The sequence below is a fragment of the Cupressus sempervirens genome, chromosome 11 (genome assembly GCF_028749045.1).
Source record: "Cupressus sempervirens isolate cs-2001-9-10 chromosome 11, ASM2874904v1, whole genome shotgun sequence".
Taxonomy (NCBI): Eukaryota; Viridiplantae; Streptophyta; class Pinopsida; order Cupressales; family Cupressaceae; genus Cupressus; species Cupressus sempervirens.
The window spans coordinates 438,921,771-439,210,128 of NC_143128.1; the positions used below are offsets into that span (position 1 = coordinate 438,921,771).

The 288,358-nt window shown below is 35.2% G+C and overlaps 1 protein-coding gene and 1 long non-coding RNA gene across 4 annotated transcripts; both read right to left on the reverse strand.

Annotated features, from left to right (window-relative positions):
- Positions 1-67,313: 67,313 nt before the first annotated feature.
- Positions 67,314-222,768, reverse strand: GSH1 (glutamate-cysteine ligase). Of its 3 annotated transcripts, XM_089807901.1 has the most exons (16): positions 222,648-222,768; positions 221,462-221,807; positions 220,410-220,560; positions 219,845-219,952; positions 208,290-208,382; positions 164,137-164,220; positions 138,489-138,557; positions 138,311-138,381; positions 138,126-138,194; positions 129,033-129,126; positions 128,753-128,842; positions 128,535-128,615; positions 100,954-101,046; positions 90,631-90,711; positions 90,074-90,143; positions 67,314-67,719 (listed from the first exon to the last, which is right to left on the reverse strand). In XM_089807901.1, the coding sequence occupies exons 2-16, from the start codon at positions 221,797-221,799 to the stop codon at positions 67,631-67,633; spliced, it is 1,581 nt and encodes a 526-aa protein (XP_089664027.1). In that variant the 5' UTR covers positions 221,800-221,807; positions 222,648-222,768; the 3' UTR covers positions 67,314-67,630. The 3 variants fall into 3 exon arrangements, with proteins under 3 accessions (XP_089664027.1, XP_089664029.1, XP_089664028.1); XM_089807903.1 differs by lacking the exon at positions 208,290-208,382; XM_089807902.1 differs by lacking the exon at positions 164,137-164,220.
- Positions 216,972-217,364, reverse strand: LOC149530309 (uncharacterized). The gene is made up of 2 exons (XR_016358300.1): positions 217,242-217,364; positions 216,972-217,109 (listed from the first exon to the last, which is right to left on the reverse strand). It is a non-coding gene; the product is annotated as an uncharacterized LOC149530309 (long non-coding RNA).
- Positions 222,769-288,358: the final 65,590 nt, after the last annotated feature.

The window sequence follows — 288,358 nt, forward strand, 5'->3', positions numbered from 1 at the left end:
GAAAACATTACACAAGGAGATCCATTGACTCAAGGACAAAGCTCGAGAGTGAATTTTGGAAGCAAAAAAGTTGTATAGTGATGCATGCTTGGACATTTTTGAAGATGAAGAATGAGAGAAGCTATTGCTAGTTGAGGTAGTAGTAGATAATATCAATAAGACATTAGAGGAAGCATCCAATGATGAAGATATCAAGCAAACCTTCAAGATAGAGTAAGCATTGTTAGAGTTGGACACCAAACTTAGAGATTTTGTAGAGACTCAAATTGAGGTGGACAACTACAAACTGAAGGTAACAAATAAATATGAGGCTTTAGATCTTCTAGATGTAGCTAAAATTATTGAGATGATAGAGAAATTCAAGGGCAAACATCTAAACATAGCTTTGGGATGAAGAAGAACAAAACCCAGATGCCAAAATTTCAATTTTGATACTCAGTAAAATTTTGAGTTTTTCACCTAGTCAAGGTCTGTAGCTTCACATTTTCATGCAGTTCCATAGGTCCACAGCTCCACAATTTAGAAGTGTGCCAATAGTTAACTACTAGTTCCAAAAATAACACCTTCCATGCATCGAGAATGCATTCTGATAGCAGTTTAACTTCAACACACAACAAGTGAAGGACCAACTTCTATTTTTGATGCCTCCATGCACTTCCACTTTGACTAATGGATTCCTCCTACTTTCTCTCTCATGCTTTCTCTATATTTTGACATGTAAAGGGCTCATGCATCCAATTAATAAATAAAATATGGATGGAGTTCCTCTAAGCACCAGATTAATTTTTAGTTTGTATATATTTAGTTTGTTTTAATGTTTTAAAAACATTTAATTGCATGAAGATATCTCTCACTCTGAAAAAAAATTGACGAGATGATTTCTTATAAATATCCCATTTGTAAAATGTAACAAGGGTCACCATTATTATGTAATAAAATTATGCTTTTGGTGCTCACATTTGGAGTGTAGTGATTCTTTCTTGAATGTGTCATATTTTTGTGAATTTTATTCATGAGATTATAATTGAGCCAAAAGTTTATTGCATTATTTCTAGTTGTGTGATCTTTTATTTCTGGTGTTTGCTATAGATTTATGAATTCTACTGACGTAACAAGCTTGAGAAGAGATCATCAAATTGTGCTTGCATAACCTTTTGTCTTGCATAAGCACACTTTCCATGGCCTTGTGATTTGATGAAAGGTGAAATATCATATGATTGTTAAAGTTTCTCACCAACGATTGCATCAGTGGATTCTAGGAAGTGTTGCTCTTGTTTTCATTGGTTTCCTACCAATTTCTTTGAAAGTTTAACTCGCAACGCGTTGTTTTCTGTAGCTTAAGTCCATTTAGGATTTCAATTTCATGCTTTTAGTTTAGTTATTTTCTTTTCTAACCCCTTCTTAGGATAGGAACTCATTTTAGTTGCATTTTTAGATTGCATTCATTGAAAAACCAAAAAATACAAAAATATTATTCTTTTGTGTGTGATTTTGAGATAGCAGATAGATTTACTTCATTTCAAGTTTAAATCAGTACCAGCAAAGGCCTCCTTGTCAACAATCACATTTATCTTCAACTGAGTGGATTTTGGTACATCACAAGACAAATATTGAACCTTGGAGTTGATCCCAAAAAGGGTTAGTTTTTTAAGAGAGGAATTGTGCAATGGGGTCCTGTCGTTGACCTTGTGCAAAATGATTGCCCAATAGTTACTAATAATCGATGATAGTTTAAAAACAAGGACTAAAACAACTTTGTAAGAAATTCAAGATCAGACAACACTGGTCCTCAATATACTATCCCCAAGGCAATAACCAAGCTGAGGCCTCTAATAAGAAATTTCTTAAAATCCTACATAGAAAGGTTCACAAATCATGTAAATATTTGTACCTATAGATCAATCTGACACTATGGGCCTATAGGACCACCATCTATACTCTTATAAGGACTACACATTTTTCTTTAGTCTATGGTTCTAAGGCTATCTTAGACTTAGAAGTTGAGATTCCCTCACTATGAGTCTCCCTAAATGGTTTGATAACTGATGAAGACTATAGGGCTATGAGGATGCAAGAGCTAGAAACCCTTGATGACCACCACAAGGCTTCTTTCAAGGCTTATTTTAATTACAGAAGAGCTAAACCATACATGAGAGAGGACCATGAGCACATCAACATGAGAAAAAATTTGAAATGTCATATGGAAACATAAACTCAAAATGCTGAAAACATCCATAGACAACATCAAACACATGAGCATAAAGATGAGACAAATATACAAGTACATCAATCAAATCTAGTATCTCTTATATATAATTTGTGTCAAAGGTACATATACAATACGAGATCCAAAATATGAAAAAATATCCTAAAATACATGTGGTACAACAAAAATTCCACAAGCACATCATCCTAGGCTACTCCTAACTCTAGGACTGACTCCCACCCTCTTGGTCCAATAATGGTCATGGAGCTAGAGCTTATCCCTTGTCTGTGGTTGTACATCACCCTCTAATCTCCCTACCCACTAAGTAATCTAGTAGTCCCTATCCTAACAAAACCACACCTCTATAGGTAGCATACTAGTAAGAAGCCCATGTTCCATGATGCTTTGACTCTTGCCTAGTAGCATCTTGCTCCCTATGGAGCTCCTCCCCACATGCCTTCTCATCTATTAATTATTGATCTTGCACAACTAGGGAAACCCACATTGTCTACAACTCTACCTATAGGGCCCAATTCCAAACATCTTGAATATCCTCCTCTCCACCTCCTCTAACAGGCTACTCTTGTTGTAGCTCCACACTCTTTACCTTCCTATGTCTTAGTGGATACTCCCCCTCTCTCTCCTCCTCCCTTATGACTTGGGATCCTCCTATCTTCTTGAAATTTTCTCTTAACCTCCATGCACCTACCACTTCAACCTCTGCATCTCTACCATCCTCTCCATGTCCTAGTATTGAAGGTGGTGCATATAGTTGTGTGAATATTGGGAATGAATGATGCTACATCTCATACAAGTATGTTGGATCCACCCTCGCATCTACCACATTTGGGTGATAATACCAAGGCTTTGACATGAGTGCTACTTCTAATCACCTAAAAATGGTCATCTAGACTATTAGCCCCCTTTTCAACATTTTGGCTAAATTAATTTAATCACTTACCTAAGCCAAATTGCTAATAATCAATTTATTTGATTATAACCTATAGTTTGACTATGCTATCCTAAGTTCATTATTTGATTAAAAGAACATGTCCCCTTTTAATTAAATAAAAGACCCCATTCTTCTAACCCACTTAAAGTGCACACATAAAGTCCTTTTTCTATTTTACAATTAAAAGAAAAGGCTTGTGAGACTTTTTGTCTTATGTGACAAGTCAACTTATATTCTATTGGTTGACTTGTGTGTGCACATGGATCACTCCTATTTTTGAATTCAACCGTTGATCATCCACCATCTTCATCTTGATCTCCACCATCCGTGCATCTTTAAAAGGGAGAGAGCTTTCCCCCTCAAAGGATCTTCATTTTGAATATTGTTATGCTGCAGGTTTTCTAACAGGTTTCTTTGGAGCTTTGTGGAGAACTTCTATTTCTTGTCTACATTCTCTCATACCATAGCATTTTAGCTTAGATTCATGTTGCATGTTAGTTTAGCTTCTATTTTGCAATAATCTATCTCACATAGCTTAATATTTGGATTGTAACACTCTCATCCATGCTTAGAATAGCTGCACTTTTCATATTCATTCTAGTTTAATCTTTAGTTGCATTGCATTCTTGAAGAACTCTTTGGGACATTTGCATTCTTGCATCTTGTCTTTGGAACCTCCCATTGCATGGTTTACTAGCAAGAAGAGTATCTCTAAGGCTCATCTGAGAGCTTTCTTATTCTTGAAATATACTCTCTTGCACTCCATGGATAGGGAGCTCTAAGCCGGCATCCAAGCATTCCAGCTCATAGAATCGTTTGGATAGAAGGGTTTAGAGTGGGACACTTTCGAGTGTACATTTTTGGCGCCCACCGTGGGGCTTGAATCAAGTTTCTAGCTCCATTTGCTTTTATTTTTTATCTCTGATTTTTTACAGCAACATATTGGATCTAATCAAGTTCTTTTGTAGAATTATCACTTTGGTTTTAAGGCCAACCCATAAGTAAATTGGTTTGAAAGCCAAAAACTTAGTTGGTTTAAAGATTTGATCATATCTTTTAAACCGCTTGGAGTTTGGTTCTGAATTTTTTTTTGCAAGTTGTGTATATGCTCAAAATGTTTCAATCCGATTTTTAGAGAATTTTGACGTGATTTTCGGGAGTTATGAGTTTTTCCTTGTTTTTCATAAAAAGCCGTTTCTGATCGCAAATCAGCGTATTTTTCATAAAAACTTACATTTTCAGAAAGGTTTTTGAATTTCAAGGGGGGTAATTTCTTTGTGTTTTGATTTTTGAGGTTGTATTAAGGATCAAAAACTCGATTTGATAAATTTGGTCTGTTTTGAAAAAATTGATCTCTAGAGCGCAAATGAAAAGATTTTTTAAAATTTCTTGCATTTTTGGAAAGCTCTCTGATTTTTAATATGGGTCTCTTCTTTTCATTTTCATTTTTGGATAAAAAATCATAGTAAACAAGTCCAATTTTGTTGACTAGGTCAAAATTAAAGAGTAAAAATGAGAGCATTTGTGATTAACTTGCACTTTCTTTGCATGCACTTGTTTGGAAGATAAATTGAATTTTTGAGGCAACTCACCACTTTTTATTGCAGATTTTTATGTTATTTCATACTAACTTTTGGTGCTAACAAGTTTTGATTACAGGTTGCCATCCTTATGAAAAAAAAATTGAAACATTGCATAAAAAGAACGCATGTCAAAGCTTCAAATGTGCAAGGGCTACTAACATTGTTTGCAGGGCTGCCCAAAGCATAAAAACTCAAAATTTCTTGCTTTTTTGTTTTCATGTGTGGCATTGAATAATTGTTCATTTTTCATAGGCACATAAAACTTGTGATTGGAGTCTTTTGGTAATAGGAGAGTATGCTCTTCACCCTTGTGGTGAATCAGAAATCTTGACTTGCCATTTGGTTTCAAAAGCAAGGGGTAACTGAATCTTCTTGGCGTGTTTGGGAGAAAATGATTGGAATAGGAGAGTATGCTCTTCACCCTTGTGGTGAACCAGAAATCTTGACTTCCAAAATTTGATCCACTTTGTGTAGTTCGAATCCTTTAGAGGGCCTGCTCTCGGACAACCTGAGAGGAACGACACAAGTGGGAACAAGCCGATTACCTGGCTCTTCCAACCCACTATAAACTCAAGGCTACCAAGGACACAAAACTTTGGTAGACGTAGTGTTTGTCTTCACCTAGTGTGATTGCTTATGGGATTTCGACCATAGGGAGATCACTAGGCAAGAATGCTTAAGGTACTCTTGTGATCGCGAGATCGGTTACTCATCGCAAGGTGAGGTGTTCCGTAATTGGGAGCAAGAGGAACACTATGAACGGAAGCCCTATCTAAACACCCTAAGTTAGTAACTACCTTTTTTAGCCGCTCAACTTCTTGGTGCAAGGATTGATCCTAGTGGACTACCCGGATCACCCCAAGATTTACACTCACCATATGTGTTCCCTTGGTTGTGCTTATAACACTTCCATGACAAAGCCAATATCTCTTGTGGGCAACCACTTGGTGTGAGGCAAAGGAGCATCAAGTGTGGGCCAAGATGTTGAGTAATGAACCATGTCCTTTAGGTAGATATTGCTTGATGTGTTCTCGAATGTGCTAGACTTGTAAAAATCTTTGGAACATACACATGATGATAGTTATACGGCTTTCTTTTAAGACCTCACATATGCTTGTATCATGCAAGGTTGCTTTGTCCCTTGCTTGATTGTTTGAAGACTACTCCATGTGTCACTATCTTGCTTGGAAAGAAATTGCTTTTGAACATCAAACTTGCTATGCTATCAACTATTGTCAAACTTTGTCAACCAAGTCAAAACATCAAATGCAAACATTTTCTTGTGTTTCTTGCTAAGGGGAGTCTCATCATTTGACTTTGATTTGCTATGTCTCTAGTTCTTGAACATGCTTAAAGTGACTCTTTGGTCTTGGTTCTCTTGGTCTTTCTATCTTCATGGTCTATGCATGCTTGCTAGTTATCCTTTTACTAAAATGGTTACCTTGATTTCTTGACTACACTCTTGGGTTGGGAAAGTTGTTCACTTGTCACCCTCCTTGCTCTATCTATTTGGCTATTTGGGCATCTTGCCTAGCTATTGACTTGAGTCATTCATGTCGTAAGTTTCTTGGACATATTGTTTGACAAGTCGCTTTAATCTCTCTCTACTATCTTGACAAGTGAACACTCTACCTCCTATAGTTTCAACATCAAGTTATCTTCTAGACTATTTTATGCTTGGCTTTGCATCTAAAACTATGGGATCTAAACCTTGTGCTACCAAACTTCAACCAAATCTAGATGATCATGATATCCTCCATGTCACTAAAGAGTTTCAAGATCTATATGCACAATACAAAGAACTAGAAGAGACAAATGATCTTTCTTACCTTCATCTATCTAAACGCATGACAAAAATGAAGTCTAAACTTGAGAAAAGGTTAGAGGAGAAGATTGCATCATTACATGAATCTTCCTTAAGGTCTTTACATGCATGTGAGTCACCTTCTTTGAGGTCATCCTCTTCTTCTAGGTCTACATGCTCTACTTCAAGACATCAAATATCTTCATCTTCTAGATCTAAAGACCTTTGTAGAGAAAAAGCACTTGAGGCTATGCCAAAATTTCATGATGGACCTATCTTTGATGAAGATAATGATGAAGACATGAATGCATGCTATTCACTTGAGAAACAACAAGAAGATCCTAGACATATTTTTGATAGAACTTTTGCTCCCTTGGAAGATTCTTATGATGACATTTTGCAAAAACTTCTTAGGAATAAGATCATTATGTTACCAAAGTCTAGCTCATATGGAAATCCATTCTTGGAATTCTATTGTGCTTATCATCAACATAATGAGCATAGTACTTCAGATTGCATTGAGCTAAAACATAAAATCCAAGATCTTATTGATAATGGAATTATTGGAACCTCTAGTGACTCATGTGTTGAGGATACTTCTCTTGGGCAAGATTATGTTGATGAACCTATGTCTAGTAGTGGCTCTATTACATCTTCCAGTTCTTCCAACACTCATGCATCTCCCAAAACTTCAAATCTTTCCAACATACCTCCATCAAATAAAGAACCTAATGCTTTCCACATTGACTATGTGTATCCTCAAGGGCTACCTCTAAAAGAAACTCAAACTAACCTTCACTTGGCTACAAACCTTTTCCATGCTACTAATCCTAAACATCCTCAACCTTCATGCACTACTATGCCTAATCCAAGCACTACTCCATTCACTCTTCATTCTCCCTTGTCCTTAGAAGTGGCTCCATGTCAAGAGGACTTTGAAAAAGAAAAAGCTATAAATGTCAAGAAAGATCAAGATCAAGCACCCATTCATCTCTTTCAAGATTTTTCCATTCCATATCCTATATCTTGTCCACCTCCTAAGTATGATGAAGATATCACTTCCACTATCTCCCTTGAGCTTACTGAAAATTATGAGAAAAGTTCTCTTCATATGCTATCCAAGGTTACTTGTCAAGATCAAAGCATCCCCTCATGTTCTACTTCTCCATATCCACTTCAAAATTGTGCTCAAGCTTCAAGTGCTTCTATTAAAAATGATGTTCCTATCAAAGGTACTTATGAGTCTATTGATGGCTTTTACCATGTTGCTCATTCTAAAGATGTTGATATCCCTTCCCACTATCCCTTTGCATCTTCTAAATATATCCTTGGTCCTTATCCATCTAAGCTAAAGCATTCAAACCTTCCATCCATTTTGGGGCCTTATGTTCCTCCATCTCCTACATTCACTTCTAGCTCATTCCCTAGCTCTCCTATAATACCTCAAGATCAACAAAGACACTCATCCTTGATGACTTTTCACCCATCTATACATCTATACCAGTCATATCATCCTTATTCATCCACAAATCCCAAGTCCTTTGGAAGTGAGAATAAACATAAGAATCCATTAAAAAAAAAAGATCACTATGTCCCATCTAATCGACATGTGAATGCTAAGAAGGAGAATGCACAAAAGAGACCTCAAAGGTCCACTACTCAAAGAGCTAAACCAAAGAAAATATGGGTTCCTAAACCCATTATTGAAGAAATGTGTTTTGAATTATCCAAAGGAAAATCTAAAGCTATATGGATTCCCAAGTCTCTTTTAAAAGACTTGAATATTGAAAATACTTCAAAGTTGACATTCAAGCTTCCAAAGGCTTCCATTCCATCTTCTTCCAAAAATCTTCCTAAAAATACTCCAAAGCCTTCCACTCCACTTTTTTCCAAATCTTTTCTACCACCTCATACATCTAAATCTCAAGCTATTTCATCCATGATTCCTCCATCATTCCAATACCCTTCAAGGTGTGTGTCAACGTTGATCTTGTCCAATATTTCAACTACCCTCATGAAATCCTCTAAAGCTTACGCTAATTTTCTATACATGAACTATTATCCTCCATATACTCTTCCTACTACCATTTCTCTTTCATCACCCTATCAACATCTTTGAGCATACCTTTCTATGGTCTTGGCTTATCATGACTTATCTTTTCTATAGGAGCATTATCTACATTCAAAAACCTTGAGCTCTTTCTTAAAATTCAAAAAAAAGAAAAAAAAAATGAAAATGTGCCTTGGTGAAAACCACTTTTTGTGGCACCTTGGTAGCAAAAGTAAAGAGAAATAAATTCATCCTATGGTGAAAACTACTTCTTCTGGCACCTTGGATAAGTACCATGATGAAAACCTGGAAAACAGGCATCATGCGTAATTCTTTCATCATCCATCTATCCCCTCTTCTCTCTTTGATCTTGACAATGTTGAGCTATCTTTGCATATTGGCTATCTTATCCACCAGATTTTCTATTGTGCTCTCCCATTCACTCATAGCCTCTATCTTGAGCTTTATTCTTATTGCTCTATCCCATTGCTATACTATCTAGTTGACCCCTTGGTCTTGATCATAATAAATGAAACATGGTTCTCATAGGTCTCTTGACATGGCTACTCTTTTGGACTACACACTTCATGCTATCTCACTTGTTGGCTTCATTACTTATCCTACATGCTATCTTTCTCATTACTTCCATTGCTTATCCAAAACATGCTTCATATAACTATTTCACCTCTTTCCCTAGCTTGGGTACTCTTGAGGAGTCGGTCCTTGAGGATCACTTTCACTTGCTTCACATTCCTTTCTTATCCATCTTTGTCTATCTACCAACTTTCTCCTCCATCGTGTCCTATACCTTGCTAGACATTGGGAGAAAATGATGTGATCTTGCTTAAGGACTAGTGATCTCTAAATTATTCTAAAAATTCCAAAAAAAATCATATATGATGCTAAAAAATCCTAAAAATCAAAAAATGTCTTGAAAAAAGATCATCTTAGTGAAAACCTGGCAATAGGCACTTTGATGTATCACCAAAAAAAATTGAAAAATTGAAAAATACAAAAAATTGAAAAAAGTTTTAAAAAAATCTGTCAAGTGGTGAAAACCTGGAAACAGGCACTACTTGAAACACTCGCACCTATGTCTATCAGTCTCAATCATCCACTTCGCTACACATTTCCTGGCTTGGAATTGTTTCTTGTCCTCATCTTGGGGGCATAGCTACTTAGCCTATTGAGGTATTCTTGTGCATTAGGGTTTCTTTGACAACTCACAAAATAGTGTTTCTCAACACTTCCCCCACTATGACATCAAGTGTTTTTCAACACTTTTCAGATAGTTTACCTACGGTCTCCGATGTCGCGATATCTCACTATCAGAATCAAGTCTGGAAGAAATGGCCAAGTGACTTACACACACGCACTTTAACACTTAAACGACTGAGCTATGCTGACATTTATCTATTTTGTGTGCTGTCTATGATGATTTCTTTGCCATGTATTCCCTCCCTAATAGTCTTTCAAGGATGTCATTGACTAGAAGACTGGGGGCATGGGACATATTTTCTTGATTTCTGCTTGTGGGTATACTTTTGTTTGTCTATAGTGTTGTAAGCATTCATGCTTGTCCTATTCAACACTTTGACTTATAAATGTATCATCCTTGATTGTTTTGCAAGATCACACTCAGGGTTTATCCTGGCGCTTATGCCTTGATACAGGTGTAATCTTGCTAAATTAAACTTAGGGAATCTAATCGTGTAGTTATCTTGACTTACATGTCTCTGATGCTTAGATTGGATTTCTACATACCTATCTAATATCGATCATATTCATATCCTCATAGTTATACTAGTGATGGTTGTATGATCTCATGATGTCCCTAATAAATGCTCAATGATGAAATTAAGAGTCTAAATGTTATGCGCTTCTTGCTGGTAAACCACTTTGCATATTAGCTTGCATTTTAAGTTCATTTTCTAGCTTAGTCTTGCATTCTTGCATATGGGGAGAGCTCTCTCTTCATCTTTTTGTGGACATATCAGCTAACTCCTTTCATATATTTCTTTACTTCCTTCTTGTTCATGTCTTTTCACCTTCTTAATCTTTCGCTTCATCTCTTTTCTATCTTGTCATCACATTATCTAAAGTTTTGACCTCTTAAATAATTTTGACGTCCTAGATTTATTTTCGGGATCGAAATCCAAATTCGAGTTAATCTTGATGGTCAAAATTGCCTTTTAAAATTCTACTTTCTTCTGAGCAGTTAGTTGACCTTTTGAGGTCTAATCTCTGAATCATCACTCGGGCATCTTCATTTCTTCATGTCTTCATCATTTCCATACTTCATATCTACTTAAATTCACTATTTCATGTCTAAAATCACCTTTCTACTCATTTCGACCTTATTTTTATGCTATATCCTTCAAGGTCAACTCTAGTCAAACTGGGGCATTTTATCAATTTCTTATAGTCATTCTTGGGGTTTAATCATCTATCTATCATCTTGGACATTGCTATATTCTATTTTTCTCATTTCTAGCCAGTTTTTGCATCCCCTTACCTCATTTCAATTTCGATCCCGAGGGGGCAGAAATACTCTATCACTACTTAGGAGCATTTGTTTGATCTTCTCACTTGCTCTCACTCTATCTGCTTTGCTAGGTGTTAGCATTCTTCTTGAATTCTAACATCATCTTCCTAGTGTTCAGTACTACCGCTATCAGGCTGTACATTTAGGACTTGCTATCTTTTTCTACATTTCGTTCTTCAAAATCAGATATCTATATCTATCACCGCCTACTTGGCTTTCTATTTTCTTTGACATAATGTGTTCCCAGATCGATCACACATTAGTCAAAGAGGGGAAAATGTAATCACCTAAAAATGGTCATCTAGACTATTAGCCCCCTTCTCAGCATTTTGGCTAAATTAATTTAATCATTTATCTAGACCAAATTGCTAATAATCAATTTATTTGATTATAACCTATAGTTTGACTATGCTATCCTAAGTTCATTATTTGATTAAAAGAACATGTCCCCTTTTAATTAAATAAAAGACCCCATTCTTCTAACCCACTTAAAGTGCACACATAAAGTCCTTTTTCTATTTTGCAATTAAAAGAAAAGGCTTTGTGACTTTTGTCTTATATGACAAGTCAACTTATATTCTATTGGTTGATTTGTGTGTGCACATGGATCACTCCTATTTTTGAATTCAACCGTTGATCATCCACCATCTTCATCTTGATCTCCACCGTCCATACATATTTAAAAGGGAGAGAGCTTTCCCCCTCAATCCATCCATCTTTTGAACATTGTTATGCTGCAGGTTTTCTAACAGGTTTCTTTGGAGCTTTGTGGAGAACTTCTATTTCTTGTCTACATTCTCTCATCCATGGCATTTTAGCTTAGATTCATGTTGCATGTTAGTTTAGCTTCTATTTTGCAATAATCTCTCACATAGCTCCACTTTGCATCTCATTCTAGCTTAATTTTCATTTGCATTTCATTCTTGAGGAACTCCTTGGGACATTTGCATTCTTGCATCTTGTCTTTGGAACCTCCCATTGCATGGTTTACTAGCAAGAAGAGTATCTCTAAGGCTCATCTAAGAGCCCTTAAATTTGAAAATACACTCTTTTGCACTCCATGGATAGGGAGCTCTAAGCCGGCATCCAAGCATTCCAAACTCATGGAATCGTTTGGATAGAAGGGTTTAGAGTGGGACACTTTCGAGTGTACATTTTTGGCGCCAGAAAATGTCCTGAAAAAATGATCATCTTAGTGAAAACCTCACTTTGATGTATCACCAAAAAAAAAAAAAAAAAATCTGTCAAAGTGGTGAAAACCTGGAAACAGGCGCTACTTGAAACCCTTGCACCTATGTCTATCAATCTCAATCATCCACTTTGCTACACATTTCCTAGCTTGGAATTGTTTCTTGTCCTCGTCTTGGGGGCACAACTGCTTAGCCTATTGAGGTATTCTTGTGCATTAGGGTTTCTTTGACAACTCACAAAATAGTGTTTCTCAACACTTTCCCCACTTTGACATCAAGTGTTTTTTAACACTTTACAGATAGTTTACCTACGATCTTCGATGTTGCGATATCTCACTATCAGAATCAAGTCTGGAAGAAATGGCCAAGTGACTTACACACACGCACTTTAACACTTAAATGACTAAGCTATGCTAACATTTATCTACTTTGTGTGCTGTCTATGATGATTTATTTGCCATGTATTCCCTCCCTAATAGTCTTTCAAGGATGTCATTGACTAGAAGACTGGGGGCATGGGACATATTTTCTTGATTTCTGCTTGTGGGTATACTTTTGTTTGTCTATAGTGTTGTAAGCATTCATGCTTGTCCTATTCAACACTTTGACTTATAAATGTATCATCCTTGATTTTTTTGCAAGACCGCACTCAGGGTTTATCCTGGCACTTATGCCTTGATACAGGTGTAATCTTGCTAAATTAAACTTAGGGAATCTAATCGTGTAGTTATCTTGACTTACATGTCTCTGATGCTTAGATTGGATTTCCACATACCTATCTAATATCGATCATATTCATATCCTCATAGTTATACTAGTGATGGTTGTATGATCTCATGATGTCCCTAATAAATGCTCAATGATGAAATTAAGAGTCTAAATGTTATGCACTTCTTGCTGGTAAACCACTTTTCATATTAGCTTGCATTTTAGGTTCATTTTCTAGCTTAGTCTTGCATTCTTGCATATGAGGAGAGCTCTCTCTTCATCTTTTTGTGGACATATCAGCTAACTCCTTTCATATATTACTTTCTTCTTGTTCATGTCTTTTCACCTTCTTAATCTTTCGCTTCATCTCTTTTCTATCTTATCATCACATTATATAAAGTTTTGACTTCTTAAATAATTTTGACGTCCTAGATTCATTTTCGGGATCAAAATCCAAATTCGAGTTAATCTTGATGGTCAAAATTGCCTTTTAAAATTCTACTTTCTTCTGAGCAGTTAGTTGACCTTTTGAGGTCTAATCTCTGAATCATCACTCGGGCATCTTCATTTCTTCATGTCTTCATCATTTCCATACTTCATATCTACTTAAATTCACTATTTCATGTCTAAAATCACCTTTCTACTCATTTCGACCTTATTTTTATGCTATATCCTTCAAGGTCAACTCTAGTCAAACTGGGGCATTTTATCAATTTCTTATAGTCATTCTTGGGGTTTAATCATCTATCTATCATCTTGGACATTGCTATATTCTATTTTTCTCATTTCTAGCCAGTTTTTGCATCCCCTTACCTCATTTCAATTTCGATCCCGAGGGGGCAGAAATACTCTATCACTACTTAGGAGCATTTGTTTGATCTTCTCACTTGCTCTCACTCTATCTGCTTTGCTAGGTGTTAGCATTCTTCTTGAATTCTAACATCATCTTCCTAGTGTTCAGTACTACCGCTATCAGGCTGTACATTTAGGACTTGCTATCTTTTTCTACATTTCGTTCTTCAAAATCAGATATCTATATCTATCACCACCTACTTGGCTTTCTATTTTCTTTGACATAATGTGTTCCCAGATCGATCACACATTAGTCAAAGAGGGGCAAATGTAATCACCTAAAAATGGTCATCTAGACTATTAGCCCCCTTTTCAACATTTTGGCTAAATTAATTTAATCACTTACCTAAGCCAAATTGCTAATAATCAATTTATTTGATTATAACCTATAGTTTGACTATGCTATCCTAAGTTCATTATTTGATTAAAAGAACATGTCCCCTTTTAATTAAATAAAAGACCCCATTCTTCTAACCCACTTAAAGTGCACACATAAAGTCCTTTTTCTATTTTACAATTAAAAGAAAAGGCTTGTGAGACTTTTTGTCTTATGTGACAAGTCAACTTATATTCTATTGGTTGACTTGTGTGTGCACATGGATCACTCCTATTTTTGAATTCAACCGTTGATCATCCACCATCTTCATCTTGATCTCCACCATCCGTGCATCTTTAAAAGGGAGAGAGCTTTCCCCCTCAAAGGATCCTCATTTTGAATATTGTTATGCTGCAGGTTTTCTAACAGGTTTCTTTGGAGCTTTGTGGAGAACTTCTATTTCTTGTCTACATTCTCTCATACCATAGCATTTTAGCTTAGATTCATGTTGCATGTTAGTTTAGCTTCTATTTTGCAATAATCTATCTCACATAGCTTAATATTTGGATTGTAACACTCTCATCCATGCTTAGAATAGCTGCACTTTTCATATTTATTCTAGTTTAATCTTTAGTTGCATTGCATTCTTGAGGAACTCCTTGGGACATTTGCATTCTTGCATCTTGTCTTTGGAACCTCCCATTGCATGGTTTACTAGCAAGAAGAGTATCTCTAAGGCTCATCTGAGAGCTTTCTTATTCTTGAAATATACTCTCTTGCACTCCATGGATAGGGAGCTCTAAGCCGGCATCCAAGCATTCCAGCTCATAGAATCGTTTGGATAGAAGGGTTTAGAGTGGGACACTTTCGAGTGTACACTACTACATATCTTAGGATGGTCTAATAATATAACATAGGTAACCAATCCTTCACTTCCTCATCATGGAATCAAGCATAAGTGGTAGTCTCTATCAAGATCACTTACCTCTTAGAAAACACCACCATACTCAGTTGACCACAAAATGTTCTACAATCTCTGAATGCCTCCCAACCAATGGCTGACTATAGCACATATACCCAAGTTGCATGCATCAGACCATCTGTGACACTCCTGATATGGTAACCAAAAAAAATAAGTCAACTCATCAAAAATATGCCGATAGTAAGTTACATCCCTATTGTGACTCTGTGGGATGAACTTTGTGTATTTAAAAATGAAGGGCTCACTGCACTCATGCAGCTACACCCATATTAAGATCACATAAGTCTATATCTAGGCCAAGAATGTACCGCATGTCTAGGTTTGCCCATCTTGATAGGCTATTTCATGGAGCTCATGATACATGTTAGCTAGGGTGGCAGGTCCCCATGCCATCCTACAGGGCCACCCAATCAAATTTTCCACCAATCTATCCCATCCTAGTGGGAAGGCCTTTTGGCCCCTATCAGTGACTAGAGCCTAAGCAACCAATGAGCAAAGAAGGAAAGGTAATAGAAACTCATCTCCATACTCATCTTTTGAGCCTCTCCTAGCTCAAGTGGTGATCCAAGATGGTCACATCTCAAAATATTTGTTGTACTATTAATCTTCCCTCTATCAAGGTCTAATCATAATAAAGTTGTGACAATTAAAACTCATGTTAGTACATATCATATGGATATCAGAAACTTAACAAAAAATGAGTAACCAAACATAAAAACTCACAAGATCACCATAACATGGAATAAAAAGGATGTGATATACATCCTCAAAAGTGATGGTAGCCTCACCAATAAATAGATGGAAAGTGTTGTACTTACTGTGCCAACACTTAGCTAAATCACTAACAATATGTGGTTCTCTTGTATATGGGGCTTGTGTGTCACCAAATTCAACCCCATACTCGATATAGCTAACTTCTCATCAGCATCTGGATGTTGAAGGATGTGCAACCCCACCACTTTGGGTACTCTGATATGAAGAGTAGGAAAACAAATCTACAAAACTAAGTAAAAAACATTAGTATCTTCTATAAACATCATCAATCAAGAAAGCCAACAACAAACAATGCTCAAACATGCAAAAAAAGACTAAAAATAGATCATATGATACTTTTTATTATAACTAGGTGATACAATTTGCTGAAAAAATATCATAATACTTTGTATATTACCCAAGTGATACTTTTGGCTAGGCAATATTTCACACTAGGTCATACAAGATTTGGGTAGGGTTGGCATGATAGAGTTTCCTAAAGGCATGTGGTACATTTTTCTTGATAGAAGTATCACACGATACTTTATACTTTTAAAGTATCACACAATATTATTTTACAAAACACTAAAAACACAATAAAAATGTGTTAAATGCTCCCAAAAGTGAAAAACATTTGATGACTCATCGGGGCCTCGTACTTAGGTGGTTGGTTGTGTAACTGGTTGCACTTGAAATAGTGCATATGTGTCAAAATGCTTGCTAAAGCCATAATCTCTCTTGAAATCACTCAAAAGCTCTCCAAAACCATAAAATAGAAATGAATTGAAAATGACTGTTGGACCCCTTATATAGTCCTTTGACCTCATTTTGACTCATTTTCAAACTCCTCAAAATTCCACAAAAATTACACCCCTAGCTAATTTTGACATCACCTATCCATTTTTGGGATTGAAATTGAAATAAAAGTTCACCTTTTGAGGTCTAATCTTCAAATCTTCATTGGGGCATCTTCATTTCACCATGCCTTCACTAGTTCTACACTTCGTACCTACTTTAATTCACATCTTTCAATTCTAAATCATCTTTCTACTTGATTTGACCTAATTTTCATAATTTATCCTTCTTGGTTAACTCTGGTCAAATTGGGGCATTCTATCACTACTTTATGGTCACTCTTTGGTTCTAATCTCATATATGTCATCATAGAATTTGCTATATCTTGATTCACTCATATCTGGTTCATTTTTGTATCTGATTTACCTCATTTTTTATTTCAATCCCAAGGTGGTAGAAATACTTTATCATCGCTTGCTACAAATATCTATTTCTTAGGAAAATGTTTTCATTTGCTCTCAATCTACCTACTTTTCTTTGTGTTAGTATTCTTCTTGAGTTTTGATATTTTCTCTTCCCTAGTATTCACTACTATCATTATCAAGTTGTACATTCAAGACTTTCTATCTCTTTTTGCATTTTGTCTATTGCTTCCTACTTGGATTTTGTATTCTTTGACATCATGTGTTCCCTGATCAATCACACATTAGTAAAAGAGAAAAAAATGTAATCACCTAAAAAATTTCATCTAGACTATTAGACCCCTTCTTAGTATTTTGGCTAGATTAATTAATCATTTACCTAGACCAAATTGCTAAAAATCAATATCTTAACCTATAGTTTGACTATTTTATCCTAAGTCTATATTTTATTAAAATAATATGTCCCCATTTAATTAAATAAAAGACCCCATTCTTCTAACCCACTCAATTTGCACACATAAAGTCCTTTTTCTATTTACAAATAAAAAGAAAAGGCTTTTGTCTCACATGAAATGTCAACTTCTTTTCATTGGTTGACTTTCTCTTACACATGAATCATGCCAAAGGTCAACCCCCACCCTTGATCATCCACATCTTGATCTTGATCTCAACCACCCATCTACCTTTAAAAGAGAGAGATCTCTGATTCTTAAAGGATCCACTTCTTGAGTACTATTATGCTACATGTTTCTTGATTGATTCCTTGGAGCTTTGTGGAGAATTCTCATTTCCTTTTCTAATTCTCTCATCACCATTGAATACTTAGATTCATATAGTGTATCTTTTCCTTTTGAAATAGTTTAAATCACATAATTTATATAGCTTGGCTTTGTAACACTCTCATTTGGATTTATCTAGTTGCATTGTGCATATCATTCTAGCTTAGTTCATTCTTGCATTTCGTGATTGAGAGTTCTTTTAGACACTTCCATTCTTGTTCATCTCAAGAACCTCCCATTGCATGGATTACTAGAAAGGGTTGTCTCTAAGGCTCAACTGAAAGCTATTCATATGCTCAAAAATATTCCTTTGTACTCCATGGATAGGGAGGGAGCTCCAAGCCAATATTCAAGCATTCCAATTCACAAGATCACTTGGATAGAAGTGTTTAGAGTGGTGTACATTTTTAGTGTAGAAAAACAATAATAAGATATATGAAAGGAACAAAAGACTATGGATTGTATTAAAACAAGAATGACAAGTTTGAGCTGAAAGTGTATACTGATGTAGATTGGGCTAGAAATATTTGTTAGTGACAAGATTTTTCCTTCAAATAGAAACATAAATAATGACTCAACATGCCCAATTAGGAAGAACAAAATACACTAATAGTTGGATTGGTTATCATTGATTGATAATTGCCCTCTGAATTAAGAGGTACAACTCCCTCATTTACAAATTTGCAACAAATCTAAATGATAGGATGTACCTTTAACCTGAAGGTAATTAAGGTTTTATGACATGCATTCATAGACATGGAATGAATGCGATTTCCAAATTTAAAATCTATATAGAAGAAGAAAGAAAAATAAGCAACCACAGGACTACCTAACCAATATTTTATGTTATAGAAGTGAGAGAGAGGAAGCTATAAATATCTTTATGAAAAAATGTGAGTACATGACCACAAGACTACATACATCACATTCAATGTAGTAATAAAAGACTACATCTAAAACCAGAAATAGAGGACCACAAGATCTTCTTAAATCAAATATAGTAGCGTGCAAACCATAGGATTATGCACATCCATATCTGTTATTTTAGAAACTAAAATAAAATGACAATAGTATCATTCCATCCCTGTTATTACAATCGATGTGCATAAAAATAATATCTCCTTTCCCTAATATCAAAATGTCTTCTTCCTTGCAGCCCCAACTTTAGAACATATTGCTCCCAAAAAAAGAAAAACCCATCTCTTCACTTTTCATTCACTATTTATCTCTTTGGCCTCCCTGTTATCTTATCAATTTTCATAATTGATTCTTGGATGAATTTGGATTTCAACTATTAGTGTGTTTGATCTCTCTTGATGAATATTCCTTATTTATTTCTTTGGCCTCCTTGTTATCTTAATAGTTTTCATAACTAATTCTTGGATGAATTTGGATTTCAACTATTAGTGTCTTTGATCTCCCTTGATGAATATCATTATTGCCATCCTCTTAATTCTCATGGGTTTGATAGTTGATCCTACCTATACTATAGACCTACAAAATTTGTAATTAGTAATGGGATGACTCATAGTCATTTACTTGAAGACCCATGTCAACACCCACTTCCTGAAAGTTATGGCACTCATAATCACTTAGTAGTGGAGATATTCTAAAACATGTGTCTTTTTCTATCATCGACTTGATTCAGTGTGCATGGGTCATGGTCTGGGGATGAAGAGAACTAATTTATTCAACATTCTAGGAATCACGTGGGGTTTAGGCTTAAAATCTTACATGATTACCATTATATTTAGCATGTTTCCATTCATAATTTGGTTAAATAGATGGTGTTCCTTCTGCATTTGATGATGAAACAATGCCTTCGACATCTACATAATGGTACTCATACTTCATCAAACAATTAAGCGACAACCCCTTAACTCTTCTATCGGGTGTCTATCTTACACCATATGATTGTGGTGTGTTTAAACTTCACTAATATTGGCTGATGGTGAAGGTCTTTGACATCTCATCACATGGTCTTTGATGTTCTTTACACTTGGGGAAGGCTCGATGCTCTCAAATTCATCTTATCATTGTTTGGGTATTCAAAAATGCTACCTTCTTTGTGTTCTTATATAGGAACCTTCACATCTTCAAACTTCTAATAGTCTAGCATTCTGTTATGGTTTCAACATCTAGACATTGGTTGGAGGCTCATGATGATGGTTTCCCACTGAGGAGTCGAGTTTCCCATATTCTTGATAGTAGACACCATGCTCATGTTCCCTCTATACCAATCTCCATACCATTGACCACCATTAGATACAAATTTCTCTCCTCATTAGATTAAAGTTCTTTAATGTCTTTTGTCATTCCTTATCTTTGAGAATTAATGAAGACAAATAGACATTTTGCATGAAGATTATTTTAGTTTTAAACTCATTCCCCATGCCCTTCCAACATAAAACTTAATAACTACACATAAGCTAAGGGTCTTCATGGTTTAAGGGTATCAAGAAATTAAGGCAAATAAACTAAGGAGCCAATAGTTGTAGAGCTCAATTTTGCTTCATGTTCTACAATTGTAAGAAACATCATGATTGTCGGTTATCCATAAGCAATATTCCCAATTGCTATGGCATAGAAAGGCCCCACATTAGACATACACTTTTTGGAATCATTATTTGAGCACCTATTCATATCATTTTAGATCCAAATTTTAATTGTTCCATTATGGATTTGCATCCTTAGACTTGAGATGAACCTTGAATGTGAAGTCTTCAGCTCGAACCTCTAAACTAATGAGTCTTTGAACTGATGCTTTGAACCAAGTTTTGAGACCCATATTCTTCAAGGGTGCAAACATACTCTATTATGCTACTACTTGAATAAAAAATATTTCAATTAGCTCCATAATGAGAATGAACCATACATGTTGATAAGTTCATGTATGTATTCCTTCAATAGCCCTATGCATTTTATGAACATCTCAGTACTCCAAGTTATTGTTGTATATTTGGTTCCTTTGAGTTTTGAACATTGAACTAGATTATTTGTGCATTTTGAACTAACAAAATGATGTTCTAAACTTGAAGCTAGAATTGTTTCATCTTTGGGATCATCAAACTCTTGAATCTACATCGAATCTTGAAATTGAATCAGAATTTAGTTTAGAACTTAGAACTTTAATTATGCAAACTCAAACCTGAACTTAAACTTAAACTTGAACTGAAAACTATGGTTCAATTTTAAGTTCGACGTATTGATGAGGCTAATTATTGCCTCTATTTTATGATAGTTTTAAACACTTTGTTTAACACTCTATTTTATTTTCATCAAGACATTTGTGAAGTTATGTTTACCTAAATTGATGATTAACCTGTGGGTATATAGTATGTCATCTTTTGCCAATATTATATATAATGCAGTATTTCATATAACCATTAGAATGTGTGTTCTTATATTTGAATTTAATTTGATAATGCTTATTTGAAAATATCTCTACATTATAACTAACCTATTAGCAATGAAGTTGAAGATGATTGGAAGAATTCAAGGATGAACATTGAAGATAGCCAATAGCATTCAAGGAGAAAAGACGTTGAGATATAGCCATGGTGGAAAAGTTATAATGGTATCAAAGGACATAACTACAAGTATGGAGGAGCTATGAAGACTTTCTACATTCTCTGCATTTATTAATATGTCAAATCTGTTCTCCAAAATTTATTATTCCTGCCTTGATTCATTATCTTTTCTTCCTATCTTGAGCTATTATCTTTCGTTCTTTTCTCCTGCGGATTTATAGCTAATTTGTTTGCTTTTCTATTTTGGAATAAGTGTTGATCTTCTATTTATAGGGATCAGACCAATTGTGTTAGGGGTTAGAAGAAAAAATTTTATGAAAAGAAACTGTTAACTCTTGTAGTGAGTTGTTTTTACAGTTCTATGTATTGCTCCCATATAAAGAATTTTTGAAACATAATGAAATAGTTCTTGGCTTACATTCTATATTAGTAGATTAGCAGAATCCAACCAAGGGGCCCACTTGGGAGGTGGATTAGATTAGAGTAGTATAGATTTATTTTCAAGCATTTTTAGTATTACAGGTAGAAGTTATAATTTCCTTCTTGTAGCATCATACTTTGTGAATGTTCCTACGGCATCTGTGAGAATAGTTATAATAGGTGAACTAAGTTGAAATATATGTTAGCATTTCATTGCATTTCCAGTATTCATTTCAATAAAGAGTTAAGTGTGTTAGTTTCCTACAACACTAGTGTAGGTTCTTTCCTTGCATTTTACTTTCCTGTAGCATAAGCATAATGATTCGTTAAGAGACCTAGTGCACATACTGTGCCAACCATTTCAAGTATATGTCCCTGGGTTGACAAGATTAAATGCACCTCATAGTGGGAAAAATAATCCTTAGATTAAATACACTATTCCTAAGCATGGCCTTGAGCATGATTATTATACACCTATTGTGAGGCAGACCACATATTACCAGGATGATGTCTCAACACCAAAAAAATCTTATGAAGGCATTGTTAGCAATAAAACCAACAAGAAACTGAGATAATTTTCTTGTAGGACAAATTTAAAAAGTTTAAAAAGTGAATACTAGAAGCATGATAACAATATTGTTGACAGAAAGAGTACAAATGACAAAGCTTTCTTTCTAGGAAATAGACTAGTTCCATGGACAAGCAAGAAGTAAAACTAAATTTCCCAATCTATAGCAGAAGGTGCGTATGTAGCCACATTAGTCAATTGTTCTAACATAGTATAGATCAAGAAAAAAATGAAAGGAATGAAGGAATATATCACTAAAACTATTATTATATTATGTGACAATAGAAGTGCTATAAACATATATAAAAATCCTATGATGTATACTAAGACAAAGCATATTGCTATCAAGTATCATTGCTTGAGGGAGTTGGTACAAGGCAAATAAGTGAGAATCAAATATGTGAATACAAAGGAACATATAGCTGATATATTCACAAAATCTTTACCCAAGGATGCACATGAATATCTAAGAGGTAATCTGGGGGTGATTCCCCTAACTAAGGCTACTGAAGCTGAGATGGTGCTCTACATCAAATGTGCCAATTAGAATATCTTACAAGTTGATGCAAAAGGTCACACTTTAGGACCTACCTAAAGCTATAAAGTGAGAAGCACAAGATGATGGATTAGTCATATGAAAAGATGATAAATGGAGAATCTAATTCAAAGTATTGGCATGAAGATATCTACATGGGAAATATGTATGAGAAAGATGAAGTGTCTTTGGCATTGTTGTCAAAGAGGGATATGTTATGAAGTTACCATCCAAAGGAAGATGTCCTATAGTTACCATCAATTGTAAAACGAGGGAAAAGTAAAGTGATGTTGGAAAGAGGTATAATGCATTAAGAAAGAGGAATCAATGCAAGGTGTTTCTAGCAATCAAGGAACTCAGAAGTTTAGAAGTTTTATATCAGAGAGGGAGTTGATTGATTTCATGATCTAATATGATAGAGGGAGTTTATGTGTTGCATATCAGAGATGCATGGATGAGAATCACAATGAAACTAAAAAGGGATATTGTTGGACACTAAGATTCAAATCACAATGAAAATAAGGATATTAATGAATATCTAATACCTAACATAAAGGGAGCTTCTTGAAGCAAGTCAAATGACTTTTGGATTGCATGATAACTTGACATGTTTCCATCAATGCCAAAGAGGGAGATTGTTGGAAAATACAATTGGAATAATTATTATGTTGTCATTGATGTCAAATATTATTAGTGAGATAATTTCTACCCAAGTAAAATGCCATATCAAGATGATTGATGAAGAGGAATCAAGAAGAAGAGATAACAAGAGGACCTAGTGAAAAGGTATGAATTATGTGGAATCATAATGGGCACTTGATCAATTAGACTTTGGAAAGATAATGTGTTGTTTAATCATAAAAATAAGTGGAGAAATAGTTGTATTGAAGCCTATAAGGAATCATAAAAAAAAGACCAAATGCATAGGCTTCAATGAGCATAAGAGAAAAAGATTAAGGAACTAGAAGTATATATCGAGTGATGCTAGTGTTGACTGAGTGACTATATAAGCCAAGAAAAATTTAGTGTCAACCAAGAAAAAATAAAGTTAGTATACTAGAGAAATTAGATAGAGCACCAAAAAATAGACTAGGAAAAGATATTGTAAGATGAGAATGAAAGTCTAGTGATGACCAAGGCTGAGGAACACAGTGTTGGCAGAGTGACAATATTTTTTAGTTTGTAAAGCATGTTGAAGATAATGATTGATGAGATAGAACATTTAATGCAATAGTAACCATGTTTGATCATTTCTATGCATGGACTCAAAGAGAAGTTTGGAGAAGTTTCTAGAAGAAGGAGGAAATGAAAAAGATAGAAAGATTCAATGAATCTATCCTAACCCTAAGATATATGGTGGTGTTTAGAGGAAAAAGATCAAGCTACCTATTTAAGGAGGCATAAGAGTAACCTAAAATGGTTACAATCATTTTTTGATGCTATTGACTAGAGAACTTAAGCAAAAGGTTGAGAAGAGTTGCAAAGAGGTGAAGTGTGATTATTTGAAGAATTGCCAAGCAGATCAGAGACATAGATGACAATGGAGGTCAGTCAGTGATCAACATATGAGATACATTGTGATCTATATTTGCAAAGTGAGTTGTATTTATCAGATCAAATTTCTATTACAATCTAATTATTGTATCAATTTTAAATCCTTTAATCAACGTTGACCTAAGAACCATTTGTAAAATCCTTTAATCAAGGTGACATTCTAATGGAATGCTCTTAAGTACTCTAATAAGGTAACTCATAATAGCGTGATCTAATCCTTTAATAAGGTCATGTACCTAACAGTGTTTAATGTAACCTTGAACATGGTTGGCTCCTAACATACCTCACTTTAAAAGAGTGAAAAATTGGTGACATGTTGCTTGTGGTTTTACCAAATTGGGTTTCTACATTAAATCCCAGTGTCATACTTATGTGGATATTATTGGTGATGTTTTATTGTTAATGTTTTACATTCTGTGAGTTTTTTATTATTTGGACAATGAACTACATGTTTATGTTATTGATATATTGCTATTGAGATCGAGTGGATTATATTTTAGATCTAAGTCGGTTGAAATGTTTAAAATTCTAATTAGTACATCTGGACCTGAGGATAATTGGCTCGCTTCCCTCTCAGTCATTCTAAATTATTCTAACAAAGTAATAGGAAAAAAAATAGAACCATGAACCATCTCTTATAAATTTTAGATATCATAGAGAAGCATAGGAACATGATTAAGGATAAATCAATAAAAAGATGACTCACTTGACCAAACCAACCAATAGCCATACTGATCTTCTTACTAAATATAAGTGTTTCTGGATAGGAAAATGCCTGGTAGGACTCCTACTATGGAAAATTTGTATCCATTAAGGAATCATACCTAACAAGATTCTTGTTAGAGGAAAGACATATCTATAAAGTTACACTATTTATAAGTATATTTCAAACCAACATGTAGTTGATTAGTTAGGTTGTAGACTAGCTTGGTCAATTTTTTTTGGTGTATGATTTTGTAATGCTTTTGCTTATTGAGTTTGATGTTATTTCATAGTTTGTTAATGCAAAAGGATTATTATATTGAAAATTGACAATTGATAAAACAAACTCTATTACAATAATTTTTTGATATTTTTTAAAGTTGTTTCAAGACAATTTTATTTTTTGGTTCTTTTTCAAGGCTCTTCAAGACCACTGATGGAGTAAAAATAGTATATCAAGATTTATTCTCAAACAATATGTAATAATTTTCTCTAATGTTCTATCAAGGCATGAAAAATTATGAATGAGATAATAGGATGTAAAGATAGGTGAAAGATTGAGCTATCTTGTTATAGAAGGATAGTTGATTTGCATGCAAAGACTATCTCATGATGGAATAACATATTTAACCAAGGTAAGAGATTAGATTTATAGAGATCTAGGAAATGAAATGGCACATTGAGTGAATTATGGTCTATGGGAGTGGACATGTTAAGATATTTCTAGAAGTATGTTCATTTTTATGCCCTTAATTTTGATCAAGACCAAGAAAGAGATTTGGGATGAATAAAATGGAACATGATAATGGATGGGAAATTTAAAGGATACATAACAATTTTTTTTTTTTAAAACTAAAAAGTGTGGAATAAAGTAATTTAGACCATATCCTATCAAGATCAAATGCAAATAAATGTATATGGAGGTTGATAGGGCAATTTACACTGAAGGAAGGGGGATCATGGAAGCTATAGTAGGTAGAATATCGAAAACAAAAACTTCTCCTAAGTTTACATTGAAAATAGGTAAGGGATTACACAAGACACCTATTTTCCAAGTTCTCATCATGGTACTTTCCAAATGTTCCATAAGAATTTGTTTTCACCATAGGAAAAATTATTTCATTTTTTTTATTGGGTGTCACACAAGATGCATGTTTGCTGAGTTTTTATCAAGGTATTTAAAAAAAAAATTTGTAAGATAATAGATGTATGAAATGATATGAGAAAAGAACTCAACCATATTATTATTTTCCTAGTACTAAAGGAAATGCTAGAATAAATGCTATTTATTGAAAGTATGCAAACATATATTGAGAATGGTGTCTTGGTATTAAATTAATGTTTATGATTTTCTTCCCTAGGTCATTCTACTTGTAAAAACATGTATATCTATTGAAAGAAAAATGACCTTAATTGTAGGAAAATATTTTCTATAGAAAGGTGAGCTAAAATTTTCTAAAAGATTTCTTTCAAATATGTATATATTATGGTACACAGATATGTTAATACTCTATGGGACTTTTATTTTAGCCTCTAAGAGGTGGAAATTTTCTCATAAGTCATATTCCTTGGTTAGAAGGCATATAAAAGATGATAATAATGGTAATAGAAATCTTATCTTAGCTCAAATAGTAATAATATCATGCCATTAAGGGTTATCAACTTAACAATTAAAACTCTTTTGTCAGACCATGAATGTTAAAAGAAATGAATATATTTATACCTAGATTATATTGTAAAAAATAAATGTGAAGTATAAGTAATAGTGTTGGACTATTTTTTTATTATTATTGATCTATTTAGTTTTTTTGTCTATTAGTGTCTAACACTTAGTCATATAGAAGGTAGAGTTGGTCAATTATTACTACGACCGAGTCACTCTATATAGAGTGAGTTATGTATTTGTTAAACTTGTAAATAATCTTATATATGTTGAGTTCTATATCAATTGAGAAAGTCTATGGTCACCAAGTATCCATACAGAAGTCAAGTTTAGTGAATGTTGAGTAAAGTCGAGCAAGTTGATGGTAAGTCATATAGAAGGAACTAAGCTAGTTAAGACTAAGCATTAATAGGCAGAATAGTTTTGATTAAGTGTCAGATATAGTATGTCTCGAGTAACACAATTTGAACAAGAATATCTAGAATGGCACAAAATTTGAGGTAAACCTTTTTGAGTTGATAGATAAATGACATTTGATGATCATAGAGTTTGTTACATGTTTTAACATGGATCATCAATCCCTATGAAGGTAAGTTAGCCAATCAAATTAAGAAGCTAAAAGAGAAGCATCTAGATCATTGTTAATGTTCTAGAAGTCTCTATAAATGTCTATTTAAAGGTAGATCCAAACCCTATTTTATAAGGATGTGAAGCATTGTGAATGTTTATGTGAAGGAATTATGTTTTGGAGGCCATGAGCAAAGTTTTGAACTGAAAGAGTATAGTGACCAAGTGAAGAAATAAAGAGAAGAATAAAGATATATAAGATAGGAGATCAGACCAAAGAGTGGAAAGAGAAGATCTATAATCAACATTGTGAGTGTAGACTGAAGGATCGAGTACTGATACATTTTGGCAACTGAATCTGGGTAAACTCTTAATGGAGTGGTCCTAACAGACCTAAGTAAATTTCTTAATAAAGTGGTCCTAATAGGCCTAAATAAATGATGCAAGAGCATCCTTGGTTGGCTAGCAATCCTGCATGGTGGGGTGTTCTAGCTTTGGAGTTAGAGGACTCAATTAGTGAAGAGGTGGTAATTAGTTGATACTAAGTTGTTCATGGTTGTGCTAACCAAGTGACTCAGTTAATGAAGGTGTTTAGTGATTCTTAGGGCACTCAATAGATAATGTAAGCTTAGTTTACACTACTAGCTTGATTCTAGCATTGTGCAAGTTGCTTGGTTAGTAAAGGGACTTGGTCCATGAAGGAGGAACTCTACATATACTGTAGCTTAGTTTGCATTGGGACTTGATAGTAGTGTTTCCCAAGTTGGCTTATTCAATGATGGAGCTTGGTTATTCTTGGTGGAATATTGATGCTCAGTGGTGGTTTCTAACACTTAGTTTAGTCTTTTGTCTTTATGGTGCCCAAGTTGTCTATGAGTTAACTTTTAGCATTTAATTTGGATTATGGGTAGTTAATGAGTGTTGTAGCCAACTTGTGGCTTATGCAAATATTTAATGTAAGGGTTTATTTCAATGGGTTAGGATGAATTGTGGCTTAGTTGGGTATAAGTAGGGGTGTCTTGTGGAGTCTTAAGGCAAATTGGGAGATAATCATCCAGTTTGGAGAAGAGAATGAAGTGAAGAAGAAAATTATGAGAAGGCTAGTAACTAAGGCTTAGGAAATGAGATTTCTTGGTCAGATTGTGAACACAGGTTGAGATCTTCCTTGGAGGTTTCTACTAGAGTGTGGATCTAGACTAGTTGGTATTGGGATTTTGAGTTAGATCTTGAGGGATCTTGTAGAACTATTTTGTAAATTCCATTGTATTTGGCCCTAATCTAGAAGGCCTTACAGTCAGGCACATTGCATGTAAATGGTTATTTGATGAATAAAGTCTTGAGCATTGGTATCACATCTTGCATTGTTGTTGTATTTCCATTGTGTGATTATTTGTAGGGATCCAAATTACCTCCAGTAAGGTACTCTTAGATTCTCACTGCATCAAGGGGTATCAGAGCCTAGTTGATCCTAAGTGTGTAGAACAAGCACTGAAGTTGAGGTAGTTTGCACTAGGACTTGGGTGAAGGCTGGAAGTGAAGGTTGATCTTGTGGAGTTGATTGATCTTCTAGATTTGTGGATTTATTTCTTTGGGTTTGAAAAGGATCTTGTATGATGCCCCTAGGAAGATTGGACCCTAGGGAAATTGATGATATTAGTGATATTGTGGAAGAAAGGATCTTAGAGAAGATCAAAGCTTTAATTTAGATTTGAGATGACATTGATGAAGAGTGACATGATTGCTGAAATTGTACGTGCTATAGGTGGTGTACCTTGACATGCGGGTACTAAAGATGGTGATGAGGAAGTTTTTGAAGAGACATATGGGAAGTAGGGCTGGTCAGTTTGATAGACCTAGATCTTAGTTAAACTTGAAGCATAAGATGGAGGTTTCTAATTTCTCAAGTACTTTGAATCTTGAAGACCTGATTGATTAGATTGGTGAATTGAAAGACTACTTTGAGCTTGAGGATATTAAGGATCCACTCAGAGTAATGCTAACACAAAATAAGTTGAAAGGACATGCTGCTCTTTGGTAGAAAGAACTGCAAAGAGATAAAGAGGAGTAAGGTGAAATGAAGATCACTAGATGGAGGTTGATGGTAACCAAGCAAAGGTTAAGTTCATTTTTTCTGATTATGAAAGTGAGTTGTTAAAGAGGTTACAAAATTTGAAATAGAATGATATGACTATGAAATATTATACCAAGGAGTTCTACAAGTTGCCTATTTAGTCTTGGCATAGAGAATTGTCAAAGAAGAAGGTAGCTCGATATATTAATGGGTTGAGATTCGATATCCAAGATGAGGTTGGCATGTTGAAGGTTGACTTAGTTGAGGATGATTATTAGTATTCCTTGAAGGTACAAGATAAGTTGAAAAGGAGAATTCAAGGTAATTCTAGAGAAAAGGAGAAGCATGATAGCTTGACAAAAGCTAAATTGAGTGTTGAAGATGAACTAAAATCTATTCATCAGAAGATAAGGATAGGTACAAGTGAGTTTAAGAGTAATTGCTATAGATGTGGTGAAGTTGGACAAAAATATTATGAATTTCCTAAGGCTAGTGATAGAATAACCACTATTGTAAATGAGGTTGAGGAATCTGGAAATCAACCTAAGAAAGGAGAGATTTTTCTAGTTTGGAGAGTATTGATTGGTCAAAGGATAATGGAATCTTGTTAGAGGACTAGTTTGTTTAGGACTTGTTATAAGTCTAGTAGTAAAGTCTACAATGTGAGTGTGGATGGTGGTAGTACTAAAAACCTTGTTGCTAAGAAGATGGTTCAAAAAATTGGTTTGAAAAGAATGAGACATCCTTTTACTTATAGGATTGGCTGGTTACAAGGTGAGCATGCTTTGGAAGTGAGGGCGTAGTGCCTTGTTGATTTCCAGACTAGACAATATAAGGATCAAGTGTTGTGTGATATTGTGGACACGAATAATTATTATTTATTTCTTGGTAGACCTTAGTAGTATGATTGTAGAAATATTTTTTAATTGCTATTATATTTGGCCCTAACCCACAAGGCCTTACAGCCAGGCACATTGCATGTACACATTTATTTGATGAATAAAGTATTGAGAATTGGTATTGGATCTTGCATTATGGTTGTGTTTCTAATGTGTGATAATTTTTAGGGAACCAAATTACCTCTAGTAGGGTACTCTTAGATTCCTATTGCATCAGGTGATATCAGAGCAGGTAGCATCAGGGTAGTACATGATTATGTCAAAAATGTGTTTTCAATTTTGAAAGGTGTCAGGAAGCATTCCCTAATTCCTTTTCAAAATGAAGAGCTTGGTATGAGGAACTTGAGTATTAGTAACCAAGTTGAGTTGAAGAATTCTAAGAGGGTTATAGATTGGTGTGGAAGGAAAACCTGTGAAACACCAATGATGGATGTGAAGAAATATAAGAAGATCAAGGAAAAGAGTGTACAAGTTGAGGACTTGGAGGATATGTATGTGAAGAATCAATTTTAGATTTATGTGCTAAATCCTAGAAGAATTTATTCTAGCTATTAAGAACATATTTTCAAACCCAAGGTGTTTGATGCAAGAACATCCTTGGTTGGCTAGCAATCTTGCATGGTGTGTTGTTCTAGCTTTGGAGTTGGAGGACTTGGTTAGTGAAGAGGTGGTACTCAGTTGATACTGAGCTTTTCATGGTTTTCGTCTTTGTTGGAATTAACTTTAGAATAACTAAGAGTGGAAGGGGGGGGGGGGTTGAATCAGTTATTCAAGGTCTAGAACTATAAAATAAAACTTTTTCACAATTCAGTGAACCCATAAAACATTCATACCCATGCATGCATTCATTGTGTATTTACTAAAACTTGTATGTTATTGTCAAATCAACTTGTGAAAATATAAAGCATGAAACACAACACATTTATTAGCACACTTGACATAATGATTTACTTGGAAAACCAATTTAGGAAAAACCACCAGTAACATGCTACTCCTTTTCACTCTGTTGAAGTGATGCCCTGTGAAAGGGAAACCTTATTAAAGTTTACAATACACACTATTAAATGTGACCCAGTTAAGGGATTTCAATCACCCTATTAAAAGTGAGCCTTGTTAGAGGACTTTAGGCCATTCACTTGGAATGCCACCCTGTTAAAGGATTTTCCAATGACTGTTAGGTCAACCTTAATCCAAAGAATTTACCCTAGACTGATACAATTGCTAGAGAGTAACAGTGGAGCTTTGATCTGATACAACTTACAACCTCACTTGTAGTTTATAGATCTCTATTCAGTCCTTAATTATACTTTTCTTTCATACTTTCCAACTTTGACAGCTTGTTCACCCTTTAAGCATTCATCTACTCAAGCCTTCTTGCTTAGTATGCCATTGTAGACTCTTCTCCTGGGTCACTTAATGAAGCAAAACCCTTAATTCCTTCTCCTCCTTAGGTTCTCACACCAACCTTTCTAACCTCTTTGCTTTATGACCAGACATTCCTATATAAAGGAAATTAGAATATTTTTCCTGCTCATTATCCATCATCCAAATTAAGGTTTTGGATAGATTAGGTAGGATACAATGTATCTACCTCATATCTTGTCTATTCTAGAAACTTCCCCTAGAATCCATTTGAATTTACCTAAAAATAGTTAATATCAAATTTTGTGCCACCAGCTCATCAACCTTATCTTTGATCTTTATCATAATACTGTAGCTTAGCATTATCGACCTTTTGATGCTTAGTACATACTATGTCGCTCGACATCAACTATAAAATCACTTGGCAACAACTAAATTTTACTGGTGCTTGGCATCAACTAAAATTTACTTGGCATCAACTATGTTGCTCGACATCCACTAGAATTTTCTTTCACTCAACTCCAATTGACTTTCTTCTCAGCTTGCACTAACTTTTCTCAGTACCTACTATCCACTCGGTCAAGCTTGGTAGACAAACTTTGTTAAACTTATTCTTCCAATCTTTCTAAGTGTAGCCAACCATTTTTAAAACTTAAGTAGATAATCAATACATCATGTCATCACTATCTTAACTAATCCTTGTACCTAATTACATAATCATAAGTCAACCTTTACTCTAGGTGCTTTTGTTATATCTTGTTGATCAAATCTTCCTCATCAATCAACTAAGTGATAGTAATGAATCTTATAAACAATTATCTTACCAACAAATAGCAGGTTTGACATCAATGAAAAAATATTGATTAAAACACATAATGTTCTTCAACAATCTCCTTCTTAACAATATCTTTTTCAATGATCTTTTCAATCAAATTTTAATAATCTCCCTCTTTGGAATTGATGGCAAACCAAACTGATCAACCAAGTTAGTTAAATGATGAACATCTTGATCAACCAATCTGACTAGGTTAAGAAATCAAGGCAATACCAAAGAAAAAACTTGTATTCCTCGCTCTATCAACAACTTTAATCTTCTGATTAGGTTACAAAATCTCTTCCTTGAAACTCCCTCTGAGTTCCTTCTTGTATCTCCATCTTACTAGGTAGATTAGGATTTCTCCCTCTTTCCTTCTAGCTCTCTAATAAATGTCTCCCTCCCTGTTCAAACTTGATTCCTAATATTTTTCTCCCTCTCTGATCAATAGATTAGTTTAGGACTTTCTTCTAGTTTATTCTTGCACTTGATCAATTTATTATACTTTCTCCCTCTTTAACAATAATGTCAAAGACCTATACAAAAAACTTGTCATCCTTAAAATATGTAGATATAAGCTTTGTAGTCTTCTCATTTTCTCCCTCTGTCACCTTGCTTGTGACTAATTTGAAATTTCAGCTCCTTGATTACTTTAGGCAATTCCTAAAGTAAGATCCACTACATCAATTTGTATTATATGAACATCAGTTTGTTTGATATAGGGCATTACTTATGTTTCTTACGTAGCCTTTGATAGGGGTATCACCCCTAGTTTACCTCTTAGATACTCATGAGCATCCTTAGGTAATGGTTTTGTGAAGTATTAGCAATTTGCTCCTTTGAGTTAACATATTTTATCTTCACCTCTTTGTCTTGAACTAATTCTCTTACATAATGATACTTGATTGCAATGTGCTTTGTCTTTGTGTGCATCACTAGATTCTTTGATATATTGATAGCACTTGTATTATCACAATAAAGTATGAGTAGTTCTATGATTTCTTCCTTCATTCCTTTGAGTAGCCATTTGATCCATACAATGTTTGTGTAGTTTATAGTAGCAACAACATATTCTTCTTCAGTAGTAGATTGGGAGGTGCAACTCTGTTTCTTGCTTGTCCATGTAATCAATCTCTTGCCTAAGAAAAATTCTCCTCCATTGGTTCTCTTTTTATGATTAATGTTTCCAGTCTAGTTAGCATAAATGTAGCCTTTTTGGTCAAACCTTTCATTCTTCTTGTAGTATAGATCAAACTCTTCTGTTCCTTTCAAATATTGCATTATCCTTTTCACAACCATTAAGGCTACTACCCCTATAGGTAATGTAGTATCAGGGCTTCTATGTATTATATATTGCAATTTTCCAATCATAGACCTATACAATGTTTGATTCATCTTAGCTGAATCATCATTCTTTGACAATTTGTATCCTATCACCATAGGTGTACTTACTAGTTTGGAATTCTCTAGTCCAAATGTCTTCAATATCTCTTTGACATACTTTGACTAAGTGATGTATATACCATAATTCATCTAATATACTTTCAATCTCACAAAATATTTGATCTCTCCAAACATAGACATTTTAAATTCTTGCTTCATCTAATTTGCAAAATCTTTACATAAAGAATCTTGTCCTCCAAATATGATATCATCAACAAATATTTTAGATAGCAAAATACCTTTGTCTTTTTCTACCTTTATATATAGATTACTATTATAATCATTCCTTTCAAATCCAATCTTCACAAGATAAGTATGAAGTCTCTCATACCACACTCTTAGGGCTTGCTTCAATCCATAAAGGGCTTTGTGTAGTTTACATAACATGTTCTTGTTTTTTTCATCAAAAAATCCTTCTGGCTATTCTATGTAAACTTCCTCTTATAGTATGCCATTCAAAAATGTAGATTTAACATCCATCTGATAAACTTTGAAACCTTTGTAAGCAGCATAAGCAAGTAGAGTTCTTACTCCTTCCATTCTTGTAATAGGGGAAAATGTTTCCCCATAGTAAATTCCTTCTTCTTGTGCATATCCCTTGCAAATTAACCTTTCTTTATTTTTTGTCACTTCACCATTCTCATCTAGCTTGTTTCTGAATACCCACTTGGTGCCAATCACATTCTTATTTTTTGGTCTAGGAACTAGACTCCATGTTTTTTTTTTCTCTATCCATTGAATCTCTTCTTCCATGGCCTTGTACCAGTCATCATATTCTAATGCATCTTTCACTATTTTGGGCTCCTTCATGCTTAGCAAACATGATTCACTTCTCAAACCATTTCTTGTCATTGTCCTAGCATCTTTGTTTTCAATGATTTGATTAGCAGGATGATGTCTTTTTACATATTTAGACAATCTTGGCTCAGCTCTTGTTTCTACATTTTGTCTTTCAACTTTAGAGTCACTGTGTACATCTCTATCAGGTATCTCAACATCTCTTTCATATGTACTGATCTCAAAATTAGAATGTGCATTTTCTTCATTTTGCAACTTGGCATCTAAATGTAGCTTAGTTCTTGAATGCAACTCGACATTCATAGGATGTGACTCGATAGTTACTGAGACTTGTTGTTGATTTGTAACTTGATTTTCAGCATCTTCTTCAATCCTTCATAGAAGTATACAAATGATTTGTATTCTTCCAGTTCTTTCATAGGTTCAGCCTCATGTACTTCTATAAATTCATCAAAGATCACATTTGCACTTTCCACAATTTTGTTAGTGTTAGTATTTAAAAAATTCTTGTGGAGTATCCAAGGAATATACCTTCTTCACTTTTTGCATCAAACTTTCCATTCTTAACATCTTTAAGAATGTAACATTTACTTCCAAATACCTTAAAGTATTTCACATTAGGTGGATATCCATACCATAGTTCAAAAGGTGATGAATGAGTACCTTTCTTGACTTGCACTTAGTTCAAGGTATATACAACAATACTTACAACTTCTCTCCAGTATTTCAGAGCAACATTCTTCTCCATCATAAGTGTTTTGGCATAGTCCATTATAGATCTATTTCTTCTTTCAACAATTCTATTTTGTGGAGGGGTCCTAGGGGTAGATGTTTGTCTTTTGATTCCACTATCATTACAAAACATCTCAAACTCATTTGAAGTGAATTCTCCTCCTCTATCTAATCTCAAGAATTTCAGACTCTTACTTGTTTCTTTCTCAACTCTTTCCAAGTACCACTTAAACATTTGAAAAGCATTAGGATTTTTTTTTAGAAACATGACTGTCATCATCCTAGAGTAATAATCAACAAATAACATTATGTACTTATCTCCTCTATAGCTTTGCACACTCTCTCCCATCCCCTACTCTCTCTTACACACATTCCCATCCCCCTCTCTCTCTCTCCCTCTCCCACTCCCTCTCCCACCGCCTACTCTCTCTCTCCCATCTCCTACTCTCTCTCTCTCTCTCTCTCTCCCATTCCCTACTCTCTCTTTCACACACCCACACACTCCCATCCCCCCTCTCTCTCTACTCTCCCATCCCCTACTCTCTAGATCTCTCACACACACTCCCATCCCCCTCTCTCTCTCCCTCTCCCACTCCCTCTCCCACAGCCTACTCTCTCTCACTCTCTCCCTCTCTACTCTCTCTCTCTCCCATCCCTTACTATCACTCTCTCTCTCTCTCACATCCCCTACTCTCTCTCTGCCACCCCTATTCTCTCTTTCACACTCTCTCCCATCCCCTACTCTCTCTTACACACACTCCCATCCCCCCTCTCTCTCTCCCTCTCCCACTCCCTCTCCCACCACCTAATCTCTCTCTCCCATCCCCTACTCTCTCTATCTCTCTCTCCCCTCTCTCATCTCCTACTCTCTCTCTCTCTTTCACACACACACACCCATCTCCTACTCTCTCCCACTTGCTCTCCCTCTCCCACCACCTACTCTCTCTCTCACTCTCACTCTCTCTCCCTCTCTACTCTCTCTCTCTCTCTCTACCACCCCTACTCTCTCTCACATTCTCACACTCTCTCCCATCCCCTACTCTCTCTCTTCCTCTCCCACTCCCTCTCCCACCACCTACTCTCTCTCTCTCCCATCCCCTACTCTCTCTCTTGGGCTACTCTCTCTCTCTCTCTCCCCTGTCCCATCCCCTACTCTCTCTCTTTCACACACACACACACACACTCCCATACCCCCTCTCTCTCCTCTCCCATCCCCTACTCTCTCTCCCCTCTCCCATACCCTACTCTCTCTCTCTCACTCACACACTCTCATCCTCCTCTCTCTCTCTCTTGCTCTCCCTCTCCCACTCCCTCTCACACTGCCTATTCTCTCTCTCCCATCCCCTACTCTCACTCTCTCTTTCTCCCATACCATACTCTCTCTTTTCCACCCTCTACTCTCTCTCTCCCATCCCCTACTCTCTCTCTTACACACACTCCAATCCCCCCTCTCCCACTCCCTCTCCCACCACCTACTCTCTCTCTCTCTCTCACTCTCTCCCATCCCCTACTTTCTCTCTCTCCCCTCTCCCATCACCTACTCTCTCTTTCATAGATACACAGTCCCATCCCCCCCCTCTCTCTCTCCCATCCCCTACTCTCTAGATCTCTCATACACGCTCCCATCACCCCTCTCTCTCCCTCTCCCACTCCCTCTCCCACCACCTACTCTCTCTCTCCCTCTCTACTCTCTCTCTCTGCCACCCCTATTATCTCTCACACTCTCTCTCATGCCCTACTCTCTCTCTTACACATGTTCCCATCCCCCCTTTCTCTCCCTCTCCCACTCCCTCTCCCATTGCCTACTCTCTCTCTCAAGCTACTCTCTCTCTCTTAGGCTACTCTCTCTTTCACACACACACACTCCCATCCCCTACTCTCTCTCTTTCACACACACATGCTCCCATCCCCTACTCTCTCTCTCTCTCTCACACACACACTTCCATCCTCCTCTCTCTCTCTCACTTTTTGTCTCCCACCACCTAATACTCTCTCCCCCTTCCCCTACTCTCAATTTGTCTCTCCCATCTCGTACTCTCTCTCTTCCACCCCTACTCTCTCTCACATGCACACTTCCTCTCTCTCTCATCCCTACTCTCTCTCTCCCCTCTCCCATCCCCTACTTCCTCTCTGCCATCCCTACTCTCTCTCTCTCACTCTCTCCCATGCCCTACTCTCTCTCACACACACTCCCATCCTCCTCTCTCTCTCTCCCTCTCTTGCTCCCTCTCCCACTACCTACCCTCTCTCTTTGCCATCCCCTATCTCAATATCTCTCTCCCATCCTATACTCTCTCTGCCACCCCTACTCTCTCTTGCACTTCTTCTCTCTCCCATCCCCTACTCTCAATCTCTCTCCCCCATCCCGTACTCTCTCTACCACCCCTACTCTCTCTCTCACTTCTTCTCTCTCTCATACCATACTCTCTCTGCCACCCCTACTCTCTCTCACTTCCTCTCTCTCCCATCCCCTACTCTCTCTCTCTCTCTCTCTCTCTCTCTCTCTCTCTCTCTCTCTCTCTCATACTCTCTCATACACACACACACACTCATCCCCCCCATCTCTCTCTCTCTCTCTCTCTCTCTCTCTCTCTCTCTCTCTCTCTCTCTCTCTCTCTCTTTGCACTATTTAGGTCTCAATAGTGTGTGCGTACTAAAGCGCGCGCATGCTATTAAGACTCAAATTTAAAAAGTTTTAAATAGCGAGTGTGCGCTATAGCACACACTCACTATTTAAAGCTTTCAATTCTACCAAACCTAAGGCTTGGTTTGCCTTGGGGATCCAACCCAAAGGTTTGGAGTCTGAGACGTGTTTTGCTACAAACATACAAAAAATGATTGATTTTTCTTGTGTGCTTTCCTTCAAGTTTCCTTATGGTTAAGCATCAATAAAATTAGGTTACATGCTATTGTAGGTCTCTGTGTTAGCTATATAACCATATAATTTTTTTTTTGTTTGAACTATTTCAAGCCTTTCATCTAAAATTTCTTTTGAATGTATGTCCATTTTTTGTCAAAAACCAACATGTACTAATTGGGTTGTACATTTTAGCTTGTTCATTGAATTTTGCAACAACTTTGTTTTTTAGAAACTAGACTCCATTCTACACACTTTGAAAAAAACAATTTTAGATTTTAGATTATTTTTCAATCATTTCTAAGGGGAGCACACAAATATTTCACATTTTTGGGATGTGTCTAATTAAAAAATTCATTAAAAAAAATACAATTTATAAAGTTATCCGAAAAATCTAGGATAAACTACATAGTGTTAGGTAACTTTTGACCAAAGCAATTAAAGAATTTCAAAAAAAAAAAGTTAAAATTTTTGGGGAGCCACACTTTGTACTATGTTATGTTTTTTTGGAATACATAGTACCACTTTCTGTGGCCCCCTTTTTTTAGTACCTAAAACTAAACAATTTTGAAAAAAATTCGTAGTTTAGAAACTAGATTTAAAGGACTACTACCTTTTTTTTTGGTCATATCTTAAAATTTTGAGCATAACTACCTTCAAATTCTTGTTGAAGTTCAAAAATTGCTGATTTCAGAAGAAAAAAAAAAGGTGTCCACTTATACCCCCTTTTTGGCACCACAACTTGGTGCACTTACCCACTTATGACAAATGACTACAATGTATATCAATCTTAATAAGAACGCAGGTCCAATATTAATAATAAGGATGCCAATCATGACATATCTAAATCCTAGAACCTACTTATCAATATTCTATCATAAGGTGTATGGTAATAGTCTATAATTCACATACCATGCATGACATCTCTCCTCCTTACACTTTCTAGTTTTGACCATTTTCATGTTATTTAGGGTTTACAATATGGTAGTGGGGAAGGGGCCTTACAATTAGTTTAAAGGAAAACAAAAAGTTGTGTGATTAATGCCAAGGTTCAAGCCATACCAAGCTAGTTCCTCCACAATTATAGACTCATTTGCAACCACTATACTCCCATATTTTTCATACATGTCTACGAGGGCATTATTGACTACTATATAGGCACCAAATTCACTTCTTACAATGTGATCATGAAGCTCCTTGCCCTAATGTAGATCCACTAAGCTAGTGCAAGTAGGAAGTAGGCTACCAATAGTCACACAATTGTGTTTGGGGCCAAGATCGTGCATTTCATGAAATAGTTTTCCCATTATTAACATAAACTAAAACCATGGTATTCCCAATGACAACATTTTGTTTGGGGATTTTGTGAAACAACTAATGTGTAAACTCCCAAACCCAACACTTTGCATGGATGAGAAACTATATTTATGTAGCACTAGTCAAGGTGTGTAAAAGACTCCATTCCCATACATAGATTGCTCCTACAGTATATGAAAATATGAATTATTCTCAAACTAATAACATTTATAATCATTGTCTCTAGTAGTAACATAAAGTAATTTTCTATGGCATTCTTTCATTATTGCCTACTAATACTACTATCATATTTTCCTTGTATTTGTCAATAGAAAGCATAAAAATGTGGAAACATAGAAAAGGCATGTAGAATCTTTTCCAAATGCCTAAGAGAGCTATCTCCATGTAGACTATTATTTGGACTTGGGGATGTCAACTACATATGCTTGCAAGGTTCTAATTATTCCCAACAACGTTCTATGCTTATATGTATTCATGTGGTCTCCCATATTGGGAATTGAGATGTTGTTGTATACATCCAATGAGAGATGACCATTACAAACATTTAACATTTAAATCATCCAATTTTGAAGAGACCATCTATACTTTGTCATTAGCAATAGGTAGATTGACAATTATTTGTATCATGGAAACTCATTAATAATAGATAGATTGACAATTATTTGTAACATGGAATTGTATGTCAAGTCTCCATGTAAGACATTTTTTGGTATAATTTTTCATATTTTTATAATTTATTGTTCAAGTTTCTAGATGACTTCATGAATGGATTGAATGTAATTTCCATGGTATTTTTTGACATATGTTTAGCTCCTAAAAGGAGGGACTAGTAGTGTATTTGGATCATTATGATAGGATGATTTAAAGAAGATGAATTAAGTATTTAAAGAAAATACAGAAGCTCACATGGATGAAAGAAAGGAATTAATAAGAATAAAGAAAGGCATCATGGTGATGGAAATAAAAATAAATATGCTAATTTTAATAGATACTTGATGTTCATATTGTAATAAAATAAATTACATTGCAAAAACTCTGGAGGAGATCACACAGAGTCAACGAAGGCCAAGACAAGGATAGGCGCCAATGTGAGAGAGATTTGGGTGGTCATGTTGGGCATGTTGAAACTGATTTTTTTACACATAAATCAAATATAAACTAATTATTATAATTATTTCTCTACTTAACCTCTATGAATGTATAATAAATTATATTTTTAATATTGAAATGTCTTCATTTATTTGATTCATGAATTCCCTTTTCCACCACTTTTATACTTGGTTGAAATTAATTAATTCACTAAAGTTTTTCTTATATATTCTTAGTCTTAGTTAAATCAATCAAATCATATAAATTTTCTTATTTACAAAATTAATGCCTTTGTAAACAAGACATTGATGCTTAGTGGATGTGGAATGCATCTTACAAATGTCTAATGACATCCTTATTAGTAAGAAAGTGATTGTATTTGAAATCAAAAATACATTTACTTGATGTTTTAATATACCCATAAAATTTTAGAATATTGTGGTCCATGCTATAGATTATTAAAATATTTCCAATCTTTATATATATATATATAATTGGAAGTTCAAGTAAAACATTAATTTTGTTGAACAATTGTAAACTCTTAGAAAGTGTAGTGTTGTTTTCTATTAGCATTGATGGGCTTCCCTTGAACAAAATCAAAATGAAGAGGCATAAATGAAACACAAATTATGGCATTTCCTTCATCGCACCCATATCTCCCCTTTATGTCCCTAAGATAGACAATAATATCTATCAGTTCTCATCAACAACTAAGATTATTAGTTCTTTGCCACTATTCAAAACTTATCGATGGGAGAAAGATAGTCCAAATAAGTAATCAATATGAAATGGGAGTTATGTTGATGTGGTACATGGAAATATAAATGGAGCATATTTATAGGGGTGAGATGGGTCAATCTTTGGGTGAGAAATGTGATGAATAGGGATGAAATGAAAATCTGGGATGTTGAAAAGGAATAATGGTGAATTTATTAACTAAGGTGAGGTGAAATGCATTTTCCCAAAATTGTTTTGAGTTTTTCAACCACTTATGAGTTTAATCGAACACCATATTTAAGTCTACCACTTATGAGTTTTGAGTAGGTTCTAAAAGACTAACTTGTTCAATAATTCTACCATCTTCAAAACCATATGTCAGATATAAACATTAAGTACAACATGTCCAATATTTTTTGTAGATATCCACATAAATTACACCAATTTTTTCTTTAAAAGCCATATGTGCAGATGTAAATGTTAAGTACAATATGTCTAATTTTTTAGCAAATATACACATTATGTACACCAATTTTTTTCTTTCAAAACTATATGTGCAGATATAAACATTAAGAACATGATGTCCAATTTTTCTTTAAGGTTTTCTCTCTAATGTTAATGTGTATGTTGAAATGGTTATCAATGATAGATCTAGCAAGTACAACCAATTCAATAAGGTTACAAGAATAAGGCATTCCATGAAGAAGGATCATGGCAGATAATACAAGGGAATCTAATCAAAATAGGGAGACAATCACTAGATTATTGTCTAACTTTCAAAGAGAAGGTGATGATAAATGTTATTGTCCTTGCAAGAGTTTTAATGGCTTAAAGACAAGAAGAATCAAAATCAAAATAGCTAAGAGACATTGTAGTGAGAATGAACACATTGAAGGAGGGTTTGATTATCATCCATTGGTAAGTTGTTTGTTATATTACTTTTGCAATTAATAAACATATGAACCATGGAAGGGGGGTTTGATTATCATCATTTTTTATATAGGTTGATCTCCCCAGGGTAGTACATGATATGGACCATCACATCTCCGAGGAACATGGAGGTTTGAATATGGAAGAGAGGAACATGGAGGTGTGAGTATTGAAGGAGAAGACCATGATCCCATGGAAGATGATGGTAAGAATGTATTAATCCATGAGATATTTGGTACTAGTATTGTTGTTGCTGATGATGATTATTATTATTATTATGAGGATGACATTGAGCTCATCCATGATATACCTCTACTTGAGAAGGAAAATACAACCCTTTATGAAGGATCCCAATCAACTGTTCTCTCTGTTGTATTGTTGTTGGTGGATTTGAAGGTTATGAATGATTTATCCAATATAACAATGTCACCTATGCTAAGGTTTGACAAATACATCATTATAGTCCATAAAATGTGAAACATGTACCATTAATATTTTTTATAATAAAAACTTATATTTTTTGTTGTAGATTGATAGGTAACTTTTTTTTACCACAATCAAATGTTTTCCCTCACTTGTACCAAGAATTATGTGCCACTATGAAACATATTGGAATAAAGTATCAAGAAATAGGTGCTTGTTCTGGAAATCATGTTATTTATCATAAAGAATGTGAATATACAACAAAATGCTCTAAATGTCATATGAGAAGATATCAAGATGATCAAGTCAAAAAAATAGTGCCTCACAAAGTTCTTCATTACATCCCCATTATTCCATATCTTAAATGATTATTAAGGTGCAGTAGCTTGGGACAATTTATGGATTACCATGCACATAATATAAGTCGAGATGAAATTATTTGAATGCCTGCAAATGGTTCAACATTTATGGACATAAAAAAAAGTGGCCAAACTATAAAGAAAAACCTCAAAATCTCAGGCTTTCTCTAGCAACTAACTGTGTTAATCCATTTGGAGAGATGAGATTTGTTTACTTAGTGTGGCCTATTTTTGTAATCAACAATAACCTCCCACCATGGATGTCAATAAAGAGGGAGCACATTATGTTGGCAATGATTGTTCTAGGTATTTTATTATTTTATTGTTATCTACATGTAATTATAAATTTTGGAGTGAAATGACCACAATAATTGTCTGATATTGTTGTCCATTCAACTAGGTAAGTACCAAGTGAAAGATATGAATGTATATGTTGCACCTCTTATCGACAAGTTGTTGGCATTATGGAATTGTTTCACTATGTATGATATCTCTAGATCAATTGGAGAAAAACAATTTTAATTCCATTCAATGCTTGTGTGGATAATTCATGATTCGCTAGGGTTGACACATTTATGTGGTATGTTATGCTGAAATCTAGTTGTATGGGATAATACTAATTCTAAAAATGAACATATTTAGTCCAATTGTATCATTATCTTGTAGGTCTTCAAACAAAGGAAAAATTTGCTTGTCTAATGTGTGGTCCAAAGATGAAATCTTGTCATTCCAAAAGTTTAAGAAAGTAAATGTTTGATGAGTATAGACACTTCCTCCACAGAAATCATAAGTATTGAAGTGTCAAAAAAAAAAATTCAATGGGAAAGAAGAGACTACATCAAAGCCATGAAGAATGACACCTCACCTATGATAGTTGGAATATAATAGAATTCGAGGTAGTGTCACTCCACCTAATGGTTTATGTTTGGAAATTATATATTTTGATTGTATTTTTTTGGATAAATATGCAATTGATGGTCACGTAAAAGGTCATCAAGGTATCACTAACCACCTTCCAAAGGCACTAAAGTGTTATCCTAGAGAATTTAGTAGGTTGTACTACTACGAGCAACTAAAAATTGTGCATATGTTTGATACTATACATATTGTAAAGAATGTAATAGAGACACTATGGAAAATATTGGATGGAAAGTGTGACAAAGAAAAACTTTCCAAATTTGTAGTGGCATTCATGATTCCAATCATGCAATAAAAACTATCATTGGATCAAATAGAAATGGAGACTAGATTAATTCAATTGTCCTTCCTTGGTTATTAACAGAGAAACAAAGTAATGCCATAAAAGAACTCATACGAAAAATTCAATTTCCTACAGTATTTGCTACGAATATAAGAAATTTCATATCAAAGAAAACTGAATTTGGGCCAAGGCTGAAAATGCATGATTGACATACCTTCATCAAGGTAAGCCCTAGTCTTTTGCATTTACAATATATTTTCTTAACTTCATTCAATCTTCATTGTATTATGTTAGAAAAGAATGAAATGATCAATTAACAATTGTTGCACTATGTGCTACCCGTATTGCTCCCTAATGACTTTGACAATAATATCAAACAAGTGATATGTTATCTTGAAAAATACATAAGGTAAGTAGTGATATATGTTCAATATATCAAATAAGTAATATATTGTAAAGTCTTATATTTATATATATTTTTGTGTCTTGGATCCCTTCTAGGTGGATTTCATCTAAAGAAATCCATAAAGAAGATATAAAATGTTGGAAGAAAAGAATTCATTGACTAATGTGTGAAATGAAAAAGTGTTTACCTTCAACTTTTTTCAATGCACAAGAATACTACCTCATACACTAAGTTGAGGAGATTGAATTGTGTGGACCTATAAATCCTTGGTCAACATGGATGGTTTAGAGACACTTGAAATTTTTGAAGAGTTTGGTTTAACAAAGAGCACTTCTCGAGGGTTCTATGGTTGAGGGATATATGGTATCCTAGATGATGGTGAATGTTACTCAATATCTTCCTAAGCTTGCAGCAAAGACCCATATAGATTGCATTTGGGATCTCAAAAAATTTGAAGGGGAGTATTTGGTGGGGAACAATAGATTTAGGAAAGTGAAAGGTAATAAATTATGAGATGTTATTGTAGTTAATTAATTCTTAATGTTCAAAATAAGCCTATTGTAAGTCATCTATTTACTTTTGTACAATTGCTAAAGAGTGGGATACAATACATTTGTTTATTGCAAACAATGAATATTGGATGACGGTATGGATTGAATGATGTCAACATTATGGTCATAGATTAAAATGGGAATTTGTGTCTTCATTGGTTATACAATCTCATTGTAATGGAGATCCCAATGTTACACAAAATGAAATAGATTTAGCATATGGTTTAAGAGATCTCTAGGTACTTAAGTTTATTAATCAACCATATGTTTTTGAACTTGTAATGAGATAATTTATACATGTTTGAATTTATTCTAGGTGAAACACCACAAGGCTATGTTATACAATGGTTATAAATTTTACATTAAAAAGTTGGATGACACAAAGAGAACTTGTGATTATGGGATAAGTGCAGTCTTCTAGGTGACCGGTATTTCATCTAGAAATGACGTACATCCTCAAGAGTCTCAAAATTGATTTTATAGCATTTTGGTAGATATACTTGACTTCAACTTTAATTCCATAAAATTAGTTCTCTTCATCATCAAATGGTACAAACTATGACTCAATCAAAATGATCCTAATAGAGCTATTATTGAGCATGAGAATGGATGTCCAATGATTAATACAAGGTTTTTTGAGCTAGTTGGGGATGTGCCCTATGTTCTTCCATGCCAACGTGAGTAGGCATTTTACTTAGAGGTTCCACATAAATTGGGTTGGTCATTTTTTGTTAGACATGATCCAAGAGGAAGGTCGATAAAGTATAATGCAATGGAAGAAGAATATATCAAGGAATAGGAAGAAGTGGATTACAATTGAGAGTTAGTTGATAATGCAATTGATTTTTCTATTGATCACAATGATGATTCTTCTATTGATCATGATGATGATGATGAGGAGGAGGAGGATGATGACAACGATGACAACGACGACGATGATGATGATGATGACGATGATGACGATGAAAATGATAATGATGATGTTCACCATGATAGTGGTAGTGATTATGTCGATGATGAAAATAATCTTGATAATGAGATGGATGAAGAATAATATCAATGACCAGGGGGCAGGAGGCGGGGGGGGGGGGGGGGGGGGGGGGTGGGTTGATTATCAATGACATGAATGAAATGTACAATTATGTGATCAATGTCTATGTTGTTCAATATTGAGTTCTTGATAGATCAATGATTAATATGATTAACTTTTCATGTACCTTTTAATGTTTATAATTCATATGTGATGCTAATGTTTGATGTAAATTTGAGTATATGTATCATGAATTTTTTAGCTAACATAAGATAATTGATATACATATGCAGAAACCTAAAGCCCTTTCATGAGCATCCCACACAATCTCATGGATCATCAGGTATAAGTCAATACACCCCATAAAGATTAATTTCTTTTACCATTTGTAAAATATTATTCACATCACCACCTATCTCTCTTATTTTTTGGAGTCTAGGTACCAGCAAATAGGTATTTATTAATTTTTTCTTCCTCAAGCGAGGAAAATGTAGGAATGGAAGAAAAAAATGAGACATTTAGTATGTCTAAATCAACGAGATTGACTTGAGGTCAAAATATCAAAAAGAAATTCAATAAGTGCATGAAATTTTTTCTTGCTCAAGGGGGGTGATGTTCTTATTATGATGAGAGTGACGATGAATCCAATGTGCCCTTTAGGTTAAAACATCTATAGAAATAATGAGTCCTTGATAAACTTCCTCCAATAAACACTAATTTTTGTGTTGGAGAGAGGATATATCACATAGTGCCATCCTCGTTACATGGTTGGGCCTATTTTCCATGGATGGCATAAAGGTCTCTTACAACAAGGTTGTTGAATTGATGGAGTATGTTGGGCTTTGCTATGATTATAGTAGTTAGATGCAAATTGTTAGATATCAAAAAAGAATGTGTTGGTATGCACTCGTGCTAAATTATATAAAACAAAAAAGTTAGTGAACAAAGTAAATAGTAGTTATATACATTGAAGAAGGCCAAAAGCATTAGGTAATATTGTTGGTTTTATAAATTGTACATGACCTACATCAACTAAGAAGCAACCCAATTGCATATTTGAGGCATGCGAGAGAAATTGTGTATTTATATGTGTGATAAAATCAATACATGGAGGCAAACGAATTCTTACTTATTACAGTTTGAATTGCATAGATACAAACAAAGCCACTATCATGGGTGAGGTGGTACATACTATGCACATTTAAAATCAACTCCAATCAATGAATCCAACACACCGTTAAGTTTTTATTTTTTTGCTAACTTAGAATAATAACACATGTGTTTTAACATGTCTCAAGAATTTTTTTTTTGAAATATAGGGCTACAGTATGGATCAACAGCCATACAATACGCATGACAATGATGGTTCTCATGGGACTTCTTCTTCCCGATAGACAAAACTCATTGTTGTTGTACAAATTAGATGCAAGAAATATGTTAATGTGTATTTTTATTATGTTTACTCTTCACTACTATTTTGGATTGATTTTAAAATAATGCTAATAATATTGTTCTCATAAATTACCGTTGATCAAGAAAAGGGAAAGGAACAAGTAGTCCACAAGGACCTACAGGATGAGCAGGATTCATTCATTATTGGTTCTACGCCAATTGTTGATCTTGTGTTTGCACTAAAAAAGGTCCTTTGTGCACTATCAAAAGAGTTAACTCAATTGGCATCAATTCAACCTTAGACTCCTCAAATACAAATGAGAGGGGATGAGTTGATGCACCTAGTTCAGACTTATATAGTAAGTATTAATGTAGTTTTTAATTATAATAAAATTGCAATAACAATTTTATAGTATCCTCTTTTATTTATGTCATTGAATAAAATGCATGTGTTATTTTATCAGATGATGTAGAATAGTTTAAAGGGTCATGCCCTAGATCTAGATAATTTAGGTGGTTCAAGTACATCACATGTTCTATCCTGCGCTTGTGATTTTCTTGAACAATATTTTTTTAATAGCTCTAACAATCTTTATTTTTTATGCTCTAATAATCTTATTTTTCAATACCTAGCATTGATCCTATGTTCAATATGATGCCTGCTACAAGGAATAGAGCCATAGAGGTAATGTCGACTACAATGTTGACAACATGTAGCATGGCCACATATGCAATGACAACACCTATTGGTAAGTAGATTCCTCTTTTTCTCTCTTATTTTTCATGTGTTTATTTCACTTGAACTATTATTTCTTAGGGGGAATTTCGTAATATTGGATTCATTTTATGCAAGAGGTGATGATGATATTCATGGATGTACCTGTGTCAAATGTGCAAGAAAAAAAAAGAATTGTGATCAACTACTCATGAGCAATGAAGATGGACTTTCCTTGAGAGTAGCCCAACTTCCAGGTACTTTAAAGATTGATACTTTCTTTTACTATACAATCTTATACTCATAATCAAATGCACTAACCTCACGTGCAGTTCCTTGCAATAACTACTAATCCCATTATTGTTTTGCAAGGAATAATATATTTTATGAAAAACTTAATGATGAATGTTTGAGCATATTTGGGCTAACCATATGCACAGGGTATCATAGTTTGATTTCATTGCTAGATTAGATTTCCTTTGATCCATTTCTTCAAGTAAATTAAAGGATGGATTCAATTCATTTATGAATTTAACATTTTTTTTCTTAAAACGTGGAATTGATAAACTAAAGAGTTAAAGGATAAACTCATTGATGCTATGACAACACTTTTTGGACCCAACATCTTTCAAAAACTTAGGCTCCTTGAGAAAGTGGGCCAGTCTTTGAAGTATATTAGGTACAACTACAAGACCCAAATGGAATGCAACCCTTATTATGAGAGACCCCCCTATGTTATTATTATTGAGTGGGAGAATCTTAAAATTGATGCCACTAAGAAAAGCACAAGACATGGTGGAGAAATAGTACCACCCGAGGAAAGAAGGTATGTCATAATATTAAGAATGAAATTATGTACTAATTACTTTTAATAATTATGTGATCTAACATATTTCAAACTACGAACACATTTCTTGACACATCAAAGGTAATTGAAGAAAGAAAATAGAAGCACAGGCAGCACAGTCTTGGCTCAGGTGGATATTTAAAACTTGTTGCATGAATTGTAAGTATAAGTAAATGAAAAACTTTATGCAAGTATTTATAAATTGTAAAAAAAAATTGACCTTGATGAAATTCACTAGAAAAAAAAAATCATTATACTAAGCAAAAATGTAGGCCTTGGAGTTTTAAAAAACAATTTTTGAAGAGGACAAGAAAATAGCCTACCGACAAGGCTATACAACCGTGGTTGAATGACTTTGAGCAATAACTGCACAAGGTTATTTTGTTGGATCTATCAATCAATTAAATAAGTCAATTGATTTTTATTTCAAATTGAATACTTTAGCAATTACTATATTTGATATTAAGTTCCAAAAATATAATTCGTTATATTTGTTTTAAGGAAACAATGATTATATATTTGTTTAAAACTTTAAAGTGGGTATATTTATATGTATTAAAATGAATGATTAACATTTCTCAGTATTTGTCTTGTATTTATATGTATATTTTGTTGATAAATGTACTAATTATTTACATTAAATTGCAGCTTGCCAATCTCGATACACCATCCAAGCACCATGGAGGCATTGATTTGAATGTGCATTGTAGTACTCAAGGAATATATTTTCTATTTGAATTTTGATTTCTGAATTATTAAGACAAGTAAACATTTTAAATTGAATTAGTTGTAGTAATACAAATTTAACTATAATATGTGTTGGGATTAAGAAAACATCTTGTATTGTAGTTGCAGGGGATGTAGAGGTTGTTCCTAATGAGTGTGTTGAGGTTCAAGCCGTCAGGCAAGATGATGTGGTTGGACAAGGTAAAGAGCATGACACTTATGTTCTTTAAAATCTTTAAAGTCTCAAATTTTGTAAATTTAACCCTTTTAATTGTTATTGCAAAGGACCCACCTTTGCAAAGGATAGTGAGATCATGTCCATGAGTGAGAAGAAATGTCGATGACGACATGGATATGCCTCTTCAACAATATAGGGAAAGGAAAAAAAGAAAAAGACAAAAGGGAAATGATTCTCATTTATGTAACTTATTTGATAATGATTGATGTTTATGTCTCAATGTTTTAATTATGTGCAATTGAATGTTCTAATAAATCTTATGTGTTAATGAATGTTATCATGTGATATTTCATGAAAGTTACATTTTATTAATAGATGAATGAATTTTAGATTTTAATGGGGAGTTTAGATGTTGGGGCCGAGGGGGTGCAACTAAATGAGCTTTTACCTTCACGTGGTTGGCCTTGATTAATAGAGAATATTAAACTATTCTCAAAACCAAGTGAACCTCAATATTAAGATATGATTGCATGACAACTAACTGTGACAAACTCTTGGTTTCAAGCAATGCAAAAGGAGGCCATAGTTTAGTATGCATTCTCAATTCATATACATAGGACATCAGGTGGAGCTAAAAAAATGCAACACGTTTTCATTTTTGTGGCAAGTCTTTAATTAGGTATTTTAACTTATAGACCAACGTGAACATTGTAACTTTTACTCTTATAGGTGAGGGTAATGCCCTCAACATTCAAGTAAATCAAGACTTTCTATGTGATGGCTTGCTAAGGACATTGTCTCGGCCATAGCAGCTAGAAAACTTAATAGACCTATTAAATAAATGTAAACATGGTGCATTTTTTTTAGCTCCACCTATTGTCCATGCATATAGAATGCAATTGCACTTGCATTCTTGATTCAAAGTGGCAGAATTTTATTTTGGATGCAAGGGGAAAATGACATGCACTAGAAGATAGGAAAATAATGTCACTTTTGTAGGTCCAAAACCTTTTTTTGTTATATTTTGTCACACGTATCCACACGAATATGGATATTTTATCACATTTATCATTTAAGAACATTATTTGCTTCATATTTTAGGTTGAAATAGGTGTATTTTTTCCATTGATCATCTTGCAATTCCTAGATAGCTAAGATAGCCCACTTCACCAAAGGAGATGCGTTAGAAGGTACATGTTCTAAGTTTTTTTTTCATGGATTTATTTTTTTCAATATTTTTTCATAATGTCATTAATGTCCGTCTTTTTCAATATGATTTATATTAAATGGATCAAAATAGTTATTTTTCATTTTTCCACTAGTACTTGTTTAGTAATTAAAAAAAGAGATATTTTTAATGGTGTAATTGATGACTACATGCATGGATTTTTTCATGCATCATTTTTTAATAAAAGAAAAAGTATTGATTGGATGGAATGACAATAGAAGAATGAATAGACATATATCATTCATTCTTTATCCTTTTTAAGAGAACAAATGATTGCTTTCTTTAGATGATATTATCTCAGGACAAATAGTTGTATCTATTCATTTTTTTTGTGTGTGCACACTGTGGTTGATTTTTGGTGATTGATTTTCAATGTAGACAAGCATTCAAACAATAAAAATGTGACTAGAAAATAAATGTTAGTTTGGAATTATACACTACAATTTCTTCATTCCATGAAAAAACCTTACAAATACATTCAAAATAATCCTTTGAACATAACCTTTCCTCCTTCCTCATTCCACCATCTTCAAATGCATCCCAAATGAAGGCCAAATGCTTCGATGTTCAGTTATCCTAGAAGAATCTTGGTGATAGTCATAGGCACAATAAATTTCCCTTTACAAACTTCCTCTAACTTGCACATCACCTCTTGATTCAACCATAGCAAGACTATATAAAGATTTTTTCACCCTCATATGTCAGTTCAAACTTCTAATGACTATACAACTTCCACTTTGAACTATTGAATTTGCTTACCTAGTTGAGTGAATTCCATGGTTGCATATTCTAAAACCTTTATCTTTTACCCCCATCTTATATATGATACCCTCCATCCATCCAGATACAAAAGGCTTGATAATTTCAACAAAGGAACAAAGAGTTTGAGAATAGTTAGGCTTGGTGAGCATAAAGGAAGGCTTATTTTGAAGCTCAAATTTGTGCAAAGGTTGAAGCTAAATTTTTCTAAGCATGCAAAATCCATGCTTTCAAGAGTGAGAAATTCACATGTGAATATGATCATCAATCTTCCCCAATATGATGAAATAATGACAACTATATTGAGATTTGTCCTTTTAATTGGAGTAATACTTGAAGAACTTTAAAAAACCATAGCAGACTAAATGTCAATGTTTGAAATGTGTTAGTTGTATGTGTAAATGCAATCATGGGGATTAGAATTATTATCTTTACTGTGATGCATTAATTATTTAGACGAGTTTCAACTTTTGCATCTATTCTTTTGATGATGCTAAATTCTAGTTTAGATGCATAGCCTTTTCATTAGGAATATGAATTGGAAAACACAACTTAGATATATTCATAGGTATTCAGTAGACCGGCTAATTGAATGAATTACATAGCTCTCTAAATCAATTCACATTGTTTGCTGAATTTCTATCTTGTTGTCAGTGTATCCAAATTTTGGAATGCAGGGTCTTTTCATTATTGACATTTTAATATGAGAAACAAAGAAAAATATACAAATGTTGCATCTCTAATGAATTATAATAAGTATATATGTAATCGACTCTTAAACCAAACAACCATGCCAAAGCCACTTCATTTGGATTATTTTTGGTTAAAATGGTCTTGTGCATATTCTTGAGATGTAAAGAAAACAAAGCTACAATTTTAGATATTTCAAACCCAATTATGTCTTGAAAGATTTTCAAATATTCATGGATCAATTTTCTATCATTTATCACTTTTAATCTAAGAGTCGATACTTGGTGTGTACATGATTTCAGCCAATCTGAAATATGTAGATTCAATATTTGTGTAAAATTGTTTGATATAAAGAAACTATATATTATGAATTCTAGAAATCTATTGTATTAATGAGATGTGCTTATAGTGCATTAGAAATTTTTTATTTGTGTGTATTAGAGATAAAAAATTTAAGACCTTAATCCTTGGGTATGATCCAAATGGTTAATGCGAAAACTGACATATAATAAAAACTAAGAAATAATCTCCCAACTAATTCATGAATTGTGAGAAATTGATCATTTAATGTGTGAAATATTTACAACTTGGTGTCAATTGCAAATCAAGGAATAGAGGTGGAAGTCTTCTATTGGGTCAAATTCTCTTTTCCCTATTCCCTTGGAGTAAACATTGGTCTGCACAATTTATGCTTCTCCAGACTTGTTGCCTAAGAACATAAAGTTAAATTCATCATTTTGGTCACCTTGTGAAGATGTATATATGTTATTCAAGTTATTAATCAATTAAATCAACAGCATAATGAAACAATCAAGCCTTGGTTTTAGCATAATGGTATAAATCAATTAAATCAAGGTTGTTAGATTTTTACAATTTACATAAAATATGATGTAGTATTTGGATTTTATTGTATAAGAACTTTTTAAAATCAATATTTTGGATCATACACTCACATTATGACATTGAATTACTAAATATCATGTGCAAGAGTGGAGATGCATCTCTTTTTAATTTGACTACAAAGTACAAAGTCTAATTAGCCTACTTATGTCAAAAAACAACCTAAATATATCATAGCAAACAAAAAGCCCATCTGAAATTTTCTCGGATAAATTAGACAATTGAGACTTTGTGTTTGCAGCTACATTGATGGAAAATAGGTGGCACGAAATAGTGAAAGAGTATATGTAGGAAACTGGAAATTCAATTAAGAAACTAGAATCTTTGTGTCAAGAATAAAAATGAATAATAAATCGTATGCAAGAGGGAAGATGCATTTCTCTTCAGTTATAATTGCAAACTCTAATCAATATGAGAAAGCATCAAATATGAAGAGAGTATGAAAACATATACTAGAAATGTTCTAGACCTTAAGATTGATCATTTGGCCCTTATACATGGCATGATCCCCTACCCAATTGGAGTAGTAGAAGTCATTGAACTCAATCTTGATATGATCTACAAATATAGGGCTTCATACCCTACAACTTATATATATTTTGTTGGGTAGAAAAGGAAATCATAGGAAGAGCCCTGTTGCCTATTACCAGCCTCTACAACAGAGTAAACGGGAGCTCCCTTATTGTTACAAATCAACACAATCAGAGTCTCAGAGATGGAGCTCCCTTATTGTTAGAATAAAGATGACCTACAAATAATTTTGACCACAATGTTTTCTTAAATATTGTTTTGATAATTCAACTATCTCTCGCAATCATGACGACAATCCCTTGAAAGCAATGATCAGTTCCCATAGATATTTGTCCCTTGCACAACACAACTACTGCATAAGCATCGCAAATACCACTGCAAGGCCTGACTGATAACTGTCGCTTGTACAACATAGCTATCGCATAAACATCCCACGTGCAATGACCAAGTCAAAGTTTCAATTGTCACCATTATGATGGAGTATTGTAGCGATTGTGACGCAGTGAACATGAACTCTTGTCCTTCCCTTCTTCCAAGTTATAACTGTGTCTGTCATAACTATTAGAACGAATTCCCTCACTATCACAATTTGCGATAGCAAAAGTTTGATGAGAACCGATGAGCAATTTTGTCGCTAGGGTGACGGTTGAACGTTGCAATTGCAACTATTTGCCATCGCAAAATGACCCCAAATATTCTAGTGAGAATTTCAAACATCTGAAATTAATTTCATGATCGAAACACATAAGTTCAAGGACGCATTACATCCCCCAACCCAACAAATTGACCCTCTTCTATATGACACCGCCCTTGTAAGATGACTGTAACTTGGAGCCAAATGATTTCTAGGTTGTGGAGATCTTTTAGTTTCAAGTTTGGAAAGAGGTTTTTTTGCTGTTCAAAGTAGAACAAAGGGAAAATTTTTAGATCCAATCCCCCATTCACTTTTCTAGGTTAGTCCTCTTATTTTCTTTATTCATTTTGGAAAAGTTACTTTCCATATCTATAGTCTTAATTGCACATCATGCCTTCTTGCTACATTAGGGATTTAAAGATTGTGCATTATTTTTCTAGTTCAATAACCATTAGATCTTTGTTGCCATTATTGCTCCTTCATCATTTGGATTGCATTAATCTAATTGGATCCAATAACCTTAGAGTTGGATTTGAAGGGATCAACCTCCTTGACTTCCCTTTGAGGTATAAGGTCAACCCCCAGAACGTGATGTGGATTAATTAAGACTTTTTTCAATTGCTTCACATTTCACCTTACATAAATATTTCTTAGCATCAAGTTCAAGTTTAAGTTAGGTTTGTAGTAAGGTTAATATTATAAGATAATATAATATCATTGATACTAAAGTTCAAGGTTAGGCTATATTTGTAGTAAGGATAAAGTTCATTTATAATACATTAATATTATATGATATAATAAATATTAATATAATATTACAATGATAATTTTTAATGTATCAATCAAAGACAAGGTTAAGATTAATGTTAGTTTACAATTAGCATTAACAAAAATGTTGATTGATAAAAAGTAGAACTAATATAACATTCACAATTATAATTAAGGTTAGGTAAGGGTTTTTCTTGATAAAGATCAAGACTAATTTAAAGTCCACACTTACAACTACAGATAGGAAATAGTTTATCTTAAACACAACCCAAAATCTAATCATAGCTCTTAACTTGAACCTTATTAAATCCTCACCCAAATAGAATCGTGGCAATACTCAAATCTTATTCAATTTAAACAAAACCTTTAATTAAACTTAATGCCTAGCATTTATACCAAAATGAGGTGCAATAGGTATGCCGATAGAAGTATATTTTTGACATTTCATTAAGTCATACAACAATAGTAACACACTTAGGAATGTAGATGTGAGTCGACAATTGTTTTGAATTTGTTGTCTTTGATTTGTTACACAAAAAGTTTCTATCAGTAGACCTCTTTTTTTTTTCTTTAAAATTGTATACGAGTCGTTATGCCTTTTTGAGTATCTCTAAAATGGAAATTAATATATTTGAATTAAACAAATTGAAAGAAATAATTTTACGAATTAATTGAATTTTTTTGAGAAATAATTATTTTAGATATGAAAAAATTACAACAAACTTGAAATAAATGATATTTAAAAGTTATAGAAAAAGCTTAGCATTCACTTAAGAGAAATTTCACAAAAAAAATATGGATTTTTAACTTTTTATAATATACATTAAAACTTAAAATATGTTTTAACCACACCTCTTTAAATATAATAATATTAAATTTTATATTGTCTTGAATAATTTTAGAAGTATTTGTTTAAATAATTTTTTAAATAATATTCACTAATATCTTTCTCATACATATTTCTCTAATAAGCTTTTTTTTTTAAATCACAACTCAAAAGAATAATATTTATTGAATTTTCTATTTTTTTAAAAGATAACTAATCATTTAAGAGTTAAATAACATTTACTTGTAGTTATAATTATTATTATAGAGAGAGACCATAACATTTTTCCTTTTTTTTTTTTTGGGAGAAATTTGATTTTGAATATAAAGGTGTTAAAATTTTAAAATAATTTTTAAATATATAGAATAATTATATAGCAAAATAAAACTAATATTCCTATTTTTATAAATAAAGAATTATGTTATTTCCATTGTTTGTTTATTAATATTATTATTTATTTACTCTTATATTAAAAAATGTTATATAAATTAATGAATAAAATATTAAAGAATGAGATATTCTTCAATATATTTGAACAAATAATATTTTAAATAAAATATTTACATCACAAGTTTTCAATTAGTGAAATGATATTCCATTTTTAATTAAAAGAAACTTAAAATTTATTCTATGTTTAATTTATTTACTTAAAAGTACATTTGTTTAAATATGTTTATTGGCATAATAATAATGTTGTCAAAATAAATTAACCTATACATAAATAGACTAATAGTTATATGTTGAGTTATTGCACATTACAATTATCCCAAATTTATTACTCTCCTTTCCTCTCCCCTCTTTAATAGTCTGTCCTCACCTCCTCTTTTAAGCCTACTAAGCAAATTACAAATAATATTTCAAGGAAAATCGAACATGGAAAGCTTACTAGTTATGTGGTGGGATTCAAACTTATTTGTAGATAGTGACTGAAATAATTAGTTGCAACTCTGTTTTGGTCATTTCCGCTTTGATTGAAAATAACATATAAGATACGGTATGACATTCTCAAACCTTTTTTTGGTTATAAAAATATGTGGATATTTTTCTTGTAATCCCAAATCTTTGAAGCTCATTGTTGCTTTAAGCAATCATACCTAGAATGTTCTATTTTGAACAACTACTAATTTTTTCCCTCAGCTATGCGCAAAACATTTGCCGACAACACAAAAATATTTCATTGAATCGTCATGGGCATCATAGTACTAAATAGGCCATCGCCTAATCAAATAATAACAAAAATAAATAAAATTTATTTAGTACTTTGGGGGTCACAGTGAAATTGATTGAATTTATTGCTAAGGGTACAGGGCTTCTTATGGAGAGGATCAAATTCAACAAGGACACTAGCATCTCCAATGCCACATTCAACAAATTTCCAAAGACGGAAGCTGAAGAGAAGAATTTGGAGAAAAATGGGGACTTCTACGAACTGAATCAAATTAAAGTTATCTAGAGGGTTGTATTGTCTTGTATCTTTGAGTATTTTATTCTTGATGGTAAGGCTAAGAGAGTTCATGAATTTCACTTTGTTTTCCTAAATCATTTTAGGCACAAAGATAGGATTTCCTTTCTGTTTTTTCTGAAATATTCTCTTTCTAAGCCTTTATGCACATAGAAAGAAAGAATCTTGTTCTATGCTTCATGAAGGTTTAATTTTACTCATTGAATTTTTTTGTAAAAGTAAGGCTATAAAGCCCTCTCCGGTTCTTAAGAAAAGGAAAGGGTTTGGTAGTGAGCCCCACTCTAAGAGAATAAAGGTGGAAGAATGGGCAAGTGTTAGCAAGAAGGTTTTCAAATGAGAGAGAACTAAGAAACATGTTGAGGAAATTACTAAATCTGAGAATACAGACAATGATGAGAAAACAGAAATGGGGGATCCTAGTTCTAATTGGGACATTACTTTAGAAGTAAAGAAGTGTCTGATGGTAAAGTTAACGTGGAGAGAAGTAAGGATAGAAATACAGACTCAAATGTGGGGTCGGAAGCACTCAGGGAGGATGATGATAAATAGAGTAATTACCCTTCTCATAATGCCAATGAGGAGAAAATGGAGGAGGATACGGGTAAGGAGATTGAAGATAAAGGCCCTATGGGTAAGGACAATAGCCAAAGGAAAGAAGAAAATGAGGAAATGACAGAGAATCTGAACATTAATATTGATACCTAGATCAATACTGTGACCACTTCTAAGCCTAGGAATGAGGTTGATGGGAGTGATGATTCTTAGGATGCTAAACTTTCCTTTCTTCGCACTGCTAAGCTTAATGTGAAGACTTCTCTTCAGAGTGATTCTTGGTTGTATAATGAAATAATGGTTCTCAAGAAGAAAATGGGGGTTATGCAAAAAGAATTGGATGTTAAACGCGCTAGAGAACCTAGATGGAAGTGCAAATTGGTAAAATTCCTGATAAGCTTAAAGAATATGAGTAGGAGCTTCGTCACCTTATAAAGGAAAGTGGTCAAAAAATGGAATAGGTCACTTCCAGTCTATGTGTCGCAGTGGCCAGTCTGGGTAAGAAGAGTAATGGGGAGATAATGTCTCTTAGTAATGTAGGGATGGGGAGTTTGGGTGGGCCTAGTAAGAGAATCGAGCACAAGGAAAAAGGTTGTTGAGGCTGTTGAGGCTCCTATTCTTTCTCCAACTGACATTATCCAGAGTACCACAGAAGCAAGTAAAGAGGTGGCAAACATTATCAAAGAGTTATTGTAGGTGCTGGTTGTGGAGCGGGTGTGTTGGTTGTTGGTCTGGGCAGTTTTTTTCGGGTGTTTTTCCTTTTTCTTTCCAACTTGTTTAAACTCTAGGTTTCAGGTCCTTGTAAAACTTGATCATCTTTTATGCTTTAAACTTTTGGTTTTAGTTCCCTATAAAACCTGGTTTTGTTGTTTTAAACTTTAGGTTTTAGATCGTTGTAAAACCTAGTGGTGCTTTATTGTTTATCTTTAGTTTTTTGTAAAGGGTTTTAGGTCCCTTCAAAACTTGTTTTTACTGTAATCTATTTATAAATTGTGATAATTGTGCATCTATTGCATTCAATTTTTAATTAGGTTAGTCAATCATTTAAGATGCTTAATTTTTGACAAAAATTCTAAAGTTTATCTTTCATTTGCATTTTAAATTATTTTAAAAATGTAAGTCCTCATTTTCTTATTGGTTATAACTATTTCATTTTTATGAAAAAATCACTTTTATGCATTTATTCAAATATGACATATGACATCACATGTATTTAAGTTTTTATTAAAACTAAAGAAAATATGAAATATTCATTATCTTAAGAGACAATAATGAAGCTTTCATTGTGGTATCATATATCTCATATCCATAATATTTCACACATACATGCTTTTTATTTTTAGATCATACATTTAGAGCTATGAAATTACTCCATTACAGGTTTAAATGTAGACAACTTTACATATACACTCTAATAAATTTCCTTGAAAAACAAAAACTACTCATTCTTATAACCATTAATGCATGAAGAAAGAGTGTAAAAGAGGAGATAATTTATTCATATTAAGGGAATATATTACTAATAGTTTATGCATAAGAGAGTGTAGAAGAGGAGAGAGAGAGAGAGAGAGAGAGAGAGAGAGAGAGAGAGAGAGAGAGAGAGAGAGCATTAGTAACAACTTGTGAGCCAAGGAGTGTTATTTAGGGTAGGAGACAGTTTGTAAGAGGAAGTGTGAGCTATATGTTAAAGAGATACATTGTTTCTATTTGTCGGATTAGCCTACTTGTTCCCTAATAGTTTCAATAGGATAAATCCCTTAATAGGGTCATACTACATAATGTGAGCAGGATCTTTAACAAGATCTAAAGGCTAAATCCTCTAATAGGATAATACATTTTTTCATGTTTAAAATCTCTCAAAGGAGTAGTCTTTATTGAGACTTTATAGCTCCTAACCAAGTTAAGATACTCCTAACAAGGTATGCCTTTAACAAGGTGGTTGTAGTTGGTCCTAATATGCCATATTTCATAGAGCTTAATGGAGTATTATGGGTTTCATTCTCACTGTGGTTTTCCCCTCTAACAAGGGTTTCCACAACAGAAAAATTTCTAGTGTCGTGTGTCAAATTGTGTGGATGTTGGATGTTGTAGTGTTCTATATTATTTTCATTTTTGCATGTTGCTTATTTTGCAAGCTCTTAGGTTTAGTTATCTTAATTGTTATTGTATCTGTGGTATTAGAGCTAAGTACCCTTAAAGAATCCTAATAGCTTGGGTGAAATCCTTAGACTAGGCATGAAAGATTACAATTACAAGAAGCAACTTGTGGGAGCATAAGGGGTGATTAATGAACTTGAATCAACTCAAGATGCCCATCATCAAAAGACGAGTTGTGTGAACAACTAAATGATATTCAAGACTACATTAATTTAATGTTAGAATAGAATGGATCAAAAGAATTTGAGGAGACAATTGCAAAACTAATGAAGGAGAATGAAAAACTAATCAAGGACAAGGAGAATCTAAATAAAGAATTGGATGCCTGATTGGGTGAACTACAAAAGATTCTCCAAAGGACAAGGGCATATTTTTTAAAGAAAAAGAGGAAGAACTATTTAGAACAATACAAGTGGTTGTTATCATGCAAGAGAAATTATGAGAAAAGAATGAATAGGTTGATGGGTTAAAGAGAGAAAATGAGAAATTGAAAAATGATGTGAAAGCCATGACTAGCAAAGAAAGTGCCTTATTGAAGAAGTATAATGAAAGTTCTGCCAAACTAGACAAACAACTTAAAGGCCAAAGGATGAACAAGGAGATATAAGGACTTGGGTTTGTTGAAAACCTTGAAATTAGTAAATCATCTGAGAAGATTGAGAAGGAGGAAGTCTCACCAAAGGAACACAAAGAAAATCTTGTAATAAAGCTTGCAAACCTATTTTCTTTAATTGTCATATGCTAGGTCACACTGCAAATATATGTAGAAGCAAGTTGGTCAGTACAACAAATACTTTCAATGGGCATTGTTTCAATTGAAATAAGTTTGGGGGTCTATGCATCTTAAGGGACATTGTCATTTTCACAACAAGTATGGTCATAAGGTTGAAGAATGCAAATCAAGGGTTAGTAATCTAAGGTTACCTATGAACCGATTAAGCCCTTGTCAAAAGGAAAGAAGGTCAAAGGTTGCATGCTTTAGTTGTGGAAAACATGGTCATTCATGTAAAAAATGCATATTAAGGATTACAAGGAACATGGGAGGATATTGGAGAACCACTGATACAACATGTTACCATTGTCACAAATCAGGATACTTGGAAAGGAATTGCAGGACATAGAACCAATCAATGAACAGGCTAGGAATAGAAGAGGGAAAGAAGATAGTTTATGTAAATGAAGTCAAACAAGAGATGAATAAGGTATGGATGAAGGAGGGTGATAGAGAAGAAGGAAAGACATCTGATAGTACCACATCACTTCACGGTGTGTGTGCTTCTTCATCAAACTAAGATAACATTTGTCTTGGGGGGGGTTGTGGGTGGGCAAAATGAAAAATCCATTGTATGAACCCCCTATGAATGAAAGGTAAGATTAATTTGCATAAGTAGATGCATGGAGTGAAAATATGTCTAAAGTAGTCTGGTTGAATGGGTAGTTTGTGCCAATGTATTTAGTGACCACTTCATCTCAAATAATGGAAAATAAAAGCTCTATCAAGGATGCATTTATTGCTTATGATAAAGTTGTTATGAAAGTACAATTCGACAACTTTATCAATATCTTGCTTGATAAGAAACAATCTTGTAGAAATAAAAATGCATATTATGAAGCTCATAGAGATTAAAACTGAATGGTGTGAGTATTTGCTTCTATTAGGGGGAGAAGATAGATTGGAATTTGTGCTAAACAGGCAATTAACATTTCGTCAGAGGGCCCTAGCTACAAAGAGTAAAATTTATTTATCAAAAACTTTCTATTGTTATTAAGAATTCAAGCTAATTAGGAAATTCAAAATGAATATACGTAGGTTAGTTGAATCTTCTAAACAACATAGTCCAAATTTTAAGATACACTTGAGAAAATTGAAAGGAAAAGATTCTATGGGTGCCCTATCAAGTACTTATTGTTTAGGTCAAAAGACACCAAACAATCTAGATATGGGATATAGGTTGAGAGGAGAATTATGAAAGAAACACATGATAAAAAGAAGAAGGCCAACAACAAACTAAAGAGAATTCTAGTCACTTCAGAGAAAGGGAAAGAGAAGGAAAATGTGAAAACTAAATCTCAGGTGGAAGAGAAATTGCTAACACAAAAAGGTAAGAAGTACAAGGTCTCTTAAGTGTAGAAACTTGGCATTGGGTTCCAAGCTTGTATGGAAAGTGTTTTCTAATTCTCATTTGAAGCAAGCTAGTATCTTGAAGATTAAGTATCTGGATGATAATAGGCATGGAATATTTTTTTCCCATTTCTATCTCCCTTCTTGGTTCCTATGTGGAACTTCAAGATCAAATGCAGGGAGGCGTTTCTTCCCTTTCTTACATGGACTATATATGATGGTGTAAACTATGATTTCTAGGTTATTTCTCTTAGCTCAATTGATTCTTTGTAGTAAGCCAAGGAGATTATGTCATCTTTATGGTGGCCTAAAGTTAGAAATTGTTTCAATGACAGAAACACTATTGCTTACCCAAAAGCATCATTTAAAGATATCTTAGCCACCCCCATTACAGAGGATCAACAAATCAAACATTCTAAGATTCTTTACTAGAGAACTATTCATCTTAAGGAATCCTAGGATTAGTTAAACATGAATACCATCTAAGTAGCTTCTAGATTGGATTGCGAAGATGTTTTTGCATCATCGTTTCATATCACTCTTTGATTCATCACCAGGAAGAACATGAGAGAGAGCATAAGGATTAAACAAAGTAGAAGACACAACCCAATAAAAGGAGGGACAAAGGAGGAAGAGGGGAATTCTCTCTCTCCCTCTCTCCCTCTCTCTCTCTCTCTCACACACACACACATTGGGTTATGTATGTGCTTTATTTCATGTTCATCTTAATGATGGATCACAAAATATGATCTATAACATTGAAGCAAAAACAAATAAACAATTGAATATAGAGGCTTCTTTAGATGATTTAATGGACTGTGGAAATCTACTTGCTCTTACTAAGGTACAATGTTATTGCAAGAAATAATCTTCTTCCATGTTCTACAAGATTTAGACTTTGTTAGGATCTAGAAGTCCTACCTAAGGTGGGATCATTTTTGTGGTTAACTCTATTTGGAAGAATATTGACTAGTGATAGGCTAGTTTGCATTGGTAATAACTACTACAATCAAATATAATCTATGTTAAACTCATGCTAAAACAAGTAATCATATTTTGTTGCATTTCCCTTTTGCCACATCTTGTTGGGAGTGGCTTAAAGGGGAACTTGATTGGTTTGGTCCCCCTTGGTGTCGATCTTGGTGTGGGGTGTGATGCATAGCCACATCTATCCAAAGGTTCCTTTTTTGCTGCTATCTAGATAGTTGCCTTATCATTCTAGTCTAAAATATTTGGTGGGAGAGGAATAGGAGAAAGCTTCACAATGAGTGTTGTCCCATTGGGGTTGTTATTCAAAAAATTGAAACATTGACTTCTAAAGTAATGAATGCATCATATCTTAAGACTAATAGCTCTTAGGCATCTTTCACTACTCCCATCATTTTCTTTGAATGATAATACATCAATCTACCTCTCAAAGGAAATCTTTTAAACAAAGCTAAGAAAATCAATAGGAAGAAGATTAGATGGAAGGGCCCACCTTTCAATATGGTCAAACTGAACTTTGATGGTTTCTCCAAATGCAACCTAGGTGTCTCTAGTTATAGTTATGGTGATGTCGTTAAGGACACAAATGATATCATATTGGCAGCTACAAGAGCACAAATAATGTTGTTGACATAGGGACTCTCCTAAAGGGTTTGAAGCTTGCAATTTCTCAATAAGTTGCAACATTAATGTTGTTGACATGGGGACTCTCCTAAAGGGTTTGAAGCTTGCAATTTCTCGATAAGTTGCAACATTAGTCATTGAAGGTGATTCCCAACACATTATTATTGCCCTTAAAATATTTGAGACCCCGAATTGGAAACTTAGTTACATCCACTACGAGGTATAGGACCCCCCCCTCCTCTCTTTGACTCATCAAGTTTTTTCAGTGCTTTAGGAGGCAAATCATGTCGCTAACACATTAGCCAACAAAGGTTGCCTTCCAGATCTAGGTGAGCTTGTCTCTTGGGGTTTAGAAGCATGGTAGGACCCTATTATATATTCTGGCGTGTCTTGCGGATTCTTCTATTTGAAATGCTCTTCTCATTTCATGGATTTTCCTTTCTATGTGTGATTGGTGAGTGGTAGGATTTTTTTTGGATATAGATGCTCACGAGAAGCTCATGGTTTCTTTTCCTTAGCAAGCTCTGATCTTTTCAGCTGTTCTTAGGTGACTTGTCTTTTTCAACAGTTGTCATGAGACTTGTCCGTAGGCTCTCCCCTTCTTGGTGTCCTCTTGTGGATAGTGGACAATGAATTGACATTACGCAATCTTTTTCAGTGGACTTCTTTTCGTGTCATTCTGAGACAATATCATTAGTTTTGTTTTAGATCTTATGGTGGTTTCGAGTACTTGTTCATTCCCACTTGCCTCCTCCATCCTGGGTTGTTTTAGGTCTTAGCACGTGTTTTTAAAGTGCAATCTTTCTTTGATGTTCTTCCCAACAAATCGCTTCATTGAATCTCTCCGTGGTGTCTTGTTATGGTCTGTGCGTAGACTTGCCACTATGCAGTCCATTTCATTTAGACTAACATGTGTCAGAGTGTGAAATCTTCAATTTTACCTCAATATTGTTTCTGAGCATCTGAAGGCATCCAGTTCATCCTCGGTCTATCATGCATCCTTGAACCTTGGAAGTTTTATGCATTATCATTTGTTTATTTTGAGCAGTTCTTTTTCCAATCCTTCCTAATCCTTTGGTTTTCGGGTTCTGTTATTTCAATTTGTCAACGATTGAGTGCCTGGATGTTTGAGCTCTGTCTCATCTCTTCTCTACCTTTTTATTTACACAGGATGTAGTTGGCAGAGTTGCTGGGTTATGTTCCTTAGTGCTTCATTTCCTTGTTCAAACCAAGGGCCTATGGTGCTTCGATTGGAGGTCTCTTTTTAAATGGTGCTTGTGTGTGTTTTGGCTTCATGGTTCAACAAGGTGTATTATGGGTATCTTTATGTTGTGTGATCTCTTGGGGACTCTTTATCTTCTATCTTTCCTTAATTGTTATTGACATCTTCCCTCAACTTTGGGGTCTCTTAACGACTTCTGGTTGTAATCTTTTTCTTAATATATTATATGCTATATATGTTTCGCGGAAAAAATGTTTTGCTAGCATTGTAAGTGGTTTGCACTGACCTTTTCTTTTAGTAGTATGTTCTTGACTACTTGTAAGTGACCGACTTGATTTGTCTTTGTAAAGGGCCAATATCATTGTTTCTTGTGCTTTTATAATAAAGATAAAATGACTACGAGGCACAAATTGGCATATTGGCCAATACATATTGATTTGGATGCTTCTACTTTCCTTTATGATAGATTTGATATTAAAGAAAAGCCAACTAACAACTATAAGCCAATGTCAATATTGATGTCAATAGCACCATGGTTCTTTTAATTTAACAATACTTATATCATCTAATGTGGACAGTGATAATGGTGGCAATATATTCAAAGTATATGATGATGCTTTGATCAATGATGGTTGATTATTGCTGCTTGATATTATTATTTTTTCATTATATTTTCAATACTTTCTAATTTGAATAATTAACATTGAAATATTTTTATTTTTTATAATATACAATATATTATACTGTGTGGTGTAGTTTGAATACTGAAAAGAGTACATATTTATAAGTTTATATTTTTTTTATAAATATATTCAAAATAATTCAAATTGACTAATAATGACTGATTGTTGGTACTCAAATTATTATGTTTTTAGTTTAATGTATAATATATATTAAGACTGTTAGAACTTAAGTAATTAATATTACTTTTGAAAAAAGATCACATTAAACAAATATCACGCTAATTGTAGTATAAATTGAACTTAATTACTGCTCTCTCTCTCTCTATGTATTGCATATACTGAGAACCCCGGCTTCTACTAACTTGAATTATCACAAAATAAACTCGCGCCCAAAACAATTTGAGTGAAGCTGTGATCTAAACCCTCACACTGAAATAACAAACCAATACCAAACTACTAAACAAATGCACAGTTGAGCTGTGAGATGGGGCATCTGCTGCTGAAACTTCTCACGTTTCATACAATTCGACAACTCTCAGGTTTGTGTACGCAATTAAAAAGCTCTCTATATCAAAAGGATTTGTTTAATAATTTATTGAAAAAAATAAAGAACCCATGAAATCATAATTTACCTTTTCAGAATAATTTCGGAGGGAGTAATAAAGACCATGCGCACCGTATTTTTTAACATTTTGCATTTGTGCATTTTCACTGTAGAGCTCGAATCTTAAATTATTACGCTTTGTCTGGCTCGTTGATTCCATTCTTATTCACAAGCAGAGGCGGATAAAGGAAATTGAACTAAAAATTGTAAAATGTTGATTGATAAAACAGCTTTTGCCTCACTGAAAGTCTTCGCTCGATATATCTTAAAATCATACATAAGTTTATAGTTTTTCTATTCGTCTGTTTAATTATGCCTGATTTTGTTGGAATTGAGTCCAACTTTAAACTTCTTTAAAACCGCACATTTACATATTATTTTTATGAAATACTTAATGCCAAGCAATGAAAGATACAAGGAGAAAAGTAAACTTAAAGCTTCAAAAAAATCTTGAAACAGTTACATTTATAAGAAGGGAACTTTCATAACCCTTTCGCTATGATGGTGAGTTCCAGGACGGCATGAGAAGCTGTTGTAGATGGTCGTATTTAGTAAAGAAGCTCTTCGAACACTGGATCTACACTGTTACCCCACTTTCCATGGTACAGGTCTAAAAGTCTTTCTGCTGGCGTAACACCTAAAATACAACTCAAAATGGTGAATTTCTGCAAATCTTTAATTAAAGTTTCATTAAGGAGCACTCACAGAGGTATTTTTCTGACATAATCAAATTTAAATAAGCCTTCACATACTCATCACAACAAATGTTAACATTCATTCGTTACAGGAGCAAATGGCGGGATACTCAACTTACAATTGTTAATATAAAAATAAAGAAGTACAAGATATGTGTACAAGAAACATAGGTTAAAATTAACTTTGACAATATTGATTGACAGGTCTAGAGAACAAGATGAGCTAAAACTTTAAAAGAAATCTTATGGCTGTAATTTATCTCATCTTCTTCCTTACATGCAGTTGCTACACTGGTTGAAAAGTATATAAATAAGTTGCTAAGTATTCTTGAATTCTGTTACCCGCTCTAAAGATAACTATGTTTTCTAGGGAGTTCTGTATGAGACCTCTATTGCTGTGGCTCAAAAACAGTGGTGTGGGTGCATTGTTTCTAATGTAGTATGCATTCAAGATAAATATAATTATGGTCATATTTGTTGTTACATAATAGGTTACCACCTTACTTAGGTGGTCTGTTAGGATGAGTCATGCTTGTCCTTGGAGTGAGAGGTGTCACCCTCTTTTAAAGGAGTTGCACTTAGCATTCGTTGGAGAGTGCAGTGTTTCCTCATTCCTCCGGAGTTGAACTCCAAATTCCCCTCCTACTTTCTATATATACAACTTCATTGCATCTATTTGTTTCATTTTTATTAATACAACTTCATTGCATCTATTATATTCATTTTTATAAATACAACTTCATTGCATCTATTATTTTCATTTTTATGAACAGAATAACGAAATTTTGTTTCATTGCATGTGTGAGTTCTCCTATTCTTTGAGTTACTAGGTTATGGTAGATAGTTTCAAGTAATTTGTTCTTGGAGCAAATACTTAATGCTATAATCAAAGTCTTATACAGTATTACTTTAGAAAAATTAAGCCAAATTCATAAAATATTTTAAAGTGATTCAGTTGAAGTTAAGGCAGATTATTTAAAGTCATTTTAATATTTTAAAAGTAGATTAAAACGTGATGAAGGAAGAAGATGACGAAAGACTAAAGAGGGAAAGTGAAGAGTAGGATGAGCTTAAACAATGGGAGAGGTGTTCATATGTGGTCATGCTTGGATTTGTGAATTGATTTCTAATTTCTCTTGGAGAAGATTGGGAAGCTTTTAGCTTTCTCTTCTTGAAACTCGAGGATGAAAACCTTCAGGATTCTCACTGAATTGGATCAAAACCCAATATATCTTCACAGTGGGTTCGCAACAGAGTTCACCTTGCATTTCAAGTTCTTTCTAAGTATCCAATCTGACTATAACATTGTTTTTAAGATCAGGTTTTTGGTGATGGTGAAGTTATTGTATTGTTGGTTTATAATGCAACAACATTTCTGAGAATCTTTATATGCGCATCTTTCTGGTTAATTTGCTATATTTTATTGCATAAATTTTCTGCTTATATCTCTGAAATATTTACAAGGAAAATTTGGGAGAAATCTACGTGGGTTATTATAGTGGTACCAAAGATAGTTTACCTGCAAGTCTGTGAGGTTTTGTATGTAACAAAATCAGGGTATTTGCATATTTGTATCTGTCCAAAAACAAGAATATTTTATTGAGGATTAAATGGGTCCTGCAGAAGATTCATTTGCGGCGTGAATATTGCAAGGGTCTGATTCAAAGAAATAGTTCACTAGCACTTGCACCTTTGAAGGGTGCAAGGATTACGCTGACGGTGTTATATATAAGATAGCGTTACAATATTTTTGAGATGGAGTGGCCACATACGAGATAGATGATAAGAAATTTTTTTAGTATGATTGTGGTTGTATTTTTATTTCTTTATTGATATTAACAATTATTAAAATATTTTATATCTTATAAAATTTAAAATATATATATTTGAAAACAAATGATATATGTTCTTTAGCTAAATCAATTTTTAATCATTTCAGTTATAAAATTATTTATTTATTGATATATTTATATAGTTTTGTTAAATAGAAATTAATAATATATTTTAATTGTACAAAGTTTATCTTTTTACATCTTGATTCTATAGTTTTATTTCTAATTTATCATTTATTCTAACACTTACAAGATTATATTTTTTTGAAAAGCATAATTTAACAATTTTGAAGATCCATCTTTTTATGAAATGTTTTTGTTAAATAGAAATTAATAATATTATTAAAAAATATAGTTTATATCTCAAAAATATAAAATTTCAGATTATGTCTTGTAAAAAATTTATATTCTCACACAAATTCAAAAGAATGAAAGTGAACCAAATATTCTTTTTTTAACCTTGAATTTAGCTTAATATTTTAAAACACATACAACATGCACCAAATTTTGTTCTGACTAAAGTCATACAACTCAGTTAGGAAAAAAGTAATTTAGAAGAACTTAAATGAAGGATAAATTATTGAAAGTGGTCAGTTAAAGTGAATCAGCTAATATAAAGCCAGGCCCTTCAATTTCATTTTGTCCATTTGCAATGACAGTGAAACTTATGAAGAATTCTATGAGCTTAAATTTTTTTATTAGCAATGCATGTTGGTTAAAAAAATTATATATATATTTTGATTGCCTTCATCGATGAGACAAAGTGTGCCATGAAAGTTACATGTCGTGAAAGTTACGCCAGTTGGGAAGGAGGATGAAGAAAAAATGTGCTTTGTTATTTGGAGCCATGCAGGAAAGCACCGGGGGATTTGACCACTCTACCGCAGCACCATGGTTCACGACATTGAGAAAGGAGTCATTATGCTCGTGAATCATTTGCGCTTTAGAAAACCGGATTCCATACCCGCTTAACAGTCTTTTCATCAATCTTCGTTTTCATCGAATATTGCTCTCGTGGCTATCAAGACGCATCGTAACTGTGTCATTGGTGAAATCCTATAAATTGGGCTTTCACTCCCCACTTTTAACACATTCAAGTCTCTCTCACTTCATAACTATATCACATTGATTCTTGTGTTTTCATTTTGGGGGTGTTTGTATTTCTTCACAAAGTCTCTTTCTCTTGCAATGGCGGATTCGAATGCACCAAAGCATCAGGATCGTGGGCTTTTCGGCTTGTTTGGTAAGAAGAAAGAGGAGGAGACACATCAGCAGCATGGAGGTCCTGTGGAGGGCACATGGTAGGTGTAGCTCCAAATGAGCAAGGCCACCTAGGCAAGGTTCACTCTACCCCTCTTTCTCACAGCCACGTCGGTGGAGACGAGCCTCACCTTGTGTCTCACGACCATGTGGAGGAGGGGAAATTCCATGGCGAAGGTGAGGAGAAGAAACAACAAGGGGGAATCATGGGAAAGTTGCATCGCAGCAACAGCTCTTCCTCAAGCTCTGTAAGTTTTGCATGCCCATAACTTCTTCCCTAATATATTTTAATTTCAAAGTTCACTTATTTGGATGTGTTTTCTGTGGATAAAAGATGTTTGGTGTACATGCCTGATTTTCAAAAGTATTATACATCCTTCTTTTGCATTCTTATTTCCGCAACTCCATGCATAGATTCCTTTCATTGTTCTTCATGAGGAGAAAGTGCATTCCATTAAGTCTATTGTTTATGTAAGTGTAATGTCTCAAAGAAGAGCAACATTTTTTTTTGGAAAGAGTTATCAAACTTTATAAAAGGATAATGTTAGGGCACACCTGAAATACAATTTTTGTTATAACCCTAATTTGCATATAAGGAAAGGAGAATATTTTTTTAATATTTCAGCCATTAAAGTGGCTTAGAATATTTTAAAAAAAATATTATTGGCAAATGGCTAATTGTTCCAATCCTTGTAAAGCTACATTCTATTTGACAATCAGATATAAATCTGATTTTGAATTGATCTTCTATACACTTGTCGATCGGCTAAAGAATGAAAGCATCTGCCAACGTTCAGCCATAGAGAATGCTTGCGGTGACTCAAACTCATGGCCAATGACCTTAATCAATCAGAATAAGAAGGTATGTCCAGTACAATTGTTTTGATTGAATTTACTAAATCCTGCGGTGCTTGCATTTTTCATGGTTGAGACCTAATATGGTCAATGAGATCTGGTTATCTTATACGGACATATCTAGGATTTTTATTTTTTTAGGCGGTGTGTGATACAAGTTCCTGTTGGATCCAATATCAGAGCCAATAATTATGTTGGAAGTAGATGCCAATAATTTTTCACAGCTATACCTTTCATTCAATGCTTTGAGGACTTGGATTTTGTCAAAGATATTAGAGGCAATTATGGAGGAATCCCTTAGTTTTTGGCTAAGAGTGTTTGTCTTTCAAATTTTCATATAGAGTTGCGTAAGTCACAAGCCATAGCCTAGTCCATGCAAAACTGAGATTGGTAGGACCAAAAAAATGCATCTTGTAAATTTATAGTTCGATGCTAAAAGGAACATGCCACTAGATGGAAGGATATGAGATGTTTGCAAGAACAAACATTGGTTGAAAAGAACCTTTGTTACTCTAGAATAATTGATTACTGAAACTTAGCTCGGCTTATTTTTTCTATTAATCTCACTGTCTCTGCATTGCTTTAATTACTGACATTTGCTTTTCACACTGGAACCAGCATATGGGTTTTCCGTGGAAGTTTCCTGTTAAACAGCTTGACCATGTGTTGGGACAAAATTTGTAAGCCATTTCCCGATACTGCTTTTCCAGCTTAAGACCATCAGATTGTCAAATTTCTCAGAAGAAGGCTGACATTGCAATCCACATGATTGAAGACTGTTTGGCAAAGAACAGTCTTTCCCGACATCGCAAATCTTTCAGCCAGCGTAAGACTGCTGGGAAATCTGGACAATCCGGTCAATGATTCTCAAGGAGTGAAGCCTATCGGCTTAATTATAGTTGTCAAGAAGCTGATGTATTTCTGCTGTGGAAATACTGATATGTTGAGTTGACTATAATAATATTTCAGTTCAGTGAGCTTCTTGCAGTAATTGATTTAATATCTAAGAATATACTATGGTTGTCATCTGAAGCTTGAGTGGACCCGATTTATATTTTGACTTTATCAGCGCATGATATCTATGTCTTTGCGAAAAAGATTATTGGAGCGGGGCTAAAGTTAATATGTTTTCTATACTCTTTAGGCTATTGAAGGTGGGAAGCAGAATATACTACAATATAGCAATCCTATACAACAAGTTACAACATATCTTTAACATATTCTTCAATTTTACTGAGAAGAGATGAAACGTACACTTAGGTGGAAATTGATGAAGGGAAAGAAGTCATTGACATCAATAGTGAGGCTTCGAAATTTTATTGAAAATTATTGCCATGGGAAGTGAGTAAACTAGTTGCACAGGAATGGTTTGGGGAGTCCGATTTCTTCTGAGTCATGAGCCATCAATGACAATCGAATATTGATAGACCTCATCAATCTAGTGGTTTTCAAAATTTTGATTTGGCCATTCAAAGGTTTAAAACAATATTCTGGTGACAACTATAATATTGAACTCAAAAACTTTGAAAGCTGATTGGTGGAAAAAAATTAGTTATAGTCTTATTGCACCCATGAATATTTTATGTGAGGCTAAAGTCTTTAATTTATCCTGCTCTCTTTTTGGTCAACCGATAAGCCAGATTTATCTCCTTTGAAATCGTAGAACTCTTTCTCACTTGCCACACAAGTCATTATGAGGATTTTCTTTAATATTTTTTGCAGAGAATATTGTGATAAGGAGAAGAAGAGTCTCTTCCATATCACTCTGCGAATGCAGATGGAATAGGCAAATGCTAATAGTGTTTCAAGCTGGCATCAACTAATTAGGAGAACAACAACTACAGGTTGAATGTTTGTTTTTTCTTGTATTGAGTAATATGAGTTATAACACAGAATGGTAGGTGATATCCCTTGAATAACAAAATAAAAACCTGTGGCTACCTATTAATAGTGGGCGTTTCAATCTCTAGGAGAAAACTGATGTTTTTTAAAACTATTGCAATGACGATGTTGCCATTATTAATAATTCCATTATTACATGAACTGATATGAGAATAAGCATGACACTTCTATTTTCTTCGTTAGATTGTACAAGTGCAGAGAGACGTCGTTATGACAGTTGGTTTCGCAAGGTAAGGGAAGATGTATTGCAGAGTATTGGCAGGTGACAGGAAACGGTTGGGAAGATCGGATGGTTTTCTGAAGGAAGACATCACCGATCGAAGTTCAAATTGTTGCACATTTTGAGGATTGTTGGGCATGAATACACATGCACATACATCAGTGAGTGGGAAATTATCTGTTATGACAAACTACTACTGCTGGAGGTAACACCTTCAATATTGGTTGGCTGCATCTTCATAGTGGTTGTCATAATTCTGGTACACATGGTGGTGTTGTGTCCATAGAACTCGGCATATAACTATTGCCCAATCCAACAAGTTGATTCTAGTTGTAGTCAAATGCATATGCAACTCACGCAGAGAACTATAATCTAGGTGTCTTTGTAATATCTGGGAACTGTGACAAAGCAAGATTGAATAGATTAAAGAAAATTTATTGGGTTCAATTTATGGAATAACAATTGAGAGTGGAATCCTGCTTATGCTTGTGCATGTCGAGAAATTACAAACTCATCACCAATATGCTAATTGACTTGGTGGACATTTTTTGAGTATTTCTAGGGTGGGGATGATGTGGGTGAGCTTCTAGCGTATGAATATAATAATTTTGACATATGTAACAGAACCTTCAAATGTTGGATATGTTCACGATTATTTGGTTGACATCTTAACTTCCTGCTAAAGATTAGAGTTCAAAATTTCATAAGGTGGTTTGGAAGCTGGAAGTCCCTATCATGTGGAGCCAACAATCACGATTGCTTGAGCTGCAGAGCTGCTAGGAAGGATTGGGACAGAGTTGTAGAGCAGGTTGTAGTGACACTCAGTTTTCAGGCCGGCCTGTCTGTGACAACAATTAATTGCAGCTCTCTGCATTTGTACTTGGGAAACTACTTGGGGTTAATAATTTTCATATTAGTTTACCATCATTTAATTTCCTTTCCTGCAACATCTTAAAAATTTCACACAACATAAACTGCGAACATTGAGCCAAAAAAAACACAAAAGAACACAATATACTTGAACACAACAAGAATAGTAAACTTAGGTAAACAAACTGCTGCCAGTTTTCTGAGTTGAACAGAAAGGAAACCAGTATAATAGACAACAAAACAGCAGGGGTTCTCAGATCAACCATGTGCTAAAACTTCTTTTTCAAAAATTATAAGCATCTAAACTGGTAAGGATATCACAATGATCAGATTTGCTATGAGAATTGACAACAAAAATAGGGGTAACAACAAACAGTGCCGCATTTGAGGAAATTTAGATTAGTAAATACAATGGAAAACCTGAAAAACAATGACTTCTCCAAGCAATTTAATGATACCTTCAATGGTAAACAACTAGAGATTTGCAGAAAGAGGAAGAGATTGTCAATGGATTGTTCATTATATATCATTGGTTTGCAACTAGAACCTGTAAAAGTTGGGGACAATTTTCTTTCTAAATTGGAGGAATTAGATACGTTTTTAACAAAAAAGGACCATTCTGGTTGGAGGTTGTTAAAGTAGGCCTTGCAGCCCTCAATGATTACCTTAGTACAAGACAAATTAATAGAGCGTCCATATGAGGATGTAAGACTTCTAGTTGCCTCTTTCCTTAGTGAGATTACCAGAATAACGACTCCAACTACACCTTATAATGATAGCATCTTGAAGAAAGTCGTGCAACTGACAGCCTAGAAGGACATGATGTCAAACATCCTACCTCAAGTAAGATGGCTAAAATCTTGGAATGTGTGGCAAATACCAAATTTTATATCATAATGGTTGCATATGGGTTGTGAAGAGATGATCTTTATTCCCTACACGAAGCCTCTCCAAGATCTCTGCTAATCTTTACCAAGATCTTGTTGTTTCCCCTAGATGCATTTTGTCAAACATTTCTTGCGAAGGGGTTAATGTGGTTACAATTTCATACATTTGACCCCAAACACTTAGCATTAAAAACCATCATACACTTCTTTCTGGTTTGCAAATCATACTTTAACATTGCAGGTGCTCGACTCAAATCCAAATCAATGTCATTGCTGCTCAATCCAATTCCTAATGACTCCAACTGTCTCCTGTCGTGAATAGCTAGCTAACCGTTCAAGGTAAGATATTCTTAAGTTCGAAGAGTTCAGATTTGGCACAGGAGATGATCTTCGTTACTACCCAATTGAAACTGGAGATTTTGAAAGATCTGCTGCCTACATTTCTCTGTACAAATTATTGCCCGTGTCCTTTGTGATGCTTGAAAGATTCTCTTCAAGGAAATTTTCCTTACTAAATGCACACCTTCAAGTTTCCTCCTTGCACTCACAACTATCCGCTTGTTCCCAGAGAGATGATTATTGATTTGAATGAATAAAATCAGGTTGGTGCAACCTGGAATCAACTTCAGAAATATATTTCTTCGTACTCAATAACTCTTGCCCAGATTCGTCAAAACTAATCTATATTCTGGATCAGAAGCCTGGTTGGATCTATGTGTACGCCCAAGTTGTTGAATTGCATGATTGGGACTCCATGGCATTTCAAAGCTTCTGATTATTTGCTCATCTTTCTGCTTGCAAAGATACCCCAGTAGACCCTGCCTCAGAAATAACTGCAACCAGCTTTTTTCCCATCCATGAAAAGATGCTTTTCATTCATGTTAACCATTTCTATAGCGACATCCTTCGTGTTACGTGATTGATAAGAAACTTTTCCATTCAGAGTTCGAACTACACTTTCCCATCTGCCAGTAATCTTTGCAGCACTTATTCCAATGATAGTTGCAATAAACCTATTCAGACTGTCCGTCTGTAGTTCTGCACTGCTTAATGATTCTTTGTGCCACCCTATATTTTGGATATTAGCAATAACGGTTATATTGACATCTGGAGATGACTTAGGAAATTTTTATATAAATGTAACATCTTCTTCCGGCAATCAAAAAAAACTGATGCTGCTCAAAACTCTTTCAATGCTTCCAAAAGAAAAAGTTCAAGCGTATTAAATGACGTAGGCCCGCTACCTTTCTATTTGGTTTGAATTGATAACTGAACGGGTGTGGTAGCTTTGTCGGAATTGGAGATGGCTGTTGAATTGCTCCAATAGTGATGATGACTATTTGGTTCGAATTGATAACTGAACAATACTGTTGTTTGCAACTTAGCATGCCAATACAGTGAATTATTTACTTCCAAACAGCCAGAATGTAATAGTCCACACAAAAATCTCCTCTAGTGATAAAGATTGTTTCACAGCTCTTGTTACCTAATGCTAAGTCACTTGAATGATAAGCAATTAGCAAGATAAAACGACTTGTCTTACGGGTGTGGTAGCTTTGCCGGAATTGCAGATGAGAAGATGAACCATCTTATGTGGAAGAATATAGTAGACCATCCAAATGATCTCCTGTTAATAAATTTGCGTCCCATAATTTCTGAAAGTTCCAAGAGTAACGCCTAGCAAAACTTTGCAATTAAATGAAAGACGCCATGTTACATTAGTAGCAACAAATTAGTCTCCGACCCAAACTTACCCTCTGATACGGCCGGTAACTCTAATTCTTCTTAATATCTCGCCACAGTAATGAGATTATACCTCCTTCATATAATGATAGACATGCAATGACAAACAAGGACTTTGTGGTAAGCATACAATATGAATTCCGCTGGTAGTTTCACATATAAATAAGCCTTCGATGGAAGCTTAGATATAATTTATTTCCCAATAATAATGTTTCAAGAATTGGCAATTCCTACCAAGAATGCATTACTTTCAGCCTAGTGTTAATCGCAAACTATTATTTTCTCCCTTTTTATGACTTGCCATTGAAGTAGGGTCCTTGGTTCAAGGTATGTCGTGGACAATGAAGGTCTGGACAACCGACTAGTGCCACTCACGCGAGATGGATGTTGCACTTGCTGCCTAGACACAGAATCTGTGCCAATGCATGCTCCACAGCATCTATAGTTTCCAGCGAATGCCTCTATGAAACTTGGCTTCACCTACACTTCAACTGTCAACCTCAATGTCGAGCTCCCTCTTAACCACGCAAGGCAGATGTTAACTGGCGGATTGGAGCTTTCCCTGCTAATGTTTGCGCCAGACTTATAGCACGTGATTTAGTTGATGCTTCTTGCTGCTAACATACTTGTATACCTTCCACAAGCTTGTCCTCTACTTCTTGATTATTCCTAGGACAATATGGCTTCAGATATTAGCTATGGCAAGTGCTGAAGAATTCTTTAGCAAATATAATTTACGGCAACTACTTCAATATTTATATTTGCTGAATACCATCATAGGGGTCCGCGGACCATTTGCCCAATTTTTTAATACTAACTATAGTCCTTCAAATCTGAATATCCTTCTGCTTCATAATATTAGTCAATACCAAAGGCCACTTGATATAATTTTCTTTGCATAGAGTATCAGAAACAATAAACATGGACCTGCAGGAAAAATACATTGACCATCAAATATCTGCCCAAACAAATTTTCTTCCACGACAATATTACAAATCTCCAATTTTATAAATCTATTTCCAAAATTCAACCAATATTGTTCAAGGCAATAGACTTTATGAATCAACACTTAGGTGAAGTTTACAGAATATGAGCTCAAATTATTTAATATATCAATCTTCAAAGAGCGGCAGAAACTCCTCGTCAAGTTTGATTCTTTTCCAGATTTGATAAAATCAGAATTGGCGATTCCTACCAAGAATGCATTACTTTCAGCTTAGTGTTAATTGCAAACTATCATTTTCTCCCTTTTTATGACTTGCCATTGAAGTAGGGTCCTTGGTTCAAGGTATGTCGTGGACAATGATGGTCTGGACAACCGACTAGTGCCACTCACGCAAGATGGATGTTGCACTTGCTGCCTAGACACAGAATCTGTGCCTATGCATGCTCCGCAGCATCTATAGTTTCCAGCGAATGCCTCTATGAAACTTGGCTTCACCTACACTTCAACTATCAACCTCAATGTCGAGCTCCCTCCTAACTACGCAAGTCTGTTAACTGGCGGATTGGAGCTTTCCTTGCTAACATTTGCACCAGACTTATAGCACGTGATTTAGTTGATGCTTCTTGCTGCTAACATACTTGTATACCTCCCACAAGCTTGTCCTCTACTTCTTGATTATTCCTATGACAATATGGCTTCAGATATTAGCTATTGCAAGTGCTGAAGAATTCTTTAGCAAATATAATTTACGGCAACTACTTCAATATTTATATTTGCTGAATACCATTATAGGGGTCCGCGGACCATTTGCCCAATTTTTTAATACTAACTATAGTCCTTCAAATCTGAATATCCTACTGCTTCATAATATTAGTCAATACCAAAGGCCGCTTGATATAATTTTCTTTGCATAGAGTATCAGAAACAATAAACATGGGCCTGCAGGAAAAATACATTGACCATCAAATATCTACCCAAACAAATTTTCTTCCACGACAATATTAGAAATCTCCAATTTAATAAATTTGTTTCCAAAATTCAACCAATATTGTTCAAGGCAATAGACTTTATGAATCAACGCTTCGATGAAGTTTACAGAATATGAGCTCAAATAATTAAATATATCAGTCTTCAGAGAGTGGCAGAAACTCCTCGTTAGGTTTGATTCTTTTCCAGATTTGATAAAATCAATAACCTCACAGGATGGTAGGATGCACAACTCTGATACCACTGAAATATCCCAAACGGATATAGACCCAATTCCTTCCTCAAAAATATATTCAGAATTTAAAAATAGGTAGATGAATTACGAAACAACAATAGAAACTAGTAGATTCTCCAATAGATATTAACCCCTTATTTCTCAAAATAATGTTAAGGATTCAAGCATATGAAAATGCATTACAAACCATAGTATAAAACTAGTAAACTCTCATAAAATTCCCTAAAACATGTTATTGCATTATACAACAGCAATACAATAACCAACATCAAAATCCAGTCTTAAACACAGTTTTACAATCAGATTGGAACACTAAGAGAAGAACCTGTAAGCGCATACGAGACACCTGAAGTGACGTCTCCACGGACAATGGGTGAGAGGAACCTGTAAGCGCATACGAGAAACCTGAAGTGACGTCTCCACAAACAATGGGTGAGAAGAATCTATAAGTGCATATGAGACACTTGAAGTGATGTCTCCATGGAAAATGGGTTTGAGTCCAGTGTTTGCCGGCACAAGGGTCTACGTCCTCACACTAGTTGAAAGTTGAAGCTTTCCAAATAACTCTTGTGAGAAAGAAACTGAAATGTGAATCATAAATCAAGCATTAAAAATGAATGAGTCTCTTCTTTTATCCTCGCAGCTATGACTCTTCGACTCCCCTCTTGGCTTTTTGTCTTATCTCTCCTTGTCATTTTTAGCCCACTTTGAATATTAAATTGACCTTTTATAATTTGAGTCCACGCTTTCATAGTCAATTTTAATATCATATGAATGTGTCCTTTAAATTTTCTAATGTCCCAAAAAGGGGACATTACATTAATATGCATTTGGAAAGATGGCATATTCCCATCAGAAAGGTAAGGGTGGTGCTGCGATCCTAGCATGCCCTAAACAGAGTAATCTTATTTGTAGATGAGGAATTTTGCCTTGCCATAGACTAATCTAGATAATCTTTAATTGTAATGGTGAAGACGTTGCTATATGTAATGAATATGCAGCCAATGGTCATAGAGAAAGAATTGAGTTGTGGAAATGGATGTTCCAACTAGAAAGCATACATGGGTTATAGGGGGCGATTTCAATATAATTTAATAACCTCAGGGTAAAACCAGTGGAAGTAAGTTTGAATGGAAGGGAAGTGATTTTTTATATTTTTTGGTACAAAACGATAAACAAGCATAAACTATTCAACCCTTTAGCTGCAAATAAGGCCTCTCACAAAGACATGGCACACCTGGTCCAACTTTCAGCAAGGTGTTAAAAGAACATTTTGCAGGCTTGACAGGCTCTATGTAAATAGAGAACTCTTTTAGTTTCAAAAAGATCAATAATAGAGTTAGTATTCAAGAAACTCCATATACCCTATCTGACTGCCATCGTAACATTGGTGAGATTTTTCTAATTGGGATGCCCAACAGCAGAAGAAAGATGGTTTTTCACTAAATACTAGTCTTCTAAGAGATGAAGATGTTCTAACAGTTGTTACTATTAAACAATGGTATAACACTGAGATTGTGAAACATACGAGTGCAATTGATAGAACGACTCAGTTTATCAACAATTGGAGAACTCTCTTTTTAAGTTGTTGGGAAGAAGAAAGCTAAAAATCACAGGAGGATGGAATCTGAACTACATTGTAATCTTTGTAAGGTAGAAGAATATCTACAAATTAACCCAACAAGTCTTGAAGCCAAGGATTTTGTGGCCCTTGCCAAGGCCTCTCAAGAGCAAAACATCAAGATACAACAAGCTAAATCAAGAGCCAGGATTAACTAGATCAGCCACAAAGATAAAGAATCCAAATACTTCTTTAAGACCCTCAAGTCCAAAGAAGCAATAGATAGGATTGGTTGCATTTAAGAGGAGGGGAGAGGACTTAAAACCCAAGATGAAATCCTGAAGGCCTTCGCTGCCTATGGCAAAAAGCAATTTAGCACTAAAGAAAGATAGTGTAGAAATGGAGACAGCCAAATCTAAGATAAAGAATAGTATTCCAAAAGGGTATCCCCTAAGGACACTACAATATTAGATAAACCCTTAACTGTGTATAATATGCCTCCTTTTGGGAATTACTCTTGAAGTCCCAATATGAATTTTGAATTTCCCTAGTAAGATGATAAATGTATTTTCTCTCAATAAATTTTCCACATATCAATTTAGTGACCATATATATGAGAGTGCTATATGTATGTATATAATTTTTTATTCAAAATCATCTTTAATTAATATTTTGGGATCTATTTGATCTGGTTAATACTTCAATAATTTTTAGTTATCCTCAAATATATTTATTCCTCCTAATACTTGATTTCCTTTGAAATTACACTTTATACTAATAAGTGGTCCTCCTTTATTCCTCATACTTTATTATTTATATATGTATTTGTGCCAAGAATCCCATATAAAATACATTATAATGTTTTACACTTGGTCGGTTATCTTTGACTTGTTCCCTAATCCAGTTATCCTTTATTGTTCCCCCCTTTCAAACATCATACATATCATAAATTAATTTTAATGGCTGCTCCTTATCTCTTTGTCCGTCTTTTAATATATTTTTCTTATTATCATATGCACTCCCTTTATGCAGCACTATTTATTTGGTGAAAATAATAATAATGTCATCGATGAATACAATAACTTTGTGGTGAAAAGTTGGCATCAAGTGATTCTCTGACATGACACAGGATGTAATGACCCTGCTCAAATCTGATTCCAAAATGCTGATAAAGGTTCAAAAAAACACTTTGCATACAAGGGTCATATGACTGATATAAAATTTCAGTTTACTTTTATAGCTCTTTCGTTCACTTAGCATCAATAAGAATGCTTGCAAGAAGACTCTGAATTGACTAAACAATGTCCTAACATGAATGTGCAACTTATTTTGACAATATTCAATGCATATATGTGACTGAAACTACTTGCAAGATGCAGCTACAGCAACTAGTAATTTTGACAAACACTTGGTATGCAGAATTATAACATTATTTATGCCAAAAAAGAGAACTTACAGCCAATTGACATTTTGTCAAACAATTGGCATGCAAACTAATAAGCTGATCATGAATGATAAATACATATTCAATTACACTATATCAAACCAGCAAATTATGTCTCCTTTATTGCACATAAAATGTTACTCTACAATATTAGTATGAAATGGCCAAGACTCTTGGCTTACATCTGCAAGAATAATGCTTAAATCTATTACAAACTTTCACCTACAGCCACACCTCCTAATATGCATCTAAATGATAAGAAAAATGCATGTAATATCCAAAGGAACCTGATTGTAGAGGGCTGTAATAATTTTCTCCAATGCTGTCTTTCTGCTTTGCTTTTTCGGATCTACTTTTTCACTTGCTTTTTTCGGATTTGCTTTTTCGCTTTGCTTTTTCGAACTGCTTTTTCGGATCTGCTTTTTCGGATCTACTTTTTCGGACTACTTTGTTGAACTACTTTTTCAGATCTTCTTTTTCGGACTGCTTCCAAAAACTCAAACTCTCAAGTAGTCTAAGTATACAAATTAAGCTCAACTTGAAATGGTTGAATACCACTTCCAAAGTGCAACCCTTCAGAAGGTCTTTCACTTCCTCAGTTATGCAATCTCTTGAGAGGTATCGTTCTCAAGGATTATGTTGAATATTTGCCAACCTGGATGGTGCCACAAATGCTCAAAGAGAATGGTAGTAGAATCATCAATTCCCGTCCCCCCAAATGAGAGGTTAAGCCCTCTATTTATTTACTTTTCTAAGAAGTTACTAAGGACTTCTAGAAGCATCATTTTCTAAGAAGTTACTAAGAACTTCTAGAAACATCCATTATAAAATCCTATTATAATGCACTTTTATAATAAAATAACTTTATAAAATAAAAAGTGCAACTCAACTTAGAATTATAACATGTAGGCCCAATATAAGAAGTAATGATAAAATATAAATAATATCTCCAAGAGCATAATAAACCATCCAATTCCCAAATAAATGCCAGAATGACTCTCTCATCACAACCACCAGTCTACGAGAGTCCGTGATAGACTGATCCAACACGCAAAATGATGTCAGCGAAAATGGGGACATTGCACAGGAAGGGAATATTATAAGTGGGGGAGTTGAGACTTAAACTTGATGTCCCACAGACCCATTGGAGAGCTTATTCAATGTTGAGGGAGGCCTGTGGCATATCAGGTCTTTCGAGAGAGTGTGAAGTCAATAGTGATAGGATTTTCATCCTTAAATGGACTGATGGTACCCCATTGCCTAACACCAAAGCCAAACACAATTTATAGACTCCTCACTAACAGCCATGACATCTTTATATTAAGATAATGTCTTATACTTTCTATAACGGTCAACTACTTGTCTGTAGTCCGTCTTTCAGTCTAGATAGGAATGTTTCATCCTGTCTCTTTTGTCTTCAGTTTAGATAGGAATGTTTCCTATCATGTCTTTAGTTTTGTTTCTATTTTCGTCTTTAGTCCACGTTGTTTCTAACAACATCCTTGTAATTCTTTATAAGGAACACATTTGTTCCTCTGTTAATAAATCAATCATCCGGAAATTCGTTAATCTGCCAATTCTTGAATCTTGTAACATGGTATTAGAGCGAGGTTAAATTTTCTTTGAAAATAATTTCTTATTGAAATTATCTGAACTTGGTTTTCGAAATTATTTCTTCCAGAATAATTTTGCTTCGTTATACCTAGTTCAAGCTAGGGTTTGGATGACTGTAAATCACCTTTTTTTTGGGTAAAATCGCGGCTCTGGAAAAATTGAAAATCGTTGGTTTTTTAAAAATTGCATTTCTTGTTCCTTGGTGATTTGCGGCTTAGTTACAAATGGCGGATCTCTGGTCTATGCTTGTGACTGGTATTTCCTTCTACGATGGGTTTTTGTGTTTAGCAAAGTTTTTTTTTGAGATCCGCGACTCAATTTCTACAGCTCAGCATTTATTATAATCTTCCTTTCTTGTTCTGGTCGCGTGTCTAGACACCAATCAAGACAAATATCTTCTAGTTGCAGAGATGTCAATCCGCCATTTATTTCTGTAAGTTCGTGATTTATTGGAGGTCTGACGTCCGCAGGTTTATGGTCGTGTTTTTTGCCCATTCGTGTGACCTCCAGGCATTGGTGTTTTGATCTTCGATGTTCGTATGACCTCCATCCTGTCGTGACCTCCTTCCAGCACTAGTCGACTGTAAAACCACCATTTTTTTGCTAAATCGACCTTCAAAGCTGATGACTAGGGTTTTTCCCGAAACCTTACTTTTTGGGTCCGGACAAATTTTTTGTTTGCAGATTTGTGGTGGGTTTTTCGAGACCTCATCTGGGCCTTCATTAGAATTTTCTGGGTTCCTTGTTTTTTGTGCCTCAATTTTCAGGCCAATGGATTTGCATTGTGACTACAAATTTCTTCTGGGTTTTTTGTCTACTCTTTTGGGCACTTGTCTTTTTTCTGGGTCAACCTCAACCTTGCCTCAAACTTCGTGCAAATGGAATCTTTGACTAATCTGATGTTGGAGGGCAGTCTATGATTCAATGGCCACAATTATAATCACTGGAAGCAGCGCATGTTAACCATCTTCGAATATCGTCATTTGGATGAGCTTGTTCTAGGCACAAAGACTCGTTCGGCCTCCGACCAAGCAGAACAGGACAAGTTTGACGATCGCAATCGAGACGTAGTTATGCTTCTTAAGCTCTCTGTTATCGATGATTAGCTACCGCAGATTCCTTCTGGCAAGTCAACTGTAGAAATCTGGAAATATCTGAAGGAGCTGCATGAAACATCCGACAAAAGTCGAGCATTCTTTCTGAAGAATCAGCTATTCTCCATTATGATGGATGAACATATGTCCTTGCAAGAGCATCTAACAAAGATTAAGGACATCCACGATCAGCTCGAGGCTATTGGTCGAAAAATGGAGGAAGAGGATATGGTAGTCATCACTCTAAAAGGTCTACCATCATCTTATGAGCACTTCATTGAAACACTCAACATTACGTCAACTAATGTTGATTTTAAGTTTCCAAAATTATGCGCCAAACTTCTGCAGCAGGATCATTGGAAACAACAATTTGGCAGCAGTGCTTCTACCACCTTCTCAGAGTAGGCATTTGCTGCAAAATCCTTTCAACATAGCATCGGCAACCATCAGTCTTCTCAGCCTTCCCAACATCAACCTTCTGCTCAATCCTTGGATGGCTCTACAAAGCAAAATGTATAGTGTAATTACTGTCACAAGTTTGGCCATATGAAGTTCGAGTGTCAGAAACATTTGGCTGCCCAAGCAAGGCAAAATGCTTCCTAGCCAACGGCACAAGTTGTCAAGCTTCCTGATCAAGGCGAAGCTGCATTTTTCACCTTCTGAATCTGTTTCTGTTTTTCTGGGTTTGTTGATTTTCTCCTCAAAAATCATTTCATGTTGTTTTTAATACGCAAGGTTGCATGAGATTCTGGGTTTTACCCTTTTTTTCACAAAAACGAAGTTTTGTAATTGCACCCTGTTTTGAGTCATAGCACTCTTCTGGCAAAGCTTCTTGGTTTCAACATTCTGTAGATCCAGGGAGGGTCTCAGTTATCCCAAAATGTTCCGACATCCGTACATTGACCATTAAGGGAGGGTATTAAGATAATATCTTATACTTTCTATAACGGTCAACTACTTGTCTGTAGTCCATCTTCAATCTAGATAGGAATGTTTCCTATCCTGTCTTCAGTTTTGTTTCTATTTTCGTCTTCAATCTATGTTGTTTCTTTTAGAAACAACGTCCTTGTAATTCTTTATAAGGAACACATTTGTTCCTCTGTTAGTAAATCAATCATCCTGAAATCCGTTAATCTGCCAATTCTTGAATCTTGTAACACTTTAACCACCTCAACTCCCACTGAAACATGAGCCTAGAGCCCTCTGATTGGAGCAAACATCGCTCATCCTTATGGCATAGACCTGTTAAGCCCAAGAAAACCTGCTTTATTGGTGCTTCTTTCAGCATAAACTGCCAATCAAAAACCCTAATGGAGATGTTAATATTTGTTCCTTTTGCAGATCCTTTGAAATGGTTGATCACATATTCTTTGATTGTTTCTTCACCAAAGAGGTTTGGAGTTTATTTGATCTCTACCTTCACCATAATAATTTCAGCATAATGCATATTCTTTCTGGGAAATTCTTGGGCCTTGAATAATATAAAAAGAAGAAACTTAATTTGGTCTACACTGACTATTGAAATCTTATGGTTAATCTAGAAATTACGTAATGAGGACATTTTTGTTGATTGAGTTAGATCTGTTACAGAGTCTCTTCAGAGACTCATATATCATAACATTGCCATGCAGGTTTACCTTAATCATGAAGGTCAATGAAAAGAAGTTTGTTGATTTACTGAATGAGGGTGTTGTTCAAGAACTCAAAAAAGGACATTGCATATGGATATATACTACAAATCAGAACTCTTGAAAAAGTGATTCCTTTGATCAAGCGTTGAATCAACTCAAGAAGCAGCTTAATGAGATGTTGGAGAAAGCAAGGGCAGAAAGAGACAATCCAATTCAAGCTGTTCCTGTAGCCGTTGCTCCTCCACCAGCAGTACCACAGCAGACTAGGCATCTTGTTCCAGCTCATCCATACAGTATCCACATACCTCAAATGGATGGAAAGGTCCAGTGGGTGGACAACCTGGGTATATCCAAGAAATAATGAAGTTTGATATTATAGTAGAAATTTCAGCTTGATCTTATAGTAGGAATTTCAGTTCTGACGTAGTATGTATCTAGTGTCTATTCAGGTATACTCATTCTCAGGGGATTCCTTTTGTATGTACTTGATGTAATGAAACTTATGTACGATACACCGTACAAACTCTCGTATGATACACTCATTATGTAAATGGTGTTTTTTGACTATACTCAATAGACAAAAAAGATTACCAGTAACCAAGGACAGGGAAGCCTTTTCTTTCTAACTGTAAACTCTTAAATGTTGAATGCTCAAAAAATATACCTTTATTATTCAATTTTCATAAAATATAATTCTGTATGTGTTTCCTTGTTGCAAATTTGTCTCAGAATGAGACTTCATAAATTTGATAAACTTATCTGTGAATATCCATTGTGAGGTTCCCGAATGAAACCTCAAACCAGAACTTGGTTTTTATCCAATTCGTTAGAAATCCTAAGGCTTCCCATCCTTAGATTTCTTGAGCTAAAAGCTTGTAGCTCCTAAATTCTCCAAGAGAAAAATAATAAACAAACCAAGCCTCCCTAGATGAAACTCTCATTGTTCTTTTATTGCCCATTGCAGCGACACTTGGGTTTCCATCTACTTGCCTCTTGATATTTCCTTTTTCTGTCTTTTGATTCCCCTCTTTTGATTTAATTTTAAACTTAGGGGAAATTATAATAAAGTGATTTTTTAAATTTTCACTTAACTTGCCATAAAAGTCACTTCAATACTTTATTGAGTTAATAAAATATCGTTACCCTTATGGTTTACTTTGATGGATAATATTAAATAATTATATTAACTAAATTAATGACCACACTAAATATTCTTTTAAAAGTCACATTAGAAGGGGGCGTGACATTTGCCTAATATAACTTTGCAAACATACACTGAAATATTATCCCATTACAAGATATTTGCCCCAAATTTTTCTAAATTTGCCACAGGAATTCAAATTTCAAACAACAATTTACATACAAATGGTTTCTATTCATCCAATAGATGATTTTGAAAGTCATATAATTTCAGACTAAAATGGAGATATGAATACTGTTATTAAAATTTATAAATCATTACGACCTTATTTTCAAACAGATATGAAATACCTCTATTACTGCAAGAATTGTCTTCAGATGAAGACTTACAAATTTGTCTAGCTGTGAACTCCAAGAAATGAATTGGGTTTTCATCCAATCCACCAAGAAATCCTGACGGTTTTTATCCTCAGGTTTCAGAACTGAAAGCTAAAAGCTCTCAAACTCTCCAAGGGAGAATAATAAACCCAAGTATATTGAGAATGAGCCTCTCAATGTTCTTTAATGGCACATCCCTATGACTCTTTGATTTCTCTCTACCTGTCTCTTGAGTTCCTTTTCTGTCTCTTTATTATCCCCCTTTAAAATAAAATGACTATTAATTTTCACTAAGCTCCCTAAAAGTCATTTTATTACATTATTAACAAATTAAATTAAGTTGTCATTAAATTAGATATAATTTGACAATTTAAAGTTTAATTACTTAATTGACTTCTAATGTCTCAAAAAGGGGACATTACATACACCAAGGGAATGAATGCCTGAAAGATTTAGAGATCCATACAGGTTACATTAGTTGTACTGATATTCCTAAGACTACTGCCAAGGAATTTCGGCAACTTCACTCTGTCTGCTGAAGGATCGTGTTAATAAAGGAAAGCTGAAAGAGGAGGACAACTATAAGAACCTTTTCAAGTTCCTTACTGAGGAATGGGCAAAAACTAAGTAAAAAAAATTAGTGATGGATTCTGGTTGGTGGTTTTCTGGTTGGTGGTTTTCTGGTCTTTCTTAAGAATTAGTGATGGGTTCTGGTGGGTGGTTTTCTGGTCTTTCTTTTTGCCCCTGTAGCCTTAGTCATTTTAGTTATGTTTTTACTTCCAGTAGATTTGCTCCAGAGTTTATGCACTTAAGCCCTACGTGGCATACTATAGTTTTTATTATACTCTGTTAAACTTTTGTAGATTTCTGGTTTGTATTTAACAATGGTTATATATTTATTGTTTTTGATAGGGGAAAGTTATAGGAGGCTGTTTTTATGTTGTTAATCTGCTGACAGATGGTTATCTGCTGTTAATTATCTGTGTTGTACATGGGTTAGCCCCCTTGTTTTGGTTTCTTTTAATATCAAAAACTATCAAGTAATTTATTTTGTACTAAATCTATTTACAACCTGCTATAATGAATTCTACACTGAGTGCCTAGATTTCTGCAACTATTTTTGACAGTCCAATACATGTCAAATCCACTTACCCATATGGCAATTGCATGCTAGATTGTCGGCTTATCCAATAATATCTTTAAGTAATGCAAATATTAGATTATTCAACATTATAGAAATAATACCTTGCCCTGATTTTTCTAAGACAGAACCAATGAGCTTACAGCATATTGAAACTTCAACTAATGCTTTTGTCTTGTCAATGCCGTAAACATTTAGAATGAAATCCAGGCTCGCTTTCCATCCATCATTAGAAATAATAATGCACAATATCAAGCATTGCCATAATGCTAGATTCAGTTATTCCAATTTAGATTTCCACCATTAAGACTCTTCTAATTCTCCATTTACACCATGTTTTATTGGATTCTATGTCTCCGGACTACAATCTTGGATTTATTTTCCAAATGCAAAAATTATAGTTTCACATTGCTTCAACTTAGTGTATTTATATTACCTGCAGGCTTTGAATAGTGAACATACAATATGATTCATTGCTATTTCGAGTTTAATTTACTTTTGTATAGTTCCAAAAGATGGAAAAAAAATTTATAATACTTGTTGGAAGATACGTCACCTGTTCTAACTACTTCAGCTACTTCATTCAAAAAGCCAGTTTCCTTAAAGCCTCTTCTTTGCAAACCATCCTGCAACAGTGAATAATAAGATCAATTCAGCAAGTCAGAATTTTCAAGTACTGAAATGAAACTGAGCTTCAGAAGCGAGATGTCATAAGAAACATTTGAAAATATATATAATATAACCACATGAGAAGATAAGAGTACTACTAAAATACAACTTAAATTTTACTCATAATAATATGCTTTAGGGGTGCAAATGGCCCATAGGACTGTAAAAGATACAATTAATGGAGGCTACAACATGAGTAATAAAGCAATATGCACAATGAAACAATGACAAGAAATTGAAGCAAAGAAACAAAAACAACGAATCAGCAAAATGGTAAACGGGGAACAAACATAAGTCAAAATAAAGCATTTGGGCATGATTTATTAAAGCCAGCCAGGATCTAACCACAAAAACAAATATCTGTAGACATATGACTTCAGGAACAAACACCATAATATTAAGTACATCAATAAAAATTAAGATAGGCAGACAAGGATGCCTTACTTTTGCCAGCTGCAAAATATCTTCTGCTATATGTTTCAAAAGTCCATCTCGATAAGGAGTCTTCAAACCCATCTTTGTAACCTACATATCCGCATTTGTTTTCTAAGATAAGGTATATTAAGGAAAATTGAGCATAAAAATACCATCAAAGACAACTCTGCAGATTAAGTATTTTTGTCCAAGACTAAAATACATAGCCGTTAATGTATTGAATATGTATCTAAATAAATCCTTAAACTGCATGATGTACCAAAAAGAAAAATGGGAGAAGAACAAATCAACTTCTCTAATAAATCAGTTAATCTTAGAGTTCACAAGATTGCAAAATAACTGTTTAACTGTACAAGTGACACTGCAGTATATGAAACCACAGACACAAATTGTTAGAACATGTTCACACATTTTTGTGGGCTTTTCAATCCTTTGTTGCTTGATTGAACTTATGAAACAAGAGTGTATTTTGCCATATCAATATACTCCAGATACTCAACATACTTTTCTGAAAAATTAGATTATAGAGCTCATTTAAATTCCCACTGACCAAAGAAAAAAATAAACAAATGTTATGGAAACAATGTAAGCTCTAGAAAACTAAATGCCCATTCACGCTCTAGGGAATAGAAACCCAACACCCTATCAATTTCTTTCATCATATCATTGTTGATTGTGTAAACTAAAAATGATGACTAGCTGTTTGCTTGAAGATTAGACTTACGATAAATTGGCCTTCCATCACATCTTTTAGTACAGTTTGGAGTCAACCACGATACATCTAAGATCAACTACCTAAGAATACAGAGCCATGGAGACCATTAGGTATCACTGAATACCTTTTACATGGGCCAAATGTCCCACCACCTTGTCTTACAGCACCAATTTCATCTAGATTTGTGTGATGGTGATGATGTAGATATGCATGTGGATCTTGACCAATGAGCAGCTAGCTGACTTTGAGATGGAGGCAGATGACTAGGATAAAGAACTAGCAGCGCGTATGGAGGAACATGAGCTTGCTCATCCATCAAGGCTTCTGTTGAAGCGCTTATTGAGGATGTTGCAAGCCTGCAACTACTTTACCACCACCCACGCAACAACAGTGATCTCTTTTGAGCTTTAGTCGTAGACGCAATTTATGATTTCTACTTCTAGTTTTCATTAATACTGAACTTGGACTTAATATGTATTCAGAAATTGTAGTTTCATGGAGTTTGACTTCCATATGTACTGAACCTATTTTTATCTAGATGTTGTACTTGTTTTTTTGGCATATGAATCTATGTTAATCTGCAAAGTTTTAATTGCTATACATTTAACTCAAATATTTGATTAATATATGGTGGATATCTCAAATCAGTATATGTTCTACAAATTTGGTGTATATGTGTGTGTTTTAAAGAATATTTTAAAAACATTATATATATTCAAATGTTAGAAAGAAGTGTCAATTTATTGTCACCATTTTTGCCAAGTTCTTGGCGATTCCAAGTTTTTCAAAAAAAATTGGGTTGGCTGAAAATTGTGGAATCCAAGTTTTTCAGCCTTGATATGCACCATGAAAATTTGTGTGGTTTCAAAGGCTTTAATTTGGGTTACCTCTCAAACCTGCTAGGGGTGGCACATATTTGTAAGGAAAAAGTTACAGTGAAGAGAGATAAATACCAGGGTATCAGAAATTGTTCAAGCTAAGATATGATGATGTGATATCAATCAAAGAACAAACTGCTTAAATTCAGAGCAACAAAATTGAATTTTCAGTTTTGAAACTCCTAAGAATGTTTTCTTAAATGAGGCATTTGTTGCAAAGTCATGATATTGCATTTGACTGGTAACTTGACAAATTTGACAAGATAATATATTACTGACTCTGACTCCTAATAGAAAGATGTCAGTGAGCAGTAAATGACCAATAGTGCATTTTGTGAAGCCCATAATCATAAATACCCAGGTGAAGAAAGCATAAGTGTATACCAACCATGCACTTTTTTAACTGATATGGTTCCAATGAATCAGGGATAGGAAAAACAATCTGCAAACTGCAAGGAGCTTTCTAATCCTATAAACCATACATATGATTCAAAAGGTGAACCAGCATCCCTAATCAAGAAATTGAATTGATTCAAGAAGTCACTTGTTTAAACATGTTTCACAACTGTGTCAAAGGATGACTATGCTTCAGAGATATTTACGTAAATAAGTCAAAAAAACCATCCATACATCAGCTAACAGTTGATTGCCAAAATAATGCACTGTGAAAGACCATCAGCAACTATGCCGAAATCTCATCACCAATGTATGTATGCACAACCTAGTAGTGACTGTTCAGCATCCTTCCCAATCACTCTCCCTTATTCTTCACTTGAATGGAATTGCTTTTGATGCAATTGAATTGCATAGCTTCAACGAAAACTAGGTTTCAACAATGACTCAGAAAGATTCACATTCTCAAAAATCAACAAACTCGCACTCAACACCAAACTATACTGATTTTTCCTTTTCCCTCACTCCAGAAATCAGCTACATATTTTTTTTGATGCACTAGAGAGATTTGAAGCAAAAGCAGTTTTCTCCATTTCAGTCACAAAGTTTATATTCAGTTGTCATGTCCCCTTTTCTAGCCAGTGAGCTTTGTTGGACACTAGCCCATTTTTCCTTGGTTCCATGGGCAAACTGGGTTTCCTATACGCTCAGAGCAATTTTTTGGCGTAGGCAATTTCAGTTGCGGGCTAAGCAGGGTTGTTTCACTAGGGTTTCTAGACACTTACTAGTTTTACTAAGTCAGCAGATTCAACATTCTTGGCATTTCAGGGAATCAACAAACTCGCACTCAACAATAAACGTTACTGATTTTTCCTTCTCCCTCACTCCAGAAATCAGCTACATTTTTTTTTGATGCACTGGAGAGATTTGAAGCAAAAGCAGTTTTCTCCAATTCAGTCACAAAGTTTATATTCAGTTGTTATGTCCCCTTTTCTAGCCAATGAACTTTGTTGCAACACTAGCCTATTTTTCCTTGGTTCCATGGGCAAACCGGGTTTCCTATACGCTCAGAGCAATTTTTGGCATAGGCAATTGCAATTGCAGGCTAAGTGGGGTTGTTTCACTAGGGTTTCCAAACACTTACTAGTTTTACTAAGTTGGCAGATTCAACATTCTTGGCATTTCACGGTTGGACCAGGAGCATCTTGTCGAGACCTTTCCAACGAGCTGTCAACATGCATATCCGAGTACATCTGATCAGAGATTTTAATAACTAAAGATTTGACCGATTTATTATATAGTGACTTTATAACTTAAATTCATATTGTTAATGTCACTTTATTTCCTTAAGGGAAAAGTATTATTATTTTAAAAAGGAAATAAAGAAACAGAAATGGGAATGCAAAGAGTCACATGTTTGTTCTTAAAAGGGAAGGAGCTCATTTGCAGCATACTTGGTTCTGTGATTTGGATTTTCATTCTCTCTTGGAGTGTTATTTTCAAAAGCTTCAGCTTTCAGTAGGTGAGAGGATGGAAACCCATTGTTAGTTGGAGAAACCGAGCAGGTGTTTCACTTTGCATTCCAGATACATCTTTTCTACTATCCAATCTTGTTGTAGTTATTGTATCTACGATTGGATTGCTTGGTCTTTTTGCTTAAGAGATTCAATGAAATATTATTTCAAAAAATGTATTTGTGTAGGAGATTGATTGTAATAACAGCTTGAGACTCATTTTTATCTATTATTTTTTGGGATTTTGTTGATGAAATCTCAAATGCATTGCATGAAATTATTTGTTTAAAACCTTATGAGATTCATTCAAGGGTTTTAGAAAATATTTGGTTAGGGATATTACAATGGTATCAGAACATCGAACTTGTCAGTCTATGGGACATATTTACAAAACAAGTTTATCATTTTCAGAGTTGAGAATTATTTATCAAAGAATTTCTACTAGAGCATCGATCTCACCATCCTACAAGGGTTTAAAAGTAACAGAGACAAATTTACAGCATTTGGAGAGAACCTTATTGCCTTTAGTTATTTCTAGTGTTACACTGGCATGAGGGTGCGATGGTGTGGGGGGACGTTGGGACAAGTTTTGGGTGCGGGAAAAAAAAGGGCCTCAATTTGGGGACGGCGGGGGTGTGGAAGGTTGGGGGGGGGGGGTGTGGGGGCGGGTTTGCATAGTATATATATATATATGACTGAAAATGCTAATTATGAAATGATATTTCAATATAACATACCAAATATAGTTGAATATAGAAAATTGAAATGCGATTCACGAACCATAAGTTCAAACTTGAAACTTAAAACTTCATAACCATTACGAATGACCATTAAACTTAGTAAAATGCTAAAAAATTTGAACATAATGATAATAATGATACAGATAAATGAAAAATATAAACCACAAATAGTACCATGTAAGTCAACCATTGACTATCAATTTATAAAATGACAAAGATAAAAGATTCAAAATTCATTGTTCAAATATGAATATTAAAATGAAATGACCTCATGGTAAACACACCAAATTAGGGTTCCCTTGCTAAAAGAAACAATACAAAACAATTGCAAAAAATGTTTTTTTTTTGTTCTGACTTTTTAGCCAACATGTCGGTCGCACCCTAGCCACACCTTGCATGCACCTGCATCCTCGCGTCCCATTTGGGTGCTCTGACCGATGCGGCCATGCTTTTTGCGTGGTGGGGTACTCGGGTGCACGACATACTCACACCGAGGACGTACGTGCACCCGGTGCGTTGGGTTTTTGACCCAAGGTAACACTAGTTATTTCTTTTGGATCCTTTGAGGCATGGAACTTGTTGCAAGAGCCCACCATAATTTTGGTCAGGAGCAAAGACTCCACGTTTTTTCCACCCACAACAATGATTCTTGTGCCTAATGTTTGATACAAATACTATGATAGTGTTTGGTAGTGTTGGAAACTAGTGCTACAAAAATTAAGAAGTCTACTACTGGACATTGATGACGTTGACCCATTTGTAACGAGAAGGTAGCAAAGGTTTCTGGAACATTTAAAGATAGAAGTTGTTGTGAACCATTTCTAGTCATGGGAAAAACAACAATAAAAACTTTAATTTGTTTCATTTAAACTCTACAATCAATCCTAGTGAATGAATATTGAAGGTTAAAGAGTATGTGGTGATCTTTTAGCTTGGATCCCTATAGCAGATTGTGTGTTGTAATTTGTAGAGTTGTGTGGCATGAGACTTCTAGAAGGCCCATTTAAAATCAGACTGCAACCTATGAGCAAATAAAGCTATACATGACTGGAACCATTTAGGTGATTACTTACAATACATTTTGGGCGTTGATAAACGATATACCCCGTGTGGTTGTTGAATGAAGTGAGACATAAGGTGATTGGTTGTGTTACAAAACTATTGCTGCAACTAGTATTGTTCATATTGTTCCAATTATAAGCATAATACCAATTTTAGAACAACTAATGTTTAGTCTTGCTAAACACTTCCCTGATTCGTACAACTAATGATTCTAGAATATTTTCTGTAAATCTATTTATGTAACCTTGGTCTACCAACTTTATTCCCACTTGAAATTGTAACCACATTAACCCCTTCATGAAAGTGTTTGACAAAATGTATTGAGGGGGGAAACAGTGATCTTGGTAAAGACTAGCAAAGAATCTTGGAGTGGTGCATGCGCAGAAAACAAAGATCTTCTAGGCAGCATATGATTTTAGTGATTACATTTGGTGATAGCAATAAACACTTTGAACATTCACCTTCCAAAACAGGTACCTAGCTATGGGAAACATGCATGTTCTGGAAAAAGTCAAAAAAGATCTTGTTAAGTTACAACACCAGTTAGCCTGAAATTCTCAAACCAATGTAAGCATAGAGATACTCGACATGTATGATGAGTATAACAAATTTCCTCCACAGGTTCAAAATGATCCACTATTCACTGATCATGTGGACTCTCATCCAAAGCTACAGAACAAGACTTATATGGCAAAAAAAAAGTATTATGAATGGGCCTAGGATCTTCTTGCAAAACACAAGTGCAAACATTTGTACGAGGAGTTTTCAGCAAACCAAAATCAGCTTATAGGTGGCCTTGAAAAAGAATAGTAACCATCTACCACTAATTTGCAGCCTTCTCATGATCATGTAAAAGACATTAAATTTGGTACAGGTCTATCAATTGGTAGTATGGAGGTAGAGGTTTCTTTTCATGATTCCTACACTAGTATTCTTAATGAACATGACGATAACACATTGGAGAAGACTACCAATCAGCCAATGATGAGGACTCAACATATTTTGTAAGTGTTGATGCTGATTTTGATTCAGACTTAATGGTCTTTAATGATGAGGACTCAAAATTTTTTGTAAGCGTTGATGCTAATTTTGATTCAGACTTAATGGTCTCTACATATGGCCTAGATTTTTGTGACGAGTTTTCTTTTGAACATAATTATGTCCCTAATTCCTATACAACGCCAGGTATGAAAGATGAAATTTAAGATGTGGATATGTACGATGAAACACCTTCTCCCCCCTCATGTGCACTCGACTTATCTCATACACCAACTAATACACCTTATTTGGAGAGTCAAATGAAAGTGACTGAAAATAAAATTGTTGCAACTCTATCACATTTTTATAACATATATGAGATGGTTTAAAAACATTTTTGGAAGGATCAATTAAAGAGAAGACAAAAGGGACAAAAAGAGGGGTTCTCACATTTGCATGTGATAAAGGAGGTGATGAAAACAATGAAATCAGGCTACCTACATCTTATTTCAGATCGTAATCATCTTCTTAATCTCACAAAAGATCTATTCTAAGGCATTAAGGAAAAAGGAAGAAGAAGTGGAGATGCTTTCTTGCAAGCTCATGAATGCTAAGGAAACCCAAGAGGCTTCCTTAGCAACATTTCATGAGGTAGAAAAGCCGACTGTTGAGCTTAATCAGGAATTGAATTGGCATGCTCTACCTTGGCTCAACACTCAGATGTAGGAGTTGAGGAGGTTGACGATGATGATAACAAAAGGGTTGGTCAGCATGGATATGTTTCATTCACATTTAGGGGGTACATAGTACCATATGATGAGTCATTGCCTACGGTTGAGATTATGCTGTGTGAATATACAATGAGAAGTTCTCATCACTTTTCGTTTGATCTACATGTGGGGGATTTAATGACGCGCAGATATGGATTGGCTCAAAGTTGGTATTGTCCATTGTGGGATGGTGGTTTTCTATCTCCACAAGATGAGATTAGAAGTTGCAAGTATTTGAATCAGGTCATTACAGGGGCACCACTCAGTCTTCCACTATAACAATATGTATCCGAAAGGATTGGTTACTTCTACGTCAGAGAGGTCTCATGTAGATACAGGTTTTTAGGATAGTTATGGTGTCAGTTGCGACCAACTGGATTACTTGCAAAGTCAACATCCATAGGGGTCTTGGAGCGATTAGATGTAGCTATGAGGTTGCAAAATTCTTAGTGGTTTGTATCTCCTTATGGCCGATGGATATGAGAGTAGTTTGGTTTGGAACTCAGGTATTGACAAAGTTGGAAGTATAGCTTGGGTGGGTTCTACTGATAGTCCTCACCATTTCTGGCATGGTGACAGTGAGGTTAGAGTTGAATGACAAGAGCCTGGTAATCTTCTTGGACCCCTTTTAATTTTAATGGAGTCCTCATATTTGCAAGACTTGGATAGTGGGTATGGTATATATACTTGCATAGTTGATTGAGGTGTGACACATTGGCCTCTTGAGTTGCTCTAGCTGAGATGCTCACTCTTGTGACATCTATTGTTAGTTGGCCCCACCATTTCCAACATGGTGGTGTGGTGATTGTGTTAGTTGCGCAAGAATTATCATCTCCATTAGCACAAGTATTATAGGAGCTAGATTGTGATATTTGGGGCATCACATAGGTTTGCACTTGGGATCCAGGTGGAGCATTTACAAGGATGGTAATGGATCAGGGAGTCAGGAGGCATTCCATTCTCAATGGAGATTGGTATATTGTTGAGCTCCAACCACCTTGTGATATTAGAGGTGTGTGCAGTTACAGCTAGAGTGAGGTACTTAGTTGGGTAGTGAGCATTTCCATTTATGTTAGCAGCGCATGACAGGTTGTCCTAATTGACTATGCATATGAGATGTTTTGGATGTCGGATATCCAATTGATTGGTGTATGGGTTCATGTTGAGTTGTTTTATGACTTTGAAGCTAGAGATGTTTACACCAATGTAGCACAACGGTTCGACAAAGCATCATATTTAAGACAGATCTAGGATCTAGGCATTTGCTTCCAGCTTATAGATGCGAATTGCTTGGGGGCAAGCAATCTTCAAGAAGGGGGGATTGTCATGTCCCCTTTTCTAGCTAGTGAGCTTTGTTGCACCACTAGCCTTTTTTGCCTCTGTCCCATGGGCAAATCAAGTTTTCTGTAAGAGCAAAGAAGTTTTTAGCCAAGGTGATTTCAGTTGTAGGCTAAGCCGGGTTGTTTCACTAGGGTTTCCAGACACTTACTATTTTTAGTAAGACGACTCAACATTCTTGGCATTTCAGGGTTGGACTAGGAGCGTCTTGTCAAAACCTTTCCAAGGAGCTATAAGACATGCATATTTGAGTCCATCTAATTAGATATTTTAATGCCTAAAGATTTAACTAATTAATTATAAAGTGACTTTATAACTTAAGTTCATGTTATTGTCACTTTATTATCTATGGGCACTTTATTTCCTTGAGTGGGGGAAAAGTATTATTTTAAAAAGGAAATAAAGAAACAAAAAGGAGAATGCGAAGAGTCACATGTTTGTTCTTAAAAAAGGAGCTCATTTCCAGCATACATGGTTTTGTGATTTGAATTTCACTCTCTCTTGGAGAATTATTTTCGAAAGCTTCAGCTTTCAGCAGGTGAGAGGAGAGAAACCGTCAAGCTTGGGCAGTGAACGCAAACTCATTGTCAGTTAGAGACATTGCACAGGTGTTTCACATTGCATTCTAGGTTCATTTTTTCTAGTTTCTACAATACAATATTGTTGTAGTTACCGTATCTACGATTGGGATTTCTTGTTCTATTTGGTGAAGAGATCGAATGAAATATTTTTTTTGAAAATGTCTTTCTACTGGAGATTGATTTTAATAACAGTTTGAGACCCATTTTTATCTATTAATTTCTAGGGTTTGATGATGAAATCTAAAATGCATTGCATGAAATTATTTGTTTAAAATCTTCTGAGATTTATTCAAGGGTTTTGAGAAAATATCCGGTTGGGGATATTACATCAGTACAAAAAGCAACCTTAAAAGTGCATCCTCAAATAAATTCCCTTTCCAAATCTGGAACAAACATCCAATGACAGCTGTCCCATCTAAAGATATGTTGCAAGGATATCTTTTAATAAGATTTTGCAATGAGATGGGCAACTGGAAAACCAACCCCAAATCACCTAAAACAAGATTTACTAACTCATTTGATTGTAGAAGAGTTTGTAATGTATTTGTAATGTGGCGCATTTATAAGAGAGGGAATGAAATTAAAATCTCTTTTATCACAAAAAGGCAACCCATAGCTAGAATGGAATGTTGCTAAAATGCAATTCAACTATTAGAGGGTATATACAAGGGTGGCCCATGTTTACAAATGTTAAGAACTATTTCAACCTTATCCAACACCTCATTATAAGATAGCTTACCATCTCCTCCAAGATTTACATTGAAAAAAACAGAGCTGTGAATTCCATTATCTCAATATTAAGCAGACTGTTTAGATGGAAACAGAAGAAATTTGACCCAAATGAAGGCCATCTACAGATATAAGGATATCTTTTAAAAAGATTTTACAATTATAATGATTTGGGGAAAACATGGTCTAATGGAAAAGCAACCTCAAATCACCTCAAACAAGATTTGTTTAAGTCATGAATACTTAGTGATTGTTAAATAGATCAAAGATGAGAGAAATACTAATTTCCATTTGGAATTTGAAATGTTCAATCTGAAGGTTGGCATGCTGGGAAGCTTCTCAAACAAAACCCCTTAACTTGAATGGACCATACAGAGAGAGGTACAAGCAAAAATAATCTTTCATGTAACGTGTGCCATTTGTCAATAATATTTAGTGAAGTACTATATGAATATGGCATCCCTATCTGATTCATCTGGAAAAATCGGTAAAAAATTATCAACAGTAAAAAGTGCCAATTTAATTAACCAAAAGGTCTATATCAGTTACCCACATGCAAATATGGAAATAACAAATCAGAAAAATTGCATAAGGTTCAAATTACAGACTATTTCTTAAAGAAAGTTGAGCATACCTTAGTTCTTAACATCTGTCTTTGCTCTTTTGTCCAGTCCTTTGTTAGGTCCAATACTGCCTGAAGCGAGGTCTCATCATACAGCAGTCCTACCTGCACAGTTCGCAACAGTTAATATTAAAGTTAATTATCTTTTTATCATACTTTCTAAAATTTAATTCATCTATATCATTATGCAAACTATTTTTAACTTATAAATCAGAATCTACCCAGAAAACAATAGTAAAATAAAAGGACTGCCACTATTGTCCCCTGTCTACCTCAGCCAGTGCAGTCTAAATTTCTCTTTCTGATGCAAGCAGTAAGATCACGTATTCAGACAAAGCACTGGAACAAATTTAGCACACATTCAAGACCAACAAGGCTCAAGCAGACTCAAACTATTATCTTGTATTTAAATTAAAAGTGCAAAGATCTAATCTGTATGCATAACAAATGATATGATATTGCCTAAAGACTGTAACAGCATTCAAAATGACTTAATATTCAATAAATTTTCTCACCTATAGTCAAATATCTTTCTCTTGTTGTGCTTACTTTTGCACAGAAAGAAAGAAAAATATATATTAACATCAACAAATAACCAGTTTCCTTCGGTGTGCCACTCGCATTTCTGAGCTATACTCAGTAGGAATTAATGCAAAATATTGGATTCTAAAGCATGCAAGGGAGAAGAAACTCAAGTACAATGCTTATATACTAAGTTGCCGATTTGCTGGTCTCCGGTTGCCGGTCACTAGTCTGATTCAAACTGGGTATGGGTCCAGGTCCAGTTTGACTTTGGGTCCAGCCAAGGTTCAATCTCAGGTGGGCCAGTTTGTCCAAGACGAACTCATGATGACCCTGGGGATGCTTGGGTGGATTGAAGGTGAACCGGGGTGGAAATTGCAGAAAACAAGTTTCTTTTATCTTTTGCAGAGTTGTTGAGGCTGGCAGAGGAGGCCTTTGGTTTTGACTACAACAGCATTCCCAAACCTCTATGCAATGTTGACCTATTCAAGAAAATGAAAAAAATCATTTGCAAAGCTTAAACAAGCCCATCTTATTTCTGCTAACATTTCTATGCCCAAAGTTGTTTCTATAATCAGTGCAATTGAGAAGCCCAAATGATGTATCTGAATATATGACAATGGCAAACCGTTGCCTCTGTTAAGTTTTAATAGATTTGTCATTGCTGTAACTTGTAATAGCACTTATAGATTTTTGTGTGTTACAAGTTACATTCTCAATGCACATGTATATGGTAATAAGAGGCATGTCTCTGTAGAGACATGTATCTTTAACTCTCGTTAATTATCTATAACATTGCTTATTATCATGATTAAGAATGTGATAATAACTTGTATATATTTAATCCTATAATATAATATATATAGGATATATCTCATATATCTAATATGTGTATATATTAAATGAGTTAAGCATATATTTCATATATATACTGTATATTCATATTCATATTCAATGAATTTTATCCGACTGAAACTACACTAACATTAACACTCCCTCTTAGGTAGGGAAGATGAACACAGGAATTGTAATGTCCCTACTACTATGTACTAGAAAACCTGCAAAAAACATTTGAGGATCATTAAAAATCATGAATTTCATTATACTATTCTACCCATTAATCTTAACCCCAAACCTTAAAGACATCACTAGATCGGGTTCATTAACCTCAGTTGGTCAACCGTCCCTTCTAGAATGCACCCTTTAAGGTTCACACATGCATATGTTGACACCATTAGAATATTCCTTCCATTAAACTTCCTCAAGCATGTTGGCAAGATAGAGATAGTTCTCGCATACCAACATTATAGAGGTTGCATTCATTAAGTAGTGTTTGACCCAATGGGTATTATCCTCATCTTTGGTACCAACATTATATACACTTCTTTGTTGTGTCAGCCAAACGAGTTATTTTATACTCATCTCTGATACTGACAATAAGGGTTTGTAACCTACTTCATTGTGCCATCCAAATGCGAGTATACCCATCTCTAATACTGATACAAGAAGTCATAAGCTTCCCTTCATAGGGTACTTTGTTAATCCTTTCCATTATCAAGTTATTTTTGCTTGTGATAAATTACATATTGAATAATTTCAATTTATGAACCATTAGTAAATATCATTCTATACTAAATTATTCTTATTTATGATCCCTTTAGTAAAATATCATTACATTTCAAATTAATAAAAATACTATTCAAAATCACACACTTGCATGGTTTACAACTAATACCATATATGAAGAATGCTAAATAACTATATTACTTACCTTTCAGGGATTGTACAATACCAGCTTGGTGGTCGGCCCCTTTATGTAATTCGGCTCGATTTCCTTTACCAACTCGGTGAATTCTGCCTCCCTCCAATGATGCCGATGATCCATACTATACGCGATATGATGAGGGTGGCCTATTGATGTGTTAGGGCCTAAGGAAGTCCCACATCACCATTTAATTACTATTTCGATAGACCCTTGGGTATGTTGTGTTCAGAACCAATTAAATCTTTCGTTCCTTTCTCTTCGTTTGTTTGGACGTCGTGCCTTATGATTTGGTCTTATCTCTTTCGACGCCCTCAATATCTTGGATCCAATTGCTATAAATATGCGATTATTTGATTTCAGAGTGACGTGACCCATGGCCACATCACTTGGCATGGGTGACATTTCATTTATTATTTTAGTTAGATTCCACTGTACTCATTTTATTTCTTCTTTTTGTTAAAGTAGTAATAAAGTTTATATTCAATATTATCTAAGTACTTCAATCATATTTAGAATTACCTTTAAAAAGAATTTATATGTAACTCATGTCATTTCCAATATATAATGATAATTTGAATATTCTAAATGATGTTGTTTTCAATATATAATGATCAATTTTACATTCTATATATAGATTTTTTAATTCAATTGAACTCCATTGTAGTCCTTCCCTCTCGAATTTACTTGTCCTCAAGCAACATAAGGTTATGATAGCCCATTTGTTTGAGGATGATAGCTTATTCTAGGAGTCAAGGTTGTTCCTGCTAGGAAAAAAAGTTCTTGCCAAAACTTGCTGAGGAATTTGCTATCTCTATCACTTATAATATTTTGTGGAAGTCCATGGAGACAAAAAACTTCCCTAAAAATTAACTCTGCTACTTGTTGTGTTGTATACTCTATGGAAATGGCAAAGAAGTGAGCATATTTTGTAAGCCTATCTACTACCACAAATATATTGTCCTTCCCTTGAACCTTTAGAAATCCCGTTATGAAATCCATGGATATACTTTCACATTTTGGTTCGGGATGGGTAAGGATTATAGTAAACCTATTGCGTGTGTTAGCTCGGTTTTATTTTGCTGGCACGTCATGTATTCATTTACATATTTGAGTACATCTTTTTTTAAACCTTTCCAAGAATATTTATCTCTAATGCTCTTATATGTCTTAAAGTATCCTTGATGTCCTACCAATGGGTTATCATGATACTCCTTAAGAAGTTTTTCTTCAATTTTTTATTAAGGAGTTAAGTACACTCTTCCTTTGTAAAAGATGATGTTTTCCCAAACTCTAAAGTCTTCATTAGGTAGATTTCTTTCTAACATTTCATGGGTTTGAGGATCTTGGATGTATTCCACTATGATTTCTTCTTTGCAGTCCTTTGAGATGTTTGTGATAGAATTGATGTAGGGCCTTCTTGAGAGAGCATCAACAACTCCATTGGTAATTCCTTTTACATATTCTATATTAAAGTTCCATGCTTGGATCCGACTGACCCGTTTTTGTTGTCGATCGTTAAGATCCTTTTGATTTAGGAAGAAACGTAAGCTGTTATGATTTGTCTTCACAATAAATTCCCCACAGACCAAGTATTGTCAAAATTTCACTAAGGCGTGCATAATGGCCAACATTTCCTTATCATATATAGCGTAATGTTTTTCTATATTTGTCAACTTGCGACTTTCAAAGGCTATTGGATTCTTCTCTTGCATAAGTACTACTCTAATTCCTTCCCTTGATGCATCACACTATAATTCGAATGGCTTTGTGAAATCTGGAATAGCTAAGAGTGGACAAGAGCAAATGGTTTCTTTGAGTTCCTCAAAAGCTTGTTCTGCTAAATCATTCCATGAAAATGCTCCTTTCTTTGTTAAATCTGTGAGTGGGGAAGCAATTTTAGAGAATCCTTTTACAAAGCGCCGGTAGTAGGTACATAACCCTACAAATCCCCTAAGTTGGGTCAGTTTTTTTTATTTTAGTCATTCTTTAATGGCTTTAATTTTATCCTCGTCAACACTTATCCCCTTCACATTGATTTTGTGCCCCAGGTATATGATCTCTTCTAAGCCAAATTCACATTTCAAAAGCTTTATATATAGTGATTTTGTTTCCAGGATATTCAAAACTTCTTTCATATGTTGGAGGTGTTCTTCCATGATTTTCTATAGATAAGTATGTCATCAGAAAATATGAGTAGAATTTTTCTCAATTGTTGCTAGAATATATGATACATACATGATTGGAAAGTTGTCAGTACATTAGTGAGACCAAATGGAAGTACTAGGAATTCAAAATGTCCAAAATGACATTGAAAAGCAGTTTTGGGCACATCTTTCTTCCTCATTCTTATTTGATGATATCCAAATCGTAAATCATTTTTTGAGAAATAACATGCTCCATGTGATTCATCATTAGTTCATCAATCCTAGGAATAGGGTATTTATTTTTTATAATTTTCATGTTTAATGCTCGGTAGCTGATGCACATTCTCATAGTACCATCTTTCATTTTTACCAAGACTACTGATGATGCAAATGGGCTACTATTGTGTTGGATATGACCCATCTCCAATAACTCCTTGATCATTTTTTCTATCTCTTCTTTGAATTTATGGGGATGTCTGTAAGGGGTAGTTATTACTGGTTTTGCTCCTAATTCTATAGAATGTTCAAATCCTCTTTTTGGAGTAAGTCATGGGGGAATTTCTTCGAAGACTCTTTTGTATCTTTTTAGTATAGGTTGGCTATCAACATGGACAGTTTCTCCTTTGGGATTTGTCCTGTCTAATATCATACATTGTGTTCCATCTCCCTTAGTCATGATTACTTATTTTTGTCATTTTCTTGCAACTGAACATCTTAGGGGAACCATCTGGTATTCCTTTTAATGTGATTTCTTTTCCTTCACGTTGGAAACAAATCTCTAAATTTGTGCTATCCATTATGAATTGCCCATGGGAATTTATCAATGGCATTACTAAGATAATATCATTCTTACTATCAACCACATAGAAGTTTCTCTTCATTGTGTGCCCCTCTAGGGAGACTTCTAATTGGGTTACTATCTTTGTACAATTATCTATGGATCCATTTCCAAAAGCCACCTTGAAGCCCTTAAATTCTTGTGTTTTAATTTCCTCCTTGCTACCAAGTGTTTTCCAATGAAGTCATGCGTAGCTCCTGAATCCACTAAAGCAATTACTCTTTGTCCTTTAACTCTCCCTTTGAGTCAGAAGGTCCTATTTTCATTTTCTTGGGTGATGACGGCTAATACCCCATGTTCTTGTTCCTCAGTTTTTGCTTTTTTACTTGGGGTATCATCTCTGGGGATTTCTTCTATTCTGTTCAGTTTTCCCTTTTTACATTAATGATTAGGTTTCCATGGCTCTCTGCATTTAAAGCATATATTATTCTGAAATAGTTATTCTTTCTTTTGACATCGATGTTCCTTACTCCATGGTTCCTTGCAGATATAACAAGGTCTTTCTGGGCGGTCTCTCTTGGGCCCTTCATTCCAATAGGGTATCTTGGTTTCAAAATTCTTAAGTCTTTCCCTAGGGTTATTAAATTCAATTTTCTTTGCCTTTCTAATGGCTTCCTCTAAATTTTGTGGCTCAAGGGGCTTTACATGCATTTTAATGGAGTCTTTGAGCCCTTCTATAAAAAGATGAGTGAGTTGGTTATGGGACAGGTTTGGAACCATCACGAATAGGTCTTGAAATTGATTTGTGAATTCTTCCACTGACCTTGATTGTTTAAGGTGAGTTAGCTCTTGGAAGTACCATTCGGATTCCTTTTGATCGAACCTATTCATCAACTTCTGAGTGATTTCACTATAGGTAGTAATCTTCTTGTGTCCCAAGAAAGTTTTTCCATAGTGCCACCATTTGTGGGCTGACCCTCCTAAATGAAGTATGGCAAACTTAATTGCACCTTCTTCGGTCACAGGACTATATGATAAATGTGTCTAATTTTTGGATCTAGGACTAAGTAGTTTCTTCTCTTGAACCATCGAAACATGGGAGTTTTACTTTATTTACTTTCGCCTAGAAGTCTTCATTTACATGATTTTTCTTGTTATTTTCCATGGTTTTGGTTTTGTAGTATTCTTCGAAGGAAATAAGTTGTCGAATGTTTGGTTCCAAGCTTGCATATAATTGTACAATTTCTTCCACACTATTTGTGTTTGTTCTTTCTTCTACAAAAGACTCTCCTCTTGGAATGAATGAGGGAAAGGTATCTCTTGTCCAGTTATGGATCTGCACTCGCTGTGATTGGGATTGTGATTGTAAGTTGGACTTTGTTGGATCTTGCAAGAATTGATTTTGTAATTGTTGTTTGTATTTGACCCTAACCTAAAAGGCCTTACAGATAGGCATATTGCATGTAATCAGTTATATCTATGAATAAAGAGTTGTGATTTGGTATCAAATCTTGCATTCTTCTTGCATGTTGTTGTGTCTCCATTGTGTGGTTATTTGTTGGGGGTTTGGACATCTCCTTTGGGGATTCTCCTACCTTGCACTGCGTCAAGTGGTATCAAAGCCAGGTTGTTCTTGAGTGTGTAGACAGATCGCCAAAGCTGAGGCAGTTTGCACTAGGATTTACAGAGAAGGTTGATCTTGTGGAGCTGATTGATCTTCTGGATTGGTGGATCTATTGCTTTGGATTTGCCAAAATTTTGGAAGATGCCCTCAAGAAGATTGGACCCTAGGGCAATTGATAATCTTAGTGATGTTGTGGAAGAAAGGATCTCAGAGAAGATTAGAGCAGAATTCAGATCTGAGATTGCATTGATGAAGAGTGACATGATTGTTGAAATTATGAATAATTTAGGTGGTGTACCTAGGCATGTGGGTACTGAAGATGGTTATGAGGAAGTTGTTGAAGACTTTGTAGTTACTGGATCTAGTGGAGAGGACAGAACTGATCGTGTGGAGAAACCTATTGGAACTAGGGCTGGTCAGTTTGCTAGACCTGGATCTCAGTTGAAGCTGAAACATAAGATGGAGGTTTCTAATTTCTCAGGTAATTTGACTCCTGAAGACCTGATTGATTAGATTGGTGAGTTGGAAGATTACTTTAAGCTTGAGGACATTGAGGATCCACTCAAAGTAAGGTTGGCACAAACTAAGCTGAAAGGACATGTTGCTCTTTGGTGGAAAGAATTGCAAAGAGATAGAGACAAGAAGATGAAATGAAGATCTCTAGATGGAGATTGATGGTGACAAGTTCATCCCTACTAATTAGGAACTTGAGTTGTTTAAGAGGTTGAAGAATCTGAAATAGAAAGATATGACTGTGAAAGATTATACCAAGGAGTTCTATAAGTTGACTATTTGGTCTGGTCATAGAGAATTGTCAAAGGAAAAGATAGCTCGGTACATTAATGGTTTAAGATTCAATATTCAGGATGAGGTTGGTATGCTGAATATTTCTTTAATTGAGGATGCTTATCAGTATGCTCTAAAGGCAGAAGCTAAATTGAAAAGGAAACGTCAAGGTAATGCTAGAGGAAAGGAGAAGCAGGATAGCTTGGCATAAGCTAAACTGAGTGCAGAAGCTGAACCAAAACTTGTTGATCAGAAAATGACAGGTGTGTAGTGCCCGCCCCTAAGTCGCATTTCTGTTATCATTGCCAAACTCTTTTAGGCCAATTTATGTTTGATGATTAGTATTATTATTTTAGAGATTATCAGATGTTGTTTTACACTCAGTTTATTATATGATGAGATTACTTGGTACTCTATATTTCATGCATGTATGATGATTATTCAATGTTTTCAGTTATTGATGACGATTAGTTAGATGGTTTATTATCACATGTGCCTTCTTATGGATACTTACCCCATATTGCATGTGTATGGTGTGCGTGTTTGTTTTATTTATGTATGGTGTTTCTGATGTGGTTATGGAAGGGAGTCGTAGTCATCTGCTAGTCGGGATCTACACGATGCACCACTTCCTGCCATTGTTTGTTTAGCTTAGAATATTGTGTTTGTACATGCGTGGATTTTATGCAGGTTGCAGGTATCGGGTATCGACTTCCCTGAATTGCCAGGATGAGCGTACCCTATCGCACTGTCTCAATGGTAAGAGAGGGGAGATAAACTCTTAAGTCCAAATCCTAAACCCTTTAGCCAATTGTCCTAATTGATAATTAGGACAAGTATCTGAGTTAAGTACCCTCCGAATGCATCAAATGATGTAATTTCGTGATTATAACCCTTTTTGTTTGATTTAGTATGTATTTTTCTATGTAGGGTTTTCGTATGTTGTTATATGAGTCCTTGATGTGTTTTCTATTAATTAAGTCTAATTAAAAAGATTAATTAATGATTTAATTTAATAGAGAATTAATATGATATCTTTAATATTTAATTAATTGAGAAATTAATTAAATAAAAGAATTAAATTTGGAAATTAAAGTACAAAGATAAATTTAGAACAGGATAATATTAATTTAATTTAATAATAATATATTTGGAGTTCATTTTTAAATAAATGCTAAATATTATTTTTATTTAAATTAATTAAATATGTTATCAATTAAGTTTCTAAAATAAATTAAAAGTTGAAAGATATTAAAATTATTAAGAATTCTAGATCGCATGATCTAAGCATGAGTTTAAATATGAGAATTAAATTAAAAGATTAAATAATAGAAATCAATAACGTTATTTTAACTGCTTAAAGTGCACATGAGATTAAAGTAATTAATTAATTAAAAATAGAAGTCAAGTGGAATATTAAATAAAGTTATTTAATAATTCAACTTAATGTGCATGAAAGTTGAATGCAAAATTAAAAGAAAAGATAAGAAAGGCTAATTTGGAGTTAACTCAGTTGTGCAAAGAGTCTTCTCGGGTGAACGCACAATTAGTGCCCCGATTTGAGGAAAAAAATTGCTTATCACAACGTTGGGGGTTCATTCTTGGGGGACACGAATTGGGACACACGAATTTGGACGGGAATTTTTGGGAGACAACTTTTGGAAGCGAATTTCAGAAGGCTGATACCAAGAAAGTTTTCCAGAGGAAGGATATTGAGAGAAGCGAATTCTCTTACAGTTCTTGGAGATTGCATAATAGCATCAGGATCAAGTAGGGTCTTGTGTTTTGATTATCGATTTATTACGCAATTATCCTTTCCTGTCTTCTTCGTGTCTGGGGTTTGTAAATCTGAATTCTCTGTGATGAATGTTTAAACATTACGATATTGGAATTTGTCAGATGCTTGTCAATAAACTTCTATATACATGAGATTTAAATGGGAAAGGGCTGAATCTAATACCGAAATTCTAAATTAGAAGTTTGGATGGTTGGCTATATTTTCTATGTTAATATAAGGAAGTAAACAAGTTTTAATATATTTATATATATTAAAAAGAATTACTTTATATATATATATATATAATAGATTGATTATCAATAAATTTTATTATAATAATTATATTTTTGTTGAGATAAAAAAATACATATACATATATGTAAATTTTTAATTAACAAATTTAATGGTACAAAGTCGGATATTACAAAATGGTTTTTTTTAAAAAAAATTTAATTTAAAAAAAATAAAAAAATTTAAAACATAGTATTGGGGAGGGGCGGCTTAACCACCCCTTGCCCCCTTTATGACTGCAGCAGGCGACTGCTATACGTAGTCGTACCTGCTGACGCAGGACGACTGCGACAGCAGTCCGACACTACACTGTCGGCGGGTAGCGATTATTAAATCGCTTACCGCATGGTTTTTTTAACCAAACATATCATATGCCATTCGAATTTCGAAATTCGTTAATGTTATAAATTTTGATTAATATTAATAGTTTTTAATTAAATAAAATTTATGATATTATTTAATATTAATTTTCATTATTAAATTTCAAACAATATTTTATAATTGATATATTAATAATAAATGTAATATATATATATTTAAAATAAAATATTGATTAATATTAATATGATTTAATATTTAATTAAGAATAGAAGTTATTATTATCAAGTATTTAATTATTGATTTTAATAAAATTGTAATTATTTTATTTAAATCATTAATAGATATTATTTGATAAAATTGTATAATTAGACTATTGACTTAATGAAAGTTATTAATGTGGGTTTAAATAAAGATAATTTTAATAAAGTCATAATTGTTTTATTTAAAATCATTAAGGATCATTTTTATAACTTAATAAATAAAAGATTATCCTTAGAATATTTTTAGGGTAATTGTACAATCATGTAAATATAGAAATGGGTTAATTGTGGAAACTTAATTACTTGAAATAGACGTTAAACTGGAACATAAACCTTACCTTAACTCAATAATATACTTTCAAATCCAATCTCTGAGACTTTGATGTCTTCTATGTGTTCTCTGTGTTTTGGGGTTGTTCTAGTATTGACCAGTTTAGGTTGTTACCAGAGGCCGGGTTTGTGAATGTGAGGTTATGATGATTTGTTCTCGATCTTTTCAAACCAACCAAGGTAATGTGATAGTATACTCTATGATGGATGTATTTACTGTTTGTTATTGCTTTCCAATTTCTTTGTGTGAAGCTGAGGTGTATGTATTGAGATACCTAACTTAACCATTTTCGAGTCTCGATCAGTTATATTTGATAACCATTTTTGAGTCTCGATCAGTTATACTTGGATTGCTTTTCAGTCGCTTGAGAGGACTGAAGTGTTTGTTATGTTCTTGATGATGTCATGTTTTGACTTGACCATTTTGGAGTCTTCGATCAGTATTGTAATTTACTATTGGGATACTTTCTAATTGCTCATTGGAGAACCATTGGATTTTGTGATTTATCATTGATGCCTTCAGTTGCTGATAGAGAACTGTCGTGATCATATGATTATTATTTGATATTATCTGTTGCTCATGAAGAACTGATGTAATTTTGTAGCTTATCTTTTATGATGTCTTTTCAGTTGCTCGTATAGGACTGAGGTGGTTTTATTATGATTCTTTGATTTATGATTTCATAAGCCTAGGGTAGGTTATCTATGTGTAGTGTCGGGAAGTGGCTTGCAATGGGGATCGGGGCCCTAAGAGGCTGCCTGGAGTAACCCATTGTAAGTTGTTTTAATAAGTGAAAACATTTACACTAAATGAGAGAAAATGAACCTAACAAGATAATTGTATGTTCTCTCCCATGCCTTGAGTGCTAGTACAAACTAGGATGGGGTAGAGAGAATGCTTGGTTACGACCTTGCATTCCATAGTATGCCTCGTCAGTACGAGAGGATACTAGTGGCCGCAGGGATCAGTAGGGACCCGAGATTCCTAAGGGATTGCTCGGGTAGCTTCTACGTGACTTTTGCGATGACACTTTCCCACTTGCATATTAGGTTTCTTACGTGTCTTTGTGGTGCCTCTGGGTCTAGATGTCTATCTATGTTGGAACCTTTGCGTTAGTGTACTTTTAGGATTTCCCAGACTTAGAGAGTACTTGTGTTTTAGGTTTTGTTATCCTATTTGGGACTTGAGACTATCTCCTCAGCGCGGTGGGAGTGGACCATTTAGGTTCCACGCGGTCGAGTGGTAGTGCTTTTTACTCTTACCATTGAGATCCGTTCCGTGGTCACCGTGGCTGGAGTTTTCGTGATTGGCATTTACCTTCATTATGTTCTTGGATTATTATGATGGATGGTTAGATTTTATGATAGATGTTTTATCATTATGGATGTATCATGTATGGTGAATAGTTTCATATATTTTTATTATACTTTGTATCATGGATTCGTAGAGGTTGATGCATTTCTATTCTTACATATGTATATTCTTTTAAGCCTTTTCATACCCTGTGACTTGTACGGTGGATGATTGAGCATTCCGAATTAATTTGCCAAGAGGCATTGGGATCAAATGTATATTATGGACATGGGACTTTTTGATTATTCTTTCATATGTATGTAGTAATTGTTAGACTGAGAATTAATTAAATTTAAAAGTGACTCAACGTCTTGGGATCCTTAAGAAATGTAACTTGCAATGTATGTTGGTCGATGATTACATGTTATTGCTTCTGCTACTATGTGTTTGATGTGTATGTTATACATTCTTACTTTAAAAAAAAAAAAAAATGTTTAGCAAACTTAGTGAAACTTTAGGTTAATTCTTTTGGATCCCTTGGCGGGGCATTACAAGGTGGAGGTGGATTTAGAGGTAATTGTTTCAAATGTGGGAAAGAAGGGCATAGATTTTTTGAATGTCCACTTAGTAGGACTGTTGTTGTTGTGAATGAGGTTGTAGTTCAAGATAGTCAGCCTAAGCAAGGAGAGAGTCTGCTAGCTCAGCGAGTATTGGTTGGTGAGATGACACTGGAATCTTGTCAGAGGACTAGTTTGTTCAAGACTTGTTGTAAGCCTAGTGGTAAAGTCTGCAAGGTGATTGTGGATGGTGGTAATACTGATAACCTTGTTCCTGAGGAGATGATTCAAAAACTTGGTTTGAAGAGAGTGAAACATCCTTATTAGGATTGGTTGGTTGCAAGGTGAACATGCTTTAGAAGTGAGGGAGCAATACCTTGTTGATTTTCGGATTGAGAAATATAACGATCAAGTGTTGTGTTATATTGTGGACATGAACAGTTGTCATGTTTTACTTGGTAGACCTTGGCAGTATGATTGTAGGGTTGTGCATGATCATGTCAAGAATGTGTTTGTTGTTGAGAAAGGTGGTAGGAAGTTATTCTTGATTGTTTTGCAGAATGAAGAACTCGGTAGGAGGAACCTAAGTATTGACACCCGAGTTGAGTTGGCAAATTCTGAGAAGGTTGGAGATCAGCATGGAAAGCCGATCTGTAAAACACTGAAGATGGATGTGAAGAAGCAAAAGAAGAACAAGGGAAAGAGTGTACAAGTTGAGGACTTGGAGGATATGTATGCGAAGAACCAGTTTGAGATTTATGTGTTGAATCCCAAAAGATGTTTTTCCAGCTACTAGAACATCTTTTCGAACATGGGATGTCTGATGCAGGAGCATCCTAGGCTTTCTTGCAATCCTTCATGTCTGAGGAATTATGGCTTGTAGTTGTGGACTCAATCACCAAAGAAGTGTTGTTTGGTCATTGTTGGACATAGTTTATGCTTGGGAGCTCGGCATTCTCTGAGAGCTCGGCATACACTATGGAGCTCGACATGCTCTATGATGCTCGGCATGCTCTAGGAGCTCGGCATGGACTATGGTGCTCGGCATGGTCTTGGAGCTCGGCATGGTTTATGGAGCTCGGCATGGTCTGTGGAGCTCAGCATGGTCTAGGAGCTCGGCATGGTCTATGGTGCTTGGTTTGCACTGCGAGCTTGGCAATGCTTCTGGTTTTACTGGTGCTCGGCTTGCTTTTGCTGACACTCAGTTTGGTCTTGTTTTCTATTGGTGCCGAGTTGTCTATGAGCCGACTTTTGGTATTTAATTTATGTATGGATATTTAATTTGTGTTGTAGCCAACTTGTGGCTCAGCATATATTTAATGTGAGAAATTTAATTTGGTTTGTAATGCACTAGACCGACTTGTGGCTTAGTTGGGTATAAGGGGTTTTTGTGGAGTCTTGAAGCATTAGAAGTGTGATCATCCAGCTTGGAGAAGAGGATGTGAATTTTGAAGAGCTAGGGCTACGGCTTGAGAACCAGAGGATTGCTTGGTGGACCTGAGGGTACAAGTGTGGATTCTTCTTGGTGTTCTTATCCAGTTGTGGATCTAGACTAGCTGAGATTGGGCTTGTGATTGTAAGTCGGATCTTGTTGGATCTTGCAAAACTGATTTTGTAATTGTTGTTTGTATTTGGCCCTAACCTAGAAGGCCTTACAGTCGGGCATATTGCATGTAATCAATTATATCTATGAACAAAGAAATGCAAACAAGAACTCACAGCAGAGTTTGAAATGAAAGACTTAGGTCTACTTCACTACTTTCTTGGATTAGAAGTCTGGCAACAGGATAACTACATTCTTCTAAATCGAGGAAAATATACAGTCGACATCCTAACAAAATTTGAAATGATGGAATGCAAACCAACAGCCACTCCTATGGAAGTAAACCTACACAAGTTGAAGGATGATATGATAAAATCAGAACCTACAGATTCTACTTACTACAAACAAATTATTGGTTCTTTAATTTATTTGGTTAATACTCGTTCTGACATATGCTATGCTACTAACACCTTAAGTCAGTTTATGTGTGCACCAAAGAAGATACATCTACATGTAGCTAAGTACATTTTGAGATATCTAAAGGCTATTATTGGAATGGGAATCAAATATGATAAAGTCAACATCAAACTTCATGGATATTCAGATTATGATTGGACAGGCAGTTCTATTGAACAGAAGAGTACTTCTAGATATTGCTTCAATCTAGGATCTGGTATGGTTTCTTGGTCCAGTGGAAAACAAACTCTAGTTCCATTAAGTTCCACCGAAGCAAAATACATTGCATCTTCTTTGGGTGCTAGAGAAGCGATATGGCTACGAAAGTTGTTAGCAGATTTGTTTAAAAGACTTTTGAAGCCCACTGTGATTCATTAAGATAATCAAAGTTGCATCAAGCTTTCAACCAGTCCGGTATTCCACAATCGCTCCAAACAAATTGAAATTCCTTTCCACTACATTCGAGATATGGTGAATCAAGGAATCATTCAATTAGAGTACATCTGTACTAATGAGCAAACAGTTGATATCTTTACCAAGCCTCTTGCTAAAGTGAAGTTGAAATACTTAAGAGAAAAACTTGGTATGATTAATTTGTAATATTGAATATTAAATTAAATTTTAATTCATGTGAGTTTATGCTTCTATTTTGTTGGTTAGTAGCATCATATATGTAATGAAAGGTGACAATCTTTCATGGACATATTTATTCAGAAGGTAATTATTTACAAGGTGACGATCTTTTAAATAATAGGCCTATTACCATGGACATCTCTAAACATTGCTTTGAGCAATTAGAGATCATGAGTAACTAATGTTCATGGACATCTGTAGACATTGCTTCGAGCAATTAGAGATCATGAGCATCCAATTTTCATGGACATCTCTAGACATTGATTCGAGCAATTAAAGATCATGAAATCTTATGTTATTACTATGGACATCTCTAGACATTGCTTCAGGCAATTAGAGATCATCAATAATGAACTCATGTTAATATCATGGACATCTCTAGACATTACTTCGAGCAATTAGAGATCATGAGTAACAAATTTTCATGGACATCTTGTAATGTCCCCTTTTTCTGGGACATTATAATTCAGTGTTGTCGGCTCACTTTGCCTCGGTTTCAGGGCGCGAAGGTTCTTTATGGGGTTTAGTTCGAGATTTGGCTTGGACATTTCCAATTTCAGACCCATCAAAGTAGTTATGGCAGTTTGCCTAGATGCTTACTATTTTTAGTAAGTAAACAGAGCTCAGTATTCATGATATCTCAACGTTGGGTTGGAAGCGTCTCATCGAGAGCTTTCCAATGAGCTATTGCACGTGCTTATCTAAGTTCATTTGGTCAGTTATTTTAATGCTTAACGATTATATGGTTTACTGGCTAAGTGACTTTAAAAGTTCATTTAACTTGTCACTTTATTTTAAAAGTACTATGTTCATTTAAGTGACTAAAGGACAAAAAAGGTGTTTTATCCCACATTGCTTAAAGATGCGTGCATCACATTGGGAAAAGTGATAAAGGTACAACAGACTCTACATGGGAGGAGATATGAAGAATATAATATTCAAACAAATATTAAATCTAGGAGCTGGAAACAGTTGCTGGTTATTTCTTCTAGGATGCAAACCCTTGAAGAAGTATTTGAAGGTTGGACGCAAACCTAGTCTTCTTACAAGTTAATTTACATTTCCAATCTGATTGTTATTTTTGCTTATAAGATTGGTTTTTTTGGATTGTTGTGTGTTATTGTATAGCTGATGTGTAATACAATGACGTTGTTTGGTAACAATTTGTATTCATTTCTGGTTTAAATATGTACTTTCTGATTATTGGAGGAATAAACAAGCTTTTCTGGGTTTTCTCGTATGCACATGTGCTGGTTATAAAGTGGATTTAAGTTCTGGAATTTATATCAAATACAGGTTTACTGTTCGGTTTACAATTTGTAAGTTTTATATCAAGAAATTTAGTAAATATCTGGAAAGGGATATTACAGTGGTATTAGAGCTTATGTATCCTGCCAGCCTACAGGGTTTACATTTGACCATTCACGAGAATATTAATATTAAATGCTCAGATAAACTACTAGTTGCCTGAATGTGACTGGGTTCTTTCCTGAGGACGAAACCCCTTGGATTGGTGCAGAGATTGGACGTAGTCTCAACTTCGCATTAAGAGTGGAATCACCCAGATTTCACCACTGGTCTTCAAGGTTCGATTTAAGAGTGTTAGCGTATAATGGTTGTTGGATGATAGAAGGTTTTCATACCCGCTGAAGGAATGGTGGTGATTTCCATATGCGAATATAGGCAGTGAGGAGTTGTGAAGTGGTATCAGCCATTGAGTAGAGCATTTGCGATAGGAGGTAGCCGCTATTCAATACCCGACAAGTAATCCGTGGACAGCAAAGTGGGAGTCGGAAGTTCATAAAAATCACAGGAAAAAACCATGAAAGCATCGCAGGAGATCGACTGGGTTTAAACACCATCATTCTATGGTTACTTGCGACACTACAGACCCCACCCCCATGCGCGTGAAGCCCTACATTTTGCAACACGTGAATGCCCAACGTCGACATAAGGAACTGCAGATACCAAGTGCACTAATCTATTTCCTATTTCTATCCTTCGAATAAACTTGTAATTGTTGGGTGTGAGTCGGGTATACTGTATTGGTTTTTGCATTGACTGGAAACGTTGAAACTAATATTTGCAAGAGTTCCAGTTAGCGTCAAATGTCTAAGGCATTACTGTGTGTATGATCTTTGCAAAACTCTTCTGCAACAAGTTCTTAAGATTTGTATTATTCGCAAGTCTATGATTAACATAATAGATACAGCTAGGTGAGTTTACTGCATAAGTAAAATACAAATACATGCTCGGGTTCTAGAATGACAACGATATAGAACATATACAGGTTGCATGGGAATTGTTTGACTAAATTTCCCTCAATAATATAACCAGTATTTTGGTCTTACAACTTTATTAAAGATCAATTCAACAAGGCCAGAGCAATTTGGGTATGACTGGAAACTATTTAATATAATTTCTATCCACAGTAATCAGCATTTTGAACTAATAATCGATCAGAGAATATTACAATGATATCAGTGGGGAATTTGTTGCAAGTTACCTACACATTGATGAATTCGGACCTGCATTGGGCAATCAAAATTTGGAGTTCGTGGTAAAGACATTGGACAATTATTATATCTAAAATTGGGCATTATTCCCTTCGCACGACCACACACCTGTGTTTAGTGTATTGTTGTTGGACAATGAGGAGCTCGGCATTATTTGAGTTTGCACCCCAAGTGTTTAACCGAGGACTTGATGATGCATTGGTGTGGGTTGGTGCCAGAATTATATCATCCTTTGTGGGATGGGTATTCACCATCTTCGGAAGGTGGGATTAGCAGATGCAAGCATCCAACTCAGCTGTTTGTGGGGGATTACTTGCAGGGAAAGCTGTCGGTTATACATCATGCAAATATGTATCCAACATGGTTTGCTACTTCTCTGTCACAAAGTTCTCTTATGGATACATGGTTACAGGACAATTATGGTGTCGCTTGGCATGATGGTTTGGTTAGTTATCACATCCATGGGAGTTTAGTGGGAGCTATAAAGAGATATTGTGTTATAGACGCTACCAGGTATTTTTACCTCTATATGGCAAATGGATGTGGGGTTCGATTGTTTTGGGATCCAGGTGGCGACAAGTTTAACACGATGTATTGGTTGATCGGGGATCCAGGTGTTAATAGTATCTTACATCTAATGGATTATGCTGTAACTATGATTTGTGTGTTTTAGTCTTCTGACACATCAAAGTTCCAGAGATTAGGATTACTCCGTTTCCACTAGGGTGATATAGTGGTGGAGTCAAATTGGTTGGATCTGCCATTGTCATTGGTACAGATATTATCGGAGTGGTACAGTGGTACAGTGGTGCAGATACTACAGGAGTTGGTCAGTGGTATCTTAGACAACACACGAGTTCTCACTTGGGATCCAGGTGGAGCATCCTTATGTATTGCTGTTTATCGGGGATCTTATTGGAGAGTTGGGTTGCTATCATCCTGGGGTGGATATTGGTATATTGTTGAGCTCCCATCTTCACTTGACAGTAGAGATTCACAGGGTCACTCATGGAGGGAGGCTTTCATCCTAACTGAGGGTATTGACACATGGGGCAACAGCACATGGCAGTTGGTGTCCATTTATGGTGAGACTTGGAATCCTGGCATTCAGTTATTTGGCACATTGAGTCCTATTGTATTTTTTCAACATTCTGAGTTTGGGAAAATGCATGTCGAGGTATATCGATTGAGGAGTAGAACCTCATTCTCGAGGCGAGTATGGGACCCTGGCATTTGATTTCTGCAGATATGAGTGGATTGCTTGAGGGCAAGCAATCTTTGAGAAGGGAGGCTTTGTAATGTCCCCTTTTTCTAGGACATTATAATTTAGTGTTGCCAGCTCACTTCACCTCGGTTTCGAGGCGAGAAAGTTCTTTATGGGGTTTTGTTCGAGATTTGGCTTGGACATTTCCAGTTTCAAACCCATCAGAGCAGTTATGGCAATTTGTCTGGATGCTTATTATTTTTAGTAAGTAAACAGAGCTCAGTATTCGTGATATCTTAGTGTTGGGTTGGAAGCATCTCGCCGAGAGCTTTCCAACGAGCTATTGCACGTGTTTACTTGAGTTTGTTTGGTCAGTTATTTTAATGCCTAACGATTATATGGTTTACTGGCTAAGTGACTTTAAAAATTCATTTAACTTGTCACTTTATTTAAAAAATACTATGTTCATTTAAGTGACTAAAGGGCAAAAAAGGTACTTTATCCCACATTGCTTAAAGATGTGTGCATCACATTGGGAAAAGTGATAAAAGTACAACAGACTCTACATGAGAGGAGATATGAAGAATATGATATTCAAACAAATATTAAATCTAGGAGCTAGAAACAGTTGCTGGTTATTTCTTCTAGGATGCAAACCCTTGAAGAAGTATTTGAAGGTTGGACGCAAACCTAGCCTTCTTACAGGTTAATCTACATTTCCAATCTGACTGTTATTTTTATTTATAAGATTGGTTTTTCTGGATTGTTGAGTGTTATTGTATTGCTGATGTATAATACAGTGACGTTGTTTGGCAACAATTTGTATTCATTTCTAGTTTAAATATGTCCTTTCTGATTATTGGAGGAATAAACAAGCTTTTCTGGGTTTTCTCATATGCACATTTGCTGGTTATAAAGTGGATTTAAGTTCTGGAATTTATATCAAATACGGGTTTACTGTTCGGTTTAAAATTTGTAAGTTTTATATCAAGGAATTTAGTAAATATCTAGAAAGGGATATTACACATCTCTAGACATGCTTCGAGCAATTAGAGATCATGAAATTTTATGTTATCACTATGAACATCTCTAGAAATTGCTTTGGGCAATTAGAGATCACAGGTAACATTTCCATTGTGATTACTCTAGATATTATTTTAGATAATTAGAGATCATAATATACATTATGATAGTGTTCATAACATGGTGATTTTTGTTTTCTGACTTATAACTATTTTATTGTGTGAATATCAGATAAAGTAATCAAGTATTCTATACTGAAATTCTAATGGTGTATTACTTCTCCCTTGCTAAAGAGGGAGTGTTAATGTTTTAGCATCAGTAGAAGTAAATAATGTTTATCTGATATACTAATCTGTGTTTATGTTTAACGGATAAATTTTACCGCTGATTATTAAATCTATATCTGTATATATGTGTGTGTGTGTGTGTTTGATTAATATATACTTGCAAGATAATCATCGGCAGATAACAATACATATCGGCAATCACAATTTGTATTGACACATTATTAATATGTTATCGAGCTCCTTATTGTGTTATGTACGGGCACACTTCTTATGTTTTGGTTGCCTTAACTAAACAGGCTGTTAGTCATGCCACCGAAGAGGCGTGACTCTACGTGGCCAAAGACCATGTAGAGTCATGACGCTATGGGGGTCATGACTCTCCGCCTCATACATAAGGGAGAGCAGATCACTGAGGATTGTGAATTCGAATTTCTCTGTGGTGGATACTGGAACATTTCAATATTGCAATTATTAAATGCATGTCAATGCTTTCTGTATACATGAAGATTAGGGAAGTAATCAATATCCTCGTTTCGTAGAGTAAAGAATTTATTATTTTCAACCAAGGAGGGTTTTGAGAATTGAAAAAGAAAATTTTAAACTGAAAATTTGAATGGTTAAACGTAATGTTTCTACCAGGCTAATATTGTAAATATTATTAAAATATATATATATATAATATAAAATATATATATATATATAGTGTTGAATTTAAATTTTATTTTAAAAAAATGAATAAAGAGATGGCATTGATTTTAAAAGGATTATAAAACTAAAATTTAAAAATATATATACTAAAAATTTTATTGAAGAGGAGAATTTAATTTAAAACATAATTAATAAAATGTAAATTAAACAAAATATATTAATAAAGTTTTATAAAAAAATTATAAACAAAATTATATATATATATATATATATATATATATATATATATATCCTTATGCACATTGGTGGGGGGAGTAATCGCTTTTAATGTTTTAATTAAAGTAAATGATAATAAAAATATATATATTAAACTTACCGCCCACTTACCATTTTACTGGCGGTACGTTGCCTGCAAAAGCAGTGTGCAGCACCAGCAAGGAATGATGTGGCCGCATGGCTATATTAATAAGCCCGTGGCCTGCGATTATATTAAATCGCATGTGTTTGCAAATGTTTGTTTTGGAATGTTTTAAAGTTTGTTTTAATATTAATATTATTAATTTTAATAAAAGTTTTAATATTGATTTTGATATTATAAAATTTAATTTATTTTAAGTATAATTTAATATAAATTTAAAGTATTACTATTTAATAATTTTAGGAGTATAATATGAATATTATTAAATTAATTAACAATTAATGTATATAGATAAGGAGTTTCATTAATAAGTTACATTAATTTAATATAAAGGGTTTTAAATATAGTTAATTTTTAATTAATAAAATTATTGATAATTTTATTAGTTATTAACAATTGAAAATTGTTGAGATATTAATATAAGCATTTAGTTTGATATTCATTAATTAAATTAATTATAAAAATAAAAAAATTAGTTTAATTAACTGTAATTGATGATGAATAAAGTTAAACGAAAAATTGTAGATTTATTATTTAGATTGAAATCATGTACTTATCTTAATAAGTTAAATAAATAACTTGCCTTTAGATCCTTTTAGGAAATCAATCTAAATCAACTAGGGGTACCTTGTGAATTATTTAAAATCAAATCGGGGTAATCGTGCAAATCATTTAAAACAAATTAGGTTTATGGCATGGGTTAACTGTAAAACTTATTGCTTGGAAACATATAGATAAAAGCTAGAAAACTGGAACCTTACCTTTAACTCAACTATATGCTTTCAAATCAAATCCGAATTGTGAGACTATTTTCTATTGTCTATGGGTTATCTGTGTTTTGGGGTTTTTTGGGGTTTGTCTTAGCGTTGACCAGTTTTAGGTTGTTACTAGAGGCTCAGGGGGGTTTGTGAATGTGATGTTATGATGATTTGGTCTCGATCTTTCTAAACCCAACCATGTTGATGTGTTGATATGCTCTATGATGGATGTTTTTACTGGTTGTTATTGCTCTCCAGTTTCCTTGTGTGAAGCTGAGGTGTATGTATTTGAGATACCTGACTTACCCATTTTTTGAGTCATTGATCAATTATATTTGATTTGCTTTCTAGTCACTTTGAGAGGACTGAGGTGTTTTGAGTGATTTTTTCTTGATGATGTCATCTTGTGACATGTTTTGACTTAACCATTTTGGAGTCTTCGATTAGTATTGTGATTTATTTTGAGATATTTTTCGGTTGCTCATTGAGAACCATTGGATATTGTGATTATCATTTGATGCTTTTCAGTTGCTCGTGGAGAACTGATGTGATTATTGTGGATTATATTTATGATGCTTTCTAGTCACTTGTATAGGGCTGAGGTGATTTTGTGATTTGTGATTTCATGAGCCTAAGGTAGGTTATCTATGTGTAGTGTCGGGAAGTGGCTTGCAATGGGGGACAGGGGCCCTAAGTGGCTCTGGGATTGACTCATTGTAAGTTGTTTTTAATAAGTGATAACATTTACACTAAATAGGGATTAAAATGAGCCTAATAAGATAATTGTATGTTCTCTCCCATGCTTCGAGTGCTAGTACAAACTGGGATGGGGTAGAGAGAACGCTTGGTTACGACCTTGCATTCTATGGTATGCCTCATCAGTACGAGAGGATACTAGTGGCCGCAGGATCACTTGGGACCCAAGATTCCTAAGGGATTGCTTGGGTAACTTCCAACATGATTTGTGCGATGACACTTTCTCGCTTGCATAGTAGGTTTCCTACATGTTGTGTTTGCCTCTGGGTCTAGATGTCGATCTATGTGTTGGAACCTTTGAGTTAGAATACTTTTAGGATTTCCTTGACTTAGAGAGTATTTGCGTTATGTGATTTGACACCCTGTTTGGGACTTGAGACTATCTCCTCAGCGCGGTGGGAGTGGACCATTTAGGTTCCACGTAGTTGGGTGGTAGTGTTTTTTACTCTTACCATTGAGATCCATCCGTAGTCACCGTGGCTAGAGCTTCTTGGTATGCTTGGTTATCATGTTTAGATGATGTTGTTTACTTATGCTTTATTGTAGAATGTTAGATTTCTTTATGCATATGTTGTAGCATGTTTTAGATGTGACATCCCTATTATGATAGCACCGATAATCTTTTTGGTGGCTTGGGATGTTACGCACGGGGGGATGGCTAGGGCCCACGATGGTCTAATGATGCTATTGACAGTTGGGAGGAACCATGCACTTAGATTAGTTGTGTTTTATGATAGATGGATGTATCATGTATGTTATTAGTTTCATTTACTTTATTGTACTTTGTATCGTGGATTCGAGGATGATGGTGTATCATTATATGTTTATTCTTTTAGCCTTTCATACCCTGTGACATGTTCAGTGGATGATTGAGCATTCTAGATTTCATTTGCCAAGAGGCATTCGGAACAAATGTATATTATAGACTTTGGACTTTCTAATTATTCTTTCATGTGGATGTGGTAGTTGTTAGACTTAGTATTAATTAAATTTAAATGTGACTCAACGTCTTGGGATCCTTAAGGAATGTAACCTGTTATGTATGTTATAGATGATTGTATGTTATTGCTTCTGCTACTATGTATTAGATGTGTATGTTATACTTTCTTACTTTTTTTAAAAAAATGTCTGGTAAACTTGGTAAAACTTTAGGTTAATCCTTTTGGATCCCTTGGCGAGGCGTTACAGAAAACAAGTGACACCAGGAAGACGACAAGTGGGGCTGTCAATAGTTTTAGTAAGGAAGAGGAGATTAGAGGATCCCAAGGCCTCATGTAGTAAGCCCAGAGAATACCAAAACATTCCTTTGGCATTCCAGAAATGTATCTGTATAGTGTCACCTTTCAGTTTGTTGTCAACTAGCCTAGACATCTAAGACTGGAACCATCATTTAGCAGCAGTGCTAACTCTAGAATCTCACTTGGAGGAAAAGTGCCTTCAATAACAACCTTCAAAAGTCTAATAACTACCCACTTCCATGCATGTCTAGCGGAAACCGCAAGTTCTCTAGAGTGTTTAAGTTCAACAACCTATGTTTTTGTAAGGTCTCCATCTAGAAAAATCTTCATAGGTAGAGGAAACAGCTTCCTCCTTGCTTTAAGAACCTGTATGTTAACAAGTGTGGAATAGAAGTGGAGGAAAAGTGTTGTCATACCCAATCCAAGCTCTATCCTAAATAATATTATCAATGTTGAGATGAAACCTAAGAAAAGAATGACCAGCAAAGAGAGGATCGAGGGAGGTACACAGGAGACTACGGACTTTAAGATTGAGCTCATATGCTCTTTGGGTCCTTTCCTCAACTAATTTGGACTGCACTAGCTCTTTGATGCCAACAATAGAGGGTGTTGGTATGCTGCAAACAAACACCCAAGAGTTCGACACCCATGATAGCTAAGCCAATTGCTACAAAAGAAATCATGTAAGACAATGAGCATGAGTGGTAATTGCTATTTAATGATGACTTCATTTAATTATTTAATAAAGTATTGAAATGACTTTAATGGAGCTTACTGAATAATTAAGAATGTCATTTTAATTTATAAGGGAATAATAAAGAGAGAGAAATGAAATTCCAAGAGACAGATAGAGGAAAAACAAAGAGTCACAAGGATGTGCTATTAAAGAACATTGAGAGGCGTACTGATTGAGAGGCTTATTCTCAGCATGCCTGGTTTATGTTTGGTTATTGTTTTCTCTTGGAGATTTTTGGGAGGTTTGGCTTTCAGTTTGAAAACCTAGGGACATAAACCTACAGGATTTCTCAGTGGATTGGGCAGAAACAAATTCATCTTTGGAGGTGGATTCGCAATGCAGTTTACAGCTAGGAAAATTCGTGAGGATTCCATCTGAAAACAAACTTGTAGTAATAGAGGTACTTCATATCTTACTGGTGAATAAGATTGTAATGATTTATCTATTTGATGACAATATTCATTGAGACCTTTATTCAGTTTGATATTATATGGTTTTCAATATACTCTGTTGAATGAATAAAAATCAATTTTGTTGCAAAACATTTGTTTAAATTTCCATAGAATATTTAGTAATATATGGAGCAAATTTCTAGAGGGGATATTGCACTGCATAAGTCGATTCTACCCAAAAACAACCTTATATTTGGCATTGATTTCTTCAAGCATTTAAGTTGTTTCTTTCAACTTTCAAGTATTCAAATTATTATTTTCAAGCATATGAGAATAATCCATGGAGGTTTGTACAGTCTCAAAAGGCCTTAATTTGAGCTTAGCAAAAAGAGTTTCCTATTTGACCCTATCCTATATCATGACATGGTATGTGACAAGAGCATACCCACAAACCCTACAGGGGGCACTGTCCCTTTCATGAGCTTTAAAGAACAAAAAACTGCAATGTTTTTTCCAAGTACAAGTTCTAAAAATGATAATTTTCTCAACTTTTTGTCAAGAAATATTTTCAAACCGCTTGCTCCTATTCAGCCATCCACGTCACATATCTTGGCAGAGAAAGAGGAATAAGTTGTGCCTTGCGAAACATGACGAACCCCAAAAAAGAAGATAGTGTGCTCAAGAAATAGGAACCATTACACCTTGGGTGAGCTTCTTATTGTTTATCATTGACTTGTGGATGATCTGAAGTTGTACAGGCTGTTTAATGGCAAGAAACTATTGAAACACTATATTGACAATTGAAAAGGGTTTGGAATGGCACAAGAGCGTAGGGAATAGACAGCCCTACTTTTTATAGTGGGCTGCCACAACTCTCTTTAGAACTCGACTCTCAATGAGGCTAGACCCAAAAACTGCAATGGACTATGTCATAGAGGCAATCAAGAAATTTAAAAAACCCTCCTAGATTCAATATTCGCTGTAGGTAATATTGCTTATCTCAAGGAACACTGTTACAATCCACACGGACCTTCAGCAGTTTGAGGGTGTAGCAATGATGTTGCATAGAATATGTGGAGGTTTCACGGGAGCTGATATAATCAATCAAAGGTATGCATCAGATGCTTTATGTGTAAGGCATCAAAATATAGTAGTTAGAATTATCATTTCTTGGTTATTATAATTCTAGTTATTAATTCCTCAAGTCATCCCAATAAATTTATTTATATTCTATGGAAAATTCCTTTTGTGTATGAATTTCCAAGTTTATGAATGCTTTGTCCTTAGTGAGGTGGCATAGGATTACTACAATTTTGAATTTAATAATTTAAATAACCCGACATCTTTTGTCTCTTATCCAAGATTCATTGGAGTTTTAACTCATTTTCTTTCCACACATGTACATGTCTCTTGTCATGAATTACATACACACATACCACTATAAGGTAGCAAATATAAAGGCCTAACGCTACATATACAACTTTTCATTCTATCTGTATAAAATAGAGAATTTCTATCATTGTTTCTTTCTAGCTAGTGCATGATTTTTGTAGGTGGACATTGTTAGCATTGTAAAATTTTATAAAATTTCAATTTGTTGTCTTCATTAATTCATCTAGGGCTATCTTCCATTAGATTTTTCCCACTTTCAAAAAATCCTCATATTATTGTCGTACAGTTTGTTTCAATGTGTTATTTTTGTTTTTTGCTCATGATTTCAATGTTTGGCAGTAGATCTTGGCACAAAAACTTTCCAATAGTTAAGAGCTGCTTCTAAGGACAGTTAAGTTATGTGTTAGGATGATTATGTTTACCTACTGAAAATAATCAAGGTTGAACATACCAACTAAGAGAGGCAAACAAGGATTTACAGAAAATGCCTAATCCTCAAGAAGAGGCTAGAAGATTGCAGCAAGTTTAATTGGTGTGTCGTCTGGTCTATTGAAAAAAAATTCTTTAGCAATATTTGGATTGAGCTAATACCAATGGTTGAGAAGAGGTCTAGGGAACGATTCGTAGGCAGCCGATAGCATTTTCGACATGTACCTGAGAGAAAAGCAAGCAGATTGGGCTAGCTATTTTTGTTTAGTGACATGATCAATGCAGAATTTGAATGGCACGTGCCTTCAACCTTATTTGTATGACACTTCCTTTGATATAGCTATAAGACTTAAAATTCCCAAAGTAGGAAATGACTTTTGGAAGATGGAAGCAAAACTGCATGAATTGATAGGAAAAAAGATGCTTTCATAGGTATATCTATAAGGTATTGGTGTGCAAAAATGAAACTGTAAGAGAAGAAATACTGCTATCATTAAGCAATGCCAAACATGAATTATTTCGTGAGTTTTATTCTGATTTTCTGATCTCTTCCTTCAATATCTAGCTCAACTGGAAGATTTATTCTTTTTGCATTTTCCAGGTCACTTCTAACAAATGCTTTGGTTGATTAGGACTTCAATATCAATTCGTGGGGCTGTGGGTCTGCTTTTATGTTATCTTATCAAAGAACAAAATTCTTAAACTAAATATGTACCCATAATGCTGGCAAGGCACACAATCTTCTCCATGGACCTCCATCTGCACCTCTCATCTCTAAGTATCTTTTAAGCCTCACCTGCAGGAATAAAACATCCCCACTTATTGCATTTTCATACTATTTGAAAATAGCATAGAAGTAGACCTAGCAACTAAGTAACCCACATTGCAATGGCTCAAATAATCCTAATAGAGCTAAATATGCCTGAAAATAACCTCTGGAAAGATTGTAGTAAGATGATTTTCCCAATCATTAAGTGTAGGCAGTTCGCCAGGCAATGAAGGAAGCTTACCTGCCAAGAAATCCTGGACCAGTACAACATCATCATATAAGAAAATTTCTGCCTATGATTTAAAATTTCCCTATAAAAGCAGAAATAATGCCAAACATGTCATCTAGGCTACAATGATACCTAATAATCTGAAATCACTATAACTTCTGAAGTGAAAGATGTATGATATAATATAAGAATGAAATGTCAAGAAGTTTCAATACTCTGAATGACATGCCAGTACAGTCGATGTACTTCTTTTTTCGATACATAAAGTACATAGGAACATCTAAAGCATAATCCACATAATTTTCAAACCTGCATCAAAAGGACATCCTATATTAAACTGACTTGAGGAATTTCAACTAGGCTAAAATATAAAGGAAACATGAATCTGCTCAGCTATTCTTTTTCTGAATCTGTATACTGCAGAAATTTTCATCCAAAATAATGTGATTCAAATACTCAATAGAATAGCCTATGGCTAACAAACAACCCCCATCCTTATTAAATGCTCAAATTTCTTTGTAAACTAAAATTTTTAAGATTGGTAACACATAAATCAAACATTTTAAGGCTTCAAGCAAAGATAAGGAGAAAATATGAGAAATCCCTCAAAAATACTTAGTGTTAGAATATTCTGATGAGTACTTGAGATTTGAAGATAGTTCTCCTAAGCCTATCCTCCTATGACAAGCTTGGTGGAGAATCAGATGGCCCCCTCCCCATTCCTTCAAGCGGGCAATGTTCAAGCCTTTGCTGATCCTCAAGAAAATTCCCAAACTGAAGAACCAATAATATTGAGACGGGCAGACAAAACCATAGCAGCACTAGCTCAGCTATCTTAAATGCAGATATTTGTCTAACATTGGAGATAATAATTTTTAGAAGCATGAAGACACTTCTATTCAAGTTTTACTAATGTTACAAAAACATTTCAAACAAATATGTATCATAGATTTAGAGTACGCTATTCGCCTTTGTTTCAAACTTTCATATATCTTCACTTGTAAAACCAAATCTGAATCTGCTACAAATGTACTGAGCACTGTCATGTATTTGGTATGTGTATTCCAAATGCAACATCCTCTTCAGTTTATATATAGAGAATAGGCCATGAATAGACATGTCCCTTCATAGGACATGTCTATTTATTAATTAGATGATTAATATAATAACAAATTTAATCACTCACACACACACACATATATCATATTAATTTTTTTTATATAACAATAACCTTATATCTCAATTATAAAGAACACATATATAGTAGGTCTATCCAACTTAAGTTATTAAACATCAACACTCCCTCTTAGCTTAGGGAGGATAAACACATAAGAATAAATATTACTTCAACGTAATATTACAAATAACAATTTTAAGGATATCTCAAAAGATTTCCACCATTTGATATTGCATTTTATATCATAAGTATTGGTCTTCCAGAATATCAACTCATGATATTCACCAAGTATTCAAAAATAAGGGTTGATATCACATCTGATATCAAGAGTATTGACCTCCCAAAATATCAATGATATTCACCAAGTACTCAAAATAAGGTTTGATATCACATCTAATATCAAGAGTATTGGCCTCCCAGAATATCAATGATGTTCACCAAGTACTCAATAAGGTTTGATATCACATCTGATATCAAGAGTATTGGCCTCCCAGAATATCAATGATATTCACCAAGTACTCAAAATAAGGTTTGATATCAAGTGTATTGGCCTCCTAGAATATCAATGATATTCACCAAATACTCTTTGAGTAATGGTCTTCCATAATTTTTAGATGCAAGAAATTCACCATATATTCAACTTGTTTGATCTCATAATACTAGTTATAGTGAGATCGTCACCTTACAATAACTTATGCAAATACAAGTGACATCATTTGGAAGTCATCACTTCCTCATGATGTACACAGGGGGTAGGCCCATTAAGGTCATACAGTGACACACAAGGACTTTTGAACTCCCTTTAAATATGATATGATCAAGATCTTCAAAGATCAACTGAAACATATCCTCTATTAGATGGATTTGTCAAACTCCCTCTGAACATCAATCATCTGAGCTCCTCTTGTAGATTGGGTTAAACATCAACTCCATACTATGACATACATCATAGAGGCACAATATCAATATTATTACATATAGAGCAGCAACTTCCTTTTCCAGTAATCACGGTTGAATCAACAATTTATACATGAACAGTGGCATTAAGAGGGTTGCAATTCATTGAATTTTAACATCTGAATAGTATTGTCTCTATTCCTCAATCTTCCCTCCAATACTTGTCAATTATCTACTCTCATTATACATGTTCTCGCTATGTTCATTAAGGGCAAAGATTTTCTCAAAACTTTGAATGTTTATTTATAAATTGATGTATAAGCAATTTGTGCTTGTATATCTAGCGCTAGACTTATGTAATCATAGCATTAGAACACTAGTGAACTCTTCTACTATCTATAAAATCTCTGCCTCCACGTCATAATTCGGTTCTATATATCGTACATTACCAACGAAGACAATACTCTAATTCAAAGGAATTAAGGCATGCATACATAATGTTGTGTGCTCGTTCACAGTTCAACCATTACGTTGTCACTGCCAATTACAAGTCGTGTTCTCATCAATATCTTCGTCCTTAACAAACGCATGGACAAGATTTATTATTCAATTCTCCAAACATCAATATTACATAAAACTTTACCAATATTCTATCGTCGATGTGTACATAGGAAGTCTGGCAAATTTGAAAGGAACTTGTAAACATGTAATCTACAGCCGATTAATAAAAAAATACAATTTAGAAACCACTTTCGGTCCAGACTCCAAACTGAATATCGCACATGTAAACTAATGTTATATTTACTAGTTTGATGATTAGATTGATGCTCAGTCGTTATTGGGTTTAGTGTTGGCCTAGGTGCTCGGTCATTGAAGGGGCTCGGTCGGTGAAGGGGCTCGGCGTATACTATTGCTCAACAATGCTTGTGGTTTTGTTGATGCTCGACAGTGTGGTTTGCAGGATGGGATTCTCATGGATTTGTTCAAATGATTTGGTGCATTTATTACATGAGGATTGGGATCATGATGTGGATCGATTGTTGGAGTTTGTGTGGACCTATTTTGGTCTTGGTTAATTGATCTTGACGTATTTAATAAGTGTTGTAAGCCTTTTAAGCCATTTGGTATTTAATATATGTTGGAGACCGACTTGTGGCTCAATGTCTATTTCATGTAAGGGTTAATTTGATTTGTAGCTTACTAGGCTAACTTGTGGCTTAGTTGGGTATAAGTAGGGGGTCTTGTGGAGTCTTTAGTCATATTTATCCAGCTTGGAGAAGAGGATGTGGCAGAGGAGCAAATTTTGAGCAGGGCTAGTAGTTGTGGCTTGGGAGACAAGGAGATTGCTTGGTGGGCTTGCGATCACAAGTTTAGATCTTCCTTGGAGGTTTCTACCAGAGTGTGGATCTGGACTAGCTAGGGTTTGGATTGGATCTTGAGGAATCTTGCAGAACTATTATGTGCTTTGTATTTGGTCGTAACCAATAAGGCCTTATAGCCTAACACATTGCATTTAATTAGTTATTTTATGAATAAAGAGTTGCATTTGGTATCAGATTGTGTATCTTGTGTTGTGTTTCCATTGTGTGGTTATTTGTTGGGAGCTAGGACATCTCCTTTGTGGATTCTCATGCTTTGCACTGTGTCAATAACCTCCTTTTCTATTTTCTTACCAATAAATCTTTACTTGTCTTTTGTGTTTAACATAAACAATTATATAATGAAGACCCCGATAGATTTGTCCTTTACCAAGCAAACACATGGTCACATCCCGATAAAAGAATCATTAAGGCAAACCTCAAAAATTTTGAACTTGTCCCCATTAATACACTTTGACTAAGCACAATCGCATTTCTTTATAAATTTGTTCCAAACTACTGATAACATCTTCAAGTGAGAATGAATGTCTTTCAAATACGATCAATGAAAAATATACTTATAGTTTTACATAAGATGCTCCATATTGTCACTGTAAACAAATATGTAATACTCTAATAAAGATAGACACAATCCAGCTCTTTCCCATGAAATATTTGACTTCAGAAATATAACGATAGTATTTGTATGTTTGTTCTCTTTGGAGATTCTACCATGAAGTTAATATATACGATACTATAGATTTCATCTTTGGCAATGCAACAATTGTTATGCAAAACAAAAGTCTTGTTTCATGGTCGATGAGCAACCAGAAGAATTCTTTGGATATAATAGTCACCCAAACTCAATGTCAAACTAAAGTCGTACAACTTGCATCTCAAGCCTGTCAAGCTCCTAAGTTGATACGTTCCACCAAAGACTCAAATCTAAATCCCTATCCAACATATCAAACATCAAATCTGAAGTAGTGAGATACGTCTCAGATATAACAGTCTTCGGTCACACCTGTAACACAAAAGAATTCACTTCTTCATTCTCTGTACTCTGATCTAGTAACTTCTCTTTTGTTTCCCCTGCTTCTCAAATTTTCTGAATTCATCTTAACAAGTAGACTCTAACACCATGTTTTTTGGGATCTATGGCAAATGTATAGAGCACTGTCATGTATTCGGTACGTGTGTTCCAAATGCAACATCCTCTTCAATTTATATAAAGAGAATAGGCCATGAATAGACATGTCTATTCATTAATTAGATAATTAATATAATAACAAATTTAATCATATATATATATATATATATATATATATATATATATATATATATATAATTTTCTCATATAATAATAACCTTATATCTCGAATATAAAGAACACATATAATAGGTTTATCCGACTGAAGCTATCAAACATCAACACACTTGTTAATGCATGATAATTACAAATGTTTATTCACCTTGTGAAAAGACATCATTATGACTTTGCATCCCCCTAGCTCCCATTATGCTCTTAGAATAATTCTTTGCATCCCCCTAGCTCCCATTATGCTCTTAGAATAATTCTTTGCATCCAAAGAAACGAGACTCATCTCAACTTGATAAGTCTTGAAGTGAAGCACCCTCACCAAATATGGGAGACCCACATTCAAACTCAGTTGAGTCTCTCCTAGACTAATTAAGTATGGATACTTGCCCAGAATTGTCAAGTCTTGATGAGTTTGAATTTAAGACATGGTAGTTTATCTACAGCCAGTATCAGTTCATGATCCAGTTGCTTGCCTTATTTATGAATCCATTGTTTCTGCACCCATTTTAGCATCATATAGGCGATTCCTCAGTGACAGTTTAAGTTGATCCACAAGAAGTTATAAATCTCACAAAATTTCAATCCTTTTTTATTTATGACATGCACCCAAAATATAAACCTTATCTATAACATTTATCTCCCCATACTTGACTTCAAATCAATCTAATTCTCTTCATTAGAATATATACACTTAAAATTTTAGATTGTCCAATTTATAATTTAAGTTATATTTCATGAATATATTTCAAGATGATTGAAAGTGGTTTCAAATGATAAGGAGTAATAATTTAGATTCTATAGGTTTTAGAATATCTTGAAAAAAAAAAAGACTAGGTCAAATTTTAGTAATTAGCAAGCTCCTAGCAGCATTCTCTCACTCTCTCCAGCTCACTCTATCATCTCCGAACTTTCTCCCTATCACTCATCTTCTATCCCTTCTCTCTACCTCTCTCAATCTCACCCTCTTCTCTCTCCCACAAGATTTAGACCCATCTCCCTAAATCTCTCTCTCAACCCCAAACCCTCATGAGGAGTGCTACCCTCAATCTCATTTTGGTGTTGCTCCTAAACCCCATCTAAAACTATAATTCTACGGAAGTAATAAGATAATGATGAATTATGATCATAAAAATCAACATAACGCATATCCCTTGTTGCAAACCTTTGCATATTCATAGTCAAAGCACAATCACGGATTATCTTCTTTTGTATTTAGGACAACTTGTTTAGTATACAATGACGCCATAAGAAAATAGGCATGCAACAATCCTTGTACTAGTGAATACAACTTAACTCATATTGTTGGCTAAAGAATTTATAATCACTGACTACAACTTACAAAATTGTGACTTTAGGCAATGTTTCATGATATTTCTCTCTCCTCTCAGCAATAGGGGAAGCTCCCTTCTTATCATAGGTGGCTCCAATAAAAGCTTAACTGAAAATTACAAAAAGGGTGGTTCTCTTAATCAATTCTTCTTTTTTCAAAAATGATTTGCAAGTAACTACGAGTTTCAAACTTAACAAAAAGGTCCTATTGCTACGATAATACTAGTGGCCTGTGGGTTCACAAAAGAACAACAACAAAGTCAGCACCTTAATTATATATTTTTGTGAAACAAAAATAGGAGCCCAAAGTCTCTTGCGCTTGTCTCGTGAGGTTTCAAGCATAATAGCTAGTAAGGCACAATGTCTCTTATTGGATCCTTTTTTAATAAAAACACTTACAACTAAAGCCCAAAGCGTTTAGCTCTAAGTAATTGTAGCCACTACTATCTGTCACAAATTTTCCTTCTACGACACAAAGTCTTCAAAAGTTCAAATTGGCTTTGAATGCAATGGACAGCTTAAAGTTTGCTCAATTAAATCCAAATCCCTCTTGAATCAAAATGCTAAAACTTGCTATCAACTAAAGAAAATATCATCACCTAACAGTTTGAATTGGCATAAAGTCTCAAAACAATCTGCCTCTTTTATTGAAAGCAATCTTATTTACATCCAAGCACAAAGCCTTAGAGTGCATTATGCAAATTGACAGAATTTTCTTGCCTTGCCAAAAGATGATTATTTACAATGAGCTCCCTCATTTATATAGGAAAAGAAAAGAGAGAAAGGTAGAGGGAAAAGGGGAAACCCTCAATCACCTGGACTTATTCAAAGTTGCATGCCTAATGCAATTGCAACTTGATTGCATGTTATAGCTTTGCAGGTGATACTATCACATGCAATTACATTTTGTTTTTCCATTACATGTATTATGTAAATTACAAATTACAAATACATGATGAAAATATTGTAAGTGCCTAACAATACACAACTTCTATTACATCATGCTTTATCGGTCTACGTGTTGCTACAAGACGCCCAATGTTTTATGATTATTGTGCTCAGGTTTGGTGGAAGCATCTTGAACTAGAATATGAATATGCATCCTTGATTGTTCTAAAGTGTTTGTTGACCATTTTTGTTTTGAAAGCACTCTATGCTTATAATCATTCCTTCACCTCCTTGTAGGCTTCATTATGTGGTCATATTTCTTTCATGTCCTTTCTTCTTTGTATGCATAAAACCAATTATTTAAATGGGGAAAACTTTAAAACGGAGTTTTTTGGGAGGAGCATTGCCTATGGAAGATTCTATTAATTGAAAATTGGAGTTCAGTCCAAACAATATTCATATACGATCTGATCCTAAAATATTGCAGGTAAGAGGATTTATTTCATTGTTCCTTACTAGGGACATTACATGTCTTGCAATGTTTAGGATCAACAGACTGCTAAGCATTGTCAAACTCTAACTACACACTCAATCGCTGACCCCAAAGATTCTAGAAAGATTGATAAAGAGGCACAGGAGGAATTGGTTGGGGTTCCATCACATTAGGCACTTTCATAATGGTGTGACTTTATTTCAATCTTTAATTTTGATTCAATGTAAACATATGTTTAAAAGTGGTAGCACAATCTTTTAATGTTTATGTCAATTTGTAGTTGGAACATGAATTCAAGCATTTTGTTGTATTTTATTACTGCATATATATATATATATATATATATATATATGCACATTGACAATCCAAACAATTTAATTTTGTTGATTTATTTGTCAATTCTCAAATCAAAATTCATATATATCAAGGTTGCAGGAACTGATGTGGCTGTTTTTTAAAAGAGGCAGAGGTACTTGAAGATGCAATTTTCTTACTGCATAATAATAATAAAAGATGTAGTTGTAATATAAATAATTTTAAAAATGTTTAATAAGACCTCTAAAATGGAGAATCAAAAGCAATTTCGAGTTGTACTAGAGAAATATTAGAAAAGCCCAGAAGTGAAAAAAAATCACTTCTTACACATTATTGCTATTATTGGGTGATACGAATTATTATAATATTGTTTCTATAGGTAAAAATCAATACTTGAGATCAATTAAAATAATATTTTCACCATGAATTTTTGTGTGGTTTAGCACCAAAATAATATATATTGTGAAGTTGTTTATTTATTTGTCGTCTAGTTCAAAATTATTGTTATCAGCAACTTATCACCGAGGGCCAAAAAAAAGGTATCAGGGAAAATCAGAGATAAGTCAATAACTTCTCGGGAAAATATCAAGAACTTAAAATGTGTTCTTCCAATCAAAATTATGTTTTCCCAATCCTGATGGAGCCTTCTTTCTCCTCTTTGCCATTTCTCTTCTCTCTAAATCTGTTTTTCCAATCAAAAGAATGTGTTTTGCCCTTTTCTGGGCCATCTTTTCCTATTGAAAGGCCCGTGGATGATAAGTTTTCTATTTATCACAATAAAATAGAGAAATATCACTTGATATTTTACCAAGTTCTCTTGGATATTTTGAAACTTCTTTGTGATAACATGATTTTACTTCTTGGGAGCCAAAGAATTATCGCAATAAGTAGACTTATCACAGATATACCTGTGATATTTTGAACTAGAGTCTACATAGCTATGCCACCACACCAATTAAAAATCACTCACTTTCAGACCTTATGGTTTGTAAACGATAACCTGTCCAGTTCTCTGCCAGATTTAGTATTTGTACCAATAATCTGTCCAGCTCTGTGCCAGATTTAGTAATTGCATTTAATATAAAAGCTTGCCACCAAAAACTATTATATTATTTTCAGCTTTTTGTATTTGTTGCTAAATTGAGTTTCAAAGTTTGCCACCAACAAACTTGTATTCTGCAATAATCAATCTAACCTGTTTCACCATGTACTCTAACCTTGTCCACATCAAGATCTAGGAGATTAAAAAGTGTTCAGGTTGCATGCATTGTCCATTCTGAATTTGCAAAAGGCAGAAAAAATTTAGTTCAGGACATTACATATGACTAGGTATGAAAACTGGCAAGGAAAAGGTCAAGATCACTAGAGAATTGTTACCAAATCAAGGCTACTCAAGCCTGTACCCTCTAGTTCTTACAATTTGAAGAATGCAATTTGAACCCACAACTTTCCAGGTGGGATATCATGTTATTAATTTGATACAATTTTTTCTCTCCAAAGAAAAAAAAGGAGAAAAGATACAGATTTTACCCAAAAGAATCATCAAACACAAAGGGAAGCATGCCAGATCGATTGTTATCAGTATCTGTCCAAATATGGCTGCAGATTTAGGAGAAAATAGTAAGAAACACATCCGTGGTGCATCTTTTCAAAGCTTACAAAAAAGACACTAGTCTACTTTGACACAAATATATAATGGATAAGCAGAAAACTACCTTCTATAGCTGAGGAACCCATTTGGTTTTCCTTCTGTAAAAGGTGAATTCGCAAAGAGAGCTGTTGCAATCTGTAGAATAGAAATAAAATATTAGCACAAAGAAAATACTGACATATATTCTAGAAAAGCCTAAATAAACTATATATCAGAATTCTTGAAGAGAAAGATGTGCTCACGGGTTGCACAGCAAGACCAGCCCGAAATTTACGAATCATGTCTATTTCTGAACTGAAGTCAAGATTAACCTGTTCAGAAAAGATATCAACTTAAAGACACAAAATATTATTTAAGGCATTGAAATTAATATAAAAATGACCAAGATTTGAAGTTATCTCCTGTAATTTTCATTTTTGTCATCTCAGCTGGAAAACTGTAAAGGCAAATTATATAGCATATAATTCTGCACTCAAAAAACAAAGGGTAGTAATATCATTACAAGGTTCCACTAAGCCAACACATAAAGAATTCCTCCTATGAGAATTTTTTCTGTGAAGTATATATCCAGATCTCAGGTACTTGTATGTACCAAGCATCGTGTTTATCCAAATTCATACCCTGAACTCTAATTGAAACGCCTGTTGAAAGAAACATAAATCATTCCCATGACAGCTCATGTGTATGCACAATTTCCTTCCATGATTATGGTCTAGAATATGGTTTATTGCTCATTCCTTTATCCTCAAGCTGACAGAAACATATTAGTTTCTCTGAAAGTGTTGTCCATTTCTTAAACCCAAAATAAATTCTATTTAAAATAAATCTGACACATCACCATTACCATCAGTTGACGAAAATTTTACAATAGGATTAGCTGATTCACATTCAAAGAAACATGCAGCTTCATAATGAGTAAATTAACTAAAGTCATTAATCTAAAGCATGCCCAAGGGTGACTACTGAAGCATTCATTTTAAAGAGTCAAAACTTTGAAATATCTGCTGATTGTGGCAAGATATGAAGCCAGGTCTGCTCCCCTCCAGTAAGTTGCCAATTTAAACATCAAGCAGTAGAGAACTCACATTGTATCAAATTTTCATTATCATCTAATTTTTTAAGTGATTCATTATTAATATATTGTTAACAGAGATACATTCCATCTGGACCCTCTGCAGATCACGCAGATTGTACAGAAAGAGCTATATGCATATATGGCAAGGAAGGAGGCATTAAAGTCCTCCAATTCAGCAATTTATATAGTAAGCAGTTTTTGAAATATCCCAAGCAGATGTACAGAAAATAAGTAGGCAAAAAACGGTATAATAGATCAGCACATCAAGAGATTTCAATTTGCATTCGGAATATTGAAAATGCTCATTACGATAGTGCAAGACTTTGCACCTCATTACACTATCAATTTCTCCACTTTGGGAGTTGTCGAAAGGTGGCATTACAGTGCAATTTCTATTGCTCAATGTGTGAAAGTGGGTCCTCAATGAATGATCCCAACCACTGTACAACTACACTCTGCTAGGACTCACCAATATAGTCAATAACTTGCCAAAGGATGAACTCTTATGTTCCAACACTGATTGCATTGATGGCTTCTAGGTAAGTCGCTGTATGTGTATATTGCTGCAATGCTTGAGTGCCACAGGTATCACAAAGATATGTCACTAATGTATTTGAGAAGTATCCATGCCACAATCTTCATCTGGGGTAAACTCGCCACAATAACAGATATAACTGTACGCAATCCAGGCTCCAAAATATGTATGCCACAGTAGTATAGATGTTGCTGATCGCTGGATATGTCACTGGCCCAAGAAAGTCACTGATAATCATTAATCCAGGGTGCTGATCCTGTGATAATGTAATTGCTGATATGAATGACAATCCCCAAACTGCAAGGAAGAGAAGTAATGTTGACAAAGCCACAAATCTATCAGTCCAATTTGGTCTCAAAGGGACTTCTCCAAATTGGGACTGATAGCAGACCAGGGAGGTATCTCACATTCGAAACTGTGATCTCCCAATGAATTCAGAAAGGAATCTCAAAGACAAGAAGATGCAAAGTTAATATCTGGAGAATAAGCTCTCCACGACCGATTGATATATGGAGTTCAAACCGAATTAAACATGTTAGCTTAGCTTACCCAAATATGGGCCACAAATTAATTGAATTAGAATAGGTCTAAGCTAAGAGGGTCAGCACACAAGTGCACCACCCAAAATGAGCCCCCTTGCGAAGCTAACAAGCTCACGAGGGACTGTATGAGCTAATAGTAAAATTAAAATTGAGTTTGGGCTACGGAGGGGGCATGACACTCTTCCCTTCCCAAAATCGCTTTCCCACAACAAATTTCATACTTAAAATGCTCCAAAATCTGCTCACTTTCCCATGTGGCATCCCCATCAGCAAGTTCTTCCACCTAGCAAGATACTCCTTGATTATCAAGGATCTAAGCCTCCTTTCCTTGAAATCAATGACCTTCACAAGTTCCAATGCAAGGTTTCCCTCATCATTAAGTGGCAAAAGCTCCTAAAAAATAGTGACTTGTTCTCCATGAGCCTTTTTCAGACAAGAGACATGAAACACATTGTGTATCCTTCTGTTATCCAACAGCTCCAACTCATACGCTACCTCTCCAATCCACCAAATTACCTTGTAGGGTCCACAGAAGCAAGGGTTTAGCCTCTCAGATCCACTGCTCTTCAAAAAAGATTTCCTATAAGGCGGCAAGCGAAGATAGACCAAATCTCCTTGCTCAAAACTACACTCAACCTGGCACTGATCTACATACATCTTTTGCTGATTCTAGGCCTGCAGGAGAATATCCTTGAGGAATCAAAAGACATATTGACTCTCTTGCCTTAGGCACTCCATTGTCTCCTAATGTCAGATCCACAGATGAAGTAGCCTCAAAGCCATGGAGTGCCTCGAAGGGCAACATTCCAATCAACATGTGATAGGTGGTGTTGTAACAGTTGACAAGCACACAAGCAATACCTCAGGGGGACTGAATCAGTATTCCAGACACTTTTGAATTTTATAAAACTGAAGCCACATTAACAAAAAAGAACAACTATAAGATGCAAACATCAAATTTCTTGTGGAAAAACCTTTTGAGCAAAAAAACATTACATACAAAGCTTTCACTAGTAAACTATGGGCACCAACCCAAATTACAAACCTAAAGAGAGCACCAACTTGAAACAGCTGAGTCATCAACAAAATTAGAGCACAAACTCAACAAATAAACAATATTCTGAAACAAAACAAAGTTTTGAAAATCAAAGCACTAACATTCTCAGCATAAGATACTATAACAATCAGCTCCTCCGATGTATTCCTTACAGCACCCTAACTCTTTTTCTACTCACTACTCCAAGCTACACACTCAATGAATCAATACACAAACTCAACAACTTTTAGAAAGAAACTGAAGCTTACAGCACCCTAACTCTTTTCTACTCACTACTCCAAAATACACACTCACTCAATGAATCAATACATAAACTCAACAACTTTTAGAAAGAAACTGAAGCTACAAATCAGAATACCATTAAGACGGCTCCTCTGACAATCTGAACCCTTCCAAAACAATTTCCACTCTATTCCTTCCTCGTCAAATGCACTTTCAGACTAATATGTATGTTTCTAAAAGCTGCATGTAAGTTTTACTCCCAGTCATGCCACACCACTTTCCCTCGATATTCACTCACACATTTTAACTTTTTTTACAATAAAAACACACTAAAAATATAACAAAGTAGCTGATAATCGTATCCACGTGATTCCAGAAACCATACATCAATTCATACTCAGAGATGCCACACCTCATACCCAGAAACATAAACCTCCTATAGCAAACTGAAGTTTCGTAACTATTTTCTTGCACAGACCTCTATTTTTAGCATCTTCAATTAAAACATCCAGACTTTTTTCAGAAATGGCTGCATTCAGTCTTATGAATTCGATTCACCTTTCTTTCAAAAAGCAATGCCCAAAACCTTTTAAGAAAAACAGCACAGCTACCAATAAAAAATGGGCAAAAATCATACATTTCATGCCAAGATTAGAATATTTTCAGAACAAAACAGCCAGTCTGTATTGAACAGCCCCTACCACTAATTGATATTGCACAACTGGAAGAAACGGTTTAGTTATATTTTTTAAAAAGATATTTGTTTCTTAAAAATAAACAGAAAATGGTTTCATCTGTCATTTAAATATGCCCATCTGGTTTCCTTTTTATCGATTCCCACTGCCATGTGTAAGAACAAAAGCATAACATATAGAAAAATGCTTCAATTCCTGCCATGTGCCATTTTTTGTAACTTGTTATTTTGTGTCTTCACAAATATTATTGATTTAACAAAGTTTGTCCCTTCTTAAATAGAGTATGTTGTCCTAAATTTTGACATCACAAAATTGGGGCAACCTTATGCAATTTTCTTATGGATTTGTAGGTGCATCCTCTTTGTTTTAACATATTAGTAAACAGTTATGAAGGCAATTCATCATCCTTGAATTGTGCTTCATGTAACTTTATTTGTGTGTTCCTTTTGAAGGTTTTGATCAAGTTAAATCCCCAAATGTTTGTAAATAAGAGTTTTTCTTCTCTGACTGCAAGCGCTTGATTTTTGGTAACTTTTGAGTCTTTCTTTTGAGTAACAAGGATCGCTTCTGCAAATGTAATAACAATGCCATAATTGATTGGTGTGTTCCAAATGCAGATATGAACGACTTATAAATATGAGAGGAGACATGCCTCATGAAGAGACATGTCTCTATGGTTAATCATCATTAGATAATATATTAATAATAATATATATAACAATACCTATATATATAATTTATATAAGTAGATATATTTGTCTAGATAATGATTTCCCAATAACCATATAACAATTATCTTCAAGTTAATTCAATTCGACTTAAGCTACAATCTTAACACTCCCTCTTAACTAGGGAGGACTGTTATAGAACACGTTATGCTCTCAACCATATGGAGAGATATCATCTCAATATGATATTCTTGGAATGGCATATCAACATATATCCATCAACTTAGATGTTATAATCCGAAATATGATTCAACAAGAATTATCACTCATATGATATTCATTGTATGATTCAACAAGAACTATTAATCATAAGATATTCATCATACTTATATTCTTTTGGTATGTGCACTAGTATCAAATCCTTGATGCCTACCAAACGAATATGGTATATCTTAGAAAGGTGTGCATTAACTGATCTCCAGCATTCTCGAACAACTGAATGTAGTCTATCAGATAACAAAACAAGGAACAACAAATATAGTAACATTAATGTAATGAACCAATGCTTGATACATGAGAGGAACTATCACAAAATATATATATATTAATATATACAGCCCGATCAGGGCATGATCATAAGGTATTGAATAGCATGAGATAGCAGTATGTGAAGTAAATCAAACATATACATATATGAATGTATATGTATTTACATATGCATGTATATACATATACATACGTATATGTATGTTCCATAAACTACTATCAGCACCAACCGTAGTTATTATTTTAACACTCCCTCTTAGCGAGGGAGGATATGATCAATTTCTTAATCTCAATAATCTCAAATTTGAGTTTGCATAAAAAAAATGATTATACACCATTATATTCCTTTAAGAATATGTGCTATCTAATTTCCGGCATATTTCAGGACACAATCATAGTTGATCAGATAGTCAATCTTGATCTCATGATCTCCAGCTCAATCTAGGACTCTCATGATTTACTTATTGTCATGACTTCCGGCATAGTCTAGGACAAAAAGTTAATGTAGTCTATCATGACAATGGATCTAGAATACAACACAACAAATACAGTATCATGATTTCCGGCTCACTCCGAGACAACAATTTAATGTAGTTGATCATGATACATTTTGTTAATATGATTACCCGAACATTCTAGGACAACAACTTAATGAATTTTGTCATGATAACATGGTCAAGCTATTGCTAAGATCGTCACCTTACAATAGCGACCTCACACATATATCAAATGAAAGATCGTCACCTTTCATGACATAAATCACAACAGCATCATGTACCAACTCACATAATATCCACCATGAGCCAAGTCAAAGGGTGAATCCACCATAGTTGTTCCTAGAGGGTGGAACAAGGGTCTTCACCTCAAAATTCTCTCACGGAGGAGAGTACATTACAAAGAATTCCACTTTGAACTTTCCCCTCGTAGAAAAGAGATCATTAACAAGGGATCTCACCTCATTCTCCCTTTGAACAACGATCCTGGGAAGTCAAGTCCTCTAGTTACTCCCTTTAGAGGTTCTCTTCACCCAAGGATACTTCTTGGACTCCCTTTGAATCTAATACCAATCTTTCGACTTTCTAGTGACAAGTCATTACTTCCCCATGATGTATACAAGGGTAGGCCCATCAAAAATCATGCAGTCACACACATGTATTTTTAGAGTCCCTCTAAATATCAATCTTCCTATGTTGCTTTTGAAGAAGTGACAAACTCCCTCTTAATGTAGAAGAATACTCAGTCTCAATCATCAAAGGTATCTGCTTCAAGAGCCTTAACTTATCTAGCTTGACCATCAAATGACTAATGAATTCTAGATCACAACTTTTTTGGAGCTACTATCAAAAGATTGAGTTTGCACAATATTTGGTAGCATGTGTAAAGTAACAACCTTCTCTTCCTGCAAGAACATCATTAGAGACAAGGAAAAGATCAAGGGAAATAGCTCTTATAGTACTTATAAAAATAAAATTAAGAGAGACTGCAATGAGTAGATAAATGTAATACTCAAGGATAATAAATGCTTATCTACACATCAACATCCTTGATACAAGTTGCTCCAATAAGGACCCATACGCAACAAATCAGAAAACATCTGCATATAATGGGAATGGAACATTAGTTATTATTCCCCCCACAACGTAAAATTCCCACTCATTCATTGAGTTTTCAATCACTGTCAAGTCATCAACCTTTATATCTCCAAAGTGATCTACAGATACAATGTGACTACAAATACTTTTCAATGGTCGATTACTCTAGAAGCAACTTTTGTTTTCATTTCCTTAGTCTCCAAACATGCCCATACAACAAAAAATCCATACTACTAACAATGCTTTGATATTGTCTTTACAAGCAAATCTCGGCTTTCTAGAATGTCTCAGCCTTATCACTCCTACAAATATTATAAATCACGCCCACACATTGTCTCAAATGTGCACCAATTAAAACAAGGAGAGCCAATCTTCAATACAATGCCCTCGAATTTGAGATGTAGACATTTATCTACTGCCATGCGGGTATGATCTCTCTATGATGTTGTTCAAAGACAAGACTTAGGATTAGAAAGATGCATGATACTTTTATTTGATTCCATTAATGATTATTATCCCTCTATTGTGAGTCTTTCATCCTTTGTGGGGCATCACTACTCTAGAAATAAGCATCACTCCCACATCATCACATTAGAATTAGTACACATCAAGAAAGAGTATCAAGTGAATATAAGAACATCATAACCTCCAAAAATTGCACATATATAAATATAAATTGTTGTGTCCCTTTGTTATTCTAATCTTTGCAAGTAAGTAATAGTAAGGGGCTACAATCTTCTCCCTTCTATGCTCTTTTTTCATGCTAAATCCAAACTTCTCTCTATTCTAACCATTGGTTAATATTGAGATTGAACATACCACGATTATGATCCCCCACTTCAACATTAATTTTTGCTTTCCCTTATTATATAATGATGAGCTATTAATGTTCGATGAAAATATTTAATCCATGGATCTCTAAGTACTAATTTCCATGCTAAGCTCTGACACTATACATAATAATCTGCAAAGATTTGGTCTCATACGGTACTACTTTTCAATGAATAGCATTTCCTCGTGAATATATTTTACTTGAGTTTATAAAAATCCATGACAACATAAAGATTGCTCTTTAATATTTCAAACTCGGATTCTTATAAAGAATTTGTCAATTATTAATCTTCAAACCAATAAACTACTATTAGCTAACAACTTCATCAAAAGCTCCATAAATAAATTATGTCATTGCCATATCATTGAATACAAGGCTCTAACTTCATTTCACAAGGAACGCGGACTAACTCCATCCTCTGAATAACCAACCTAGACTTGCAGAAAGGCCAATGTGGAGCGGGACCCTATGACTTTATATGAGGTAAAGATCTACTACTCATGGATCTTCATTGCAGGCAACCCCCACTATTGTTCATGCAAGTGACTTCTACAATCCTCATTAATCTAAGTGGGACCCATATTCTCATACCATGACAGAGATGTCTCCATCATGTCTTTTGAATCCATGTACATTGGAGAGAAGGCTCTATCGAATGATTGTATTTCTAGTAGACTACATAAAATTTCCTAGTTTGGGTGTTACTATTCACTGATCTCCCAATGCTACTAAGCTAGAGAAAACATTTCAATAATCCAGAGCAGTCACTCCATAGCAGTAACTGATCTCCCAATGCTATTTTTGTAGTGTACTGAAGCACTAACATAAAAGAAATTAAATAATTTGATCATAATAATAATTACAGAAGATTGTGAAGGATGACAGAGCAGATCGAATTTGCGAATAACGAAAAAAAAAAGGTAGCCATCTTACTCCACTTTCCTATTTATTTGGTTAACCCTATTTTAGGGTTCCAATCATTTTGTTGTGATCACAATACGTCAAATGAAGAGCAATCACTCCATATTAGTCTACAGCATTCACAAACTGATCTTTTGAATCACGTTTGTTGAGAAGATTTCTAAATATTTCTTTTCTATTATTCCATATTACATAATAAAAAGACCTTAATGAAATTTCAGCTCATCTGTGGCTAGGCGCCCCACTCCAATACCTTGCTCACTAAAACAAGTGTGATCCCGCTACACTGCAATGATCAAGATGTTGTTGAGAATGTGGTATTTTCTCCTCTCCTTAGGTTCACAATCCTCTCAGATCTTTATAATTGTTTTAGACAATATCGATACTATAATGTGTAAGCAAAAACATAATGCAAAAATACATGTTTATGGTTTTAAATGTCTATCATGCATATATTCATATCAAATCAATATACTAATAGTTCTCAGTAACTATGGAAAATCCTTACTAATGCAATGTGATTATCTTCAACAATTTGCATGAACCATCTTCTTCTCATGGTGGTGAGTACTGTCAGCTAGGTTTTAATCTACACTAACCAAACACGAATCCCAGTGGATCATTCTAATCTAGATTTGTTCCATTAACAAGAATACAAGGTACCACTCATGACAAATATTGCACCGTTAAATGGAATGGTTAGACTGTCAAATAACCCAGTAATATTTTCCAGTGCTTAGAAATCGAGAGACAAATATTTATTATTTATCTTTTGGCTCAAAATAAATAGTAGTTTAAATTTATTTTCATCATAAGCATAAATATCTAGGCTCTAATACCATGTTGAGTAACAAGGATCACTTCTGCAAATGTAATAACACTGCCATAATCGATTGGTGTGTTCCAAATGCAAATATGAACGACTTATAAATATGAGAAGAGACATGTCTCTATGGTTAATCCTCATTAGATAATATATTAACAATAATATATATAACAATACCTACATATATAATATAATATATAAGTAGATATATTTGTCTAAAAGACAATTTCCCAATAACCATATAAGAATTATCTTCAGGTCAATTCAATCCGACTGAAGCTACAATCTTAACATTTTCTTCATTTTTTCTTTTTGTTGTAAATAGTTTGAAATCTTGTTTTTCCCTTAGGATAATGGCCCTTCGCATCCTGCTCATTTTGAGCTAAGGCATCAAACAGAGTTGTCTAGCTCAAGTTATAAACAAAAAGGTGGGGGTTTTCAGGGCAACAACACACTGTGTATAAAAATCCTCCAAAAGTGGGCTTTTTATTGGCAATAGTTTGAAATAACATTCTCGTGATTAATCTTGTATCTCAGCATAGCAACTCTTGAAAGCCAGCTCACTTAACGTTAATACTACTTGCACAATCTGCCTAATCTGTTTCATAGACATTGTTTGTGATGAACCGCAGCTATTTGCGTATGTTTTATCATTATTGGTATTGCTGGAATCTGCTATTAATTCTTGTGCTCATGTGGATGCTTGGCAAACTGCAACTACAAAATGTTTCAATGCATCCAACATTTTTTTATTTTTTTTTGCATATTTCTTTCATAGCGATGGAGATATGAAATGACTGAGACTAATCATATTTCATCAATAACTCTAGTAGTAACTTACTGTTATGGCAGAGGCCACGAGTTGCCAAATAATACCCTCTTAAGGTCCACACTATCAATTTTTATTTGACGCTCATAGTTTGCTTGCTTGTGTATAGTCTTTACTGGTAAAACCAAAGTTGGACTCGACTTTCAGTGTTCATACCTTGTTCCACAGCTTCCATAGCACTTACATTTTGCATACATGTCTCGTCATTTTGCAGTTGCGGAGAATTTCAAGAGCATTTTACCAAATCCATTTTTTGAGAATCAACATAGTGGCCACGACATTTGTTATAACCAAACTTCTTTCAGCCGCTTGTTAAACAATCCTCATGTCTTGACGGTATATTTGAATTCACAGGAACAAGAAGAATTACTATCACAATCATATTCATTGCTCCTTTTTTGCATTGGTTCGCAACTGCTAATTATCATTCAACCATTACAAATCTAATTGTCTTCATGAGTATCGCAAGACAAAACGTGGTCAATTTCTCTGTGTCTAATGTCAAACTGATAAATATTAGAATGCAACTTATGATATATGTGATGCTTCTTTGATAACTATACACAAAGGCAATTTTGTTTGATTTATCTTCAGATATATATTGTTCATAGGCAACCCACTTTATCACAGATTTCCTACTGGAAGATTTCTTGTATAGTCGTTGCATCAAATAAACCATATCGCCTACCTAAAAGGAGCGCGTAGTCCTCCTCTGATCAACATACTGCTTGTGTTGATTTTGCACCCTCTATATATTATCCCTCAGAGTCCTCATAATATCCTGACTATCCAATACCAAATCACCTACACTGGGCACTCTACTATCATTGCAGTGAAAATCCACGAAACTAGGAGGATCATACCCATACAGAGCTCTAATTGGGGACATCTGAATAGTCATGTGGTGAGTGGAATTATAACAATACTCACATAAATGTATCCACTTCACCCAAGCCCATTGTTGTGAAGAAACATAATTCTACGGATAGACCTCTACCCACTTATTCACAATCTTTGTCTAGTCGTCGGTCTGAGGGTGGTAAGTAGTACTCAGAGTCAACTCTGTCCCACTTAGTTTGAATAACTCATGTCAAAAGTGACTCATAAATCGGCTTTCACGATCGCTTACTATAGTCTGAGGTAAACCATGCAATTTGAACACCTTGAAAAGCAACTTTGCCAACTAAACCGTTGAATAAGTAGTGGTGATAGGAAAGAAGTGAGAATATTTGGTGAGACGATTCATCACTATATAAATACAATCCCTATCTTGGGCTTTCGGCAAGCCCACAATGACATCCATAGATAAACACTCCCACTTCCGCTCAGGAATGGAGAGTGGTTGCAACAACCCTGCGGGATAGGTATGTTCCTATTTGTTCTACTAACAAATAGAGCACTCTCTGATGTACCGTTGCACATCTGACTTCAAGCCCTTCTATGTGAATCTCTCCTGTATCAGTCTGTAGGTTTTGAAAAACCCAAGATGTCCAGCCAATGGTGAATCATAAAGGCCCAAAACATAATCTCACTTACACCTGATCTTGAGACTAGATAGATCCTCCCCTTGTAAATGATCAACACATTTGCAAGGGTATAACTGTTGTCCTATATACTGCCATCAACAATGCCTATTGCTGGCAAACTCAATGATCAAATGCCTCCAATGCTTTGCTATCTCAGTAATCAATCATAAGTGTGGCCTCCATGAGAGGGTGTCAGATACAACATTCTAAGTACCCTTGTTGTAGGAGAATCAAAATCATAAGACTACAATTTATTGACCTACTTTTGCTATCTCTCATTTGGTCCCACTAACCCAAGAAATGCTTCAAGCTATTGTGATCTATCTTAATACAAAATTTGTAGCTAACTAAATACTGCCTGAACTTGGCCAAAGCATGCATAATGGCCAACATCTCCTTATTGTAGACATTGAATGATCTCTCGAGACCCTAAAACTTCATGTTGTCAAAAGCTATGGGATGGTGATCCAAGGATAAAACTGCTCCAATGCCCTCACTCGAGGCATCATAGTGCAACTCAAACGGCCTTGTGAAATCTGGCGATGCTAAAACTGGGCATGACGTCATGATCTCCTTGAACTTCTCAAAGCACTCCTATGACTGAGGAGTCCACTCAAAAGCACCCTTACGTGTCAAGTCAATTAGGGGAGTTGCATGTCAAGAGAATCCTGCTACAAATCTGCGATAGAATGCACGTATTCCAATAAACCCTCTAAGTTGTGTCAAGTTCTCTGGTGTAGGCCACTCTAGAATACCATGAACCTTATCAAGGTCTATGTGAACTCCCTATGCACTAATGATATGTCCCAGATATGGACTCCATGGCACATAAGGAAGCCTTGTCAAGAAAATCCAACATTGCATCCAGATGTGGTATATGATCATCCCAAGTCTTATTATAAATGAGGATGTCATCAAAGAATACTAACACAAATCTCCATAGCTAACTATGGAAAACCTTATTCATAGTAGATTGAAATGTGGCGAGGACATTTGTCAAGCCAAAGGGCATGACTAGAAACTCAAAATGATCACAATGACATATGAATATGGTCTTCTCTATATTTTGCTCTCTGATTCTTATCTGATGGTACCCCGATCTCAAGTCAATCTTGGAGAAGTATTGTACCCCATGCAACTCATCAATCCAAGGGATAGGATATCAGATCTTTATAGTCCTCTAATTAAGCATTTGGTAGCCAATACACATCCTAAGAATCCCATCCTTCTTCTTCACCAACACAAAAGGAGACTTAATCGGTCTGATGTGCCACATAGCAAGCAGCTGCTGTATAGTCTTCTCAATCTCATCCTTACACCACTTCAGGCACTGATAATAAGCTTAGAGCCCTCCTCTAACTCTTTGATATGCTCAATCCCTCTATCAGGTTGCCTACCAAGTGGTAAATCACTAAACACTTTGGAGTGTTTTACCATGAATTGTTGAATATTAGGGTGGTAGGCAGGCTTATCTGTACTATCCAAAGTAGGCAACATCCTATACTCTGCTGCCCAATCAGTCATGTCATCATGTCGAACTAAATGTTGCATATTTCTAAAAGAAATTTGCTTAAGATCACTATTCCTAATGGCCTTAAAAGCTTGTGCTTTGCCATCCTTAATAAATCCCATTAGTGCTGATGTAAATGTCCTTAAGTGTATGCAACCAAGCCATGCCAAGTACTATATCCGTGTTGCCCATATCCACCACATAGAAATCTTCCTCAAATGTATAACTATTTAGCTTCACTGGAAGGTCAAAAATCATCTTGTTACACCTAAGGGTGTAACCATCTACTACCTAAACTCTAAGTCCCTCAAAATCCTCAACCTGAATCCCCCTCCTAAAAACCGAGCGTATATCAATGAAGTTATGTGTGAATCAACGTGAATTCCCCTCCTTACAAAATAAATATATTACAATTGCTTGTTGAATATTGGATCCTGTGTCTTCTTGTTCTTTTGTATATATTTCATTGTCTATTTATATCTTTTTAATAAAAGATTATGACTTTTCTCACCTCTAAAATAATCGCTTCTCTTCAAATAATCAAGCGTTGCCACTAATCATAATTTTGATTAGTTAATTTTTACTTAAATGACTTCTTTTGATGGACTTAACCATTTTGATTGAAAACTTTATTAATTTGATCTCTATCCCCCAAAGTCTTGATAACATATTTGATCTCGCTCAAGCAAATGATATCCATTATTACCTGTTTTCATTTATTTCAATGATTTCTCCGACTGTGTATGAAGCCTGTGCATGTCGTTTTGGACGTCAAAGCGTATATTATCAAATTTTCCAAATACTACCAACTGCAATCATTTCTTGCCCTTCATGCTTTAAAATTGTCTATGGGAAGCTCACAACGGCATACTCTAAACCAACGTCACTTTATCTACTCTCTGTACTTTGGCCGTATATGGTTATATGGCTTGGTCTCTCGATAAGGTTTTTGTGGAGTTCATACTACTAACGTTTGTGAATATTCCTCATCAAAAACTCATCGCTCATTTCCTTTGACCCATCAATATCCATCGCGGATTGATCATCGTATGTAGTCAAAAATGCATCGTTTAGGGTGCATTGTTCAGTTTATGTAGGAACACCATCCAAATTCTCAAATTCCATGCGAGTGTGTTCAGAGGGTATTTTGCTTCATAACGCATCTCTCCAAGCAAGGAGCGTCTACTCTGCATAGTTCTTCTCTTCTAATGGAGTTTCACTATGCACTATATAGGTTCTGTTTGTTATCATTAAACAAACCACCTACAAGGGTAGCATAGACATGATACTATCCATGTCATTATACATTTCTCTGACTAGTAATTGATTATCTTCAATACTTGATTTGCTTGCATATGACCTTCCAGTTCTATACTTATGCAAGAATAGTCTCTAAGAATTTGGTATTGAATTATAATGTGAATCCTTGTGACTCATATCATTGTAAGGGGTATATAGTTTTTTCACCTGCTAACATACATGATTACTATTAATTCCGTAACTCTGATAGATCATACTGGTCTGATTACAGATCATATGAACCCGTTCTTGCATGATTTAGAGGCCTATATTCAATGGCATTTATCCTAGTCGTAATCGGCTTTCTCCTAGAGGCATTGTCGAAGGTTAATCATTGTCACTTTAGTTAGTTTGTTAACTAACTAAAGTCCTCTCCTTACCTGCCGATTTTTAGGATCAGTTAGAGGCCGACCTAGAAAGGGACATGTCCCTTCTAGGGACAAGCCCTTTGGGTGCATATTAATATAAGGTATGTTTTTGGATAAAGGACACAAAGAACATACAGTCTGCTCCTTAAGCAATTCTGCCCTATACAAATTATTGCAGAGATAAAGAAGTTTCAGAATAGCATTTAATATTCTGATAACACCTCCTAAATTCTGAAGATAAAGAAAATCATCTACAGCAAGAATAGAAGATATAATCAAAGTCTGATTTATAACAGAATTTGTAGAAACTTTACAAATACCATGTTCTTCTCCTATTTTTCTATCTACTCAACGTCTGACAGGTGTGAAATGCCTTTTATCCATTGTCAATTTATCTTTATCTGCAAATAGAACCTTCGAATAAGCTTCTTTCTTTAGCTTGTAATATGCATGTGATCTGCCATACGTAGTGATCTGATATGTAGATATCTCATTGAAATTGTGGTCTCCTATATCACTTCATGATAACACTGATTTTATTGTGTATTACTACTCTCTTCAAAAATCTTGGTTGTCAAGTGTGCTTTCATTCCCCCTTGATATATGAATCATTATTATGCAGGCACGGAGGCCTCAATTTGTAAAACAAATTTAGGCCCAATCATGTTCAATGTATTCTTACTCCATTTATGATTTGCCGACAATGATTTGCTCTTCAGTCATATCAATTGCCTATTTTCAACAACTCAATGTAACGCTCCAATGGTGTATATTACTTTCAACAACTCAATGTAACGCTCCAATGGTGTATATTACATCCAGGACTATGCTCAGATAGTTGCTCCGGGATTACACAGAAATTCAGAAATACATCGCAGCGGCAAAACAATCACTAATAAATGAAATACGACATATAGCACTCCCCACAATAAGTAAATATGAAAGGTGAAGCTTCTGTTATTTTGCAAAATTGTCTTCTTAATCCATCGCCATTCATCTGAGATCTAGGCATATCAATGTTCACCAAACAACCCCAACAAAAACTTATTTCGTCTCTACAATAGTCTAGGACTTTATAAAGGTAGCCTGATGAATTTTTTCAATTCATGCAAAACTTCCCGCAAGACAGTCTCAAAGTTGAGCACCATTCAGAAAAGAAATGGCCTTAAATACAACTCTTTGTTCTAGGACATACAAACACTTAAAGATTAAGTCCCAATGTTATGCAAGAACTTCATACCAATATTAATCATCGGACACACGAAAAATCAACCAAACCACTCAACAAATATTTTGATAAGTGGTCAATGAAGTCTTTAAACATTAGACTTTTATGAACTTCACCCGGCAACCCCCACACACACTCAATTCACAAAATATAAGTGTTGAACATGAAATAACCCCTGTGAGTTATAACCTTAACAAACACCAAATTCTTTTATAATCGAGTTGATAGACATTTCGTCAAACACTTTGCAAGCAACCACTGTATAGAACCAGGTTGGCCCACTGGTAACAGTGATGAAAAGCTAAGATGTTTGTTTTTGTGTTTTCTAGTTTTTCTGAAAATATATGAAATAATAATCTAAGTGCAATGCCAAGAAATGACTGGCAGATATGTATATCAGCGTATACTTATGCAATTTTTTATTGTTTGCACAGTTATTAATAACTAGAATTGATATTTGCATGAATTCAATTGATTTACAATGGGAACCTGATTGATATGCAAGGTATGTAATCCAAATGATGCAAGAAATTCCCTTGCTGCAGCACCAAAACTGCTTGCCGCCCCCAGTAACACTGTGTTGGCTCTTATTCATGCAGCGTGGCCAATTAAATATTGAACGTGGGACCTTAAATTCTCCATGCAGGCCTTCCAGACTTATAAAAACTCATAATGTTGCCATTAGAGATGGACGGCAGCCTCCAGAATTCAATTCATTCCAAAATCGGGTAACATTAGAGAATAAAATGCAACCACAGCCCTCAAACAGCAGTTTATAGCAATTATCAACAAATATGAATGTCACATTAGTCATTACCAATGTGCCCAAATAAAGATAACTTGCAACACCCAGAACCCTAATGCCAATAATAAGAGGAAGTGGCATTGACTGCATAAATAAATCACCTCCAAAATCAGAGTTATAAACTTGATAATGCAAGCACTCCAATTCCGAATTTACGGTCTCCAAAAATAAAATCACAATTTGCAGGAAGATTGCAAATGAAATATAATTCATTCTCTATCAAATTAATGTCTTCCAAGTTTCAGCAGCCACACACATTCTCAGATAATTCAAAACCAATCCCATGATGCCTCAGCAATGGAGATGGGGATAATGGCAGTAAATCTTTTCCTCAAGCCACAGTAAGCACAGTATGAGGAATTGTCAATTTCAGACAATACAGATCAAACCCTTATACCTCAGCATGGGAATAAAACTCACACACTTAAAAACCCTTACAAACACTAATAAAATCAAATAGACAATTGGATGATCAATTCTCATAATGGGAGCCATATTTATGATCTCCATGTGCAACTTAGCTTCAATTATGCACCTTTCAGTTAAAAGTTTTTTTGCTTTATATTTAGGCACATATTATAATATATTAATTTCCTTTTGGGGCCCAAAAACGATCTTTTCAACCATATCATGATATTCTGTCACACGGGGCCATTGTTTCTTGTGCCCAAGATTTGAAACTTTTCAACCCGGTTGCAACGAGCTATGACACTAAGGTGGCCAGTATATAATACCATCAAAAATAGCAACCTCGTCGTATCTAGTTGAAAAATAATAAGAATTCACCCATCTTGCGAAAATGACTGAAGAAGCATCAGAATCGAAATCTGACAACATAGGAGTGATCCTGATGAAGAAAAATTTGAATGAACCTGACGAGGTGACTTACTTAAAATAGATGCTCTCTCCAAGATTCTCGGAGCCCAAACCAGAAGTCAGAAATAAAAACTGAGAGCATCACTCAACTCCTCTAACTCAACTAAGCTCATCGGAACCAACTATTGCTTACTAAAAATAGTGAGACCCTTGAAATGGAGTCAAAACTCACCATAGGCCACTAGAAAGCCCAATAACTCCACAACTATGACCCTCAAATCCCACTGTCGGCTCACGAGGGTCGCGATGATGAACTGACCAAACCAACTGCAACAACCTGCTAAAAATGGGGACATTTCAGAACAATACAAACTGCTGGTGATATTTACTCTCAATAAAAAAAATTCGCAATACTAAGGACCAAAATAAAGTTGGCCCCCAAACTTAAAAATAATGGATCAATTTTTCAGCAATATTATATTATATATTCACCGAAACATTAGACAAGTCGATGTTAATGAAATTTCCTGCTTTATTTCATAAGCCAATGTTGTTGTCTCCAATGTCTTTCATTTGATGAGTGTTATTTGATATTTTGTGCAACTTCCCACATTCTTTTGCAAATATTGGTATCAGTTACACAGACTTAAACATGAATCTTTTCCCACTAACGCCAAATATTGCTAGGCTTGTTAAACAAGACTATATAACTCTATCGCTATCAAACTCTTCTTTCTCAGAATCAACCTGACATCTGAATTTATAATCTTCAGTGAATTTTCTCCAAATCTGAATAAAATTTCAGAGCTACAAATATATATATTATTCCATCTAAATCTCTATAATCATGTTGTAATGAAACCTCTACCTACACCCAACAGGATGGTAGGTTCAAAGTTCTGATACTACTGTAATATCCCTAACCAGATATTTCCTCAAAACCCTTAGTGGAAACTCGGAAATTTTGAAACAAATACATTCATGCAATGATTTTCAGATTTCACCAGCAAAAATTCCATTAAACAATCAAATAAAAGAAATCCAAAAATATTATTGCCTTAAATCTCCAACAGAAATAGATTTTTAGAATTAATATTTCATTGAAGCTCTTCAGTAAAATAATCCAGAAATCCAATCATAGATACAAAAACTATAGCAAGATTGGATAATAGAAAAGATGAACTTGGAATACAATGTGAAACACCTACGTGATGTCTCCAATCAACAATGGGTTTCCTTCCACTACCCAAGCCTGAGGGTTTTCGTCCTCTTACCTGTTGAGAGCTGAAGCTTTTGAAAATAACTCTCCAAGACAAAAAATGAAAATCCAAATCATAGAACCAAGTATGTAGCAAATGAGCTCCATCTTCCCTTTTAAAAGCAAGTAGGTGACTCTTCGCATTCTCATTTTTGTTTCTTTGTTTCCTTTTTAAAATATTACTTTCCCCCACTTAAGGAAATAAAGAGCCCATAGATTTAAAAATGTGACATTAACAATATCAACTTGAGTTATAAAGTCACTTTATAATAAATCAAAATAATCTTCAGGCATTAGAATCTCCATTCAAATGGACACGGATATACATGTGTGATAACTTGAAAGAAAGGTCTCGATAAGACACTCTTAGTCCAACCCTGAAATGCCACGAATGTTGAGCCTGTTGACTTACTAAAAATAGTAAGTGTCTGGAAACCCCACTAGAACAACCCTAATTAGCTTGCAATTGAAATTGCCTAGGCCAATAACTGCTCTGACCGTATAAAAAACTTGGTTTGCCCATGGGACCTAGGCAAAATGGGCTAATGGCGCAACAAAACTCACTGGCTAGAAAGGGGACATGACACACTCCATATGCTTCTTTTATTTTTTATGATCTACTCCATCAACTCACTCTGATCATACAAGTTGTATAATTTCCCTATGACGTATTCTCCTCTAAACACTCTCAGTCATTCTTGCTTCTATTGATAATATGTTTAAAACTACATTGCATGGGTACATGTACCCACACCCCTGGGATGCATTCCCATGTACCCAAGTACTGAATACATGTACCCCAAGTAAAACGGTTACTCAGTGGAGAGAATTCTAGCTAGGGACCTTGATTAAGATTTCTGATTTTTGTTTCAGCTTTTTGTTTGTGTATCAGCCTGATGTTATCAAGCTTAATTCAATATGTAATTAGTTTGATAGTTTGATACAATCTTGATTAACAATAAACTTTATAGTCATTGAAGTCACAAGTTTTATCATTTGCAATATGTAATAGTTATATGATTTATAATCTTCTTGTTCATGATTGAAGTCTTCCTTCTCGTTATGCATCTAAACATTTATCATATATTATTATTACGAGCATACTGCAAATCTGAAACTGAAAACAATACATTATATCTGCAAACTTTATCACTACTCTTGTTTTGAAAAACCATTTTCATGACTTGTATTTTTAGATTTTCTATAAATATTGATTTATTTATTTTTTTAAAGCTTGATGTACCCAAATACCCCCATCACCTAATTTGAAAAATAGGCATATCCATACCCGTACTAGTACCCTAAGTACCCAAGTACCCAAGTACCCCAGTCCCCATGCAACCTTGGTTTTATATGATATGCCCCCAATGATTCAATCCAACATTTCAGGTCCTCAGATAGATTGTGGAAGATCCAACATCACACAATGGGATGTTCATAAATAGGAATTTGAAGAGAAACCCTTTAACATTCAATGACAATTTTATTTTTGTCATTGTGACAAACCCTTCGCCCTCTCACTTCAATAGACTAGCACTTCCAAATCTGCTCCTTCCATGCTCATTTGTGTCATGAGTCACAATTTTTTCATCAAAACTTGAACAAGATAATGTATTCAAAACACATCTCTTTTTAAGAGGATGCCAAATATGTCAAAAAAATCAACTTTGGGTGCTACCCATAGTAACACGAAGACGCGTCCCCCCAACTTTTGGCCCTGCATCTTGAAGGCAGGGACATGCCAAGACTTGGAGACTCCGTCCCCCCCTCCGCAACAGTGCCACTAGATTTTGCTACCTCCACCAAGGATGGGGGGACGTCCCAACGTTAACTATTTGTTGATTCGACTATTTATGTTCAATATTCGATTTTCCAATTCAATGCAATGTTCAGTTATTTACTCTTTTACATCTTTATATCTTATAGTGCAATACATCTTTTCATAATTAGCATTTTAAGTACCATATGTATAGTACATACAACCTTCCCGTCCCCCGCTACTGTCCCCTGCCATCTCACAATTTAAGCCTCTTTGTCCTCCTGTCCTGGAAAATTGTCCCCCTATCCCAAAAACTTGTCACCCTATTCCGCCATCCCCCCATCCCCCAAGGCGGTGTAACTATGGTGCTACCATAGCATATGGTCCTATGAAATAACTGCATTCATGAGGCCAAAATTGTGTTCATTCACTCCAAACAGTCACTAAAGTCGAGCAACTAATCTTGCTTGTGAACTAGATCCATTTAAGTATTATAATAAATACCTTAAGATCTTTTAATGTCTTCTACAATGGGATATTGATAGTAGTAACTTCTCCCATTTAGATTGATAATTGGAACTTCCCTAAAGAATGCTGGAGCAGATTTCAAAGATGTGGCTCACCTCATTTTGGGACTATAGTGCCTGACTTTCTCAAGGAAGGTATATCTACGTAGAAATCTTGGGTGAAATCTCTTCCCATAGAACTTGCTCTTGCAAAGAAAAGATAAACTATAATCATACCCTTCCACTTTTTTTGGGAGATGACACAATCATATAGATGGGCTCCAAATTTGGAGAATATATGATAAAGGAAGCCTATATTGTTACTATCAATTTGCAAGACATCCAACTGGACGATATCCCAACCAAACTGATATATAGCATAAAACACGATCTGCCTGTCAGAAGTAGATGCCATTTTATGGTTGGCCACCCAAAATCAGACAATCGTCATTAATAAAGTATTTTAGGGCCACTTATGCAACCTCTCTAAAAGATTTATAACGAAGAGACCAACTAAGCTCCAATCCACAGCTTTAAACAGATTTGGGTCTCACTTCCCATCATAGTCTGCTGGAGTATTTGCTGGAGAGAAAAAGGTGAAACTTCCAACACGATATTTAGTCATGAAGATTTGCAATAATTTTGTAAGGATCACTAAAGAACTAATTCTCACATGGGCTCCCGGAACTGGTAAAACCAAAGATAACAATGTCAGTGTGTTCCAAAACTAGAAAGAATCTAGAGGATGTCCTTTTAAAGGATGTGAAAAATTTAAAGAAATGTAATGAAATAACTGGTACAACAGAAGAAATAATATGAAATATTATATAAATAATTGATAATAAATGAGAGTAATATGCCACTTCGAGGGGGCAACCTCCAAATATCTCCAATGAGAACACACTTCACAATATGATTTTGAAATAAGACTCACAACCTCCTATATATACCCAATTATGCTTAGGTTGAATAGACACAACCCTACATAACACCTAGGCCGACCTACCTACCTAAATAATACTATAATAATGATAACATGACTTAAATAAGGATTAAGATAGCCATAAGTTGACTATTCATAACCCTATATATACCAATATTAAGGGCGTAGCATGCCCTCTCTCTTGAAAGAAGCATTGTCCTCAATGCTAACCAAGTGTGGATTCTTTTGAATGAACTCCTGATCCTCCCATGTGGCCTCTTCAACTAGTAAGTTCTTCCATTGATTGAGATACTAAGTGAGGGTTCTATTCCTCAACTTCTTCGTGCATATTTGAAGAATGCACTTTGGTTCCAAAATTATTCTTCCTTCTTCATCAAGCTCTGGTAGTACTATTTGAGTAAGAATATTCTGCACAATTACCTTCTTCAAACAAGAAACATGAAAAATTGGATGTATCTTTGTTGTTGGTGGCAAATCAAGCTTGTAGGCAACACTGCCAATCTTTTGCATGATTTGGTATGGTCCATAATATCTTGGAGACAACTTATTATTCTTTTTTTGATGCTTCATTGGGATTTGTTTATAAGGCTACCTAGTCCCCAACTTCAAAATTTCTCACTACGATGTTGGTCCGCTTGTTGTTTCATTTGATTCCATGCCATAGCTAAATTCTCCTTAAGTCCTAAAAGTACCTGTTGTTGATGAAGCAAGTGGTCCTCTATTGCCTAAACTCTTGGTGACACCTATAATGATGATGTGATGGAAGGAGGATGATATCCATAAAGTGCCAAAAATGGAGACATTTTTTATGAGCTATGAAAAGAAGTATTGTGCCACCATTCTGCAAGAGGTAGTCAATCTACCCATTGAAATTGTTTTTCCTAAAGTGAAACAACATAGATATCCTTCCGAACATTTATTAACAACCTTAGTTTGCCATCTAATTGAGGATGATATGAAGAACTATGAGCCAATAGAGTACCCAAACATGAGAATAAATTGTTCCAAAAGTGACTAGTAAAGATAGGATCACGATCACTAACAATAACCTTAGGTGTACCATGTAGCTTTTGGATATTCTCCAAGAAAACTTTTGCCACTATACTTGTTGTAAAAGGATGTGATAATGAAATGAAATGTGCATATTTAGTGAGGCGATCAACTACTACCATGATGGCATTATGACCTTTAAATTTGGGAAGCCCTGTGATGAAGTCCATGGATACCTCTTTCCAACCTTGGCTAGGAATAGATAAAGGCTGCAAGAGACCTGGCGTCTTAATTGTTTCCCCCTTATTTCTTTGACAAACCAAACATTCAGCCACAAATTTTTGAACATCACCTTTTAGCGCTTCCCAAAAAAAAATCTTGCTTAACTCGATGATATGTCCTAAAAAATCCTGAATGACCACCAATTGGAGACTCGTGTAGTTCTTTAAGAATCTTGTGTTTAAGAGTGGAATTCTTGCAAAGATACAAGCGCTCTTTATACCAAAGAATATCCCTCTTTAAACAAAAATTATCTGAACTAGTAGGGTCACTTTTTATTTGTTGGATGAGATTACTTGTTGCAACATCATTTTTCCACTCTTCTTTGGCTTCTACCACCCAATTTTCTTGTAATATTGAAAGGGCACACAATAAGGCTTCATCTTTTTCATCCTTCCTGGAAAGTGCATTGGCGACAATATTTTCCTACCCTTTCTTGTATACAATTTCAAAGTCATATCCCAACATCTTAGTGACCCATTTTTGTTGCTCTTCTGAAGATAGTCTTTGACCCATTTTTGGAGTTCTTCTGTAAAAATTGACCATGATACGGTGAGACCATTTTTCCTCCTATGAGTACAAAGCCAACGATACCAAATGAATTGATCTGGTTCTAGATATAAGGAAGCCATCATGACCTTTTGTCCATATGGGATTTGATGTACCTCAAAAAAATTCTCCATTTGATTTTCCACATTAGAGAATCCTTGTCATCAAATTTGTGCATATCCATCTCTGGAGGAAAAATTCCTAGATCCCATAGGAGCGCTAAAATTTGTGTCATTATTAGTTGACTTAAAGGTTTCACCTTGATTGCTTGATAAGTCCTTCCTTGTTTCATTTATATAGGTGCTTAACATGCTTCGTATATCTGATATATCTCCTCGTAGGTCACACATATCCCTCTTAACCTCTTCTTTGAACTTACTTATTTCTTCATTGGGATTACTATCCTTTGTTGTTTCCCAATCTTGATCAGAAGATTTCCCTGGTGTGGTAACATTCTTTTTGCCTCTTGTTGGAGGCCCTGTCATGATGGAAACCAATATTTTTGAAATAAATCACACAAATGAAATATAAATTCTCTGTTTTTTTAATTTATTTTTTACTGTAACTTACTAGTGCCAAGATACTCTTAGGAAAAGTCCAAAAAAATGGGCAAATTTGCTGCCTTGAAAGCGAATTTTCCTAATTTTGTAATAACTTGCTTATTTTTGCTTCAATTTATCCAAGCTTTGAAATGTAGGCTCCTCTACTATATATTCAAAAACCCAATACAAGTTATACTCCAATTCGGCAGGATCTGAGAGACATGTAGATCTCAATAAATTGTGTAGAAATAGTAATTCGGCAATAATTTGCTCCAATTCCTCTAAATTTTGGATTATAGCTTATTTAATATAGTCTTCAAAAACCCTTTAAAAATCTTTAAAAAATTCACAAAAATCTGAAAGTTATGCTCTTCCCAAAATCATCCCAATGTTGAGAAAAAATCTTGCCTCTATGGTGCCAAGATCATGCTCCGATACCACTTGTAATGAAATAACTTGCACAATAGAAGAAATAATATGAAATATTATATAAATACTTGATAATAACTGGGGGTAATATGCCACTTCAAGGGGGCAACCTCCAAATATCTTCAATGAGAACACACTTCACAATATGATCTTGAAATAAGACTCACAACCTCCTATATATACCTAATTTAGCTTAGGTTGAATAGACACAACCCCACATAACACCTAGGCTGACCTACCTACCTAAATAATAATATAATAATGATAACATGACTTAATTAAGGATTAAGATAGCCACAAGTTGACTATTCATAACCCTATATACACCACTATTAAGGGTGCAGCAAGAAAAGATGGAAAATTCGGACAGGCAGCTCAATTGATTAGCACTTTGAAGGTGAAGTTTGATGTTACCTTAAGGCAATCTTGGCTTACCACAATTGAGAGGTTGTCCTTATTTTCTATTAAGCATTGAGAAATGTCTACAATATGTGTTGGCGTAAAAACACTGTCAAAGGGCGTGCTAATTACAAGTTTGAATAAATGACTGCATCTCTGCACCTTTGTCTGAAAATATTTTTAGCAATAGGTCTTTGAAAAATACTTGTCAAAGCCGTCTTTTGGAAATAATTATTCTATATCAAAGTACAATCAACAGCTTGAACAATAAAGAAGCAAAGTTGCAGCAACAAAAAAATGCAAGAATGGTCTCACAATAGCCTTATGTGAGAAAGCAACTGCACCTGCACTGTGCATGTTCGGAACATCATGTCAAGTCCAAGAGTTCCTACTTTAGGCATATAGTTCCGCATTATCTCGTATCTTCCCTACACAATCAAGTCCACACCATACCATTTTCTGTAAGTAGATAGCGCAAGGAGTGAAAATGATACTGATTGAAGAGGCAAATAAGATTAACATCAGACATAACTGTCATATTAATAGAAGTGGCCATACATGTGAAATGAATTTTAAAAAAGACCTCATAAGATAGACTCGTAAAGAAAGACAGCACAAGGAATGAATATTAACATCATTTAGTAAGAACATTTCATGCATTATTACTTGTTTCAGAGTCCTTAAATCACAGAATCTGCGGAATGCCCTTTAAGCACCCCTTCTCTAGGAATAGCCGAAGGCCTGCATCATGCAAACTGACCCAGTAGTCAATGAGGTCTTCAAATTATGTTCATATTAACTCTTATAATGATCAAAAAGCTTCTTTTGACCAATCATTTTAAAATTGTACTCCACAGTAGCATACAGTTAATTCTGAAAAGTGGGATGAGGTCAAGAGGTAAATTATTGGTGCTTTCACAGTGGAGACCTTTGGTAAATCCTCAAGAGACATGTTACACATTTAAATGTAAAAATACTTCAATATATTAAATGTTGAATTTTGAACAGGTAAACTTCCACATGCAATTCTGAGTATGCATACTCAAATGGATGAGGCCAGGTGCGAATACTGATTTGACTTGACAAAAGAGAAAGCCATACCTTGTGGCATCTAAGCCAAAAGACAATCCACAAAAGGAATTTACTGAACAAATAAATATTATTATAATTAATTCACATTTTTTATGAATCTTGATTTTGATACGATGATGGTATAATATCTTTGTCTCTTGTTTTAATTTTAATTGGGCAGTGTTACTTGATGATCTACAGTTTTTCTCTGTGGCTAGTCTCACTCTTCATAGTTCTTGTTTCCCTTTCCTGGCTATTTGTATCTATTTCCTGACCACATGTTTTGGTGGCCCCCTATTGTTTTGCATTTTTCACTTTTGTAAGAACACCTCAGACAATATTATTCCTTTTTTTCTATGATTGACTTCTCTGATTTGCACTAATTAACATTTGAACCCGTGACTCTCCAAATAGTTTCAATGTAATTTCATATATAAACCCCAAATATCAACAAATTTTTACCTCCAAAAGGTATAAATCATCCTCAATAATTGGAAAGGGACTGGCCAAAGCAATGTACACAATTTTGGCCAAAAATGCTTCATAACGATGAATATTAAAACACTCCATTGAAGGAGTGGATAATCAAAAGGTGGCAGAAAATAACTACAAATATATGAAAATAATGTTGTAATGTTTCTATGATGGTCATATTAGTTGTTTCAGTAAGTTCCTATTTCCTTGTGTTCACAATTGTTTCATTTAGAAAATGTTATGTTTTATAAAGAGTATTTTGACAATATTGTATGTATCGATTCATAATAACATGGTATCAAGGAGGGCTGAGATTTTTTCCGAACATATTTTTATTTAAGATTTAAAAAATTCATGCATCCTGAAAATTAATTTTTCCACAACTTTTTGTTTTAATTTTTTAATGAGAAAATTGATGATGTAGATCACAAGGATTTCTTGAGAATCATGTGTAATGCCCCCTTTTGGAAATAAGATTTAATGTAATGTCCCTACCGAAATAATGATTAGATAATAAACATAGTTACACCACCCTGGGGGACGGGGGGACGGCGAAACGGGGGGACAAGTTTTCGGGACGGGGGGACAGAGGGGCCTTAATTTGGGGACGACGGGGGGACGGTGGGGGGACGGCGGCAGGGGACAAGAGGGGTGTATATATCTATGCATATGGTATTTAAAAATGTTAGTTATGAAAATATGTATTGCAATATAGGATGTAAAGATGTAAAAGAGTGAATACTTGAAACATTGCATTGAATTGGAGCATCGAACATTAAACATAAATAGTTGAATTTGCAAATAGTGAATAGCGGGATGTCTCCCATCCTTGGTGGAGGTGGTGGAATCTAGTGGCACCGCTGGGGACGGGGAGACGGAGTCCCCAAGTCTCCGGTGCGTTGAAGTCTCCGAGACGCCGGGCAAAAAGGGGGGGGACGCGTCCCCGTGTTACTATGATAATAAATAAATAGTACTTTAATTAATTAGTAAATGGTAACAAAGGAGAACAATAATAAAATATAGAAATAAGATAAAATTGTATATCAAATAAACAATGGTAAAAATGACAATTAAATATATAATAGAATATAATTATTATTATTATTATAAAATTATAATAATAATAAAATGATGAAATTAAAATATGATCATAACTGAATTTATATATAAATACAAATTAAACACTAAAGATAAATATTTGAAATATTATCTATAATATAAATCTAAAATATTTTAATATAAATTTGTATATCTAATACATGATAATTACAATTTAAAATATATATGTAATACAATGCCAATTAATATTGAATTGAAATATAGATATTCTAAGATACAAACTTTATGAACATTGAATCTATATTATAGAACATACAATTTATTCTATTATCAAACATACAAAGATTGATATTACCTTATCAAGGAGATCAAACACCAAAAATACTATCTAAGCACTACTATAAGACGTTGCCTATGTGCCAAACTAAATCATCAACTCAAACCAAGGAAGGCATCTCTTCCACCATGCCTCTTCATACTTCAATGCACACATTTATACATGCGATCAACTCACCCAATGAGGGGCACAAAATTATATATTTATAAGGATATAACAAATAGGGAGGGCCGCATGTTTTCGAGCAGGCATTGGATAAGAAGGACAACACTGAATAGATACAGAACATGGAGGATAGGAAGCATAAGGATATAGACGGCAATCTGCAAACAGGGATTATATTCTTAACAATTGCGATGGCATATGGATGGAGGATATTATTACTTACCACTCTTAGACTTAAAGGAAAAGTCTCCCATTTATATTTAGATAAACATGCTATTGTTAAATTCAACGCCCATAGAATGCAGTTCAGAAAATGGAGAATGAAAGATATTAATTAAAGGAAGAATAGATGATGCTTATATACCATCAGGATTCAGCTATTGCCAAGCAGATAAACCACTCATCGATAGCAAGGATTGGGAGGACCCACAACAAATAAATATCAATCGGGACTTCAGAGAAGAGAATAGACGACAATGGCGGTGAAATAATCATCAGCAAGAATATTTTGGAGAATTCATCGAATCAAAAGGGAGTAAAGCATACACATCAGCATTGGAGAAAGTCAATATGGCAAACCATGATATAACAAAGCCTATCGTATAATATCTTTATTGCAAAAGGCCAAGAATACCATCTAACTGCCCTAGTAAGGAAGGAGGAACATTGTCTTAACAAAGTTAATAAACCCTCATGGACCATCCATACTATTATTTGCAAGGCTATTAATTTGATTAATTCCTTTGCAGAATGTGTTATCACTCATAATTATACAGAAACCAACAAGGTGGTCAACTAGGCTGTGAACGTGGCATGCAAAAACCATACAAAGATAACATGGAATTATGGTGACAACATCCCTACTGACGGGCTATCTTTGATAGAGTACGACAAGATTGGAAGTATGCAAAAATGTTTTAATAATGATGAAAACGGCATTTAGGAACAATTATGTTATGCGCTGGAATGGGGAGTTGCGGGTTATGATTACTATTGATGAGACTACTCATTCATTACCACATGGATTGTTAGTATTTCTGCATAAGAGAAAAGTTTGTTGTTATTTAGACACAAAGATTTCCATTTCGCCTGAGCATTTAGGGAAGGTTAGGAATTGTTGCAATTTGAGGATTGTGGGTGGTAAGAGAAAGAGGGTTGAACCCGCAAATTGCAAGGAATGGAAATAGAAGCCAGAAATTTGGGATATATTAGAATAGGGTCAATTTATGGGCTTCGTGGAGAAATTAAAGGGCAGTAATCCGTCCATAACCCGCCGATTTATCAAGACATGGAAGAATGGAAGCATTTTGGTGGGAAACCAGATAATGGACGTCATAGAGGATATTATAGCTGAAGCCACCGGTCTCGATATGGATAGAATCAACTTCTATAGGGATAGGAAGGTATCTGATCATGTTGTTGATGAGTTTGCAGAGTTGGTCAAGGAGAGGAACAAGTTGGTCAAAATTGTTAACTCCTATTTTAGCCCTCATTCCATTTCTAGACCTTGAAGGTTTATTATGTTTGTTGTGATTGAATACTTCACCCTTGATGGCCATTTTACAAAGATCTATGGGCACCACTTTATGTTGGTAAATCACTTTAGGCATAGGGTTAGAATAATTTCCCTTTCTACCTAAGGCAGTTGTTGGATAATACCTTTTAGCCAGCCAGAACAACCCTGATGGGGATCATGTCTACCATGAGGGTTTGATGGTGCTGATTATGAATCTTCTTAAGTCTAAAAAAGTGGACATACCCTGAACCAATAAAAAAACTTTCGAATGTGATATAGAGGGGAGTGATTAGGATGATGTTTATGAAGAGGAGACGGAGGAGGAAGAAGATGAGATGGGTGACAAGAGGAGGAAAAACCTTTCACCTAGGAACTCGTCTGCTAAGAAAAGGAAAATTAAGGATGTGGATTATGAGATGGAGAAGGGTTCTGATGAGGATTTTGAGGAGGATAAAGGGAAGAAAAACAAGGGTAAAACTAGCAAGACTATTACCAAAACCAATGTGAAGAAGACTGACAATGTTATAAGCATTCCCTCTGATGATGAGCCTCTAATACAAAAGAAGGATCTGAGAGGTAAGAAGGTGTCGTCGCAAGGGAAGGCTGAGGATAAAGGCATCATGTAGGTGGATGATGAAAGAGATACTCTAGATATGGATGAGGAAAACCTGAATCAGAGCAATGCCCTCGATGAGCAGGGGTATATGAAGGGTATCTTTGGAAACCCGGGGGTGATGAAAAGGGAAATTAGTAGTATGAAGGAACAGATGTAGCACATTAGGAGGGATTTTGATCAGCTAAGCAGGACTAGCAGAGGTGAGAGGACCTTAGGTCAGCACTTGGATAGACTCTCAAATGTTATTGGGAATGCAGAAGAAGTCAAGAATTTAATGAAGAGAGTCCCACCTCTAGAAGCGAAGAACAGAGCTACAGAGCAAATGATGAAGGATTTGCAGAATAAGATGGATGTGATGGGAAATAGAGTTGACAGTACTAAGATGGATGTGATGGGAAACAAAGTTGACAGCATTGAAAATGCGGTAAAGAAATTTGCAAACCAGAGTTGTTCCATCTTGAAGACTGTCGCTGATAACATTAAGATTCTGCTGGACAAACTGGAATAGGGAAGAATTCAAGGTTCTAAGGATATGAAAGAGGATCAAGGCCCGAGTAAATGCACAAGGGCTAATTCAAAGAAGATAGAGGTTGTGGATGACAAAGAAATTGATAAGCTAAGGGCCTCTATTATGAACATGAGTATCCTTGCAGATCAAGCTATTGATTTATGGAAGACCTTATAGCTGTCTTGATGCTGATTTTTTATTGTCTTGGTGCCGTCTTTTTTCCTGCTTGATGTATTAAGGTTACTTATCTTAGTTTGTATTGTTTTTTGGTGTTGTTGCACAGTTCCTCAACGGCTTTCTTAGCTTTTCTATTTGGTACTCAGTGAAAGGTTTTGGGTCCTATCAAAACCTGTTTTTACTTAATCAAAACAGTCATATACTTTACATATATTCAGAATTCGAATTCAGGATAACAATTACATCTTATATGCGACGTTGGGGACATTTGTAAGTTTGTAATGTTAGATCAAAAATAGCTTTCACCATTACCAGTGACAGGAAGAATACAACATACTCACCACTACAAGGAGGAGTAATATCTTTAGCATTAATTATCACAATCAACTCCTATAATTATTATCAAATCATATCAGATGTACAACACCGATCAATATCCTATATACACATAAATTGTGTAATTTTAACATTCAGAAGTAGTAATTTATAGAAATAATTGAGGACTTGAGAGAAGAAGTGGCGTGCGACTTAGATTGCAAGACAATTGTCCTGATTTCTTGAGTATGTAAAAAAGGGAGACATTACATTTAAAAGTTAAGAAAAATAAAATATAAATAATCTAAGTAGCCAATCCTGGTTCTGGTTCGGAATCGGGTTTGAATTCAGATGCCAGGGTTTGGCCAAAAAAAATGGCAGGTTCTGGTACTGTGGGTATATATTGTTATGGTTCAAAGATGGATACACAAGAGTTAACTTTAGTGTGGATAAGCTCATTTAACTTTGACCTATGTGTACATGAGGACAGGTCATTCCTTGTTATGGTTCAGAGATTATTGGGCAGCTAAAAAAGTAGCACTTTTGTCTGCACTATTCACTCTTGCAGCTGTTCCATTTTCCCATTTATTGTTTTGCATTCCAAGTGTGGGTAATTGATATAACATTGACAAAGTGAAAAAATAAATAAAATTGTTCCACCAGCATATGATGCAGTAAAGGTGCAAACATGGACACTAAATGTGTATAATACTTTATTAAATTGCAGTTCATGTTTTCAATTTCCTACAACATTAGAGCTGATTATAATACATTGCCTTTACTGTTAAGGGACACTTCTGCTGTCCTCGATAATTTAAAGATGCTGACAAGATTGTTCTCATTTATGCTCAAAATTAACATTGTTAACAGGGTTGTATAACAATGGAGTCTCTAGCAGGGTTTTACTACAGCCATTGATGATGAAGTTGTATATTTGGTTGTCAATGGGCATTGCAGATGTTGAGATGTGAGCAATTTTGTAGATTATCAAAGACAAATGGTTGTTGCCTACAAACATCACAAATTATGATTGAGATACCAACAAGTGGTGTGCACACTTCCATCTTCCACCACCAATTGGTTACATAGATTTCAGTGGGTGATACAGTTTGGTGGATTTTACTTTTGCCTCTACGTCTACAATTTATTTTACATGCTTGGGTTATACATTTACGTATTCTTCCTCTAGTCTGTGTAATAGGTGGTGATTTTTTCAGTCATTATATATTTTAATTCAAAATTAAATATGCATCTTATCCGCTAAGACCATGTGTGATGATTTCTAGAGGCATTGCATATGTTTTTTGTTGTGAGGTTTTCACACCATCGCCCCAAAATTTTGGGGACCCCCTCTTTTCTGTCACCTTGGCAACATTTTTTGAAGTTGTCCAAAAAATTTCAATTTTAGAAAATTTTAAGTCTTGGATGCCTTCAGGCCAGAAGGGAGAGGGTTAGATTTATTTTCACCTGGTTTCAACTTGATTTTCCACAACAACTAATTTCATCCTTAGGTTGAACAAATTTCAAAAAACAACACTTGGCAGGGTAAAATTGTAAATTTTGTACTTAGACGATTTTTTTTTGAAAATTTGGATATAATTGTATAAACTTGAGTAATTTTCAAAAAATGAAATGTTTGTTAGATTTGGGTTTTTTGGAAAATCTTGAATAATTTTTTTCAGTGAGAAAATTAATTTTGTCATTATGTAATCAAATAGGAAAATCGATTTTAGACTCTAGAGAAATGATTTATTTTTGTCAAAAAATTAAAATTGCATAGCAAAATCAATTTGGATTAAATTGCAAAAATTGGTTTTAAATGGATTAATTTCCTTTAAAGATTTTAAAATATTTAAAGAAATTGGTAATTTAAAATTGAAAAAATCAATTTTGGCTAAGCCAAAATCCGATTTTTAATGATATATTAATTACTAAATCATCATTAAATGGAAACATTTAACGTCTACAAGGATTTATTTATTTATTTTGCAATCGTGGTCTAACCGGCAATTTAAAAAAGTAAATTTCATCTTGGCAAAATTTATTTTTGGCTAAACCTTTAATTGGGACCAAGTTTGTGCTTTAATTAATGTTTTCTTTCTCCCAGGGTCCTAGTCGGCCAGCTAAGGAGGGCAAGCAAATGTGGTATAAGGGGAAGCCCTTCCCCTTCTCTCCTCATTCCTCATTCCTCCTTTTCATGATACTTGGCGATTTAAACTAAAGAGCAGATTTCTTCTTCCTCGGATGATTTTTTTGCAAGGGCAAATTGGTATTTTCCTTGGATGATTTTCTTGCAAGAGCAGATCTGCACTCTTCTTGCTTGGCGAATTTTATGGGAGCTGAATTTTGTGGGAGCCGAAATTTGTTGAAGATAAAATTCTGATTTTCAAGAGGGGCTGCGATTTTCTCCTAGAGATTGGTCATTTTGTTGGTGAAGAAAACAAGTGATAAAATCTTATTTTTGGGCACATGCATGGGCAATTTCAAGTGGACAAAATTCTAATTTCTTTAGCTAGGGCATCAATATTTGCAAGGGGCTTGAAATTCTTAGGTCTGATCCAAAATTCAAAAGAAGACCCGGCCATTCGTAAAGATAAATTCAATTCATTTAGAGTTGAAAGGGGTCCTTAAGCGGATTTTAATTTTTTGTTATTGTCTAGTTTTGTTTCTCTTAGTTCTTCTTGCATTCATCATCCACCACTTCATCATCCCATCCTAGGTTGAAGATTGGAGATTGGTAAGTGTAGAATCCATGATAGGACATTTAAAAAGGTAGAAATAAGCTAGACCACCCTAGGAATGAAGTTGGAAGATATAAGTGTAGTCCATCCTAAGGCACGAAGAGGCAAAAATAAGTGTTAGTCTCATCCTAGGTTGAAGATTGGAGATTGATAAGTGTAGTAATAGGACTTGGCAAGGCAGAAATAAGTGTAGAATCCATCAATAGAAAGAAGGTTGGAGATCGATAAAGGTAGTCTATATCACTTAGAACGAAGGGGCAGAAATAAGTGTTTAGGATGGTAAATGTTAGTGCAAGCAAGAACCCTAAGGGAACAAATACTAAGAAAGACAAAGAGGATATGATGCCCAAAACAACTTTTTTCTCAAAAATGAGGCGAATAACCGATACCAATATCGGTTCAGTAAATATGATACAAATAAAGGACAGACTAAAGGAAGGACAATCCCCCATGGCAAAGAAGATATACAAAAGTGGAATTGTACACGCAGCAACTTTTCCTCCTACCTTGCCTTGTCCAGAATTGGTTATGGAGTGCGCATCCAAGTTTGATCTGATCAGTAAATCCATCATCTTTGATGAAGGGAAGAGGGTGTTGGCCAACATTGGTGGACAGGCGATCGAAGAAGCATTTAACATTCCCCAGTACAAGAGCATGATAGTGGTGATGATGGATCGAGCAACCAAATCATTTCAGGATAACCAAAAAGCTTATTTCACACATCTAAAACAAGATTGGCTACACAAGGGAAAGAAAGGAGTCACCAGATCATCGAGGCTCACCGTGGTAGATATCAGATCAAAATATGGCGATCTCAGTGTGTTTCTCAGCCGAATCATGGACCTAGCTCAAGGTATGCAATTCGAAAACTGGATGTACTTCTTTATTGATGAAATTGAAAAAGGAAAAAGAAGATTTGATTGAGCTAGGATCATATGCGAGAATCTAGAGTTGCAACTTAGCACCGTACAAAACCAAAAGCAATTCTACATGGGATCCTATCTGTTTTAACTAATTGCTAGATTGTATAGAAATCTGGGACTTAAGGCCTTAGGAGAAGTTGGCAATGGGCCGAGGCAATATTTGGTGCATGAATGCTATCTGCAGCTTCATTTGCACAACAACAAAGATTACAAAATGTTTTGTGATGCCTTTGCCATGAAGACAGTAAGGGTATTACAAGGGACACCTGCTAAGAGACTCTCATCGAAAGCAGAAGCAAAGATAAAGAAGTATGGAACTTGGTTCGTCTAATTTTTGCAATTCGCATACATTAGTGTAGCAGGAAGCACAGTTTGTCCCAAGAGGCTTCCAAGATACCCACCGGACAAGGTAGTTTTGATGGAATTGGCTAGGCAACTTGAGCATTATGATGGAATAATGAGACTCGAAGGTAAGACAGGCATTACCTTCTCATTCAGAATCAGCAATGATAGTTGCCCCAATCGTGTCGCTTTTGCAGCTGCGGAAAAGGAATTGGAATGGTATCACCTAGGATGGTATAGAGCAAGGCAAGGATTTGATCCAAATGGTCTTATCAAGGTATCTCATGAAAATGTGTTTAAACATGTTCCCACTATTGAAGACTTTTGGGCCAATGCCAAGGATGACTTTCATGTGAGAAAGCTAGCTTTCTCAAGATTGTTGATGAACATAATGAGAGATATCAAATGGAGAGGCCTTGATATTCCCCATCAATTGGAAGATCATGGAGATGTGCTGAGAGAAGATTATGATATAGTAGAGGGAACAAAGTTGAATCCAGTAGATTGGGATGATCATCAGGATCCTTCCTTGGAGGCAGTTACAAGAGCAGTTGATTTGCATACCGAGTCATGGTACAATGAAAGATTAAAGAAGCTACAAAGTCAAAGAATTCCCCTTACTTATGAGAAGATGAAGCCAAAAGAAGGTCTAGCGGAATCAGTCGAACAGAAGGGTGAAGGAAGTAGCCGGCAACAAGAAACAGTTAGGAGCGAGAAGAGAGCTTTGGAGGTTGAAAAAAGCAAAGAACACCAGGAACCTCCAACAAAGAGACAACACGCAACACCGTCAAGGGAGAGTATAATTGAGGCTAGAGGCCAAGAAGATAAAACAAGTGAACAAAGGACTGCAGTAGAGGTGTGCTCTAATTCAGAGTCAAGTGGTTACAGTAATAGCACCGAGTACTCTCCTCTCTCTGAAAATCAACGTGGAGATGACATGGCAGTTACTAGTGAAGGAGGTGGGCCAATTGATATTGAGACAATAAGTCGAGCACCCGAGGCCGTTGGGGATGCTCTGTTAGTCGAACCAAATCCAAATTTGGGGAGATGCACCGCACCACTATGGTTAAGGCAAATACTTATGCCAAGAGGCGAGGTAGTAACTGCCCAAACAGTGGAAGACATCCAAGGATTAATAGAGAAGGGTGATAGCGAGAACCAGAAACAAATTGCAAAAATGGTGGCAAGGGTAATCAAGAGTGACAACAATGGTCATTGAAAGGTTCAGATTGCTATACCAATAGTCAACAAGGCAGTGGATGAGATTATGGCCCAAGAATACGAGATAGTGGAACAAAACTTGGGAAGAAACACGGATGATATGGAATGTGACAAGATCCAAGAGGGTATAGCTTCAATCAGAGAAAGATTGAGAAAGGCAAATGAAAGGATTATAAATTTAGAGGCCAAGAACAAATATTGGAGAGATTGCCAGCCTATCCAACAGTTGCACCAGGCAGCCCTTCCTGAAGCAACCCAGAAGAGATATCGACTCAACTACATGAAGTCAGGGATTGGATCCATGATACAATCCAAAATGGGCGAAATTTCTTGCCTTTCTTTGTCTCGACATTTCGATCATTAGTGACTGTTAGAAACAAATTCAGAATATTTGAAGAGGAGTGGAAGGATCTCCTTTTAGTTAAGGATTTAGCTATTCCTAGGCTATAGGCGTTCATTGGGCTACCAGAGGCATATTTGGAAAGGGCCAAGTTGGTTGATGAAAGAGGATTGAGTACGGTTGAGTCTTGGTTTGTTGCCTTGACTAACAAATTGAGAACACTCAAGGAGATATAGAATGCAGTTGCACAACATAGCCTGAGCGTCGACGCTTCCATTTCAACCATGATGAGCAACATGGGGATTGCACTTGATTTTGAAGACATCAGAGAAGAGGACATCGATGAGACAAGACTTGGATCAAGAGTGGATGAGTTAGGAAAGGTTGCTATCAAGAAGAAACATTTGGACACCCTTTCCTCCCTCAATGCCTTTATTGGATACGCGAAAGAGTATGAGAAGACACTACAGGCAGCAAGCAGCATGATAAAATCGGTTGAGCTCAAGATAAAGTATACACCTTGCCCCTCATGGAGAAAGTCAACGAAAGGCGAGCTAGGTTCATTGCCTTAGCTAAAAGAATGAAAGAAAAAAGGAGATTTATATTAGAAGATCATTTGATGTAAGCCCAAGTGGCAACTTCTCTTTCTTCTAGGGTAGGACAAGTGTCTAATTCTAATTGGCCACCATTTTGGTGCCTTCTCATTGGTTGCTACTTTTCCACTTTTTTCATTGGTCCATTGACAAGGTGGCATCTTCTCATTGGCTGATGGGGTGGCAACCCTAATTAGGGTTTCTAGGATTCAATCTGAATTGTCAGTTTTGCCTCTTTATCTCTACTGTTGGTTGTACATTTTGGCCTATATATAAGGCTTTTTGCTCTCATTTGTAATGGTCGAAGAAAATTGTTGCAAAGGTAGTGCCAAAATTCGCTATTTCTTTCTCATTGTTGTGACTTGCATGGTGATTAAGAGCCTTTGGTATTATTGCATGGTTTCTACCTCCAAATAGTTAGAGTAAAATTTCTTTTCAAGTTGTTAAAGTTGGTTGCATTTCAAATTGCTAAGAGTAAAGTAAATGGATAGTTGTATGGTAGCATTAGTAGATGTTTGATAGGGATCAATAATAGACCACTAGCATCCTAGCGGCTTGTTGGGGAGCCTTGTGTGGTAAACTAGTTTATTTTCCTTTGAATCATTGCATCTATGGAGGTGGAGCCGTTGGTTAACTTTCATTTGATTCGATCCCAGTCCATTTGCTAATCTTCCATCCATAGGAGTAGGAGTAGAATAGCAAATAGTTTAGGACTTAGAATTTTGAAGAAGAGAGTTAGAAAGATACCAGTCATAAGAATGTTCACCCTCCACCACCATCACCTTCTCCATCAACACCATCTAGCACTCACACTGAATCACCATCACTGTCATCCCACCAAAGTCCAAGTCATCCTCAAACAAACAGCGTAAGGCCGCCTACGTGATTACCAGCAAATCACATCGATAAAATTGAGTTAGTATCCATAGGTGTAAGGAACATTGGACTTATTCTCATGTCCCATGAGTATTAACTTTTCAAGAGAGGAATTGTGTGTTTGATACTCCGTATCAAATACTCAATTGCTAATATGTCATGTGGTGTAAAAAACTAACATCAACATTTTTTAATCAAAGTTTCAACATATGTAATGGACTTCAAACAACCCGTCATGAGTTTGAAAGGTGGCAATGTTTCATCTCTTTGCATATACACTGAACACATGCAAATGTATATATATTTGTTCTTTCGAAACGGATTATAACTTGAAGCAGTGCATTTGAGGTCACAAAACCATTTTTGTGCATTGTTGACTTGTGTTTTTTATCAAAAGCCAAGGATGACGATTTTAACAACCAATGCATTCTAATACATGTGAATGGGCCTTAAAAGAATGTTAGGTGCCTTGAGTGCCATCTTGAAGAGGCATTACATGTTTGAAATTTAAAACTTTATGTTTTAATACATGCAAATGTCTGCAAAAGCCCATTATGATCTCAAAAGGGCAGAGGGTTTTAAAACACGTTCCAAATCATTATAGCTGCATAAAAAGGGTGGCAATTTTTTATGAGATCGCGTGTTTGAAAACCATCTAAATATATGCAAAAGATAGCGAGAAGCCCATCATTTTCTTCCATATTACTCCCAACAATTGCATCATGGGTGGAAATGCCCGTCCAGGGCAGAAACGTGGATTTTGAAGCGCAAAAATTCAAAATACACATTTTAAACTTGTAGAGATAAACCAAAAGACTGTCCCAAAGTGTTGTTGACTCGAAACTGGAAAAGATGAAGGTTGCAGAGTTTGTAGTCTAACTCTTCAAAACTGTGTTTTTGGTGCTAAGAGATTTGCCATTCATCCTGTAATGAATCATAGATTAAGATATAAAATGTAATACATATAGCTATGAGTTTTATCAATTTTATCAAATAAACCATATTGCTATTAATTAATTATGACTCAAATTAGACATAATAATTAATACTCACTTATAAACTAAGAAGAAGGAACTATGTCAAATAACTAATTAATAACAATAAACTAATCACTCTAATTAATCGATATAGATTGGCATGGAAAATTACAGCGACCCTTCTAAGGGTCACGTTGGGGCCAGACCACATATATATTAATAAACTTTTACAAAGGAGGGATATGGATGGGACAAAGCAATATCAAAACAGTCATACTTGCAGTCCCAGGATCAACAGTCATATATATTGCAGATTATCAAATACCACTTAATTAGTACTTGACATTCAATATAAAGATTATTGGAGCATTGGAGACCAACCAAAGTTGCAGACCTGCTGCACACACTGAGAATTATATTATTTCTATCAAAGATCCTATGCATTAACAACGTGGAGAGCATATGACAGTCTTAAGACAGGTCAAAGGGTAAGCACATATTCCATTCGATAAAACCAAGGAAAGAGGAGGTTATTTAACATCGACAAGGAAGGACGAGCAATGATTGAAAATATCACCAATTAAAGCATTAATTGCAACGTGACATAATTATTAAGAGATAAGGCATCAAGCGACCCAAACAAGATAAAGGTAGGTTATAGGTAAAAATCATTTCATAATTATAAATGAGATTTGTTCTAATTATAATTATAATAAAGGTAAATGAAAATACTTATTGAAGGTATATTTGTAGAGTATTATGCAATTTCTTAACGATAATAAATCAATAACAATTTTGATGTAATGTTTATTTGATCATTTATGATGAAAACCAATATAGTGTCTTATAGAGAACTGATTAATTTTAAGGTTAATAGTGTTAGTATGAGAGATTTATAATCTCCATCTGACTGACACGACTATGATTTCTATAATGTTGGTATGAGAGATTAATAACCATCGGACCAACATGCCTATGAATGTTAGCATCTCTATAATGTCGGTATGTGAGATTAGTAGAATCTCCATTTGACCGACATGCCTAAGCTTGATGTGCCAGAATATTCTAATAATGTCAACATATGCATATGTGATTGGCCTTGGATAGAGGATGTCCCATCCAAGAAGAATCTTAAGGGTTGTTCTACAGGGAAGACGGTGGAATAACTAAGGGTTAGGAATCCCGATGTATAGACGCCATTAAGGTTGGGGTTTAAGATAGAGGGTAGAATAATGTAGTTATGTTTATTATTGCTATTATTCTAATATTTATTTTGCAGGTATTTCTCATCCCAAAATAATCATAATAGTGGGGACATTATACATCCAGGGTTGGTTCTACTCATTTAATTGATGAAGCTTTTCTTCCTTTTCTTTTTTTGACTTGGAACTCATCCATAGCCCCAATATAGCCGCATTCTGGGAAATTATTTACATAAATTCAACTCCATTCATGGTCGCGTTTATGAATCATGGTTTTTCTTGACCGTTTCATAGGGCATTTTTGTTCAAATATGGATTGAATGTGCTTAAATATGGGCCGTTTTTGCTTTTAAATGTACTTTTTCCTGCATATTCCCTGTTGTTTTTACATATCTTTGATTGTTTTTATTAAAGAGCCATTATAACAGCAACAATCCTAGCATTTTTTGTATTTTTCTTCTAGAAATTTGTTGCACCAAGGGTTTGTATGATATCATTTTCCAGTTACGGGTCTGAGGATTCACATCATAAATAATGACCCAAAAAAAAATGCAAGTGTGTTACTTGCAATTTGTTCATATATGACTGACTTGCTATTGGTCTTATGAAACCCAACCAAGGACAAAGCATATAGCTGCAGACCAAGATGTAAGAACAATCATTTTGAAGCTGCCCGTGTGTGCAAATTTAGGCAAAGCTACAACAGAAGCTCATGTTCTTTTTCATGCCTTCATAAATGGCTGTCCAAGTGATATTTAAGCCTTAAAATCAATTTTGAGCACTTACTTGATGTTAATTCTCCATGGAGTGGACGAATATTTATTGAAAAGATGCTTGGGTTAAGGGCGTTTTGAGTAGAACAGCACATTAATACCTTTTTGGTCAACATAATGGACAGTCAAGTGTAATTTCAACAGCTTTTGTGACAGTGATTAGTGATCAACGCATTGCATAACAGTGGTAACAAATAAGAAGATGCAGATTGATTCCTAATAAGATGTTTTCAGTGCCTCATTTCACTATCCAAACTCATGCAAATGACCAAGGAGAGCATGCTTATTTCAAGATGGGGATTGGTCCTATGACAGTTTGACCAGAGCTCAAATTGCAACCAATGCAAGGGTGAAGATGTTACTTAAAGGTGCCTTCATACTTCAAGCTTCTCACTTCAATTTCACCAAGAGAATTACCCTGTAAAAGTTTGTTCTTATCCTCAAATGTTGTAAATTCGATTACAAGAAGAATGTGATCCTCCCAACAAGAGCTTCTTCCCAAAAGTTGTAGTTGATCTTACCAAATTTGGATGCAGTCCTGGATGCATTGCAAATTACATGTAATTGGGTTTCCTAGTTCCTATTAAAAAATCCATCACTTGAGGACATGAGATTGGAACAAATCATATAATGGAGCCTACAAGGAGGTGAAAAAGTGATGGAATAATGACAGCATACAAAGCTTTCAAGACTGAATTCAAGCAGGCAATTTGTTGACGCCATCAATACGAAGAAGTCAAAGATGTAGATTCATATTTTGGGTCAGGATGTTTCGCCAACCCAGAACACATCAAACATTGGGCATCCTATAGCAGCATGAAGACCATACAAAGAATGATATAGTAGTTGTGCCTTGTCAGACAATCATTTTCAAATGCTTTATAAATATGTGTAGCTTTGTTGACAAATAACATGCATTACAAATTTCATGTGATAATATCACGTGGAAAGTTGTAATGTGTAACCAGACTAAAGTGCATTAGACTTTGTAGTCTTCAATAAGTTAAGGGTAGTTAAGGGTTTCCTCTACTTTCTCCACCTTTTTCACAACTCCTCCCCTATAAATAAAGGAGGGAGCTCATTGTATTTTTTATCTTTTGGCAATGCAAGAAAATTCTACCAATTTGTATACGCACTCTAAGACTTTGTGCTTAGATGTAGATTGAATTGCTTTCAATAAAAGGAAAATTTTGTTTTGAGACTTTGTGCCAATCCAAACTGTTATGTAACGACATTTTCTTGAGTTGATTGTGAGTTTTGTTGCTTTGTTCAAGAGGAATTTGAATTCAACTGTGGAGACTTTGAGCTGCCTATTGCATTCAGAGTTATTATCCAATCCAAGTATTTGAAGACTTTGTGCTTTGAAAGTGTAATGTCCCACCAAGAATATATGAATGCAAATAAATTAAAGTACATCTAATATATTAATTACTTTATATTAGTTTCATTTCTCAAAATTGTGAACTAATATAAATTAATTAATAAGATAATAAAAGAAATAAACATTAGTTAAATATTAATCATGAAACAATTTGACACATCCACGGGAAATCTATCTGACTATTCCAATTTAAATATAGACCGTGAGCAATGGAAAGGGGGCAGGGGGGTGGTGGAAGAAAATTTGAGGACAACGTGCAAGTTACAGAAGGAAATGCCTATTCAAATTTCCTTTCGTCACACTTCACCTGACCTAGTGGAAGTGATTACAAGCCGAGAAACTAGTATCGATGTTTGTGTGGAAGACACTTTAAGGAGTGGTTTGTAGTCTGTAAGCATCGACAATAGCATGTGCGGATATATCCTAGAAAAAGACAAAAGCTTGATTTTGTCTCCATACGGTGGCAGTGAATAAATGGAATTATATCCATTTTGCGGCAGGAAAGATATCAAGCCCATCCGACAGCATTGTGATTAAGGCTAGAGGGAGTCTCTGACATGCCAAAACCTATTGCAAGACATAATTGAACCATGTAGATTCCGTGTGAAGGAAAGGAAAATATCGTGCCTCATATCAGAACAATTCATAAAAAGACAAGGGAGCATCGTATTATCGTGGAACCATTCCCAAAATTAATCGCCTACATTTCAAATCATTTTGAGTATCGAGTACAGGGCGGGTAAGTAATTTTACGGTTGTAGTTACACGTCAAAACGGACATATCTCAGAATAAAAAAGTATGCTTACCCTCCAGGTGCACATTTGTTTCAGTTAATTATCAAGATTGTGTGTAACAAATTCAAACATTTATTGTGTTCAGAAATTGGTTTTAAACTATATCAAATATGTGTTCTGATTTTATAAATGTGTTGGATAAATTCTGGAAATTACATACAGAATTAGATTTTATAAACCTAGGATTTTACAAAGAGGAAGGGTTGTTATAGTTAGTAGTGGCTGCCATTACTTCGAGATGAAGACTTTGACCTTCTTATTAAGTATACGAGTATCTAGTAAGAGACTTTGATTATACTTCTTGAATCCTAATACAAGATAGTCACAGGAGACTTCGGGCTCCTGTACTTATTCCACAAAATATAAAAGTAGACTGTTGTCTTTGGAATTGAGTTTACGTCAACCCCCAAGCCACTGATATTATTGTAGCAATAAAACGTTTTTGTTAAGTTTGAAAGTTGTAGTTGCTTGAAAAGCATTCCTGGAAAAAGAGAATTTGATGAAGAGGACTGCCCTTTTTGTAATTTTCAATTAAGTTTCTATTGGAGCCACCTATGGTAAGAAGGGAGCCTCCCCTATTGCTGACAGAAGAGAGAAATCTCACAAGACATTGCCTAAAGTCACAATTTTGTAAGTTGTGGCCACAGTAACTTATTAAATTTTTAGCCAACGGGATAGAGCAAGAAAAATGGGAAAATGAAATATGGAATATGGAATAATCATGTTGGAATAGAAGAAGAATTCATAAATAAACCTGAACTAGAAATAAAGAACAGCAATTAAGATTAGTTAAGGAGCAATTTAAAATGGAAGAGATGCCACTCTTGGGAAGATATATTAAGAAGTTGTAAGGTGCATTTCAGGGGAGCTAGAGTTTATATCAGACTTACATTTCCAGATCTGCAAATGAAACAATGGAGAAAAGAAGAAAAGGGGTACAACAATTAAGGGTTAAAGGAAGAAATTAGGAAAGGGAAGAAAATAAGGATGTGATTCTTGTAAAAAATAAAAGGTTATGACCGGGGAGTTCTGATGGGGTCGAAGTGGGACATATTGGACTAGCTTTGGGCTTTTGAAGGTAAGGCTTTCAGGGCACCCTGTTGTGAACGATCCTTACAATCCCTACCATGGTAAATAGGTCTTCAATCATTGGAAGCAAGTTAGGAGTGGCAAGATGGAGGAGAACGGCGATAGGACCCTACACTAGGTACACCACCTCATATGCATGACACAAGCCACATCAGGCTAAGGGGGATGATAAATCTGTTCTCCAGCCTAGAATAGGAGGTTTTTGGGCCACCCCGTCAAGTCACCTTACCTTATCACTTCTTTGGTTGGCTCACCTTAAAGTTAATTCTAGCAATCTACTGGTTTGTATACATCCCTCATACATGTATTTATGAATTAAACAAAGTTTTGGGGCAAATTAGTGAGGGGAACATTATATCGTGGGTTTGTTCAAATTGCAGTCACAAATTTCTAGGGATCATTGTTTCCTTCCATTTGTCTGCAAATCATGACTTTGAGGTTGTGTTTTCTCATTCCCGAGTATTGTTTTTGTCAGTAACTCTAAGAAGAGTAGGGTTTCTTCATTTCTGAAAAAACATGTCGGGCAAAACGCAAAGGTTTTGGTGTTTTCTGCAGCACAATTTTTGGCTTTTGGACATGTTTCTTTCCATGCAACTAGCTAATGTTTTCCCTGTCTTCCACGACAAAGGTTGGTCACTATCTCTAACCTGCAGCTTCTACGCACCAAGCAAGGGTCCTTTATCCCCTTTCTTATGCATTACAATTGCAAATACATTGAATCGATCAATCATCAAAGGGATTACAGATTACTAGCAAGCTACCTACAATCACACAGTAGTTTTTTAAAAACACTTTGCTCTTCGGAGCAGCAAAAAGGTGAGAAACAAGGATTTTCAAGGAGATGTTAAATCTATATGCAAAGGCATCAGGATAGTTAGTGGGAGTAAAAACATCAAAAATTATTTTCTTTTTTATAGTGGCAAGAAAGGAACAAGAAATTATAAGGATGCTAAGATTCAAAAAAGGGCAACTTCCACGCACCTATTTTGAGAATTTGTTGGATAAAGGGAATCAAAACTAACATGCTTTGGGATCATATTTGTAATAGACTTTATCGAAAAAAGAATATGTCATGTCCCCTTGGCAGAGAAAAAAATAATAAATAATAAATACAATATTAAAATAATAAAGTAATAATTAAATAATATAATAAAAAATATATAACTCAATTTAATATATTAATGATAATGGATGAAATATTATCATAATAATAAAATATAATTGGTATTCTTTGTAAACTAATAGTTATGGAGGAGGAAGAGAGGTGTCTTACCAATTATCAAAGGATGCTATCCATTCAATTTTGGAAATATAAAAATAAGATCTCTCCGACCCCGTTCAACATGATCAAACATTTCTTATTTAATATACGTCATATATGCTATTCTATGGAAGAATAGCAAGTTATAAATACAATTATTACTCATCATAAAGGAAGAAAATTTATTATTAATTTGGTATACTATGATGTTCCCAAATCTTAATGTAATAATTTAATTTAATTAATTAATTAAATTGTCCCAAAATTTAAATTATATAATAAAAGGACCTTTAATTAATTAAATATGAGGACCCAAATTAATAAAATGAAAAAAATTGTATTTGGGGTTCAGATTGATTTATGTTTATCTCGGGCCCATCCTTTAGCCGTAGGTGTTTGTTGCCATGTTAACACTTGTGTACGTCGCGAGTTTTCCTTTCACTAGGTATTTAGACTAGCAAGTGCGACATTTTTGGTATGCGTCTTGGATTTTATTTTGTATTGTGAATTCTAGTTGGAGTTCTTGTCTACCATTTCAGAGGTGGAAGATCCTCCCTTTTTGGTGAATGCAATTTCAGTGGTTCAAACCCACCCTAGTTTTTCGTTGGAAATATCATTCGGATATCTCACTAGGTATCGAGCTCTATCAACCGTCATCATTTGGTGATCGCTTTGTATCTACTTGGATCTCTTCTGATGCCTATGTCATATGTAATTGAAGTACTTTCATTATATGAAGATAAAGCATTTGTGTCGCTGGCTTTGGAGATAACCATTTTGGCGTCATGTTATTATTATCATCTTTTGTCATGTTCTAATCTTAGCTTTCAGCAGGCATTTTTTTAACTACGCCATTGATCTCTTGCAATACTTGATTGGACATATGTTTTGTATATTTAGTCGTATCTCCAGCATTCAATATTTATCTATATCAAGGTTGGCATCACCTTCGGTGTCGCACACCCATTTTAGCATTTGGAAAATTCATTGTTTTGTCTATTCGACCTACTTCTCTATCTATACTTTGCTCAAATACCACTCTCACCAGAACATTACTATCCAATAGCAACAGTGCTACCCTTCGCAAGCACTGTACGTCTATTACCCATCTCCTCCATCTCATCTACCCATCATTCACTCCATCTTAGTACACTGAACCATCCCCAACCATACACACTTCCCATTGGGGCATTCATCGTACGCCAATCTAGTGTGATCGTACGACCCTTCCAAGACATGCGATTTCTTTTGCACTTGTAGTTCAACCTTCCTTTGTCATCATAGGCCCCCAATTGATGTTTTTAACCACGCTGCTGAGTGTGTAGTAATTCCTTCCCCCTCGAGTGCTTACTTGGGTGTTTCCCCTCGGGGGCTTTCCGTCAAATGTTGCCTTCGAGTGATCTCCTTCAAATGTTGCCCTCGTGTGTTCTCCCTTGAGTGCTTTCCCTCGGGTGTTGTCCTCAGGTACTGCTCTCGGGTACTTTCCCTTGGTTGCTTCCCTCGAGTACTTTGCCCTCAGGTACAATAGTATGTGACATATGGTGGAAAACTTAGGTGTGTCGTTGGGAACATTACAGTGGTATCAAAGCTAGTGATATTACCAGCCTATCGAGATGATTAAGAGATTTTGGGATTTGGATCATACTATGTCGCCCAACAACGAGTGGTGGTCCAAGGAACTACAAAAAGATTGACAAAGAATTTAGCAAGGGTTTCAATCTTCCATTACATATATTGGAAGTATGTTTGTGTAAGGTGAACCAATTACCTTCAAAATTTATACAAAGAATCCTTTCTCTGATTAAGGATGCATTAAGTGGACCCAAGCTTTTGAGACACTGTGACAAGGAAATGAAGTTGGCAATTACAGCATGTCTTAGAGAGATCTTAAAAATTTTGGTTTCTACAACACCATATGATGATAACACCATGATAGAAATATTGCACTTGATGGTTGACAGCATTCAAAGCCATAATGACTTAAGTGGTGATCCTTTTGGCAAGAAATCTATAGTATTGGAGCATTGTGCAAATGTCAAAGTGGATAACCTCCACTTAGATCTAGAGTTGCAAGACTCTATCCATGATATGTTCCATTACCTCTTGGTCACAATCAAGAAGTGCCATGATACTAAGGTTTCGGTTGCTATGGAAGGCCTATGATTTCGTGCATTGAAGAGATGGATGAAATATCCCAACCAATCATATCTATGTTGTAGATTGTTCAAAATCTAGATTATGTCCATTCTATGGCAGCATGTAGATTGGTCAATAATATATTCAAGCATTGTGAAGAAAAACTAATATCTCATTTGCGCAAGTGGGAGAATGTGAATGACAACAATAAGGGTGATACATTACCTAAGGAGGAAAAATGCATGTTACAAGGTTGCTCTAGTAGGATTTGCTAAATCTTGCTACTACACCTATTTGAAGAGAAAATCTAAAATAGGAAGAGGTTTCTTGCATGGATCTTGCCAAGACATCATGGACAAATCAAGGTAACATAAGATCTGCAACTAATATGTTTCATGACCCAGGCCTACAGTTTGTTGAATATGGAGCCTTTCCTTATGTGCAACAATTCGGATCTGTCAAGGCTCTGTCTGATTTTTAGGGCAAAAAAAATTATAGCTCTACTAAAGAAGGATCAAGATCTAGGAGAAGCCAAAGATTGATAAAAGGAATCTTAGAATAATGTGTAGACTGATGAAGGAACTTTAGTAGATGTTGACAAAGCTCTGGACTTCTGGAAATGGAGCTTTGGTGGATGAATTTAAGGATGAGAAACTGTTTAAGTAGGCCTCGGCCATCCTTTTATGTGCTTTTTTATCTACGAGAATTGGTGAAGGAGCATCTTTGGAATGTGTCCTTCACCCAAGGAAAGATCTAAAACAATTTGTTGTTGACAAAAGTGTGTGATGCCATCGGGAATAGTAAAACATGTGTTAAGGGTGTGTGTTAGTAACCAAATGGTGTTTTGTTATGACACGACGGTTGGGTCGCACCCCTTCGGGATCTTTATGTAGACTCTCTGTTGGGAGAGAGGATTCATTCGGAGTTAGTCATTGTTATCTACCTTGTGTATTGGCATATGATGTACTTGAAGCATTGATGAAATATATATCTGGTTCCTGAAGCATTACATGTATTTTCGTGTTATGTCTTATATCTTTTTGCCGTTGTATGTGTTAATCCAATTTACCATAGGCGGTCATTGCCAGCTAAATCTGGGAAGGGCAATACAGCGTATGGCATATGCAAAATAAATGGGAATATCGGTACCGAAGATTGTAAGATCCTCAATCGGTCCAAACTCCACAAACACTAAATTCCTCTCACATTTTTGATGTTTGACATTTTGTCAAACACTTTGCATGAACCCTCTATCTCACTGTCTTTTATTTTAAGATTGCATTTGCTAGCTTGAAATGATTTTAAATGAAGTTTAAATGTTTGCAAAAGAATACTAAGAAATCTAAGTAAAGAATTGGAACACAAATGAAATCCTTTTTAACCATTTGAATGCATAAATATGATTTTTACATGTTATATGTGCATCTAGAGCCAATAGACATTTTTACAAACAGTTGGCATGCAATCTGACTTAAATAGAGAACCTGAATTGCCCTTGCCATTGGATTTGTTCTAGCTGAGATAAGGAAAACTCCACACCAAAAGTGAGAACCATAAAATGCAGCCCAAGGTCAGAATACAGATTGGCCTATAAGAGATCACAAGCTGAATTTAAACAGTCCCAAATACCAACTGTCAATGCTGCCCAGCAATATGATGTTGTGCACATAATATACGTCAGTTTGCAGCAATATTCAATTCATTTTCAAGCCACAATAGCAACACTAATGAAGGCTGAATAGAAGGTGTTCTAATCAGCAAACCCTTTGATAATAATTGCAGCAATTAAACACCAAAACGGTATACTTCAGCACCGATTAATCAACCCAGAAGTCAGAGATAATTCTTCAGCCAAAATCATAAATATTTAATCCACTACACCTCAGCAATGGAAAGCACAAATAATTTCACTTCTCAGCCACAAAAACCACAGTAAGAGAAGTCACAATCGCAAATCGAAACCATTAAAGTTCAGCAATGGAGTTGATAATTTGTAAATTCAGAAATCCCTTCAAAGACAAATAATATCAAATAGACAATTAGATGATCTATTTGCTTCATGAAGCCACCTTTTATAATGCACTTGGCTTCACCAACACACCACTAATTAGAACTTCCACTAAATTATTTAATTAAATAATCTTTTCTAGCACATGGCTTTATGAAGACACTTTTCACTTAAGAGACTTCAACTTTTAAATATAACAACTCCTTGCACTTTTATATTTAATACTTGACTTAGGCTTATAATTAATTAATAAATGGCCCCTTCAAATGATGACTCAACCCTCAACTTAAATGATATTATAAAGTTCAATTATAACTTTATATTAAGTCATTTAATGATTTAATAATAACTTGGCCACTAAAAATATAATAACTCTGAAAATACTCATCATTTAAATATGTCGTCTGAAATAGGAGTCACACCTATTATTTCTTCATGTGACCAAATGCAATTTCTAAAAATAGAAAGGGCCCATCTCAATCAGCACCCGATTTACCACAAATAGTAAGTACACAAAACTAAGCTCAAACGAAGTCCAGTCTAAGCCAAAAGAAGACCAACTTGTAACTTACTAAATTGTGGAGAAGATAAGACCCTCCCAAGCCAAGCCACTACCACAAAAGACCCTCTATCTACAATAATTAGCCTACGAGTATCACAATAATAGGCTAATCTCTCAACTCTAATGCTAGCCAAAATGGGGACATTAGAAAAAATGTCAGAACTAATGAAGATCGAGTGACAGAGTTGTTCAAAGGCGAGCACTGTCTCACAGAAAACTTCCAAATACTGTTTCAAGCGATGATTGAAACATTTGTACGAAGAGAAGCCATACAGAAGTTCCTAAGGACATCGTTTGGATTGCCTTTAACATGAGTCCCACTGCAAACAAACTCTTGCACCAATTCCCTTGACTGTTCACGCAACCATTCCTTGCACAAGTGATGCGAAGGGAGGAAACTAAGAGGGAACAATGTCGGCAACAAACCCTGAGAAACTTTGCCAAAGGTAACTGATCGGAAGAAGAGGAACGAGATGAGACCCAATGGAGGTCCAACCCATGAGCCTTAGGCTTTGGGAGTGTTGAAGGAAAAGAGCACTTGTTACTTTGTAATGTTCACATAGACGACCCATGATGTACAAAGATTATAAATAAATAAAAAGTGTTATTTGTTATTTATGATGTTTTCTTGGAATTGATGCCAAACCAATTAAATAACAATAGAAATAGAAAAGTGCAAAATGATGTTGTACATGCCGCACATCAAGCTTTAATCCTCGCGCAACAAGTCGAATGGAGACAAAGGCTCAAGCAACTCGCTAAAGGGGACCACGATGGTGTCACAGAGGGTGACTTTTGTGACCACAATGCCACGGGAGGTGCAGTGATTAACGAGGAACATAGTTCACCTGACTGTCAGCGAGTGAGTAGTGAGGACTTAATAGAGGAAACACGGCAAATATTAAGTTGGATTGAGGAAATGAGGGAGGAATTCATCAATTTGTCTTGTGCACCATGAGTGGAGAATTAGGGCAAGAGCAAAGAGGGAACCAACGCAGCTAGATGTGTCAAAGCAACACAAGCGCGGGGTAATCGAGACACTCAGTTTCTTCCTCACACACCAAACAAGCAATTACTGTTTGATAATCAAACCCTATTTTCAGAACCTACCACACCTCAGTGCAACGCGAGTGCCCTGGTGCAAATGCAAACACAGACCTCGCACAGGGTAGAACCAACACAACAAACACAAGAAACTATAACAATGCAACAAACACCAGCTATGGCAAGATAGAAGTAGAAACTACCTAAAATCATGGGTGATGGTACAAAAGACCTTGTAAGACACTGTAAAACATGTGAGACTATATGGACGGCCAACGGCATAACAAATCAGGATGATTGGGTGCAACAATTCTCGGCTACTCTATGGGGAGTAGTGATTGATTGGTTCTTTGGTATCGACCGGGCGAAGGTAGCCACATCGTCAAACTTGAAGAAGGATTTTGAGGTAGAGTTCCGGCTACTAAGAGATGATAATGAAATCATAGCAGAAATCTACAACACCAAACGGGTGAAAGATGAGACCGTTCGCAAACATGGGCAAAGATTGAAGGAGTTGGTGAGGAAGATGGAAAGCCCACCAATCGACGGCTTGAAGAAACATTGATTCATAGAAGGATTAAAGCCCATAGTTCGGAGAAAAATGAAAATAGTACCACCTAAGTCATATGTCGATGCATATAACAAAGCGATGGACCTCAAAAGCAAAAGCAAGATGGGGAAGAAGAAGATGAATAGATCATCTGATGAGGAAGATGATCCTTCCGGAGAGAGAAGCAATGAAGAATCAAACAAGACGATCCAAGCATTACAAGAAGACATGTTGCGCATGATGAAGGAATTTAAGAACATGAAGACTAACCCTGGCCGAAGCACCGAAGGGGACTTATGATGTATGGATTGTAAAGAGGAAGGCAACACAAAGTGCTCTTGGCCCAAAAATCAGTTCTACGACATTTGCCAGATAGTCAAGCATTCCACTAAAGAATGTTCATTCAACATGAAAACTCAAGGCCACCAACAAATTTTAATGACACAAGCTGCGGGAACGGGGAATGCAAACACTAATTCGGCATTGTTAGGGGGATATAGGAATAATCGATGAGAAAGAGGTGGAAACAACAACAATGACAATGGAAGTCGCAGCCATATACAGTACGACCCAAGTGGGCGGTCAATGATACAATGTTGTGCCTGTAATCAATGGGACCACTTCACCAGAGATTGTACAAAGAGTGAAGCACTACAATTTATGTGCAAATGGTTTGGTCCTTGAGACCATGACGAGTCAAAATGCTTGAAGCCAGAGGTGAACCTGCTAAACATCGAAGGGAATGGTGAAGAAGTGTTAGCAATCACCTAAGCACAAGGGAAGAAAGCCGCATATCCAAATCCTAAAGAGGAAAAAAGAAGGATGAGAGAAGCAAAAGTCGAAATAGAGAGAAATGAGGGCAAAAAGAAAGGAAACGAATAATACTGCGAGTACCTTAATGAGGACTCAAGTGGAGCAAAGCATCATAAGGCAAGTGATGCAAGCTGAAATCCCCATAAAACTAAATGACCTTGCAATGCCACAATTGAGAACAGCGATATTAAACATGATACCATCCTCAAAGTCATCGGATGGGCCAACGAAGAGTACTTATGGGGAAAGGGAAAACTCCATCGAAAAGAAGAATCCTCTCAGGACAGAGCAAGACCCGATGTTACTTGCAATGAATGTAATGTTCCTGTCCCCTACGATTTTTCCTAAGAACAACCTTCTTCTGACTATAGTTGGCAAAATCACCAGAAGGGGTTGTGGCAGAGGCCATACGGACTGCTAGGTAGTAGTACGAACGGTTAGCAGAGATGGGGGTCGCACAGTGCAATTGGATGTCTATACGGTGTTATGAAGTTGGTCATATAGGTGCAATGTTGGTCGTACAGTGTTTAAGGAGGACCATACGGTGAACAGAAATGGTCGTATGGTGGTCAAGGGGAGATGGAGAGGTGGTGTGTACAAGGTGATGACCAGGTAGGCCATATAGTAGGTCATACAGTGAGTGGATGGAGGAAGCGGCGGTGTGGTGGAAGATGTGTGGAAGAATGAAGGTCGTACGGGCAATGAGGGAGCCGTACAGGGATGTCCGAATGCCACACGGTTAGGTGTTTGAGCCACAACAATGAAAGCAAATTCGTTGATACAAAAACACAAGTAGATCAGATACAATAATAGAAACTTGAATACAAATAATCCTTCAATATATGCTGAAAGATGGTTCTCCGATTTGCCAGAGCCGAGCGAAGTGTTACAGGCGATAAAATAGGGTGAGGGTTAAATGCCACCGAAACCGGATAAACCAAATAGGGAAGGTCTTTCACTTTTGAAATGGCTAACAACAGAGAACTCCAACAGGAATTCGCAATGCAGAGAAAATAATCCAAATTGCATACCTAATGACTACCTACAAGTCGTGCTTAAATACCCATCAGAAAAAACTTTCTGAGGGTGAATAAAGATAGCCAACCGGCGACACAAACTAGGGAACAAAACAAAAATAAGAATGGATCCGAGATATATTGTTGGTAAACAGATTTGTCACTGTAAAATTGGCCCAACGGAGTGTATGTGGCAAACCGTTCACAACAGTTGGATAGGCCCTTGGTATGCGGCCTTCCTCTACATTTAGAGGGGCAGCTCCCTCGTATGATATAATTTTGAAGTTTTTCGAATAAATATGAAATCAAAATTAAAAGGTGAGAAAGCTCATGATGACGAATGCACCACACGACTCCAAGGCTTCCTTGGACTACTAACTTAAAATTGTTAATAACAACAATCAAGATCTACATTTGAAAACTATTACTAGCACAATGTTAATCCACAAATTCATAAACACCTACACCATACCGTGAGAATGCTCACTACAAAGAGAATCAACATTTCTAACAATTTAGATTCAAAAGGAGGGAACTTAAATTTCACGTTCTTTTATTTTCTTGCACCAAGAACTTAAGAGGAATTTCTGATTACAAAGACAAAATCTGTACATACTTTCCAAATATCATCTTCTAATCAAAATTTTAGCATAGTGCTCCCTTTTTCCAAAGCTAAAAAGTCCCCTTACAAAGCCCAAAAGAGCCCTTATATAGACACAGAGGTTAATAACCACCTTTCTGTGGTTAGTAACTAGCCCCCAAATACATGATTTGTGTGAGGTTAATTAAACTCCGAAAAATTAACCTTAAATGACAAAGATCACTAATTGAAATGTATGGCTTGGAACATGTCTTCAGAAGGTCGAATCATTGACTTGTTGAGTTATTTGATACAGACTCTTCTTCATGATCATCGCCAAGTTTATCTCTTGTTGAATTAGCTCCATAGAATTGTTTGGAAGTATAACACATAGTTGAGTCATTGTACTTTTTCTTGCTTCGTCGTGTAGCAGATATTGTCTATTGAAGAGAATATTCAAGCTTGATCCAGCATGTATAGTAGAGAGAACTTGATTTATCTTGCTTTGGTTGAATGGAAAGGCCTCTCCACCCCATAACATCATTGCAGACAGTGCATTATGATTTGCAATTTTTCCTTCTTCATCAAACACAATACAAAGCAGATTTTATTTTATTTCCATTATATTAGGATTAGGCAGAATTGTCCAGCTTATGTTTTGAATAGCACTTGCGTAAGTACCAAGCCCATAAATTCCATTTTTAAATAGAGGAATCCAGATCACTTTCAAAATTGTGGCCTTTAAATTTGAGCTCTTTGTATATCTGTTCTAATTTTATGTATTCAAGTATATTTAGATCACTTATGAAGATAGCCAACACATTGCTCTTTAGTTGATCCCACTGTACCTGATTCAGTTTATTGTCGATAAGGTCATCAACACAGTTTTCCTTCAATATTTGAATAAAATCTGAAAACCTACTTTCACTGGACGCCCCATTTGTTCCGGAATACTTCCCTGAACATATAGATTCTATAAAATTTCCAATTGTATCAGAAATTATCTCTTCTTTATACAAGCTTTCTGAGCTCTGGATTGCTTCTCCCGAAATGTCATCTTGTCCAAATTTGGTTATAAATTTCAAAGATGTATTTTCTTCACCATCCACCTCCACATTCACCATGCAGCAGGCAAGTTGTTGGCATGGAGATGATGGTGACCCCTGTGAGTAGACAGAAAGGCACACGATCCTCTAGGGCTCGACTCCAAAAGTTTTCTTAAACAGTCTTCTTCTTCTCTTTTCTCTTGTTCTGTCGTTTCGCCAATTTGTTTCATCCTTTTCGAATAGACAATCCTTAGGTATCTTGTAGAAGCTCTCTTTGCTATTTCCGTCACCTCTTCAACAAGTCTGTTTAGAAGATAATGATGATGAGATTCCATGTGTACGGGGAGGCCAATCACTGCCACATTTGTCTCCTCCTCCATATTACAAATTGAAGGTTAATGCATTGTGTCAAACAATTCACATGCAGCGTCACCCTTGATGAAAAAAAAAAAAGAAGGAAAAATCGAAAAGCAGATCACCAGGTTCTTCTCATCACTACGAATTGGGAATCATGCATGAGTTCGTTATATGCTATTAGAGATCAAAGTTTCAAACATGTTGCTGGTTGGGAATCCAAGTGTTCTATCAACTAGTTATCATGCTTGATTACCCTTGTCAAGTGAATGCCGCTAACTTGGGGAGGTCAAGCATTTGGTAAAACAATCGGTCTTTTGTCCATGCTTGTTCAATTCACGTGTCTTGTCTATGTTTGTTTGATGAGTGTTCATGACCAATTTGCATTATCTCAGACAATTTGTACAGTCCTTTCATTCCACTATTCTCAATGCAAAAGCAAAATCAATTCAAATTCATTTTTTTAGAACTAGGCGTTATAGGCGTCATTAAAGTAGTACCAGGGAAACTGAGACTGCCCATACTTTTGTCAAATTCTAATGCAACCTTCTCAAACTTCTTCTGTAGGTTGGAGATTACAGAATCCTGAATACCAAAAGAAGCTCCCCCATTCATGTCTTGAGTATCAACAGTCTTCTCACGTACACCATTACTATCTGCTGCTTCATCTAATACAGTCACTCCCTCTTTCAGATGTTCACTCACTCTTTCAGATGTTCAGAAGGCCCCGGGCTGGTTTTGAGCTTCCTTTTCTTATCCAGTGTCCCATCCCTCTTTTCCATGCCTTCTTCCACCATGAGTAATTTTGGTTCCTTTCTAATCTTCTTTACCCTATCTTTATTCAGCTTCACCCCGTTTCCCATATTCTTCAACAATCTCCATTTTACCATCTGCCTTGGGTGATTTCTTCAACTTCTTATGTTTAACCTTCTAAGCAACTAATCCGCCTTCCTCATCCAATTCCATTTGATGTTCAACGTGATGATTTCCTTACTTCCAGTTCTTGACCTTAATCAGCTAAACAAAGAGGTTAATAACTGTCTCAAAGAGGTTAATGATGATGGAAGGAATATGTGTTTTTGGAGAGGTTAATTAACCTCCTCCAAAATACATAATTTGAATCTTATCATTAACCTTTTTGAGAGGTTAATGGTGGGAGAGAGAATACGTGATTTTGGAGAGGTTAATTAAGCTCCTCCAAAATAGATAATGTGAAAGTTATCATTAACCTGTTTGAGAGGTTAATGGTTAATGATAAACTTGAAAATGCTCCATTAACCTGCGATAACTTGGGGCTCAGAAGCCGGATTTTGAAAATTTCAAGTGCTGGGTGGAGCTGGGAATGAGCCGAAGATATGAAGATTCAGAAATTCACAAAAACTCGAAGATCAAATGACCATTTTAATGGTTTAAACAAGGCATAAAATAGGAATTGAGACAATTTGATATTCGAGCAACATATATTAAATCAATTGGCCCATTAATAAGGTTTAATTAAATACATTTATTTTATGATTGGGACATTACAGTCCTCCCTACCCAAAATTTGCTTGTCCTCAAGAAAATGCAAATCTAGTTGTAGGAAACCTTTTGTAATCAGCTTCTTCAATTCCGAGTCAGGAACTAAGTGGATCTTCCTGCTGAAGTAAATGATGTCATCAATAACTTTGTATCTTTCATCGTGTACATAGCCATCCATCAACTCACATGCAAAAATTTATTGAAGTACTCACCCAATAGAAGGGCCCACCAATTATCCAAGGAATGGGGTAAGGTGTCGATTATCTTGTTTTTACTTGCAATGTCTGGGACCAAATCCTGTTTAAAAAATGGCCTCCATCTTCTTGATCGTGACTTCTCAATCCTTTATTTGACATTCCTCTTAGCAGCACCTTCTTGCCATCCATCTTGAATGAAATGTCCATCCTTTTGAAACTTTGGGTGTACTGGTCGAGAGTTTCCAACCACTCAATGCCCAAAATGATATCAGTATCAACTAAATCTATGATAAAGAAATCATCTGTCATGGTATAGTTTCCCACGGAAATTTGTAGCCGTGGGATCACATGAGTGCAAAGTAACAAGGTTCCTCCTACAACCTTAACCTCAAATCCTGCATGCTCTCCTGCGCACAAGCCTTTACTAGTGACCAAAGATGAATTGATGAAATTGAGTGTGGTGCCACTATCAATCATGATTGGGACTTGTTTTCCATGAAGTGTGCCATGAACCCTGAAGATACCACTTCCAGTCGCTATAGTGAGTTTAGCAATGGAACCCCCTTTTTGTATCAGGGCATTTATTCTTTCCTACTTGGTAATTTCTTCATCAGTTGTTGCAGGTATTTGTCCTTCGTCATCATCAAGCATCACCTCAATATAATGAATCTTTCCTTTCCCAAGGCAGTGATGACCAGGTCCCCATGGTTCTTTGCACGTGAAACAAAACTTTTCCCTCCGGAGCTCTTGCCAAGAATCTTCATCAAACTGAGGTATCTTTTGAACTGGCTCCTTGTCCTTGTCTTCTTGTAGGGATGGTGCTGGTGAAGCTGCATGAGTTTTGGAGAAAGATGCAGCCATGTCACGTATCTTCTTAATATCTTCATTGAGTGCACACGGGTTGAACTCTTTGATCCAGCCTCTCAAAGCCTCTCTCAACCCATCCATGAATAACACAATCTGATATCTTTTAGAGATGTCTGTGACTAATACTGACAACCTTTGGAACTCAGTGATGTAGTTGTCTACCGTGCCCATTTGCTTTAACTGAGCTAGATCTTTGAAAATAAGCTCAGGATCCTTCCCATCGAAACGGTCAATGAGTCTCTTAGTGAACTCGGCATAAGAGATCACTTGGTCATGTCCGAGAGTGACCAATCCATGATGCCACCACTCATGCACCACTCCTTCAAGATGAAGTGCTACAAAATTTGATTGCTTCCTCTTCGGGCATTGGATTGAGTTGAAAATAGGTATCTGCCTTTAGAACCCATGGCTGTGCGGTAATGGCTCCAGATCCATCAAATGGTGATAAGTTTACCTTTTCGATCTTTCTCCTAAGATCATCATTAAAATAACCACGATTTCCCCCGCCAGAATATCTCATTCTTAGATCAACATAGTCTCTATAAGATATATCACCTTCCATATTTGTGTTCTGCCAATCTTCTCGAAGTTTTTCTTGCATTTCTTGAAAAGTGGGCTCTTTTTCTTTGCATGGTGCTTTCGTCCTTGGAAGGAAGATGGGTATTGAGGGTCGAGAGCGAGAAGGTTGAAAGTTTGAACTTCTAGAAACTGAGTCGTCAGTATACCCATTTTGTTCTCCTGTTGTCTTTCCCTCGAATAATTTCTGTAATGTTTCCTGCATCAACCTTTGGGTTTCGGTGATTTGTATTTGGTTTCTATTGAGCTCTCTTCAAAGATTCATGAGTTCTGCCGTAGAATCCTGATGATCTGTCATTCTATCAATAGGGTTATTTCACCTTCTCCGTCGAGTATAAACTTGCATTCACTTCCACAAGTGGGCAGAATCAAAAGCTCTGATACCACTGTAATGTTCTTGTCCCCTGCGATTTTTCTTGAGAACAAACTTCTTCCGACTATAGCTAGCAAAATCACCAGAAGGGGTTGTGGCAGAGGCCGTACAGACTACTAGGTAGCAGTATGGACGGTTAGCAGAGGAGATGGGGGCCATACGGTGCAATGGGATGTTTGTACGTTGTTATGAAGTTGGTCATACAAGTGCAATGCGTACAATGAACAGAAATGGTTGTACGATGGTCAAGGGGAGATAGAGAGGTGGTGTACAAGGTAATGACCAAGTAGGTCGTACAGTAGGTCGTACGGTGAGTGGATGGAGGAAGCGGGGGTGTGGTGGATGATGTGTGGAAGAATGAAGGCCGTACGGGCAATGAGGGAGTTGTACGGGGATGTCTGGATGCCACACGGTTATGTGTTTGAGCCATAACAATGAATGCAAATTTGTTGATACAAAAACACAAGTAGATCAAATACAATAATAGAAACTTGAATACGAATAATCATTCAATATATGCTGAAAGATGGTGCTCCGATTTGCCTGATCTGAGCGAAGTGTTACAAGCGACAGAATCGGGTGAGGGTTAAATCCCACTGAAACTGGATAAACCAAATAGGGAAGGTCTTTCACTTCCAAAATGGCTAACAACAGAGAACTCCAACAGGAATTTGCAGTGCAGAGAAAATAATCCAAATTGCATACCTAATGACTACCTACAAGCCGTGCTTAAATACCCATTGGGAAAAACTTTCCAAGTGTGTACAAAAATAGTCGACGATGACACAAACTAGCGAAACAAAACAAAAATAAAAATGGGTCCAAGATATACTAAATCAAACAACCCATTAACAAGGTTTAATTAAATACATTTATTTTATGACCGGGACATTACAGTGAATACGGGAAGACACCCTTCAATGGTGGAGATGGGCATCCTTGGGACCATCCCGATAGACACCATTGTAGATGGAGGTTCTGGTATTAAGGTATTGTCCGAGGAAACATGGAGGAAATTAGGACGACCAACGTTGTGGTCACTGACATTTCAACTGGTAGGCGCTGACCAACATGGTATTAAACCTATTGGGACTCTAATGGCACAAAGAGTGATGATTGGAACACAACTCTTTGTCCAAGACTTCGCAGTGACCCCACAGAAGAGGAAAGGAAGTGACGCGATCCAAGGAAGGGGTTGGTTGGTGCAAGCAAAAGTGAATCATGATTGAAAAAGGAATACTATTTCGATAGAGAGAGGAGGTCACAAGTTCACAATCGACCTAAGAACGCAGAAGGTGAGTGAAGATTAGGCATCCTCGTCTGATTCCAAAGTCGAAGAAGATGATGAAGGGAAGAGAAGCATGGAACCTAATAAGGAGGGAATCCTGGAACTGGAGGGTTGTTCCGATGATGACCTTGATTCATTAAATGGACTCTTCTATAGGCAAATGGAAGACTATGGGCTATTTTCGAGTTGCAACATGCTAGGGGTGCATAAAGGAGATGAAGGGGATGAAAATAACTTGTTCCCAATGGAATATGGGGAATATAAAGAAGGGGAGGCATGGATGGACGAAACACCAACACATGCATTCGACAAGGAATAATCCATCAAATAAAAATAACCTTCGGTAAAGGCAATGAACCTAGGGGACGAAGCCGATCCGAAGAACTTTTTTGTCGGGGATGGCTGAAACCCTATGTTGACGGGGATGGCTGAAACCCTATGTTGAAAGTAGTGGCATTCAAGATATTTATGGAATACAAGGATGTATTTGCTTGGACTTACAAGAATCTAAAAAGGGTCTTGCTTGAACTGTGCGTCCATCAGATTCCACTTGTAAAAGGGTTCATACCGGTGCAGAAGCGACAGTACCAAATGAACAAAAATTATGCGGCACAGGTTAATGACGAGATTGCAAGAATGCTTGATGCAGGCATCATATTCCATGTACAAACCATCGAATGGGTGTCTCCGATAGTAATTTCACTAAAGGAGGCCAACCAGATAAGGATATGTGTGGACTTCCAGTGTTTGAATGCAGTAACCATTTGTAATGTCCCCATTTTAGCAGTTGACCAAGTGTGTGTGCGTTAGCCTTGTTCTACATGGTCCCGAGGGCTAACGAAGGGTTTAATGGGATCCTAGAGTGTTTTGGCCCAGTCATTTCCAGTTTGGGCCAAAATGAAGTTGAGTTACTCAGTTTCAGCCATACTTACTATTTTTAGTAAGTCGGCAGGACACAGTGTAGGTCAATTTTGGTGATTGGATTTGATACTCCTCGGTGAGAGCTTTCCGATGAGCTATCACTCGCATTATTCGGAGTCCGATTGCTAATACATTTTAATGCCTAAAGTTTTATTAAACTAACGTCTAATTTAATTGTAAAATATTAAAGTGTTACTTTAATATTTATTTTATGGGGATGTGTACCCAAGGGAGACATAAGGGGTATTTTAATATATGTTTTATATATTACACATCTTTTATCCCACATTGCCCATATGAGTTGAGCGGACCCTTGGAAATAGAATAAAAGGAAGCATTTGTGGCTTCATTGGACAGGTTGAATATGAGAAGAAATTGGTGTATGAGTTGCAGGTCCGTTCTTGGCATTTGAGGACGTTTATCCTCTCTTGTAACATTCTAGACGTCATTCCCTTGGGGTTTGGCCTTTGGAATTCTTTGTTATCGGCTTCATTATCAGACAGTTTAGTTGCATTTCCGGCTACAGGCAGATTTGGTATTTTGCTCATATCTTCTTCACTACTTGTCCGACGCTTATGCCGCTTTGAAGGAATGATATTACCAAAGTAGTGGACTGATTGAAGGACAAAGTACTGTAGCAGCAAGTTCGAAAGCATGGGCTGGAGTATTATGTCAATAATGCTGAAGTAATTAGTGAGTTGATAAATCTGCCATGTATTTGGTTTTACGAATTTTGAAAATAACATTTTATTGGCAGCAGTTAATTTCCACTTTGCATATTATAGTAGTTTCTTTCTTGTTTATGTTGTCTGATACCAATTCCATGCACAAAACACAACAAACAAATAAACATTTGATTTCTGGAGTTATAAGGGGTTTAAAACATTAAACGGAGAAATAAGAGGTTGAATGCAAACTGTTTGACATAATTCCTTTCAGCAATTTGGTTTAGTTTTGGGACATTCAGGGGTGCCCATTACACCATTAAGGATCCATTCCTAATACCGTTCACAAATAGTATTCTAGAGGAAGTTGTTGGACATGAGATCTATTCATTCATGGACGGATTTTCTAGTTACAACCAAATATCCATCGCAAAAGAAGAAAAGTTAAAAATGACTTTTGTGGTAGGAGTCTATGTGTACAACTAGATGCCCTTTGGACGATGCAACGCTCCAGCAACATTCCAAAGAATCATTTTGCACATCTCTGACAAGATGTCGGTCAGGAACTTTAAGGCTTTCCTGGATGATTAGTCAATCTTCAACGTGAAGGGCATACACCTAGTAGCCATCGGGGGATATATGGAGAGATGCTGACAAGCAAGGTTAGCACTAAATTCCAAAAAGTGTAGATTCATGGTGCCTCAAAGGAGACTAATGGGACACATTGTGTGCAAAACGGGCTTGAACATGGAACCAAACAAGGTTTGAGTAATTGTGGAGATGCAACCTCCCAAAGACGTGACTGGAGTGAAGTCATTTTTGGGACACATCAGATACAATAGAAGATTTATTAAAAATTTCGCTCGAGTGTTCTACCCACTTTACAAGTTGACTCGAAAGGGGGAGCCCTACACGTGGGGAATGTAGCAAGATGAGCATTTGGAGAATTGAAGATAAGACTGGTAGGAACATCTATCCTCGCATTCTCGAACTAGGATAAGGAGTATCATATGCACGTGGATGCATCGAATTTTGCAATTGAAGCAACACTAGTGTAGACAGGTGACCATGGATTAGATCACCCAATTTATTTTGCAGGCAGTCTATTGTAAAAAGCCAAGAAGAACTATAGTACAATGGAAAGGGTGTTAAAGAATAGCTTCAAATGGATCTGATAAAGTTTATATTAGTATATGAAACAGGTTTACACATACAAATACATACATATATGCATGTGTTTGATTTTCTTCACATACTGACCTCACAAGCTATTTAATACCTTATGATCATGCCCAAATCGGGCTACATATACTCATATATGTTGTGATTATTTTATCATACATCGAGTATTGAATCATGACAATAATGACATCGAATGGCATCCTTGTATTGCCCTAATCAAATACCAATTTATGCTACCATGATCGCCTAGGATATTATCGGGCTTGTATCTAATATGAGCGCCCAAGTTCATGTTATGACTGGAGTGAAGTCATTTTTGGGACACATCAGATACAATAGAAGATTTATTAAAAATTTCGCTCGAGTGTTCTACCCACTTTACAAGTTGACTCGAAAGGGGGAGCCCTACACGTGGGGAATGTAGCAAGATGAGCATTTGGAGAATTGAAGATAAGACTGGTAGGAACATCTATCCTCGCATTCTCGAACTAGGATAAGGAGTATCATATGCACGTGGATGCATCGAATTTTGCAATTGAAGCAACACTAGTGTAGACAGGTGACCATGGATTAGATCACCCAATTTATTTTGCAGGCAGTCTATTGTAAAAAGCCAAGAAGAACTATAGTACAATGGAAAGGGTGTTAAAGAATAGCTTCAAATGGATCTGATAAAGTTTATATTAGTATATGAAACAGGTTTACACATACAAATACATACATATATGCATGTGTTTGATTTTCTTCACATACTGACCTCACAAGCTATTTAATACCTTATGATCATGCCCAAATCGGGCTACATATACTCATATATGTTGTGATTATTTTATCATACATCGAGTATTGAATCATGACAATAATGACATCGAATGGCATCCTTGTATTGCCCTAATCAAATACCAATTTATGCTACCATGATCGCCTAGGATATTATCGGGCTTGTATCTAATATGAGCGCCCAAGTTCATGTTATTGGTCTACATTTAATATCGCCCAATTTAGGTTTGGGCATTAACAAATGTTGTGTTAATTGTGATTTGTTATGAATCAGGTCATGTCCCATAGAGACATGATTCTACGGTGACAAGATTATTCAACCTTGTATATATAGTGATTCAAATGCAATGGAGAACATATCAATCACAAGGAAATATTACTCTCTATTGCATCTACAATCATCAGTGATTATCTCCTCTATATCTACAGTCATATCAATTAAAGATTGATAGTAGTATTACGGAGCAAAATTTCAGAGATATATAAACATTGCATATACACTTTTGCAGTCATATGTTGTATATTTGTAGCATTCAGTTAGTACTCCATTATGGTGAATCTCTGATAACTGAATTATAAATAAATAAAACTCTATCTCAGATCCTAGATTCCTTAACAAAGGGAAACCTTGGCATGGTGTACGTTGTACAAAAGTTTCGGCATTACTTACTAGTGACTTTGTTCGTGTTCTATGTGGATCAAGTGCGAGTGAGCAGATGGATGCTTCGGCTACAAGAGTTTACATTTAGTATTATTGTTAAATAAATAAAACTCTATCTTAGATCCTAAATTCCTTAACAGAGGGAAGCCCTCGGCATGGTGTACGTTGTACAAAATTTTCAGCATTACTTACTAGCGACTTTGTTCGTGTTCTATGTGGATCAAGGGCGAGTGAGTAGATGGTTGCTCCGGCTACAAGAGTTTACATTTAGTATTATTGTACGTCCCAAAAGGAGTCATGTGAGTACATACCACCTGTCAAGGATCAAGTTAGGGGAACCACCTAAAGGAGTAAATGATGACTTTCTAAATGCACACTTGTTTCGGTTTGCCATACTCCAATCTTGGTATACAAGCATTGGAGAACACCTTTTACCAGGGAAGTTCCGCGGAGAAATGCAACCAAGTGAAAGGAGGAAGCTCGTGCTGAAGTGTCGAACGGGTTGCTATATAAGATGGGACCTGACCAAGTCCTTCGACGATGTGTCATGGAAAAGGAAGTGCAGTGCATATTGAGAGAAGCACATGAAGGTCCGGCAAGCGGACACATGGGGCCTGCAACAAAAACGCAGAAGATACTTCTGGCAAGTTTGTGGTGGCCTACTTTGTATAACGACGTCAGAGAATGGGTCGTGGGTTGCGATATTTGCCAAAGGGTGAGAAAGCCACTAAAGAGAGACTTTGTGTCACTTAACCCTTCACACGCACATGAATTTTTTGAGCAATGGGGGCTAGACTTTGTTGGAACCCTGAAGGCAAGCAAAGCTCAAAGATGTCGGTACATCGTCATAGCCATAGAATATCTCACGAAGTGGGAAGAGGCATGGGCCCTACCAGACAACTCAGCAATAAGTATGGCAAGGTTTATCTATGAACAAATCATTACCAAGTATGGCATTCTGATACAATTAACAAGTGATCAAGGAGGACGCTTTGTAAATCATGTCATCCAATTGCTCACGACAGAGTTCAAAATCTGCCATTCCTTTTCGAGCCCGTACTACCCGAGAGAAAATGGGTAGGCCGAATCAACGAATAAGATATTGGTATCAATGAACTATAAGTCCTGTGGAGTCGAAGGAGAGTACTGCAAGGAAAAGCTGTCATCTACGATATGGACCTACCGCACCACTTATAAGGTTATGACGAAACAGACTTTGTTCCAATTGATATATGGTCAGGAGGCTGTGATGTCGGTCAAGTTCATGGTGTTGAGCTTGAGGATAGCAATGGAGAACAGGTTGGTGACATGGAGAGTCTTAAAGAAAGGTTGTACAATCTGAACAAGCTTGACAAATGGAGATTAATGGCGCAATGGGCCACCAAAATATCTTAGCCCAGGGGTAAGGTGTGGCATAATAAACAGCTGAAGCTAACTAAATTCACCCCAAGTCAACACGTGTTGAAGTATAACGGGTGCAATGAGATTAAACCAGACAAGTTCAAGGTACAGTGGGTTGGACTGTACAAAGTATGTGAAGTTGGTGATAATAGAGCAATCAAGTTGTGGACCTTGGACGAGAAAGAGATAGCCGACCCAGTCAATGGTTTGAAACTCAAGATTTACCATCAAAGGCATGAAGGACAAAGGGATAATGGCTCATGCGCAGGGCAGAGAAATAATTTAGAGTTAGGAATTAATTAAAAACTAAATAAACGAATGAGAGGTTGTATGGCCACACTATGGAAAAATAAGACAATATCGTACAATCTGCCAAGAAAAAAGACTACCATACAATCTGAAAAAAACACCGCACAACAAAGCCATACAAAGACATTGTACGATACGGCATCATGAAGGCATCACAATATTGGGAAATGCATACAAAGTCAATGTACGATCATTGAGACTCGGTCAACGTACAACATTATTGAGGCATATAGTCAACATACGGCAAGACTAAAATACTCCACGGGGATCGCACAGCATAAAGACACCACTGTACGACAAGCAGAAGACACTAGTATCGTACAATGTCCAAGCAAGCAAGACATCCAAGGAAATACAACCGTGCATCACTGAAGGAGGCAAGTACGAACACTACATCCACAAGGCCACCGTACGGCCCTATTCAATTCAAAGAACTCCCAAAAACATCATACGACATTAGGAGGTTGTGTAATCCCTACACAGGTTCTTAAGGTTACAAAGGCAAGACCGTATAGCATATGATAACATCTCGCAATCAAGCCTGGCACCTTACGGTGTTCAAAAGCGAAGAAAATTGGGAGGATAGTGTATGGACAGAAGACATTACTGTGTGTTACAAAAGAATATGGAACAAAGATTAAGTCATTGATAATTTGAAGACGCAACTACACATCAAGTTAAATACACAACTTTGTACGACATTGGGAGGAGCATAGAGAGAAGGGTTTCTACTGCATAAGAAGAGAAGGGTTTCTATTGTATAAGAAGAGATCCATCATATGCATAGAAGATAGAAGGGTTTCTACAGCATAGTCATAACGTAAGAAACAAAGAGAGAGTGTCCGAAGCAAGGTCAGGGAAGCTACCAAAACACGACAAAAAGATTGGAGAAGAGTTCACAACCCTTGGTAGCAAAGAGGAAGCAACTGCACATATAGTATGCAAAGAGAGTATGAGCTACAAAAGGAAAATAGCTGAAGACAGTTGTCATACAAGCGAAAACCAAAACTCTAAGGGTGATATCATATTGCATGAAAACAAACCACGACGACAAACATTAGTGGAAGTGTTTCATTCACACCACGGAGACGAAGAAACAAACACAACTAAGGGAGTAGAAGTTTCCCTTTGCTCCAGTTGTGCATGTATGCGATGAAAGCAACATAGAACAGCCAAGAATTAGTTACAAAGGGGAATATTTCAATCTGCAAAAAATGACAAATCAAGAAACCGTTATGGACAAACAACCTTGGAGAGCAAAATTGCAAATGCAAGCCAACAGTTCAAGTTCAAGCAACATCATGTCCAAGAATACCCAAGTACTACCTTTAGGAGTGAAAGTTGTAGGACGGATAGACACAAGGAAAAAGAAAGTATGACCAAAAGTACACACACCTGCAGCATCTTGTGTCACGCCTCAGAACATATCGTTTAAAGGGTTGAATGGCTTAGAGTGTTAGAAGTGGTTGCAAGAAACTCTAGATGATGATCTAGTGAAGCATAGCATGAGGAAAGCGCAGGTAGAATGGACGATAAAAATTTCAGTTTTCTGCATTAAAGAGTTTGAGGGTTCCTTGACGACAATGATAGATACCAATGACAGGCACTCGAAAACGAGCACCTTTTCCTACCTAGACCATGATGAGGAAATCTCCTTCAAGACGGAAGATTCTACCAAAGTATTCAGCATAACTGGATATGCGGAAGGGGGTAAAAAGATTGATTTAAAAGCAAAGAAAATGGAATAGGAGGTAAAGGAGCTACTCGTAAACATGGTAAATGGAGATGAAAGTTAATACACATATACTAAGTTCTCTGCTCTTTTTGATTGCAATCTATTGCACTTTGCTAAGTGACTGAAAGATTGTGTGCTCCAATTTCTTTCTGGTGGAAATGGACTTCTAGAAATAAAATGAAAAAAAAAATTCCGCACACAAGCATTTTGGTCTGCCTAGATTCATCCTAGGTTGGCCCTAGACAAACTGAAGCTCTATGGAGTGCAACTTGGCAGAACCCATAGGAGTACTGGACTAGTTTAAATACCAAGTTCGAGCAAGACCAGTACCAAGGGCTATAGAAGTCTAACCCTGTAACTTAGCTTTTGTTTACTCAGAAGTATGGTCTCATATCTAAAGGAAGTTGGGAACCAAACATGCATGTATGTGTATCTATCTATATTTGCACTGCCAGCCACCCTCCCCTCATTTTGGTTGATGCTCACCCATTCCCAAAACATGCACATTTGTCCCCTTATTCAAAAACTCTATGGAACATTGTGATGAATATGGAAAGGCAACATGAATCCAAATTAAGGGATAAGGAAGGAGCAATTGCAATCTAGACAGGAGAAATTTGAGGATGCAATTTCATAGAATTTTACAAGCAAAATGTCAGGAAACGAGCTCTCAATGCTTTGTAGCGCTTTCAGCAATGACATTGACATTTTTCTCTGAGGAATTTGAGTCGGAAGGTTGGAAATAAAAATTTGGCTATACCCCTTCAAGACTCTTCAATGATAGCTTAATTGATGATCTATGCATGTTATGGTTGCAAGGCAGATTTTTTAGAGCAGTTTGCAGTTAATGGCTTTTCACAGCTTCTACCTTTGTTATGTATGTAGATCCTTGCATTAGGATAGAGTTACCAACAGGCTACTTAATGATGGCTATGATGATAAATAGCTATGTAATTAAGTAGACTTTGCATGATGATAGAAGTAGAAGTTTCTAGATATTCTGATTTTCTATTGATGTTCAGCATTACTTATGATAGTTTGCCATGAAGTTATTTATTCTCTTTATTTTGGGGGCTTGATTCCCCTTTTCACAATTACCATTAAAAAAACTTTTCCAGTACTAAACAAATACTAAAGGTGTGATGTAGATAGAAATCTACCTTCGGCATAATTGGTATATCCTTCAGCTCCCATTTTGGGTGAAACCCAATTCCTAGGAAGCCTATACCCATTTCCTCTGCCACAGCTTTAACCTGTGCCCAATATTACAAGATTAGCCAAAATAGATGATCAATGAGAGGTGAAATAATACACAAAAAGACCAAATTGACAAAATGAGTTGTATCTAATCAAGTAGGATTACAGCACTTAAGCTTGGAACTAATGACTAGACATCAAGAAGCTAAAATTTGAATTAATCTTATTGGGACCTAGAAATTACAATATTAATAGAGAGCCACAAGAGCTCGACCTACAAAGCCAAAGCTGTGTCCTAGGAAGCATTCTTTGAAATTGCAATTTTAGAAGGTATGGCAATGCTGAGCAGCAGACAACTGCAAAAGCACTTTATGTGAAATTAAAAAGTGGAGAAGCATTGGAGATTTAAAAATTAGAAATATATTGTGTGTATTATTACAGGATTTCTCCTCGGTATGAAGGACTGAAGATATCAAAAAATTGCTGCAGAATTTCGGTTGACCAAAAATCTCATAGGCAGTACAGAAAAGTCAAAGCAAGCATGCTGATAAACAATGATCTAAGTTTATGATATCCAGCTCATATGCAACAATTTTGAAAACAGCTGCATTAATCCCTTATTAACAGCTTAAGACTATTATTATATTTCTCTATAACTACAAGGGCATGAATTCATCAAAATCCATAACAAGGACCATACAATAATGCAAGTAACTTGTGATAATTATCGTCATAAGACACCATCAAACCCACAATGTGGTGCAGAATGCTAACATACAACTTCAATATCTATGTTTTGTTAAATATTGATCAGATTTATATGCTAATGGATTTTTTAATTTTAATCACTGTTTTGCAGGTGTATATACAGATCAAACGATACTTTTGATATCTGCTGTTGATTACAATAGCAAAACAATAACAATATGAACATTAATGTGATATGAGTTGATATTGATCTACTATAATCTCAGAATCAATATCAATCCAATATAAATAATGACAATATTAATCAATATTGAAGCACAATGTCACTGCAATATGTTTATGAGTCAATATTGATGCCGTTCGGATAATTGTTGCTGTTGTATCTTGACTTTGCACTGATTAATTTACATACTTGTTCAAGACATGGATATCGGTCTTCATATATTCACGTAAACATGTCTCTATGTGAGACATGTTACATTAAACCTGCTCAATAACAGTCTTCCAACGATCTTAATTTGGTTGATGAATATGTTATGATAATCATTATCAAGATTTATACAAATTATTGGTGCAAAGCATGATCTATGGTTATTACATTAAACCTGATCATACATACATACATACACACACACACACACACACACACACACACACATATATATATATAAACATATATATATATATGTATGTATATATGTATGTGTGTGTAAGAGAGAGATATGTGTGTGTGTACAACCATACATACATACATATACATTATTAAATGTATAAATGTATGATTATTAATTATGGATCATGCATTAGGATAATCAAATACTCAGATCATAATACAAAATGGATAGAGATTAAATGCTCAAAGTCAATAGATCATTTATGCATTTGATTTCATCATTAAAGTAATCCAACCGAAGCCACACTTCTCTGACATGTTTCACATTTGCAAAAGACAATATAAATTGAAACCTCAGAGCTCATAATAATTGTTGTAACAAAATGCAGCAAGTCTCTTAGTCATTAAATCAATTGTATGTAATCACTATACCATGATCTAGCGTATTTCCAGAATGGGGACAAGCGGGGGGGGCAAAAGGGAAGCATTTCAAGGGTGGCAGTTTCAGATTACATATATAGGGAGAATATATAGTATAGGGACACACCATTTGTCTTATGCAAATCCAACTCTAAAAAGATCAGCCTTTTCACATGGAGTCTTATACAATTTCGCTCAGTCATGTAATTCTGCATCACATCCAAGTTTATAAACTGTTCATCCATGGTATTCTCCTGCCAGTAGTACTTGGATATACAATCAAAAAGATTCCTCTTGCCACTTTTCACATATCTGAAGAAACAATATGACATGCATTTCTAAGATACACCTGGACCTATGGAATAAACAATTGTTTTAAAATCATAATGACAACAGCAGTGGAGTCCAGAATATGTACAGTTTGGTAATGCTACAGCAGTGATATGAAAAGTTTTGATCCTATCAACAGAGTCATAGGGAATTATATATATCTGTCCATAGTTATTTCTCAGGCAACAATAAATACCATTTTTTAAGTCAACCTGTCAAGTCATGCACTGTGACTTGTGTGATAGCTGTGCAACATTTGTAGACACACACAATATGGGTAAATTACACATTGTGACAGGAGGAGATTTGGAACTAATTAAGAGGTGGAATCTTGAGATTCAAGTTGCCGTAAATCTTGAGAAGCCAAACATCTGCAGTAAGGTTTCTAAACTTGCCCCGAAAGAATAGCGTTCCCCCACTGAAGCCATAGCCCAGTGATGTCCTCTGATCATAAACAAATTGAAGATATGGAGCAGCAGCCTGAATGCCTGGAGATGATGGAATGGTATTTGCCAGCAAACACAAAAAATGATAAAGAATTGATTTATTACTGATGTGTCACAGAGATGCTGAGTTATAAACACCTGGGAATAGTTGGACATACGATCAATGAAGGAAGAGTAACACTGTGAAAAGAAATAGATTTATATTACAGAATATCAAATGTATTTGAGAGGAGAAAGTCTGTTCGAAACATACGTCAATGCTGGAGTCAGCGTGTGGCAACCATTGAACATAATCGTTTGATGGAAGAGCTTGAGAAATAACATCAACAAGAATAAAAACCATTAACGGCATGTGCTAGGAGTCGAGCAATGGAGCCCCAATGAATTCATCCTAAGACGGTGTCATGCAATTACCAAGCCTTTCACGGAAGCCATGTTATTATTATTAAAGTAGCAGCATAAGGTCAAAAATAATAGTGTTAAAGAGATTACAATATTTTATCATGAAGTGGTGTCATTTTGAAATAATAAAGGAAGATATGCGATTAAGAAAGGGTAATATGTAAAGTAGTAATTTGTTTGAATCGGAAGGGTGTGACTTATTTATAAAGAAATGACTTTTGAAATTGAAAAGTCATATTCCTTAAGTATGAAGATATAAATAGAAGAAGTTTAATAAAACAAAGAGAACATATTCAAAAACATTCAGATTCATATTCTCAGGAGAAAGTATTTTATATTACTTGTACGGAGATAAGGAGCTATATTATGACTTTGTAATATAAATTCAAGTATTTTATTTTAATAATAAAATAAGAAGTCTTTTGTTTATTATTAAAGGCATGGAGATTTAAACTGTAGGTGAATCGTCCTTTGTAATTATTTTTTGGAATCTGTATACAATTTAAATATCAGATAAGTGGACACGATCATTTAGCATCTTGAATATGATCATCATAGACATAGTGAAATATATAATTGTTTCTATATTTGTGTCCAGTTTGTCCCCTACCAGAGGAGTTAAAAAGGACTAATTTAAAATTGCGTATATATTTGATCTGTCGCATCTTGATTATTAAATTACTAGCAGTAAAGTGTGTAAAACATTATAAAGTTGTACGTGAAAATTCACTGAAGTTGACTCTATTGCCCGGATGAGCAGAGGCATTGGTCTTTTTATTATTGAGGTCAGAAAATCTATAACTTCCTACAAGCATCAAATCCATTATTAACAAACCTTATACAAAACATTCAAACACTCAACATCCAATTTTCATTTTAATTGAGTTTGAGGACCTTGCCAGCTAGAGAACTCCAAAGCTTCAATTCACTTTAGAAAAGCTCTGAACCAAGACAGTCAGCATTTGAGGTGAAGGTTTACCAGCCTGGGTGTAGCAAAGTCTTAAGTGCAGGGGAAACGAGAAGTATTCCTGTTCGTTGGCTAAAACTGATTGAGAAGTCCTATCAGACAAGTGGCAGGCTCTCGAATTTCCAATCTGTGGTTTTGGGAACCAACACCCTCTTTGAAGAACCTAACATGTGACTCTTGAGCTTCCTTCCTCTCCTTTCATTTTTTTTCTTCTTTGTCACCTTTTAACCCCCTTTATAATATTAAATTGACCCATTTTATAAATTTGCTTTAAACTCTCGTAAGCCAAATTTAATATTTTATGAATTTAACTTTGGAATTCCTAATGTCCCAAAAAAAGAGATATTACAAAGATCAACACTAATATCTTTTAATTATTAGGATTAATTGTTGATGTTTTGGAACCAAAAAAATATAAATGCAATATCTTGAAACATAGAAAATTATAAGAACGGATGGCTCGGTTATTAATCCTAGGAAAACCCTCCTACTCAATGGAAAAACTCAACCACGCCCAAAATGATGATGCCTTTAGTGTAAATCTCAGAATAATTACAAGTATCTTGCTCATAATTAAAGTTCTCAACAGTCAATCAATAAGCATGCCCCCTTTTAAAGCATCTAATAGTCTCAATTGAAATAACTGATTAACAATAAAAATGGTTCACAAAACTAGCTCGATGATCATATACAGATCACCTAATGAATCCATACAAAATGTTTTTTGGATCTTTCACTTATATTCTCAATACAAAAGAGCACCTAAGCAACCACACAAAAATGCTCCTCTGTCATTGAACAACAAAAACAAAACCTGTGAATGAATTTCTCTATATATGAACCGAACAAAGATATATATCTTTACCATTAAACTAAAGAGCCCTATATTGAAGAGCAACATCAGCATTCTTTTATATGAGAACCAACGATATCAATGAAATACCATCATCAATGAATGAAAAGATGGTGAAAAGACGGTTATATAACATAAACAGTCGGCACTTCTATTTTAGTTAATTGTCAATATACTCTATCCGGAGCCAACTATATATTACACCCATACAATGCCAAGAAAATTGATAGGAAAGATACATGAGCACATCCAATATAAATGAAGATTGAGCCAAGTCATGATGTGATTCATCCAAATAGATGAATAGGATAGGAATAATACAAAGATGGTAGGAAGCTGGAAGACAACACCAAAGATAATCATAATGCCAATAAAAGAACCATGATAACAAATACGGAGAAGGAACCAATAGATATGATGCCAACAGAACAGTCTCACAAGATCTGAAACCATGCAACATGTTGGAGTGTCATGAATAGAAGTTCAAACGTATAGGATGAATTGCATAGTAGACTATTACAAGTATGAAGGATCTTTATCGTAGCTACTTCACCTTTAACAGTTCCTCTTAGCAACAAAAAGATCCTTCATATTTCAAAGCATAGCATGCAAAAGGAGCATAGTTACTCTTATAGGGTTAATCAGAAAATAAAGTCATGGAGTCAGACACGACTTCCACCATGGCTACTCCCAGAGGGTGGGTCCGCCATAGCTACTCCCAGAGGGTGGAACAAAGGATTTCACCTCGAACTTCTCTCATAGAGAAGAACTCAATAACAAGGGATTTTACCTAGAGCTTCTCTCACAAAGAAGAACTCATTAACAAGGGATTTCACCTAAAGCTTCTCTCACCAAGAACTCATTAACAAGGAATCTCACCTTGAACTTCTCTCGCAGAGAAGAACTCATTAACAAGGGATTTCACCTTGAACTTCTCTTTAAGAGAGCTCATTAACAAGGGATTTCACCTTGAACTTTCGTGTAACATCCTGTTTTCCCGGGTCTTAATTAACAACTAACATACTCAAGAAAATACAGTTATTACTTCATTTCATAGGAAGACAATTATATCAGTCATGTTCATGTGAAGAGGGTTCGACGGCTAAAAACAGTTAAAAATAATTTCTTAACTAAGCACTTAAAACACCATCAATGAATTTACTATAGAAATTAAAAAACCACATACCTCGGAATTTGAAACCAAAAACATTGTAAGGTTGCTTCTACAATCACCCAGATTAGTCCACAAATACCACTATAACAATATCATATAACGACTTTCTTCCAATACTACTAAATCGAAATCAAATGATGATTATCATTAAATACCACTATATAAAAATTAGGGCATCACATACCATGGTATTAATTAGGGCATCGATTATCATTGGATCATTTAGGGCATCAGATACCACTGAATCAATTAGGGCTTTAGATACCACTATATCCAATTAGGACTTCAAATACCACTATATCATTTCTTTCCATCTGATTGCTTAACTGTGGAAATAACTCAAGATTAGAAAATATGCTCATTCATGAAAACAATCCATAAATCTATCTCTCGCATCTAGGTGTAAAAATAGCTACACGATAATATAACTCAATCAATCTTACCTTCTTGCATATATATCATAGAAGTGTTAATACCTATTGTGACAATCAATTGAATGTATAACTTCTCTTTGTCTGTTGTACGTCAGACAACTTGGGGAGAGGTGAAACATTGTCAGGGGCTTAACCACCCAACCTCGAAGCATAACTTTATCCCCACACAATCTCTAACAAGAAAGGCCCTCCCTACCTGGAATAGACAGGGATCATTTAGTCATCCTCTGAGCATCCTGGTATTAACCACACCTCTCGACTTGACAATAGGACATATATTAAACAAGATCTTGCATGAGCTATTAAATGTTTTCTTCTAAAAAATATTAAATCTTGTTAACTGATACTGATTCATATTATTGCAGATTCCTTTCTCTCACCTCATTACCCATTTCCTTGGCTACACAGCTGGGTGAGTCCCAGGTGTTCGGAATTCTCAGAACAACCTACTCTTTTGGTTGATTCCCAACTATTTCATAATTAACATATTATCCAACATATTGCAATCTGTGATTGCATGATTATGTTCCATCAGAATTGATTGTTTAATTCTAATATCCAGTGACTGAAAAAATTTATGGATCCATACTATGGATACTTCGCTTTCACTTGCCAAGAACGAGGTTAAATTTTTTTTTAAAAGTCAATCTGTAAATTCAAAACAAGATATCATCACGTTAAATGTTGAGAATTGCTGCTAAGAAATTTGATGTTATTGTACTTTTATTTCAGGTTTATTGCATTGGAAAACTCTCCCATGAGAGATACTATTCAACTCCTAATATGATAAATCAGGAAACTAGGAAGTAAGAAGAAGACTCATTAATCATATCATGGATTATTCAGCAAGCTTATAATGTAATCATGGGTAAGCAAGATAATCCTGAGCCTAGCTGACTGCAATAGAAATAAATAAACATAAAGGAATGATAATCCCATGACCTGTTAGGAATTCGGAGTTGCCTGAGAATTTGCCAATTGAATGGATTCGGTTCTCCTCCATTCGCCTAAAGATGTCACCACAATGAATAGGAACTTTATCCCCAGCAAGTATACCTATGCAGCAGTTTGCTTTATCAAATCTTTACAAACGTTATTGCAGGAAGAAGTCACAAATAAAACTATGAAATCGATGTGCTGAACGCTGAAGTATTGATTGGCAAGGTTGTAAATCACTGCAGGCAAGAAGTCGAGTATATGGAAAAGATTTAAACGATGGCTCCCTCTCTCAAATCAGAATAACACCTGGGGGTCACAATAAAACCAAGACTTGGTGATACAAATGGAATGCTGTCCATCAAGAAATACTAAATGTCAGACGCCATGTAAAAATATAAAACTCAGATGTCTGAAAATATATAAATCGGATGTCAAGAAACAATTGAAGTCGGATATGAGAGTTTCTTGCGTCTTCTAATCTCCATCCGACTCAAGATATAAAAAGGTCTTAAAAAGACTCTTTGGCTTCCGTCGGTTTCAAAAGATTATAATCGATTCAAAATTCCAAATATAAAATCGAATAGAACAAAGAAAAATTAAATGGTTGGAAGATAAAGTTAGAAGATCATAAGACAATTCGAATTGCCAAATTTTAAATTGATTTATCATGCCATGTGTTAATCAATTAAAAGAAAGAATATTAAAATGGAAAGAATAGAATTGGAAGATTATAGTTAGAATATTATAATAATTTGAATGTTATTATAATTCAAATATTATTATGATCTTATATTTATATATGTACATGCAAACATCACTTAATATCAAATTATTAAAATATAATGGTGCCAAATCATTTTTATATCTATATGCACGTATATAGACATATAATATGATGAAAGATTATTTAACTTCTTTTGAGGTACGTTTTATAATTCAATTATTTTAATTAAATTATTTATTTAAATAGCTCATGCAGGTCCCACAGATGTATCCTGTTTTCGAGCTGCTAGGTCCTCAACCCATCTACCCAGTGATGGTGATGCTCTTGTGCCTAATTCTTTTCTGACAATGCTTCCACCCCTTCGACGTGTTTCCTGCAAAGAGATTCTTCATAATTAAATGCTATTATCATAACAAGTTATAAATAATCATAACAGCTAACCGCCCATTCAATTTCATGAATTCGTGATAAATAATTATAACGACTAACCATCTTATCATTTCACACAATTATAGCCAGTTTAACTGTCAACTGACTTAATGTGAACCTCAACAGCTATATTTTAAATTAGGTCAAAAATTGGGATGTAACATTTTGTCACAAAGAACTCATTAACAAGCAATTTCACCTCGAACTTCTCCCTCGCAAAGAACTCGTTAACAAGTCTTCATGATGATAAGACTTTTCTAAGTCAGATATCAACCTTCTGACTTCCCAAATCAGACTCCCTCTAAATCTGATATCAACCTTTTGACCTCCTCGTCCGTGGTTGCCTATAATGAATAGACAAGCTCCCTCTTAATAGAGACTCCTCAACAAGGGCCAAAATTCTCACTATTTTGATAATCATAACAAAGAAGATTTGATTACAGTGTTGAACAAACAAGGAGCTTTAGCAGTCACACCACTACACGAGCTAGTTGATTCTTAGCAAAAGGATTTGGCAACTCTCCCTCTGCTGCTCAAGTTCCCTTTAAATCTTAATTCCTCCTCTTAGAATAAACTGATCACAAGATAATTTGAATAGGTACTTCCTCTTCAAGAGCCACCAACTCAGCTCAACCTGCAATCTCTCATCATCCTTGTGCTCCTCAATCCATCCTGGAAGCATTTTAGAGAGATTAGTAATAGGATCAGACAGATAATGCTAGAAGCATACATGATTCGCTAGTGTCAATAGTATTGCATGAATTAAATATATAAGTTTATGATTAATATTCAAGGATACATTCAGAGAATACTGATCTTTTCATAGTTTAATCTTCTTCGCAACACACCAAAAACTTTCCAGCAGTAATATATTGCATAGTTACTTATGGGCTTTCCAACATCATTTGACTTTAAGGCGTTCAATGCATTCATTCAACCATACAAAGGAAGCCAACTGCACTCATCAATAATGTAAGTCAGTAAAAGATATGAAGAACAACAATCACAAAATTTGTTATCGCTGCCAACTTCACAGTTGCATACAAAATTACAAATCCTTTACTTCTTGAAACACAATTGCCCATCTCCAATGACAATCATCATCCATACTGCTCTGCAAACTTACACATATACGTGACTCTAATCCTACAGCTAGGAGGATTTAAATGATCTCAAGTTTCAACCCCTTTTGTGAGAAGCTCAAGGCTGACCAAGCTCTGATACAATGTTGATGTTTTCGAACTAAGAAACATACAAATGCAATATACTGAAACATAGAAAAGCATAAGAGCAGATGACTCATTTATCTTGGGAAAACCCTACTCAAGGAAAAAACACAGCCACACCCAAAATCATGATGACTTGATTGCAAATCTCACAATAAATACAAGTAGCATGCTTATGATTGAAGTTCTGAACAATCAATCAATAAGCCTGCCTCCTTTAGAGCATCTAACAGTCTCAAATGAAACAACTGATTAACAATAGAAATGGTTCACAGAATCAGCTCGATGATCATACACAGATCACCTAATGAGTCCAAACAAAATGTAATTTTAATCTCTGTGCCTATATTCTTGGTACAAAAGAGCACCTAAGCAACGTCACAGAAGTACTCCTCTCTCGCTGAACAACGACAATGAAACCTATGAATGAATTTCTCTATATATGAACCGAACAAAGATATATATCTTCACCATGAAACTGAAGAGTCCTGTATTGAAGAGCAATCGTTGGCGATTATGGAAGAACATCAGCATCTTTAATATGAGAACCAACAATATCAATGAACCAGCATCATCAATGAATGAACAGACAGACAGCTATATAATATAAACAGTCAGCACTGCCATTTTAATTAATTGATGATTCACTTTGGCAGGCACTAACTATAAATTACACCCATACGATGCCAATAAAACTGACAGAAAAGATACACAAGCACATCCAATATAAACAGAGGTTGAGCCAAGTCATCATATGATTCATCTGAACGGATGAATAGAATAGGAACAATACAAAGACGGTAGGAATGTGGAAGATGACATCAAAGATAATCATGATGCCAATAAAAGAACCACAATAATGAATACGGAGAAGGAACCAAGAGATATGATGCCAACAGAATAGCCTCACAAGATCTGAAATCACACAACATGTAGAAGTATCATGAACAGAATTTTAAACATACAAGATGAATCGCACAGCAGACTATTACAGTTATGAAGGAGCTCTATCGCAGCTACTGCACCTTTAACATTAATAATATTGATAATTAATTTCATAGCTTAACCATCGATTTATTTAATATCGTTATTTTTAATATTGGTGATATACTGATCATATTTAGAATGGTATTCATAATAATTAAACAAGTCGTGACAGGTGGCCTAAGGGCAACGCCCCCAATGGTATTGAGAGGTAGTGCCCCTCAAAGGGTTTTGGCACATTCCTTGTTGCAATATTGGATGAGGTCTCAAGATCCCTTGCCACCATGTCCACACTAAGACGTCAAAACCACATTGACCTTTTTTTCTTGAAGGGGTAAATGCTTTTGACCTGGAGCTATGTGTCGATGAGGCCATAGATAGGGGACATCATCCCCAATGGGATTTGAACCTTGATGGCACAAACAACACCACTACAACAAAACCATCAGAACATGCCACTATTGGCAAAACCACATAGACTTTCATGGCACACATCATCTTCAGGGTTTTTTAGTGGCAAAGAAAAAGTGTAGCCAAGAAATTGAGATTCTAGAGAGTTTAGTATGTGAATAATGTTTAGGACTAACCAAGGGAACCCATCTGATTGCACACTTAAAAATGACTATTAAATATATGCCTATTATTTTTCATTTTTACTATTTTCTATAGCGCCTCTTTTTTCTTCATTATAAATTACTATTATTCTCTCTATTAAACCCATTTTTTTACTTTGAAGTTGTTAACAAGATTCGGGTTCTCTCCCAAAGTTGCTACTATGGAGCCATGCAAGGGCACAAAAATGAGCTCTCTCTCCATTTGCACAATTTCAAGTTTACATCAACAATCAAATTTGAAGTTCAAGGCAATACCTGGTATAGATGTGAGTTGACCTCGGCACATGTTTGGTGTAGAGTTTCTAATGGAGCACCACTGAGCTCGAATTGCCCCCCTGGCTCTAGTGATATACTTTGTTTATCCTGATAAATCCAGTCCGCAAGAATTATTATTGGATTGCCTCATACAATGATATGGACCAAGAAAAATGTTGATAATAATGCTATTCTCCAAGACATCTAATACAACCTTAGGTTTGTGTTAAAAGCGAGAGTAGAATACATAAGAAAATATGCAATACAGTCAAAGACAGAATATAGAAGTCATATTACAAAGTGACTGCCCACTAAATTTATATTCATGAAAAAAGGCAAAAACAACATAAATGGAATACCACTGATCTTAATGAAACGATGAGAGAGTATGTATTTACGTCACATGTAGATCAACCACCAAATAGAAGAGCAAAAAGTTAAGATGCCAATAGAGGTGCTAAACTTTAAATTTTTTACTCGAGTGAATGAAAAAGACAATTTTTCCTTCAAATTTTGAAAATCATCCCTTCAAAGAATAACCTGGTAAGAGAGTCTGCTTTGTCACCTGTTTGAGACCAATGATAAGATCCCCTTCCATAACCTTTTCCCAACCAAACCGTTCAGCCAGACCCTGGAGTAATTCTGATATTTGCTCATAATTCATCGGCTTCAATGTCTTCCGTTCAAAACCAAACTTTTCATGTTCAGTACCAATTCTGTAAAAGTTTACACATATAAGATGATATAATAACCATTTATAGAGCTAACATTTGAACCCTTATTTGACCGTAAATGACAGAGAGCACAAGTCCAAAATACAAAAACCACGACAAAAGATTATGAAATGGATTCATAAAGAAACTAAGCCATACAAGGGAATGAAATGGTACCTGCTCCAAATCCAAAATGAACAGACAAATCACCAACAATAAATGAAAAGATAATAAATTCTGAGACTCGATTTAGATATAGTCAATATTTTACAGATATACCTTTTGCACAAATATTACCATTTTAGTATTCTATCCATTTGCTGAGATGCGATCCCTTTGTAAAAACTCAAATCGGAAATAGCAAGAAGCATACATATGCCTTACATGACAAGAAAAGCAAGTAATTGCAGTGATTTGAGGAAATCATCTTGTATGGAAACGTAGAAAAAATAATGGTGTTTGCAATTTCCCATTAGTTCACTATACTTTACTGATAAGTAGATTGTGTGACAATGAGAAGTTCTAAAATAAAATTGGCATGCTCCTACATCATTGACAGATCAAAATTAATTGGGCCTAGAGAAATTATTTTCTTCCCTAACAGTTGAACAGCCTAAGTAAATTAATTTCAGGAAATCAGAATCCTTGGTATTTGCACTCCTTATGCTAAACTTCTCAACTCCTAGCAACGACTCCTTTGGAATCTTTGACCTAAATGCATTGAGAAGTTACCTCCAATGACACCAACGTTTATGACTTGTTATAATTTTCAGAAACATATATAAGTTAAGCTAAAACAGAATAACCACGATACAAGTGATAAAACAATTTCCCTTTACAACAGCTTAAGCTATGAAATGACCATGTAGCTTGTTGTCCAATTTGAAGGATAAGAAAAGCATACCTCCATTTATCCTTAGGCTTGCAACCGGATGCCAGATAGGCAACAAGATCTTGTTTTGTTAGTGGCTCTGTTGTAACTGCAACATCTTCTGTCGGAGGACTTGCCGCAACAACCAATAAATTCCCCCTGTTTCTGAGCCCATAATTATCACCTAGACAATTATTCCGCTGCAGCCCACCATAGGAAATCGGTTGCTGAATCTTTAATCCTTTAAGTTCCAAAATCATGCCGTTGCAACTTATAGAGACCAAATTGTTAGCATGGTAACTGTGTCCTCTGTGATGGATATTCATGTCATGGCGGCAACATGGAATGGTGCTCTTAGACAATAGTGCCATTATTTGTCCTTCCAGACAAGATACACAAGTCAGAACATCATGTTTAAATCCATGACAAACATACGAGTAATGTGAGAAGCATTCAAGAAAGACATCACATAAAAGATGTGGAAACAGAAACCAGTAGATTGAATAATGGTCATAATAAAACGTTTCGCAACTATTTCACTGTCAAAACCAATTTTCGCACCACTTTTATTTTCTGAAATAAAAAATAAAATATCATTATATGGGCAGATTTGACATTGACCATGTAATGTTAATTGTAATTAATTATGCTGTATAATATTTGAATGTAATTAGATTAATTCATTTCAGGATGCTTTGAATTATGCCTTTGATCATGTTTTATTATCTATGACATCATTGAAGTCGGTATCCTTATATGCGGATGATAATGGGAGAGAAATATCAGCATTCACGGGCATCCATTGAGAGATTATGATCGCATGGAGACATTGTATTGATTGTTCAATTATGAATTTCAACTCCTTCGATTGCAGCTTTAAAACTTATAGAATTTGCCTTCGACCTCCTCTTGCAACACAACTACTTTCACTATTGGCGTCACTAAAACTGCTTTAAGATTTGTCTTAATAGATACCAAGCAACATGCCTGGATGTAATAAATCAACATCTTGAGCTACTTCAAAAGGACAGTAATTTGATTATCCTTATAATTGATGAATGGACAACTTATAGTAAAACATTTTTAGCTTTCAAACTTTACTCGTGTCACAATTACAACATCATTGAGAGGATAGATCATCTTACAAATGCAATCCAACAAGAACCAAATGCATGAACTTCACATCGCAATGATACAAGAAACTGAAGAAAATTCTCACCTCAAAATCTGAAAATCTCCTTTCCCACTGATTAAAACAAATTTGGCCGAACGCTAGCAGTTACGCTGCACCACCCCAGAACGTCCACACAACCGAGCAGACACCCAACCCCCTCTTTCTTGGTAACAGTCCATTAAAATTCATACAAGAGGCAAAAGCTAGGGTTTGAGCACTCAGCCCTGGTGCCACGTCTCTCGCAACGGCACGTGTACAGATCCTATATGCCCGAATCTCCTCGTACACTCACCCAGCCGTCATTATTTCTCACTTGATCTCCTCGTAACAAAACCAAAATGAAAGTTCTCCTCTTTTTCCTTTCGCTTTCCCAACCTCCCTCCTTCATCCACTCTTTATTAAAATTTAAAATTTTCACTTTTAAAAACATACCTTTGATGGGCCTATGCCCACATTTAGTTATGGTGATTGTATTATAATCAAAACCAATTGTTTTAAATATTTGACGATATATACTTAGGTTTACATACGATGTTAAATATACTAATATAAATATTGATGTATATTTAACTTTAAAAATATTTTGTTATTTTTAAATTAGTAGTTCCCTTATAGGCGGCATATTAATGTTTTCATCTGGTCAAAAGACAATTAATCAAACTTTGGTAATAAAAATATAAAATATTCTAGAGTTGTTACTTCCTTTTTATTTTATATCTGTTTTTTTTTTTTTTTTAATTCATTTTTGTTATTGGACCAATTTTTCTCTATTTTTCAATTAAATTTAATTGCAGAAAATATTTTAAGAGATAAAAGGGAACTTAAATTATTTTGCATGTTTAATTCTTGGATGGGGAATGAACCTCGTTGAAACTTGAAACCCAATTCACTCCATTGGATTTATATTTAAATATTTGTTGAAATAACTCTAAAAAGTATATAAAAAATATTTAGAGTATCATATTATTATTTATAGAAAAATATTTTTTTTATAATTTTCTAATTTTTTCTTTAATTTTTTAATATCAATAATTTAATATTTCAAATTTTAAAATAAATATACTTTTATTCTTTTATATCTAAAATTATTGAAAATGTTCATTTTACATTTATATCTTAGAGTTATTTAAATTAAATTAGAATTAAAAATTATAAAGAAAATGTAGAATGTAACCAAGTGCATAAATATATAAAATAATATCTATTTAATATCTAAATTTATGCATAAATAATAAAAAGTAAAAAGTAAAAATTAATTTTTTTATTAATATTGTCAATTTCTATAGATTTTTTAAAAAGTTATTTTATAATAATATATCAAAACGATAATGTCAAATTGATTTACCAATTAACGGTGAAGAAAAATCATTATTTTCATTTTGTTATTTAAATATTTTACACATTATTTTAGAAAATAATATAAAAACTCTTTAAAAAAAAAAAATACTTTATTCTAATTGACTAAAATGAATTTGGTTAATAACTAGTTAGACCAAGCTAGCAGGGAATATTAAAAATATATTTAAATATAATAAGTTCACTATAGTAAGTAGAATAAATTGAATATAGTAAGTTACTAACAAAGTTTTAAAAAGGAGATGAAGGAATAAATACAACCACTATTGAGGTAACAAAGTTAGATTCCTTAAACTTATAAAACAAAATGATATCTTGGAAAAAAATATTCTTAAATATGGAATATTTATATATGTATGTTAAAATCTTACCAGTTTTAATTAGGTATGACAACCCTAAAATGCATATATAAGGTACTCTCACATACAAATGAGTTTAGTGTTGTATTTTCTCATGAAGTGTTGAGCTTGGTAAACTATTGTTTAATGAGTGGTCGATGTAGTATAGTAGGCCCTATTTAAAAAATGAAAAGATTTGTTCTTAATTGTTGATTAAATGGTCATGTTGATTAGAGTTTATTTTGGTAAGAATGTGATTATTGCTAGTTTTTCTTTTATCCTCAATTGTTGTATTTGTAGGGCAATATGCTATTGCAATCAATTATTTTTTCTATTAATTTAATGCTTTTGATTTTTTCTATATTAAACTTTAATTTCATTGGTTCATATAGTCTTATGATTTCAAAGAACTTAAGATTGAAATATATATATATATATCAAATAATAAATTTAAAAATATTTTTAATTATAAATATTATTTTTCAAATAGTTAAAGATGTATGTAATTTGAATGATAATTTAAACAATATAAAGTGAATAGAAATATTATATTTCTGTATAAATTAGTTTTTTTTACTTATATATATTTTTATATTAAAAACTATTTTTCTTCAAATATTTATGATTATTTTTTAATCTTAATAAACTATTGATTATCATTATTCTCTACCTTCAAATTTTTAATCTTAAAATGATATAATTTATGACAACTCAGTATTTTCTAACTATAATTTTTTTTAACTTAAACTATTACATTGTGCTTATTTATATAGCATCATTACCGCTACCTAACATAAATCTACGCTTCACGTGCTACTTTTTTCTATGATACCCACCATGGTATTATTTAATTGATATTTTCAATTATGTTTGAATTTTGTGATATTTTGGGTGTTTAGAGGAGAGTGAGTTAGAATCTATAATAGTTATATAATGATATCAAGAAATAATCGAATTATGTAAAGTTATGATGACAATTAATTACTATTTATTAGTCCCTGCTTATTTATAGGCAGGGTACTAATGTTTTTTTTTACCCCCCCCTCTCTATTAATTTTTGACAACAATTATTCTATTTCTAAAGGTATTCTTAAAGTTCAACAAACTTTCTATTTTAAAATTAATTTATGTTGATTTATTTTTCCATTGCAAAAAATACAATATTTTCTAACATGCATTAATGAATTCATTAATTGCACTCTACCTTTTACATATTTGTGACAACTTCATTATTAATTACAACTTTATCTTTTGTATATTTGTCACAAGTTCATTAGAGTTATAAAATAATTAAAACTTTATCTTTTAAATATTTGTCACAAGTTGATTAGATTTATTAATAAAAAATCATGTTTTTATCTTTCACAACAAAAATAATGTCTTATCAATATTAATATCACAATTTTTAATTTTTAATATAGTATTTAAAAATGTTAATATATTTTATATTATTTTAAAAATTAGTTTTATATAAATCAATGATTACTAAATTTGTTTTTTTATTAAAATATATTATTGCTATTAAGAATTGTATTGCTTTATATATATAAACTTTACTATATATCAATTTAAAAAAATAAAAACAATTAATCTCGAAATTTAACTTATGTAATAAAATTTTAAAAATCTTAAATTTGTTAGTTAAAACTCTATTCATTCAAATCTCGCAATTTTACAATACATTACATTATGTTGTATATTTTTAGACAATGGGTAGTTACCATATTATTCTATAAAATTAAAATTTAAAATATTAACTAAAAATCTAAAGTAAATTTGCTAAAATTTATAACTTCTCTTTTCAAAACCATAATTTTAACAAATATTACATCCAATTTGTTTTCCTAAAGGCAGGGACTCTAGCTCTCAAAAAGCTCTTGTCTGAAAGAATATCTAATGATAATATTTTATATCCTTTATAGAGCTAGATTTCTCAAGGAATAATAAAGAAAAAAGAACACGGGGCAACATTTGAAGAGTTAAGGCTTGATGTGTTTGTCATTATTCAATTTAGCCAAAGTTATAATTGAATAATATAATTTATGAAGAAAACAAAGTTTAATACAATGAACTATAATAATGGCATTGACTTTTGCTAATACTTTCAACTTTTGCAAATCTACTACTTTTCATAATGTCATTAGCTCTTATTTTAGATATATGTTATTTTCATTTGAAAATTATTCTTAGTTATTTTTAAAATTATTTTATTTTATTTTAAGATTATTTATATTATTTGAACTATTAATATTTAAAAATAAATCTTGTAGTAAAATTTAATTTAATTTATTATTTAAAGATTTCTATTTATTTAATTGTATTTATTTTAAAATTGTTATTTTTACTATGCATTTCAATTTTACTTTCATTTAAAAAACATTCAATACAGTGTATTATATTTTAATAAAAATTATGTATTAGAATTTTAAGGGTGGCATATCTTCTATAAATATTTTTTATAAAATAATTGTTTGATATACATGTTAGCAATCAAACTTATGTCAATTTTAATTTAATTTCATGTTTTATTATGTTATGTCAAATATTCTCTATTCACAAACATTTATAAGAAAAAAATATCTATTTCATATTTAATATATATTTCATTGGTGTTTATTGATTATTGTATTTCTTCTTCCTATCTATGTGTTTATGATATTCTACGAGAACAAGAAGATGATACAATTTAATTGTCATAAATTATTTCATATTAAGACATATTGACTCTTTTGTGAATGTTCTTATGTCATTTCTTTACTTTCTACCTATTTTTCTTGCTTAATGTGCTTTCATTCATCTTCCTTTGTATAATTCCAATTTTTCTTTTGTCTTTTCCAACTTTCTTGTTTCTATTGTCTCTCACAATTCCAACTTGATTTCCACAAGTCTGCTATGAGAAGATAAAATATAAATATATAGACATAATCAAAACTAAAGATTTAAAATATCATCCAAATCTTAAGCTAAAAATGAAAATACCAATTTTCTAATTTAGGTTGACTTCTTAATTATTTTATAATTGATCCTAGCTTCTTAACTATACTGTCTTAAAATGGACACACTTGCCTTTTAGGAACTTTTAGCTCCCTATTCATAATGCCTTCTTTAGATAATGAATATACATGTGCTTGATCTCCTTTTCTCCTATCTTCTTCCTATTTTCACCCTATTTCTCCTATTATCTATCAGTCAGGTATAACCCTCGAATATCCAAACATAATTTTATTTATGATTACACTTGGGAAATATCACTTGTTTGTGGGTTACCCAATGTCATTTTCACTATGATTCCCATGGGGTTCATGCGTGATACTGGGGCAATCCTTGTATTTTTTTTTTTGAGTCAGTCCTATGCAAAATGATGACAAGGCCTTGATGTTCTTAGTAACCTTGGCCAGTTCCTTGATATTGCTATATTAAATTAAGTGCTCAATTACATGGTGGTTCTCTTAATGGGGAATCCCATGCTCAACCTTCAAATGGATTCCATCTCATCCCCCATTCATAAAAAGGAAACACCAAAAAGAGTTTTTTTTTTTCCTATCAACATCAATCCTATCATTATTCTATCAACATCTATCCTATATCCTTATCCTATCGTGAAACCTATCCAAAAAACCTATAAAGTTTCCAAAACCACACTCATTCATCCACCACATCCTAAGGGTTCAATTTAAAAAAGAAAAATGCCTCATTTATCCCTTACATCATCCATCCTACCTCACAAATTTGTCTAATTTGTAAAACTAGTCTCCCCTTGTCTCATTCTCATGTAGTGAGACTATGAAACACTTTTAAACCTCTTTCATCCTTTATGCATCCTCCATCTCACCCCAGTTTTCTTACTTTTTGAGATGTTGTCTACTCTCGTTTTCTCTCATTGTTGCCTTCTCAAGGGGCCATTATACATTATAGTCTTTTATCAAGACTGGGGGCAACCGAGTTGCTTCAAACATCTTCTTCATGTCATCAATTATTTAAAAATGTCTTTGAAATAATGTTGTACCAATACTATATTAAAGAGGGGCAAAATATAGACACCTAAATCTGATCACATGAATTTGTAATAAAATTTAGTCATCTTCTAAAGCATATTTTAATTAATTATTTAATATTTAATTATTTTAGTGCTATCCTCTAATTAATTAATTTAATTAATTTATTATAGCCTACTTAATAAATTAACAAAAAACCAATAGTCTTGGGCAGAATTAAAACTATAAATAATATGAAATAAAACTTAAAAAAAGAATAAGGGTAAAACTGGTAACAGAATTAAAACTAGAAATAATATGAAGAAAAATGAGAGATGCATGAACATCCCCTCGGATGATGAACCCCTAATCCATAAAAATGAGAAGGATCTAAAAGGTAAGAAGATTATGCTTCAAGGGAAGGCTGAGGATAAAGCTACTAAGGATGTTGATGTAAGGAAAGATAATCTAGATTTGGATGAGGATAACCTGAATCAAAGCAGTGCCCAGGATGCTCAAGGGTATATGAAGAGTGTCTTGGAAAACCCTGGTGAGATGAGAAGGGACATTAATTTTATGATAGAGAAAATGCAAGATATAAGAAGGGAGTTTGAACATCTCAGCAAAATAAATAGAGGTGAGATGACTTTAAGACAACATGTGGATAGGCTCTCGGAGGTGTTTGGGAATGTTGAAGAAGTTAAGAATTTGATGAAGAGAGTCCCACCTCTTGAAGCTAAAAATAGAGATATTGATCAAGTAGTGAAGGACATGCAGAAGAAGATGGAAATTTTGGAGAGCAGAGTTGAGGGCACTAAGAATGTTTTGAAAAAGCTTGTTGATCAGAGTTGTTCCATATTGAAAGTTGTTGTGGAGAATATCAAGAATTTTTTGGATAAGTTGGAGTAGGGGAGAAATTAGGGTACAAAGGAGATGAAGGATGATCAAGGTCTCAACAAACACACAAGGACAAACTCGAAGAAAATAGAGGTTATTGATGATAAAGAGATCGATGAGCTGAGGGCCTCTACTGTGAACATGAATATTTTAGCTGATCAGGCAGCTAACCTGCTGAAGACTTTATAATTGTCCTATCATTGTCTCTTTGTTGTCTTTTTATTCTACATGTTGTTTTAGGGCCTTTTGTTCTAGCATGTTTAGTTTTTTGGTGTTGATGCACAATTTCTCTTGGGCTTTTAATGCTTCTCTACTTGGTTCTTTGTAAAAGGTTTTGGGTCCTTTCAAAACCTTTTTTTACTTAATCAAAATAGACAACCAATTATCTAATTTGTTAGTAAAATCTCTCTTCCTCTATAAAATTAAATAAATACAAAACCCATTTAATTTAATCTCCAAAATCCCTCTACCCACAAACTAACCCTTCAACCCAACAATTACACAAACTCAACCAATGCACCAAATATTCCTCTTTTAATTAAATAATTCATTTATTTAATTAAATCTCATGCACCAATAATTCCCCGTTTAATTAAATAACTCATTTATTTAATTAAATCTTACCCACCAACCTTTTCTCTAATAAATCCATCCACCTCCCACATCATCTAATCAACTGAGCCACCTCAGCCACCTTAATTAAAACATATCACCTCCTCTTCCATGTCTAAAATCCCTTTCCAGATCACTTGCATAAATTAAGGCATGATCTAATCCCTCTGATTCAAGCCCAAGTCCACTCTCATGCCACATCTCCTGAAGTATCCCTGACAGGATTATTGCTTACTCCAGCACCCCAAAAACTCTTTATACTTCAGAATAAACTTATTACTTCAGGATTCCGACATTTTGTCAAGCAGTTTGCAGTCAAACTTAGATACCATTGAGTGAACCTTACTAATAAGACACTAAAGTAACAATACTAGAGAGTAGTTACTCATCAAATACATGAGACAAAGCTAACCCTTATGAATGACGAATTTGCAAGAGATATAGCACCCTTGTTTTTTTTTTTTTTTTAACAATCAAATTGAAGAATAACAAAGTCTAAAGAATTACAACTGAGCAATGAAGAACCTGGTAATCGGATAACAGGATTTGATTCAGAGTCATCACCCAATGGTCCACTAGCTCGAGACCAGACTGTCCCCTTACTTATGTCGTTACTGGTTCTTATGGTCAACATTCCGCGTCCTCCATGTTTATGGTGATCCGACGGCTAATGGTGAGAGAATCCTGGTCGGGTTTCGATCTGGAACCGTTCTACAAAATGGTGATTGTCAAGTGCATCCAATGGAGATGCCAAACCGGCAGATTGCAAAGGATTAATGTTGGACCAAATATCTCCCTGCTCAATGCGAAACTGGTTCGGTATCGGGTGGCCCAGCGGTACTGAATCAATCTCCTTTGGGTGCCGTTGTTATGTGTTGCCTGCGTGTCACTTGCAGTAAAGATGGAAGAAGATTTTCTGCCACTTACTGATTTACAGGTAAAATGAACGACTTCCAATTTGGCAAAAGCTGAGCAGTTCAGTTAGAAAATTTATGGTGAGAGCTCAAGACTTTATATTGCAAATAATGTGCAGGTCGGAGGTGCGGAGTCTGGTTCTGAAGCTGGATCGCTATACTCAATGGAATTCTGACAGCATTATATTGGAAATTACGCTCCATTACACCGTTTATCTTCATTCATTACCTCTTGTACCGACTCAAAGGCACCACTGCAGTGCCTCAAGACTTGATATCTCCAACAACTGCCTTCATTATGAGTACTACTAGAGGTAAACAGAAATATTGTTCAGTTACAATAGAGAAATAGAAAGGAATATTGCTCGGTCATAATATAGAATATCTGCAATGAAATTCCTCAGACCGGGCCCTAGAGCTGATAAAATCTGGCCACGCTAAACCCTTCCATCCGACTCCCTGAGCTGATGCATTCCACGAAACATATACTTCAAACTGCTTCTACAATTTCCACAAATGATTCCGAGACTCTGCGGCTACTAATTGGCCTCGGTTCCCCTTCTGCGACTTAGCCGTTGCCTTGGCTCTGATATGAAGAAAGTTCTTACAAACCTGGTTCTCTTCCTTCATGCAATTTTTTAATTGCTAACGGTCTCTATTAAACTGAATCCTTAAATCTGATGTCAAACAATATCCTGCAATAATTTGTGAAATGTCGACTAACCCTATCCTTGTTGATCCTTAAATGAATAGTGATGCATAAACCTTAAAGTTGGCCTTAAGCCACAAATGATCGCTCCGATGAAATGACTAAATGTCACCTCCAATCTGCAATAATTCGGATGATATTTCACACCCTCAAAATTGCGAACCAATTGAGAGTTATCGTTCTCAATGGCCAACTGTGACAATTGCCGAAACCCTAGGTTCCACAATGCACCTGTGATTGAATCACAATCTGAAAACAAGAGAAATAACACAACTGCCTTGTTCGAATGGAGCCCTGGGGGTGCCTATTTATTCTTTTTCCTCCATCCTCTCCAGAGACTTCTAGAACCTTTTTGATCTTATCCCTCAAGTGACTTTATTAAATACTCCAAGTAACTTTATTAAATACAAGGTCATCTTTTAATATTTATTTATTTAATTAAAATAACTAATTAGTCATCCTTGGACAACCATTAATTAAATTAATTAAATCGAACTGTCACCAAAAATTGGGGACATGACAGTCCACCCTTCCTGAAATTGCTTGTCCCCAAGCAATGGCTGAACCATGAACCAATCAGTCTGCCTGGATCCCAAATGTAAACCTGTGTATCATCCCAATCCGCATCATACTCCCGTGGAGAAATCATCAATACCAGTAGCTGAGAAATTGTACTCAACATACAAACATCTGACAACTCTGATGAAATTATCTGTAAACCAACTGTGGATGTCAGTAGAAGAAACCATTCTGCGGAACTCAAGCCAACTGAAACATCAACTCTATCAAAACTCAAGCCCCCGTCAGAATGACACTTGCACCCAACTGCACTGTAGATATGACAACAGCTATAGGTACCTGAATCATTGCCATCAAATCCAATCTCTGAAAAACTACTCCAGGTGTGTCGATGCTGCAGGCTGAGTAACTTGCTACTACCAATTTTATTTTCAAAAGATGGTGCCAATCTATCCCCTAATGGATGGTAAGAAACTGGAGCCAATCTACATCTGCGTGAAATAAAATCTTCTATCTCTGTGTCAAAAGAGAAATGATGAGCATACCCTACCGTATAATGCCAGTAAGAACCTCCAAATTCTGCTGCTAGCTCATCATCACTGAACTGGTAATCAACATATGGCTCCATTTTCTGACTCTGAGTGCCTGTAGGTCGGATAGGTCCTTGTGCACTCTGCTCAACAAACCCCTTCTCGAGATCCCTGTGAGGTAGCATAGTAGAAAGGACCCCTATAATCTTCTCAACCAATCTGCAAATAACACTAGTATCATGGATGAGAACACCTTCTGTCACCTTATGCGAGTCTAACTGAACACACGCACTATCCAACAAATACTTCATGAACGGTTTAGTGCAGTAAAAATTATACGAGGAAGCATCAATATACTTCCCTGCACACCACAACTGATCCTCCTGTGAAGGTGGCATACTCCACTGTACCACACTATCAACTAACCGAGAAGAATCAATCTGGAGACTTGACTCTACCGGTATCCCGAACTCATTAAGACCAACTTCTTCCAAACCCTGAACATGTATATCAGTCTCAACAATAAGCTCCTCAAAAGCTACTGTAGGAGTGTACTCACCGTCATCTACCTTATTAGACAAATGAACTGGGTCTGGGGCTGGTTTTGACCGCAAATGCTCCAACTCCACGGTCACCTCCTTCAATTGAAACTGCGACTTCTGTAGATCCCGTTGTGTGTCCTCTAATGCCTCAGTAGTTGCTATGAGCTCTTGGGAAAGCTCACTCACCTCCTCTTCACGATCCAAGAGTGCCTCATATGCTGTACTCCCCCACTCAACCAAGTGATCACGGTCGGCTACCAATCGTAAATAATCCTGCTTCAAAATCCGAACAGCTTCACGCAAGGCATGAATCTCTGCCAAAGAAAAGTAACCACCGCTGGACTCATCTGTCATAGAAGAACCCCAACCAGTAACAGCCAACAACTGACGAGCAGTATCAAAATGCTCACAAGCGATAGCAATGTCTCGCTCACTAACTTTCAACTGGCTAACCACATGATTGCTCTGGCTGGACTGTCTTCTATAAACTCCCTCTGACGCATTGTCTAGAGGAGTACCTTCAAAGATACTGGTCTCTGGATTATTACCATCCATATTTTGCGAATCAACTTCAAAACTCATATCAACATCCAGAGTGTCAAAATCTGTAGTTCTGCTGTCAAGCTCTTCTGTACCTAAAGAATCTGTCAAAGAAGCTGTGTCTTCAAAACTGTCCATTTCATCCTCCTGGATGTCATCAAGGCCAAAATGATCCTGGGACTCATCTGTACATGCTTCCAAATATGAAAAACCTTCAACACCTTTCAGCAAGGATGGTCGACTGGAAATATTAACCAAACCCAACAACGGTGCATAAAAACTAATACCAACATCGGATGTTCTGCTGGCACAAGGAAAGACAACATCGTATACTCTGCTAATCAAATCCATGATAGCACTTAGACAATCATTGCTACCATTAAGTGTTAAAGATCTCCAGTTAACTGAATCCCAAATGCTGCTGAAACGTTCTCGAGTCCATATCCGTAAACAAGAAACAGCTGGTAACTCAAGCAAACTCCTTACCTGAGTAGTGTGACCAATACCAACTAACTTCACATACCTGTCTGCCATTGTCCTTGTATCCTGGATGTGAATGCAAGATGAACTCGTAACATTATCAGCTACCATTTTTGATCCGTCAAATGTAGAAAGCTGAGTGTTAGACGTACCAGATGAAATTAAACTTAGCTCCATGCCATGCTCATTCTCATGTCTCTCCCAGTCCTGTAATGCCAAAGTTGCTCGAGTGTCCTCAAGCTCGCAAGAAAGCTTGACAACTTCCTCCTCCTTCCTCCTCAAGGCATCTGAATAATCTTTGGTAAGGCTTAGAAGATGATCACGGTCTGATAGAAGATGCAAATAGCTCAACTTCATCGTTCCCATTCCTTCACCAATTGCATGTAAGTCACAGCAAGAAGAATTCGCCTGAACTCCCTTATGTCTTCCTTGTAACTGAATCATCTGGATGTGCTCTTCTAACATCTCCCGCATCCTGTCATGATGAGATAAAGAAGCCACAATACTATCTTTGCTTACCTTCAGCTGGCTGGACAAATCATGTGAAGTACTGCCATTCTCCTCCCCATGTGACGAAGCATCTAACTGAGCTTGGTACTCTCTGTCAGCAAAATCATGAATACTCAGTGTTTGCTCATCTCTACCTGGTATCTCACCATCAACATCCTTATCATTATCTGAACTTACTTCACTGTAATCATTGATTGTCGGAACCAAACCACCTTGAGTATCTGAGACATCACCCTTGGAAAGCTCGTATTCAACTGTCTCAACTTGAGTGTCAAGTTGACAGTTACTATCCATCAGCGTAATGTCCTTCACCACTTCTTCCTGTGACTGAACTGAAACCTCTGACCGGTTGCACACTTGTTTCTCAAACTCCTCATTAAGGTTCCTAGTAGCATCTCTCATTGTATCTGTCAACGCTTCGTGAGAAGATTTGTCAAAACGAAATCCAGTTGATTTATTCACCTTAGCTGGGTCGGACAGCCTGTCAAGCATACGGTGGTGTTTAACCAACAGTTCAGACATGTTATGTTTGATTTTTCTGAGCTCATCCTGAATGTTTGAATAGTCCTCCTTTCCACAATTCTGACTCTGAATACTGCGTCTATTACTTGTCCGAGATTGTGTCCTTGGAGACTTTGTGTTGTACCTGTCCATCTTGGTTGAAGTAGAGTGCTGATCACTCATGTAATTCGGTTCTCACCCCACAGGATGGCAAGAAAACCGCTCTGATACCACTGAAGTATCCCTGACAGGATTATTGCTTACTCCAGCACCCCAAAAACTCTTTATACTTCAGAATAAACTTATTACTTCATGATTCTGACATTTTGTCAAGCAGTTTGCAGTCAAACTTAGATACCATTGAGTGAACCTTACTAATAAGACACTAAAGTAACAATACTAGAGAGTAGTTACTCATCAAATACATGAGACAAAGCTAACCCTTATGAATGACGAATTTGCAAGAGATATAGCACCCTTGTTTTTTTTTTTTTTTTGAACAATCAAATTGAAGAATAACAAAGTCTAAAGAATTACAACTGAGCAATGAAGAACCTGGTAATCGGATAACAGGATTTGATTCAGAGTCATCACCCAATGGTCCACTAGCTCGAGACCAGACTGTCCCCTTACTTATGTCGTTACTGGTTCTTATGGTCAACATTCTGCGTCCTCCATGTTTATGGTGATCCAACGGCTAATGGTGAGAGAATCCTGGTCGGGTTTCGATCTGGAACCGTTCTCCAAAATGGTGATTGTCAAGTGCGTCCAATGGAGATGCCAAATCGGCAGATTGCAAAGGATTAATGTTGGACCAAATATCTCCCTGCTCAATGCGAAACTGGTCCGGTATCGGGTGGCCCAGCGGTACTGAATCAATCTCCTTTGGGTGCCGCTGTTATGTGTTGCCTGCGTGTCACTTGCAATAAAGATGGAAGAAGATTTTCCGCCACTTACTGATTTACAGGTAAAATGAACGACTTCCAATTTGGCAAAAGCTAAGCAGTTCAGTTAGAAAATTTATGGTGAGAGCTCAAGACTTTATATTGCAAATAATGTGCAGGTCGGAGGCGCGGAGTCTGGTTCCGAAGCTGGATCGCTATACTCAATGGAATTCTGACAGCATTATATTGGAAATTACGCTCCATTACACCGTTTATCTTCATTCATTACCTCTTGTACCGACTCAAAGGCACCACTGCAGTGCCTCAAGACTTGATATCTCCAACAACTGCCTTCATTATGAGTACTACTAGAGGTAAACAAAAATACTGTTCAGTTACAATAGAGAAATAGAAAGGAATATTGCTCGGTCATAATATAGAATATCTGCAATGAAATTCCTCAGACCGGGCCCTAGAGCTGATAAAATCTGGCCACACTAAACCCTTCCATCCGACTCCCTGAGCTGATGCATTCCACGAAACATATACTTCAAACTGCTTCTACAATTTCCACAAATGATTCCGAGACTCTGCGGCTACTAATTGGCCTCGGTTCCCCTTCTGCGACTTAGCCGTTGCCTTGGCTCTGATATGAAGAAAGTTCTTACAAACCTGGTTCTCTTCCTTCATGCAATTTTTTAATTGCTAACGGTCTCTATTAAACTGAATCCTTAAATCTGATGTCAAACAATATCCTGCAATAATTTGTGAAATGTCGACTAACCCTATCCTTGTTGATCCTTAAATGAATAGTGATGCATAAACCCTAAATTTGGCCTTAAGCCACAAATGATCGCTCCGATGGAATGACTAAATGTCACCTCCAATCTGCAATAATTCGGATGATATTTCACACCCTCAAAATTGCGAACCAATTGAGAGTTATCGTTCTCAATGGCCAACTGTGACAATTGCCGAAACCCTAGGTTCCACAATGCACCTGTGATTGAATCACAATCTGAAAACAAGAGAAATAACACAACTGCCTTGTTCGAATGGAGCCCCGGGGGTGCCTATTTATTCTTTTTCCTCCATCCTCTCCAGAGACTTCTAGAACCTTTTTGATCTTATCCCTCAAGTGACTTTATTAAATACTCCAAGTAACTTTATTAAATACAAGGTCATCTTTTAATATTTATTTATTTAATTAAAATAACTAATTAGTCGTCCTTGGACAACCATTAATTAAATTAATTAAATCGAACTGTCACCAAAAATTGGGGACATGACATCTCCCTCATCCATCTCTAAACCCAGGAGTCCACCTCCTCCACCTATCTCAAACAACTCAAGCCTATCTCACACCTTACTCAATTAATTATCCATCAAGAATTATTGTCTCCTCCTTACCTAAGTGCCTATAAATTGAACATTTTCTCCTCACAAATCATCCACCTTTTGAGTGTAATTATTATATCATTTTGAGAGCTAATTACTTTTAAAGCATTATTTTTTGATACTTAGATTTCCACGCTTATGTCAAATCCATCCATTGTTGAAGCTTGAGCACTAGATTTGAGCACACATCCATGATTGTGACCACATCAACACATCAAGGAGCTACACAAAGATGTAGGTTTGCATATTTTGTTATTTAGTTTCCTCATTGGTTCATTATATATGTTTGTTAATTGAATTAATTTGTTAGATGTTTGGCTTTGGCTTTATATCTTTTGTATCATGATTCTAACACCTATAGTAAATACCTCTTGTTATCTTACCCAAGCATCACTAGTCTATACATACTTTGTCTTTAGCCTTTATACATAGTTTGTGCCTTGTCTAAGGGCATATTACCTACATAGTGTGGGAGTTTAAAATTGAATTGAGGGCATGTCCCTAAGCACATGTTGCCCATTGGATTTATCACATATCAGATTGGATTTAAGATTTGTGAATCCTTTATGATCCTCAAAAAACCCTAAAAAATCAATATATGATCCTTAGAAGAAAAAAAACCTTTAAAAAATCATATAATGTCCTAAAAACATCAATAAAAATCATATAATATCCTTGAAAAGTTGATACAAATCATATAATATCCTTAAAAAGTCGATACAAATCATATAATGTCCTAAAAAAATTGATACAAATCATATGGTGTCCTAAAGAAAGTTGACAAAATCATATAATGTCCTAAAAAAATCAATAAAAATATATGTCCTAAGAAAAGACCTAAAAATCATAAACAATCTTGAAATAATCCCTAAAAATCATAAAAAGTCCTAAGTAAACCCTAAAAATCATAAAATGTCCTAAAAAAAATTAGCAACACAAAAATATATCAAATATTTTAAAAAACCCTAAAAATAAAAAAACCTACTAAAAATTTGCAATAAACCTTGTAAGTAATCACTGTAGATAATCACGCTTTTGCTTAAACACTTGCACATTTCCTGACTAAAACTCAAAGCACTGCGCTTCAACAAAATATACACCTTACACATCCTCTGAGCAACAAGAACCAACAATCATTTCAACTTTTTACTATGATCCTATCAACTGAACCAACAATCAAACCTACCACATCATCGATTTGACACTCTCTAAAAACCAAAAAAACACTAAAATCAAGTAAAAATAGATGAGAATAGTTGTTGGCTCAAGTTTTTAAGCAAGTGTTTTATTTTTTATTTCTTTGGATCATGTTCCTATGTCACTCGATGATATAAATTGATCTATGAGAGTGGCTAGGATGGTTCATGGTCATCTTTTTCTTTTCTATATGTTGAATGTCCATTTGAGAATCTAGGGCATATATATGTGCCTCAAGAGGGATAAGGTCATTCTTTGTCTACATCGTGCTTATTTATGCAAAAGCTTACATTTGCACTTTGGCCCTTTATGCCATGATGCATTGCATTCTATTTGCCATATCAAAATAAAGCTCCTTTGGCATACAACATACTTTATGAAAGAAAAATGTCACCACCTCATACTCACTGGTCCTCATCTCATCTCCTCTATCTTCTAATGTGTCACTTGTCCACCGCCATCGTGGTCTAGTACTTTGATACACCAAAAACATCCTCATCTTGCATTCTTGCATCTATCAAAAGTCCAAAAAGCCCAAAACAATACATATATATATATATATATATATATATATATATATATATATATATATATATATATGGCATTCACATCATTTTCCATTTCATTTGTATTCATTTTAGGAGAAAAGCATGTGGCAAAAAAGATATCATTTTTTAAGCATGATAACCAAAGCATGACATCATCATATAAAGTCCACATAGAAAAACATAAATGCATTCATATAAGCATGTGTGTAATACATCTCATATAGTCATCATAACATATGTGCATATCATAAATATCTCGAAAAGTATCAGAGTACGCAATCATGGTTTGCATCAATACTATCAGCTTGTAGCTATGGACCATGTAAGAGCATATCAAAAATCAACAAAGCCCCTTTGCATAAGAGCATGTCTGTGTCAACCAGTGTTGTCTCTAGCCTCAATGATGAACCCTCACTAGTATGTGGTGACCTCATCAGTCCTAGCACCCCTTCACTACTCTGAGTACTCTATGTCCATTGAGATTGTGATCTTGATTACTAGTAGCCCTCTACCCTCTGCTCCTAAGGAATTGCCATCTCATAATGGGTCCTCCAGTACTGTGCCACTACATGTGCCTCACCCACCATCCTGGCTACCTTCCGAATGGATGCATCCCTGATACTATTGATGAAGTCTCGAAACTCCTAAAATACTCTCTGTATTACTATATCTCGAGAGGCTATAGTTGCATCCCTCTCTATTGTAACTCAGTCATGTTCAGTCTTCAACTACTCAAATCTTTTTCTTACACTCCTCTAACTCACTCTAGAACCCTCTAATCACCTCCACCATTTGAACCTCTAACTCTTTATGACATTTTTGTGTGGGCATTGGCATCTCATTTGGAAAATCTAAAGGACCCTCATCTATATCCATCGCTGGGGCATCCATAGTTATGTCCTCATCCCCGTTAGACTCACTCCCATCCTCACTGTCATCTCCTCCATCTCCACCTCTAATGCCTCCACCCTCCTCATCATTATCTCCCTTCTCATCCTCGTCACCATCACCCTCCTCATCCCCTCCCTCTCCATCTATCTCCTCATCACCATCACTCTCCTCATCCCCTCCCTCTCCATATGTCTCCTCCTCCCTATATTCCCTATCCCCCTCATCCTCCTCCTCCTCAACCTCCTCCCCTCTATTCTCATTTGTCTATGATCTGACCCCTAGCACTATTGGATTTTTCAAAGGCCTCAGTCAATGCTATGTAAACCATTTGTCATATGTTGGTGTTGTACAAACATCCATCACATGTGTCACTTCTCCCCATAGTCTAAGTTGTAACTCCTCTAGTTGTGCATAGGCTACTTGAATCCTAATAGGTTATCCCCACTCTTTGACCTCTAATCTTCACTGGGCAAACAATGTGAGTCTTGTAGGCACATCTCATCTCTCCCCAAATTTTCATCATAGTCTCTTTAGAAAGTACATCTCAATGACTAAATGTCCAATGACAGTACGTCTGATCAAGTATCACTCATGTCTACAATATGGTAGGTGGATCTTATCATCATCCCACCTAGGTCAATCTATGTATGGCCTCTAAATGAACTGTATCAGGGTGTCCATTCGATGTCTAAAGTATAGGGTATATCCTAATGATCCCTATGCTAGTGCTCCTCCATAGCTATACACATTGGAAATATCCTCCACTAGCACTCTATCCACTAGCAGTCTGCACAATATTATGTGCTCATGCATCCATATCTGTAGCAATGTAACCCCAATGCTGAATGACAACTTCTCTTTGTAGGAAATCTAGTAGAGTGATAATACAACATCCCTAACATGCACAACCCCCATTCAAAAATCATCTCATCCATCAACATACACTCCAAGACTCTGCCCCATCCCACTAGGAACTCATGTCCTCTCTTATCTAGAGTCAGCAATCCCCCCACCATCCAACATATCACTGCTATCAAAAGCTCATGCTAAGCTACAAGTACCTTCCATCTGATGTAGGATGACCAAGCCTATCGTGGGGTCATATACCATTAGCTCCACGTGAATAGGAATCCAAAGGATGCATCATACATCCTCCAAGGTCATAGTAGCCTCTATAGTAGATAGGTGGAAGGAACTCATCTTTGAGTGCCATCTCTTTGTCAGCGTTGTCACCAAGTCCATGTTCCCCCTAATCTCAAGCATGAATGTGATGTGGTATAATTTGGGCCCAACAAATATCTCCCACTTGACAGTAGTCATCCTATGACATAATGATAGACTTGGTAGCCTATGTCCCCTCATCCTCAACAAGGGAAGCTCCTCATGCATTATCATACACCTTGTGTCAACTTTTTGTGGTCTTTAGTGTTGTTAACCTAAGATTGACTTAAGTTTGACTAGGTTTGGCCACTTTTGACCATATATTGACCTAGTAGACCTCTTCTTAGGTTTTGAGCTTGCACAAAATTTGGGTCTGTTTTGAGTCTCTTTGCCTTATTTTTACCCTCTAACAACCCAGGTGCATTATTAGGCTTACCAATAGTGCCCATGGTATAGTTGGTGATGTTAACTGTGCTTTGGGTGCACTTGGGTGTATTTTGGGCACACTCGAGGTAGTTGGGTGCTCAAGATTTCCCCCAAGACCTTGTTTGACCCATATCTAAACTAGAAATGATTGGAATGCATAAAATAAATAGAGAGGCCTCACTAGTGGTCCTACATCTACCCATCATTAGTAGTTACACACTTATTCTTTGCAATGATGCTCCCTTGGTAGCCTATCCATCTTCCTTGCTCCTAAGCTCTCTTCTTTTGAATGAGAGGGTAAAAATGACCTCCACATCCCTCTCCAAGCCCTTTTATAGCTTTTTTTCTACCTAGATGGATGTGCAAGAGGCCCCTTTTGTGTTGGTCGCAATGCTTTTGGTACTCTGGACCCCATAACATTTGTGTTTGAGCTCTGATTCTTGATCCGTCAATTGCTATGGATTCATCTCTTCATTCTCAACAAATTGACCTATCATTTGTATTTTTTGGTCAATTTCTCAAGGGGCACCCATATATACCACCCCTACCAAGGCTTGTTTTTATGCATTTTTCATCATTTATTCTTTGACACAACACTCTAAATTGCATATCATCAAAGAGGGGAATGCTAAAAAATGGTTCACGTCTACTATGTCATCACATTTTCATACTAACACATCCCATTTTCTCATTTCAATAATTCTGATCTTTTGGCCAACTTGATCATCATTTGAGGATATTTCAACATGTTCTTTATCATTCAAAATCCCTTTTCAAATCTACTATAGATCATTTCAGAATCAATTTATGTTTTATCTAAACTTTTCAAAACTGACTCTAAATCATTTCAACATTATCAAAATTTGTATGATAAACTCTAAACCATTTCATCATCATAATCCCTTCTAATCAACCTTAAACCATTCCAAATCAACCCTAAATCATCTCATATCAACCCTAAAATATTCTGAGTCATCCCTAATCAATTTGGATCATGTCAAACATTCCTAATCAATTATCATTTATCCAGTCCAAGGCATTTTTGTATCCCTTAGTGCCTTATCAATCTATCAAATCTACCAAATTTGAATTTAGCACTACTTGTCCCTCAATGCTAGGTCAACCTGTCATTTTTATCATTCGATTATCAACATTGTCAAGTCCCCTAGTGTCTGATAGTGGCCTTATCCAATTAATTTGATAACATTAACAATGTTTGTGTAATACCCCAAAATTGGCACATTGCCATGTTAACCAATTCTGGTCAATTAAATCATTCCTAAGTCCTATTTTACTAGGCAATTCTAATTCTAATACTCATTACTTGACCTAAGTGTTAGATGTAGAAAACCCTAATCTGCATTAATCACACTATTTATTTAATTCCTAATTATTGACTCTAATTAGCTACACTAAACCTATGATTAAATTCAATTTAATTGTAAGTGTTCATACTTTAATTAAATTAAATTACTACTTTAACTAATGTGTGAAGGAATTAAACATATTTAATTTAATGAGATAATGTCATTATTTTAATTATTGGGTTTAATTATTCAATTAATTAGAAATATGCATTTATGAGGTCATATCTTATTTTATTAAATTAAATATTCTTTTCAAATCTTCTCTTCAGTTCGGGAATGGGAATTTTGAGTGATCTATCTCTCGAATTGGAACTAACCTAATCAACTTGTTCTCACACTTAGGTGAAATTTAGTTAACTCTTCATCACACTCAAGATCTAAGTTAGTTAACCTCACTTGCACAAGGAATCTTCCATCCTAACTGAATCTCATCTTCGATCTCAACTATTCATTCTAATTGATCTTGGCCATTGGTTGATTTCGGGAATGCTATTTAAGAGGCCTCCAATTCCTCATTAAAGAGGTTGATTTGAATTGCATCGAATTAATGTCAGAATAGTTACTCACTTGCTTAATACTTTCATAGCTTTCATGATTGTCTAGTATTAATATCATATTAGATTAAAATGCACTCATATAGCATAATTTGCTTTTCTCTATTATTAGATTAATTGCACTTATCTAGATTAATTGCACTTTCATATAGCTACATAAATCCTTTGTACTAGAGGTCTGGTTACCCGCTTCTCGATCTAAGAGCCAAGGAAAAATCCTTCTAGTTAGAAGGCAATAGGTCGTACTATTGGATTACTCAAATGAACAATTTAAAGCTCATTTTGGGATGATCTCTTATGTAATGATTGTGTTGAAGTGTATGTGAGGATCTAAGGCCCACATTTCACATATACATTTCTGGCACCCACTATGGGGCTGAAAAAATTAAATTTTTTGGCCTCATTTACTCTGTTTTCTGCATTTTTAATGATCCTATTAGATTTGTTTGTACAGTTTTCCAAATTTTCGCACAAGAAATCTCATTTTCACACAAAGAACTAAGGATTTTGCCCCTTTCATCACACTTCCTCATGTCAAAAAGTGCATAAATGTGTGGTTTCTCACGCGAGCGTGTGCATGATTTTGCGCAAAATTTTGCAACAGCACATGCAAAATACAGCTTTCTAGAATTTAGTTTATCATTATTTTTGACTAATAATGTTCTTTGAAGCATTTTCTTTTGGATTTCCAATTTTTCTATAGCTTAACAATGGTTTGTAGGATGTTTGACGAAGACACTTTTTATCTAAACACTTCAAACATGTATTGATTGTGTGATTGCAAGACGATGGTCAAAGATACACATGTTGAAGACTTATTTCAAACCCACTTCAATGCCATGTCTTCTTTTATTTGCTTTACACACATAGTATAATTAGGGCTTGTGAACTTCGTAGGGTGCAAGATAGGGGAATAGGGAAGTATACTCTTTACTACTTGGAAGTGATGCCCAAAAGTAAATCAAAAACCTAAAAACCTTTGAAAGAAGACATTTGAGGGAGCCAAGCAAGTTAGTGGTTCTCCAATATGCGACATTTCTATGAAGGGACAATGATTTCCTTTTAGGGAATCAAAATCTTGAGAAAGGACAAGTTTGGATCAAAAGCTAACTTGGTGATCAACAGGTCTTGCATGTTTGGGCAAGGTGACGAGGTAGAGGAGTATGCTCTTTCCCCTTGAGGGAAATTAGAAACTCAGACCTTAGATCTAAACCACTAGTCTGAGTCAACCCTTAGAGGGCTTGTCGGAGTGATCCAACCTCCATTAATGGTCCAAGTGAGCACACTCCTTTCACTAGAGATTCCAACTCACTATAATAAAGAATCTTTGTAGAGCAAAAGGCTCCAAAGCCATATTAATCTCCTCTTCTTCATTTTGATATCGCATATCAAGAAGAGGCTCTATCTATTACACTGGTCGGCATTGGCCCAAGTCTTGCTAATCAAGTGTGTGCACTTTCAAATGCTAGTGTAGGTTGTTGGTCTCAAATTTTCTTGCAAAGCCACTAGGGGTTAATATGAGCAGAAGCCAAGTAAAAACCTCTTAGTTAGTTGCTACCCGATTCACCTCCGAAAGGGGGCATAATCTTTGTGCAAGGAGGGGGAAGAATCTCTCCTATAGATACTCACCATAGGCATGTACCTAGGTGCTGGAAGGTGGAATACACACTTGACCCCTACCACAAGGGTGTTCATTCAGCATGTATGTTATTGAGCCCTTGGAATACACCAAAAATATGAGCACCCTCTAGTGGGGTGACACAACTGTGTGAGGTGAACAAATGCACATAAGTTGTGGGACAAAGATTTTGCTTCCTCTACCATTTTGTGTTATAGGGATAAAGTGTGTTTGTTATTGAGTCTTTAAGCTTGTCCAAACCTGTTAAACAAACTAAAGGTCAAGACTCCCCCGTCCCTCTGAGTTGCTTTGTCCTTGATTGGATTGTTTGCGACTACTGCTTGTCTATCTGAAAACAAACTGTCTTTTTCAAAACCACAATGATATCCAAAACTTGAAAACCATCTTGCTATCTATCTAAAATCTATCAAAAAAATCAACCAATATGTCAAGAACTGTCTGAAACCTACAAAATTTCTTCAAAATTTTGTCTCAGTTGTTAGTCTAGTCCCTATTTAGCAAAATTTTGTGCGAGAACCTTTTTAGTCTGCACTTCTTTGCGTGGCCCTATCAAAGTCCTCATGTGGTCCTCTACAAATCTTCATGCAAGATCTTGTAAATACTACCTTTTATGTTAGAATCTTGTCATTTTGTCAAATTTTCAACTCCTTGCATGATTTTGTGCAAGTCCTCATGTGAGAAAACTGATCCAAAATTGTTGTTCTAAATCTTCACGTCTTTGGGTTTCCTCGTGAGGTTCCCTGAGAATCTTTGTGCAAGATCTTGTCCTGAAACTATCGAATTGTTTTGTCAGAGCTATCTGCACTCTAAGTCTAGTCTATTATCTACAACATTTTACATCTTTTCAGTCTGTAAATAGTATCAAACAACAATTTCTTTCTTCGCTAACAACTTGTGACCTACACTGAAGCTAGTCTAGTCTCTTGTTTATCTTGTCCTTTTCCTTTTGTGTTTTTCGTACTTTGTATTATGATAGTCATAATCTTTGGCTATTCTAGCCATTGCTCAAATGACTCATACCTAAGTATACAACATCCTTATCTTGCTTTTTGAGACTACATTTTAGTGTGGTCCTTGTCTAGGCTTTTGCTTTTTGTCCTTGTCTATGACCATGGCAACAAGAAGCAGAAACATTTTTTATCCCCTTAGACTTAGACAAGGTAGAGCTAGGGGTCATAATCATGGCAAAGGTTGCTTTCTAGTTTTCACACAGTCTATCTCTAGTTCATCTAGTGAGGAGTCTTCATGATCTCCTTCACCTGCCAGATCACCTCATGTTCAAAGAACATTTTCTATAAACTTACAACAAACTAGGAACCCCTTGTATCAAGAGGATCCTGAAACTAGCAAAGGTCATACATCTCCAAACAACATAGCTGAATTCTTATTCAAGGGACCTTACCAACCAACATACATTGAAACTTATCACATTCCTACAATGGCTGATCAAGAACTTGAACATGGAGAACATAGTAGAGACCAAGATCAACATAGGAATGAAAAACATAAGGAACCTTTACTGATGAGACTAAGAAGGAAGTAGAAATACTTCCTGAACACATCAAAAAATTTCATAAGGACAAAAACTTCTAGAAAGTCATGGAAATCTTGCTTAACAAAGAGAAAGAGAAATATTTTCTCAAACTTGCCCAAGAGGGAGCCAAGCTACCTCATCACTTTAATGTTGAAACTATCATTACACCCAAAGAGGAAATTAAAATGTCCAAATTGAAAAAACAACTAAAGATCATGCAAGAATAGTTAGCCCAAATGATGCATTATAAAGACAAACCTACAAAAAACATACACCTTAGATGCTCGTTGTCCATTTTCTTTTGACAAGAGTATAGACATGCCCCCTTTTCCAAGATGATTTAAGTTACCTAAGTATGATAAATACTTTGGAACTATCGATCCCCAAGATCATTGGCGAGAATTCGTTGCCTTCTCTATGGAATTTATGCATAATGAGACATATCTCATGCATCTATTCCCAAGAAGTCTAGGTGGTTAGGCCATGGAGTGGTTTTCAAACTTGCCTACTTGTATCAAAATATTCGATGAGATTGCTAACCTATTTGTCCAATGATACTCTCACAACATACAACACCTTGCTAACATTCAAGACTTGTGTAACCTTAAACATAAAGTTGGGGAACCTTTCCTCACATTCCTTCAGAGATGGAGACAATTTTACACCAAATATTCATGCAAGATTCCTGAAATGGAAAAGATTGACATCTTCACTCATAATCTCCTACCTGACTTTGGATATAGAGTTCAACTTCAAGGTCCACGCACCTTTGAAGACATTGTCTCACAAGTTATCTGTATAGAGGAATTCATGGTCAAAAAGGGTGAACTAACCCTTCAAAAGGACACTAAACAAGGATCGACCTCTAACATGGACAAATCCAAGTATGTGAACAAAAATTGAGAGGTTGTGTATGAAAAAGTTGTTGACAACATTACTTCTAAACCTGCTAAAGCAACCTTCAATCTTACAGACAATCTCAAAGCATCCAAGAATGTTGAGAAACCTCCTTCTAACAATAAGATGTTTGGAAACAAACTGAATATCTCATCTTGGGTCACATGCTGAAAATGAGAATATAAACCTCTTGGTGAAACTTTGGATGTGACCACAAGACCTTGCTATAAAACAAGCTCATTTCTCCATTGGATAACTCTCGCCCTTATGATCCACAACCACAACCATCATGGTGGAACAGAACCACATTTTGCAAATATCACCAAAATAAAGGTCACAAAACTATCAACTGCATTAACCTATGTCACAAAGTCCAAGACTTAATTGACAATGGTGACATTGTTGTGGATGGACATAACAAGAACTCGAATCACAAGCCTTTCAAGGAGCCATTCCCGTCTTATGAAAAAGGTGAAAACTCAAAACAAAAATCTCATAAAAAAATCAACTACATGTACTCTAATGATGATGATGAGATAGTCCCATGGTTGAACCGATGGATGCTAAGTACTGAGATGTTATCACCATCAAGAGAAAACAAGAAAAAATTGAACCTAAGACACCATTTGTCTTAAGAAACCCTACTTCCAATACATCTGATAACAAACCATCACAATCTTGTGCCAATGTTGTTACATGATCTCATGCTAAGTTAGTACTCAAAGGTCCTGCACCTTCTGCTCCTAATCTAGAACAACACAAAGAAAAACCTCTTGCTAGTTTGTCTGGCAAAGGAACAAAACTTGCAACAACTCCTATAGCTACTAGCTATAGTATCCTTGATCAGTTGCAATGAACTAATGCTAAAATCACAATCTTTGAACTAATCAAAATCTTGCCTACTCATAGGAAGATTCTTGAAAAAGCCCTCACTAAGGCAAATGTACCTCAAGATCTTGATCTTGAGAGTTTCCAATCTATGGGAGGTCATCTAACCTCACTTTACTATATGTCCTTCTTTGAGGAGGATGCCAATTCATTGAGTGATCTGCATAATCAACCTCTACACATTGAGGTCATGATACACTAGAAACAAGTCTATTATGTGCTCATTGATAATGGATTTGGTTTAAACATTGTCTCTACTGCTCTGCTTAGACAATTGGACTAGTCAGAAGAGTCCATTGATCCCCGTCAAAAGATAACTATCAAAGCATATGATGAAGTCAAGTGAAAATCTTTAGGTCTTGTATTGTTGCCTCTCCATGTTGGTCCTATAGAAAGGGATGTCACTTGTCAGGTCCTGAACATTCCCCTAGCTTACAATATTCTACTAGGATGACCATGGATACAAGAGAAGTGAGTTGTGCCTTCCACATACCATCAATGTGTTAAATTCCCATTTCATGGCTCTGAAGTCACCATACATGCAAGTACTAGGTATACCTATAAGATGCTAAAATTTTCTCAAAACTTTGTGCCTACTAATAGAGAATCTATAGACTATCGTGATAACAAGTTGAAGCAAATTAAGTAGTCACTCAAGTTGAAAGAAACTAGAATGGGTGAATATCACATGGAACCAATTTTGTCTCTTACATCTCTTCCTAAGTCTCCTCATCATTATGGGAGACCATCTGAAGTGAAGAGACCTTTTGTGTTGACAGTTCAAACTAAGTACAATGGTACCTTTTTCAAAGCTACTATATGTCTCAAGGAGGAAGCTAAAAATAAAGCTATTGCTGCATGGCTATACAAAGAGGAGACTCTAGTGGACCTCACAGAATAGTCTTGTGAAATTACTCCTGAAAAAAGTATGGTCTAGGTCTTATAAGAGGAGTAACTAAGAGGGGAGGGGTGAATCAATTATTACAAAAATAAATCCTAGATCCCTTTAGATGTTGGTACAAAATAAACTCTAAAAATTGAATCAGCTTGACAAACACACATAAAATGTTGTAACTCGGTAAATGTTGAATATGCTTAGTAAGTACTTAACATCAAAATATTAGATTTTATCTATGATTACCATTATTTTAACTTAGATGCAAACACATAAAAGAAAATAGCATGAATACATTTGACACCAGTATTTAACATGGAAACCCAATGTGGAAAAAACCATTAATTGCAACTAGTTACTATTTTCACTCTTCTGAAGTGAGCCCTGTTAGGAGCCAACCCTGTTAAAGGTTACAAAAAACACTATTAGGTGTGACCCTATTAGAGGATTTAATCACCCTATTAGGAGTGGCCTTGTTAGAGGTCTTTAGACAATTCAACAGAACTGCCACCTTGTTAGAGGATTTACAAAAAGTTGTTAAGCTAACTCTGTTAAGAGATTTAGATCACTATTACAATGGTTAGAGAGTAACAATGAGATGAATTGATTTCTAATGCAATTGAATTTCTAATTATAGATCTCTATTTTGGCTTGTAATTGATCCTTCTTGATCATATATATCATTTTATCTCCACAAGGATATTCTACTTATCCTTTTGATTCACTTTCTTACTGCATCATTAGATCTTCAAAAACCTCCATGCATTCACCCTCTTACACACTTTAAAATTATCAACTTGACCTTATATCATTCATATTGTCAAGTTAGCTCATATACAACTTAGAATAGCTAATATTCATCACCTTAGTTGGCTAGAACTAATAGATAAATTAATTAAACTCAATATGCCAAAATAAGAAAATCCTTTGTTAGTCGACCCTGCTCGGTAGACACTAACTCATAAATGATTTTCCTATGTTAACCAAGTGAACTCAGTTAACACTGCATATTTGCAAAGTTCCTTTGGTAACTGAGTGAGTTTGGTTAACACTGGTTCCATCCAACATTTCCTTCATTAACCAAGTGAGCTTAGTTAACACTCATCTTCTATAAACTTTCCTTTGATGCCCATGAACTCAGTAGACACTGCCTTCTAAACTAGGCAAACATAGGAACACTCGGTAGACACCAAAAATTGTCTTCACTACCCAAGTGAGCTCAACATACACTGATTAATAATGATATGACATTTGTGTAACATCAAAGACAATACACAATTAAACAACTATATCCAACAATCTTCCTCTGTGGCATTGATGGCAACACAACATGTCATAACATGATGAAATTTTTGGAACAAGAATAAAATAAGGAACATATCCTTAGTTTTATTCTGATACACATCTATGAGAACTTCCTCTATTAGTGTGAACTCTATTTGCCTTCATTTTCTCGCTCAGTCAGAAAATTTTTGTCTACAACAACTTTTGTCAAGTTCATTCTCCCTCTTTGACATCTCTATGATAGCATACTTCTCCCTCTTACAAAAAACTTCTCCTTCCAATTAAAATTTATTATGAGATATGACAGTAAACTTCTCTCTCTTTCACAACACATGCCAAAGACAACAACTCTATTAATATCAATGTACCTTAAGTACTGATTCATTTGCAATATGCCCTTGTCAATATTGCACCAACTGATTGATCTTCAATAGGTTCTGGTTGATGCATCACTAAACTTTATTTAGTGAGCTTCAGATAGGGGAACAACCCCTAGCTTACCTCTTAGATATGAAAATGCAGCCTTAGGTAATGGCTTGGTGAATATGTCTGCAATATGTTCTTTTGTGTTCACATATTCCAATCTAACTTCCTTATCTTGCACTAATTCTCTTAAGAAGTGATTCTTATTGCAATGTGCTTTGCTTTCGTATGCATCACTGGATTCTTTGATATATTGATTGCATTGGTGTTATCATAGTATATGAATATTGGATCTTTGATCTCTATCTTCATTCCTTCCAATAGTTGTTTGAACCAAACAATGTTAGAACAATTAACTACTACTGCCACATATTCTACCTTTGTTGTAGATTGAGAGATGCAATTTTTTTTCTTTCTTTTCCAAGACACTAGTCTTTTACCAAGAAAGAATGCTCCACCACTAGTGCTCTTCCTGTCATCAATACTTCCTGCCCAATCAACACCAGTGAATACCTTTAAGTCCAAATTGCTTCCAAGTTTGTACCATAAGCCATAGTCTTGAGTACCTTTTAGATATCTCATGATTCTTTTAATTTCCATCATGTGATTTTCTTTGGGATTTGTTGAGAATCTTGCCACCATACCAACTACTAATGCAATGTCCAGCCTTGTATGCACTACATACTACAATTTTCTAATCATTGATCTATATGTGGTCTGATCTACCTCTTTTGAATCATCATTTTTAGAAAGCTTATGTCCATTAGACATAGGGGTTCAAAATGGTCTTGAATCTTCTATTCCAAATTTCTTTAGTATCCCTTGATATATTTAGATTGAGTAATGTATATTCCATTTTTGTTTTGGTGAATTTGCAATCCAACAAAGAATTTTATTTATCCAAACATAGACATGTAAAACTCTTTACTTATTTCTTTTGAAAATGCTTTTCATAAGTCATCATTTCCTATGAATAAGGTATCATCAACAAATATTTCTACCAACACAATCTTCTTGTTTGGTCCTTCTTTGATATACAACCTATTGTTATCATTTGTTCTTTGAAAGCCAATCTATATCAAGTAATTATGAAGTCTTTCATACCAAGCTTTGGGAGCTTGCTTGAGACTATATAATGCTTTGATCATGTCTCATTTGTTAGGATCTACAAAATCTTCTAGTTGTTCATGTAGACTTCCTCATCAAGAATTCCATTCAAGAATGTAGATTTAACATCCATTTGATACACTTTAAATCCTTTATGTGGTGCATATGGTAGTAGAGTTTTGATACCTTCTAATCTTGCAATAGGAGCAAAAGTTTCACCATAATCAATACCTTCTTCTTGAGAATAGCCTTTGCAGACAAATCTTTCTTTGTTTCTAGAAATTTTTCCATCTTCATTCAACTTATTTCTAAACACCCATTTTGTGCCGATTACATTTTTATCCTTGGGTTTAGGAACAAGGGTCCAAGTTTTGTTCTTCTCTATTTGTTCTATTTCTTCATTCATTGCTTCAACCCAACTTTCATTATCCAGAGCATCTTTAACATTTCTAGGTTCAAATTTAGCAAGTAAACATGTACTTTTTAATTTTCTTCTTGTCATTGTTCCATAAGATTTGTCTCCAATGATCTGTCAGGTGCATGATGCCTTTTGACATATCTTGCTAACACAAGTTCTTTGGATTTGGAATGAGTTCCACTATTTTCATCATGAACTTTAGTATCAAGCTCGAGTTGCACTATCTATGACTCGAGTCCATTAGACTCAATTCAAACTAGCTTGGTAGCTTCTGACTATGACTCGAGTCCTTCAGACTATGACTCAGGTTGTACTATTTGCAACTTAGTAACTATTGGAGATTTTGGGGACTCGGGGGTGAAGCTTGCTTTCTCTCAGATAGATTTGGTAGGGTATCAGGTTCATAGTAAATGAATCTTCTGTAATCCTCTAGCTCTTTGATGCTTTCTTCTTCACTCTTTTTTGTAAACTCATCAATTCTCACATGTGTACTCTCTATAATTTTATGAGTAGACAAATTCAAATATTTGTATGCTTTACTTCTGTAGGAGTATCCTAAAAATATGCCTTCATCACCCTTGACATCAAATTTTCCTTTTCTAGATTCTTTCAAGATATAACATTTTCTTCAATTGTACTCTATTTAAGGTATGAACTACAGTGCTGATAGCTTCCTTCCAATATTTGATTGCAACATTCTTTTCAATCATTTGTGTTCTTGCACAATCCATGATGGATTTGTTTCTTCTTTTAGCTATAGCATTCTGCTGAGGTGTATCAAGGGTTGATACTTGTGTTTTGATCCCTCTTTCAATGTAGAAATTATTGAATTCATGGGAGATAATTCATCACCTCTATCTGATCTTAAAAATTTCAATCTCTTTCCAATTTCTTTTTCTACTCTTGCTAGATACCACTTGAATTTTTGAAAAGCTTTTGATTTTTCTTTTAGATACATTACAGTCATCATTATAGAATAATTATCAACAAAAAGAATGAAATTTTTTTATCTACTATAACTCTCTATTCTAATAGGTCCACATAAGTCTATATGCACAAGTTCTAAGACTTCTTCTAATTGATAGTTCTTGCTTTTAAAACTAGTCTTTTCCATCCTACCAATTTGGCAATTTTTGCATCGACCCATATCAGGCTTCTTCAAACTAGGAATACCTTTTACTCTTTTATGTTTTCTTATCTTAACCAAATCATCAAAGTTTACATGACATAATCTTTTGTGCCATAACCAACTTTCTTCTACTTGAGCAATAAAACATGAACTTTCACCGAGATCAAGATAAAATAAAATACCTTTTATTTGTTTGCCAGATTCAACTAGATTTCCTTTACCATCTAGTAGTTTGGCCTTTTCCATCCATTAATTCTACCTTGAATCCAATGTTATTCAACTATGTTACACTCAGTAGACTATGCTTTTGTCCTTCAACCCAATAAGAATTGTCACATATAAGTTCTTTAGTCAAAGAAATACACCCTTTTCCTTTTATGTTACAAGGTTCATTGTTTCCAAATCTCACACTACCTCCATCATAATATTCCATGTGCTCAAATTTTGTTTTGTCTCTAGTCATATGATGTGAAAAATCACTATCAATAATCCATATATCATTTTTTCTAACATGAGAGATAAGTGCCATTTTATCTCCTTCATCATCAGATTCATCTTTTACTGCAATATATATATCATTTCATCTTCATTGTTATTAGAATCTTTAGCCACAAAACAAGATTTCTTACCCTTGTTCTTGTAGTTCTTAGAATCCTTCTTGTATTTTTGCTTATTACTTTTCTTTTCATCTTTGTTTTCTCTATTCGGACACCTTGCCACAATGTGACCAACTTCTTCACAAGAAAAGAAAATTAGAGGAACTTTACCTTTGTACTTTCCTCTACCTTTGGAATTTTCTCTTGCAAGTAGGGCTTCAATAGCTCTAAGATCACTGTCTAAGCTTTTTTTTGTTTCTTCTTCTTCACTTCCTGATTGAATGAACTTTGATTTCTTACTCTTTTTCTTGAGTGAGAGTTTAGCTTTGAATGTAGACTAAATAATTTTTGAACTAGGAACATAGTTATCAAAGTTATCTAACTCAAAAGTTGTCAATCTTCCAACTAGAGCATCCAAAGATATTTTATTATTTGGATCATGTTTCATCTCTTGAATAAAAAACACTCTAATTGCATAAATGGGAAGAAGAGTTCTAAGTACCTTGCTTACAACTATTTTTTCTTCAATGTCTCCTCTAGATGCTTTGATTGCTCTCACACTTGCTTTGATTCTTTCCACATATTTTGCAATGTTCTCATCTTCTCTCATTTTCATCTGATCAAAATGACCTCTAAGACTTTCAACCTTATCTCTTCTTATATTGTATCATCTCCTCCATAAATGTATTTCATTTTGGTCCACATTTCATGAGCAGTTTAGCAATATTTTACTTAATCAAATTCAACATAACTAAGAGCATATGGAATATCAATCATGATGATGTTATGATTCTTCTTTTTAGCAACATCTTCAACTAATAATGTTCCAGTAGGAGTCTTGTATTTAGTATCAAGATATTTACAACCTAAATCACTGATAGTTGCCAAATGTAGCCTCAAAAGTCCTTGCCATGTTGCGAAATTATATCTGTTCAACTTGGGAATCTCTCTTTTGTGAGACATCTTGATCTTTAGCTTAGGTCCTTGAAACCTTCTCTACAAGCACCAAAAGCTTTGATACCAATTGTTGGAAATATAAGAGGAGTAACTAAGAGGGGAGGGGTGAATCAATTACTACAAAAATAAATCCCAGATCCTGTTAGATGTCAATACAAAATAAACTCTGAAAACTGAATACTACTGATGCTCGACAAACACACACAAAATGTTGTAACTTGGTAAATGCTAAATATGCTTGGTCAATACTTAACATGCAAAACTTAGATGTTATCTATGATTACCATTATTTTAACTAAGATGCAAACACATAAAATAAAATAACATGAACAAATTTGACACTAGTATTTAACATGGAAATCCAATTTGTGAAAAACCACCAATTGCAACTAGTTACTGTTTTCACTCTTCTGAAGTGAGCCCTATTAGGAGCCAACCCCATTAAAAGTTACAAAACACACTGTTAGGTGTGACCCTGTTAGAGGATTTAATCACTCTATTAGGAGTGGCCTTGTTAGAGGTCTTTAGATAATTCAACAGAACTACCACCTTGTTAGAGGATTTACAAATACTTGTTAAGCCAACTCTATTAAGAGATTTAGATCACTGCTACAATGGTTAGAGAGTAACAATGAGATGACCCGATTTTTGATGCAACTAAATTGTTGATTACAAATCTCTATTCTAGCTTGTACTTGATCCTTCCTAATAAAATATATCTTTCAACTCTACAAGAATATTTTGCTTATCCTTCTGATTCACTTCCTTATTGCATCATTAGATCTACAAAATCTTCCATGCATTCACACTCTTACACACTTTCAAATTCTCAACTTGACCTTATACTTATAACATCCATATTGCCAAGTAAGCTCATATACAACTTAGAATAACTAATATTCATCACCTCATTTAGCTAGAGCCAATAGATAAATTAATTAAACTCAATATGCCAAAATAAGAAAATCCTTCATTAGTTGACCTTTCTCAGTAGACACTAACTCAAAAACAATTTTCCTATGTTAAACAAGTGAACTCGGTTAACACTGCATATCCACAGAGTTCCTTTGATAATCGAGTGAGCTCAGTTAACAATGGTTCCATCCAACATTTCTTTCATTAACTAAGTGAGCTCGGTTAACACTCATCTTCTATAAACTTTCCTTTGATGCTCGAGTGAACTTGGTAGACACTGCTTTCTGAACTAGGCAAACACAGGAACACTTGGTAGACATAGAAAATTGTCTTTATTGCCCGAATGAGCTTGGCATGCACTGACTGATAATGATATGACATTTGTGTAACATCAAAGAAAATACACAATTAATCAATTGTATCCAACAAAACTAATGAAATGCTTTGGCTAGAAGGAGACTGGCCCTATTGGATACAACAAAAAGGTCTGAGTGTTCCTGTCAAAGTGATAGCTAGGAGGAACCAAGATACATTTGGTCTATACTTCAAGAAGATTCCCTTCCATCTAGGGATTAACAAATTCATACCAAAATTTGAGAATTCATCTGAACATGAGTCAAAAGCTGAGTCTGATGACCATGGAGATAATGCTGACGATGAGGATTCTTATCCTTATCCAATTCTTGATGATTTGGCTAAATTCTTCACAGAACCAGACAACTTTGTACCATGTGTCAACACCATGGATGGTGATAGTGATTCTTCTAATGATACTATTGATTCACATCATACCCAACAAGAACAAGGAGAGTCAATTCATGCTTTATGCATTGAGTACCTTTGTAAAAATCTAAACGATGAAGGAGAGTTTGTCCCCATCACTGTTAGGGAATTCTACAGTCTGTCTCCATGCAGTACATATTCTTGAGAGTATGAATTCGACTCTCTCTTAGATGCAACTACAAACAAAGAAATAGATCAAGTTCATGTCTATGAAAAGCTCCTCAAAGTAGGTGAATCATCTAGGGTTAGGTTAGATGAGTCCTATCCAAATAGTTTCCTTGAGTCTTTGATTAATGATGTTAGTGCTCAAAGTAATTCAAACACACTTGTGGACAAAGCCACTCTAGGTCTCAAATTTCTTGTCCAAGCATTTAATGATTATACCATGAATGCAATTGAATTTGTCACATTTCTTTCATTCACCTATCCTAAGCTCATAAAATATAATTCCAATGCATCTAGTGAATTCCCTACATTGCAGAATGAATGCTCTTGCCTGCTACTTAAACACTATTGAACCTATAACGTCTTCCACCAGTGAACAAAGCATGAACATGACTGAAGCTAATATCAAATATCTTAGTCATACAATAAAAAAGAAAAGAAATAAAAGGTCTAATGGTGAAAATCATATTGTGGTAGTGTCAAAACCTAAAATAGTAAAAATAAAAGACGTATCCAGGGGTGAAAACCTTTTTGAGGCACCTATGAATGAGATATTTGATGCACTTCCTAGTTATTTTTAGGAAAGATCATTAGTGTTGATAGAACCAACACAGTTGATCAACTTGGAAATAGAGGAACAACCTCACATGATACATCTTGCATAGTCGCCATCTCCAGAAGAAAAAGATGAATTCATTGATTTCTTCTAAGATAAAAAGATAAACTTCACGTGGACATACTTAGACGTGCTAGGATTAGATCTTGATCTCATAATTCATCACTTGTCTATTGCACCAGGAGTTAAACTAGTCAAACAAAAACTTAGGAAAATGCATCTTGATGTTGCATTACTGGTCAAAGCTGAATTGGAAAAGCTTCTGAAAGCTGGTTTCATATGTGTTATTGATTACACTAAATGGATATCAAACATTGTTTTGGTCTCCAAGCATGGAAAATCTATCAGAGTCTGTATAGATTTACAAATCTGAACTTATTGTGTTTGAAGGATAATTTTCCACTCCCTAACATTGATATGATAGTGGACATGACAATAGGATATGAAATGTAGTTATAATCTAGTTATAATTGGATTAAAATTGCACCAAAAGATCAAGAAAAGACTGCTTTCACTTGTACATGGGAAACTTTTTGTTGGAACGTGATGCCATTTGGCTTGAAAAATGTTGGTGCTACATATTAGAGAGAAATTACTACAATTTTTCATGACATGATGCATAAAACAATGGAAGACTATGTGGATGATACTCTAGTTAATAGCACAAAATGCAACACTCGCCTTCAAGATTTGGGACCCATCCTAGATCATATGGAGAAATTTAGTCTGAGACTTAATGCTAAGAAATGTGCATTTGGTTACTTGGTTACACTGTGTCTACAAAAGGAATTGAGGTCGATCCAGAGAAAGTTCAAGAAATCATGGACATGCCTCCACCTCGTAATATCAGTCAAATGAGGGCTTACAAGGAAGATTTAAATCCATTCACAGATTCAACTCACAGATGGTGGATAGATCACAACCTTTTACGAAGACTCTACATAAAGGTGTGAAATATAATTGGAGCAAAGATTGTGATCAAAGTCTAACACAGATAAATAAATACCTTGCTAATCCACCTATCTTGATACCTCCTATTCATGAGAATCCTCTTATTCTGTACGTCTCAACAACATCAACATCTCTTGGTATCTTGCTAGCTCAAGAAGACAATGACAACAAGGAAAGAGCTATTTACTATCTGAGTCACACATTAATCTCATATGAAATAAATTATAGTATCATTGAGAAGGTAGTTGTCTTTACTTTCCAAAATTTGAGACACTACATGCTTTCCCATACTATGTGACTAGTTGCTAAAATTGATCCACTAAAGTACTTGCTCAGTAAGGCATGTCTAACAAGGAGATTGGCTAAGTGGGTCACGATCTTGAGTGAGTTTGACATTCAGTATGTTGAATGAAAGGCTATCAAAGGACAAGAATTTTTTGATCAGTTAGCAAAGGCACCAATGTAGAGTCTTCTTCCACTAAAAGTTGACTTCCCTGATGAATCAATTCTGACACTCACACATCAAACTTGGGTGATGTTTTTCGATGGCTCCTTCACACAACAAGGATCTGATGCTGGGCTACTATTCATAATACCATAGAGGTATTCACTACCAAGGGCATATAAGATTTTGTTTCCTTGTATCAACAATATTGCAGAGTATGAAGCTCTCATTAATGGCATGAAGATTGTAGTTGAATGGAGTGTGGATCAGTTGAACATCTTTGGTGATTCACAACTCATAATCTTGATGAAGATATTTGGATTAGTTGAACATCTTTTTTCTCCTCTAGCTATTCATATCTTGATGATGGATCACAGAGTGTGATTCGAAACATTGATGCAAAAATATGGCACACAATCGAATCCAAAATACACATCTTCATACTTTATCTGATTGTGGAAATTTGTTCTTATCAACTCATAATCAACCATGTCAATGATGTATATCAAACAAAATATGAGAAATTGATCCCATATAAACACATGGTGGATGACATGAAGAAATACTTTGCTCATATAACTTTTCAACAAATTCCTTGGGCAGACAACAACACGGCTGATGCCATGGCTACTCTTGCTTCCATGTTATGAATGCCAGAGAATGATCTTTAACACAAGTTCCTAGTTGAAATGTTACTCTACCCTGCATATAACTCCCCTGAATCTTGGATGATCTTTTCTATTGTAGGATGTGCAACTCATTCTGCTACCACCATGTATACTCCTATCTGTGTGACCAATCAATTCCAAATGATCTAACCTAGAATGAAAAATGTCACCTTATCCACAATGCTTCATGGTATGTCATTATTGCTAATGACTTGTTTAGGAGAAGTCTCGACAGAACACTCCTTAGGTATCTAGAACTTGATGAGTCCAAATGCATATTAATCAATGTCCACTAGGGCATTTATGGATCTCACCACTAGCTCGTAAACTTATTAGAGATGGTTACTATTGGCCAAATATGGAGCAAGAAGTAATCAAATATGCCAAGTCCTGTAAACAATGCTAGCTCTATATGAATCTAATTCATGCTCCAGCTAGGGACTTGATTTTGTCTATCACATTGTGGCCATTCCAACAATGGGCCTTTGATCTTATGGGTTAAATTCACCTGTCATCTTCAAATGGACATAAGTTCATCATTACAACTACATACTACTTCATTAAGTGGGTAGAGGCAGTCCCTCTCTCTATAGCAAATGGCAAAATTGTAGCTCTATTCATCATGCATTACATCATATGTAGGTACTGACAATGGAGGACAATTTAAAAACAAGGATCTTAAGGAGTTATGCAAAAAGTTCAGAATCACGCAACATTGGTCTTCTATCTATTACCCTCAGGGTAATGGCCAAGCGAAGGCATCCAACAAGGCTATCCTTAAGATCTTGCATCATATAATTAACAAATCTGGAAGGGATTGACACCTTCAGATTAATCCAACTTTACGGCCATACAGAATAAGTATCAGAACTCCAACGAGTACAATGCCCTTTACTTTAGTATATGGAGTAGATGTTGTGCTTCCAATTGAGGTTGAGATTCCTACTTTGAGAATCTCCATGAAGGGCTTCATTACTAACAATGACTACATAATATCTTGGCTTCAAGAGCTAGTATTGTTAGATGAACATCAACAAGTGGCATGTGATCATCTTCAAGCTTATCAATAACATATGTCCAGAAGCTACAATAAGAAATTTAAGCCACGTGACTTCAAACTGGATGATCTTATCATGAGAGAAAATCATAAGAATCAGCAACAATGGGTCCAAAAAGGAAGTTCAAACCCAACTGGCTTGGTCCTTACATAGTCACTGCAATGTTTGGATCTGGTGCTTACCAACTTTCTATAGTTGAGGGAGAGGTGCTTAAGGAGCCCATCAACACTCTCCATCTGAAGTGTTTCTATAGCTGATCTGGTTCTAGAAGCTTTCTGTATATATCTCAATATCTTGAAAAAATCTAAAAATTGCAAAAAGTTCTAAAAAATTACTATCTTGGTTGAAACCTAGCAATGGCACCTTGGTAGTACCAATAAAATGAAAATAATCAAAAAATATATAAAAAGAGAAAAAAGAGAAAAATACAAAAAAATTGAAAAACAAAAAAGTGCCCTTGATGAAAACCTAGCAAACAGGCCTCATGGTAGCAAAAAATAGAATTCCTGCCAGGAAGTTGAAAACCTTGTAAGGTGCCTCTTGTTCCCCAATGCTATATCTTGCAGCCCATCTTCTGGCTCCTGTATAGTTACTTTCCTACTTTAGTTTATTGCTTTCACTCATGTATTCATGGATTGAATCTTGTCATAACTCAGGGGTAATGCCCTACAATGTCATAGGAATCTCTCTTACATTAGTCACCAATTGTTCTAAATGCATCTACCTATTGTCACTCATGTCACTTTTTGAGATTCCTCTCATGGACAATCTCTTAAGCATCAATCATCAGTTGTTCTAATTATGTCTACATACTATTGCTTGTGTCACTTTTTGAGATTTCTCTCATATAAGATCTCTCTCAGGTCAGTAAATAGTTGTTCTAATTGCATCTATCTACTATTGCTCAGTTCCTATTAAGGTTCTTCTTATTGAAGATTCCTCTTTGACTTCAGTCACCAGTTGTTCTAACTGTGTCTATCTACTGTCGTCACCTCACTGAAGAGATTTCTTTCATACATGTGTTGAATATTGACACTTGACATCAATCCTATAACATAGACATTGAACTGAAAATGATGAATTTTTTTAGGATATGTTGAGCTTTTCTTTCTTTGTTTGCTTTGGCTTTATCATGTCTCTTTGAGCAACTTGATGATGTCTCTTTTGACTAGAGAAGTGAGGACTGGGGGCATGATCTTTTCTTTGTGGTTTAGTTCCAATTATCTGAAGCATCCAAATAAAAGGGTTGTCCACTATAAGATCCTCCATCTTGTATTGGATGGTCATGTGTACCTTGACTCCTTTTATATGGATGCTTTATTGAGATTGGTTCTTCTCCTTTCTTGTTGGAGTGAATTCTTTACACTATAGTAAATACTGTTACTCATCCTTCTAAGTGAATGAAAGGGTCACTGCAAGTATACCTAGCATACTTCTATCTGAGGTTATGAACACAAGGGTCATTACAGACATAATACTTACTGATTACTTAGTGTAACGCCCCGCCAAGGGATCCAAAAGAATTAACCTAAAGTTTTACTAAGTTTGCTAACCATTTTTTTTTTAAAAGTAAGAAAGTATAACATACACATCAAACACATAGTAGCGGAAGCAATAACATGTAATCATCGACAAACATACATTGTAAGTTACATTTCTTAAAGATCCCAAGACGTTGAGTCACGTTTAAAATTTAATTAATTCTAAGTCTAACAACTATCACATACATATGAAAGAATAATCAAAAAGTCCCATGTCCATAATATACATTTGTTCCGAATGCCTCTCGGCAAATTAATTCGGAATGCCCAATCATCCACTGTACAAGTCACAGGGTATGAAAGGCTTAAAAGAATATACATATGTAAAGATCAAGATACAACATCCTCAAATCCATGATACAAAGTACAGTAAAATAAATAAAATCATCCACCATACATGATACATCAATACATCCATAATGATAAAACATCTATCATAAAATCTAACCATCCATCATAATAATCCAAGAATATAGTGAAGGTAAATGCCAATCACGAAAACTCCAGCCACGGTGACGACGGAACGGATCTCAATGGTAAGAGTAAAAGCACTACCACACGACCGCGTGGAACCTAAATGGTCCACTCCCACCGCGCTGAGGAGATAGTCTCAAGTCTCAAATAGGATAACAAAACCTATAATCATAAATACTCCCTAAGTCCAGGAAATCCTATAAGTATGCTAACTCAAGGGTTCCAAAAAAGATCGACATCTAAACCCAGAGGTACCACAAGACACGTAGGAACCTAATATGCAAGCGGGAAAGTGTCATCGCAAAAGTCATGTAGAAGTTACCTGAGCAATCCCTTAGGAATCTCGGGTCCCTACTGATCCTGCGGCCACTAGTATCCTCTCGTACTGACGAGGCCTACTATGGAATGCAAGGTCGTAACCAAGCGTTCTCTCTACCCCATCCTAGTCTGTACTAGCACTCAAGGCATGGGAGAGAACATACAATTATCTTGTTAGGTTCATTTTCTCTCATTTAGTGTAAATGTTTTCACTTATTAAAAATGACTTACAATGGGTTTCTCAAGGCAGCCTCTTAGGGCTTCGACCCCCATTGCAAGCCACTTCCCGACTCTACACATAGATAGCCTACCCTAGGCTCATGAAATCATAAATCAAAGAATCATAATAAAACCACCTCAGTCCTATACAAGCAATTGAAAAACATCATAAAAGATAATCCACAAAATTACATCCGTTCTTCATGAGAAACAGATAATATCAATTAGTAATCATATGATCGCAACAGTTCTCTATCAGCAACTGAAAACATCAATGATAAGTCACAAAATCCAATGGTTCTCCAATGAGCAACCAGAAAGTATCCCAATAGTAAATTACAATATTGATTAAAGACTCCAAAATGGTCAAGTCAACACATGACATCATCAAAAACATAACAAACACTTCAGTCCTTTCAAGCGACTGAAAAGCAATCCAAGTATAACTGATCGAGACTCAAAAATGGTTATCAAATATAACTGATCGAGACTTGAAAATGGTTAAGTCAAGTATCTCAAATACGTACATCTCAGCTTCACACAAGGAAACTGGAAAGCAATAACAAACAGTAAACACAATCATGTCATAGAGCACTTCATCACATTACCATGGTCGGATTAAGAAGGATCGAGACCAAATCATCATGACATCACATTCACAACCCCGAGCCTCTGGTAACAACCTAAATTGGTCAATGCTAAACCAACCCCATAACATTCAAAGCACAAAGACAACATCAAAGTCTCAGAGATTGGATCTGAAAGTATATTATTTGAGTTAAGGTAAGGTTTATGTTTCAGTTTAATGTCGAATTTCAAGTAACTAAGTTTTCATAACTACCCCTTACGATTAACCCATTTCTATAATAACTTCCATTAAGTCAATATTTCAAATTTACCATTTAATCAATTAACATTCATTATTAATTAATTTTAATTAAACTAATTTTAATTAAATTAATCAATAATCATTTGTTCCAATTACTTATTTTAATCTATCTATTAATTGTTAATTTATTAATATTTAACCAACATTATTAATAAATTAATATTCACAAACTATGTTAAATGTATTATTATTTAACTAATCAATATTAATTTAAAATATTTATTAATTAAAATATATAAAAAATTTATTAATTGAAAATTTTAAATAGTAATAAAACTTATACATAATAAAAAAAAACGAATTTTTTAAAAAATCCTTTTAAAAAAAAACGTTTTAAAGCCCGTCAGCTAATTAAGACCCTGCGGTCTGCCGTAGGCCTGCGGCAGCAGGTACTCTGTACCTACTGTCGTAGTACCTGCGACGCAGGTACTGTCGGCTTCGCCGACAGTGGGGGTGGGCACGGGATAATTCCCCCCCCCCCACTAATAACATATGAATATTTTTTTGTTTTGTTTTATATATTATATTTATTTTTTTTAAAACAAAAGAATACCATTTCGTTATTAATAAGATTTTTATTAATAAACAAATTAATTAAGAATATATATATATATATATCTATATATATATATATATATATATATATATATATATATATATATATATATATATATATATATATATATATATATAATTTCTTTTTATATATATATATATATATATCAAAATAAAAGCATTGAAAAATTGGTTCCCTTCTTTAAATTGATATAGAAAATATAGTCAACCATTCGAACTTCTAATTTAGAATTTCGGTATTAGATTCAACCCTTCCCATTTAAATCTTATGTATATAGAAGTTTATTGACAAGCATCTGATAAATTCCAATATCGTAATGTTTTAACATTCATCACAGAGAATTCCAGATTTACAAACCCCAGACACGAAGAAGACAGGAAAGGATAATTGCGTATTTAATCGATAATCAAAAACACAAGACCCTACCTGATCCTGATGCTATTATGCAATCTCAAGGAACTGTAAGAGAATTCGCTCCTCTCAATAACCTTCTTCCGAAAATCTTCCTTTGGTATTAGCCTTCTGAAATTCGCTTCCAAAAGTTGTCTCCCCAAAAATTCTCATCCAACTTCGTATATTCCAAAAAATGAACCCCCAAAGTTGTGATAAGCAATTTCTCCTCAAATCGGGGCACTAATTGTGCGTTTACCCGAGAAGAGTCTTTGCACAACTCAGTTAACTCCAAATTAACCTTTATTATCTTTTCTTATTCTTTTGCATTCAACTTTCATGCACATTAAGTTGAATTATTAAATAACTTTATTTAATATTCCACTTGACTTCTATTTTAAATTAATTTATTACTTTAATCTTATGTGCACTTTTAAGAAATTAAAATAACATTATTAATTTCTCTAATTTAATCTTTTAATTTAATTCTCATATTTAAACTCATGCTTAGATCATGCGATCTAGAATTCTTAATAATTTAATATCTTTCAACTTTTAATTTATTTTAGAACTTAATTGATAACATATTTAATTAATTTAAATAACAATAATATTTGGCATTTATTTAAAAATGAACTCCAAATATATTATTATTAAATTAAATAAATATTATCCTGTTCTAAATTTATCTTTGAACTTTAATCTCCAAATTTAATTCTTTTATTTAATTAATTTCTCAATTAATTAAATATTAAAGATATCATAATAATTCTCTATTAAATTAAATCATTAATTAATCTTTTTAATTAGACTTAATTAATAGAAAACACATCAAGGACTCATATAACAACATACGAAAACCCTACATAGAAAAGCATATACTAAATCAAAACAAAAAGATTATAATTCCGAAATTACATCATTTGATGCATTCAGAGGGTACTTAACTCAGATACTTGTCCTAATTATCAATTAGGACAATTGGCTAAAGGGTTTAGGAATTGGACTTAAGAGTTTATCTCCCCTCTCTTACCATTGAGACAGTGCGATAGGGTACGCTCATCCTGACAATTCAGGGAAGTCGATACCCGGTACCTGCAACCTGCATAAAATTCACGCATGTACAAACACAATATTCTAATCTAAATAGACAATGGCAGGAAGTGGTGCATCGTGTAGGTCCTGACTAGCAGGTGACTACGATTCCCTTCCTTAACCACATCAGAAACACCATACATAAATAAAACAACACGCACACCATACACATGCAGTATGGGGTAAGTATCCATAAGAAGCACATGGAATAATAAACCATCTAACTAATCATCATCGATAACTGAAACCATTGAATAATCATCATACATGCATGAAATATAGAGTACCAAGTAATCTCATCATATAATAAACTGAGTGTAAAACAACATCTGATAATATCTAAAATAATAATACTAATCATCAAACATAAATTGGCCTAAAAGAGTTTGGCAATGATATCAGAAATGTAGCTCGAAAATGTAGACTAGGGGCAGGTACTACACTTAGCATAAGAAGGATCTCTTGTGTGTCTAGTGTGTTTGCATGCAAGAAACATTCTGGTAATCCTAACATTTATGCTCTGATGCTTATGTTAGCTTGCTATATTAAAAGGGACAAATGTTCTAGCCATTCTTGCTTCTTATGCCTTGAATGCTTACATTTAATCCCAACAAAACTAGAACAAATGTCCTATTCATATTACTATGATTACAATGTTAGTGGGAATTGTATGACATCTAGGGATTCACTATATGCTCAATGATGATAATTGTTGAAGCTTGGTAACTAGACCTAGGGTTACATCTAGCCTAGGGTTGCATCTAGCATAGGGTTGCATTGCATAAGCACATGGTTTGATTGAAGATCTAGTTGCATCCTTTGTGATGGGGAATTGTTGGTTTCTTCAAAGTATCATGCTTGTCCACTATTGCACAAGCATTTGATTCTTTGGTTCATCCTTTTGATCTTCATGGAATACCTATCACTATCAACAAAAATGAAACATTGCATAAATGTTAGTTCATTCATATTTTTCATTACATACATACTATCATGATTCATCACATCTACAGTACATTCATACATTATATCAAATTTTCATTCATAATCATCAACTTAAACATCTCATGTACATCAAACTAAAAAGAGAGAAAGTGACACATGCGATGGTACTCAAATAAAAAAATCTCGTATATATATATATATATATATATATATATATATATATATATATATATATATATATCAAAAGTGTACATCAGTGCAAAAATGGATGCTACTCGAGCACTGTTGATCTCAAAAAATGATAGAAAATGGTGTTGGCACACCAATTGGTACATAGCTAGATCAAAATCAAAGTAAAATGAATCTAACTCTCTCCTTCCCCCTCACCTCTCACTGGCGGCAGAGGAGGAGGAGTCATATCAGGTCTCGCTATAGGTTGTGTATCTCTTGACTCTCATGCATACTGTGAAAATTGAGGCACCTACTCAGTCTCATCTGGTATAACTACTGCATATGCCACAAAATAATAAGTTGCCCTAGTTGACTACAATTAAATCTCGTCTTGCTACTACTCTGATCTCTGAGCCTCTCACTCTAACTGCTCTCATAGTCCACAAATCTCACACTCTTAGTCTATGATCCAGGAGTCTCTAACAACCACCTATATTTGTAGCTTTCCTAGCTTTTTTTTTGTAATCAACTAAAATTGGTCATCTAGACTACAAGCCCCCTTTCTAACATTTTCCCATAATTTATCTAATGGTTATTTTCGATCAAATACTCAAAAATCTATTTATTCAATTATAACCTATCGTATGACCACTTTATCTCAAGTTCATATTTAATTAAGAGAACATGTCCCCCTTTTAATTAAATAAAATTCCCCACTCATCTCTTATCCTAAGTGTGCACACATAAAATATTATTCCTATTTTAGAAATAATAGAAAAAACATTTTTGTCTATACATGAATGCACAGTTTTCTATGTGAGAGGAATCTTTTATTTTTTAAATAACTTTTATTCTCCTCCACACATTTCAAACCCTCTCAAAAGTCAACCATTAATTGTTGAGATGCTTGTGCACATGGATCACTCCCACTTTCAAACTCCACCCTTGATTATATTCATCTAGCCTCTTAATTTATATCATCCATTTTTCTTTAAAAGGGAGGGCTGTCTCCTCATTGAAAAGATCTTAGTCTCTCATGCTATTGTTATGCTGTAGGTTTTCTTGGTGATTTTGGAGACTTGGAGCATTCTTGCATTTTTGCATTTTAGCTTAGCTCTCATTCTACTTACATTATGGCATACTTTTCATCTTAGTTTCATTTATGCTTTAGCTTAGTTCTCTTTGTTAGCTTGCATTTGCATTGCATTTTATTCTAGATTCTTCGATATTGACACTCTTGCTTCTACTCTTTGAATCTCTCATTATATGGTGCACCTTGCAAGGGTTACATAGTTTGGTTCATTTGAGTGCCATCATCTCATAGCCTTTGCACATCATAGATAGAGAGCTATAAGCCAGCTCTTGAGACTTCCTCTTCCATGGGTTCTCTCAAGAATAATGGTTTATAGAAGTGTCACACTTTTATGCACATTGTCATAGTTTTGCTCTTCTTTTAGCTGTATTTTTTGCATTTTCTATATTCTGTCAGCAAGTTTCTTTTTTTTTTTAGTCACAGTTCTTAGGAGATATTTTTCTAGTGTTGTGTGATAGTTCTCATAACTTTTAAGTGATACATTTTGGAAAAAGTGTTGTACTGCCATCTAAACATCGTCACCCTGGTACAAGAAGTTTTGTCATCTTGCTTAGAAAGAAATATTGCATAGGAAAGTTTTGTTAGGTGGCTATACTGAGAAGTATCACATGATAGTCTTCCAACGAAAACTATCACCTGACAGGCTTTTTCTTGTTGGTAGGGTTTTCTTGGTTAGTTCTTAGTTTATGCTTGTTGGTTACTGGTTTTTTCGTAGGTCTTTAGCTGTTCTACAGAGGTCCATTTACAGATTTCTTTTCATTTTTTTAAGGCTAACTCATGGTTCTAATGGTTGTGGTTGCAAGGTGTTTTTTTGAAGCATTAAATTTGCCTAAAATTGCTTAAAAGAATGCATGTCAAAGCTTAAAATGCATAAGGGCTACTAACGATTGTTTGCAAGGCTGCTCGATGCATAAAAACCCAACTTGCTTGCTTTTTGATTTCATGTGCAACATCTACTAGTTGTTCTTTTTTTACACACATTGAACTTGTGATTGAGGTTCTTTTGTGATAGGAGAGTATGCTCTTCACCCTTGTAGTGAATCAAAAATCTTGACCCACCTTTGGATTTTGAAAGCAAGTGGGTAATTGAATCTTCTTGGCATGTTTGGGGGAAACAATCAAGGTAGGAGAGTATGCTCTTCACCCTTGAGGTGAAACATAAATCTTGACCCTTGAAAGTGGATCCATTTTGTGGTAGTTAGGATCCTTTAGAGGGCCTGCTCTTAGACAACCTGAGAGGAACAACCCAAGTGGGGACAAGAAAACTACCTGGCTCTTCCAACCCAATACAAACTCAAGGCTATCAAGGACACAAAACCTTTGTAGACACAATGTTTGTCTTTGCTTAGTGTGATCACTTATGAGATTTCAACCATAGGGAGATCACTAGGAAAGGATGCTTAAGGTGCTCTTGTGTTCACGGGGTCTGTTACCCACTACAAGGTGGGGTGTCCCTTAATTGGGAGCAAGAGAAATGCTACGAATGAAAGCCCTTTCTAGACACCGTAGGTTAGTATCTACCCTATTTTTTTTCTCAACTTCTTGGTGTAAGGATTGATCCTAGTGGACTACCTGGATCACCCCAATATTTACACTCACCATATGTGTTCCCTTGGTTGTGCTTATGGCACTTCCATGACAAAGCCAATATCTTTTATGGGCAACCACTTGGTATGAGGCAAAGGAGCATCAAGCGTGGGCCAAGTTGTTGAGTAATGAACCATGACCTTAAGGTAGATTGCTTGGCTACTATTTTTGAATGTGTTGACCAGTGTTAATATTCTTATACATTAGGCATCTCGGTAATATTGGTAGAAAGGTTGTTCTAATATCACAAGTGTGTGGTGGCAAGGTTGATTTTACCCTTGTTCAACTGTTTGAGACATGTTAACACACCTACTATTTGCAAACCTTACTGATTATTGACATGAGCTGAAATTTCCCACTGTCTAATCCAAAAAGCACTTGATTGATCAACTGAAACATAAAATTTTGGAGTCAAAACTATCCTTTTTTGCACAAAAATTGGCACTTTATCATCTGTTCATTGAAGAAATATCGCGCGACATTATTTTTCACAAATTGTGTCATATGTCTTTACTAAAGTCTATCATCCCAGTATACAAAAGCCTGTCGTCTCGCCTTGGGAAAACTGGTGCCTGCAAGAGAAGTATTGCATGGGTGTTTTGAACTGTGTCATACAATTTATTATGCTGTCCTAATATTGCTTGGTCTATGAAAAAGTATCACCTGAGATTATCTGCTATCAAAATAGAGTCTATGTTTTAATTTTTTTTCTAATCTAGGGTCTCGTCACTTCCATCCCCCTGGTCTTGGTTGCACATCCATGTGTTAGGAAATTGTCCTAAGTTGAAAAGATGGGTTTAGTCCATCAAATGTAAGTCTTGAAAAATCATTGATAAATCACTTGTCAAGATCCGATTACCATTCTATTTTAGCTATTTGCTATTGAGCTTCTTGCTTGCTCACTTGGCTTAAGTCACCAGTGCTATAAATTCTTGAGCATTGTTTGACAAGCCATCTATTATACTTTGACAAGTGACTAATCTTGATTGTAATAGCTTCAAATCTGACCTATTTTTCTTGTCTTATTAAACAAAGACAACTACTTACATGCTGGTTACAACTAGATTTCAAGTTAGGAGTAGTAGTCATACTGTAATGCCCCGCCAAGAGATCCAAAGAATTAACCTAGAATTTCACTAAGTTTGGTAGCATTTATATATATATATATATATATATATATATATATTGATGGAGGTCATCCAAAAAGATGTTTTAGGTACCCGATACGGGCCCCCCCATGCATGCTTGAAACCTCTTCAGCCAAGAGCCAAGGACTAAGGAGCATCTATGCTACCAAATTTGCTTGGGGCATGATCTCAGCCTCATCCCTTTTTGATGTCTTGCCTGCTTACAGAGTAGGTTTCCTACATGTCATTATGTGCTCTGGGATTAGATGTCAGTTTTGTGATTGAAACCTTTGAGTTAGTATACTTTTAGGATTCTTGGACTTATAGAGATTTATGATATGTGATTTGGATAGCCTGTTTAGGACTTGAGATTATCTCCTCAACACGGTGGGAGTGGACCACTTAGGTTCCACGCGGTCAGGTGGTAGTGTTTTTCCACTCTTATCATTTGAGATCCATTTGAGACACGGTGGCTGATGCTTTCTTTGTTGGCATCTATCTTCATGGATTATGATGGTGGACATGTATCCTTACATTGATGATTTGCATATGTTAGATGATGATATCTTATGTTTAACTTTATATGTTAGATTAATTTCTGCATATGATGTAGTATGTTTTAGGAGTGACATTCCTACTATGTTAATACTGATGATCTCCTCGATGATTTGGAATGTTATGCACAGAGGGATGGCCAGGACCCACAATGGTCTAATGATGCTATTTACAGTTGGGAGGAACTGTGCACTTAGTTTATTATGTTTGATCTTTTATGATGGATGTCTATATCTTCTATGATGTTGTATGACATGTGATTACCTTTACTTTTTTGCATCATGGATTGGATAGGATGATGTACTTTATTTCACATATGTATATTCTTTTAAGCCTATCATACCCTGTGACATGTACAGTGGATGATTGAGCATTCGAAAATGTAATTTATGAACATTGGACTTTTCATTATTATTTCATGAGGATGTGATGATAGATGAATAGATAAATTAGATGTGATTCAACATTAAGGGATCCATGGAGAAGGTAACCTATGATGTTTATGTTTACTTTTAAATGGTTATTGTTATTGCTTTCGTTATTATGCATAAGTTGTATATGGTTTTACTTCCATGTCTATTTTTAAAAAAAAAAAATGCTACCAAACTTAGTGAAATTCTAGGTTAATTCTTTGGATCCCTTGGCGGGGCATTACACATACCCATTTTGTCTTCAAATAATTAGAAACCCCACCTAGATGTCCTCATGGATAACCTTGTGTGGAAGACCTTGAGCCTATTGAAACACAAACAACTAACATTAGGCATAATTGACTTTATAGTTTTGAAAACTTGTTTGACACACCTTGTGAGACACCTAAGGGTGAGAACGGTTTTGTCACCATGGTGCACCCTTATGAAGTCCAACATTGCTTAGAAGAACAAGCACATGAAAATCAAAGGATCTTAGAAGCTATGTATGCTAGGGAGAATGAACAACTACAAGTTGAAAATAATAACCATACCTACCATGAAGGGAACAAGGGGACTTGCTCTTGAAATCCCTTTGATGGCAATGATGGCAACAACACACCTCTAGGGATTCCTAGAGTCACCATGGGTGTGTGCCCTTCTCATCATGAAAGTGATGAAGAGGTAACTAGTGAGGATGTTATAAAATTCCAACAAGAAAACTTTGCTCAAAAACTGATGCTTAGAGCTTTAGAAGAAAACATAGACCAACACTTTTGATACATGGTAGCAAGAGGATGGAAACTCCCTCAAGATTTTGATGTAGAGCAAATAATTCCAAAACAAGAACCTAGTGAGGTTGAAATCATAAGGGAAGAAATACAAGAGTTGAGGAAACAATTTGCACAACTGAAAACTTCAAAAGAACCACCCAAAACTTCATTTGTTGAATCAGTATGTGCTCTTCCATTTGATAGGAGTCTCTACATGCTACCATTTCCTAAGGATATAGAGGTTCCTAAGTATGACAAATATTATGGAAATGGTGATCCTCATGATCATGTGAGGCATTTTTATGCTCTTAGCATGGATTTTATGCATGAAGACACCTTTCTTATGCCATTGTTTCCTAGGAGTCTAAGAGGGCAAGCTATGGAATGGTTCACCAAATTGAGCCCTCGTAAAAAATTTGATGAGCTTGCACAACATTTTATCCAGCAATACTCCTATAATATTTAACATCCTATAATAGTGTTGGACTTATGCAACATCAAACAAAAACTGGAAGAACCCTTTGTGACATATCTTCAACGATGGAGATCCTTATACTTTTACTATCCTTAGAAAGTTCCTAAGGCTGAAAAGATTGATATTTTTGTCAATATGCTCATACCAGAGTTATACTTTGATCTAAGGAAATAATTATTCACATCCTTTAATGCCATGGTTAAGAGTGTGTATCACATCAAAGATGTTGCTATAAAAAAGGGTGACATTGTTATAAATAAAGACAAGAACAACAATTGAAATGGTAAAGAAAAAGGTAAACCTTGGAATAAAAACAAGTATGTTGTCAATGATAAAGTAGTGGACACTCCTAAGACCAAGGAACCTATCTTCAATCTTTCTACTGCCATCTATGCCACAAAGCAACAAGAAAATGTGAAAACACAAACATTTGAAAAGAGCTCTATGGTTACCAATAAACAATGTGTTTATACACCAATGGTTGAGCCCTATGAAGTGGTCTTAAAAACTTTAATTGCAAACAAGCTAATTACTTTGCTAGATAATTCCCAACCATATGACCCACCCGTCAAACCTTCATGGAGGAGAGAGGATCATATCTGTAGTTATCACCAAAGTAAGGGTCACAACAATGAAAATTATTTCAAGCTCAAAGATATAATTCAAGACCTTATTGAGGAAGGCAAAGTTGTCATAGATGGTCTCACCAAAAATGCTAATCACAAAGCTTTTAAACAACCCTTACCAGAATACAAGAAAGGTGAAACCTCTAAAGTTGCTAAAAAGAATCATGATGCCAACATTAGCTATGCTTATGCTGACACAGACAATGTTATAGGCAGGCTTGAGCCCGTTGAGTATTTATGCATGGCAAATTCTAATGATGACAACCAATATGTAGATGAATGACCCTAATTTGTCTTAAAAATGCACAATGTTCCTCAATACCATAATGACTCTAGACCTAAGGTGGTGCTCCAAGTGACCCACTCTTTTTCATCACAAAGTGAACCGCTTAATGCTGTTATTAGGGGGTGGTCTAAGGTTTTTCTAAAAGTTTCCCATGATCCTAAGAATTCTTCATCTTCTAAACAACCAACTACTTCCAAGATCTCCAACTATGACCTTGTTAGTCAACTACAATGTACCTTGGCTTGAATTTCCATTTTTGAGTTGTTGGAATTATCCCCTTTGCACAAGGATAACCTCGAAAAAGCTTTACGTTCTGCCAATGTTCCCATAGATATTGATGTGGAATGATTCCAAGCTATGGTGAACCATATATCTTCACCTTAGTATCTCACCTTGTCCGAAGAAGATGACCGAGCTCTCAATCATCCCTACAACCTTGCTCTCCATGTCAAAATTCAAATCTTCTGTACTTGTTTTCACTGAGTCTTGATAGACAATGGTGCAGGGTTAAACATCATTTCATTCAATGTAATCCAAAAATTGGGCATGTCTCAATTTGCCATTGACCCTAAACGAAAGATCACTATAAAAGCCTATGATGAGGTTGAAAGATCTTCCAAAGGTCTAATTATGCTTCCAATTAGAGTTAGCCCAATTGAGAAGAATGTCATTTTTCAAGTCCTAGACCTACCACTTGCATACAATTTATTGTTGGGACAACCATGGATTCATGACATGCAGGCAGCACCCTCTATGTACCATTAGTGCATCAAGTTCCCTTGTAATGGTACAAAAGTAGTTGTCCCTATCGACAACTCAATGTCTATCAATACACTATCTGCTGTTGAAACACTAGTTCCACATAATTGCTTTTCTCATGAGTAAACACCATCCTTTACAGAGTGTGAAAAAAAATTGAAGATGATGAGCTTTGGCATGGGCAAAAACACTTTAGACTCTATTGCTTCTCTACATGTTTTCCCTTGGTCTTATGGGAAGCTGTGTACCAAAAAGAAACCTTCTATATCAGCCATGACTCTTTTTGGCACTTTTGTGCAGTCCTTAGTTCCCTTAGAAGTAGAAAAAGAAGAACAAGCTATTAAAGATTGGATATATAAGGGAGAGGAAGATGAGGAGAATGTTACAATCACCACTCCCATTTCTCCTAAATGATATGGAAAAGGATATGAGATGCTTGCAAACATGGGCTATCAAGGTCATGGGTCCTTAACTGGTAATAAAAAGGCTCTAGTTGAACCTTTAAGTCACACTCAAGGTTGTGATGCTCAAGATACTACTGGCCTAGGATTTGGGTTAGAGGATAATATACCAACATTTGCTCAAAGTGTGCCCATATCTAGTGAATCAGAGGGTGATGATCCTCCCTTTGTTGCTACCAATTCACAAGATGAAGACTTTATGCCCATAACTTCTCTCCTTTGGGGAGAAGAAACATCTACCACCAATGGTGATGCTGAGGCTTCCACCTCTAGACAGGTAGAACAAGATGAATCTGAACCTGAAGACTTGAATAGAGGATGGATTGGACAAAATATTGCTTGTCTAATTGCTAGAGATCAAAGTACAAACTCTCAAGAGTATGAATGGGAAAGTTTATTAAATGCCTCTTATGAAATCAAGGTTGATGTAATTCACACTTATGCAATCCAACCAAATAGGGTAGATGAGTCTAGTGTAGGGTTAGATGAATTTGGCTCACAAAATGCCTTAGTGGGCCATGCTAGTCCCTCTAGGACTATTCTTGATCTGAATACATTTGCGACATTCACTATAGGCTCAACTTCATATATCACCAGAGATTACTCTTTTCACATCAATAACCTTGAACCTTCTACCTCACTCTCATTGAATCATCCCAATCTCATAGATTGGTCCATTCAACATTAGAAACTGGAAATACAGTCTTTCCGAAATGACTATGAGATTTCCTGTTACCTAAATGCCATTGAATCCATCACTTCTTCCACCAGTGAACCCACAATTCATATGATGGAATCAAATATCAAGTACCTTAGTCATAAAATCAAAAGAAAAAATAAATGGTCAGATGGTGAAAACCACATTGTGGTGGTATCTGAGCCTAAAAATAGTAAAAATAAAGACATATCTAATGGTAAAAACCTCTTTGTGGTACTTGCGGATGAGGTACTTGGTAGCTTTCCAAGCTATTTTCAAGACAGATCATTGATTCTCATTGAGCCTACAAAGCCTATCAACTTGGGGATAGAGGAATCTCCTAAAAACATCCATGTAGCTCAATTATTGTCAGCTAAAGAAAAGGAACAATTTGCCCAATTTTTTCAAGAAAAGAGATCAATTTCGCATGGACATACTCGGACATGCCTAGGCTTGACATAGATCTTATCATGAATCATTTATTTATTTCTCTTGATATCAATCCTATTAAAAAAAAGTTGAGAAAGATGCATCCACATGTAGCCTTGTTGGTGAAAGAAAAATTGGAAAAACTCTTGAGTGCAAATTTTATCAGAGCTATTGACTATGCAAAATGGATTTCCAACATTTTACATGTATCCAAACATGATAAAACCATCTGAGTTTGTACTAATTTTAGAGACCTTAACAAAGCATGCCCCAAGGATGACTTTCCGCTACCAAACATTGATATGATAGTGGACATGATTGCGGGTTATGAAATGTACTCCCTTATGGATGGGTTTTCTGGGTATAATCAAATTAAGATAGCTCTAGCTAATAAAGAGAAGAAAACCTTTACATGTGCATGGGGTAATTTCTATTGGAATTCCATGCCTTTTGGAATCAATAATGCTAGTGCTACCTATCAAAGAGCAATGACCACCATATTCCATGATATGTTGCATAAAAACATGGAAGGCTATGTTGATGACACACTGGCAAAATCTAGAAAACAAGATACACATCTTCAAGACCTTAGTTTGATATTGGACTGCATGGAACAATTTCAACTTAGGCTAAACCCAAAAAAGTGTGCCTTTGGTGTCACTTTTGGAAAATCGCTAGGTTACATTATCTCAGCAAAAGGTATTGAGGTTGATCTTGAAAAAGTCTAGGCTATCATGGATATGCCTCCTCCAAGAAATATCAATCAACTTAGAAGTCTACAAGGATGTCTACAATCCATATGAAGGTTTATTTCTCGATTGGATGATAACACTCAACCTTTTAACAAGAATTTGCATAAAGGCTCTACTCATATTTGGAACAATGAGTGTCAACAAAGTCTAGACCGAATCAAAGGATACTTGGCAAAACCTCTAGTTTTGATGCCACCTATTCTAGGCAAACCTTTGATCTTGTATATCTCAGCTACAACTTCTTCTCTAGGAGTGCTATTAACCCAAAGTGATGAGACTGGTAAAGAACAAGCTATATATTATATTAGTCAAACTTTGGTTTCTTATGAGATGAACTACACCAGCATCAAGAAAGTCTATCTTGCAGTGGTCTTTGCTTCTCAAAAACTTTGACATTACATGTTGGCACATACAGTTCACCTAGTTGCTAAAATTGATCCTTTAAAATATTTATTGAGCAAAGCTACACTTACTGGTCATCTAGCTAAATGGATGATGATTCTTTCAGAACTTGACATTCAATATGTCAAACGTAAAGCCATCAAAGGACAAGCTATAGCAGATCAATTGGCTGATTTTCTACTAGAGGATACAACATCCATACATATTGAATTTCTAGATGCCTCAATTATGTACATCACTGATAGAACTTGGAAAATGTTCTTTGATGGTTCTCATACACAAAATGAAGCTGGAGTAGGTATCTTGTTTGTTTCCTCTCATGGATATATGGTCCCCAAATCTTACAAACTCTTGTTCCCCTGTATAAATAACATGGCAAAATATGAGGCTTTAACAAATGGGATCAAGAAGGCTCTTGAATGGAGAATAATTGAATTGCATATCTACAGAGATTCTCAACTTGTTATTAATCAATTGAACAATGACTATCAAATGAAAGATGATGAGTTGATACCTTACAAAAGTTTGATAGACGCTCTACTTCACTTTTGTGACATTTCAGCAAATTCCTAGAGCAGAAAACAAGGCTGCTAGTGCTATGGCCACTCTAGCATCTATTCTCCAACTACAAGAACATGAATCCTAATTTGAGTTCCTAGTGGAAGAACTGCATCATCCTACCTACGATTCCTTTGATAACTAAGTGTTCTGCACCATCATAGGTCACGATTCCTCCCGCTATGTGCCATCTTCTCTTGCATGATCAAATTATTCTTGAGAACCTCACGTGTAACCAAAAACACCAATTCCTCCATAATGCCTCACATTACACTTTGGTCTCTGGTGACTTTTATAGGAAGGGTCTAGATGGAACATTGCTTAGGTGTTTAGAAATAGAAGATTCTGAAAAGGCACTTGCCAAAGTCCATGATGACATTTGTGGGGAACATTCTAATGGTCTTGCACTTGCTCAAAAGCTACTTAGGGTGGGTTATTGTTGGCCAACTATGCAAGCTGATACTATTCGTTATGCCATGTCTTGTCAAAAATGCCAACTCCATGGTAACTTAATTCATGCTCCTGGATGTGAGCTGATTCCTTCTATGATATATTGGCCATTTCAACAATGGGCCTTTGACTTGGTAGGCAAAATTCACCCAAGTTCATCTAGTGGTCACAAGTTGATCATTATAGCAACTGAGTATTTCACCAAATGGGTTGAAGTTGTGCCACTATCTGTTGCTACAGGCAAACATGTTGCCCTATTTATACTAAATCACATCATTTTTCAGTATGGTATTCCTTCCTCTATTGTCATTGATAATGGAGGACAATTCAAAAAAAAGGACCTTAGGTAGCTATGCAAGAAGTTTCAAATCAAACAACACTGGTCTTCTATTTACTACCCTCAAGGGAATGGCCAAGCAGAGGCCTCCAAAAAAACATTGCTGAAAATCTTGCATCAGATAGTTCATAAGTCTAGGAGAGATTGGTACCTACAGATAAATCCAACACTTTGGGCCTACAGAACTACCATCCATACACCTACAAGGGCCACTCCCTTTTCTTTAGGCTATGGCTCTGAGATTGCTTTCCCATTTGAAGTAGAGAACCCCTCCTTACGAGTCTCCTTACATGGGTTGATAACTAAAGAAGACCATAGAGCTATGCGAATACAAGAATTAGAGACTCTTGATGAGTGCTGCAAGGCAACTTTTGATCATATGAGGGATTATTAGAAGCACATGTCTACTCAACATAACAAGAAGGTTCATCCATGCAAGTTTCAAATTGGTGACCTCATGCATAGAGAAAATCCAAAAAATCAACAGCATAGAGAGCATAAGGGAAAGTTTGAACCTAACTGGTTAGGCCCATACATTATCACATCAACATTTGGGTCTAGTGCTTATTAGCTATCTACTCCTGAAGGTGAAGAACTTGCAGAGCCTATCAATGTCCTACACTTAAAGAAGTTCTATGCTTAGTGGCTTACTACTCAACTATCTTGTACATATCTATGATCCTGAAAAAAAATCCTAATAAGCAAAAAAAAGTCCTGAAAAAATGATCATCTTAGTGAAGACCTAGCAATAGGCACTTTGATATATCACCAAAAAATAAAAATAAAGATAAATAAATAAATAAAATTTTAAAAAAATCCTGAAAAAATCTGTCAAGTGGTAAAAACCTGGAAATAGGAGCTACTTGAGACCCTTGCACTTATGTCTGTCAGTCTTAATCACACACTCTACAACACATTTCTTAGCTTGGAATTGTTTCTTGTCCTCTTCTAAGGGGCACCACTGCTAAGCCTATTTAAGGTTTCCTTGTGCATTAGGGTTTCTTTGGCAACTCACAAAATAACGTTTCTCAATACTACTCACCCACCTTGACATCAAGTGTTTCTCAACACTTTTTAGATAGTTTACCTATAGTCTCCAGTGTCATGATATCTATCATTATTAGAATCAAGTCTTGAATAAATGGCCAAGTGACTTACACACATGCACTTAAACACTTAAATGATTGAGCTATGCTAATCTTTATCTACTTTGTGTGTTGTCTATGATGATTTATTTGCTATATGTTCCCTCCCTAATAGTCTTTCAAGGATGTCATGGACTAGAAGACTGGGGGCATGGGGCATGTTTTCTTGATTTATACTTGTGGGTATACTTTATTTTCCTATAGTGTTTAAAGCCTTCATGCTTGTCTTATTTGATACTTTGAATTATAAATGTATTATCCTTGACTATTTTTTTGCAAGACCACACTCAGGGGTTATCTTGGTGCTTATGCCTTGATACAAGTGTAATCTTGCTATATTAAACTTAGGGAATCTAACTGCATAGTCACCTTGACCTATATGTCTTTGATGCATAGGTTGGATTCCCATATACCTATCTAACATAGATCATGTTTATATCCTCATAGTTTTACTAGTGATGATTGTATGATCTTATGATGTCCCTAATAAGGCTCGATGATAAAAACTAGGACCTACTTATGTAACCCTTGCAATTACACCTTTTCATACTATCTTGCATTCTAGGGTTCATTCTAGCTTAGCTTTTCATTTTGCATGTTGAGAGATCTCTCTTCTATATCTTTCATGGACGTGTCAGCTAATTGTGTTCATCCTTTCTTGTGTCTTCTCAATCTTATCTTATCTTTTCTTTCTTATTTCTCACTTCTTTTCTATCTTACCATCTCATTTATGCTTTTGACCTATCTTTTCTAATCTCGACATCTTGGATCCATTTTTGGGATCAAAATCCAAATTTAGGTTCATATTGCTACTCAAAATTTCTTTCTTCTTCTATGTAATTGGCTGACCTATTAAGGCTTAATCTTTGAATCTTGTTGGAGAAATCATGATTTCTTCATTACTTCATCATTTCTACTCTCTTCCACTCTTCACTTTCATTTCTATTTCATCTCATTTCATCTTTCTTCTTTATTTGACCTAATTCTTATGCTTTATATTTCCTAGTCAAAGTTAGTCAAATTGGGGCATATCTTCATTGCTTGGTGGCAACTCTTTGGTCTTAATCTCTTATCTATCATCATGAACTTTTCTTTGTTATGATTTGATCAAATCTAGCTTATTTCTACATCTCTTCTATCTCATTTTGATTTCGATCCCGAGGGGGCATGGATATTCTATCATTGTTGCAAATTGCTTTCTACTAAAACTATCTATTTTCTCTTGATCTATCTACTTTTCTTGGTGTTAGTACTCTTTTTGAGTTCTGATTTCTACTCTATCCTAGTGTTCAGTACTACCATTATCAGATAGTGCATTCAAGATTTGCTATCTCTCTTTTCTTTGTTCTTCATAATCAGATCTCTCTACCATCTTGGCTTCTTTATTCTTTGATGTCATGTGTTCTCAAATCGATCACACATTAGTCAAAGTGGGGCAAATGTGATCAACTAAAAATGGTCATCTAGACTATGAGCCCCCTTTCTAGCTTTTTTCCATAATTTATCTAATGGTTATTTTTGATCAAATCCTCAAAAATCTATTTATTTGATTGTAACCTATGGTATGACCACTTTATCCCAAGTTCATATTTAATTAAAAGAACATGTCCCCCTTTTAATTAAATAAAATTCTCCACTCATCTCTTATCCTAAGTGTGCACACTTAAAGCATTATTCCTATTTTAGAAATAAAAGAAAAAACATTTTTGTCTACACATGAATGCACAATTTTATATGTGAGAGGAATCTTCTATTTTTGAAATAACTTTAATTCTCCTGCGCACATTTCAAACTCTCTAAAAAGTCAACCATTAATTGTGATTGGTTGAGATGCTTGTGCACATGGATCACTTCCACTTTCAAACTCCACCCTTTATTACATTCATCTAGCCTCTTAAGCTCTACCGTCCATTTTTCTTTAAAAGGGAGGGCTCTCTCCTCATTCAAAAGATCTTAGTCTCTCATGCTATTGTTATGCTATGAGTTTTCTTGGTGATTTTGGAGACTTGGAACATTCTTGCATCTTTGCATTTTAGCTTAGCTCTCATTCTACTTACATTATGGCATACTTTTTATCTTAGTTTCATTTATGCTTTAGCTTAGTTCTCTTTATTAGCTTGCATTTCATTTAGAATAGCTTGCATTTGCATTGCATTTTATTCTAGATTCTTGGATATTGGCATTGTTGTCTCTACTTTTGAATCTCTCGTTCTATGGTGCACCTTGTAAGGGTTGCATAGTTTGGTTTATTTGAGAGACATCATCTCATAACCTTTGAACATCATAGATAGATAGCTATAAGCTGGCTCTTGAGACTCCCTCTTCCATGGGTTCTCTCAAGAATAATGGTTTATAAAAGTGTGAAACTTTTATGCACATGGTCGCTACGTGGTCTATATCCACTCTCTCGATCTCCTCAGGGCCTCCTGAGTTTGTATTAGGATATCTCCACCTTGGGCCCCTATAAGCAGGCTGGTCCTACATCTCCTCATCTCTTTAGTTGGCTTGCCCTTCTAACTGCTTCACCTCTGTGCGAGGCCTTTGTGCATCTCCTCTGATGGCTCCCAAGGAACCCATCTCACCTTGAGGTCACCTCTGACCTAATCCACTCCCATTAGCACCTAGGTCCACTCTCATCTATCATGGAGGAATGGGCACCTAACATGTCCTATGTCTTACTCTCTCCTACTATGGGTATTGTGGCTACTATGGTGGTCACTGTAGTTCCTGTACTAGTTGGATCGGTGCGCCCATCCCCACTGGATCCATAAATTGTGGAAGAGGATGACTCACAAAATGGGCCTAATATGCAGGAGTCATCTCTCCATCTACTACCACCGATAGGTAGTCCCACTATATCGCAACCAAGTTGCACACATGAATCATTGACCTACCTGGTTCCAATCTTAGAGACCACCCACAATCCAAATCTATCACCAACTGCACATATGAGTAGAACTCCTATGACATGTCTTGCAACTACCCATACTATTGCCATACATGAGTTAGAGGGAATCTCTCCACAATCTGCACAACATAGCCTATTAGTTTCAAGAAGCAAACATATGTCCTAGGTCCCAGGGTGCATCATCCTAATCCTTTGTCTCTGTCTAGGGTCACAATACTACTGCCACCAAGTCATCTAGATGACCTCTCCACTACTTAGTCTTCGCTAGAGCTATTTGGGTAAGCTAGCCTCTATATCTACAAATGTAAGGCTTTATAGGCTATCACTCATCTGCAAAAATGGGTCTAGTAATCGAAAAGTGCTCCCATGCCCATATCTAAAGAATGTAGACCCCAACAGACATGCTCTTCCTCTCATGGTAAACTATCTCGTACATCTCATGGAACATGTGAGTGAGCATGCATTGACCCTTCCCATATCTCTCTGGGGTCTCTAACATCATCTGAAGATTTTGGCCCCATCTGCACTCTAATCCATGCCGGCCTCTATTAGGCATCAAGAAATAGGTGATGAATATTCCCAATACCGATGGTAATCTGTGTGTGTGCCTATAGGTGTGTACCAACTCCTCCCACATGATGGCTCTGCCCATAATCAAATCCTCCTCAAACATGGCCCTTAGTGCCTCTATGCCCATCTATGGAATTGTATCATAAACCACTTGTGGTATGTGGAATGGTATGTAGATTATCCTATAGATGTCCTCTGGTGTGATGGTCATCTCTCCCTAAGGTAGGTAGAAAGTGTTCGTCTCCAAATGGAAATACTCCACTAGTGTAGTCAGAAGGCCATGATTTACCAACACCAGTGGAATTTGGCAAAGATAAGATAATCCTAGTCTATCAATATGTGCCATATCAACATCATCAAGCCACTGGAACAAAGCTTTGTATCACGGGTAGTGAGATTGAAATTTGACATCAGGAAATGTATCTTGTGCACACAAACACAACATGCAAATGATTAGTCTCTGACAAATGAAAAAGACAAAAGAAAGCACAAAATTACAACAAAAATCAACTCTAAAACTTTTAAAATTGCATTTGATACCAAATTTTTTGTGAAATTTAATGTTCTCTCACAAGATTGCACATCTGCATATGAGAACACAATTCTTTTTGCAAGAAGTGATCAAGCATTAGGCGAAGAAATCACCCTTTTACAGTTTCTTGTGCAACACATGGGTATCTACCATGCAAGAAAATCCACTACACCAAGAAAAGAAGTACATGCCTGGTACTTCTTCATGTGAGAAGAGATTAGGCCCGCACAAGGAGAGACATCCTTGCACAAGAACCAACACAATGAACAATTAAAAAGCCTAAAAAATGCTAAAATACCTCAAAAAGTGTGAAAAATTAAATGCGAAGCAAGTTTATCAACTACTCATCGAATGCCCATAGTCTTCTGGTCAGTTGTGTTGTTGAGAGTGCTCAAATCAGTGTGAAGACAAGGGGACCACCATTTTCTCCTTAGAGCTCTCTTCTACACAAAAGATAAAAGTGCAAATGAATTGAAAATGACCCTTTGGGCCCTTATATAGGTTTTGACCTAATTTTTCAAAGTGCTTCGATTAGCATGAAAATCACTCCCTGGCTAATTTGGCTACTCTAAATCCATTTTGGGGATCAAATTTGAAATCTGACACACTTGCTAAAAAATGCATTTTAAAATTTTGGGACTGATGCGACTGAACACTTGTGCAGTCCATCTTTCTGATACTTTGTGCATTTTGGAATATTTTCAAATCACATTTGCTCCAAATTTTCTAAATTTTCTAAAAAAATCACCTCAAATCAAGTCAAGTCAACTCTGGTCAACTTTGGTCAAACTTGGTCTTTTGGACCTCAAAATCACTTCGAATTGACTCCAAATTTTCTTCAAATCATTTTGATCTCTTCTATATTCTTCTGATTCTCATTTTTTTTAGTATCTTTTCATATGTTTCTCTACATCATATTTCTAGTGTGACATCTTTTGATTTTGTTCCTAAGGGGGCAGGACGATTGCATCATTGAATCTTTGACAACTACCTGCAACTCAATCTGAATCTTATGTCCTCATTGCTAGGAGCATCTTATTGCTCAAGGCATCTCATCACTCGGGGCATCTCATCACCTGGGGCATCTTGTTCCCCTCTATCTGGAATCCATGTCATCTATCTCATCTTTTGATTAACTGATCAATCTTATAACAATCTTGTTAGAGTTTGACGTATAGGTATTGGGACAGTCTAAACCTCAACTCCTAAGGATCAAGCCTCATTCTGTGGATGATTTTGTGACTCATGATTGGATTTTGTTATCTTTTATGGACCAATATTTAGGTGTTTTATCTAGACTTTGGGTGATTAAGCTTCATTCTAGAGATAATTCCAAACTTTTGCTGAGAATTAAGCCTCATTCTGGGGAAAATTCCAGGCTCTTGCTTTCGATCACTATTCAATGGATAGGTATTGGGATAGTCTAAACCCCAACTCTTGAGGATCAAGCCTAATTTTGGGGATGATTCTATGAATCATGATTAATTTTGTCATCTTTTTATGGAAAGGTATCAAGATAGTCTAAGTCCCAACTCCCGAGGATTGAGTCTCATTTTGGGAATAATTCTATGAAATTTGACAATCTTCGTGCTATCACATTTTAGTATTTAGGTGTTCTATCTAGATCACGTAAGGTTAAGCTTCTTTCTAGAGATAACTTTAAAAATCTTACAATTGGTCTTTGTGTCATCAATTTCGGAACCAATCTCATCACATCTCAATATCTAGGTGTTCTATATGGATTTCCTAAGGTTAAGCTTCATTTTGGAGATAATGTTTAAAAGTTGATCATCTTGGTATCTAGGTGTTCTATCTGGATTCCATAAGGTTCAACTTCATTCTGGAGATAACCTTAAAAAGCTTATCAATTGGTCTTTATGTTATCAATTTCATAACCAATCTCATTTCTTGATCTATGCTTCATACTTCCGATTTCTTTGAATTGAATGTGCTACTCACACATTCATTCAAAGAGGGGAAAATGTAATACCCCAAAATCGACACATTGCCATGTTAACCAATTTTGGTCTATTCAATCATTCTTAAGTCCTATTTTACTAGGTAATTTTGATTCAATACTTGCTACTTGACCTAAGTGTTAGGTGCAGAAAATCCTAATACACATTAATCACACTATTTATTTAATTCCCAAGTATCAACTCGAATTAGCTACACTAAACCTAGTGATTAAATTTAATTTAATTGTAAGCTTTCATACTTTAATTAAATTAAATTACTTCTTTAGCTAATGTGCGAAGGAATTAAACATATTTAATTTAAAGAGATAATGTCATTATTTTAACTATTGGGTTTAATTATTCAATTAATTCGAAATATGTATTTATGAGGTCATATCTTATTTTATTAAATTAAATATTCTTTTCAAATCTTCTCTTCAGTTTACGGGAATTTTGAGTGATCTATCTCTCGAATTGGAACTGATCCAATCAACTTTTTCTCACACTTAGGTGAAATTTAGTTAACTCTTCATCATAACTCAGGATCTGAGTTAGTTAACCTCACTTGTACAAGGAATCTTCCATCTTGATTGAATCTCATCTTCGATCTTGATTGTTCATTCTAATTGATCTTGACTGTTGGTTGATTTTGGCAATGCTATTTAAGAGGCCTCCAGTTCCTCATTAAAGATGTTGATTTGAATTGCATGGAATTAATATTGGAATAGTTATTCACTGGCTTAATACTTTCATAGCTTTTGTAATTGTCTAGTATTAATATCATATTAGATTAAAATGCACTCATATAGCATAATTTTCTTTTCTTTGTTATTAGATCAATTGCACTTTCATATAGTTGCATAAATCCTTTGTACTAGAGGTTTGGTTGCTTGCTTCTCAGTCTTAGAGAAAAGGCAAAATCCTTCTAGTTAGAAGGCAACAGGTCACACTATTGGATTACTCAAATGAAAAATTCAATGTTCATTCCAGGATGATATCTTAGGTAATGACCGTGTTGAAGTGTATGTGAGGATTTGAGACCCATATTTCACATGTATAGTATGTTGATGTTATTATGATTAATCTTGTCAATCAACTTCGATCCTATAGAATTTACAATGTTTGTTAGATGTCACATGTACTTAACCCTTGTCATATGTCCTTGACATGTCACTAATCCTAATCATCCAATCAATTTGATCTACCCACTATCATCCTAGTTGATCTGCATAATCATTGCAATTAATCAAAAGGGTAATTTTGCATTTATTTCATCAAATTGGTCAATCATTTTACTAATTTTTCCTATAGGATTAGATAACCCATGATTTATTTCCTATTTCATTTCAATGATTTTGTTCATCGCACTTCACTAATTTTTCTTTTAACCAACATAAATATTAATTAATTGATCCATCTTTGTGAACTATGGGAATTCTCAATTTCCTAAGTCCTTTTTTCCCATTTATAATTCCTAATTTACTAATTTACATTTGTGAGGAATTATGAATTTTTAATTCAAAAATCCACCCAGTCCTAACACATGGCCATAATGCGTCATAGGTTCTCTTTTGACACATGGCTAATATGTGTCATATTTGGCATATATTCTCTCTTATGCATGACTATAATAAGCCACACTTGTCATAGATTCTTGTCTACACTTGGTTATGATGTGTCATAAGCTTTTCATAGATTATGTTCAACTTTTTGCCATGTTGACTCATATGTGTGATAGAATCCTACATATGGCATATTATGTCATATTTGTCATATATACTCTAAGGAATATAGTGTCAAATTGCACACTTGAAGTGACAAATGTCCATCTCCTCATTCATGTCTAACTTCTTACCTTTTGGCTATAAATTGAGCCATCTTGCACTCAGTTTGTTCTTCAACCACCCCTTAGCTCTTAACCACTCATAACCACACTTCTAGTATTCTCTATATCATTCATCACATCATTTTTTAATTGTCTTTTAGTTTCAATCAAGTCAGTGTACTATAGGCATTTGGAGCTACATCAAC

What these genes read in the sequence shown, in the direction of transcription:
- GSH1 (XM_089807901.1), bottom strand. Translation starts at nt 221,799, where the DNA reads ATGGCACTATTGTCTAAGAGCACCATTCCATGTTGCCGCCATGACATG. An exon ending in GTACTGGCATGTCATTCAGA is followed by an intron (nt 128,843 to 129,032) that starts GTATTGAAACTT and finishes GTACTGGTCCAG; the next exon opens with GATTTCTTGGCAGGTAAGCT. An exon ending in GTGCCTTGCCAGCATTATGG is followed by an intron (nt 101,047 to 128,534) that starts GTACATATTTAG and finishes CGAACTGTGCAG; the next exon opens with GTAGGACTGCTGTATGATGA.